Source organism: Sarcophilus harrisii, chromosome 5, assembly GCF_902635505.1.
Source record: "Sarcophilus harrisii chromosome 5, mSarHar1.11, whole genome shotgun sequence".
NCBI lineage: Eukaryota > Metazoa > Chordata > Mammalia > Dasyuromorphia > Dasyuridae > Sarcophilus > Sarcophilus harrisii.
In genome coordinates, this window is record NC_045430.1 from 1,878,828 (window position 1) to 2,153,548 (window position 274,721).

Sequence of the window (274,721 nt, forward strand, 5' to 3'; positions counted from 1 at the left end):
TCTTTCTGAAGTCTCTCCCTTGCTTCACCTGCTTAGCTCTGCCTTATCCCTCCTCTCTGAGGTACTCCCCACCCTCCCACCCCCTCCATGTCCTATACTTACTCTTTTTGCCCTGTAAATGCTTGTTTTAGGAATCTCAGTAGAATATTGGCTCCTTGGGTGTGAAATTTATTTTATCCTTTGCATGAGAATCTTTAGGAGTGATTGATGGGTTGTTTGATTAAAGAACACCCTGAAGATGCCCAGGGTCCTGAAGGATCTGGTAGAGGTGACTACTGAGTCACGGGCTTTGCTTTTAGAGACACCGAGGTGAATGGAAGGACCATATTGGTAGAGATAAAAGGCTCTGATATTCCCCATGAGGATCGAGGAGAATTTTCACCCTGAGGAGGGGAAGAGGAAGGATATATAGATATATAGAGGATAAATATGAATAATTAATAGAGAGAAGGCACTAAAATTAAGAGAGATTGAGAAAGGCTTCTTGTAGAAGATGGGACTTGAAGGAAGCAAGAGAAGCTAGGAGGCAGAGATAAGGAAGTAAATTATGGGGAACACAGAAAATGTCCAGAGCCAAGATATAGTCTCCTTGGTGGAACTGTCCAGAGACCACTATCATTGGGTTGAAGAGTATGTATTTGGGGACTAAGGTGTAAGAAGAATGGAAAAGTAGAAGGGGGGAGATTATGAAGAGCTTTGAATGCTAAAAAAAAAAGATTTTGTATTTGAGTAAAAGTGTTTCTTGACATGGCTCTTCAGAACAGTGAGATGATTCAGACGAGTTCCAACGACCATATGATAAGAGCCATCTATACTCAGAGACAGGGAACTGTAGGAACTAAATGTGGATCACAACATAGTATTTTCACTTTTGTTGTTTGTTTGAATTTTATTTTCTTTTTCATTTTTTTCCTTTTTGATCTGATTTTTCTTGTGTAGCAAGATAATTGTATAAATATGCATGCCTATATTGGATTTACAATTGTATAAATATGTATGCCTATATTGGATTTACATATATTTTTACCATGTTTAATATATTGGATTACTTGCCATCTAGGGAAGGTGATGGGGGAAGAGAGGGAAATTGGAACACAAGGTTTTACAAGGGCCAATGGTGAAAAATTATCCTTAAATATGTTTTGAAAATAAAAATCTTCAATAATGTTTTTTAATGTTCCTTGGAGGGGAAAAAAAGGGTACATGCCCATACATCCACATATATATGTTCATACAATAGTAGTTTTACTGTTTAGTACCCATCGATAGAGAGAAAACAAAATGCCAAAAAGCAACTATGAATTTATTAACATTTTAAATTAAAATTATTTATCCATCACGGCAGCATCTACATACATTAAAAACAGTTGTACCAGTCACCGTCTGAGCCATTGTTTATTCAGTGTATTTTGTTAATTTTGTTCATTACAGCAGGATTTGAACTGGCAATCCATCCTTTTCATCTAGAATGCTTATTATCACTACTTGGAACACTGAACTTTCTTGGAAACTTAGTTTACCTTCTTCAGAGAGCCCATTCTTGTCTCTCCAGCAACTTCAATTTTTATAACAAAAGTTAAAATGTGTGTGTGTATACATAAAATATATATATATATATATATATATATATATATATATATATATATATATATGTTTGTTCTACATAAGTGTGTGTACCTGTTGTCTCCCTTGAATAGAATATAATCTCACCTTTTTCTGCATATCCCCAGCACTTGGTACAGGGTGTGGTCCATGATTGTAGTCATGGCATTTGGAGGATCTCACTATCTATAGTTTATTTGGATTGTCCATTGGATAGCTCCATGATTGTTCATTGTCCTATCAATAATCCAAGATCTTTGGACAAAGATATATATTTTGTCACACTTTCCAAGGAATCTTATTGACTTAGAAGGCAACTTGATGTAAGAGAGTCTTGAAAGTGATGTTTTGTGCTAATAAAGTTTTTTTTTTTAATAGTTATTCAATAGGCAGGGGAGTCATGTATTGTCTACATTCTTACTTCAGCAACAAGTATGAGTCTCTAATTGTAAAGTTGAACTCTGTTGGAGAATGTTATTTGCAAAAAACTGATCACTCCCATATCATATCTTTTTCTTTTTTTTTATTTAATAGCCTTTTATTTACAGGATATATGCATGGGTAACTTTACAGCATTAACAATTGCCAAACCTCTTGTTCCAATTTTTCACCTCTTACCCCCCACCCCCTCCCCTAGATGGCAGGATGACCAGTAGATGTTAAATACATTAAAATATAAATTAGATACACAATAAGTATACCTGACCAAAACGTTATTTTGCTGTAGAAAAAGAATCAGACTCTGAAATATTGTACAATTAGCTTGTGAAGGAAATCAAAAATGCAGGTGTGCATAAATATAGGGATTGGGAATTCAATGTAATGGTTTTTAGTCATCTCCCAGAGTTCTTTCTCTAGGCGTAGCTGGTTCAGTTCATTACTGCTCCATTAGAAATGATTTGGTTGATTTCGTTGCTGAGGATGGCCTGGTCCATCAGAACTGGTCATCATATAGTATTGTTGTTGAAGTATATAATGATCTCCTGGTCCTGCTCATTTCACTCAGCATCTGTTCGTGTAAGTCTCTCCAGGCCTTTCTGAAATCATCCTGTTGGTCATTTCTTACAGAACAGTAATATTCCATGATATTCATATGCCACAATTTATTCAGCCATTCTCCAACTGATGGACATCCACTCAGTTTCCAGTTTCTAGCCACTACAAAAAAGGGCTGCCACAAACATTCGTGCACATACAGGTCCCTTTCTCTTCTTTATAATCTCTTTGGGGTATAATCCCAGTAGTAACACTGCTGGATCAAAGGGTATACACAGTTTGATAACTTTTTGAGCATAGTTCCAAACTACTCTCCAGAATGGTTGGATTCGTTCACAACTCCACCAACAATGCATCAATGTCCCAGTTTTCCCGCATCCCCTCCAACAATCATCATTATTTTTTCCTGTCATCTTAGCCAATCTGACAGGTGTGTAGTGGTATCTTAGAGTTGTCTTAATTTGATTTCTCTGATTAATAATATCATATCTTTTTCAAGAATGACCTCAAGGCATAAATAAATTATTCTAATAAAAATTTTACAGATGGGACTCAGTACACAGGAATGGAAATTTTGATATATAGATCAAAAATTATTATACTCACCATTATTCTTTTTTGGTATAAGGTTAACCTCCAAAGTTTTGCCCCAAGCCTCTGATGTCCTCTCTTTCAGACAATTTAGGAATCAATCCCTCAGTATCCTTCAAATTGCATTACATCTATCTTGGAACTATTCTAAGCACAACAGCACAACTGAGGTCATGGTAGACATCAAATGTGGTGACTTTGCTGTCCTTGATGGTGAAAAGAGAGTTCTCTGAAACATCTTCACAGATTTTTTTCCACGTTTCTCCCCCCTCTAGTTTCAAGCTTCAGTGCCCTCTGGAGGATTCTGCTTAGTTGGATCTTGCTAAACCCTCTTTAAATTTACTTCCTTTGTTTCTTGTGGTGACAGCAAGTGTTTCTGGGCCACAGAGAAATGCATAGGGAGAGTTGAAGTTCGAAGGTGGGTTGAACTTTCTTGGAATGCAAACCCAAGATTGAGGGCTGGCGCTCCATGGGGGAGGGATTGTGTGAGATAGAACAGCATGAGCAGCAAAAGTGTGGAGGTTTTTGGCTTTTGATTCTGGAGAGGAGCAGCTGGTTGTGGTTGCTCTAGCAGCAGCCTGAGAGGCAGACACAAAGATGCACAGATGGGCTGACGGCAAAGGCAGAGGAAAACGGGGTTGAGTCCAGTCTGACTCTTAACAGGGTAGCCAGAACCTCTGTCCACCAGGGACAGATGGGAGAACGGCAACCAGAGTGTGAGATGGCTGATCATTGGTGAACTTTCTCCTAAAAGAAGCTAGACTGGCTGGTACAATGCCTCTTTCTTTTTAAAAGACAAGAGCTCAAATGAGAGATGTTAGTAGCTAGCTTCCATATACAGGATTTAAATAGGTTTTAGGCTTAACTTTGTTCAGTGATCAAACTTTGAATTGGGGGAGCCAACCTGTGATAATATTATAAATAACCTGTATTCTTTTTTTTTAAAGCTCTATTTAAGTCCAGAGAAATGGATCCATGTTAATTTGGGACTTTGCTTTTAGGTTAAAATTGTAAGCTCTAGGTTTTCAATAATCAGACTTGTTGTAAGGTTGGGGGGGGGGGCGGCAAGGGGGAAGAGCAAATTGTCATCTGGGAGGATCCCTTCCTCCTCGTTTCTGATGGGAGGAGGGGAAAATGCTCTTCAAACTGTTTCCTTCCCAACATCAACTGAGTGAAGGAGATACTGCTTTATTTGGTGATACTCATTGCCTTCATAAGATATTCCAAGCAAATTTATATTGAATGGAACTTAATTTTATATCTGATGAAACATCTTTTGAATAAATATGAAAGCCTTCTAACGTTTAACACCTCTTCTCTGAAGTACAGGACAGGGGAGTCATAGGGGTGGGAGTGAATATGATCAAGTAGGTTGTAGTGGGCTGCAGGAATCAAGAGACTATGGCTGAATCTCTGGTTCTGATGCAATTAGTTATGTGACCTTGAAAGAGTTAGTTACTCTTCTGAGCCTGTTAAATGGAGATACTGCCATGTCTAATGGGGCTCAGAAAGAATCCTTATGATTTAAAACAATAAGAATCTTTGGACACTGTCTAGTGTTGTCCCTGCATTTTATACAGGAGGAAACTAAAGCTGAGCAGGCAAAAAAACAAAAAAATTGAAGCGACTTTTATCAAGTCACACTAGGCAAAAAGTAGAAGAGAAAGAAGTAGAACTGGGGATCTTTACTTTCAAATCCCATCCTCCTCCCACTACTTGTTGTCTCTCAACTGAAAAGTGATTGAGAAAGTAGAAAACATAAGCTGTGTTTTTTGTATAATAGTAATAATAATACTAAACATTCAATAGACATTCCCTTCTCTGTGGTGGCAGTGGATTCTGGAGCTTGATTCTGAAGGCTACATGGATATAAAAGACTTAGTCCCTGCCCTGATGGACTTGGTAATCAATACAGAGATACAGATAATAGATACAACAATAATCATAAAGTGTCGTAGCCTAGTCTGAGCACTGGGTCAAGAAGTCCTGAGTTCTGAACCCACCTTTGACATTTACTACTTGTATGACACTAGAAAAGTTCCTTTCCTTTTGTGAGCCTGTTTTCTTATCTGTAAAATCTGGATTTTATAATTCCAGTTTCCTAGAGCTGTCTTGGCACAGGATTTAAATGAGTTAGCTAAACTCAGGCACTGACAGGGTATCAGCCAGAATCATCTTTTCCCCATGGTATGCTTTAGATGCCTCATGGGACAGTGGAGGAGACCCTGGATCCTTGCAAACTCTGTCAGCTAGAAAGTAAATGCCAGCAAGTGTCACCACATTGAAAAAGGCTTGAATACTTCCCTGGCCATAAGAGTCTGTTTTTCATGGGTCAATATAATAAAGTGCCAAGCACTTCATCCAGCACCTGGAGGCTGGATATCCTTTGGCCCTGGCAAGTTTTGGAACAATGCAAAAAACAGAAAATGGCCCTCAGGCCTTCTATAGTGATAGAAGCAGTGTAGTGGAAAGGAAGAAAGGACCAAGGATCATTGGTTTAGACAAAATACAAACTTTAAGTGGGCTATAACTCTATAAGTGGAATCTTCGTGTAATGACCAACAGGTGGACACCCTGTAGGGAGAAGATCTTATTGATCTTGACATTTGTACTTAAAAAAACAGAAGAAAGAAGTTACAATTGATTAGAAGAATGGCTCACAAGTTCTTCTTGGCGAAGCAAAAAAAAAAAGGAGGTGATGGAGGTTTTTTAAATCATTGATCCAAAGCCTCTTGGTTTTGAAAACATCATTTCATTTTCTTTGGTCCTCTTACCTTGCAGTACCCATTCTAAATATTTGCAAAAAGACCACTATGAAAATATCTGCAGTGTGTAATGCAGAGGGCAAAGAGGCAGATACATTCCAGGTAGAACATGATGTGGCCCTCCAAAGTGCACTCCCCCAAGTTTGTCCCTATAGGAATGGGATAATTATGGCCAGTTACTCCAAATGAAATCACTAAATACTTCAAACAAAGATGTGAATAAGGGAAGATAATGAAAAATTGTTGGAAATTGGGAAAAAATGCATCAGGGAAAAGAGTTTAGCGAGTCCAAAGAATTCTTGAATCCAGGGACTCCTGGTTCCTATACATGAGAAATATTTTCTTGGTGCAAAGCATCAGAAGGCACTGACCATGGAAAGCAGAGGAAAATATCATCAAAAAAGAAACTGATTGTATTTGAAGAGGCAGAAAATGACTTGTTCCCACCATGAAGCCATTCCTCAATCAGCTGAGCTCAGTTTCATGAACACCGACTTGTTCAAAGGCCAAACTAGTCAAGCAAAAAGGATTTGCTAGTCAAGCATCTGTTAGAAACTGGGCACTGTGCTTGGTCCTTCGAATACAAAGACAAAAATCAAAGTCTCTGTTTTCAATGAACTTATAGGAAAAAAGGAAAATGATGTAGGATACAATGGAAACAATTGCAGCCTGATCAGCTTTTAGAAATGTTTTTAACAGATATTTTCTGTTTTTCACATCACCACAGTATCCCATATATAGTTCATTCTCTCCTTCCCAGAAATTCATCCTATTATTTTGACCAACTATTAAAAGTTATTGATAATAAAAATGTGATATGGATGAAAGAGTGGATATAGACACCGACTACACAATTTCATGCAAAAATTCAATAGATATGAAACAATTGCCATAATGAGGAGACCAAAAGTGTCTAAAAATATCAGTAAAGTTGCTAAGCAAAAAGTTATAGAGGCCAAGGGCAAGACTAGTTTAGACTAGCAGTGTCAGACTCAAATGGGAATGGAGGCCATTGATCTGTACATTGGGGTCCCTATAGGCTGCATGTTGACTTAGCTTTAAGATGTAACACCTATGTTTTATTGTATTTTTGTTTGGTAAAGTATTCTCCAATTGCATTTTCATCTGGACTGGGCTGTTCTTAGGAGGGTGATGGACTGTCAGCCCCAGTTTGCTTCCATTACATTGAGCTGCCTTGTGTAAATGGACAACATTGCTCTTTCCCTACAGTTTTATCATATCCTTGATTCTCGAAACTTCTGCCTCTTCATATAATTTAATATTATGAAATGCTACAGATTCTGAATTGCTTTTGAAATTCTCTTTACGATTGTCCTTCTTGGAGTTTTTTCCATCTTAAGGCAAAATTGATACCCAGACTGCCCGAGAAAAGAGAGATTGAAGGCCACATTAATGATAGCCAACTGTTTCTCATCTTTGTAGCTAATCTGTCCCAGATTACATTCAGTTTAAGTTTTGACCCCATAGGAGCAATGTGAAGCTGCATTGATTTAAGTCTGATATCAGGAACAACTTCCTAACAGTGAGAGCTGTCCCAAAAAGTAAGGCTTTGGAAGAGAATTAATAGTTTTTAATGGAGAAGTTCTCTATCTCTGGAGGTCTTGTAGGGAGAGGATAGATGAGCACCTGACACAGATGCTATGTAGGGTATTCCTGTTTATATACTGGTTTCTTTTAGGCTCCTTCCAGCCCTGAGAATCAACTGGTCTGTGTGCATTGCCCAGCTCTGGAAGTTTCTAGTGGATGGATGGCCAGTTTTGGAGGATGTGGCAGAAAAGCTTCTTGCCTTGTGTCGGACACGTCCACAGAATTGTTTTTCAACTCTAAGATTTTATGTTCATGCCTATAAATGAAGACCCCTATGCTGCTATGGATATACTTTGCTTCTTTCTAAGGATTCCCACCTCTGTCTTGCACAACCATGCTGATCTGAGAACAATTTACACAATAATAACATTGTAAAAATGGGCGATTATGAAAGACTTAAGAACTCTGATAGATTCAGCGATGACTCCAGAGGACCCATGATGAAATATCCTGTCTACCTCCTTGGAAAAGAGATTGGATTCAAGATGCAGGATGAGACACATTTTTGGATATGTTCAATATGAGGAATTGTTTTGCTTGACTATGTATATCTATTATGAGGATTTTTATTTTCCTTTTTTTTCCTTTTCTAGTTGGGGTTGGGATGGAAGGAAGAAAAAATAAATGCTTGATAAATGAAAAAAATTAAATACAAACTTAAAAAAAATAATCATTCTGGTCTCCTATTGTGCTGACAATATCCACTTGCTACTTAGAACTTGTATAATTACTGAGGAACACAGATGAGCATGGATATTGGTATGAGTTCAATAAACACTTAATTAAAAAGCTGTCTATATATTTTCTAAGAATGTTTTTATTTTATTTTTCTCTGTTACAAAAGTAACATTCTTTTTTAAAAATAATTTTTGAGTTCCAAATTCCCTCTCTCTCTCTTTGAGAAGGCAAACATTTTGATATGGGTTATACATATATTTAGTCAAACAAAACATAGTTTCATTTTAGTTATGTTGTGAAGGAGAACACAAACCACTCCCCACTCCCCTAAATAAAGTTTATAAAAATGTCTGTTTCGATCTGCATTTGGACTCCAATGGTTTTTTCTGGAGGTAGATAGCATTTTTCATCTTGAGTCTTTCAGAATTGTCTTAGATCACTGTATTGCTGAGAAGAGCTAAGTTATTCACAGTAGATTATCATACAATATTGCTGTAATTGTATACAATCTTTTCCTGGTTCTGCTCACTAAGTCTTTATTTGAAGTTTATCCAAGTCTTCCCAAGTTTTTCTGAGGACAACCTGCTCATCATTTTTTATATAGCTCAATAATATTCCATCACAATCATGTACTACAACTTCTTAAGCCATTCTCCAATTGATGGGCATTTCCAGTTTTCATTTTTTTTTTTTTGCCACCACAATATTTTTGGTACAAATAAGTCCTTTCCCCTTCCCTCACTTTTTTATTTATTTAGAATATAGACTTATTAATTGTATTACTGGATCAAAGGGTTTGCACAGTTTTATAATCCTTTGGGGCACAGTTGTACATTGCTCTCCAGAATGGTTGGATCGGGTTCACAACTCCATCAACAATGTATTAATGTTTTCCCATAACCTCTCCAATATTTATCATTTTTTCCTGTCATCTCAGCCAATCTAAAAGGCATGGGGTGGTATCTCAGAGTTGTTATGCTTTGCATTTCTTTATCAATAATGATTTAAAGCATTTTTCATATGATTATAGATAGCTTTGATTTCTTCATCTGGAAATTGCCCTTCATATCTTTTGACTATTAATTGAGGAATGATTCTTATTCTTTCTGTAAATTTTCAACAAAGGGGATTCTTGTTCTGCAGAGGAGAGGTGGTAAAAACAAAGACTTCAACAAGATTATCTATAAAGAGATGCCAATGTGAGGAGAAGCAGACCAAGCATCATTTCTAGGAATCCAGCCTCTGACACAGCCTGGCCGTGTGGCCCTGAGTATGTCCCTGCTCTTGGCCAGTTCTCCAAACTTGAACATTCTGGAGAAGGGGCTGACCTGCACTGAGAGAGGGAGCTCCCTCATCTGGGGTTTGCCCATCCCAGCAAAGTCACAGGTGCAGTCTGTGTCCTAATTCATAAAAACTCTGTGTCCTGATCCAATGTGGCTAGTTTTTTTTTTTTCAATTTAATTTAGAATACATTGGTGAAATATGTTACTCAATCTTTGACAAACCTTTTTAAATCCATGAACGTTTTGAAAGCTAATTGTAAGAAATTTTTTATTCCCTCCTCCCCAATAAAGGCTTTGAACAGCACACTTTTCATCTTTTTATCTTTGTAGGGGAGTGGTCTTCCTATGAGGGAGGCATTTCTAGGGAACTGACCCTTCAGTGGTTTTCTTTGACCTCCTGAAGACAAACTCCTTAGCCTGGAATTTTGGGCTTTATCCCACTTGATAATATCTGGCTGCCCAGGCTCTGGGTGACTTCTGGACTCTAGCCAAAGTCGTCTCTTGTATGTGATCCCAACATGCCCTGTGTTTTTTCTGTCTCTGTGCCATGCTTCCCCTTGTGATCTTCCCCTCACAATCTTCTCATCACCTGTGGAATTCCTGATATCCTTTAATCCCCCACAAAAGCCCTCACCCACCAAGTCTTCTTGGAATTATTCCAAAAATGAATAAAGGAAATGATTTGCTTTGTCTATTAGGTCCCACCCTTCAAGGAAAATCACATTATCACTTCTTCCTGGAAGCCGCCTCTGCTTCTTCCACAACCCCTTGAGAGCTTTCTCTTATCTAGCTTGGAGACTTCTAGCAATTAGTTGGATTAAACCTTAACCTGACCATCTGTGAATTTCTCCCTCCCTCCTTCCTTCCTTCCCTTCCTCCTTCCTACTCTCCCTCTCTCCTTCCCTCCCTATCTCCTTCCCTCTCTTCCCACAAGTGGAACTGGTTTGAATCATCCCAATGCTGGAGAGTCACATCCATCAGAACTGATCGTTATATAGTCTTCTTGTTGCCATGTATGATCTCCTGGTTCTGTTCATTTCACTCAGCATCAGTTCCTGTAAGTCTCTCCAGTCCTCTCTGAAATCATCCTGCTGGTCGTTTCTTATAGAACAATAGTATTCCATAACATTCATATACCATATGAATATCATTCAGCCATTCTCCAATTGATGAGTATCCATTCAGTTTCCAGTTTCTTGCCACTACAAAAATTTTTTACACATGTGGGTCCCTTTCCCTCCTTTAAGATCTCTTTGGGATATAGGCCCAGTAGTAACACTGCTGGATCAAAGGGTATGCACAGTTTGATAACTTTTTAAGCATAATTCCAAAATGCTCTCCAGAATGGTTGGATCCATTCACAGTTCCACCAACAATATATCAGTGTCCTAGTTTTCCCCTATACCCTCCAACATTTGTCATTATCTTTTCCTGTCATCTTAGCTAATCTGACAGGTATGTAGTGATAGCTCAGAGTTGTCTTAATTTTCATTTCTCTTATCAATAGTGATTTGGAGCACCATTTCATGTGGCTACAAATAGTTTCAATTTCTTCACCTGACAATTGTCTGTTCATAACCTTTGATCAATTGGAGAATGGCTTGAAGTATTATAAATTTGAGTCATTTCTCTCTATATTTTAGAAATGAGGTCTTTATCAGATCCTTTGGATGTAAAAATGTCTTCCCAGTTTATTGCTTACTTTCTAATCTTGTCTGCATTAGTTTTGTTTGTACAAAAACTTTTTAACTTAATATTATCAAAATTACCTATTTTGTGATCAATAATAATCTCTAGCTCTTCTTTGGTCACAAATTCCTTTGAGGACCAAGTTTCAAGCCCATTCTTGATGCTTAATTTTAGAGGTGGTATAGCTAAAGTACTCAACTTGGAATGTAGTGTGACCTCTGAGCCTACCCCAATACCAGCTTGTGCCAGAAGCTAATCATTTCCCAGCTCAGTACCTAACATTCACCCAATAAGGAGTCTCTCTCTTCCTGGGTGGGTGGGAGATTCCTAGAAGACAAAAGGGATGGGAAGCTCTTTTAAGCCTTAAAGTATTCTGGAGTCCCTACGATGATTGGTACTGTAGACCTGCATTGATGGATTGATATTTGGGTAAAGAAATTCCATTTGAGTCCAACAAATGACAACTGACATCTATAGAAGAATTAGAAATTAAATTTAGTTCTTTGAATATTTTTCTTCTTCTCTCCCTCCCAAGACAAAAAAAAAAGACTAAGAAATCAGCCCAGCTCAGCAAAGACCATGCCTCCAGCATCCCAGAACATTGGCAAGTTGGCAAGACCCTTCACAGAGAGGGTTCTGAAGAGGTCTCTCTCCCAAGGCCTAGGGAGAAGGGAACTTGCCACTGAAGGCCCAGTGTTCCCCTGAGTCAGCTCTCTGCTCAGTGATGGGGGTACAGAGTAGAATTTTCCAACCTGGTTCAGGTGGCAGGTGCCTCTCTCTGCCTGTTTCGGCTTCTTCTCACATCCTGGTGTCTTCCTTGTGTTTGTGAGAAGAATCAGAAGTACTGTTTTCCAATCTTGACCCGCCACTTCCTTGGCCAAGCCATTGACATTCCCTTTCTCTGCCTCTGTTTCCTTGGCTGTAAAAAAGTCAGTGATTGCTAAGTTTCCTGAATCTGAGGGCCCTTGGGGGGGTGTGATTTGAAAAGCGTCCAAAGTGTGGCTGGCACCAGGTGCTGCCGAAGGTCACCCGTCGGTTCTTGGAAGGCAAGGAGCGGATCGGACGGCTCTCTGGATCTGCTCTCTGCACAGCCCTTGGCCCACCAGGCTTTTCAGAAACCTTGGCTGAGACCTGGGGGGAGGGGGCCGTGGAGCCTCTATATTTTATGTGACTTCTCCCTCTCATGGGCTGCACCAGTGTCTCCCCCCCATTATGTAGTTAGTGTGCCTGGGCCGTGGAGGGGGAGGTTAGTGCCCCATATGCTGCTCCTCTCCGTCTTAGTCTTCCTCTTTAGACTACTCCATACCAGTTTATAAAGAGCACTCGCCAATCTCTGCTAACCGCCCCCTTTGGGGAGGCCTTTTGTGACCTGAGCAGCTGAACTCGCAGACTGTTGTATGGGGGGGCAGTATGCAGGAATTGTGAACCTAGGTTTCATTCCTGAAACCCCCTCCTGCCTCACTCGGCGTCGGGGGCACGGAGACGTGACCCCCGGGGCCCTGCTCTATGGAACCCCAATCCAGGGGAAGAGGGGCCTTTTAGAGAGCTTCCCTCAGAAGCAGCCACGTCTGCTCCCCAAGGGGGCCGAGGCAGTGACTGTCCTGTTCCGCCTTCCAACTATTCACCGTCTTGTACAGAGCCAAGGGCAGGAGGGGAAGGCAGGGGAGAGCAGCCCAAGCCCAGGCAGCGCCTCGGAAAGTCTGAGGATCTCTGCCCGGGAGGGCCCAGTCTACATGTACGAAAATCTCACATTGAATCTTCTCACATGGAAGTGCTGGGGATCGGAGAGGAGAAAGAAAGGAGAGAGAGATGTAGGCAGAGAGGAAGGGGAACAAGGGGGAGAGAGAGACGGGGAGAAAGGGGGTGGGAGGTGGGGGGAGGGGAACCAGGGGAAGGGAGAGAGAAGGGGGGAAGGGAGAAAGAAGGGGAGAAGGATTTCGAGAGAGGGGGAGAGCAGAGACAAAGGTGGAGAAGGCAGAGAAAGTGAGAGTGAAAGAGCCCGGGAGAGAGGGGGAGGGGGCGAGGCAGGCGGACTGGAACCAGAGAGAGGAGGGGAACAGGAGGCCGTCCGCGCCGCCGCCCCCAGCCCCGGTCCTGCGGCCCCCCACCCCCGGGCCCCTGGGCAGATGGGGAGGTTGTTGCGGCGCCGTGGCCCCTCCACTGCTCAGTCCAATTTCGGGGGTCGGGTCGCGGGGGAGGCCCTGCCCGCAGCCCGGAAACCCTTCGCCCTCACGGGGTGTGTGTGTGTGTGTGTGTGTGTGTGTGTGTGTGGTGTGGGGTGTGGGGGGCAGTGAAGATCGGGGTAGGCAGCAGGCCCCGGCCAGCCTCCCCACCCTCTTCCCCGGCACTTTGCAAGTTCCCTGGGCCCAGAGTTTGGGCCGCTCTCCTAGGTTCCTTCTCCTCCCCCTCTCCCTTCTCCCCTCCCCTTCCCTTGTTCTCTCTTCAGCTCACCGCGGAGCCCCCAGTGCGCATGTACCAATGGAGCGGGGAGGGGGCGCGGGGGGCGGAGGATTCTTTCAGTCCCTTTCCCCCCTCCCCCCTCGCTCCTCTCCCCCTCCCCCCTCGCTCTCCCCCCTCCCTCGCCCGCTCCATCCGGGCACTGCCGAATTAGCATTGACGGCCGAGGCACAACTTTTTCTCGAGGCCGAGGGAAATCCAGGCGCGCACTCGGGCACGGAAATATAGTCCCTGCCTCCCTCCCTGCCTGCCAGCCGGCCTGCCGCCCTCCCTGCCTGCCTCGGGCTGGAAGGCGCGCTCCGGGCGGCGGGCGGGGGCTGGGCCGTTGGGGCCCCCCGGGAGGCCGAGTCCTGCGCCCGGGCGCCCACTCCCACTCCCACTCGCACTAACTCGCGCTCTCCCCACTCGCACACTCCCAACTTGCTTTGCAGCTCCCGGAGTTGTTCCTGCCTGCCCTAGTTGTTGCCGCTCTTCGCCCGCTTTTTCTTCTTTTTCTTTCCCAGCAGCTCGGTTGGGGTGGGGGCGGCTATCGCGGTCCCGCTAGGGGGAGAGGGGTCGTTTGGTGGGGGAGGGGGCCGATTCCTCCCCCCCCCCCCCCCCCCTCCAGGCCCCCCCCCCCTTTCCCCTTCCTCCTTCTCTTTACCCGGGAGGACGCGAGGGGATCGCAGTCCCACCTCCGCTCCCCTGTGAGGCCTGGCAACCTCCCTGGGATCGAAGCTCCAACTGGCTGGAAAGTGCCCGACAAGTTACAGGAATGGAGCTCCAGAGCCTCCAGGAGGCGTTAAAAGTGGGGATCCAGGGCCATCAGGTAAGTGGGGGTGGCCTCCGGCTTTGGGAGTTAGCCTCGAGAGAGCGAGACCAAGGGACGTGGAAGAGGGGGGCTGAATGGGGGGGAGGGAGAGACTCCCCACCTGGACTTGTAGCGAGAGAAGGACGCCTCCTCTCCCCGAGAGAAGCGGGGGCCCGGGTTCGGCAAGTATGGAGGGATGTGCTCGGCTCCGGCATTACAAGCTCAGCAGGAAAGAAAACAGCCCCGTAACGTCCCTAACTAGTTCTTCTCTCCCGGCTTTGCTCAGGGCCCCTATCGGCATTGCGATGGGGGGGGGGGGGGGGGGGGGGGGGGGGCGGGGGGGGGGGGCATTGGGGGTTCGCGTGACATTCCCGCTCCGAGCTGCCCCCCGCGGCCCGCCGTCCCCTTTCTCCCCGGCACCATCCTCCCACTTCGCCAAAGTAGTTTTGCAGAATGTTGCCGGGAGTTCTGCTTTGCTCTCGTCGGAATCCGGAGTGGTCTTGCGGCTGGCTGCCGGCGAGTGTGCGTGAGTGTGCACGCGTGAGTGCGAGCCCCGGTGTGTGCGCGAGTGTGAGTGAGAGACCCAGAGACCCAGTGTGCGTGTGTGCGCGTGTGTGTCGGAGAGATTAGGACGAGACTTGAATATTTATGAGCTTTGCTTGAAACTGACTCGCAGTGTTTACTTGGCTCTTTGTTCCTTCCCCCCCACCCCCTTCTTCAGTTCACTCGCACTCTCACACACTCACACACACTCACACGCACAGGCTTCCTCTCGCACTCACCCCTATCTCTGCATTGGGGGGGGCTGTCTTTACAAAGAAAGCGGCCGCTGAACTTGAAGCCCGTCGCGATCCCTCCTTGGGGGTGATTACAAGAAAGCCGGGACCAAACTAGTTGCTCCGATGAGGCTTGGCGAGCCACAGGTAAATGCCAGCCTTGCCCGCTGCCGCCGGGGTTTCTCCCGCTGCCCGGCGCCGAGAGGGAGCAACTTTCGGGGGCCCAGACTGCCCTCTCCCCCTCCCCGAGCCTCCTTGGCTGGGGGGCCGAGAGCCCGCCGCCCTCTTCCCGGGATCAGCCCTTTATTTCTCTCTTTTTCTCGCTCTCTCTGCAGAACGGCGACCTTAAGAAACAGCTCCCCGAGAGGCATTCCCGGCTAGCGGCCCTTAACGAGAAACAAGTAAGGCTGCCTTCCGCCGCTCTCCCGGCCGCCGGGCCCGCGGCCGGGCTTTGGACAATGCGCCTTCTCGGGATCCCAGAGTGGGGGCGGTAGCGAAAATGCGCTTAGGCCGGAATCCCAAAGTTCTGCCCGGAGGCCCCCGGCCCGGGGCCCCGCCGGGGGCCTTTCCCCCCCAGCGGGCCCCCCCCCCCAGGGATTTGAGGGCCGGGCGGGCCGGGCCCCGGAAGGGTTTGGGGGGCCCCAATCCCAAATTTCTGCCAACCCCCCCCAAGCCTGGGGGGTTTTTTCCCCCCCCCCCCCCCCCCCCCCCAAAAGGGGCCCTTCCTTTCCTTTCCCCCCCGGCCCCCCAGGCGGGGTTTCCAAAGGTGGCCCACATGTTTTAGAAACGGGCCCCTTTTGCTTTTGGCCCTCCCTCCCCCCCTCCCCCCCTTTTTCGGAGGGAAAAACCGGGGGCGGAGATGCTGTGGCGAAGGCCGGGTGTAATTTGCCCCAACGATCCCGGAAACTCCCAATTGAACCCTTTTCCCCTTTTCTTTGCCCTCCCCTCCCCTTCCCTTTCCCTTCTCCTCCCCTTCCCCTCCCTCCTCCCCTTTCTTCTTTCAAAAACCGGACCTGGAAAAACCAGGGATCTGCGGATTTTGCTTTCCCCCTGCCCCCTTTTTTCCCAGTCCTGTCCCTCCCCCCCCCCTTTCATTGTCTTTCTTGGGTTTAAAAAGCCCTTTGGCGGGATTTCGGCCCCCTCCCCCTCAATTCCTTCCTTCCTCCCCCCTTTTCTTTTTTCCCCTTCCCCTCTCTTCCTTTTCCCCCCCCTCCCTCCTCTCCCCTTTCTGGATCTCCCCCTTCCTTTCGCGCACCATCCCCTCCCTCCCGCAGATCTTTCCCTGAATCGATCGCCTTTCCTTCGGAATGCTGCAGAGCTCTCGGCCCAAACTTGGAGCCGAGCCTCCGACCCTCCTTTCCCCCGCCCCCACCCTCAGTCGAATTTGTTCGCCAAGTCTCCCACCCCCTGGCTAGGGAAAAGACGGAGACGTCTAGGCTCATTTTTCCTGCTTGGGAGGGTACGGGGAGGTCGTGGCTGAGAAAGCTGCTGCTGTGGGAGCGGGGAGGGGGAGGGAGGGGGGCGCTTCGGGCCCGGGCTGAAGCTGGGGGAGGGGGCACGAGGAGGAAGCCGAGACCTGAATGTTTTATTTAGGAGTCGCAGGGAAAGTTGAAAAGTGACGGGAGGTCGGGGGACAATTATGGCTGGTTTTGTGAGTCTTGCGAGCTAGTCATGGAGGGGGAAGAGGAAGAGGAAGCGAAGGAGATGGAGGAGGAGGGAGAGAGACGGCTTCTGAAAATGAATGAATTGTATTTTGTGTTGTGTACATGCATCTTTCTTTTTTTTGTGAGCTCCCGGCTCTGTTTATTGTGCCCATGTCGGTCAGCGCTCCCCATTTGTAGTGGGAGCTCCCATTTTGTGGCGAAGGGGGGGTTCCTCTCTCCTCTCAACATGGAGAAAAGTCTGCAGAGTTTGGGGGTGGGGGAAGGGCCCATTCATGCCGAACATTACCATTTTGATTGCTTCGATGCCATTTTTGGGAGGGGGAGGGGTTAGAATACCCGACTCAGCCGAGCACAAAGATGCTTAATCACTGGATGGAATCAAATCTGAGACTTTCTCTCCTTTTAAGAAAAGAAAAGAAAAAAACCCCCCAAACCTGACGCGAAGTGATAACTAAGCACCGGGGCCCCCTCCCGCACCCCTCGTAAAACCACAAGTTGATGGCTCCCGGGAGGCGCTTTAAAAAGAGGGGCACCTCCTGCGCTTGAGGCCCCCTTAGCCGCTCCCCCCCCGCCCCGGCTTTAGCGGGGCTTCCTTCCAGGGGGAGAGTTTGAGGGTCTCTTCCGCGGATTGGAGGAGGCCCCGGGCTTCCGATCCATCTCTTTCCCGAGCGTAGCCCCTACTTCAGGGCTGATTCAGTGTGTATGATGGGGGTTGGGAGACGAGCAACTGTCCCTTAGGTGTCGGGGCAGAAAGCCCCGCTAGTCGGAATAAAAACGGTTTCGGGTCCGGGCAGCCTTTTGGAACCAGGCGCCGGCAGCTCCTGTCCCCCCTCCCCCCCTCTCTCTTTAAAGACAAATACTTTAAAAAAGAAACTCCTCCCCATCCCCCCTGTTTTTTCTTCAACTCATCTTTAAGTTAGAGGAAAGCCCCATAACGGAAGATTTGGCCTGGAGGATCGGAACTCAGATGCGCCGCTGCAAATGTTTTCCTCACTTTCCTTTTGTGGCATTTTATATAACAAGGGCTCGTAAAGAAGGGAGAGGAGGGGAGGGGGAGGGGAAAAGAGGAGGGGAACGGGGGGAGGAGGAGGAGGAGGTGGTGTAGCATGCTAATAAACCTGCCTTGGCTCTGTCTGGGAAGCCTGGAGTTGAAATCCATCAGAGGTCACCGACGAAATGAGTTTGGTGGACTTAATGTGAGCCTCGCTAGACCTTTCCTTCGGACAGCTGGCCAATGATTGGCAGGCTTGGAAAGGTGATCAAAGGGACTCTGAGAGACTTCCAGGCCAGACCTAAGGGGTCCTAGAGACTTGTGTCTTAACCAAAGGGGTAAATTAGTCCACTCTGCTCAGGAATACCGAATGCCATGCTCCTCCCCTTCCCCAATCTGGACAGAATGACATCTTGGTAGTGTTGGAAGTTCTGAGGGGACGTTTCACTGATTGGGAATTTTTTTTTTTTTTTTTGCAAATGCTTGTCCCTGTGGAGGGAAAAGGAATAAGCATTTATTATAAAGGCACACTGTATTATTGTGCCGGGAGCTGTCCTAACTGCTTACAAATAATATTTCATTTTATCCTCACAACAACCCTGCAGGATAAGCCCCCATTTTACAACTGAGACAGAGGCCAAATGACTTGCGCAGGATCCTATAACTAGTAAATAACTTCTTTTAAATTTGAACCCTTGTCTTTCTGATTAGAAGCCCAGTGCTCCTTCAACGTTGTCATGTAACTGCATGACTGAAAGGACAATTGACTGTCACTTTTGTTTGGGGGTGATGCCTTTGTGTCCTAGAATGAATTTGCGTATTGGCCATGCCTGGAATAGCAATTTGCAATGAAAATTCAACTTCAATTAAGAGGCACATGTGAGTGATGAAATCGATAACCGAATGAATGGATGAGAACATTATCCATATCCATAGTTAGAAATACAGTCATACATAGTAACTGATGTATTTCAGTGCTCCATTCATCAATTTACCACTGGATTCCTTGAAATGTGCCATTAGCATTAAATCTCCTTCCTCCCAAAGTTGTAATGTAAATATAGTTAACTTGTCTGAATTTTTATTTTATTTTGTTTTTGAAGAATTGACACACTAAAATAGGCAGTAGCTTGTTAAGAAAATACTCTTGCTTAAGGCAATCCAGTGATTCCACTCTTTGCTTCCACCATGATGTGTTAGAGGTAGAGAGTGGAGAATACTGTTCCTTACATGTTTTTCTACTGGGGAGGGAGTGACCTTCAATTTTTCCCTTTACCCTTCTTTAAATTGATACCATCAAGACTTCATGGCAGGTCACTTCAGAGAGAAGGCAGAAGTCCAGGGAGGCTTCTTTCTTATTTGACCCTATTCCAATAGGATAGGATTACCCCCCCCCCTTTTTTTTAAACAAGATAGGATGTTTGAAGACTCTATGACTTAGCTTGGTACCCTGATCCTGGAGATCATTTCACACCTAGAGAGGAAATAGCATGTTTATTGAAATCAACAAACTTTGAATCATTTCTGTGTAAATATTAACCCATCCTATCTGCTGACCTCTTAAAATGTTTTTTCTTATTATTAAAGAAGTTACTTCCAGAATGGACAATGGAACACTCCATACAATTCTAAACTAATTAAATTACCCTTCAGAATTTCCAGGTTTATAGTCAACTCAGAAAAAGCGAACCACAAAAAATGAAAACGGACAAAAATGGTTCCAAATTAATGGCTGCTAATGAGGACCATTGGCTGGTCAGAAGGAGGTTGTAAATGAAGTGGGCCCTTTTGTAGATAGTCTTATTTGCAGCCACAGAGTTCGGATAATCTTCATAAAGGGTGGGAGGGATTACCAGGCAAGTCTTTAGCTCTTGCCAGAAATCACCAAACGTGGGGAAGACCCATTGAATTTTGCCTATGCTAACATCTTCCAAAGGAAGCCTCCATTTATGTGCATGCTTGGGATACTTATACAGCAAGCATGAACTTTTGGAGACCCCTTCTCAAGACTGTTGTCTCCCCATCACAGATTTGTAGCATCTGTGATGCTCTCATTCTTCCGGCCAAGGAAACTGAGGCCGAGAAAGTAAGGTACTAAGCATCAGAGCCAGGCTTCTACCCAAGTCGTGTGGCTCAGTCTATTTCCCATTTTTCCTGTACCACAAGGGAGCCCCCCAGAGCTGCTTCAGAACCTGACCTCAAGATTTGCTTACGTGTGTGGATTCCTCCCTGCAGGAACATCAATGCAGTGCATTGACTTATCTTTTGAAGGAATCAAACATTTCTGAGTACTTATTACATGCTGACTATATAAATACAGAAAGACTATATCTATATCAAACTATATTTGGTAAATACTTTTGAGCATCTATTGTGTGCCGGGCACTGTGCTAAGTACTGGGCAAATGAAGACAGGTAAGAACCTATCCCTGCCATCCCCATCTAACAGGCGAGGCAGCATGCAGACAACTTTCTGGAGTGAGCCATGTATAGGATAAATTGGAGACGCAGTAGAGGGAGGGCACTAGAATTCCAGAGCATCAGGATGGCTTCTTGTGGAAGATGGAATTTTATCTGGGATTTGAAGGAGGTGGAGAGATGAGGAGAGAAAGAAGCCTGTGCATGGCAGGGAAGTGGTCAGCCAGGGAGAAAGCCCTCCTCTTTGAGAGTGGAGTTTCAGCAAGGATGCTTAGTATTTGGAGGGTGTAAGGATATTAGAAAAGTGTGTGTGTCAAGAGGAATGGAAGGCGTAAGAAGACTGGAAAGATGGGGGAGCGGGCTTGACTACAAGGGGTTTGAAGGCAAAGAGGTCTTAGGTTTACTTTCAGAGGTGATCTGGAGTCTCTGCAGTTGACTGAGTAGAGGTAGAGATGACACAGTCTGACCCAAACTTCATCTGAGTGGAGCCTGGATGGGAGTGTGGAGAGACCTGGAGCAATGAGGAGGTGATGGGGGCAGCCCCAGAGCAGTGGCAGTATCAGAACAGACAGCAGGCACACCTGAAACTTTGGAAAAGATTGGATAGGGGGCTGGAAGGAGAGCGGTTAGAGCGAGAGCTGGGTGATGGGGAAGGCATATAGGGCTCTCTTGGCAGTAGTCGGGAGGTTGGGTGCCATGGAGAGAAATCGAATGTTCATAAAAAGTCCAGCTAGCCCAGGGCTGGGCTGCTAGGTGAATGCCCATCTTGCTCGTGCTTGGTCTCAGCCTTGCCGTGAGCCCATTCTCAATACCTGTGTCTGGGTGGTCCTGGCTTGCTTCTACCCAACCCTTGTTGGCTAACATTTCTTAGCTGCTTGACTGGGGGGAGAAGAAGGAGGAAGGCTTCTGTCTCTGGCCATGTGTAATTATTTCCTGCTGCTGTTGCTCCTTAGGCAAGGCTTTGTGGGGATCTGGTGAGAATGCTGCTCTGCACACACTCAGGTGAAGGGCTTTTTCTACCCATCTAACCTGTTTTCTCTACATGGATCTATATCCTTTTTTGGTTTTGTTCTCTTTCCCTTTCTTTTTCTCCCTACCCTTTCCCCTCTTCCTCATTTCTTATTTCCCCCTTTCTTGTCTCCCGTCTCCTTGTTCCCATCCCCTTATTCTGTCTCCTTCCCTGATATGTTTCTCCTCTCCTATTGCTCCAAAGGAAAAATCATAACAGCAAAAGGCCCCAACAATACAAGTCTTTGAGTTTGGATAATAACAACCAAGAGTTTGATGGTACTTTGAAATCTATGAAGCTCTCAGCCAACTCAGAACATCGAGGTGGTAGAGCTCAGTAGAGAGAGTGCCCAGGCCTGGAATTCAAATCCAACCTCCCTGGGCAGGTGGCAGGTCACTGAATCCTATCTGCCTCAGTTCCTTCATCTGAAGAAGAAAATGGCAAAGCACTATCTTTGCCAAGAAAATCTTAAATGAGTCCCAGAGTCAGCCGTGACTCAACAAGAGATGTGCATTTTACAGGTGAGAAGCGGGAAGTTGCCAAAGGTGAAATGAGTTACCTAAGATTAGGAAGGGAATTCCTGACAGGCTGCACTGAGAGTCAGAAAGCCCTGAGTGGCAGAAAGCCCTGAGTGCAAATCCAGCTTCTCCCGGTTATGTGCCTCCTAAACAGCAGCACCTCCCTCCTGGGGCAGCTGTGTTGTTCAGGTGAGATAAAAGCCACATGAAGAGTTTTGCAAACCTTTGTGTGCCAGAGTTAACTGTTTTAACTCTTACCTGAGGCCTTTGGGGAAGGTTGGGGCTGGGGTGGAGTGAGTGTTCAGAGCCCAGTTTGGGATCTGAAATTAAGACGGACCAGGAAAAAGGAAGAACAGAGGAAAGGAGAAGCCAGTTTAGCTAACTGCTTTCAAGGGCAGCCGATAGAGCGAATGGAAGGCCTGCCAAGACTTCCATCCTGGTCCAGCCTCCAGCCTCCTCTTACCATGTAACCTCAGGTCCAGTTCCCCAATAGCTCAAGGCAACTGCCGCTCTAAATTTCAGAGCAGGTCCCATTCTGCTTAGGCAGAGACAGTGTGCTCTTGGACATTCCTTACACCAAGGAAAATAGGTCTGATTTTTAAAAAAGTATCCAGGGGCCTAGGAGAACTGGGCTCAACAAAATGCAAATTTATTTTATTCATGGTGAAGGATCTGGCTGAGCTGTAATCCTTAGTTTCTTGGCTGTCAGGGAGCAGAGCCAGTTCTGGCAGCCCTGGTCTCCTAGAAGCAGTAGTCCTCCTTAGGGCTTCTGCCGTCCTGGCCCCCCAAGACCCTGCTCCCAGAGGCCTGCAGGAGCAGCCTCTGAGGGAGGGGCTCAGGCTTCTCAGGATCTCAGCTGGCTTCCTCCATTCTCTTGGGACACTAACAGCGTCTTTCCTTCAAATTTTTTTCCCATTTCCTTCTTTTTGATTCAGTAACTAATTGTGTAGCAGCAATTTCCAGAGAGTCATGGGAACTTGCTGAAGCAGCTCCTTGCCCACCATCCTTGCCCAACCTTTTGACTGGCAGCTGAAACCTCTCTGGAAAGCTACCGAGACCTCTCTTGGTTTGAAGAGTTAGTGTGTAAGGACTGGGGAGGTTTGAGGAAAGACAGGACCTTGAACAGTGGGTAGGGGAAGCGATGCCTCTCCCAGGGCTTTCAGCTCAAAATCGGACAAAACTTCCTGATAGTCAGAGGAGATGAACTAGTGGGAGCCCTCCCAGAATTTTGAGAGGGGATCCTGCCTGAATTTTTCTGAGGAAGAAACTGAGGCACAAAGAGGAGAAGCAACACTCAGAGAGTGTCCCTCCAACCCCTTCCCTAACTTGGCTCCAGATCAGAGCCTCCCTGCTATGCTTACCTTTGCCTTAGGGCTCTGGCCCCAAGCTGAATGGCCAAGCCTAGGATTGGCTGCTGCTAGGACACTGATACTCGTAGTTCTGGGGATCGTGTGTGTGTGTGTGTGTGTGTGTGTGTGTGTACACACGGCCAAATGCCCACTTTTGTCCCCAAATTGGAATGTTAAGAGCCAGCAGGGACTGAAAAGTCCAACAGAAGCAGACTAATATCCCCAATGTCTTTTATTTTTATTTTTTACTTATATTTATTAGCCCAAAGTAGCTTACCCACTTGGTCAACCCTGGATGGGAAAAAGATTTGTCTTCAGAATTCTGAATACTTGAAGACTGGAGTAGATTCTAGGACTTGATTTAGCTTCTGGCTTGGATTTGGTAGAAATTGGGGAGTACTGCTGGGTTAATTTGCTTGCATTCTGGAGCTAAAAGCAGCTTTGAGTCATCTAGTATAATTTCCTCAGTTCTCAGATGAAGAAACAGAGGCTTAGAGAGACATAGGTCTCTTTTTAAGGCCTGTGTTGAGCTTCTTTGGGGAAACCCTGGTCTCTTAAATGTGTAGGTGAGATTCAATGGTGGTGTCTTCTTTATGGGATGTTCTTATGAGCCTTCTGAGTGTGACACGCAAAATGTTATGGCACAGCCCAGTCCTTGGGTCACAGAATCTCTGGACTCTGTGGGACCTTTGAGGCACTGAATGCACTTTTGCTTGAATAGCTTCTCCTCCACAGTAGAGTAAGGTGTCTCTTGACTAGTGATCATCTCGAGCTTTGCTAGAAAACCTCCAGGGATGGGGAGCTCACTGCCATTAAGGCAATCCATTCCACTTTTAGAGACTTCTAATTATTAATGAGCAGCTAGGGAACTGAGTGATAGTCACCAAGCCTGGAGTCAGAAAACAATCATTTTCCTAAAGTTCCAATGGCCTCTGGTGTATGACCCTGGGCAAATCATGTAACCCTGTTTGCCCCAGTTTCCTCAAGAGTGAGCAAAAGTTTATACAGTATGTCTCTGTTACAACCAGCTTTCCCTTTTATACATTTAAAAAACCCAAATGGAGTCATGAGTAGTTGGATATGATTGAAAATGACTGAACCCCCAAAATATTGTTTTCATATATCAAGTTGAAACCTCCTTTCCTTTGACTTCTACCCATTTGGGGGTAGTTTTGAGGTCATCTAAGGTCAAGCCTAAGCTTTCATGTCTATAATTTCAAATAGTTGCACCAAGTTATCCTGTCCTAAGTCTTCTTCAAGCCAAACATCCTCTGGCCCTTCAAGACATTTTTATTGGATATGATTTTCTATTTTTTTAAACATTGACTATCCCAGTTTGCATTTTAGTAGTGTGCCTAAAATGTGGTGTTTAAAATTGAACACACTCCTCCAAATGTGGTCTGACTAACACAGCAGATAGTGCAACGTTACTGCCTGTGCTATGGACATTGCATATTTCCTACTACCACCTACGTTGGCATTAGATTTTATTTGGCAGCCTCTCTGCACTCTTGAGTCATATTGACTTTATAATCTACTAACCCATCCCTCTTCAGTTTTCTGTATTTTCTTTTTGTAATCGTTAATTTTGGTTGATATCTTTTGTTTTACATTCCCTTTATTTCTGAATCCATCCTTTCCCCTACCCCAACCAAACTTTCCCAGTGACAAACAAAAAAAAGAAGAGGGTATGGGAGCAAGTTAGTCAAAGTAACCAACACAAATTAAGTGTGACAGAATTCCACACCTATAGTCTCACTTCTGTAAAGAAGAGAGGGAGTGCATTGTCTCATCTCTCTTTTAGAGACAAGCTAGTTCTTAATTACAGTGTTCAGTTTCAGATTTTTGTACTTCCCATTGAAATTAGATCATTTATCTTAGTAAATTCTTTTCCTGGATCTGTTTCTTTTACTCTAGATCAATTCATCTAAGCCTTTTCATACTTTATTGTGTTTATCACTTTTCATACTTTTTTGCGTTTGTCACATTCATTCTTTCCAATGGTGCAATAATATTCCATTACATTGCTGTCCCATAGTATTTCTCCATGAATGACCATCAACTTTGTTTCCACTTCTTTGAATATTTTGATATTTATGGAACCTTCCTTTTTATCACTGACCCTCTTGTTATGGGATATCTGCCCAATAGGATATGGACATTTTTGCTCTCCAGAACGATTGGACCAATTCATAATTCCATCTGAAATTCCTTATTATCTTTCTGTATCACTTTGCTCATTTTTGTCATTTAGACAATTTGCCCCAGCCATTTTCCCAAAGGATTGTGAAAACTTATCTTGTGTTTGTTCAGTGCCAAGGAAAATTTCACACATGGCATTGTTTGTATTGATGGTAATAACTGCCACTCACATTTATAGATAACTTTATTTATTCTATAGATATTCTTGGCTCATTTGATTCTCCTAATAATTTTGGCACAAGTGTATGTGGGGAAAACAAGATAGGTTACTTTCCCCATTTTCTTTTTTCCCTTCAATAGTATTTTCTTTTTTCAATTACATGTAAAGATAGTTTTCAATATTCAGTTTTTGTAAAATTTTGAGTTCCAAATTTTTTCTTCCCCCCTCTCCAAGGCAGCAAGCAATATGATACAGTTTATACATTGTCCCCATTTTCCAGAGGAAGAAAATGAGCCTCAGTGAAATGAAGAGATTGTCCACCTAGGAATGAAGGAAATGGAATTTGGCTTTTTTCTTGGTCATCCCCTTTCTCTTTATAGCCTGGAATTTGAATCCCTTTTTGAGGGCTGAGCTCATGATGATGTTCAGAATAGATTAACTTCTGTTCTTTAACTTTCAATTTCATGAAGCTCTTAGAATCCTCATTTATTACTTTAAAAATTGCAGGTTAAGTGAAGCTTTTCTTAGCAGTGAAGAAGATGCAAAATATTCTGACTGGACAATTAGGCAGATTTGAATAGAGGGATAAGAGGGGACAAAGAGAGAGGAAGAAAGAAAGGAAAGAAAGATATATGGAAAAAAGTGAAGAGAAGAGAATGGGGAGAAAGAGGAAGGAGAGGAGCAAAGGAGAAAATTATAGAATAGTGAGGGGAAAAAGAAAGAAGACAGAGAGGAAAAAGAGAGGAGGGAAGAAAGAAGGACTATGGAAGAGGTCTTTTCTCTTTGATGTCATTCAGGCAGAAAGCCAATATGTGCATTTAAATAAACCTGAAAATGTAAGGAACACTGTGTATGCTGGGGGCTGTGATACCTCAGGTGAATGTAAGATGTGGGCTACAAAGTAAAACATTCCCATAATGAGTGATAGCATCTTGTCTCATCACTAAGTGTGATGCAAGTATAGAGCCTCGGAGGAAACTTCTGAGTGAGTCAGGAGGAGGAAAAGAGGGCATTGTGGTAGGATACCTGGCAAGGCAAGAAATGCCTCCTGTTTTCCCATTTCCTTCTCCAGCTCAAAACTGAGGCAAACAGGGTGAAGTAAGTGTCTTGCCCAGGGTTGCGCAGTAAGTGTCTGAGGCTGGATTTGGCTTCAAGAAGATGAGTCTTCCTGATTCCAGCCATGAACTCCCAGGTACCAGCTGTAGCAGGGGAGCCCTCTCTGGTGCTGACAGTGAGAGCTGTCCAGAGGAGCATTAGCTGGTGCAGGACTTAAAGTAGGGGCTGGTGCCCCTTTGGTGCTGACAATGTAGGAGTTTTTGGCCACCTTGAATGTGAAGTAATTGATATTCTGGATTTGAATTGCCCCAAGAGCTTGCTGATGATGGCCCCTTGCCTTTGCATGGGAAGCACCTCTCGCCAGGTGGGAGACCTGACATTTCCTTCTTGTGCCCCAAATGAGCGCGTCATGCGACCTTACCATGGCCCATTGTTGTCCTTGGCCTCTGGATGCTCCTTTGTCAAATGAGAGAGATGGATAACGGCTAGTCCAGATGGTAATCCAAGACCTCTCTGGAGTCCAGGTTTCACCTGCATCCGTGCCCTACTGACTTGTCTCTCTAGGCACTTTCTCTTGGACCTGTGGGATGAAAGCTTCTGGAGGATGGGGCTGCTCTCTCTTTGTCTTGCTTGCTTGTGCCTCACCTGAAGCCTGGCACACAGTAGGTACATCCTCAGTGCCTGGCACATAGTAGGTGCTAAGTGGTTTTTTCTCCATTTACTCAGATGTGCTCCAATTTGAGAGCAGTTATCTTGTGCATTTCAGAGCCAGGTTTGTAAGACCTTTTTATGTGTCATTTCATTTATTCTTCAGAACATAATAGGTTATCCTTGGACAATCTGTTGTTGATGACACTTCAGGCACAGTCTGGTCAAAGACATGGATGTGTGAGATGGTAGATCATGTTTAGGGATAGAGAGCAGGCCAGGTAGATTGGAAGATGGCGGCTTGGAGGAAAGTTGTGGGAAATGAATCTGCAAAGAGATATTGGTACAATGAGATGCACCTTTCAAATGTCAGACCAAAGATGTCAGCATGGAGAAAGATCATAGCACTTAAGAGATTCTTGTTAACCCTGGAGAGATGGATTTCTGTAGAGTTGATGGGGTTGGAACCAAGATTGCAAAGACCTAAAAAGGAGTTGGGAGATAAGGAAATGGAGACAATGGATACAAGTGTAGATTGTTATTTCTGTGAGTTTAGCTGTGAAAGGAAGGAGAGATGTGGGACAGTAACTTGAAGGGAGAGCAGAATCAGGAGGAGAGTTTGTTGTGGGTTTTTAAAAATTGGGGATATTTTTTGGTAGGCAGCAAGGAAGGGGAGAGACACATACACAGAGACAGAAAGACAGACACACAGAGAGAAACAGAAATAGAGACCCAGAGAGACAGGCACAGAAACAGAGAAAGAGACAGACACAGAGATAGATATAAAGACAGAGAGAATATGATTGAAGGGGTAGCTTTGCTCTTGGGTTAGCCCTGAACAGGGCGAGAGCCACATTTTCATTAGAGGCTAGAAGGAAAGAAGTGAGAATGAGAGGGGATGTTAGGGAGTTTTGAAGTATGGGTGGAAGGGAGATTATGAAGAATGTCCTAGAAGAAACGAGAGTAGTGAGAAGCTTGAGGAGAGAAGAGGAAGTCTGCAGCTTTCATCAGGGAAGACTAAAAGTAGCAATGGGCACAGTGTTAATTTTAATTTAGAGAAAGTTTCCCTGCACACTGTTCAGGTGGCATCCAGAGAGCTGGCTCTTGTGACTCTCCAGCAGTGTAGAAGTTGACCTGATGGCAACAGATGGAGGGGCTAAACCAGGGCTATGGTTGGACAAGGATGTATGGTCATAGGTCAAAGGAACAGGAGATTCAGACATAAAGGGCACCATCCATTTGAACTGGTTAACTCTAGAGTTCAGAGGTTGAGGAGAAAACTGGAGCCAGAGCAAGGGTGAAAGATGGGAGGGGCTGGGGAAGCTGAAGGTTCACTGCAGGACCAGAGGGAAGACCAGGATCAGATCAATAATTTCTGAGTTCAGGCTCACAGAGGCTGTACTGATCTGGTTGATGGCAAAATTCTGGTCTGACTGCACCTGAAGGTGGATCCCTGAGTCTGAGGGGTCCCTGAGTCTGAGGGTAGGGATTAGCCTTTGGGAGGCAGTGAGCCAGGGGCTGAGCTTTTAGAGGAAGGAGGGAAAGTGTGATGGAAGATAGAAAGCATCCGACTGCTTTCTTTTCTGTCCTGAAGTAGGGAAGCATGAGCAGAGAAGCCCTCTGCTCAGATGCTCAGCCTGGGAAGAGGAACAGGGGTGCAGCATCTCCAAAAGGAGCCACTTTCAGAAGGTGGGGAGCACTTTGTCAGTTATGGAGCCAAGCCATAGATGATAAACCAAGAGTTATCTAGCTTCCTTCTTCCTCCCTGAAGACAACATTCTTCCTTCTTCCTCCTGCTCAGTGTGGAAGCTCCCCAAGATTGGGTTATGTGACTGTGTGTATGCACAGTAGGCTGGAAGAGCTCGTTTCACTCTCACCCTGAAGGAGAAGCACCTTGTGCAGGTGTCCTCCCCATGGACAGCTGTGGAAAGGGAGACTGTCTCAGGGAAGATTGTTGGTCATTGAGGTTAGTCTTTATCTCATTTAGAAATTGCTGGGGGTGCCACAGTGGACAGAGTGCTGGGTCTGGAATCAAGAAGATGAGTTCAAATCTGCTTCAGACACTTTCTAGCTGTGTGACCCTGGCAAGTCACTTAACCCTGTATGCCCTAGTTTCCTCATCTGTAAAATGGGGATAATGACAACACCCACTTTTTGGAATTGTTGTGAAGATCAAATGAGAAAATATTTTCAAAGCACTCAGTACACTGCTGGGTACACAGTAGGCCCTTAATATGCTTATTCTCTTCCTCCATTCCCTTTCTGCCTTCTCCATACACTCCAAGAGCAAGCTGAACTAATTCTACCTTTGATTCTCCCTCAGTCTTTTCAGGGGATGGCCTGCTTCCATTCTCCTTCAGATTTTTCTTGGATACCATCCTTTTCCCGTGCTTCTCCTTCATCCCCTCCACTCAGTAATGCCAGAGCTGCCGCTACTCATGTCCGCTAGACCCTCTGTGACACTTAGAACAAGGCGTATTTTTAGTTGTTATCCATAATTTGCAGCCATACAACAACACTTGCAGAATTTTCTTTTTGGATTAGACCTGGGATTTTATCAGTAAATGGAATGCCCTCCCTTAATATCCTTTTGGCACCTGTTTCTCAATTCTGGGCCACTGAGAGATTTTTTGGGACCTTCCCAGGGTCACTTAGCTAGTATGTATCATAGATGAGAACTGAATTCAGGTCTTTCCAGCTCCCCATTAACTCCCCCAAGGAGCAGTTTCTCACTAGCAGAATGTGGACATTGAAAGGAGGAGTCTTTGTGGCTTGAAGGTTACTAAAAGAACTTTTCAATGGGAAGTAAGGAAACATTCCCCACCCTCCCCAGCCTACTGTGTGTTCTTTCCCCTGGGGCAAATATGGGAGGACATAGACAAGAAAAGTTCAGGCAGGGAAGGGGTCTTCATTGTTGGAAGAAGTGACGATGGAGGGGATAGTGATGAGGGTCTGGCGATGATGACGGAGGTGGTGGTGGTAGTGAGGGTTTGATGATAATGACGAAGGTGGTGATGAGGGTGAAGGCACCATTATGTCAACATCAAGTGGAGTTCTCAAACACAGTTCCAGCCCAGTAAACGGCCTACGGCCGGCTGGGTGAGGTTACATATACACTGGAGGACTAGGAGTTTTGAAGGTCTGCATCATCTCCTTAAAAGAGACTCCAAGATTCATTAAGGTGGGGTCTGTGTTATATCTAGCTCGCTTCATGCATATTAAATCTTCAGAGAGACAGAAGGATGCAGAGGAGGGGAGGGAAAGAGGAAGGAAGGGAAGAAAGGAAGGAGGGGAAAAAGGAAGGAAGACTGAAATGGATACAAAAACTAAACAGAATAGAATGAATCCCCACAAACCAGGTCTTTCCCCAGGGGGTCCTCGTTTTCCCCGTCATTCTGATGTGTCTGGCCAGGCCTCTCATTTCACCATTGAGCCTACAGAGCCAGAGAGGGAGGGATGCAAAGGCTGCCTTTAGAAATGTGCCAAAAAGACTTGCTTTTTCTTTTCCCCTTGGACAAAGACATGGGTGAGATGAAAGCTTCAGCTTTCTCTTATTGGATTCAGAGCAGAGACGTCAGGGATTGTTCCCTTGGCTGTCCTGTGGGGAGATATCTGAGGCAAGGGCAGCCAATTTCAGGCCTTCCTCCTTTAACTGAAGTCTCTGGCTCATAGGGACCACTGAGAGTATCGGCAGGAGGCTTGGCTGGCCAAATCTGCTCTCTGGTCCCAGCAGTTGCTCCCAGGCTTCCACATGGGAAAGTTGGACCTAGTTTTCCTCCCCACTCTTCCTGGGCTTGTAGCCTGTGCACCTGGGGTCAGCAGAGTCTCCTGGAGAATCCAGGGGTTGGATCTCATTCTATTCAATTCAGCAAATTCACTCTCAAAAGTCACTTCAAACACTTATCCAGGGCCTTCTCCATACAAGAGGCTGTGGGAGATGAACTGAATTAGACTGAGCCACTAGCCTCTCCTTATTTCACCTTGAAAAGACAGTTTCCCTCTTTTTGTCTCTTCTGATTGCCCATAGGCATTTTGTAGTGGAAAAAACATAGAACCCAGATCTACCCCCTTACTAGCTGTACGATCTTGAGTTAATGACTTCTCCCTGAGCCTCAGTTTATTCATTTTTAAGGGGCAAGACTGATATTCTTACCCCTTTAAGTTCCCAGGATTGCTGTGCACAGGAATGCATAGAGGGGGTAGGTAAAGAATCAAGGTAAAATCGCAGGGAGGGGCAGGCAGACACGTGAAGCCAGCCCCCTCCCTGCCACAGGTCTGCTTCAAAGGCAGGACTCAGAACATCCCCCAAGGGGCTGTTTGCTTATTCTGTGAAGGCAGGTGCTCGGCACAGAGCAACACTGCAACACAGGCAACACTGAAGACTAGAGGGACTTGGGAAGTGCTAAACATCTATCTGGTCACTGTCTGAGCCGGCCCTCGGCTGTTTACTGGGCTGGAACTCCGCTTTGAGAACTCCGCTTGATGTTGATGTAATGGTGCCTTCACCTTCACCACCACCTTCGGCATTATCATCAAACCCTCACTACCACCACCCCATCCGTCATCATTCACCCCCTCCGTTGTCATCACCAGACCCTCACCACCTCTTTCAGCTTTATCATCTCTGTCAGTATCATTGCCACCACCACCATCTTCATCATTTATCACCATCACCATCACCACCATCATTATCATCACCATTGCCACATTTTCATCACCATCTTCATCATTGCTATCTTTGTTAACATTACTATCATTTCTCTCATTTGGAATCTATTCCCTTCCTAATTTTTTTCCAAGCTCAGCTCAGGGACAGCCTTTACATGAGGGCTTTTTGACCCCTCCCAAATTATCCTATATTTATGTATATTTTGTATATTTGTATATATACGTGTCTCTCCAGATAGCATGCGTATAAGTTCCCAAGTACCATTGGTCTTTTGGTTTTGGATCATGGATGCATGATGCACTGCCTGTAACACAATTGGTTCTTAATAAATCCTCTTTATTTATTATTAGGATTAATGATTGAATATGGAGACAAATATGAACACATGTTGAGAGGGGATATGTGATTGATAGAGAAGGACCCTGGCTTTGGGATGTGTGTTCATATCTCAGTTCTGCCACTAATTGACTGTATAACTATGTGTAACCTCCCTTTCATCTGATCATAGTTTTCTCATTTGTAAAGTTAAAGAGGCCGTTCAGGTTTAATTTAGTCCAGTAAGTATTCTTTTGTCATGACTGTTGTACAAGTCGCTGTGCTTCATGCTAAGGCAAATGCTAAGGCAGAAGGGAATGAGCCCTAACCCAGATCTTGTGTCAAGACTTTGACTTTCTGTCTGTCTTTCTGTCTCTCTCTATCTGTCTCTCCCCTCTCTCAGTCTCTCTCTGTCTTTCTCTGTGTCTCTGTCTTTCTGTCTCTCTTTCTCTGCCTTACTCTGTGTCTCTCTCTTTCTTCTCCTTCCCTCCCTCTTCCCTCTCCCTCCCCCCTTTCTCTCTATTTCTGTCTCTGTCTCTCTTTCTCTTTGTTTCTCTCTGTGTGTCCTCTCTCTGTCCCTCTCTATTCTCTTTCCCCCTCTCCCTCTCCCTCCCCCTCTCTCTGTAGGTACTTAGGGACTGGTATATTGAGATAAGTAAGTATGGCATGACGCAGAATGTGATGAAGGTAGAGGATGGAGACAGACTCTGTGCTGTGCACAGCATGAAAAAGTGATTTCCTTTATTTGAGTGGCCAGGCCAGGCTTCCTGGAGGACTTGTTCTCTGAACCTTGAGGGAAGGGAAGGCCTGAGAAGGAGGTGGTCTGACTGAGGGCAATGTGAGGTATGGAATCCAATTATCTCAATGAAAAATCAGGGAAGTCAATGAGATATCAGGGAAGAAAAGGCCATGAGCAAGAGTGAGCAGCATGATGGCTCTGGGAATTCATGACTTTAGTTCCTCCCCTGTAGGGATGTGTATTTCTCCCTCCCTGAATTCTGGTTCCCGTGGACCTAGGCTAGATCTCAAAACCTCACCCACTTTCATGGAAAATCATCTTTCAGGCACCTGGGACTTGGGCTAGAGAGATTTGTGCAGAGTGAGGGAGGGAAAACATCAATGAGAGCAGAGGCAGAACACAAGAAAGAATGCTCCTAGGATCTTCTCTTTCCACTGTCATAGCGAATGAGAAAAAGGAATAATTTGTACAGATGCCTGAAAGACCAAGAGGAGATACAAGTGGAGCTGTTAATAACCTGAGGGAGTATGAAGATTACTGTAGGGATGAGAAAATGGAGATTCAAAAGACCTTACAGTGTAGAACATGAAATATCAGAGCTGGGAGGGCCTTGAAAACAGAGAATGTCGGATCTGGGAGGGGCTTAGAAGATAGAATGTGAAGGGGGAGGGACTGCAGAACATAGGAGGAAGAATCTTAGAACTAGGACTTTGGAATGTAATGGTACAGTCCAGAGGGATCTTAGGGGTTAGCTAGTCTACCTCTTCCTCTACCTTCCCCCAGTTTCTTAGACAAGGAAACTGAGACTTAGAGAATTGGCTTACCCTAACATGCCATGGTGAATAAGCAAAGCTGAATTGAACTCAATTTTCCTGACTTCTGGCAAGTAGCAAGTACCATCTGTTTTTGATCCCAGAGAAAAAAGTCCTGATTCAGTATCTCTGGGGTAGGCTTAGAACGAAATCTTTATTATGGATATCATAAAGGAGTGATTATTGCTGAGAACAGGGTCTACTCTCCCAGGAGTTCTGATCAGAATGCCTGTACCATTTTTTGGTCTTACCAGAGTTCTGCCTAGAATGGCGTCTATTATGGTTCTTTTCTGGGGTCTTGCATATTAATGGTGGCAGCACAGGTTAGTCAGGTGAGTTGAGGTTGAAGCCTTGTCCTACTGCCAGCAACTATGTGACTTTGGCCAAATTACTTCCTCCCCGCTGAGTGGGGGAGTGAGGAGGAGGAAGAAACATTTCCCTTGCTTCTAAAATAGGGATGGATTAATGAAGAGAATCATAACTGAGTCTTGTAAAGATTGTTGAGGGAGTTAAGCCATTTTTATACTAATGAAGAGAACTTGGTAGGGGGCCGGAGAGGGTAAGATGTGAGAGCTATCCATGTACCTGAAGGGCTGTGATGTGAAGGAAAGATCAACTTTGCTGTTTGATCCTAAAGGGAAATCCAAGAGCGATTTATGGAAGATGCCACTATGTGGATTTTGGTTCCATAGAAGGAAAAGCTTCCTAATTGTGAGAGATATCCCAAAGGGACAGGGACTGCTTTAGCTTCCCCATCCTTGAGAGTCTTTGAACTGGTTGGACAACCACTTGTGGAGAATGTTGTTGAACGAACTCCTGCTCAGGTAGGCTCACAGGAGTCTGAATTTAGAGCCAGAGGGGACATTAAAGACCATCTAACAACAACCCCCTCATTTTAAAGATGAGGAAACCAAGACTTAGTGGGGTTAATTGGTCCACAGGACATTAGAGGTGGGATTACAGACTTCGAGACACTGGGTCATTTTGGCATCCTAGGAAATGGAATGGATACCTTGTTAATTTCTCTTCCCCTGTTTGAGCTGCTAGAATTCAGGGATAACTGTAGGATATACCTGGTATGGCTGTTGGTCAGGAACACTTTATAACTTAAAAAGGATGTTAAGTTATCTTTATTCTCAGGCTTTCTCTAGGTAAACCCCTCTGAACTGACGTGCTCTTTCTACTTCTCTATCTATTGCATCCTACTAACAGCCAAGCCCAGCTTGAGCTTTCTCTTCCTATCTTTTCAAGAACCTACCTTGAGCAGTCTAGACCATAGCTTCTCATTTTGGTTTCCTCTGTCCTTGACTGCAGTTCTAGCATGGATACTTTGGGGGATGAGTTAGGCCTTCATATATCCTAAGGGATGCACCAAGTCCTTTCAAACCCCTTAGAGATGCCTGAGATTTTTTCAAACCCTTTAGGACCCCATAGGCTCACAAAATCCAAAAAGTATTTCCTGGGAGTCTCCTGCCAGGAAATGGTAATGAGGTTGGAATTCACACTGCAAAAGTTCTATAAGTCTGTTGAGATGGAAATTTCCTGAAACCTATGGTTTGTGGATCTTTAGGAAATTGCCTTCCTCCCTGCACATCAGGATCTCATCTATATCTTAATGTTTTAGAGCATTATTGTGACCCAGGGTCACATGGCTAGGATGTGTCAGAGGTCAGATTTGAACTCAAGTCAGCTCTCTCTCCTCCCATTTCATGTCATCTGTTAGCGAATGTCTCTTGAAGAGACTTTGGCACAGTTTCTGCCTTTGCCTGTCTCTCAGCATTGTTCTCAGACTCTAGTGGTCCTGAAAATGAAGTTTTTGCCAACAGGGAGGAGTCATGCCCCACTGTGGAAATCCAGTGGAAAGGGCTGAACGTGGAGTCAGAAGACTTGGCTTTTGACTCTGTCACTGACTATTTGTGTAGCATTGTATGAGTTGTGGCTCTTCCTTGGGCCTGGATTTTTCTCCTTGTAAAATGAGGCAGTTGAGTCCCTGACATGTGCATTCTGCTTTGGATTTCCTGAGAGCCTCTCATAAGAGGCTAGGCTACTGTGGATGTGGGATAGAGGTCAATGCTGTATATTTCTCTATGATCTGGTCCTGGACCTGGACTCTCTAGCAGCTGGGGAGGGAATGGGCAGGTTTTTATGACAATGAACATGCAAGGATCTTAAGGTGATTTATTGGTCGAGCCCACTCTAGAGAGGAGAGAATTTATATAAAGATTGTAAGGAGCCCTGGCCATGGTCCTGATTCCCCACAGGATGCTCTGGATATTTAAGTCTCTCCAACGCTTACTGTGTGCCAGGCTCTGAGCTGAGAGTACAAACCCAATGAAAGAAACACTCTCTGCTCTTGTGGAGCTGACACATTCATGAGATCTTCCTGATTGTGATTACTCAAGTTTGTTGTCACTGGGCCCTGACAGGAAAGGAGATAAGCCCTTTCTTCTTACTCCTATAAAATATGACTCCTATAAAATATGAGTGGCTCTCTACTGGTGAATGAGTATAATACAACCTCCTAACTTTGGCCTCCCAGGCTCTCCATTTATATATGCATCCCCTGCTCACCTTCATCTACATGCCTTTGCTTATTTCATCCCTTGAGCCTAGAATGGCTTTCTCCATCTCTCATTCTCCCTGGCTCCTTTCTTCCAAGGTCCATCCACTTCAAATATCTCTTGCCTCATGTGGCTTTCTTTGATTTCTTTCACTTTGACCTCCAGGGTGGAAATCTGTGCCTTCTCCTCTAATTCTCATGACATGGTGCCCATATCCCTTTGCTGTTCTCACCCTCCCTTTTCTTGGTTAATCCATATTTGCAAACATGCCTTTCCTTCACTAACTGTATGCTCCTTGAGGGCAGGGCAGCTAATCTGTTAGAATAGAAAGAACACGGCTTTGGAATCTGAAGATCTACTATCAACTGAAGGCTCTGTTGTTCACCCATGTGATCTTTGATATACTGGGTTTTACTTTGCCCATCTGTAAAATGAGTATGAGACTAGATGATTTTTGAGATCCTTTCAGCTGTCAGTCTCTCATCCAAGGCTGAGTTGTGTCATCTCTATTTTTTAATCGCCAATTCCAAGCACAAAGCCCCGCCGCATAGAAGGCACCTGCACGGATTTCTCTGTGAAGTAACTCATTAGCTGCTCCTGAGGCTTAATAAGTGACTGACGACTAGGCTGGGGTCTTGCTCCCTGAGGGATCCAAGTGCCTTTACAAGGGGAAAGCATCCTCTTATTTCACCGAGGTCCCACTGAACAACAGCTGTCATCCCGGACTGCAGGCTGAAGCAATCAGTGCAACTAATTATCACTAATTGTAAGATAGTTTCTGGCTTGCTGCTAATACATTTAGACTTGCTAATCAAATCAAACTCTTCTACCTTGCAATGATGCTTTCAAATAAACATTTCTGCCAGGTGGGGGAAAACACTAGCACTTGCAAGCTTTGTTCCCACTTTGTGTGACTGCTCTCTGGAGAGTTTGTTAGGTCTGCCCTTTATTTCTCAGAGGGGCCAAAGAGGTAGGAAAAATGTTGTGAGCAGTGGTTGGGTGGTAGTGGTCAGAGTAATCCTTTATTTATGGTACTGATATCTCATTTTGGGGTGGGGAGAGAGAGGAGGAGAGGATGAAAGAGAGAGGGGGTGAGAAAGGGGTGTGAGAGAGGAGTGTGAGAGAGAGGAGGGATAGAGGTGAAAGGAAGGGAGAGAGAAAGGAAAGGAGAGAGGAAAGGAGGGGAAATTAAGGAGAGAACAAGGAGGACAAAGAGGAACAGAGAAAGAAGAAATGAAAGAGAAAAAGTCAAAAGGGATAAAAAGAGAAGAGAGAGATATAGAAAAGGGAGCTAAGAAAAAAGACAAAAGTAGAGAATGCAGAAAGAAATAAATCTCAGGTTCCAGACACTAACCTGGCTGTTCCTGGGCAATTGCCACACTTACTTTATTAACCGATACTGAAGAACATCCCTACAATTTTATAAGAAAAGTTAATGACAGATAAGAGGGAACATAAGATGAAGTGGAAGAAGGAACTTAGAGAATCATAAGGAGGCAGATTTTTACTGTGTGTGAGGAAAAGCTTGTTAATGGAGTTATCTAGAGAGGTCTGGACTGCCTCAATAAGAGGGGTCTTCTTCTCATTGAAGAAGTTCACCTGAAAGGTAGATGGGGACTTTTGAAAGAGATGGTAGAGTGGATTTCTAATTCGGTGTATGTAAACTGTGCCTTGGGGCCCTCCAGCATCTTCCCACTTCAGGTCACAGGATTCTGAAATTTTAGAAATGTCATATGCATATAAGCTTGCATGTGTGAATGTTTTACACACACACACACACACACACACACACACATGTGTACACACATAAGTTTCTACCTACTTATCAAAGATGAATAATTCACCAATTCCCTTATTTAAAAATAATATTGGTCAACGGGCATTATTCATGTGCTATCTTATGTATTTTAACCCCTCTGTGGTGAGACTGTGAATTACATATATGTAGAGGAGTGAAAGGGTTCTTCTTTTATTTCTTCCTCTTTTTTTATGAGGTAATCAGGATTAAGTGACCTGCCCAGGATCACATAACTAGTAAGTCTCAAGTATCGGAGGCTGGATTTGAACCCTCCTGACTCCCCAACTGGTCCTCTACCTAGCTGCCCCAAGGCAGTCTTCTTAAAATCAATTCTAAATACTTTCTATCCCATGATGACCTTATTCTAGAAAAAGAAGGTTGCTTTCAGACTTGAGTTTGAACTTGTACTCTGCCTCTGACTTTCTCTGGGACTCAATTTCTCTATCCATAAAAAGACAATTGAAGTAAATGATCTTTAAAGTTCTTTCCCATTATAACTTCTAGGGTTTTTTCTAGGATTGTCATTTGTTTTTCTAGAGTTCTCCTAATTCTGACATTGTGTTCCAAAGTCCCTCCTAGATCTAATATTCCCTGTTCTAGACCTCTGACAGCTCTGATATAGTTCCAAGGTTCATTCAGCTCAGACATTTCCACAGTGGTGCTAAATCCAACCATGTATTTGCAGACAAAACTTTCAGTTGCCCTGGAAGCTTTTTGACAGTATCATGAGTTGGTCTGAGCCTATTGCACTATTACACAATTGTTACTTGAGCAATTTCTCCCAAGCCTAATAAAGAAGAGCTTTGAATGCCACTTGCCAGTAGTTTAAGAGCATGTGGCCAAGGCAATTGACCCAAGTGGCCTGAAGAAGCCTGGATGAGCTACCCTCTGAGGTTCCCTCTAGCTCTAGGGTGCTAGAGGTCTGCCATCCTAATAACCATCTCCTACTTCTAACAAAAGAAAGGAATAGCAGGGTATCAAATAAGGCCATTGATTTTTTAAATAACTTTTTACTGACCGCACATAAGCATGGGTAATTTTTACAACATTATCCCTTGCACTCACTTCTGTTCTGACTTTTCCCTTCCCTCCCTTCACCCCCTCCCCTAGATGACAAGCAGTCTTTTACATGTTCAATGTTATAATATAACCTAGATATAGTATATGTGTGCAGAACCGAACAGTTCTCTTGTTGCACAGGAAGAATTGGATTCAAGGTAAAAATAATCTGAGAAAGAGAACAAAAATGCAAACAGTTCACACTCATTTCCCAGTGTTGCTTCTCTGGGTGTAGCTGATTATGTCCATCATTGGTCAGTTGGAACCGAATTAGATCTTCTCTTTGTCAAAGAAATCCACTTCCATCAGAATACAACCTCATACAGTATTGTTGTTGAAGTGTATAATGATCTCCTGGTTCTGCTCCTTTCATTCAGCATCAGTTCATGTAAGTCTTTTCAAGCCTCTCTGTATTCATCCTGCTGGTCATTTCTTACAGAACAATAATATTCCATAATATTCATATACCACAATTTATCCAACCATTCTCCAATTGATGGGCATCCATTCATTTTCCAGTTTCTAGCCACCACAAAAGGGCTGCCACAAACATTTTAAAGCCATCGATTTTAACTAATTTCAGACTTTGAATGTTTCTAGCAATTATTTATAACAAGGTTTGTGAAGGGCATTTAAAATTAATTGTGATTTTTATCAGGAAATCAATGTCTCTCTCTTCCTGAAAAAGGTAGATCATTAGGCTGGAATGTGTGCACAGGAGTGGCCCAGAGCTTGCTTGTGGGAGGGAGGTGCTTGGGGCATTGGGAGATAGCAGGGGTGGAAGAGGGAAAGGAAGATCCCTAAACTAAGACAAGGAGATCATAGTAGGCAGGATCGCATGGCCAAAGCTTGGAGCCACATTCAAATTGGGCTCCAAATGTGTGCAATGGCAAAAAAAATTGCTTTAGTGTAAAAAGTGGGGAAAATAGTGCAGTTGCCATTGAACTTTTCAAGAGCTAATTAGAACCAATGTTTGCCTGCATCAGCACAGCTCCTTAGGAAATACAGTGATGCTCTTCTTGTCTGGAAGAGGAGCTCACTAAAAGGAGGGTAGGGGCTGAACTCAGACATTTTGTGTGAAGAGGATAGAACCATGAAAAGCTTCAGATCTGGGAGGGACCTTAGATCCTAGAACTTAAAATGGCAAAGATGGGAGGGACCTTAGAGCCTGCAGGGTTGGGATCTTAAGCCCTGGAACCTAAAATGTCAGGGCTGGGAAGAACCTTAGAAGTAAGAGGAAATCATAGAACAGAGAATGTCAGAGCTGAAAGGGACTTAAGAAAGGGTATCTTAGCATTGAGACTTTCAGAGCAGAGAGGAATGTTCGAACCCAAATTGGGAGAATTGGAAGAGTGGGAAAAGAGCATCTAGTCCAAGTCATTTTAAAAATGAGAGAACTGGGGCTCCAGAATAGGAAGTGACATGGCCTGAGGATATATAGGGTGTTAAGGGGGAGCACTAGCATCTCTGAGCACTTTTCAGAGCTGCTCTCCCATTTTAGTGTGCTTGACATTCAATTGTCACTTGTGGCTCCAAGATGCTGTAACATGTGCAGCAACCACACTCTGGTAAACTGTCTTGATAGACCAGTTAAACCGGATGGAGGATAACCAGTGGCCTCAAAGTTGCTACTGAGTTAGGAGAATGTCTATCCCAAGTATGTAAAGACTTTGCTGGCAGAATGGGTGAGTGAGAACAATTTGTTCTAGTGCCCATGAAGATGACTCAAACAGGTGCTATGGGTGCTTAGAAGTTGGTTAGCCACTGAAAATGCCATGGTATCCCGAACCATCACCAATCAACCAGACTTTTGTCTTGCCACTAAACTTTGATGAATCTGGAATAGAGATTGAGGCTGATGACTGTGCAACTCTGCCTCACTTAAATACAATTCAGGCACAAGTCAAGACATCACCCATGATGTCATTGGTCCTCTTCAAAAATGAAGCAAAAACAACCACCAAAAAATATGCCCTGAGTCACACAAGGAATTCATTTCAGCTTGTAGACTGGAACATTGGCCTCCTGGTTTTTAGTCCATTATTTTCCTCTATATTTTGCTTTATTTTGATACATAGCTTTAACTTTGCTTGAAGGCAAACAATTGTTTTTTTCCAATTAATGTTAATGTCATAGTTAACTATAGGGCAGGTCTTAATGTTTTCAAGTAGCCTGGAATTAATAACCAGATGAATTTTAATTGAGCTAAGTGTAAATTCCTGAAATTGGACTTGAATAACCAAAGGTCCAAGGACATATCAGGGAAGCATGACTAGACAGTAGCCCCTGTGAACAATATCTTTAGGTTTTAATAAACTAGAAACTTAATAGGATTCAATAGTGTCATGGCAGCATAAGAAACAGTGAAGCTTAGAAATCTGCAAAGGAAACCATTTTGTGTTTTGAATGATAGTGAAAGTCTTTTCTTCTGGCCTGGTCAGAGCCATCTGGAGCACTGGGGGATTCAGTTCTCGGGGATATGTGCAGGAAAGATATTAGTTATGTTAAATATTTAAGGTATGATCAGGGAAGGCTGACCAGGGGACGCTGGCCAGAAGGGTGAAAGGCCTGGACACTTAACAGTAAGAATCTATGGAGGGAATTAGGAAATATGTAGATTAGAGAAGAGTAGACTGAAAGGCAACATTGTCCCTGTCTTCAAGCATTGGAATGGTTGCCTGTGGAAGAGAGATTGGATTTGTTTTTCTTGACCCCAGAGTGAGTAACTAGGAAGAATGGAGCGGAATTACAGGAAGGCAGATGCTAAATCTGTGTGAAGAAGACATTACTAATTAATGGAGCTGTCCAACAAGGGAAGAAGTGAGTTCCATATCACTTAAGGTCAATAAGCAGGTGCCACTACATCAGCACTTGAATATGGTGTTATAAAAGATTCCTGCTCAGCTCTGAGCTTGACTATCTGATACCTAAAGACTCTTCTGGCTGACATTCTTGGGACTTAGAATTCCAATGGTATAGGCATCAGACAGAGAGGCTCCTTCTCTCATTACTGGCCTTCTAGAAATGAAAAAAATTAATGTGACAACTTGTGGTTTTAAAATAACCCATGTTGACATATCATTTTAAATAATAGTTTTAAATAATGTTTGATGACAACTAATGGTTTTCAGTAAATGTTGGGTTGGAGGGTGAGGAATCTGGAGACTGGGATCAACTTCCAGCTTTGGGGCTGTCCTTGTGATCTTAGAAAAGTCCCTTTCCCTTTCTGGGCCTCAGTTTTTTTCCATGCAAAATGCTAGATTGCACTAAATGTATTCTTTGACTCTCTCCAAGCCACTGCTTCTGGTTTACCTCCATAAAATTCTTTCATTAAAAAAAGCTAAATGTTTGGGAATCCTTGTGGTCTCTACAGGTACCTGTGTATGGGATAACTTCCAAGCAAATAGGGGGAGTGCAGTACTGTTAATTGAAACAAATTGGCTGGCCACTATACAATCATATACATTCTCTGTCTTATTTACTCTAACTGATGTTTATGATTGGGAGATCTCATTTAAATTGCTACCCCAAAACGAATGAAACAATGTCCACTGTTCAGATGAGCATTCTCTCCCCTTCACTTTCTGATTTGTTTTGACATAAATTTTATAGTGTCAGTGTACATCTGGTAAGGGCAAGTTGGGTGAAAACAGAGAGCAGGATGCAAGCAGATGCAGTGAGTTGTACCTTTTCATTGATACAAGAACCTTGGCCAGTGAAACAACAGATTACGTAGGGATCATCTCTAGAAGTGTGCCAAAGGCTTGTGCTTGTACAGAAGGACAGATGCATAATCACAATATTGGTATGCATCTGTTGACACTTCTAGCCTTTATATTATTAGGTCCAATATCCTGTCCATTCATATAACAGATGTGGAACTGAGGCTTAGAGAAAGGATGTGACTTAAGTCATGATATCTGTTTCAGAGCAGAAAGGAGCTTCAGAAGTCATTAAGGCTGACCTTTCATTTCCAGAAAAGGATATTGAGGCCCACTTAGTTTCAATAATTTACTTAAGGTCACATAGTAGTCAAATAGTATAGTTGGGTTTTGAACCTAGGTTCCAACTCCAGCTCTCACTTCCAGTGTATCTACTTGGTCTCAAGGCCACACGGTTAGTGAGTAGCATAGGCAGGCCTTCCAATATCAAGGTCAGTATCTTTCTACTCCTTCCCTTTTCAGAAGGATCACTTTTCCCAAAAGGAAGGGTTGAGCTGTACTCTTTTTCTACTCCCTGGAATACAGAGCTGGAAGGGTCCTTGTAGATGCCCTAATGTTGATGGTCCAGCCTTTTGGAGTGCATAGACTGCTTTTTTAATAGAACAAACTTTCATAGATCACCATAATTTATAGTTGTTTGTTCTCTCAACATCCACCGTGTGAGACAGCCCATGCTGACAAAAGTGGCATTGAATTCCGAAAGTTTTTAAATGAATTTGTATTTTTAAAAAAAGACACCAGTGTCTCTATCCATTGGAAAACTAGTCATGCATCTATGTATGAAAGAATGTATTTGTTCAGAGTGCAGATGGTATGCTTACTTATTTGTTACACAGAGGCACAAAGCATATTTTGCTAGCACTAAAGATCAACATGGAGTGCTTGGGGAACATTTAGATTGGAGGACTCCTTGAATTATTCTGTTGCTCCTCAGGGCTCCTCAGCCCATATGGGTATGGAACCACTGATGCAGGCCAACCCTCTTACTTCACAAATGGGAAAATTGAGGCCTCCAGTGTATTTGGGATATGTTCAAGTTAGAGTGGTTAGCTAGCCACTGTTCCTCTGTTTCTGTGCTAAGCCTTTAGAAGTAGATCTTCTCCATCTGGGCCAAACTCAGGCATCCTCTTCCTTTGAAAGCTCTCTTACCTAATGCCCCAGGAGAAAATGATGTCTGCTGCTTCTTGTTTCTTTGAGCACCTTATGTGAGACTTTTCTTTGTCTCTTTGACATTTTGCCTTGTATTCTGCCTTTCCATGTACATGTTATATCTTCCCAATTAAAGAGAAGTTTTTAGTAGGAAGAGATTGTGGTGTTTTTGATAGCCATACCTTCAGTGTTTAGCAAAGTACACTGCATATGGTGGATGTTTAGGGTTTCTTGAATAAATGAATTAGCCAACTAATCTCTGTACCAACCAGAATATATAATCAGGAATTTAAATAACCCAGGAATAAAATCTTGGTTAGCTGGAAAATATGAACATTGTGGAATGGTTTAAAGACAAGCTTGCCAATCTAACTTTTTCATGCTGATTTGGAGATGCATAGAATGTCAGCATGGGGAGAGACCTTAGAGATCTTCTAGTCATTCTTTTTTATCATAACTGTGGAGGCTGAGGCCTGGAGATTTGAAGTGATTTGCATAATGTCACCTATCAAGTTAATGGTGTAGCCAGAATTAGAACTGAAATCCTTTGAATATTAGCCAGGTTTCTTTCCCTTCACAAAGTGATTCCTGTTAGCATATTGAATCAACTGGTCATATCCACAATAAGGGCACAATGAAATCATTCATTCTTCCCCTGACACTTTCTCTAATACAATTCTAATACAAATATCTCTCCCAGGAATGATGGATGATGCAAGAAGTGAGCTTCTTCATGAGTACATGAATAGGAGAGGGAAGATGCAGATCTTGGGAGCTGAGGAGAGTGGTGGGTTTGAAAAAGCATCAGTGAGTACAGAGATTCCAAATGTGAGGGCAGGGGTTGGGTTTGAAAGATGCTGAGTTGGGAAGTTCATGGTTTAAAATTGCAAGGAATCTTAGTGACTTCTGTCCAGACCTTTTATTTTATAACTTTAGAAACTAAAGCCACTTGCTCACTGCTATCTAGGATCACATAAGGTGGTGAGGAGCAGATATGGTCAAGCTCAAGTTTCCTGACTTCAAATCCAATGGAGTGGGAAATAGGGAACCTAGTTTCTGATCCTGGCTCTTGTATGATGCTGCTGGATGACATTACGTCTGATCACTTTACTTTTCTAGTCCTCAGTTTCTCCATGTGCAAAATAAAAAAACTTGGACAAGCTTCATGAAGGGGAGCTCCAGGGTCTCGTTTGGACTTGGGCTCCAGAGGAACTCTGCCAGAGGAGCAGACATCAAGATGTGTGCGGCCCTGCTTTTTCACCGAGCAGATTCTTGCTGTTTGACCCCGGAATACACTCTCTCCTTTAATAATCCCTCTTTTTCTTAAGACTCAGCTCAAGGACCATCTTCTCCATGAAACCTTTCCTAATCTGACTGCTAGTGCTCCTCCCCCAAATCATCTCATTTTGATGCATATTTTTTTCAGTGTTATGTGTAGATGTGTGGATTAAGATTAAAATTCTTCCCTGATATGATGTAAATTCCCTGAAAGCAGGGGACTTTTAATTTTCATTTTAGCATCTCAGCACCCAGGACAGCACCTGACACACCCCCGTAGGGACTTGATGTAAACTTAGTTGCTTGTTTCATGTTAATACTGCTTTGGCTTCTGTAGAGAGGGGAGAAGGAGCAGCAGTAGCTTCTGCTAACATCAAATCTCTGTCTCCTGGAGTGTCCTGAAACTGATGAATGGTGGTATTTAGTTAACCAATCATATTTATATTCGTGGGATATAATGAGTCACCTTCTATGGACTACTATGTTGTTACTGATTCTCCTACTCCAAGGTGCTCGTGTCCTCCACAAAAGCTGCTTCCATCCCTGGGCACAGAATGAGACCGTTCTGTGGAAAAGTTTGGAAGGAACCAAGATCTAGGCTAAAGCATTCTGGAATCTAAAGCCCTTAGTGGCAAAGAGAAGGAACCAGAGGAGAGGAAGTAGATGAGCCTATAATTACTGGTGACATGAAGCTCAAAACTTTAGGATTTTAGAGCAGGAAGGGACTTAAGGGACCATCTCATTCAGTCCCTCTCATATTATTGAGGAAACTGAGGCCCAGCGAGGGCATATGATTTCCCCTAGAGATAACAGTAAAAGCTTGGATGGAAACCTAGTTCTTCTGGCTGCAAGTCCAGTGCTCTTTCCTTGTTATTGGTCCAGACAAATTCCTAGCACATCCTTAGCAAAATGCTTCTCACCCTCTTCTTAAATATCCCCAAGAACCAGAACCAGAAGCCAACAGTCCCATTACTATAGCAGCTTAAATTCCACAAAATGCTTTCCTCACAAAAGCTTTGTGAGAGAGTGCAAGTTTTACTGTCATATTTCACAGATGATTCAATTGACATTTAGCCAGGTGAAGTGATGGGCACACAGCATACAGCTCACACAGAACACAGTAACAGGGACTTTAAACCCTGTCCTGATTCTGATTTTATGGTCTTTCCTCTGTCCACTGGTGGAAGGTAAACTTTTAAAGGACAGTAACTGTTACTTTTGCCTTTGGATACCCAGTGCCTGGCATAGGGTCTAGAACAATGTAAGTGATGAATAAATGGTTGGTAGTTAGTTAGTTGATTGCCCTGATGCCACTCATTGTGATCTTGTCACAAGTCAGCTCCTAGAACTGGTAGAAATCTCTGTTCTTCCATTTTTAGGACTCTGGATCTGCCACCCACCCTTCCTCAGACACGCTCCAGTTGGAGAATAGCTCCTGTAAAATGAAATGTCCAGAAGAGAACCCCCATCCTTGACAGAAAGATAGTAGTTCCCATTTGCAAAATATTTTGAAGTTTACAAAGTCCTCCTCCCCCCCTCACACCTCCCCACACCAAGGTCCAGTCTATAGGAATTCTGAAATAGGAAAACTTCCCAGTTCTGGGATGTGAAAGTCTCTAGAGAGACAATACAAGTCTTCAATACTGCTCATACAGTGCAATGTGAACAAAAGCAAGTTTCTTAATCCTCAGTTTTCTTGTCTTTAAAATGGGAACAATATCCATAAATATCTCCTTCATGAGGTTGTTGTGTAACTCCAAATGAGTAAACCTTTTGACACATTTGAAACCAGAATAGAAATGTCAGTTGTAATTTATCCCCATATTCCCACTTGTAAGGGTCAGTTGCCTCCTCTGTGAGATGGACCGAAATCTTCTAGCATTGCTTGACTCCCTAGCTATTGTAAGGAGAGAACGTTGCCACTTTTAAGAGTTAGGAGTTATGGAAATGGGAATGGCTGTTGTCATCATCTTTGTTGCAATCTTTATGGGAAATCCTCGTGGTAAAGTCTCAAGTGCTCCCACTTGGTGAATTCTTCCTCTTTTACCTCCTGGTGGCAGTTGGGGACAGTTCCCGGGGCTGCAGAAGCACTTCTGTGGGGGACAGCTCCCGGGCTGCAGAAGCACTTCTGTGGGGGACAGCTCCCGGGCTGCAGAAGCACTTCTGTGGGGGACAGCTCCTGGAGTTGCAGAAGCACTTCTAAAGGAAGACAGGTCCCAGACAGCTCCCAGGGCTGCAGAAACATGGCAACTGACATTTGCCATTTGCCAATGGGACAGATTAGGAAATAGCACTGTTGCTTAGACTAGTGAAGTAATGAACTCTGCTCGGTGTGCCTGCTGCTTCTTTGTGAAGCAAAGCCAATTCTTTTTCCTGTGGCTTTCCAAGTGTTGCTCCCTTGAGAGCTGGGGTTTCTTTTGTTTTGGTAAATTTTTTTATCTTAAAAAGAGAGGGAAAAAATCCATGAAAGCAATGCTCTAGTTGTCATTCAGATTGCCAATGGTGAAGATGTAGGTATCGGGCATTATGGAGGACCATGTATGAGATTGGTCCAAGGAGCATCCAATCACTTCTTAGAATGGATCAGCTGGTTAGAGTATTGGTCATCTCCTGCTTCCAGCGGGTCAACTGCTTAGAGCACTGGCCATCTCCTGCCTCCAAGCCTTTTAAAAAGTAGTTTGGATTCTTTGCTTTGGTTTAGTGTCTTGTAATTGGCACAACCCAGCAGCTAGCTATCTCCAAAGCCTTTAAAGAAATTTTTCATTATTATAACTCTCTCCCTCTGAGATGACTTTTTAAAAATTACCATTTGTCTTAGCCCCAGAAGAATGTAAACTCCTTGAAGGCAGGGGTTGTTGTGTTTGTCTAACTCCGGTGCCTAGTATGATACATGGCACATAATAGGTACTTCAAAGATTCTTATTAAATTGAATCAAATGACCACTATGAGACGAAAATGAATTGGCTTAATTTTCTCTCATTTTTGTCAACAAACATTATTAACCACTTATTAAGCAATCTGCTAAGTGTTGGGGGTATAAAGAAAGGCAAAATCAATTCCGGGCCCCAAATGGGAGAGACATCCTAATGGGGGAAACAACTTGTACATAGTGAGCTACACACAAGACATGCACAGAATAGCTGTAAAGCCATTCAGAGAGAGAGATATTGGAGGTCGGGGAGAGAAGGCTTCTCACACAAGATGGGATTTGAACTGCCTTGAATGCAGACACATTTGGGCATATGTTTTCTCTTGCTTATAAGATCCCCCCCAAAAAAACTTCTTCATTTCTGACTTCCTACTTCTGTTCATCTTCCCACTTCCTCTGATTTGGGACTAAGGACCACCTCTTCCTGCCTTCCATTTTGTCACCCCCCAACAGACACATACTCCATTAATTAATAAATCCTACCCATTATACCTCATTGCTTTTGGCAACCACTTCTACACTCATTGCAAGCACCTTTGGATAGGACCTCATCTCTTCTTGTCTACTGATTAATTTATCTCCCTGCCCCCAGGCCCTCCCTCACCTCCCATTTTATATATCGTGCCAGATTATTAATTCTCCTAATATAGAGCTCCTAGGATTTCTCTTCCCCCCTTAGGGTTCTAACCCTTTAGTAGCATTCTGTTGGCTGCAGAGGAAGTCCAGGCTCAGCCTAGCATTCAAAGTCCTTCCTTGTTTGCTTCCAGCTTACCTGGGGCCTGCATAGTACAGCTGAAAACAATGCAACTATAAACCTTGGGTTTTAGTTTCGTCTGTCTTAATAACTTAATGAGTAATCTTGAGACAATTTTCTAATCTTTATGAATCTCAGTTTTTTACTTTATGAAGTAAGGTTGGATTACCTAAGAGGCTTCTCCTGGTTCTGATAATTTATAAACTCTGATCTGAGCTCAATCTCACACTACATCCTCCCATATGCTTTACATTCCAGCCAAATTGGGCCAAATTTCCTACTGACCATGTTCACCTCTCTGTCCCTTTACTCATCTGTAAGGTGAATGAGTTGGACTCCCAATAATGAGTTGGACTCCCAATTGTCAAAGCCAAGTCAAAGCCTTGGCTTTGGTAGGAAGTAAGTCCCTTCTATGGTAGTCAGAGGCAGTGAATCATAATGGAAGACAATATGGTTTATTGGAAAGCACTCTGGTTTTCTAGAGTAAGAAAACTTGAATTTGAATCTAACTCTTATCCAGTCACGTCCAGCCAGCAGTTATTATGCTATTTGCAGTAGGCAGAGCACTACAGAGAGCAGAGCAGAATTAGGCAATAGAAATCTGAAAAATCAAGCAAAAACCCAATCTTGCCTCAAGGAGCTTATATACTCCTGGGGGATTCTGCATGTCTAAATAAAGGAATATAGGCATGCTGATCCAGTGAGGTTGGGAGGAAGGGAGAGAGCATTAACTACTCCTGTGGGAGAAGGCTTCTGAACCGAGTCCTACAGGAAGCCAAAGATTCTAAGAGGCAGAGGTGAAGAGGCAATACCCTTTAAACACAGGGGACATTTGCAAAGGTTTACAGGTGGGAGATGGAATGTTGCTTTGGAAGAACAACAGATAAGTCAGTTGGGCTTTGATGTGAGATGTATGAAGGGAAGAAGTGGGCAACATGCCTGGAATAGTTGGCAGGGACCAGGCTGTAAGGTCTTGAAATAATAGTTTAGTAGTTTTTCTCATGACAATAGAGACAAGGAATTGACAGTATAATATAGAGAAAAAAGAGAAGGCCCAACACAGAATCTTGAGGGCTATCCACAGATGGTGAGACATGTATGGCGATTCAACAAAAGACTGAAAAAAGCCATCACATAAGGGAGAGCCAAGGACAGATCAGTCCCATGAAGATTGAGGCAGGATAGAGTCTAGAAAGACAGAGTGGTCAGCTGTGCTTAAGGTTTCAGTCATCAAGGAGGAGACTGAGGAAAGCTTCTCAGATCTGACATTGAGGGTTTATTGGTTATCTTGGAAAGAGTGGTTTCTAGTGAATAGTGAAACCAAAGGATAAGGAACTAAGAACAAGGAAAGTAAGTGGAGAAAAGGAAAATATGCAGTTTCTCGAGGAATTTGGCTCTCAGAAGGAGGAAAGGTTTAGGATGATAGTTTAAAGGGATGCTAGAGTCAAGCAAAAATCTTTTAACAACAGGAAAGACTCTGCTATGTATAAGATTTGTGACCCAGAGGGAAAATACTTAACTTTTCTGCGCCTCAGTTTCCTCATCTGTGACATGGGGATTGTTATATCATAGTAACTTTTATATACCTGAGAATTGTTGAAAGGAAAATCCTTTGTACACTTTAAAGTGTTAGAGGCACATGAGGTTTATCTTCCCAATTATAAGCTCCCTGTAGGGCTGTGTCTTAGCTCAATCTGTGACCTTAGCACCTTCCCCCCAATCTAATGCAGGGCACAAGAGAACTTCATGAATGAATATTAAATGGTGACTGACTGAGATGTAAATTGGGGAAAAGTATAGTGGGAAGGACAAATGACTGTTTCAGGTGCTCTCTGTCTCTCTCCTTCCCTTCCTTTTGTCTCTTTGTCTTTGTCTGTCCTCTCTCAGTCTCTCTGTCTGAGGCAGAACTAGCTTTTATAGCCTTAAGCCTCCTCTCTCTGCTTGTTTTCATAAAATGATGAAAATGCACAGTTGGCAAAAGTGCCCCAATCCATAACTCATTATGAATTTATGCAATATAGCAAAGAGAGCTTTTCTTCATCAGCTTTCATAGTTTCATTAACAACATCAAAGCAATTAGATCTAGAACAAACTCACTTGAATCCTATTCCTCCTGCTAGAAGCTGAGGAAACCAAAGAAATTAGAATTTCAAAGGAAAGCTTCCATTCCTTAAGAATATTTTGGGTGGAGAAGAGGCTCTGGTGAGGGGGGGGGGGCTTTAGAACTCTTTGCTGTGTCATCAGCTAGTGAAGCTGGCCCCAAGTGTGCTGACAGTGGTTTGGAAGGAAGGTAGCCAGAGAGAGAAAGGCCTTGGGCCAGATGTCATAGAGGAAGCTATGAACATTTGGGATTTCATAAAGGACCCCAGGAGGCTGCCTCTCCCTCAGGAATCTATTTCCTACACCTCCTCCTGAATATGGAGCAAAGTCGGGGAAACATTTATTGGGGGGAAGGATTGAAAGACAGAGGATATAGTGGACAGAACACTGAGATTGGAAACAGAAGATCTGGCGTGCCCTTTCTCTGCTTCCTCCAGCTGTTTGTGGGACACTGGGTGAGTTCATTGCCCTGTCTAGACAATTTCTTCATATATGAAGAAGATAATAGTTGTAATGCCTTCAGACTTGTGGTATGAGTATATTAGATGCTCATGTAAAAAGCTGTATAAACATAGCATGCCCTAAATTCATGAGATCTTCTCTAGTCATTTTAATGCTGTGTTATCAGTACCATGGCTCTACCACTGGAATGTATGATAAGTATGGGGACAGTGCCAAGCCCTAGGGTCAGGTCTTACTAGGAAGTGACTTGAGATGATTTGATAAAACAAGTAAACTGAAGAGTTGAACGGGGACATTCATCTGTGGGAGTGAGGATGGCACTTGCCTTCCCCTCTGAGATTACCTCCCATTTATTCTGTATGCATCTTGTAGGTAACTAGTTGTTTAAAATGTTCCCCCATTTTAGAGTGGGAGTCCTTTCTTTTCCCCTTCCCCTTCCCTTTTTCTGTATACCTCAGCAATGAACACTTTGTTAAGAACATAGTGTTTAATAAATGGTTGTTGACTGGCAAACTGCTAACGAAGTGATTACGAAAGATGTCTTTTGGCAAAAGGTTTGTATACTTTGGCAGTTGGAAGCAGTGTTATTCTGAGGTGTTCAGCACAATATAGGTACTCCCTTAAGTTCACCACTGTATAGTAGAAGCTGCTGGCCTACACAGGATTGACTGGCAGGCATATCAGCTGATGCTAACACCATTTGGAGAATGCTAGGATCATAGTATCTCCTTCCACTTCATGGACAAACAATTTAACTCAATAAGCATTTATTGTTTCCTTTGTATCTAGACTGATGATAGGTGCTGTGGTAGTTAAAAGAGTAGGGCAAAACTTGACACTGGTTCTGAAAGACAATGCATCCCTTGTGATGGGATAACTCTAGAAGATCCAACTGTCTTTCATTCCTTAAGAGGGAGGTACTCATTTCTACAAGTTGAGATTGGATGGCTACTTAGCAGGGAAGTCTGATGTCCCTTCTAACTCTGGGATTCTGTATCCAAGGACCTAAAATGCAGTGCACAGACTAAATCCTGGAAGAAGTCAGAGCCAGGAGAAAATCACTGGAATGAGAATTGTTGGGAAGATACTCTGGAGGCATCAGGGTGACTTAGGCTGTGCTTTTAGAAATGGTTGGCACTTGGAGAAAAGAACAAGCTGTCCTACAGGGAAATGAACTGTCTCAGAAGATAGTGGCTTTCCCTTTACTGTAGGCCTTCAAGCCAAGGTTGGATGAATACTTGTCAGGGAAGGTGAAAAGAGGATTCCTGGCCAAGGATATTAGATTTGAGAATGGTTCAACACTGAGTTTCTTCAGTTCTGTTGGATTATGGACATAGGGGAAATAGAGGCAAAAGATTAGAGGCATTCAAAGCATGGATGGGTACAGGAGTGTGACCTCACTGAAGTGAAGACTTGGATTAGACATTGGGGATTTTCTTGTGCCACAGATATACCTAAGATAACTACAATTTATGAATACTTTTTACTCACCTACAGATATTGCTGGTTGAAGGGAATACTTAGGCATGGGGTAGAAAGAAAGCTTTCTTGTTAGGGTCATCTTCACTTTTGGATTCTGCTGAAAGACAGGATGTCATAGAAATGGCTAAGTTCGGATTGTTTGGTTTCAAATCACAAATAGTCAAGACTTATTGATTAAATCTGGACTTGGTGGTCTTTGGGTGATCATTTTCCTTCATAGCCAGTTTTGAGACACTTTTACTTCATGTTTCTTTGGCAATTAATAGGAGGACTTGTATTCGTGATGACCAGAAAGTTGAGATTCATGGCCTTTACAGTTTTCATTTAAGAAGGAAAAAAGAATGGAGACATTTTTGACCTACTTAACTCTTCCAGTCATCACCTTGTTATTTGATCAAATAAAATGATGGTGGTGGTGGTGGTGGTAGCAGGGGAAGGAAGAGAAAGAAAGGGAGGAAGAAGAGCATGGGCTCCCACCCCTACCACACACTGCAAAAGCATTACAGAATATGAGTCATAATAGATCTTATTGGCACCTAGTCTACCTCCAAGAACCAAGGATATAGGACTCTATTCATATGAACACACCTTCCATTGTTACTGATCTGACTCCCACTGTGTCTTTCTTAGTCTATAGTTCCATGAAATTCATGAATTGCTGTGATCGAAAGACTTCATTCCTTCCTGGCATCCTCCAGATATGTGCTTCTTTAGAGAAGCACATGTTCCTTCTCTGGACCCATATTGATGACTATAATCACTTAAGTTTGGCACCCTAGTGTCATATAAGAACTTTGTATTTCCCCCAGGACCCAGCCCCTACTATAAGAATGAGCACACAACACACACTTAATATTTGTTGAATTAATGAATGAATATTTATGAATAAAGGATTTGATTCAATCCTATAAGCATTTATTATAGACCAGGCACTAAGCTAAGCCTCTGTATACAGAGACTAAAATGAAATTATCCTCATTTTCAAGGAATTTCCATTCTATTGAAGAAAAGCAACATACTCACAAATGGGTATAAAATTACTTCTAGGAGGAGGGTCTTGGTGTAAGAGTGGGTGAGCGGTCAAGGAACCAGTTGTCCTTGAGGGTTAGTCTGGTGAGATCCAGGACAAGAGAAGAGGAACCCGAAGCAAACAGAGGTTCAGTGAATTTTCCAGGATCACTCAGCTAGTAAGTGTCTAAAACTGGATTTAAAGTCAGGTTCTCCTGACTCCAACCTTAGCAAAACATCCCTTGAGTCACTTAAATGAAGAACAAAGGCCCGTATGTCCTCCTTGCTGTTCAGAAAGGACAACATCCTTATCAAGGGCATCACATAAGAGACTAGGACAAAGGCCAAAGGGCTGCAAGGTTGGGTTTCACTTTAGCTCCAAATTGGTGCCACAAGGGGGGGGAGAGTTCTAAATAGAGATCTTTTCTTCTTAATCTAGAAAAATCTCCCTGGAGCCTGAAGATGTTTGGTTCAGCCTTGGCCGCTTCTCTCATAAGGTGGGACCATGACTTGTTTATCCCGGCTCCTTTCCTAGGAAAAAAAAACCTGCACATAGAAGACAGTCAGCAGATATTTGTGAATTAAGTGGATCTGCTGATATTGCCAAAACTGGATGCAGAAATCTTATGTATGCAAAGAACTGAAACAGTGGCTAAACCAGGAGGAGGCAGGATAGTACAGAAGATATCTCAGGGGACTGGAGACTGGAGACAGATTCTAGCCTCAGTTTGTCCATTATATGTTTATACGTGTGTCTTTGGAGATCATATGATTATAAATTTAAAACTGGACTCGATCTTAAGAGGTCATTTACTCCCATCCTCTCATTTTACAGATTTGGAAACTGATTTTCAGACAAAGTTAGTTGACCCAGGCCACACCATTAGCAGAGATAGATCAAATTCAGATCCTTTAATTCCAAATACAACAAACACTTTTCACTAGCAAGTCATTGTCTTCCTAGAACAAATTTTCTTCCTCTGTTAAATGGGGATAATAATCCCTGTTTTCCTTAAAGGGGCTTGGTTGGAAAGGTCACGTCCTTAAAAAGTGAATGATCTAGTGAGCCCTGGCAGATCTTGAAGCAGGTGGCTGTGAATTGCGGTGGCCAGTCCTTCTGAGAAGCTCTCTGGGTGTCCTTTATTATGCAAATGTACTCTTTGTTTTTAAGAAGTAAGGAATTAGCCCAAACATGTACCACTAATGAATCAGGACCAAGTCCCATTTATACAGAAAGAAAAGACTCTCTCAGATCGCTTCTCTCCTTGGCTTAGGGTCATGCCCTATTTACACATTTTCTTGGCTTTCAGAGCTGTGGGGCATGCTGGAACGTATCAATTAGAATCATGGAAAGTCAAAGCAGGGATGGGCCTTACAACAGGGGATATTACTGCAAGGAGGGCCTTTAGAATTGAGAAGCTAAGAGTTAGAAGGGGATGTCTTCCTTTCTGAACATGTTTTGTTATCTATAAAATAAAGATAAGATTTCATTTTATTCTCTGTGCTCCCAGCACACAGGTAGGGCCAGCAGTGACCTCTTTTTATGCTTCTTTTCCTTCACCTCTGTCAAATATGTACTGATTACCCTAGCTGTTATTCACTGGAAAAAAATTTCCCTCAAATATCCCCAATAATATTCCCCAATAATAACAGCTAAACATTGTATAGCTTCTTAAGATTTGCAAAGTGCTCATTTGAACTTTATGCCAATCTTCTGTTTTCTGTCCTCAGTCAGCACTTCCTTCTTCTGGAGTTGTGTTTTTATCCTATAGAATATGGAATTTAATAACCTGGGCTCCTTTTCTACCTATATCATAGTCTCCTATAGGCCACAATAAGGACAAAAGATGGCTGATCCTTCTTTAACTTCAAGGCTTATATTATCCATTCAAGATAGATAATATACATCAATGACTGCTCTTGAAATCCTTTACACAGATATATATGCTTTGTGTCAGCCTTGTATCCATATTGCACTTTTTTATATCTCTAGATGACCTATAAAAATACTTTCTTCCCCACAATCATGAGATATATAGTCTGGGCATTGAATACTAATCCCATTGCACAGCTGAGAGAACAGACTCATCAAGTTAAGGCATATGTGCCCATATCACCCATCTAGTGTCAAACTCAGGATGGAAACTGTCCTGAATCTAGATTCTCTGACTCCATGATTCCATAGCACTGTCAGCAGAGAATGAATTCTATCATAAAACAGACTAAAATCACTTTGGCCTGCTTTTCCAACATGATGTCCTGCCTGATAGCGCTTGGGTGCTGTCTGAGGTTCTGAACCATCCCAGGAAAGGTAACTGGTTTTTCCTGGATTCCCAGAAAGTAAAACAGACATTACCTTGTTGTAGCTATAGCTAATTCAGTGGCCCAAAGCACAGCCCTTTCAGGAAAGAGCTCAGAAAATTTTAAGCCCTCCTGAGTTTATTGACGGTGGCAACTCTCACTATCTTTGGGTGTAGACGCTATGAAGGAGCAGTCAACAGATCACACTTCTGGAGAATCCCTGACTCCACTCTGTGCCTGTTCTGTGTGTGTCTGTCTGCCCAGGGTCCTACACTCTTAGGTACAGAGAATGAACTTTAAATCTTGGGCTCTGTGAGGTGAGAATCCTTTGAAGTGCTCCACCTTTCTCTTTAGTCTGGGTTAGAGAGAATCTGAAAGTGGCTCCAAATCCCTTTTCTGATGCTAATTCCCTATGAAGCCTCAGGCTAGTCACTCAGCGATCTTACTTTCTCCAGCCATAAAATGAGGAAGTTGAACCAGATGGCCCCTGAGCTCCTTCTAGCTCTAGATCAATAATTCCATGACCCTAGAAATCAATGGCCAGGAATGTGAATAAGCTACATGCCAGTGTCTCCCTAGGCTGAAGCTTGAAGCTTCAGGACTATATGCCAATCAAAGGAACCTTGGAGTAGGGCCAGCCAACATGATCACACTGTTCTCTCTACTCCTGGATATGGAACTGCCATAGTATTAGAGGAAGCCAGTCCCAGCATACATTGCAGTGGTATTAAGTAGAAATATTTAGGAGAAATCAGAGTATGAGAAGGTCACCTTTTCTATATTTTAATGTCAGTTGGTGTTTAAATATGGTTTGCTATATCAAAAGGCCCTGGGTCCTAGGTGACCTTTGGAGCACAAATGTAGGATGCTTCTCCTTGGACCCAGACTCAAATGGGCAAACTTAAAGTAACAGTCACACAAACAACCAGTAGAGAGGAGGATCCCAGTACTGTTAGTAAACCTTGGTTTTGGGGTACTATGAAGTATTCCTCATGAAGAGCCCACTGATACTTCTCAAAGATCACAAAGGAAACCTATATGACATTAGGCAAGTTCCTTATCTTCACTGAGCCTTAGTGCCCCCTCTGCAAAATGAAAGGATTGGATTAGAAGGCCTCTGAGGTCCCCTCTAGTCCTAGATCCAAGATCCTAGCATCCCATGTGACAAACAGCTAATCCGGGCTACCAGGACTAGGTCACATCCACAAGTGATTCATGGGGCTGAGTGATCATTTGAAGAGAGCTAGCTTTGGCTAAAAAAAAATTCAGTTGCTTCTTTCCTTCTCATCCCCTTGGAATCTTCATGTTTTCTCTGTCTTGTGTTTTTTTGACCATGCTCTTTCCACCATGCCTTTGGTGCAGAGGAATGTGGTTTCTCTTGTAATGCCAAAGGTCACTTTTATTTTTTTATTTTTTTATTTTGTGATCATATCATCCTCACAACTTTAAATTTATTTGATGAATTATTGTGAACATATTCATTATAATGAAGTACAGGAGTTAACATTCTTATAGCATTTTACATTTTACAAGATACCTTTTATTTTTATTTTATTTTTTATTTTTATTATTTTTTTAATTAAATAACTTTTTATTGACAGAACCTATGCCAGGGTAATTTTTTACAACATTATCCCTTGCACTCACTTCTGTTCCGATTTTTCCCCTCCCTCCCTTCACCCTCTCCCCAAAGATGGCAAGCAGTCCTATACTTGTTAAATAGATTACAGTAGATCTTGGATACAATATATGTGTGCAGAACCGAACAGTTTTCTTGTTGCTCAGGGAGAATTGGATTTAGAAGGTATAAATAACCTGGGAAGAAGAACAAAAATGCAAGCAGTTTACATTCATTTCCTACTGTTCTTTCTTTGGGTGTAGCTGCTTCTGTCCATCCTTGATCAATTGAAACTAAGTTAGATCTTGTCTTTGTTGAAGAAATCCACTTCCATCAGAATACATCCTCATACAGTATCGCTGTTGAGGTATATAATGATTTCCTGGTTCTGCTCATTTCGCTCAGCATCAGTTCATGTAAGTCTCGCCAATCCTCTCTGTATTTGTCCTGCTGGTCATTTCTTACAGAACAATAATATTCCATAACATTCATATACCACAATTTACTCAACCATTCTCCAATTGATGGGCATCCATTCATTTTCCAGCTTCTGGCCACTACAAACAGGGCTGCCACAAACATTTTGGCACATACAGGTCCCTTTCCCTTTTTTAGTATCTCTTTGGGGTATAAGCCCAGTAGAGACACTGCTGGATTAAAGAGTATGCACAGTTTGATAAATTTGGGGGCATAGTTCCAAATTGCTCTCCAGAATGGCTGGATGTATTCACAATTCCACCAACAATGTATCAGTGTCCCTGTTTTCCCACATCCCCTCCAACATTCTGCATTATCTTTCCCTGTCATTCTGGCCAATCTGACAGGTGTATAGTGGTATCTCAGAGTTGTCTTAATTTGCATTTCTCTGATCAATAGTGATTTGGAACACTCTTTCATATGAGTAGTTATAGTTTTAATTTCATCATCTGAAAATTGTCCTTTCATATCCTTTGACCATTTATCAATTGGAGAATGGCTTGATTTCTTCTAAATTAGAGTCAATTATCTATATATTTTGGAAATGAGTCCTTTATCAGAACCTTTGACTGTAAAAATGTTTTCCCAGTTTATTGTTTCCCTTCTAATTTTGCCTGCATTAGTTTTGTTTGCACAAAAACTTTTCAATTTGATATAATCAAAATTTTCAATTTTGTAGTCAATAGTGATCTCTAGTTCTTTGGTCATAAATTCCTTTCTCTTCCACAGGTCTGAGAGGTAAACTATCCTATGCTCTTCCAATTTATTTATGATCTCCTTCTTTATGCCTAGATCATGAACCCATTTTGACCTTATCTTGGTGTACGGTGTTAAGTGTGGGTCAATGCCTAGTTTCTGCCATACTAATTTCCAATTTTCCCAGCAATTTTTGTCAAATAATGCATTCTTATCCCCAAAACGGGGGTCTTTGGGCTTGTCAAACACTAGATAATTAAGGTTATTGGCTGTTTTGTCCTTTGAACCTAACCTATTCCATTGATCAACTAGTCTATTTCTTAGCCAATACCAGATAGTGTTAGTAACCGCTGCCTTATAATATAATTTTAGATCCGGTACAGCTAGGCCACCAAAGGTCACTTTTAGTGGGGTGACCAGTTCCTCCATTTGTCCTATTTCTTCTCCTCCCCCCCTTTTTTTTTTTTGGAAAGGAATTATCAAATGACCATCCCACATACAAATCATACACATATGCTTATACACAACAGATTAATAGTCCCTCAAACATAATAGCAATAGTTACACAAGTTTAACAATTTCCATTCCAAATCTTAAACACACAGTAATACAGTGAAAATTTTAATAAGTCAACCACATTCCCACTTCCCCCCATCAGTCCAAATTACATCATTAAAAGTGGGCACGGGCGATGGCTGTCATTTGCTTCTTCAAGCTGGACAGGGACGATGCTAGGGATGATGCTCAGTCCGTGAGGGGGATGGGTCTGTAGTGTGGCGAGCTGACAAACAAAGGTTTGATCTGGGTCCCAGAAGCAAGTCAATATATCTGCAATTTGACCAAATCTAGAAATAAAAACAAATCTAACAAAGAAAAGTTAGAACAGTCTGAGATAGAAAGTCCACAAGGACTGCTACAAGATGTGGCTTCTCATTAGTTAAAAACTTAAAAAAAACCCTTAATGTCCAGACACAATTTGCTCAAGTATTTAGGATATAGTGATTACACATAACCAGACTGGAAACAGCAAGGTATGACATAATTGAATTAACAATTTCTTATTGACCATTATAGAAATCAGTTACAGGAGGGAAAAAATGCAGTGCATATTAACTACAAACCCCAGATATTTTACCTCTAGTAACAAATCCTAAACAGATATTTACCATAACCTTATCAGTTTGATGCTTTTAAAATGTCTGGAACAGTTTAGAGGAAGGGGGGAGAATAGAGTTCCATGTGACTACCCTTCCCCCAACTCCACAAGGGTGGGGAGCGAAATCACTCCAGGCTAACTAAATGGCTCCTATAGCTGAAGTGGCAGCAGTGGGGAGGGGGGCGAGTTTAAATCTTTACAAAAGATCCCTACCCCACCCAACATTTAAAGTAGCAGAAATCAGTGGGTGGGTGGGGGAATCCCATAAAACCTACATGTCCAGCAGAGCTGGATTTAAAGCATATAATCCATTTCTATCTCATTTCAAATAATAAAACAATATAGTTTCTTTCTCTCCTTCTGGCTCCATGTGGCCATTATTCCCAATGGACTTCTCCTAAGCCCAGCTTGGCCAGGGATGAAGCTTTCAGAAAAGTCCTTGTTACATACTTTAGGTAAAATTAGAGGCACATGACCTCTTTCAGGCAGGTTAACAGAACTTCTTTAACAAGCTATTGTTCCTTTAAGATTTTATACTTAAGGAAAACCAATTCATTTCCCAAATTTAGAATCATCTTTAAATTCCTAATCAAATGTTTTCACCAGCTGGAGTTCAGTATTGAAATAACCAATTCCTAAATTTGATCATTGTTCTTAAATTTAACAGAGTTCTTAAGTTACCGAAACAAACAAATTACAAACAATTTCACACACACACACACAAAAATCACATAGAACACAGAGCACAACTAGACTGTCTAATAACATACAGGACATACAGAACACTGGTCACACTTAGACTGCACAATTACAACATTCAGTAGGACACTAACATTAAAGCCAAACCAAATGGCGTTTTTAAAACCCCCAGTCTTTGTAGATACCCCCCTGACCATGCAAAAGTCGGAGGGGCCGGCATTACTCTAACTAACACAGGATGACCCAAATAGGGAAACTGAGTCCCATTTTCAAATGTATATACTTCCCACTCGATGGAAGAAGTGGGAGGACCTCTCTTAGAAATGCAAAGGATGGCCTTTGTCTCTGGAAAAGAGTTGGACGGAAAGAGTTTCCTCAAGCAAAGCATCTGCTCCAGGAAAAGAGTTTTGAGGCGGCGGAGTGTCTAGATTGCAGACAAATAAAAACTTAGTTTTCCCAACCTTTGCAGCCTTTTTTTTAGACAGAGCTGCAGCAATTCCTAAAGAATTGTGCCAGAGCTCCCAAGAGCTGCAAACAACAACTGCAGTCTTGATGACTGCAGTGTCCACCACGAGATAAGGAAAGAAAAAATCTTTTACCTTGTCCAAAATTCCATTACACTCCAGTAGCAACCCCCTGCGTCCAGTAGGCCACTCATCAACCAAGCAAATGGCACCCCCAAAAAGGGCACCCCAAGTGACCCCGCGTCCAGTTATTCACTAATCAACCAAACCAACCGGGACCCCAAGAAAAGGGCACCCCAAAAGTCAACCAAACCAAACAAACAAAACCAGATGGTACCCCAAAAGGTACCCAGACAAACTTACTCTCCTGTGGCCAAAATGGGGTTGTCTACCATCAGGCTATTGTGGCTGGAAATTGCTCTCTTTCCCGGAGGCTCTGGAAAGAAATCCAGGAGGGCCGGACCTCTCCAGGCCAAGAGTTCAGATTCGCAGTCACCCCTGGATACTGAACACTGATGAAGTGGTCACAGTCAGCATCCAGCAGTCTAGTAAATAAGTGTGGGCTCACTTAGCAGAAAGAAGACTAAACCTGGACTCCATATACTTGTCATTTCTCTTTCTTGTGCCTCAGTTGTCTTCTCTTAGTGAGATAGTAGATTAAATGATCTCAAAGATCACTTCAATTTCAGAGGGGGTGGTATAGGAAGGTAGAAGGATGGTTGGTTGGGGAATGAGGAGAGACCCAATCTCTGGCCCTTTATGAGTTGTGTGAAACTAGTAAGTTCACTGGACAGCTTGAATTACTTCCATTAAAAATAAATTTTAAGTTTTATTAATATATTTTTGTTTTTCTGTTACAATCAATTCCAGATTACTCCATTCTTGTAACAAAAACCTCAATTCAACTAAATAAAAAATACAGTGACCTTAAGTAAAAGAGCAGCCTCTCAATCTCTCCATTTTAATTTTTAAAAATTCACAGAAATCTATTTTTGTCTGCTTCCCACCCCTCTCCAATAAAAAAAAAAAAAAGAAAAGAAAAACATCCCTTGTAACAAATATGCACAGTCAAGCAAAACATCCCAAAGAGATCAAAGAAATAGGAAAAAGTCCTTTATGTACAAAAATATTTATAATCAGCTCTTTTTGTGGTATTAAAAAAAAAACCTGGGAAGGCATGCCTTTCAATTGAAGAGTAGCTGAATAATTTGTGATGTATAAATGTGATGGAGAACTATTGTGCTGTAAGAAATGAGCAAACAGATGATTTTAAAGAGACATGGAAAGACTTATGAACGTTTGATGCATAGGGAAGCGAGCAGAATCTGGAGAGCAATTTGTAGTAGAACATCAATATTTTTTAAAATAAATAATTCTGAGGACTTTTATGTGGTAGTGAAGAACAAATTGAGCAGAACCAGGAGAACAGTGTATATAATATCAGCACTAAAAGTTTTCTCTACTTAAAAATGGGGATAAATATGCTTGTGCTCCAAACTTAGATAGTTGTTGTTAGGGTCATGTCTGCAAGTTTTCAGTGTTTTCCATTCATGAGTTATTGAGAAGCCCTACAATTGTAAACTGACTTTTTGTGAGGAAACTTCCCTTCTACCCCACTACTGATTTGCTTTAGAGAAGGCAGTGCTAGGACCCAGGGTTCCTGAGACCTGGTCCCTTAGGCACTTCAGGCAACTATGACAAAAGTTTCCTTTTACATGTGTGAATGAGTGTGGAGTTGTCTCATTTTCCCTTTTCTATCCATGTTTCTTAGCAGAGCAGGAAGGGAGGGGGTGGTGGTTATTAAAGGTACATAGGGATGTTGAAGATTTGGAAAGCAGCTGTGATGAATGGGAAGGGAGTTTCTCATGACATCAAACTCTACCGAGTCTTTCTGCAGCTTCTACCTGCTGGGGCTGAGCAGATCCCCTTTAGCCCCTTTTCCATAAATCCATGAGGAGATGTCTTATACACCTCTAGAGTCTTCTCTTCTTCAGGCCGTACAAATCTACATCTTTTGTCTGCTTCTCCTATCTATGGCCTGGATTCTAATCTTCTCCCTAACCTGTCTTCCTCATCTGGACAAATTCTAGTTTGTAAAGGTCCTTCCTAAAACGTGGTCTCCACAACTAGACAAAGTACTTGAGACATGATCTGGTCAAGGCTGAGGACAGAGGAATTTGTCTCCTCTTTTGTTCTGGACAATATTTTCCCCTTAGGGTTTGTATTGTTAAGACCACATTCACCAACTTTTAGGGCTTCCATCTCATACTGCTGACCCATGGAATCTTTTTCTTTCCAAACTGGAGTCTTTGAACCAAAGGTGGGATTTATCACTATTAACTCTCTTTGAGCAGGAATTCTCTCTTTCACAAAAGAGGGAATGGAGACTCATGGGGGTTAGGTGAAGTGCTTCAGTGGATGAGGCCTTGAACCCAGGCCTTCTGACCCTAAGACAGGGATTTGATCTCCTCACCAGGCTCTGCCACAATTCAAAGTGTTTAGTTCCAAAGTGAAAGTCTTTTCTCTAAGATCCCTGTGCCTGCTCCCCCTCCCCACCCCATGTCCCAGCGATAGCTTCTATGTGAGGAGGCGACAAGAGGAGAACTAATGGGCTCCACAGTTTGAGATTCTGTAATACAATTCATAAATGGAGTTTTTGTGGCAGGCCGGCAGACTAGATTTGAGAAGCCGTGGTTCACTTGGAAGGGATGCAGGGAAGGATGTGGGCTGGGGGCTGATAAGGCCCTATCTCATTGCAGCACAAAGGCCTGCTCTGTATTCCGCTGGACTCCCCGCATTGTGTAAATGCTGAGGATTGGTCATTAGACTATGTTAGCTGCTGCTGGGTGGCTTAGTCTTGGAGGTTCTCCTTCTTCCTCTCTCCCTCCCTCTGTCAACCTTGTCTTTTTGGAACCTGGCTGGGCCAGGTGAGCAGGCAGGGCAGGTGTGACCCTGTGCTGTAGGGACACACAGCTGAGATGGGAGAGTCCCTCCCTTCTTTCCTCAAAAGGGCCAGGCCAGGCCTGAGACTCAGGCTGAGGGCATAGCAGCTTGCATCCCTGTGCAGGATAAATTCAGAAATGTAATCTTTGGAGCTGGCAGAGACCATGTGCCCTCATTTTAGAGATGAAGAAGTCAGTGAGCCCCCAGAAGGGAAGTGACTTCGGGGCACCTCAGCAAACATTCATTCAGCAGCTCCTCATGCAGTTTTTAGAGCTTTGGACTTGGAGTCAGGAAGAGATGAGTTCAAGTCTAGCCTCAGACACTTAATGGCTGTGTGACTCTAGACAGATCTCTTACATGTCTGCCTCAGTTTCCTCAGCTCTAAACTGGATTGATAATGGCACCTAATTTACAAGGTTTGGATTTGGACTCAGGTTCTTCCAACTCCAGACCAAGTACTTCATCCACTGAGATCTCCAGAATAAATTGGCTCCTTGGTGAGTCGCCTCTATTGGGCTCCCAACTTTACTCTGCTCCCTGACTTGAAGGCTGAGGAGGATTTGATTTTCTCCTGGTGCAGGAGTGGGGTGTGGGGGGCAGTAGAAGGCAGGGGGGGCAAAGGACAGGATGCCATCGATCAGAAGTTCTTTGTTCAATGTGACAGGATGCAGACTTGTGGGGGCAGTGGGAAGGACTGCTCTCCTAGGGCTTTTCATAGAATCTCAGACTAATAACTAATTAAGACTCATAGCAAGAAGGACCTGATTGAGCCCCAGGATGTTTGAATAAGAGCATGCAATGTTAGAGATGGAAGAGCCCCTTGGTGGCAAAACATTACAGTGGTGCCCATTGCACTCCCCGAATCCATCCTCCTCCTTGAACAGACAGGGAAACAGAGGCAGGAGGCAAAGAGACAGCAGATTAGTGCCCTGACCCCTTTCCTAGGGTTCTTTGCATCCCTCCAGCTGCTGCCTTCAGTGTTTTATTGTCCAAAGTCAGCTGGAAAAAATTGCTGCAAGCAAACTTATACCAAAGGTCTCATCCTGAGAGGTATTTTCCTTTAAAACGTGGCTATTAATCACTGTAACTGAAATTAGCATAATCAGTTACTTAAAATGCTGAGCCTAAGTGGGTCAGAGTATCCCCTCTTCTGCCCCATGGAGTTGGCGTGCTTTGTCTTATCAGTGGAGATTGGATACGCAGAAATATGCTCCCAGCTTCCCTGGGATTGCAATACGTTCTGGCTCAAACTGCGATTAGCAGATTATAAAAGCAGGAAACATGCACTTTGTTGCAGAGAATTCAAGACTTGTAGCCTGGTAGGCTGTGAAGAGAAAGAGCTCTGCCTTATTTGAGGGGAATTCTCATTCACTATTAGAGATCAATGGATCACTTGATTACACTCTAAGGCATTACTTGTACCCGGATCAGTCCAAGATGTATGCTCACTAGTGGCTACCATCACTGTAACCTGACCGAGTCAAGAACAAATCATGCTTCCCTCCTCCTTTCCCTTTCCTTCCAAGAGACAATCAGCAGAGGAGGGTGCTCACCGAGGACTGATTTCCCCATGGCATCAGATCCTAGTGGGGTTTTCTCTGTTTTTAAGCGTATAAAGTCATGGACTCCCCCACAAGCTGGGGTCCAGCAGCTCAGATGTTTAGTTCTAGAAGACACCTGGTGCTGATTCACAGACACAGGATTGTTAGAGCTGAAGGGTCCTTCGTAGAGGGAGAGGCTAACTTCCAGTCCTGAGGAAACTGAGCCCCAGGGTAGGCAAAAGGATTAACAGGTCCTGCATGTAACAAATATTCGAACCTACCAATTGCTAACACTCGGGCAGCAGGCTACCTGATGAGGCACTCTCCGTGCTCACATTTGATCTGATGAGACTCCTTGGTAGATGTAACTAGGAGATCACTTTGTTCAATGAACCTCTCCTCATCAGAATCAGCCAGAAGATAAACAAAGGCAAAGGGTATATTCCCTAAAGAGGGTCACTGCTATCATGGAACATGGTCTGGGAGAATTCAGGTGGAAGAGAGTTTTTCTTTACTGAGGGCCTCCAAATACTTCTCTTTGTGGGTAATTGAATCAAGCCCCAGAATGCTATGGAGCCATCTCACCAGAGGAGATCCAGGATGCCTCAAGGGACTGGCATAACAACCCATACAGGAAAAAAAATGGATGAAGAATGTCTATTGTCTAGACAAGGACAGACGCAGAAGATGAGTGATGTAGTGGTCTCATACTGAAGCGGAAGGAGACGAGAAGGGGAGACTGTATTTGGAACTTCACGGAGTCACAAGCTGCCTCCCGATGACATTTTAATTTTTGGTATATGCATTGTCACGCAAAGCAAATTCCCTCATTGGCCATGTCCAGACATGTGTCTCACTGTTCTCCCTAAGTCCCTTACCTCTCTGTTAGAGTCCCATGGCATGATGGTGGTTGAATTGATTGGGGTTCTTAAGTCTGACGCTAGCTTTTTAATGCCATTATTTTTTCCAAGTTACGTGGCAGCCCATCATGGAGCATCTTGATCTTCAAAGATCCAGTATTTTCCTGGCTAACAGGGCACTGAACCCACATGCAGTTGGTGGGAGACAGCAGCATATTGTCTAAGTTGACTTCCATGCAAAGGGAAGATATCTTGTAGACACTGGATAGGAAAGGGAAACTGGCCACACTGTGTGCTCAGGCTGAACATCAAAGGCAAAAGGGTCTGGAAGAAGTTTCTTTCTGAGCCATTGGAGATGCACAAGAGTGGCCAGAACGTGAAGACGTGGGTGGGATATATCCACATGAATGTGTTTTCAAAGACTTCCCTAATCTTTAAACATTGGTTTGGATGCTCTCAATTCCAGATTCCCTCCTTGAGACCCACCACCTCCTGGGTCCTTTGCCATGCAGAATTCCCTCCCTATGGTGATCTTCAGCTACCTCATTAGCATACAGGAATGACCTGAGATTCTTAGAGTTTGTGCCAGTAGAACCCAATCTCTGGCAGCTCCTGCCCAGGTGGAAGGGCTTAGAGTAAGCCTAATGAGCAGTCAGCACAGGCATCTGGTGAGAGGCTCAAGATGGGAGACTTCCTCAGGCAAGCTCTATTTAACCAAGGTGGGGAGACTCCCAGGAGCTATCCTCTTGTAGTGGGGGGGGGTAACTCTGCATTAAGTCCTCCTCATTGTCCACCTGCAGGGAGAGGGTCCTAATTCTTGACTCTTGCCAGGATAGAGGGGCTGGAGGTTCTTTGTCTCTGTGGCAGTGAGCTACAGTCTCAGCTTTGGCTTGGATCAGAGGAGGAGCTAGTCTTAGCCTTAGCTGAGCACTTGATGGCTTCCAGCAGTGGGAAGTGTCCTTCCCCCTCCCCATGCCCCATCCCAAGGAGATCCACATCTCTGCATTGCTATCCAAGGGGCCAAACACTCATATTTCTGCCATCAAACAATACCGTTGCCAAGGCTAACTCACCACCTACAATGAGTAAATTAAATATTGACTATTTCATTGACTGTTAGATTTAATTTGCAGCAATCACACTGGAGCTGTAATGGGAGCTGGGAATGCCTTACTATTTCATCTGAGCTGTCATCCCCTTAAGTGTTGAATAATGAGGAAAAGATGTACTTGATGGAGGAACGGAGTCCCCTTCGTCACAGTCCTATTCCCAAGAATCAGAAAATGCCAGTGCTGGGGAAGAGCATGGAAATCAGCTGGTTCACACTCCTCCCTTTATGAGGAGGAAGCTGAGGCTGGGGAGGAAATGGCCAAGTCTAGAGCAGGAAGGAGTGTCAGAATCACCCTAAGCCGAGCCCTCCTCTCACCAAGGAGGAAATGGGCTCTGAGAGAGCCAGGAGCCTGCCCATGCTTGTGCATGGGGTGACCAGAACAAAACCCCAAGCTTCTGAGGACAAGATTGAGTAGACTTTCTACTCGCTGATAAGAGCAGCCATTAATGCATCAGCCACAAATGCCCTTTGCAGCCCCTAAATCCCTGTAGGGGCATTCTCTAATGGGGGGCCTCGATCAAATCTCACCAGTCTCTGAAAGGGCGGGCCCCTGGCCCCACCCCAAAGCAGCAGAAGGTCTTCCCCATGGAAACTCTCAGAGCCACTCAGCTCCTTCCATCTGGTTTTCCTGCCTCAGACTTCTCCCCACTGCAGACAGTCATCCTTTCAGCTGTCCCATGGCTCTACCCAAAGCACAGGTCTGACCAGGATATCCCCCCCATTTCATAAACCCCCATGGCTCCCCATCACCCTCTGAGTCAAATGTGGAGCCCCCTTTTGGCCCAGCCCCCTCGCCCATTTCCACCATGCTGCTCCTCGAATAGCACCTTGTATGGCACATAATAGACACTTAGTGAGTGCTTGTTGACTGACTGAATGGTCCTGGCAGCCTTCCCTGAGTAAGAAGCTAGCTGAGTTGCCCTGCTCACTCAGCCTCTGGTTAACACTGATTTCTTGTGTGGGGCATCAGTGGTATTTGTTGATTGATTAAAAAGGCCACATAGTGTGGGCTTGAGAACTATTTGTGGAGGGTCTGTAGGACATGAAAGGGTATCACTGGAGAGTAGAACATAAGGAGCACAGCCATAGAACCAGGAGGGGACCTTGGTGGCCATTCTATAGATGAACAGGTGGAGGCCCAAGGAGATCACTCAAGGTAGTCAGAAGCACAATGTCAGCCCAAGTCTTCAGGCTGAAGAGGCAGGTCTCTTTCCACTACACCCCCGACTCTGGAATGGACTTTGGCCATCTGACATTTTGAATGAGAACTCAACATGGGGGAGACATTGGCCCAAGGGCTCTCAGGGCTTGAGGAGCAGAGCCAGGATCTGATCAGCTTGCTTTAGTGGATGGTTTGATCCAGGACTTTGCATCTCCAGGTTCAGATCTTGGATCCTGACCCTTCCTGGCTGTAGGTTCCTCCTTTCCTCTGGAACGTGGGGTTGACCTTTCTTTCCCCTCCCTTCACACAGAGTCCTATAGAAATGACTCATCGGATTTAACTCCAGTATTTTTAGGAAAGCAATTATTGAGTAACTATTGGGCACCGGCCCTGTTCTGGTTCCTGAGGAGGCATTGGGGTGATTGTGACCACCCCAGGTGGCTAGCTGCCCAAGCAAAATCCTGCTCATGGATAGCTAGGTGGATAGCTAGGGCAGAACCAGCTCTGTCTCCAGGCCTCAGATATTCACCCTGCAGCAGGCTGACCCTTCTCCAGAGAGCCAGGCCTGCATCTTAACGCTCACAGAGAATCGGAGAATCCTAGAATCTGGGTACTCTCACTTTGTGGAGAAGGCTACTGAGGCCTTAGTCACAGTGGAGGGGGTAAGGATGGGATCTAACTGAGGGCTTGTGGACTCCATGTTAAAAATCATATAAGCTGGTCCCAATGATTGACAGCTCCTGGAGGTGAATATCCCTTCAGTGGCTCAGAGGAAGCCCTTCTATCCCTGTGCAACTGACATATCTGTTTGTTGTTGGGCATCTGCCTTGGTTTCTCTGTTTAGCTTTTGGGCTGTTCACCATCCTCACTGGCCCTCAAACAAAAACTTTGAAACACAGACCTTTGTAGCCACCTTCCCTTTTTATAACCAGAGAGATCCCTTAGAAACCTTAAAACTCCATCAAAACATAGACCTGGGGTGGGAGAAGGAGATTGTTTTCCCTTCAGGGAAGGAGCTTTGCCAGCCTTCTCTTTTTCGACTTTGAGTACTGGACTTGACAATGATCCTGTGATTTTAGGCTTCAGAGGAATGACATCATGAGAGAGGAAATCAGTTGTTCCAGGTCGGTCACTCAGCACCTGAGAGTCCTGGGGGTGTGTGGTTAGAACGCTCTCCCTTCCTTCCCCTCCTAAACTGACGCTGGCTAAACACTACCATTGACCATGAAGTAGGCCAGATATGTAGACATATATATGTGTGTGTCTGTGTAATTATATATCTGTTATTTCATTTCTGATTGCCTATATATAGATGATTAAATTTACCAAACAGCTGTCATATACTCGCAGACATTGCAGGGCTACAAAAATAGTTTTTGCTCATCTTCAATCAGTTCAGGGGTTTCAACTTTGGAGCCTGATTACTTAGGAAATCGGTTTTCATAGACATGTACTTTCTAAGTCCTGTGTGGTCAGCTGCTCTGAGTCCTAGAGTCCTGGCTGTGTCCCCTGTGCCTAGGAAATGAGATTGCAGAGGCCCAATTCACCTAACCCACCCAGGCAGCACCTCCTGCTGTTAATTTTCCTTTATCTGCTTTTGAAGGGAAGGTGTAGAAAGATGCTTGGTTTGGGGACCACATGACCTATGTGAGTATCATTTTACCTTTTTATGGAAAAGCTTCTTCTCTGGGGCTCAGAGGCTTCTGAAGTGGTGGGGGGGGGGCAATCTTTGGGAGAGAAAAAAAAAGAAAATCATTTTCAGATTCATTGATCAAACATTGAACATTGATTAAGCACCTACTGTGTACCTCACCTGGACTTGGCACCAGACATATATATATATATATATATATATATATATATATATATATATACTTGTTCAGCTGCTTTAATCATGTCTGAGTCTCTGTGACCGTATTTGGGGTTTTCTGGGCAAAGGCACTGGAGTGGTTGGCCATTTTCTTTTCCAGTTCACTTTACGGATGAGGAAACTGAGGCCGCCAGGATGAAATGAGTTGTGCAGGACCACCTAACTAGTCCATGTCTGAGACTGGAATTGAACCCAGATGAGCCCGACTGACCGACTCCAGGCCTGGGGTTCTGTGCACTATGGCACTCCCCTAGCGGCCTTGTGAAGGTGGTAGATGAAGCCCCGTAATGGCGAGTAGATCGGTGTCTGTAGAAAAGGTTAATGGGTATGGTGGGAAAAGGTAGGAGGGACCAGGCTGAGAACTTGAAGTAGGCTCCTGGCGGGACCAAGGAGTCAGTGGAGTTCATGCGTAGGGGAAGACGGCGCAGTCAGACTTGTGCCTTGGGGCACTTCACAGCCGGCTCTGAGAGACGGAGACTTAGGTGAGAAAACCTGTTAGGAAGCACGGTAGCCCAGGTGAGAGCCGGCTTGACGGAGGTAGCCCTGTGAATGGTGAGAAGGGGACCAGGGGAAAGATGGGGACAAAGATGGCAGCCCTTGCTGGGATGTGTAGAGGACCAGCGAGGGGAAAACCAGACCCGTGTGCAAGGAGACCTCCTGGCACTGGATCTATAGACCTGTGAGTCATTGGTACCGAACCACAGCTGAGCCCACGGTGCTGCTGGGATCCGGTAAAACAGCCTTGAAGAGAGGAGAGCCGGGACAGAGCCCTGGGACACCCCCAGGTTGTGCTGTCCTGTGGGCTGGGGCCTTTGGACAGCTTGGGGATGCAGAAGCCTGGAATGGCCAAGCTTGAGGAGCCGTAGGAAATCCTTTTACTGAAGAGGAAACCGAGCCCCAGAGAGGGAGAAACCTGCCTGAGGTCATGTGACTCCCTCAGTGGGATAAGCCAGAGCTGCATTCGGTGCCCTGACTCTGAAGCCTGGGGCTCTCTGTGTGCCTCAGGGGTCTCCTCTTTCCACTCTCAGAAGCTGAAGGCTTTGTTATCATCCAGCCATGGAATTACATTTACACAAAGCCTTCCCCAAGACCCTGGGTTCTAATCCTGCCTGTGTGAAGGGCACCTTATCTTTGGAGGGGGTTGGACTCAATGACCTCTAGGGTCCCTTCCAGCTCCATGATCTATTAGCCAATGCTGTGCAGTCCCGGAGTTCCCTATCCCGAGGCAGACCATCTCCTCTTGTCACCCTGCATCCCACCCCACCCCTTAAATAGAAGAAAGAATATTTTGAGTGGCCTGGGGTCAGGAAGGCTAGGCTTCGACTCCAGCCTCAGACTCTTGCCAGCTATGTGACCCTGAGCAAGTCACTTCACCTGTTGGCCTCAGTTTGATTCTCTTTAAAATGGTGATAACAGCACCTCCCTCCCTGGGATTGTTGTGAGCATCAAATGAGCTGATAATTGGAAAGTATTTAGCATGGCACACAGTAGTGCTATATAAGTGATATCTGTTATTATTATTGTTTCTTTGTGTTAAATGCTCTGTGAGCTATTGTGTGCCCATTTGTGTTTTTCTCATCAGCCAGATAGCTAACTTTTCTTCTTTGCTAAGATCCCCTTTTCCTGGTAAAAGAAAGGGCAGGAAAGGGGATGATCCCGAGAATCACATTCTCATCAGTTCTCCATAAATCAGGCAGAGATTTGATTCAGGATTGAAGCCGAGTTCATAGAATCATAGTCAGTACCTGACAGAGCTGGAGGGAATTCTTCTCAGCTGGGTGACTCTGGCCAAGTCAGTGCAACTGCAAGAGGCTCAGTTTCCTTATTTGAAAAAGGGGATAATAATACCCAGAGTTTGGAGCAGTTGTGAAGAGTAGGGGAGACACCCTCTGCTTTCCAAACCTTGATGTCTCCAAGAAATGCCAGTTTCTGTCAGTTCTCATGAGGGCGGCCAGGTGGCGCTGCAAGGGATAAAACACTGGCTCTGGAGTCAGGAAAACTCATCTTCTCAAATTTAAATCTGACCTCAGACTTTTCTTAGTTTGTGACTTTAGGAAAGTTAAGTAACTTAACCCTGTTTGCCTCAGTTTCCTCATCTGTAAAATGAGCCGAAGAAAAACATGGCAAACTATCCCAGTATCTTTGTCAGGAAAACCCCAAATGGGGTTACAAAGAATTCGACATGATCGAAATGACTCGACAGCAACAGCATTAAAGATCACATTCTTATTTCATTCTTTTCATCTTTTTGGGTGGGATTCAGATAGAAATGATCCTGGACAAGTCATCTATAATTATTTTACAGTTAAGGTTCTATGGATTCTTGTATTGCACAGATGGATAAAGATCAATTATTCTAATCCACTCATTTCATGAATGGAGAAACTGAGGCACAGAGGGAGGCAGGGATTTGTTCCTGGGACAAAGCTGGGAGGGGAATCCAGGTTGCTAAATGGATGAGGTCTGTAAAGGAACATGGTGCTCACCCAGTCTGAGGCTAGTTTCAGGGAAGTGCCTGCCAGTTCTTGAGGCAGCTTTTGCCCCTGTCTCCTCTGGCAGGGATAATTGTGTTGGCCGCTCTTCCTCATTCTGTTCTCTGTGGCTATCACCAAGGTCAAAGGAATTAAGATTTAACTTGAAAGTTTTTTACTCCATCCTGGAAATCTATAAATTCCTAGTCCTTTCCCTCCTACAGTTGACATTCTAAGCCTTATAGATTAAAAATCTGAGCCCAAGGGGCTATAGGAGAAGGGGAGAGAGAGAAAAGGCTTTGTCCTAGAGCATATGGAGGAGAAAGGAGGAAGATGCTGAGTCAAGAAGGGATGACTTTGGCCTGTTTGTGTGAAGGAGCCTAGATTGTTCCTAAACCTGAACTGTGGGGAAAAGGCTCTTCTCTGGTCACAGGGAGGATTTATTCACTGGGACATTGTATAGGTGGAAGATGAGAGGATGCCAGGTAGAAGGGAGGAGGAGGAAGAAAGTGGGTCAGGGAAAAATACTGAAGGAAGGAAGAAAGGAGGAAGAAAAGGAAGAGAGAGACTGAAGGGAGGAAAGAAAGAAAGAAGGAAAAAAGAAAGAAAAAGAAATTTTTGAAATGAAATTTGGATTCAAGCTCTAGAGCCAGAGACCTGAGTTCTAGTCCCTATGTGATCAAGTGCAAGTTTTTCCTCCCTCATTCCCACCTCTATTTTCTTCTCTGTTAATTTTTTTTAAATGTTTTCTTTATTTTTTTGATTATATATGTACATTAATTTTTAATATATATCTCTTCATGAATTATTTTGGGAGAGAAAATCAGAACAAAAGGGAAAATCATAAAAGAAAAAAAATAGAAGAAAAAGAAAAAAAAAGTGAACATAGGATTCACTTTCCATAGTTCTCTCTCTCTGGCTATCCAAAATTTATTGGGATTGTCTTGGATCACTAAACTACTGAGAAGAACCAAGCCCTTCATAGTTGATCATTGCACAATCTTGCTGTCACTATGTACGTTGTATTTCTGGTTCTATTTGTTTCATTTGGCATCAGTTGATATAAATCTTTCCAGGTCTTTCTAAAATCAATTTGTTTTTCATTTTTATAGAACAATAATATATTCCATTATTTTCATATACCATAACTTATTTAGCCATTTCTCAACTGACAGGCATCCACTAATTTCCTTATTCTTTGCCATCATAAAAAGAACAACTGCAAATATTTTTGCACATGTGGGTCCTTTTCCCTTCTTTATGATTTCCTTGGGATACAGACCCAGTAGTAGCTCTGCTGGATCAAAGTGTAGGTACAGTTTTATAGCCCTTTGGGTATAGTTCCAAATCACTCTCCAGAATGGCTGGATCATTTCATAACTCCACCAACAATGCATTAGTGTCTCAGTTTTCCCCATCCCTTTCAATATTTATCATTATCTTTTCCTGTCAGTTTAGCCAATCTGAAAAGGTGTGAGGTGGTACCTCAGAATTGTTTTAATTTGAAATTCTTTAATCAATAATGATTTAGAGAATTTTTTCATATGACTATAGATGGCTTTAATTTCATCATCTAAAAATTGTCTGTTCATATCTTTTGATTCTTCTTGCTTTAATGAGGAAATTGGATTAGAAGATGTTTGTTGGCTCTTGATATAGAATTCAACAATCCCTATGAACTCAGAAAAGATATTCCTCTACACTGAGCCTAGTTTCTTCATCTGTAAAATGAGGGGAAGGGGCTAAATAGTAGTTAAGGCCCCATCCTAGCTCAGAACTTTCCTGCTATAAACCCCCTTTCCAGCTCTGAGATGCCAAGAACCCAGGGAATTAAGTGGAACTAACTAGTAATAATACAAGTACCAGGGTAGAATGTGTGCTTCAGAATGGAGAGCATTGTACCTGAAGTCAGGAGAATCTAGATTTGAATCTGGACCCTGACCTTACTGGATATGTGGGCTTGAGGAAGTCATTGCTATGGTACCTATGGTTCTATGACTCATATGTAGTATGGCAGTCAAGAACTCATAGGTTCTTTTTTCTAGGAAATTTATTTTTAATATTCATTACTTTATGAATCATATTGGGAGAAGAAAATCAGAACAAAGGAGAAAACCATGGGAGGGATTTTTTAAAAAGCAGAAAAAAAGAAGTAAACATAGCATGTGTTGATTTATATTCAGTCTCCTTAATTTTTTTTTTCTGGATGCAGATGGCATTTTCTGTCCAAAGTCTATTGGGATTGCTTTGGAAACTCACAGGTTCTTGGACTCAGTGTCATGAAGGAGAAGTGAGCTGGGTCCCCTGGTCTCTGACTTGATCTTTCCACACTGGGTCATGATTTGAGAACTAGAAAGGCCTTGGAGGGTGTCCAGTCTCACCCTAACCATCATTTACCACCTACTTCTATGTTCACTTCTGCTGGCCATATTTTCAGATACACACCAAAATAGGCTCAAGAAAGAACAACCCAGGATGGAAAGACTAGGAACCAGATGTTTGTGAGAATGATTGAGCTTGAGACCTTTAGTCTAGAGACAAAAGGTTGTGTTCTTGATGGTATATAAGAAGAGGCAAAGAATCAGTAGTGATGTTAGAAAAAAGGATAGAGGAACACATTTTAACTTGGTGTAACTTGAAAGAACTTGCTTTAAATGCATGTTGTCCCACAAGGGATTGAGTTGACTTGCAAGACAATGAGTTCTTCTGGATCATCTGTCAGAAAACTTATTGAGAACTTTTTTTTTTGCTTAAAAAATGGGCTAGTTGACTTCTGAGGTCCCTTATGAGAAAATGGGAAGGGAGGCCTTTTAGAAATGAAGAATTGAATTTAGAGAAGCTGTGACTCGGCTAAAGCAACACCAGAAGTGTCAAAACTGTGATATTTTTCAGGTTTCCCAAGTTTTTAGTCTAGACTTTTAATTTGTCCTTTGTCCATGGTCACTCCTGGAGTTGCTCAGGACCAGGAGAGACCAGCATTTGAGCCCCATACCCCTGCCTCCTCCTCTAAGCTGTTTTCATTTCTGCCAGCTTTTCTCTAGGGTTGCCAGGGCCTCCCACATTAGAAAAATTAATTTGTTTTGGGCAGGATTGGTTTGCGATCTGGCCACTCACTGATAGAACGTAGTTGAATTTTTATCAGAGAATGCCAGTGGGTCATTGAAAAAGCACATGTTGACCTCAATTAATTGAGCCTTTGTAAAAAAAAAAAAGTGTATGCTTTATTGACTGGTATTAAAAGTAGAGGTATCCAGGAGTTCATTTCCATTAACGCAAACAAATAAAAAGACCCTGGCTCTGATGGACTTGAAGTTCTCTGTGTGTGTGCCTTAATAATGCCTTAGTCAGTTGCTTCCTGTGTAACAGCAATGATGATAACAGAGATGGCTCCCATTTCTGTTGGTGTTTTTCTTCTTTAAAATAAGAGTTTTCTCTGAGAGAAAGCAGGTTTCTCGGAGAAGTTTTCTGGAGGCAGCCTTAGTCTCAGTTGAAATAAATAATTACTCCAAAATCGCAGCCAGCTGGTAAAAGTTCAGATCTTTTATTGTGTCCTTCAATATAGCCCGGTTAGCTCAGGCCTATCTCTCTGCTTGAGATTCCTCAATCTCAAGGTCTCCTCAGATCCCTCTGCTTGGATCCAAGAGATCTTGCAGCTTGGTCCTTGGCGTCTGCCTCTGCTTTCTTCAGCCTCCAGCCAGCACCAAGTTGGAAGATCAATGAACCTCTCTTGTGTCAAAGATAGGGCTTGTGGGCTTCCTCCCAGAGTGCTCCTCTCCGACCCCAGTTAATGTTCTGGAGAGATTCCTCCTAGAGTGCTCCTTTCTGACCCCAGTCAATATTCTGGAGAAATTCTTTCAAGTGGCTCACTGGAGCTGTATTTATGCTACTTCTCCGAGAGTGGAATTGTGGGATATCTCCCAGCATGCTCTCTGACCCTAAGAGCTTCAAGGGAGGTGTGAATTCAGAGATATCTCTTTCTAAATCCTGAAATCTCCCAAACATGTGAACTCCAATGAGTACTTAAATATTTCTTGCTTCTGTGAGCTCTCTAAAGGTGTGAACACAAGCATCGTTTCTATCAGTTGTACTTAGTACCTTGTTTCAAGTTCCGACCCAAAATATCTCCTTCCAAGATCAAATCAATCATATTGAACCATGCCAAATTAGATAATTATTGTGTATTATCAACTCTAATGGCTTAACACTTTGTAAAGATTCCAACACATTTCTATGGCACTTTAAATCTCCCAATCAATCATTCCCAGAAGTCGGTCCCTATTTTCAAGACAAACAAACTGAGGCTCATCAAGGCAAAATGACTAGTTTTGCTCCTAGGCTATAGAGGGAAGTGATGTTTAAAAAATTTTAAAAGCCCATAGGAAATGACCTTTAAGGTGATCCTGTCAATTCCCTTATTTTATACGTGGTGACCAAAGGTGAGGAAAACACTGGTCCCTGTGCAAGATCCCTAAGAGAGAGGGTCAGCATTTATGAGTCTGAAACCTGTGTTCTTGCCTTTCATTTGACCAATCCACAATGATAAGCCCCTTGAAAGGCCTATGAATACACAAGGAGGCAGCTTCATCTCTTGCAGGACTGTCCCAGGATTATTGTCCCACTGTCCCAAGATCAGGTGAGATCAGATGAGATGTTTGTAAAATGCTCAGCACAAGGCTTGGTGCACTGTAAGTGAGTAATTGATGCTTGCCATCCCTCATAACAGGAGCCTGTTCCTCCAATCCCTGTGCTAATAGTCCCTGAAATTCAAGCTAGTCTCCTGTATCGAGAGCCAGATGGGATGCTGGCTATCATCTGGTCTAAGCCCAATCCGACTCTTCTCACGTGGGAGAGGAAACCAAGACTTGGAGAGGTGCCGGTTACTTTCTATGTGTCTTGTCGTCTTTGTCGTTATTTATATGAGCAGTCACTATTGATCGGAGGCGCGCACTTCACCACAGCCAGGGCCCATTACCTTGCAACGTCCCCCTTTCACCTCTCTATCCAATCACTTTATGCTGAAGGCTCTAATTGGCATCATTAGAAATATCGATTCGGTCCTAAATGAAACAAGTTAACTGTAAATGTGCCAATGGGGCAGAATAAGGCAATCGATGCAGTCCGGCTTTGGGTTTGTGCTGGGGGTGGTGGTGATAGGGTTCAGATAGGGCAAGGGATGGACCAGCCAGAAAAAAGCATAGAGCCAGGAGTTCGGCTCCTCCTTGACCACAAGCCTCAATACCCTCACTAAGCTGCTCCTGATTGTCTGCCATATGCAAAGTGAGAGGCAGCAAATGGACCTCAATGGAAGGAAGGCCTGGGTTCTAGTTCTAGAACTAGTCTAGTGCTTCTGACACATGCTGACCCAGTGGCCTTAGGTGAGCCATTTATCCTCTTCTCAAGGCTCCACGCAATTCTCCAAAACCCCTCACTCTCTGGCTGCTGAAACAAACACAAAAATCCTTATTAGAATTTCCCAATGATGAAGTCAGAGATCCAGACCCCAAACAGAGATAAATTGTTTGTGTTAGAAAGACAAAAATAAAACGATCCTTTCTCTTGAAGGTCATAGATCTTGTGACTTAGAGCTTTAAGGAACAGATCTTCCCAAATCAGCCCTGTGCTACCTTTCCAACGTCCCTCTGCCTCATGCACTCTGCAGTTCAGCCACAGAGTCTTTGGCCATTCTTCATATGCAACCGTCCTTCTCCTATCTCTGCACCTTTGGCCTGGCTCTTCCCCATGCTGGGGATACCCCCCTCCCCTTATCACCGCTGCCTCCTAGAATCCCTGGTTTCCTTAAAACTTTGCCCAGGTATCACCTCCTCCTTTGCTGACTTTCCCCACATTTCAGATGTTGCTCAAATAAATCAGATTTTGTCTATTTTTATGTCTACATTAAAGCTTTTATCACTATCTCCATCACTTAGCACATATAGTAGGCTCCTAAATGTTTGTTAATTAATTGGATGGTTTATATAATGTCTTACTAATAATAAACTTTAAGGTTTAGTAAGTGTTTATCTCATTTGATCCTTACAACAATCCTGGGAGATAGGCACTATCATTATCCTCATTTTACAGTCAAGGGAATTAAGTCAGACAAGTTAAATGACTTGCCCAAGGTCATCGGCCATTAAGTCTGAGACTGGATTTGCACTCCAGTCTTCCTCGCTCCAGGTCCAGCGTTACCTACTGGGCCACCCAGGTATCTCATCCTCCCTCATTGTAAGCCCAAAGTCATGTAGCTAGTGAGTAGTCAAACTAGGATCTGAACTGAGGCTCTCAAAGGAACCAGGTCTGGCCCTCTTTCCACTATCCCAGGACTCCCTGTATTCATAACAATCCAGACATTTGAGGACAACTACCATGTCTTATTTGAGTGACAATGTGGAATAAAGGAGGCGATAAATGGAGGCTTGGCTGGCTGGAGGACAGGATGGATGAATAGATAGATGAATAGATAGTTGATTGGATGAATGGATGGATGGATGGATGCATGGATGGGTGAATGAATGAATGAATGAGTGAAAAGTACTTACCAGTGCTCATTATAGGCCAAACACTGGTGAAAAGAAGCCCATCCTAGGAGCCAGAGTCACTTTTCAGTTCTGGCTATTCCCTTAAACAGCAATGTGACCTTGCCCAAGTTAGTGTCATTATCCAAGTTAGTGTCATTGTCCTAGAGCTGGAAGGGACCTCAGAAACCATTTAATCCACCCCCTTCATTTTACACATAAGAAAACTGAGGCCCAGAGAGAGATTAAGTGACTTGTACAAGATTATATAGCCCATATATGACAGCAAGAATTTAAACCTGCATCCAGAGCAAGAGTCAGTCCCTTTTCCCATCAATGTTGAGACAGGGCTGCCGGGTCTCCTCCTGCTGTTGCTGTTCACCCCCACCCTGATATTCTAGGGAGACAGAGGGCCTGGGGTGACCCTCAGAGAAGGGCTGTCAGACTTGTAATCCAGCTCAGAATTGTGCCTTTGGGTTTTTTTGTTGTTGTTTTTGTTGTTTCCTATCTTGATGGCCTCTGCTAGAGGATAAGTGCTCTCTATGCAATGTCACCGAGACCCCGAGACATGAAAATAATTCAATCAAATAAGGTGTGTGTGTGTGTGTGTGTGTGCACACGCATGTGCGCAATATGTGGTAATTTAACCATTAAGAAGCAGGGCATCGTGACCAGAAAGCTTGGAATAGAATTCAAAATGTGTTTTGCTTCATGACTAACTAAAATAGACCAGAGGAATCAAGACACTGCCGCCACTGAATCATGGACTCTCAGGGCTGAAAGAGTCCTTGAAGTCCTCCAGGTAGCCTTCCCTAAAACTTAAGCCCCCATATTTGCTGCCTTCCTCTCAGCCATTTACTTGAACACTTCCCAAACCAGGAGCCTCACTACTTACTGAGTCATTGATTTCCTTTATGCTGAACAGAAATATGCTTTCTGCAACTTGTACCCAATGCTCCAACTTAATCGTGTCCTTCGGGGCTAAACAAGTTTAATACCCCTTCTTCTGGGCCAGCTTTTTTTTTTCACTCCTCAGGGAAGGAGGATCAAATAGGTTCACAGTAGGTCTTGCACCAAACATTTATATTTTTCCCATGTTCCAGGCACTGAGGACACAGACCCTGAGGGAGAAATGTCTATCCTTGGGGAGCTAATATTCTGGCAGAATGTTATAATCCAACATAAACCTCTTCTCCTTCCTGAGATGCTGTTTATTAGCATAGGGATTCTCAGAGAATTTTAGAGCTGAAATGGCCTCCAAGAACATGGAGCCTACCTAAGCTCTCATTTGGCAGCTGAGAACACAACCAGGAAAGCACTGTAGACAATGGCTACCACATGTCAATGGAAACCACAAAGGAGAAACTGAAGCTCTGTGTGATGATCCAGCTCAGTGCTTTGTAGAGGTGAGGGGATATGGGGGCAGAACAGCACATGCACTGTCACACTGAATGTGTGTGTTGACTGGCTGAACTATCTTTTCCATCCCTTTTCTATTTTATTTTCCTTACAAGGGATGAGCTTCCGGGGTAGGGAGAGGGAGTGATCTCTTTGGCAATGAAGGTGATGTAAGAATAAGAGCTCCCCAGAAAATCCTAAAGAAAAGAAACTGAACTTGGATTCCCAGGACTTGGGTTTGCATCTGAATGCTTCCACTTTCTGTTCATGTGGTCCTGGTCTAGTCACTTTCCCTTTGGGGGCTCAGTTTACCCTCGTATAAAATAAAGAGATTGGACTGACTTGTAAAGTCCATCCCCAGGTGCAATCTGTGGTGATTTCACTATCCTCGTGATTCTCATGGAGATCCTACTAGGGAGGGTCATCGCCAGATTGCAGTGATCCCCATCTGGTCTGACTTGGGCAGAGCAGCTAGAGCTCCTCAGCCTCTTCTAATTTCAGAGGGACTTTATTAGGTACACTAATTACTGCTATACTTCCTATGATACTCTGAGGTTAGCTGAGCATAGCCCTCTCAGGAACATTATAAAATGGAGACTTCATTTATTAAGGGACATCTCAGGGAAGGTACTCCCTCTATCACTGCAGACTAACGGCAGCTCTGTAGGAGCCACAAGAAGTCAGAGACTTGGCTAGTCACAGACAGGATGTGTCCAGGTAGGACTTGAACCCATGACTTCTTGGCTCTGAAAAAACTCTCCATTGCACCACACTCCCTCTTCCATGCTGGCAGCTTGCCCTAGCCATGTTGCTATTGTCTTGATTCTGGATCCATCTAGTTCTGGGTCCTCTGGCAATGGTGATATTTCTAGAGAGCTAGAGGGGAGCTCTGATTTAACTGAGGAGGTTGGAACCTACAGAGTAAATGGCTGACTAAAGCTTACATGTGGAAAAAATAATCATAATCATGACACTTGGCATTTTGTGCCTTTAGTGTTTGGCGAGGGTTTTCCATTTATCATTGAATGTGATCGCCACACCAGCCCCGGGAGTGAACTGCTATTCTAATACTGTCTTCAGGGCAGGACACTGAGTTTAGAGGTCACCACGGGACCTGTTTTAGCATCCCATGGCTGGATAGTAAATGGTAAAGCTGGAATTTGAGCCCCTTTCCACTGCCTCATACTGCCTCTGGAATAGCGAGCTCACAGCCCCAACCGGCCAGGCACTGTTTTTAACCACGTGTTGTTCTTACCACAAAAGCGAGTTTTCAGTTCTTTGTGGCTAAATGGGGAGAGGGGGAGGTGAGTGGGCTGAGAAGCAGAAAAGGGAGAGGGGGAATGTGAAGGCCGGGGCAGCCTGCCAGGAGACAGGAGTGGAAATGTTCCCCAGCCACAAGCTCGTGAGCTCGCCTGTTGAGTCGAGGAGGGCTGGGGACAGAATGGGTGGCCTTGGCTCTCATCGCTTTCCAATGCTCCTCAGAAAGAAGTCTTTTAATTAACACATTGATTGCTGCATTCTCCTTTTGTTCTGTAGCTCAGCAACCCACTTCCCCCACCAAAGGCCTTTGGAGCAGTGCCCTTGGTTCCGTTCTTGGCTGTACCTACTGAGAATGGGAGGACCAGGTGCCATCCCAATAAGTCTGCCAGGAGAAAAGGCTCCATCAATCTGCTCTGAGAGTGGAGGAGAAACATCTCAGTGAAGCCCCCCACCAAGATGGAGCTGTTGCTAAATCCAGCCCACAAGGCTTTTCCCCCCTTCTTCCCTGAGTGCATTGAACTGAAAATCTGAAGCTTATTTTCACCACATTCTATGTTTCCAGTAAGAAGTGCTGTTCTTTCTAAAAATACCTCAGGGGAAAGGACAGAATGTTTGGTGTCTGTTCACATTACCCAGGAGCAGGCCAGGCCCATGTGGTGCAAAATCGTGAGGTGTAGGGCAAAGAAGAATGGTTTGTAGTCAGAAGACCTATTTTCCAGGTCCCCCAGCTTTGCTACTTAGTTGGCTAAGAGACCCTATGAAATTGAGACACCCCATTCTCTGGTCCTAACATCCTTGGACTGGCTGACCCCAGGGATCCCTTCTGGCTCTACATCTCTGATCCAGTGATCCTAAGACTCCACATCTTCAAGGACCCTTCACCGGTACAGTAGGGATATCCTTTTCTCTAGTTTGTTATTCTGAAGGCTTCACATGTTGAATAGCTGAGAAATAAGAGTTCAACTTTCTGTAATCCTTACAGGTCAGAAAATATGTGGGAAAGAGACTTGTATGAGGTCCCTAACTATCAAATGTTAAAACTGGGACTGAGGACCTCTAGATTCAAGGCCCCGGTATCGATCCAAGTCTTCTGGACAGCAGTGTTGCCTAGTGGTTAGAGACCCAGCTTTCTTAGAGTCAGCAAGGCTTGAGACCAAGTCCTGGCAGAGTTACTGACCAAGTCACTTCTTGTCTCTGTGCTCTAACCAACTCCTTAAGGTTCAGAGAAGATGGTGACCTGTACAATGAGTTCTCACTGAGGACTTTTCTAGGCAAAAGAAACCACAGCTCTGTCCCCTTTGACTCCATGTCCAGCATTCCTTTCACTATGACAATTAAGACTTTTATTTCAAGAGACCTACAGGCAGGTAACCTGTTGGATTTGGAGTCTGAGTTGACTACTTAGTGAGATTTATTAATTAATTATGAATCATAATGATGACTCACATTTCTGTGGCACTTTTCAGTTAACACAATACTTTCAAAAATCATCTTGTGAAATAAAACACAGCAAAAGCTATTAATCATGGTTGATGGTGTCTTGAGTAGCTAGAAGCTATGGCTCAGAGGGGAAGGCCTCTTGCTTTGAATTCCAAGTCTAAAATTCTTGCCATGTCCACAAGATGCATGTTCCATTTCTGTTTGTCTTTGTGTGTGTGTGTGTGTGTGTGTGTGTGTGTGTGTGTGTGTGTATTGCTTGCCTTTATATTACTGAAGAGAAAGGCCATGCAAATATTTGTCTAGACTGTCATTAGAGAGAAAGCTTGGACCCCCTGGAAATAGTGAGCAAACTGTAAAGCCTTGTGGCTCTCCAAATGATGTCATTGGATCCTCAAAGCAGCTTCATGAAATTGGAAGGACAAGCATTTTTACCCTCATTTTGCAGAGAAGGGAGTAGAGGCTCAGGGAGGGTATATGACTTTCCGTAGGATGTCACATAGAGAGTTGGCAGCGGAGCCAAGACTCTCAGCATGTTGGACTTGCCTCCTGGGACTTTGCTATTATGCCTGATCTCACAGGCTGGCCCTAAATAATGTCACGCTGACCATTTTTGATGAGTACTCTGGTCATTATGCATTCAAATAAAGTCTTCTGGAAGAGCTGGGTCTCACTGTCCATCTTTATGACCTTCCTAGAGCCTTCACTGTCCCTCCTTGTGTCATTTTGCCAGACATTGAATTTGCAAAGAATCACTTAGAGACTTGATAGACCTGGATCATTATCCATGCTGATGCCATTCCTCCTGTACATGTACTATGAACTATATGAAAGGAAGCACTGAAACTTACTCTTTACTATATCCCTCCTGTGTAGTAATTGGTTATTAGGTATCCCAGGAATAAACAGCATACTGGGGATTCTAGCCTAAGAGATACATGTACTTGGAGTTATAGAGAGCTCAGATGCAAAGTTTTATCCAGTAGAACCTTTCTTGGCTGGTCTTTGCCTTTTCAGAAATAAGTGTATGTATATATATATATATATATATATATATATATATATATATATATGGTAATCTGTTGCTGTTGATTTTTTTGTTTAAATAATAATTATTATTATTTTAATTTTCCTCAGTTACATGTGAAAACAACATTTTTGGGTATATGTGTTCATTCATACACACACACACACACACACACACACACACATATATATGTAAATCTGAAAAGGCAAAGACAATTATATATTTGTGTGTGTATGAAAGAAAAAGAAGTTTCTGAAAGTAGTAAGTGTATTTAACAAACTAGAATAATATCCATTTTTGCTATTTCATTCCCTTTCCTACAATGCAAAGATTATAGACATCTCAATGAGTCTCATAAACTTAGAGATTTATTAGATGGGAAACTTCTTGAGGTCAGGGACTGTCTTTGTTTTTATTTTTATTTATATCCTCTCAGAACTTAGCACAGTGCTTGGCACATATCAGGTATTTAATTTGTGTTTATTTGTTAGAGAATGTGAGACCTGGGAGAGACTTGGGAACACATCAAATTCTCATGTCTATGAGAAATTTAAAATATATAAAGTGTTGTTCTCACCACAACTAGTTTATTTAGCTGGTAAAAGAAACTGAGGTTCCTCCAGATTGTGACTTGCCTAAAGTGAAAATATAGATCTTGATGTAAATGGAGACACTATGAGTTGTCACAACTCCAGGGCTGAATACCTTGATCTAAGGGAGCAAACCTATGATGCCTAGGTAACCATGAAAGGAGTCTGCTTACTAGAGGCTTTGCTGAAGTCAGTTGCAGGCAAACTCTCTAGAAACCACAGTGAGAGAACTAGCCGTGGTGCTGAACCCAGAACCAGCATAGTTCTTTCAGATAGGTGGCCTGTTGTGCTGAATCACAGTCTGTGGCTTTATCCCCTTTGCTGGGATTCAGTTGAACCCTGAAAGTACTGATGTCTCAGCAATGAAGCTAAAATGAGCACGACTTTTTGCTATATGAGAAATGCTGACTTTTTTAGTCAACTTTTAGTTAGTTGCAAAGGGCTTTTTGGTTATTTTCTCATTGGAGCTGCATAACTATACTGTGAGGTTGATACTGTAACTATTGTATTAGCATCCCCATTTTACCATTGGGGTGAATGGCTCAGAGACATTAAATGACTTTTTTTTCAATAATACAGCTATTGAGTGATGGAGACAAGACACAAACCAAGGTTTGTCTCTTTTTCAGAGGCTCATAGAATTCGAGGTGGATGGGACCATATTATCTTGTCCAGCCTTCTCATTTGGCAGATTAAAAAACTGAGACTTAGAGAAGTTAAGTAATTTGCTCATGATAACATGGCTAATCTGAAATAGTATTTGAACTCAGGCTTTTGTGAATCCAGGTTTTGGCATTCTATCCATTATGTTAGCTGCCTCTCAGCAGGGCTGAAGTTTACTAATCCCAATGACGGTGCAGACTGGTGCTGGCTGTGGCATTAGCAGAAGATCCTAACCCATTTTGGTTCTTTTTGCTATTCTTCCCATTCTCTCATTTCAGAGTTTTTTTTTCCTGTTCCTGTTCCTGTAGTGTCTGTTGTCTGAATCTATCTTCCATTGTGAGTGACTGATCATTGTCCAGGGATGGTTCACATTTAGTGTATCCTAGATACTACATGACAGAAAATGGAGTTTTTTGTGAACTCTTACTGATCTGTATGTGAATATAAGGCTTACAGGAAATGATCCTTAATCCTGAGCTGAGTCAATACCCAATGGATTCAGATAGGAGTGGGATGAGCTCTCTGCTCAATCTTTTCTTTAGACACCTGCTTGTGTTATGAAAGGCAATCTGACATAGAATAGGATACTGGAGACAGAGTCAGGAAGTCTTGGGTTCATCTCTGACATTTACTTATGACCTTGGACCAAGTCACTTAAATTTGTTACTTCACCTTTCTCATCTGTAAAATGGAGATGATAATACCATTCTCCTAAGTTACTTCTTGTAGAATTCAAATGAAATGATATAGCCAAAGTGTTCTGCAAATGTTAGAACACTAAACAAATGTGATCTATTGTTATTATTTGTGTTGTTACTTGAGATAGCTAAGTAGCTCAATCGATAGAGCATTGAGCTTGGAGTCAGGAAGATGAGTTCAAATCCAGCTCCAGGCACTTCCTAGTTGTGAAATCCCAGGCAAGTCATTTAACCTCTATATATCTTAATATACTGAAGAAAGAAATGGCAAACCACTCCAGTACCTTTGCCAAGAAAAAACCATGGACTGTATCGATATGCAATAATCCTCAATCACAAAAAGTTGGACAGGACTGAACAACAATAACAAATTGTTATGATTACAAGACATCGCATCCAAGGAAAGATTATGGTTGAGATAACTCTTACCCCTTACTTCCTCAGAATTTTTCCATGTTTTTTCTTATTTGCAAATCTTTATTAAAGACCAACTTTCCTTCTCCTTAGTCATACTCAGAGGTGGAAGCTTAGATGGGCCCTATTTCCTCTTTAGTAGGACTTTTAAAATGTAATGTTGCTAGAGGTGCTCAGAGTCTTCTAAAAAGGTTGTCTTTCTCCAAATATAAACATAGAAATGTCTCCTCCAGCTTCTCTTCAGGAATTATTTGTGGTGCCTTAACAGATAAATGTTTTCATTACACTGCATTCCCTCCTGCCGACCCCTCCTGGAGGGACTTTGATCAGCATAATTAATTGTGTGTTTTACAGCTCTTTGAGCTTTCTTGTTGATGACATCCTCATTGAACAAATGTGTGTTGAAGGCTCCTGCTTCCTGTCATTGAATTTTCAAATTCTAATTATGACTAAGAGTTCATGACTCTCTTTTCTGGTGAAGAATTTTCTTTCCCTATATTATTTGCTTCTTTGGGTAAGGTGATGAAACAGGCAAGAGGAGGAAGAGGAGGAAAAGGAGGAGGAGGAGAAAAGGGGCTGAGATGACTCCTTTTTGTAGTGCTCAAGAGTGTTTATCCTCTGTTTCTCCAAAGCCATTTATCCTTCATGAACTGGCACAAGTTTCCTCCAGGGAGCCTTCTCTGACCTGCTCCAGCCAAAATGAGGAGCATAGGAATGGAGCACTTTGCCCAGCAAAGATTTTTCTAGCACAAACTCTCTCCGAAACAGGCCACAGAAGGAAAGGAAAAACATATCATTATCAACAGCAGTGATGGGAAGGGGAGGCACTGGACCTGGACTTTCATTGATATGAGGAATTTGCAAATGAGAAAATTCTCTTCACCAATGCACACTGGCACCTGTTCTGCAACTTGCTATCTTAGGTGCTTAGAGCACAAAGGAATGAAGGGTCACACAACTAGTAAGTGTCTGGGATTACATATGGACTCAGCTGCTCCTCCAAAAGACAGTCCCTGCCCTCAGAACACTTACAATCTAATGGTGGGTCAATTGTTTCTGATCCTGTGAACCATGCTATCTGTGGGGTTTGCTTGGTAAATATACTGGAGTGGCTTGTTATTTCCTTCTCCAGTTAATTAAATCAAACAGGGTTAAGTGACCAGCCCAGGATCATATATCTAGTGAGTGTCTGAGGCTGGCTTTGAACTTGTCTCCAGGCCCAGTGATCTCTCTATTGAGTCACCTAGCTGTCTCCTAGCATATATCATTTGCTAATTAAGTTGAATTGCATGGATTGCAATGTATGGATGTATGTATGGATCTTATTCTCCCTACTAGGATATCTTCAGGGCTGGGCCCATTGATCCCTGCATTTCCCCCAATGATGACCTTATATAAGGGCTTTGCTGAATGAAGAGAGAGTTTTGTAGGTACTGTGCTGAAACTGAGGCGTGTAAGTTTTCTCTCTGCCTCTTCCTAGCCATGTTACCTTAAACAAGGAACAAACCCCTGCACTTCCTGAACTTTGGTTCCCTCAAACATAAAATGGGACTCCTAATACATTTAGCACATGGTGTGAAGGTTTATTTGGAAGATGAAATGAGGTATTAAATATCAAGAGCTTTGCAAACCTCAAAGCAATTATATGTTTATATGCATATATTTTTGTATGTATGATGTGTCTCATCATTGTTAGTTATATCCGTACTGTTGAATATGTATGATATGATGGTCATGTGAAAATATGATAATAAAGTTAACATTGTTGTCATTATATATTATATAATTATAATATGTTTATTATAATATCAATTAAGAATGAATTATATTTACTCAATAATTGGTAATATAAATATTATATTGATGATAATACTAATGATATTTAATAATGATTTCTATTGATACAGCAATACTATGTATATCATTACAATACTAATAATAATATTTCTATTTACTCAATAATTTATGATATAAATATCATTAATTAAAACTAACAAAAATTTACATAGATACAGTAATAATATTTTTCTTGTTATAATATTTATTAATAACAATTTATATTTGATCAAGAATTTATAATATAAATAACATGTTAATGATCATTAATACTAATAATACATCATTATTGTATCATTATATAATTTATATAATTACATCATTATATAATAATTATAAAAAGGGTTTTGTGATGCCTTCCAATCAGGAAGGAAATTTTGCTTTGACAGGGAGTGTATCTGCCTTCAGAATGCCCCACATCAATGGAATAGCAGGTTTGAAGCCCCCCAAGTTATTGTATTAGTTATAATTCCTAACAATGTCATATCAGCATGCAGTCTGCAAAATGTTTTGCTATATTTACTCTATGAATAAATGAATGGGAAAAAAGAGAATTCATTAAGTGATTATTGAACTTGGCTGGAGAGAAGCAACCAGGAGGTCAGCACGGGGCTAGTCACAGAGAACTCTCACAAACTGGAGGCTGTGCAGAACCTTGCATGGGAGGGGCAGCATGATGTGGCAAGAGCCATAGAGCAAATACTACCATGTGCCCTGTGACATAGGCATTTTTATCCCCATTATAAAAATGAAGAAGATAAGACACAAAGGAAAGTGAATGAACTTAAATTTTACATATTCACATAGCATTTTATAATTCACAAACTGGTTTTCCATGAGAATGAATGAATGAACGAATCCTCAGAACAACCCTATAAGGGAGTGAATGGGTATTATCCCATTTTGACAGCTGTGTAAACTGAGGCTTACAACAGTGAAATGGCTTGGCTACCATTCCCCAGTGAGTTGTGAGAGAATTCAAATCAGAACCCAGTCTTCCTAAGCATCTTCCAGGTCCCTTTGCCTTCCATCGGGCTGCAGGTAGGGTTGTATGGCCTCGTCCCATGGCTGGGCTCAGCTGCCTGTCTCCCATGAGCAGGAGTGCACATAACTTCAAATGCACCAGTTATCTGGGATCCCGCCAATGGGAAATTTGTTTCTGAGGTACATCAACTAGCTAACATGACAACCCCCACAAATGTTTATTTCCAGCCAGTGGCTCGGATGCTTCCAAAGGCCCTTAAAGTGCAATTTAAAGAAGGAAGAGAGAAAAGCACCAGCTTGGAGACCTTCAGAGCCACAAATAGAACAACTATATTTTCAGTTGGGGCCATTTGGACAAGGTCCATTTTCCTTTACTTCCAGTTTCTCGTCAGTTCCTTCAGAACAGAAGCATGTGTTCACTTAGTTATTTTTGGATCTGATGCGAGTTGGTGTCTTAGTATTTTTGGGATTCTGAGAGGGAAGGTTGGAGTTTGGAATAAGCTTGTGGTTACTAAAGAAGTGTCACAGTATAAATATGATGCAAATTGAAATCATAGAAAGTCAGAGCTGAGAAGGACCTCAGAATAAGCAATGATTGAGCCGAGAGGGATCTTAGAACAGAAACTGGCAGATGTGAGAGCTCTTAAGACATAGAATGTCAAAGATGGGAGGAGTCTTGGGCTATGATGACTTAACTTCCCCTCCCCCTCATTTTGCTCCTCTGGATAACTGAATTGTTGTTGTATTTATGGAATGAAAACTTCTGTTAAAATCTGAAAATCAAAATTTGCTACCTGTTCATTGTAACCATGGGGAACTGACTTGGGAGTAAAGAATAGAATTTCTAAAATTGATTCTTTGTCTCTGTTTAAAAATTCTACCCCTTATTCCCAAATCAGTTCTAACAGTTGGAAGGAAGAGACTTATTTATAGATAAGCTTAAGGTATATTAAGAACAAAAATGGACATAGTCACAGACTACAGTGATTTCTTTCACATGCTTAACCATTGTAAATCAATAAGGCCAAAAAGAATCTAAAAAGGAGAAGTCTACAAACAACCCAGTCAGCAAATATTTGCCCAAGCTGAGAGAAATGATGACCAAAGACAACCGAGTTTAGGCTTTAAACTCATTTGTACAGTCAAAGGAGAAAGATGATGGAATACAATGAGGAGGAGCATGAAAAAGACTTTCTAAAAAGAATGGGGGGAAATGCAGACCCCAGTAATACTGAGAAATAACAATCAAAAGCACATCAACAGCTACCAACCTACTTTTCCATCTATATAAAATTGTTTCAAGAATCATTCACACTGTATTTATTATTTGTCCATTATAAAAACATATTTGATTCCATAAAGCAAAATGCTTCCTTTGAAGGCTCTCTTTCAACAAGATGTCTCCTATCCATACATAAAACTTATTCCAGAGTCTAAAAAGACATAAATACTGAGACAACCTGTTGGATGATTTTCTGATCATAAACATTTCTCGTGAAAGGAAATAGAGATGACTTTGCCAAACATGTTCATCATTTTCATCCAGAGATCCAACACAGAGTTCAAGTGATATGAAGTCTTCTAGGAATTCCTCATTGCAGATGATATTGTGCTGTTTGTTTTAACTCCCAGAACACTGTAGATCCTCCTAGAAGAGACATATAAGCACTCAAAAGAGTTTGATCTAGCCATCCACCCAGGAAAAATCAAGTGGATAAGGAATGCCTATTGTCTAGATTATGAAATCAGATAATCTCTAGAATTTAGGCACATACACATGCATGCACACATGTAGAATCTGTCTGAGGTAGGTGGCAAAAATGGACAAAGAATTGGGCCTTTTCCAGAGAAGGGACTATAAATTCAACATTGATATAATACCTACTTGTTCTAGATGCTATGTTAAGCAATTTTTACAAATATTATCTCATTTGATCCCTACAACAATGCTGGAATATAAGTACTATTATTTGTCCAATTTTGTGGCTTACACTTAGGAAACTGAAGCAGAGAGTAAGTGTCATGTCCAGATCTAGCCTGAGATACTTACTGTGTGTCCCTAAGCTCAGGACTTGCTGACTTTAAGCCCAGCTTAATACACTGCACTACCAGCTGCCTCTAGAACAGGAAGAAAAGAGAAACAAGGATCATCTTCCATCTTTCCTTTCTCCCCTCTCTCTCTCTTCCTTCTTTCCTTCCTTCCTCTTTCTCTCCCTTCCTTCCTTCCCTCCTATATTCCTCCCTCTCTCCCTCCCTGCCTTCCTTCTTTCCTATTTCCCTCCCTTCTTTCTTTTCTTTCTTCCTTCTGTTTTCCCTCCCTTCCTCTTTCCTCCATCCCTCCCTCATTTCCTTCTTTCCTTCCTTCCTCCCTCTCTCCCTTTCTTACTCTTCCCTCCCTCCTCCTTCCTTCCTCCCTTCCTCCTTCCTCTCTTCCTTCTATCTTTCCCTTCTCCCCCTCCCTTTTCTCCCCCCATCTCTTTTATTAAAGTTTTATGCCAGTTTCATTCTTTTGAAAGCCTCATTGTTTTACTAGACCTATAGAGTAGATAATGGGTCAATGGACCCATATTATCACTGGAAAATCTGAGGTGGTGGTGGAGATCCTTGGCCAGATTCTCTGATAGGCAGGACCCCTCATTGCCTCATATGGGGAGAAAGATGATAAAATCAGACAAAGAAGAGAGGAGTTAAGCACCTAGCCCATTTGAAGTTAGATTTTGTAAATTAGTGTTTTTTTTTTAATCTCAAAGATCTGAGGAGAAAGCAAATTTGTCAGTGAAGTGACTTTACTTGAAATTAGATTTCATGAATTAATGTAATTTTTTGTGTAAAAAATGCCCATGGCAGCATATTCTCTTGCTGAATTTGATGATCATAGAATATTAGATCTGAAAGATAGCTTAGAATAAGGAATGTCACAACTTGGAAGAGGCTGAGAAAAGTGCTTATCTGAGCTTCAGCCCATTACATCCTAGAGCCTCAGTAGCTGTGGATTGTGACACCTGAGGGAATTACTGACACAGTGTTGCTTGTGGACTGGGAATGAAATAAAGTGGAGGCATAGAGGAGAGGTCAGACAAGGCAACAGCCTCTTGGTGGGGAGGTAAGGGAACGCAATTGCTGCTCTGTGGAGAAGTCAGAGAACGGCAACTGCCTCTTAGTGGGAGGTCAGAGAACCCAACTGGGGCTCAGTGGAGAAGTCAGAGAACACCCACTGCCTTTGGTGGAATGAATGGTCAGAGAACGGCAGCTGCCTCTCAGCCTCCTTGTATCTTCATCATCCTCTCAAATGAAGAGATCCATTCTACAGGTCTGAGTTAGATCTCCAGCAGTCACTAGCAAGGGGCTCCCTTACCACAATAGCACTATGTAAATGTTAGCTATTATTTATCTATGGAAAGTACTTAAAATAGTGACAGGCACATATTTGGCAGTATGTAAATACTAGCTTTTGGAATAGAGAGTGTTTCATATGGTTACTGGCACACAGTAGGTGGTATAAAATGCTGGGTATGAGTAGTCATTTCTGGATAATATTTGCAAGAGTAACAGGGACTATATGCTAGCTATTATTATTAATATCTGGAAAGAATTTGTAAAATGAATGGCGTATAGTATGTGGTATGATTGGAAAACTTACTATTAATAAATGTCCATTGAGTCAGACAATTACTGGGACATAGTAGGTGCCATAAATCCCAGTTTTAAGTGCTTTGCACAGTGGCTGGTTCACAGTAGGTGGGATAAATGCTACTATTTTTTATGAATTTCTGTGAATTCCCTTCTATATTGACTGGTATATAGTAGGCACCTTAAATGTCAGCTCTTATTTACCTATGGAATGTGCTTAGAATTGTGACAGGCACATACTTGGCAGTATTAATTAATAGCAATTACTAATAGAGTGTTTCACACAGTGAGTGGCACATAGTAGTTCTAGCAAATGGTAGCTATGAATTTTAAATTGTGTATAATGCTTGCATCAGTGACTGGAATATAATAGGGGTTATAAATGATTACTCTCACTATTGATGTCTAGACAGTTTTTTTTCAGAACGACTGGCACATATTAGGTGTGATCCTTGCAAACTGTCACCTCACTAAATGTACATTGAGGAGAACAATTACTGGCACATAGTAGGTGCCATAAATCCCAGTTATGATCGATATAGGTAAAGTGCTTTGCACAGTTACTAGCTGATAGCAGTTGGTGTAAATGCTAACACCTTCAATAAATTTCCCTAAATCTAATATTATAGTGACTGGTACATAGTAGGTACCATTATGACAGGCACATATTTGACAATGTGTAAATACTAGCAATTATTAATATGGAAAGTGTGGGGAGCATGGCGAGTGGCATATAGTAGATGATATAAAATGGTATCTATGAGTTTTACATTGTGTATAATGCTTGGGACAGTGATTGGAAGAGAATAGGGGCTATAAATGCTAGGTGTTAGTATTAATATTTGGAAAGTTTTTTTTGCAAAATGAATGTCACATTGTAGATGTTAGAAATGCAAAATATTACTAATAATAAATGTACATACAGCAGAACAATTACTGGCACCTAGTAAGTGCCATAAATCCCGGTTATGATCAATAAATGTAAAGTGCTTTGCACAGTGAATGGTTCACAGCAGGTGGTCTAAAGGCTAACATGTTTTATGAATTTCGGTGAATTCCCTTCTACAATAACTGGTACATAGTAGGTACCATAAATGCTAGTTATCATTATTAATAACTATACAACCTTTAGCACAATGGCAGTCACACAGTAGGCAGTATTTAAATGTAAGCCATTATTTAGATATGGAAATTCCTTGGAACAGTGAAAGGCACATATTTGGCAGTCTGTAAATACTAGGTATGATGAATATTGAGAGAGTGTTTCACGTGATGCCTTGCATATAGTAGGTGTTATCGAATTTTAGTTATGATTATTCTTTTCTGTATAATGCTTGGCACCATCACTGTAAATAATTGCTACGAATGCTAGATAATTTTGGGAATACCTGGAATGTTCTTTGCAAAGTGATTGGCACTTAGTAGGTGCTATCAATGTAAACCAATAGTATTGATAAATGTACATTTCCAAGGATAATTGTTAGCACACAGTAGGTGCCATAAATCCCAGTCATGATCAATACATTTCAAGTTTCTCAGTGAATGGCTCACAGCAGGTGGTATCAAGGCAAACTCTTTCTATACTTTTCATCGGAATTCCCTTCCACAATGACCTGCATAGTAGGTACCATAAATGGTCGTTATTATTATTATTATTAATAAATATGGAACCCGTAGTACAATGACTACCACATGGTAGGGAGGATGTAAATGTTAAGCTATTTATCTATGGAAAGTCTTTAGAAGAGCGACAGGCACACATTTGGCAGTATGTAAATACTAGATATTGGAATATATGGATAGTGTTTCACATGGTTACTGGCACATAGGAGGTAGGATAAAGTGCTAGGTATGATTGGTAAGTTCTGTATAATGCATGGAAAGAGTAAGTGGAAAATAAGGGCTAGGTATGTTATGGAGCATACCTGGGTGAGAGGGCAAAGTGAATTCTCCGAGCGCCTCAGCAGCTGTGGATTGTGACACTTGAGGGAGTTGTGGGGCAGTCTTTACTGACTCAGTGTTGCTTGTGGACTGGGAATGAAATAAAGTGGAGGCAGAGAGAAGAGGAGAGAGGTCAGGCAACACAACGGCCTCTTGGTGGAGAAGTCAGAGGGTCCGCAACTGCTGCGCTGTGGAGAAGTCAGAGAACCGCAACTGTTGCCTCTCGGTGGAGAAGTCAGAGGGTCCGCAACTGCCGCGCTGAGGAGAAGTCAGAGAACAGCAACTGCCTCTCGGTGGAATGAATGGTCAGAGAATAGCAACTGCCTCTCAGCCTCCTTGTATCCTCATCATCCTCTCAAATGAAGAGATCCATTCTACAGGTCTGAGTTAGACCTCCAGCAGCCACTAGCAGAGGGCTCCCTTACCACAACAGCACTATGTAAATGTTAGCTATCATTTATCTATGGAAAGTACTTAAAATAGTGACAGGCACATATTTGGCAATATGTAAATACTAGCTATTGGAATAGAGAGTGTTTCATATGGTTACTGGCACACAGTAGGTGGTATAAAATGCTGGGTATGAGAAGTCATTTCTGGATTATACTTGCAAGAGTCAGAGGGACTATATGCTAGCTATTATTATCTGGAAAGAATTTGTAAAATGAATGGCACATAGTATGTGGTATGATTGGAAACCTTACTATTAATAAATGTCCATTGAGTCGGACAATTACTGGGACATAGTAGGTGCCATAAATCCCAGTTATAATGTACAAATGTAAAGTGCTTTGCACAGTGACTGGTTCACAGCAGGTGGCATAAATGCTACTATTTTTTATGAATTTCTGTGAATTCCCTTCTATATTGACTGGTACATAGTAGGCACCTTAAAAGTCAGCTCTTATTTACCTATGGAAAGTTCTGAGAATTGTGACAGGCACATACTTGGCAGTATGTAATTACTTGAGTGGCACATAGTAGTTCTATCAAATGGTAGCTATGAATTTTAAAATGTGTATAATGCTTGGATCAGTGACTGGAATATAATAGGGGTTATTACTACTAATTTATATCTGGAAAGTTTTTTTCAGAACGACTGGCACATATTAGGTGTGATCCTTGCAAACTGTCACATCAATAAAAGTACATTGAGGAGAACAATTACTGGCACATAGTAGGTGCCATATATCCCAGTTATGATAGATATATGTAAAGTGCTTTGCACAGTTACTGGCTGACAGCAGTTGGTGTAAATGCTAACACTTTTTATGAATTTCCCTAACTTGAATATTACAGTGACTGGTACCTAGTAGGTACCCTAAATGCTAGTTATTATTAATCAGTATACAGCCCTTGGTACTGTGACATTCACACAATAGGCAGTATATAAACGTCAGATAATATTTATCTGTAATGTTCTTTGTTTCAGCTTCTTGGGGGTCTTTCAGGCAGCCTTTGTTCAGTTCAGTAATCACCAGAAGAGTAGCCAGGGCTTAAAGTCCAAATTCTTTATGATCTCCTTCCTGGGGCTGGGCAGCTTTCTGGAGAGCCTGTCAGTGTGGCCTTGGTCTTAGTGGAGAAGCTAAGGAGGAGAGCCTGCCAATGAGGTGGTGTGAGATGGGATGGATGAATTTTAAGTCCAAGGACTTGTATTCAAGTCTCCAGTCTTCTGTGCGCTTCTCTTCTGTGGCTAGAACCACAAGACAGGTGTCTCCAAAGTGATCTGGAAACTCCAGACGGGGACACCAAGTGACCTGCAACTCCAAAGAGTGGGGAAGTGTTGGAGATCACGAGGCCATGCAGGCTACCAAGCCACACCAAACAGGACACCAAGGCCCTGGAACCCCAGGGTCTGGCATTTGACCTTGGGCTGTGCCCTATCAAGTACTGTTATCAGTGTTGAACATTGGTAAAGAACATGTTGTGCATTCTTATTATTAGCAAGGTGTTTCAAATAAGTTTGGAGAGCTATAGTTGAGTCCCATCCCAGATAGCTTTAAATGCAATGTAGATGGATTGGCATTTACCCTTGAGGAAGAAGATGAGGATCATCAAAGGTTTGGGGATGTTTTGGAGGGAGGGGGATAGGGAAATGATATATACCTATCAATGCTTGTTAGGGGCTGGAGAACCAGTAGTCTGTGCCTTGGTTGCCAAGATGCCCTCTAAGTGCCTGAGACTCAATTGTGGGGTTCTTCTGCTGGCCTCAGGGTAGTAGTAGGGGTGTAATCACCCCCTGCCTGTGTCTGTGCCAGGTCAAACATGCCCAACACTAAGTATTGAAGCTGAAGGAGCCATATTTTGGAGCTCAGAATAAACCCTGATTCTCTGCATGTCTGCGCTCTGCTGGCTTGGGCTTCCTTTTTGAGGAATCGGTGACAATTCCACGTAGAGTTGATAATCCTCTAAGGACTAATATATCAAGTTGGGTATAAAACTGGGAGACCTGTGACCACCAAAGGTCCCAGGCAGGATTTAATCCAAAGAGAGCTTTCCTATCAATGGAATCTTCAAAGAAGCAAACCTGGCTCTCCCTCCATCCAAGGAGACTAACTACCCACAGAGGAAAACCCAAGTGGATGATCAGTTTTGCATGCTGCCCAGGCAGGGCCAAACCATTGAATGGGTGGTTTTTATGAGACACCCATTAATTATCTTTATGCTGGAGAGTTAAGAGAGTCACTGCAATTGGGATGGTAACTAGGGGCAACCTCAGATTAGACAATGTTTGAGCTTGGAAAGACCTTAGAATAAGAGCTGTCAGAGCTGAGAGGGGCTTAGGACAGAGATGTCAGAGCTGGAAGCGGCCTTAGAAAAGGGGCTGTCAGAGATGAGAGGAACCTTAGAACAGGGTCTATGAGAGCTGGGAAGGGGCTTAGAACAGGGGATGTCAGAACTGGGAGGGACCTAAGGAGAGAAAATGTTAAGAGATGGGAGGGAACTTAGAACAGGGAATGCCAGAGCTGGCAGGGGCTTTAGAACCGGACCATGAGATGCGAGGGGGACTTTAGAGACGTCCTGGTGCTCCATGTAGGCTGCTCTCTCCGCCCAGGACTGCAGAGTGCCAAAGGCAGTAAGCACCTCCTTCCCTCTGTGTGCCAATGGAGGGGATTCGGAGGGACCAGATACCACAGGAGGGATGCTGAAGTGTGCCTGGGGAGCCATGGGGGCTGCAGACGCTGAGGGTGTGCTGTGGCCCAGCCCTGCTGCCTACCCTTCTCGGTCTGGCCCTGGGAGGGTCTCTATGAGCTTGAGGTCCGACACTGGGCAGCTCCCCCACTCTGCACCGACATGCATTTCTTTCCTCCTCTATTCCTCCAGGGCTGAGACTTCTGGCAGCACTAATTGGTTGTCCCTTCCAGTAAGTAGAGCCACACCAAAGGAGAGGGGGCGGTAGGGAGGAAGGGGGTTCCCTCTATCCACAGCCATCCAGACTCGGAGGTGGGCTCTTGGCTTGGGCTGAGCATGCAAGGGTTAATGGGAACATGGAGGCTTCCTCAGATTTAGGGCTAATCTGGACTTTAGGACCTCTGGTGTCAGAGCAGCAGTGTCCATCAAGTGTCCCCCTTCAGTCCATGGAAGCCAGAATATAGGGGTCCGTGACTCGGCCAAGGTCACAAACCAGCAGTAGGCAGCACATCGGACAGAACTGGAACACAAAGCTTTCCTTTGTGTTACACCGGCCTCCCTTCACCGACAGGAGAGTGATAGGGAAGCAGATTAATGGGACTAGACACTGAAGAGATTCATGGATTCATTGTGAGCAGGCAGGAGTCAGCAACCGTAGGGAAGGTCCAGGCTGGATTTAGGATAATAGAGATGGGGGAAAACATTGTTCTCGAGGTTTAATGAAGTAGAAGCACTCAGACATGAGGGTAGGACGGAGGGACAGTGAGCTGCTAATTATCTAGAGCCTTCGGGATTACATTCTTTAGACTCTGTCTTCTCCAGTGAGTAAGAGAATTCCTGTCTCAGCCTGCAGGTCCCCAGTGAGAGGATGTTACCAGCTGGGACTGGTCATTCATTCATTCATTCTTGAAGCATTTATTAAGCTTCTATGTGCTAGGTTCTGAGCAAAGAAACCAGAGCAGTACCCACAGAGTGGCAGAAAGTTGGAAATTGGGGAGCCCTGAACATATATAGTATTCCAGAACTGGAAGAAACTCAGGGAATCAGTCCTTTTTGGAGCATGATTGTGCTGTTCCCCACAGGTGGCCTTCTAGACAACAGCATTATGGGACAGATTTGTCAGGCCAACTTTAATTGAGCTGAATATGGTCTCCCTGAATTTTCTTTGGGAAAAGAAGTTATGATGATAGTGGGAAGTGCAGTCATAGACCAGAGGACCTGTATTCCAATCTTAACTCTGAGACTTAGCACTGAGATGCAGAGTAGCCAAGAGATCATTGCAGAAATCCAGGCAGGCCATGAGTGTGTACATTCAAGGATTTAGTCACACACACACACACACACACACACACACACACACTACATATCCATGATATATATCATCCATATCTATGTATCTATGTATACATATACATATAAGTATATAAGTACTTTGTAAGTTTTAGAGCACTTTAGAATCACTGGCTAATTAGCTATTGCTGGAATTATTGCTATGGGGGATTTTAGTTTCTTTTCTCTCGCTCAGATTTCTGCGCTAATATTCAGACCTTGCTACCTGTTGGACAGTTCCTTCTGCTTATGGTACCAGTCCTTGGGTCAAATCAGCCCTCTCTATCCTAAGTCCCTTCCCTACTTTTCCCATACTGCTTCACTCCAGATTTTGTTTCTGCCAGGGAGATCATTTAAGTTTGCCAAATCTCTTCTATTTTTAAAAAAATTTATTTACTAAAATTTTAATTTATGGAACAAAAGAATTTCCTTAACCCTTTTATTCTAAATAGTCTGCTGTGGTATTGCTTCTTAATGTCCTCCCACCTCCCACCTTAATGTCTCCTGCTTTCCACTCTCACTGCCTCTGTACCCTCCTCATCCTTTCTGGCTCTGCTGTTCTTTTGTGTTCCATGTTTGGCCATTTTAAGTTTTATGCTCTAGATCATAGATTTATAGCTGAAAGAGGTCGCTTAAAAATCATCTAGTTCAACCCCATAAGAATGAGATGCAAAGTTACACCCTTGGAACCATCAGGCAGTACAGGGATGTTATAAAGAGGGAAAGCTGGGCTCTGACCAGGGAAGTGTCATGTAACCTTGTAAATATGGGAACAGACATTCAAAACCAAGTTTTTTTTTTTAATTCCTTTTTTGATAGTCACATCATGTGCTTCTCACATCTCTTCTTTCCTCTACTACCTGAGATAAATTTCTGAATTTCTCAGAAGTTCTAAATGTGTCACCCAGTCTGCAGCAGAACTGTGTACTCTGTGTTATCCTGTGATCCAAAGTGCTCCAGAAAAATCTAAAGATTTCAGCAGGCTAGAAAGCAGAGGGAGTGTCTTTCAGGAATAGCAGATGACCTAGGTGAATGCACAAAAGTGGGAGAGTGAAGGGCAAGACCCAACAGATGAGAGTCTAGGATGTTGAATGTGTGAAGGGGAATGGAAAATCAAGCTGGCTTCCCTGGCTTCCCCAAAGTCAGCTGTTTGTGTAAAACGTTGGCTCCTTTGGAGTCATGAGACTTCAGAGGGATGCCAGTCCCTGCAGTGGTGTGTGTGTGCCAAGTCTCTTCCTCCCCAGTCCACTTTCCTGGCAAAGCCCAAACTGGAATGGAGATGTTGCAGCACAGGTCAGGGCATCCTTCCTTGGCCTTTTAGGGGTACATTACCTCTTCGGCGACATCATATAATCTCCCTGCATGTTTATTAATCAACTTTGCAATGGTGAGGGCAGGGGTTTCTGGTAAGAGGCTTCTCATCAACTTCCAAATCATCACTTGTGTGTTTTCCTGTCTCCTGATTAGAAATGGCTCCCTGGTGAGCATGGAGCACATCAAGAACACTGCCTGTGGAATGGGCTGGGCTTTCTGGACTTCCTGCAGGTTGCCCCAGAGTGGACAATTACCCTGGCATGTTGAGATTGCAGGTGCAGCTTCCTGGTCAAAGCTACAGGTTATTGTCAGCACACCTTGCCTATGTGTCCTGGATGCCATCAAGTTCTACGAACCTTTGCCATGACTAGCAATTTAAGTTAATGACAGATTTTAAAGCACTCACTGTGTGCATGGGCTTCAGCTTACTGGGGAGCCAAATGTGTAATTAGTCCACTGTTCCTGACCATCTCCAATCTATCTCCAGCATGCCTTTTCAGCCTTTTCTCTCTTGCACCTCTGTATCAAACTTTACTCTTTGGTGCTACAGTTTCCAGTCTATAAAATGGGAGGTTCCTGTGGTCCCTGTCTCCTAGGGTTGTTGTGGAGCTCAAAGGAGATTGTGATGTAAGGCACTTTGTAAACTCTACACCAAAATATTTGTTTTTATTATTTCAGGCACATGTGGTCCAGTTGGGAATATGAGTCTTGAAATAATAGTCTACAGAGCTAGTTCTTTAGGGAGCTCTATGGTCACTGCATAAAATTCCAAAAAACTGATTTGGGATTAATAGAAGGAACAACTTAATAACGGTGAGAGTTAACCAACCATTGATTGGGTTGTCTTGTTTTGAGAGTAAGCCCCCCATCCTGGGGAGAGTTGAGGCAGAAGGTGTGCAATGTTTGTCTTAGGTGCCGTGGAGGAAATTTCTGCTTCAGAAAGGTTGTTGGACTAGATATAGTGAAATACTCCTCACCCAAGTTCAGGGATGTATTGTTTATGGGACATGTAGCAACGGGAGTTGATTTTTATAGGACTACCCTGAGTTTGCAAAGGACTCTTTATAGGTCTCTTCTCTGATCTTGCCACCAGACCTGGAAGGTCTGTATCTTTATCTTTTCACAAATGAAGAAATAGGTACCCATAATGAGGAAGGTCACAAGGCAGTGATTAGCAGAGCCTAGCTTCTGGCCTCAGGGTTTTTTATGCAGAACACGCTGTAGATCCAGGCACATTTAACTCTAGTATGGTGCTAAAATCACACCCTAGAAGCAAGGTCCATGGGATTGTCCAGTTTAGACCCATGGGCTATTTCCTGAGCTGCAAACATGTCTCAGTGATGAAGAGCATCCTCATGTGGGAAGATTAGTGAAGCTAGGGAAGAAGACAAAGTAAGCCCAAATCACACAGATTGCAGTATCATCCCCAATTCTCCCCTCTTCTGGTTCAGAATGCTCCACCTCATCATTACCATGGCAATTTGAGCCCTCATCATTCTCCCATCCTGTGGCTGTTGGCTGTTGTCAACATTGAGTACAGACCTGACCAGGCACATTTATGACAATTGCTTCTGATGCTGTTTTTCTGTAAGAAGACTCTACTAGACTCTAGAGTTAAATGTGTGAAAAATGTAGCATAGTTGAGGGTTTTCAAAGGGATGATGAAATATAGGATTTCACTTTCCTTGTGAACTTTAGGTGGCAGTGACCATAAGGGTCCTTAATCTGGTCTTAGTGGAAGGATTCCATGTGTCTCTCAAGCAGAAAGAATCTGACCTGGCCCCAAGAGACCTGAGACTGAGGGCCTGGTTTTACTATTCTGGAGCTATGTCATATGGGCCAAGTCATTTCACTTCTCTAAGTCTATTTCCTTATGTATAGAATGGTGCTGTTACTATGCTCCCCAAGAGGATGTTTGTGATGACAATTAGCTACTTTTATTACATATTGAGGTTTAAGGTTCAAATCTATTCAGGAGATTTTTGGAGAGGCAATGGCGTGGAGCAAAGAGTTCTGGGTCTGGACTTGAATTCTACATCTGACGCTTACTAGTTGTGTTATTGTGAGCAAGTCATAGAAGATCATGAAAATCTAGATCAAAAAGAGACCTCTCTGATGATCAAGGCAAGCTCCCAGCACTTTACAAAGAAGAAAACCGAGACATGGGGAAATGAAGTGACTTGCCCAACGTCCGTCACTCTTATGAAAGGTGCTCACTTTAAGATTGCTCCTCCAATCTGAAGCACCACACCTAGCATGTCGTTAGTCTTCAATGAAGGTTTGTTGGATTGGATGCCATCCATAGAATTTACTTCCCTTCCTCCCTGCTGCTTGGAAAGTACTTGGTAAATCATAAAGCTATTGAGAAACGTCTGCCATTATTGTTAGTAATATTTGTTCCCATCACCAAAAGTATGGCCTCCAGGTGAGAGAAGAATACTGAGATTGGTTAAGATGACAGGAAAATATGATTAGTGTTGGAGATGTGGGAAAATTGGGGCACTAGTGCATTGTTGGAAGGGTTTGCAAGATGATCCAACCATTCTGGGGAGCAATTTGAAATCATGCCCAAAGGGCTGTAAAATTGTACATACCCTTTGATCCAGCAGTCTCACTACTGGGTTCATATCCCAAAGAAATCATGAGAGCAAAGGACCCACAAATGCAAGAATGTTTGTAAAAACCCTTTTTTGTAGAGGCAAGGAATTGGGAATGCTCATTAGTTGGAGAATGCCAAATAGGTTATGGTATATGAATGGAATGGAATATTATTGTTCTATAAGAAATGATGAGCAGGCTGATTTCAGAAAAGTCTGGAGAGACATGACATGATGCTGAGTGAAGTGAGCGGAATCAGGAGAACTTTGTACATAGAAATAAGATATGATGATGAACTATGATGGACTTGACTTTTCTCAACAATGAAGTGATTCAAGGCAATCGCAATAGACTTGAGATGGAAAATATCCTCTGCATCCAAAGAGAGAATTACGAAGACTGAATGTGGATCACAGCATAGTATTTTCACCTTTTTTCATTTGTTTTTCTTTTTAATGGTTTCTTTCCTTTTGATCTGATGGTTTTTGTACAACATGAAAAATATGGAAATATGTTTAAAAGGATTGCACACATCTATATCAGAATCTTGCTGTCTTAGGCAGGGGGAAGGTAAGGGAAGAAGGATGAAGAATTCAGCTCTTTAAGTCTTACAAAAATGAATGTTGAAAACTATCTTTACATGTATATAGAAAAGTAAAATACTATAAAAATTTTAAAAAGAAAGAAAATATCAACTGAGGCACAAAAAACTGTTGCTCTAAGTGGGAAAGGTGCATCCATGTTAATGAAAGCAAGGATCTTTTGAAATATATGTAAACTTGTTACATATTGAAATTTATAGGATATACTTTGAAGGGTCCATGATTTTATTGGTGTCAGCCAGCATGCATTTATTAAACAGTTAAAGTAGCACTTCCTTCCAAGATCACCACTCAACAATCTGCCTCCATCTACTCAATCTGTGTGATTCATGTTCATATTCTGGCATAAATCCTTCATGATGGATCTTCCGATTTGTCTCCCTAAAATTCTTCATATATTCTTTCAACAATACTCTGTACTTTGGCAAAGGTGAGAAATAGGGTATGTTGCTCCCCGCTTTTGTGAGTTGGGCCGGCCCGACCCCTTTTCTGATCCCACATGTTCTGGAGCAAGTCTGGTAAACCATTGAGGTACCTAGTGACATGTTGCGGCCACCCTTTGTATTGCCCTTTTTGCCACTTGCAATTTTTGTTCTTTGTAGATTATGAGGTTCTAAAAGTCCATGATTCTTTATTACTAGTAGTAATAGTAATAATAGATTATAAAGCTCAGTATAAATGTGAGTTATTATTGATTATTTCTTCCTCCCCCCTCCCATATAGGAGAAAATGCCCAAGGCTGTAAGAACCAGCAATTGCTGACTCTGACCCTAGCTTCCTCCCTTCCCCCCACTCTCCTCATCCATCCAGTCTCGCTTTGTCAAGAGAATTCCAGGGGTTTCCAGGCCACCCAAGGTAGCCTGCAAACTAGAGAGAGGTTAAAAGTTATCTTTGACTTTTAAGGTCCCCTTTTGAAAATTATTATTAAAATACTTAGAATTGTAGATGTAGTCATAAGAAACTCATTTATCTTGACAAAAGTGCTACTATAAAGTATCCAGCCCTCATAAAATAACCTTTGCAATGATTGTTTCTGCCGGTATCAATAAATTCTGACAAAGTGAGGAAAGGTCAGACATCGCCAGGAAGCATGTCTTTGCTGCTTGTTAATTAAAGGTTTGTAAGAACGTGGCTAAGCTAGTTTCTTTGGGGGTGGGGGACATGTCTGGGAGAAGTAGGAAAGCTGAAGGGAGGATGTAAAGACAAATGGAACATGGCCCAGATTGAATGTCATTCAGTCCGTTCAGTGAAAATTTACTAAGTACCAACTTAATAAATTAGTACGGGGCCACAAGCTTGGTGCTGTGGACACAAAGACAAACGTCTTTGCCAATGTGTGTGTATATATGTGCACAGATAGGTATAATACATAGCAGGAGAGAGTGCTGACAATTGTCAGGGACCAGAGCCTTCTTTGCACTTTCCATATTTCACCATCTTCTCTCTTACCTGATTGCAAAATCTAAATAAAGCCTTTTTCACTCTTCCTTTCCCCTGGAAAAAATTACTGATTTTTGGAGTCAAAAGACCTAGGTTCAAATTACTATCTGTGTGATAAATCTTTTTAGGTCTCAAGTTTTCTCCTTTGTAAAATATAAGCATTTGGCTAAATAGTCTCTGAAGCCCCTTCCAGCTCTAAATCTATTACTGTGGTCCCCCTGCACCTTCTCTAAGTCTTCTCTAAGATTAAATGGTCCTCCCATACCCTCTCTAAATCTGTTCTTGAGTGAGCCCTGTGTACCTCCTCTAAGTCTGTGACCTGAGTTTAGAGAGACTCTTCAGTCTCTCATTTCCAATTGCTTTTTAGACATCTCAACCTGCATGTTCAGTAGACATCTTACATTTCAAATGAGATAATTATAAAGAGCTTGGCACAGTGCTTGGCACATAATAAGTGCTACATAAAAGTTATTTCCAGTCAGTGAAGTGCTGGCATCCTTGGCAGCTGCTTATAATAAAGACAAAAGAAAGACAAAAACAAAGAACTCATGGAATAAGTGGGAAATCTTCCAAATTTCATATTCCTGGGGGCATCTTGGCCAGTGCTTTAGAAGCGTCCAGCTACCAAAGAAATGGGGAGGAGTCCCTGTGAAACCAATGCCTCCTCCTTCGGTTTAAGAATGGACCCCGATCTTTGAGCAACTTGATTTTAATTAACTAATTAAAACTAACAGACAGATGGTTCTTTTTCAAGTTTAAACAGAAAAAAGTCTGAAAATTATTGAGGCATTAAGTATCTCCACATGCTGAATCTCCCATAAAGAAGGGAGAATGAGAAAGGAGTAAAGCTCAGTTCATTAAGTGCTAGTCTGGTACTAGGTATTGCCTATACAAACGGAAAAAAACCCTCAGGAAGCTTCCACTCTACTAACCCACTGACTGCTTTCCCTTTCATCCAGGCTGTTGCTAAACAAGGACTTTGGCCATAACCTGGTTTTTAGTACTCTGCTATGCTAAGTATATGAATGAATTCTATATCTCTGAGAATGTCTCTGAGGAAAAAAATGTACTCATGATAAGCATTTCATCGACATATCTAAAGCAAGATTCATTCTCTTTCCCCCTAAACCCTCCCTTTATTGATCAGGGTACCTCTGTCCTCAAAAGTCCTCAGCATTGCCACATTGAAATCAACCTGGATTCCTCAGCATCTCTCACCACACCTTTCCCCCTTTCTCCCACAGCCAATTTCTCTTCAATGTCTGTAGACTTTACTTCTGTTCCATCTAATATATCCCCTTATTTTTCTGATATCCAGATGCTGACCCTCTTCACACCATTGTGATAGCTGCTGGGAGAAAGGTGCCTGCCTCTAATCTCTCCTCACTTCAGTCATCCTCCTTCAGCCTTTAAAAATTTCCCTAAAACACACATCTGATTATGTCATCCCCCCTACTCAATAAAATCTATTGGCTCCCTCTCACCGTTAAGGACAAATACTAAATGATCTGTTTGGCCTTAAAAGCCACTCTTAATCTGCCCCCTCTTATTTTTTCAGACTTTTTACACCCAATTCCCCGACTCATACTCTTGAATCCAGGAAATCAACCTCCTAATTTCGAGACACTCCATCTCTCAGCTTTGATCATTCTCCCTGCCCAGAATGCTCCATCCTCGTCTTAACCTACTGGCTTCCCTGGTTTTAAGTCCTAACTAAAATCTCATCTTCCACAGGAAGCCTTCCTCACCCCTCTTAATCCTTCCTTCTGTTAAGTATTTCCTATTTATACTTTAGAGAACTTAATTGTACATATTTTGTTTAGTTGTGTCCCCCACACATGCACACCATTAGCCTATGAGCTCTTTGAAGATAGGGAGTCTCATTCTTTTTTGTATCTCCAGTGCTTAGAACTGGAGTTTGGCACATAGTAAATGCTTAATAAATTATTATTGACTGACTTATAAGTTTATAACATTTTCCCATCATTTTCTTTTTTCATTGAAGTTTTTTTTTAAAACATATGCAAGGATAATTTTTCAACATTTTCCCTTGAAAAATCTTGTGTTCCAAATTCCCTCCCTTCTCCCCAACCCCTCCTCTACATAGCAAGTAATTCAATATATGTTAAACATGGTAAAATATATGTAAATGAATATAGGCATATCTGTTTATACAACTATCTTGCTGCACAAGAAAAATCAGATCAAAAAGGGAAAAAATGAGAAAGAAAATAAAATACAAGCAAACAACAAAAAGAGTGAAAAATGCTGTGTTGTAATCTAGACTCAGTTCCTACAGTCCTCTCTCTCCTATAAAGCTGGCCTTTGTAACTCACTCTCTGGTAATTTTCTAGGGCAAAGTAGCCTTCTCTGGCTACCACATTCAATGTGTGGGATCTTTTCCATTTGAATATAAACCCCTTGAAAGAAGTGTCCAGAGTTTGTGCCTGGAACATGCTAAATGTTTAATTGATGCTTTCTTATTTAATTATTCGTACATCATAAGTAATTATACTCAAGGATTATAAACCAATACATAGGACATATCTGAAAACAAATGTTCCATTCCACAGCTCTTGAGGATCAACTCTGCCAAGGGATGTCTGAGCAGAGCATACTCGAGCCCTTATTAGTTGCCACCAGAGTTCTGGAGAATTAGATTGTTTTCCTTTCCATCATGTTGGATATTGTCCAGGATAAAGGTCTAACACCTTTTTTGATTGTATCCCTAGTGTGAAAAAAAATGTACGTCTACCCCAATATATACATGTCAGCCATTTATAAACTCTATAATGTGTGAATCAACATATATTTATATATATATATATATATATATATATATATATATATAGTAATTGTAAAAATAATGCAAAGTAAGAATTTTAAAATGTGACATGAAATAAGGTTTTATCTGAGAATAAGAAACCACTGAGTGGGAGAGTGATATTTAGGAAATTCACTCTGGCTGCTGATGAGCACAATAGATGGGATAGGGGAGAACAGGGGCAGGGAGATCTTCTAGGAAGCTCTGGGCATAGTCCAGGTGTGAGGTGATGAGATATGAGATTCATCAAGGCAGCTGAGTCAGGGGAAGATATTGTGGAAGTAGAAAAGTCAAGATTTGGTAATGGATTGGATATATTGGGTGAGAGGCAAGTGAGAAACCAAATAGATAATGTCAGGGTAGAGAAGCCAAGTGCCTATTGTATTAGGTCCACTCAACGGACATCAGGAATATCAGAATAGGGGTGAATTTGGGGAAAGGTTTGGGACATTCTGTATTTTATATACTTCTGGGACATTGAGATTTAAGAGAGAAGTTGGGGATGGATATATAGAAGAGGGTGTTATTTACATTAAACTGAGGGGACTGATGTAGTTTCTAAGGGAGAGAGGACAAAATAACCTTGGGGAATGCCCAGAGTTGGGGGATGTGATACCCCTGAGAAACAGGCAAAGGTCAAGAAGGTGTGGAATAGGAATGGGGGAAGTAAGGCAGGAGAGGGCAGTGAACCCAGAAAGGAACCCAGGAGGAGAGGGTGAGCAGTAGTGTCAGATACTATAAAGAGCCAAAAAAGATGAATATTGAGGGGGGATAGACTATTAGACTACATCTAGCAAGTGGATAAAGATGGCAGAGATCAGCAACTGGGGCAACAAGAGTAGTGGCAGCGCTGGCAGCTCAGGCAAGGGGGCAATATCAGCCAAGCAGATGGTTGCTGACTTCAACTGCCTTCAGCAGGAACAGAGGGGCTGGCATCCAAAGCATCTGAGCTAGAAATGGGGTTGAATCAGCACAGCCTAGTGATAGATACACTGAAAGAATGGGACCAGACCCAACCCAGAAGTGCTGTCAAATGGTTAGTGGGAGGAGGGGTTTCTGGTGGAACTGTCAAAGAAGTGCTGCCTTCTTTGGAGGGATCATTAAGACAGTACCCCAGCAGCTTCAAGCAAGGGGAAGGGTGTTGAATGACTTCAGGGAAAACCATAATATTCACCCAATGGGTGAGGGTGAGAAGCCAGCAGCCAAGGACAATGGAGAGGGGTCTTGGGCCAAGGCCAGCTCAGCTGGTATACTGGTCTCCTAAGAATCAAGACCTCTGTCCTGGTTTTCTCCCATGTCTCTTTCATATAACCCTTTATTATTTTTCTTTGTTGCTGCTCTTGTAATATTTTTGTTAAATAAATGGTTTGCTCTTTAAAAAAAAAAAAAAGACCATTAGATTTGTCTACTGAAAGAACATTGATGACTTTGAGGGGAGCAATTTCAGCTGAGTGAAAAGTGAAGAGTGTACAGGACCTTGAGGATCTGGGAGACTGGAAAGATATTGTGTTCCAAAGAAATAAGGATATTCAAAAGAGGTAGGTCTGGGAGAACAGGACAGAATTCCAACCTATCTATACCCGCTCATTCTGCACCATTTATTCTTTCTTGCTGAAATAATAATGGGTATCTATGGGTATCTAATGGGTATCAAATAATGGGTATCTATTTTGGTTTTTGTTCACTATAAAAGTGCTGCCATAGATAGTTTTACATACATGGGACTTTCCTTTGTCTTTTGCCTCTAATATGTATGTTCCTAATACTGATATCTTCGGATCAAAAGGTTTATAATTTGGTGATTTTTAGGAATAATTTCCAATTATTTTAAAGAATGACTGGATCAGTTTGCCAGTTCACAGTTCTACCTAGCAAATCTCAACATTTCCCATTTTTATCATTCATCTTTGTAAATGTGATAGCTGTGAACTGAAACCACAGGATTGAGATTTTATGCCTCATATTTATAATTAGTGATTTAGAATATTCTTCTGTATCATTGTTGGCATTTGCCTCTCTCCTTTTGATACTGTCTGTTCACATCCTTTGACCATTTCTCTATTGAGAAATAGATCTTGTTCCTTTACATTTGTATCAATTTCTTGTATATTTTGTATATCAGATTGTTCTGAGATATATTTGCTGCTAAGATTATTTCCCCACTCCCAACTGTCCCAATGAATGGCTTCTAACACTGTTGAATTTTCATCATGTGTTTCAGTTTTATGTATTTGAAGTGGTCAATTCTATGATTACTAGTGTATTTTAGTTAAGAATTCTCAGCAGGATGATTTCAGAGAGGCCTGGAGAGTCTTATATGAACTGATGCTAAATGAAATAAGCAAAAACAGGCGATCATGGTACACAGCAACAGCAGTATTACACAATGATCAATTCTGTTGGATGTGACTCTTTCCAACAATGAGGTGATTGAGGCCAGTCCCAATGATCTTGTGATGAAAAGAGCCATCTACACAGAGAGAGGAATGTGGAAACTGAGTGTAGATTGCAACATAATATTCTGATTTTTTTGGTTTGTTATGCTTTGTTTTCTTACTCAATTTCTTTTCTTTTTGATCAGATTTTTCTTATGCAGCAAGATAATTGTATAAATATGTTTACATATATTGGATTTAACATATATTTTAACATGTGTAACATTTATTGGATTGCTTGCCATCTAGGGGAGGGGATGAGAGGAAGGAGGGGAAAATTTGGAAGAAAAGGCTCTGCAAGGGTCAGTGTTGAAAAATTATCTGTCCATAAATTTTGAAAATAAAAAGCTTTAATACAATTTTTTAAAAGAAGGAATTCTCTGTTAACCATTATTATATAAGGTACCTAATTCTTTTAATTTTTTTGATGTCATTACTTTTTGCATTTAAATTGTCTATCTACTTGGAGTTTAGTAGGGAGTAAATATAAGATCCTGGTGTGAACCTAATTCCTAATTAGGCTGATTTCCAAATCTTAAGTTTTGTTAAATAAGAACTTTTTATTCCAATAAGTGATTGTCTTTGAATTTTTTATTTTTTCCTTGAAGTTCTATTATTTCTGGGTTTCACTGACCTAATGTATTCCATTTTAACCTATTTCTGGTTTTAATTAAAAATTTTTTTTATTATTTTAGCCATTACTAAAATATTTTTTTCTACTTTATACTAGCTTTTCTTATCTAACAATGCTGGATTGTTGACCTTTTGTTTCTCTAGATTAAACTTATTATTTTGTATAGTTCTACAAAATAACCCCTTGGTAGACTGTTGCGGCACTAAATCTGTGAACTAATTTATTGGGATAGTATCTTTGTCTTTATCATATTTCTTTGGCCTACCCAACCAAAACCAATTTTTTCCAATTATTCAAGTCTTGATTTCTATAAAGAGTGTTTTTAGTTACATTCATATAAATTTTGGATGGCTTCCAAGATTTAAGAAATATATATATTTTTAGCTACTGAGAATGGCATTTACTTTTCTCTTCTTATTGGGTTTTGTTAGTAATCTATAGAGAATCTGATAATTCTGCTATTTTTAAATTTCTATGATGTTTTGTGTTGCTGTTAGTTTTTTAGGATTCTGTAAATAAATATATCTCCTGTAGAGTTTTCCTCCTCTTCACTCATATTTATTTTCTCATTTTTGTCTTACTCCCCTAAAACTAGAATTTGTAGAACAGTAGTAAATTATAATAACATTTGAGATTTTTGCTTTATTCCCAATTTTATTGGAAAGACTTCTAATCCTTCTCAATTACAAATAATGCTAGCTCTTAGATTTAGATAGATACTACTTATTACTTAAAGGTCCATTTTATTTCTGTGCTTTTAGTTCTTTTTACAAAAATGAAGTCTGTACTTTGTCAAAATCTTTTTCTACTTTCATTCTCAAAATTTTGTGATTTTAAAAAATTGCTTACAATTCTTGTAACTTTTCAGAGTAAATCATACCTCCCTGTCCATGCTTTCCATATATGTGTTATCTCCCCTATTTGAATGTAAGCTCCATGAGGACAAAGGTTGGCAAACACTAAATGCCCAATTAACATTTTTTTTATTTCATTTGTTCAGAATATGGTTTATGTTTAATTTCTCTAATGCTGAGCCACCCCTATGTTTCTGATATAAATCCAACTGGGTCATAGTGAATCATCTTTGAAATTACGCTAGATGGCTCCTGAGGTCCTTTCCAAAAGGAAAATTCTGAGAATATTGTTTTCAACTCATTACTAATATTTATTCAACATGTTAAAATCAATATTCATTAATGATATTGGTCTGTACTTTTCTTTTACTATTTTATGTCTTCTTGGTTTAGAGGAATCAGAATCACATTTGTCTTATAGAAATTTGTTACTTATTTTCTATTTCATTGTAGCCATTTATGTGATGTTGAATTTCTCTTTGAATGTTTAATAAAATTCACTTACAAGTCCATTTATACTGGGAAATTCCTCCTTGAGTTCATTTAGATTTTTTTTTCAATTTTTGTATCTGAGACTGTCATTTAAATATTGCTGTCTTATTCTCTTAATCTGGTTATTCTGCATTTTTATAAATATTCATTAGTTTCATTTAAGTTTTTGTTGTCATTGGCAAAGATTAGAGCAAATTAATTCCTAAAAATTTCCTTTATTTTCTCTTCATCTATTATGAATTTTCCTTTTCGTAATTTGGTTTCTTCTTTTTTGCACAACTAAATCAGTTGATATTTTGCTTGCTTAGTATTTTTACAAAATTGGCTGCTCTGTTTTGTTTTGTTTATCAATGTAATGTCTTTTTTGTTTTTGTTTATGTGTTTGGTTTTTAGAAGTTATAGTTTTATGATTATTTAAGGATTTTTAATGTGTTGCTTTTCTAGTGTTTGTTTTTAAGCTACATGCTTAATTTGCTGATGCTTTCTTACTCTCTTTTGTTGATGAAAGTATTTCAAGAAATAAAATTCCCCTTGAGGACTGCTTTGGCAGCATCCCAAAAGTTTTGCTATGCTCTCTCATTGTTATTTATTATTTCCATGATTTGTCCTTTGGCCCACTCATTTTTTAGCATTATTTTATTTAATTTTCATGTTAGTATGAATCCTTTCTTCAAATTCTTCTTGCTGATTATAACCTTATATTGTGAAATCGTATCTTTTCTTTTTTTTGTCCTAACACATACTTGTTCTTGTAAGGATGTATAATGCAAAGCCGAGAATCATGTATAATCCTTTTGATTCTCAGTCAGCAATTTAGTTTTATCATATTCACTTTTTCTAAAATCCCCTCTCTCTGTTTCTGCCACAGGCCTTGGGCACCATTGCAGCAGTGCCCATTAAAGTTCCTCAGGTCAGCTCCTTGCACAGGTTGGTGGGGCAAGGACCAGCAGCGCTACCTCAGGTAAAAGGACAAGACATTCTCTCTCTCTCTCTCTCTCTCTCTCTCTCTCTCTCTCTCTCTCTCTCTCTCTCTCTCTCTCTCTCTCTCTCTCTCTTCCTCTCTCTCTCTCTCTGTGTGTGTCCCTTTTTCCCCCATGGCCATCTTGGTGATGAGACCCCTTCACCCTGTAGCCTCTGGGAGTCTCTCTGTTTCTGCCCAAACTCCTGGGACCAGATCGCCTGTTCCCTGGAGTCATGGGGAATAGATGTTATACCTCAACTTGGCTATATCAAAGGGGATAAGAAAGGAGCTGGACCCTCCATAATGCAGCACATGAGCTGAGAAAGCCCAGCAATGGCTTTGAGGTGGAAGTGTGGCCAGTGGGCAGAGCTTTAGGGTCACCCATCCCAACCCTTTCCTTCTTCAAAGGAGGACACTGAATGTGGAGTGGACCTAGTCACAAAACCTGGATATACCCTGTGGGATCTTCTGTTTTCATTTTGCCAAGCTACCCCTAGACTGGAGGGAAGGAGAGAAAACAGAATAAATGAGTTGTCCCTTTGAAGCTAAAAGGTATCTTCAAGGTGACCTTGGCCACCCCTCTTGCAGAGGGACAAAGAAGGAAGTTGAAATTCAGAGAGGAAAAGCACACTGTCAGAGCTGGATTCAAATCCAGGGCCTCTGATTCCAAATCTAGTACTCTTCATGGTGTCACTATTTAATTTTTTCTAGTTCTATAAAATAATTTTTTGGCAGTTTGGTATGGCACTGATCAAATAGACTAATAGGCAGAATTGTCATTTTTATTATATTAGCTTGGCCTATCCATAAGCAATTGATATTTTTCCAGTTGTTTATATCTGATTTTATTTGTGTGTGGAGTGTTTTGTAATTATGTTCGTATAGTTCTTAGGTTTGTCTTGGCAGGTAGGCCCCAAGTATTTCAATTTTTTTAATGGAACTTCTCTTTTGGTCTCTTGCTGATGGGATTTTTCAGTAATATATAGAAATGCTGATGATTTGTGTGGGTTTATTTTATATCCTGCAACTTTGATAAGGCTGTAAATTGTTTTGAGTACATTTAACTTTTTCCAATACTCAGAACCAGCCTCATCCCACTGCCCCATCCCTTCAGGCATGAGCATCTCCTTTCTTCATCTCTGCCCTGGGGATGGCTTGTGTCCCTGGAAGGGACGTCTAGAGTTCTCATGGCAGAACTCTGTGCCCACAATCTATGTATCTGTTTCTTTGCCCATGATGATTGGTGACTCCAAACACAACTATAGTCTTGAAGGCTATGTGGATGTATTCATATATGTCCTCATGCTCTTATGTGTGTATGGGCTTGTGAGTGTGAGACTGCTGAGGAGCCAGAGGTGGCTCTGGGGAACCGCTGGATTTAGGTCCTAGTTACCTCCCCCATTGACTAGATCCCTACCCTTACTTCTCCCTTGTCCTGGAGAGGAAGCCTACTGTCATGCAAAGAGCTCTGGGTGACACAGTGGGAGAGCTACACTCCAAGGGCTTCCCAGGTCTCTCATTTTGAATACTGTGATTCTAGCTTTACAAGGATTCTATGTGAGCCATGGACAGGTTTTCTTAGCAAGGATATTGGAATGGTTTGCCTTTTCCTTCTGCAGTGTGTTCCCATTTTGCAGGTGAAGAACTGAGGTAAATAGGAGCTAATTGACTTGTCCATAATCACATTGCTAGTAAGTGTCTGAGACTGGAGTCTTCTTAACTCCAGGTTCAGTGCACTATCCATTGCAATCAATACCCAGCTGTCCACTGATGATGATATAGCAGGTTTACAAAGAGTTTTCTCTACAACAACCAGAAGAAGTTAGCAACATAGTGTAAGCTTGATTATCCTGTAGCATGGTGGAGAGAGCCCCCTATCAATGGTAGGGGACCCAAGTTCAAATCCTGGCTAGCTGTGTGACTTGGGGTCAGTTGCTCATCTGGAAAGGGAGGCGATAGACTGACGGAGCCCTGGGATCACTTCCAACTCTCACTTCAAGATCCCAGAATCCTGTGATTGCATTTTAAAAATGGAAAACTCAGTGACTTCCCTGAAGTCACCCAATCAACTCAAACTCAGCCCTATGATTCTGAGTCTTCCTGAATCTGCCTCTCAACTTCATAAGATACAGCAGCCCCATTGGAAAAAGAAGTCCCTATGGGCAACATACTTAGGCTGCAATCAGTCACAAGCATTTAATTAACTGCTGACTGCATGCCAAGCCCTGGGGATACGGAGCCCAAAAAAGCTTCCCTCATCCCTGCCTCAAGGGGCTTATATTCTAATAGCAAGAGGAAAACAAAACGCACACGTAGAAAGACATAGAGTTTACAGAAAAGGACTAAAGATAACATGAAAGGAGGGAGGGAAGAGGCCAGTTTTAAAGCTCAGCCCAGCCCTCCTGGAGAAGAGGGGTATTTAGGTGAGTCCTAAAGGGCATGAATGATTTGGAGAGGTGAGGTAAGGAGGGAGAGAATTCTCAGTAGAGGTATCAAGATGGGTACTCATGTATGAAGAACAGCCAGGAGATAGTGTTGCTGTATTATTGATTTTGTGTGTGTGTGTGTGTGTGGGGGGGGAAATCAAGTGTAAGAAAGTTGGCACAGTAGGAAGGGGCCAAGATGTGAAGGCCTTGAAATGCCAACAACAAGTTTGCCTCTCCTATTAGAATGGGTATAGGGACTGTTTTTCCCCACTTTCCTGTTTTCCTAGCCCTCAAAAACCCCGCTTGATGCCTAAATTCTTGATGCTTATTGGTTAATTAATATTTGATCCTATAGGTAAAAGGGAACACATGTCCCCTCTGTACCAAGGTGGGTAGGTAATTGGGGAGACTGCCTGGAAGAAAGGGACTGAAAAATGGGGAAAGAGAGGTTTCCTGTCAACTGGAGGCCATGAGACATATGTTCACCTGGTCACTTCATACAAACTGGGAAGATTTTCCCAAGAAAAACCTCCAAAAATCATCCCACTCCCTGCTATGGTTCTTGCTGAGTTACAAATGATCACCAAGTCACTTGGTATGCCATGGAATCACCGCTAAATAGAAAAACCAACAAATATTAATTATGAGATTGCTATTCAGTGCAAACAGTAATTAGATCTTGAAACCTCCCTGTCCCCATCAGCCGGCATCCCCAGGAGCCCATTCCCAACAGCCCTGCCAAGCTTAGAATCTTAAAAGCAAAGAATCTCTGCCTCAGACTCATGGCAGCAAAGCCTCTTGGAATCGCATGTGCTCAAAGTCTGCAGCTCATTCAGGCTTAGAATCATCAACTAGCCCCATCATGGCCTTACAAGTAGCCTCTGAGTACCACAAAGTCTTAAAACATAGACTTTTGGTGTCTTAGGGGACCAGGGAATCCTAAAGTAGAGATCCTGCTTCTTAGGCAAGGAACCACAGAGTCCTAAAGAAGCAGAGACTCGTTGTTTTGGGGGACTACAGAATCCTAAAGACTCGGTGTTTTGGGGAACCACAAATTCCTAAAGCAGAGGCTCATTGTCTTGAGGGACCACAAAAGCCTAAAGCAGAGATTCAGTGTCTTGGGGGACCACAAAATCCTAAAGCAGAGCCTTGTTGTCTTGGGGGACCACAGAGTCCTAAAGCAGAGTCTCGGTTTCTCAGAACTATCTTAGGACAACTCTAAAACACAGCCATTGGATTCATGGGAATAGACATCAACTGCAACCTCTCCACACCTTAGGACAGTTTGTGAATTATTGTGGTAGAGAAAAAAGATGTGTGGTTACTGTTCCTCTGTTGGGAGAGTTTCCAGACTGATCCAGGCAGGTCTTTGGGGATCATCACAACGTGTGGGGAAGCCATGACTTGAAGACTTTTACATTGTGAACCACAGAATCATGGAACTAGGAGAGAGATTGTTAAATTCTTTCTGCTGTGTCCCCTGTGCTCAGGAGGGTGCCTGGTGCTTAATAAATGTTGATTGACTGACATAAGTGCTTAATAGAAGCTTGTGAAATGATTGGAACAGACTATCAGAAATGGAAGGAAATTTAAACTATGACATGAAGAGCTGAGCCTTAGAGCTCATTTAAGAGGTGGCATAGTGGATAGAATCTTGAACTAGAATCAAGAGGACCCGAGTTCAAATTCTGTCTCAGAAATTTAGAAGCTGGTTGAGCCTGAGCAACTCGCTCAGCCTCTCTGTGCCCAAGTTTCTCCATCTCATACAGCTCCCAGGTGGATCATGTTTTCAAGGTCTATGGAAATTCCAGCTCTCCTTCATTGTCCCCTAATCCATCCCCCTCATTTTCTAAATGAGGTAACTGAGGTCCTGAGAGGGAGAAGGAACTTTGCCTTAGGTCAGCCCCTCTTAGATTAGTGCCAGAGTCCGGACTTGAATCTGACTCCCTATCTTCTGCCCTGCTCCCTTGAGGAGCAAACTTGGGGATGGAGTGATGGTCAGAAAAGCCTGTGTTCAAATCTGGCCTCAGACTTTTATTAGCCTGAGATCCTGGGCAAGTCATTTACCCTCTGCCTGCCTCAGTTTCCTCAAGTGGGAAATAGGGACAATAATAGCACCCAATAGGCTTGTCGTAAGACTCAAATGAGCTAATATTTGCAAAAAGCAGCTTGCTCAGTGTCTGGCACATCCTAGGCACTTAATAAATGCTTATTCATTTTCCATCTGTTCCAGCCTGCCCCTCTTCTTTGGACAAAGCTTCGGGCTCCAAAGGGGAACCCGCTCCCAGTTCCTAGCCTTGGCCATAAGAGGGCAGGCAGCACTCAACCTTTGGCTGCTTGGTGGTCGCTGTCCGTGGAGATGAGGTCCTGACTCCCCTCCCCAGTTCTTTGTGAGACCACCCTGGGCTTGCCGAGGTCCCCACTGCTCTTAAGACTGGGTACAGAAATATTGCTGATGCTGGAGAGGCTCCCGAAGAGCTTGGCTCGTAGCAGCTCCCAGATAGCGTCCAGCCCAGGCAGAGGATCCAGGAGGCTCCATCCTTATTCTGTTCAGCTGCCCAGTCACTCTGTGCAAAGGGCAAAGGTTTTCCTCCCCTGAGTCCGTTTTCTCCAGGTCAGGACCTACTGTTCTCTGAAATCTCTGCCTCTTTAAGGTTTCCATGGCCCAAGGTCCCTAGGCAGGTCCCTCTCCTTTTCAGGACTCACTTCACAGTCACTAGATGCACCCTCGGCACAGCCTTGCTCCTGATCTTGGGAAAGTCTCTTCCCCTGGTGGTCCTTTCTCGCCTCCTCTGTACAAAGAGGGTATTTGACAAGATGAGTTCTAAAGCTCAGATGAGATCTCATTGGTAAAAAGCAATCAGCCCAGTACCTGGCACTTAGTAGGGGCTGCAGAAACGCTTGTTTCCTCCCTCCGAGGCTCGTGCCTCCAAACTCTGAGCTCTTTTTTTTTGCTCTGTAGAGATTGGCTGCATCTGGGAGTATGACCCTTCCCCAGACCCACCTGTGTCTTTGAGTATGGCCTTGCCCAAACTGTGGGGTCTCCAGCTTTCTTGCTCCCTGTTCCCACCTCCTCCTTCTGGTCAAATGTTCCTTCTCATCCCTAACCTCCATAGCATGTCTTGCATTTTGCGAGTCACTGTTGGTGGCTACTACAACCAAAGTTTTATTATTAATACTATTAAGTCAGATTCATGGAGTGCAAAGCTGTTTCTATATACTGACTCCCCCTGAAGGGGGGTTTACGAAGGTCATTATCACTGTGGGAGACATTGGGCCCAGGGGAGAATGTGAGGGACTGAGGGGCAGGAGTCCTGGGTTCAAATTTGACTTTTGGCATCTGTTAGCTGTGTGGTCAGTCATGTCCCTTGACTTCTGAGATTTCCTAATCTGTTAAAAGGGGGTTGCAGTGATGATGATCCCATCCTCATAGGGCTCAGGTAGGAGCTCAGGTGAGAGCTCGACAAGGGTTGGGGGTAGGAGAAAGTGCTTTGCAAACTTACTGGTTCCGTTGGTCCCGTGGTGGGGGCTTACAAGTGCAGACTGCTCTTTCCCCCAGGTCAGGCCAAAGACCCTGATTCCCGACAGCCTTCCCATCTCCCCGTGCCGAGAGCGCCCCTCCAGGCAGACGCCAGCCTTCCAGAAGGCTTCTGTTGTCAGCATCAAAAACCCCAGCCCGGCCCTCCCCACTGCCAACAACACTGTCAGCCAACCTGTGGTGGAGCCTGGCAGCCTCCCCTCCCCTCTGAGTGGGGCCGGCGTTGCCTACGCCATCATCTCCACGTCCCCCAGCAATGCTGCCTCCCCCATCAAGCCCAGCTCTACCACTGCCACCGCTGCCGCCGTCTCCATGGTCAGCGACAGCATCAAGGTCCAGCCTCTCCTCATCAGTGCCGACAACAAAGTGAGTGAGCCCGGGCCTGGGGGACCCCTGCCCGCCCGCTTGGGGAGCTGCGGGGGGGAGGCTTGGGGGGACCACGGGGGGAGGCTTGGGGGCCATGGGGCCGAAGTGCAGAGGGGTCGGGGTGCCCCGAGTCAGCCCCGAATTGGTAGTACTCAAACCCGAACAAGATCTGCCCCATGGTCTAGAAACAGTCTGCCAGATGAAGGCAGCTGAAGGGACTTTCATACCCCTGGGTGCTGGGTCAGAGGTCAGGGATGGGGCCGATTCAGGAGAGGCCTGTATTCCCTCCGTTGCGGCAGTATAGAGACTCCAAGGCCAGAGCTTGGGGTGAGGGGTCGGCCTTGGGCCAGAGATGGGGAGGGCCAAGGACGGACGTCAGCATGGCGCTCTTGTCTCCCGTCCAGGTCATCATTATTCAGCCTCAAGTTCAGACCCAGCCGGAGAGCAAGACAGAGGCACAAGACCCTCCCCAAGAGTCATCTCAGGAAGCTCAAACCTCTAAAAGGAAAAAGGAAGCAGCTCCTGATGCCCAGGAGAGTCCAGAGGTCAGTGGGGCTCCTGTTTTCTGCCTGGGCTGGGTCGGCAGGGCTCCTCCTCTTTCTCCTCTTGGAAGTAAAATTCTGAGCCCCCAAAGGGGATGAACAGACTCGGGCTAGCGAAGCAACTGAAACTTTTATAGGCCCCTACAGAGGCGGGTGTGAAACCTCCAGAGGAGTTTACACACATACAGAAGGGGAAGGGAGTTTTTGTGCTCCAAGTTAGTCCTTCTCCCTTCAGAGTTCCGCTTGATCCAAGCCTTCCAGGTTACAACCTTCCTCATCTGCCCCCTACATGTTTCTCCTAGACGTATTCCCCCGCCCTGGTCATCCACCCCATGTTCAATGATGACGACTAACCCGTTAATGGTTAATATGAGTGAGGGTCATTAAGCAGGTGCTTGCAGCAAGCTCCTGTTCTGTCATTGACCCCTGCCAGTTTTAGCCTGTTTTAGGCCTGCCCCTCTTATCAGAAGCTTTGTGGTTAGACTGTTCTTTGACTTACAAAGTGATTGGTTGGAGATATCACGACAGGATGTTTTACCCCTTATCCTTCTTTGCATGTTTGTGACTATCAAGATTTCTTAGACAGCCATCCCTCCTGGAGTCACCAGGAAAAGAGAGAGGGGGTGGAAGGCAGACGCTGACAAGTTTAGCTACCCTGTAAGGTCCATCCAACTCATGCAAACTGGCAACCTCAAGCAAATGAGGGAATAATTTTTAGAGCATCCTTGCCTGCTTTCCTGGCCTGGAGGCCTCATGTCACAGAATCTCTGTGACTTGGGGACTGATCCCCAGGGTCCCTGTGTCTCCCAGCTTGTTGCCCCGCAGCCAATCTAGGGATGCCCATGTTGGAATTTAGCTAGACTGCTTTCCTCCTTCAAGATCTTCTAGAGTGGAAAGCCTGCCAGTCAGGATCCAGAACAACCAACTTTGACCTTCCCTGTTCTAAGGCCTCTCCCAGTCCAGTTTTCTCCATTCGAGGGCTCCTCCCAGCTCTAACATCCCCTGTTCTAAGCTCCCTCCCAACTCTGACATCCCCTGTTCTAAACCCTCTCACAGCCCTGACACCCCGTTTCCATCTTGCTCTAATATATCAGTTTTATTATATCAAAACTGATTCTCCTCAATGTCTCCCAGACCTGTTGGTCATCACGGATTGGGCAGATGGGGGTGATGAGGAAGGGGGCACCATGTTATCACTGCCTTTATTGTGATCGAGTCTTGCCTCAGGTCTTTTTTCCCTCCTACAACCTGAACCTGTAGGGAAAGTTCCTGAGCCAATTTCCTTTATTTCTTTAAAGTAAATTCTGGTTGATTATTGTGCATTTATACAATTAGTGTAATTACAGCTAATGACATAATTAGTGTAAATTCATTTAATGACTTAAATAGAACTTGCAATTACAACATGGAATAGCCTTGTAAAAATCCTTATGAAAGTTTATTTTTTTCCTGAGGAAATATGTACTGTTGTATATATATGTGCAAAAAAGAGAGAGAAGCAGAGACATAGAAAGATAGAGACAAGAGGGAGACAGAAAGAGAGAGTGAAGAACAAAGAAAAAGAAACCGAGAGACAGATAGTGGCAGATACAGAGAGGAACAGAGAAATAGGAAGAGGGAGAAGGAGAGGGGGGGAAAGGAAGGGAGGGGAGAGAAGAAAAAGAGTGCAGAGAGGAGAGAAGACGGGAGGAGAGGAGAGGAGAGGATGGAAGACAAGAGAAGATGGAGAGAAGGGAGGGAGAGATTGATTGTAGAAAAGACAAAGTCAGTCACATATACATACAGAGTTTGTAGGACAGACAGAAGACAGAGAGGTGAATTGTGATGGGTTGGCTCTATGGATTTGGGAGCAGTTAATGAAGAAATGAATGGAACAGCCCTCCAAAGGCAAGGCTAGGAATATGGCTCCAGGGTCCTGCAGGGAAATGCTCATTTGGAGAGAGCACGTGCCTTTTAGCAGACCTCTCAAGTTTTTGGTGTTGCTGCTCTTCAAGACATTCCAGAAGCCCCCAAATTTGCTCAGACTGTCCTCCCAATGACCCTGTGAGCCAGTTAGCATGATTATCCTTGTCCTCATTGTGTAGAGAAGATCCTGACATTGCAAGAGGCTGAGTTGTTGTGTAGACTAATACAGCAGATTATCCAGAAGTCCCAGGCTATTCCTGAAGCTGGGCAGGCTGACCACACTGTCTAATACCATGATTATCAGACATTTAAGGTGTTTGCAATGCTCTTCAAGGGGCTTTCCTTTTCTTGGTGTGTCTCCTACTTTATATTTTTTGGGCCTCCCCATTAAAGCCTTCTCCACCCATAGGTTCCTTCCATACAGTCTCCTTCCCACTCTTCTGGTTATTCTGAAATTGTTTCCAATTTCTGTATGATTACAAGACTGTCCCAGTGGGTCTGCCTGCCTCCATTCTCTCCCCATTCCGGTCCTTCTTCCCCTCAGATGCCACAGAGATGTTCCTTAAGGTCACGTCTGACCACATTAGTTCCCTGCTTGGTGGCCCCTGTTGCTGCAGGACAATATAGAAACTGCTCTTTGCCATTTAGGTTCTTTTCTATTCTGTTTTTATTCACATCATATGCTGCACTCTCTCATCCCCCACTGCTTCCTTCCCTCCTGTCACCTGTGGATTCCCAGACTGAATGTACAAGCTGGGGGTTAGTGTCAACTTAAGCAAACAAAAACACCCCCAGCACAGGATTCCATCAAACTGATTCTTCTTTGTGTTTCTTCCCCTCAGAAAATCGCCTTCATGGTAGCTCTAGGCTTGGTCACAGCAGAACACTTGGAAGGTAAGATGTCCAAGGGCTTCTCTTCCTTGTCCTGCCTCAATGGTCCAGGCCATGATGGGAGGAACTACCTCTGTTGGGGCTTGGTAGAACGGACAGACTGAGGCCATCCCACCCCTGATTAAGGACCCAGGAGGAGGATTCTTACTCATTAACTAAACCCTACAGTGCAATGCAGTTTGGGAAACATGAAATGCCTACTTGTGTAGAAATCTCTGCTAGGGAGAAAGAGAAAGCTCAGTGGAGCTCAAACCCTGCTCTCTTGGAGATTTCTTTCTAAGAGGGGCATGAAACCTCAATACAGAAACCTCAAACGTACTCTATTGCATACTCATTGCATGGTGGCAGGCTTTGAAGGGACAAATCAAGCATGGGGAATGGTGTGAGCATAGACATGGAGGCCACAGAGACAGGGAGGGGAGCCATGAAGAGAGAAGAGTGGTCACCCCCCATGGCTCTCCCCACCCCCACTACCCATTGAGGGCATTGACGATGATCTTCAAGGGAGAGGGAAAAGCTGGGGGAGCTAATCAGCATTTAGCTGACATCTTTCTGACTTAATTAGACGATTAAAATGGAAGGGGAATATTTGCCCATCAAGCCAAATGCCCCAGAGAACATGAGATATGTTTAGTCATTCCTAAAGGGCAACTGCCCATGAACTCCACAGCCTCACATGGGCACATACCAAGCACAACATAAGGCATGGGAACATGGCCTCCAGGCCAGGGGAAAGGGCAGTGCTCCTGGGGCAGGCCCCAGATCAAGAGTATAGTGCCATAGTCAAGGGAGAACCCATGCAGGGAAATAGCATAGCTTGAGGAGGTTGAGGAAACACATTTAGGTAAGGATATTGGAGCATCAGGATAGACATGGAAGAAGTGTTAGGGAAGCTCAGTGGAGAGACAGAGGGGTCTTTTTTGTGGGAGTGAACCAAAGATGATTTGGGATGAAATCCTGGAACTTGGGAAATGATTATCTTCATTGATTGGAATAGTGATGGCAGACTTCAATCAGTTGGACATTTGCCAGAGATCTCTCTCTGTCTTATTTCTTTCTTTGCGATGAGCTCCTTTTTCCTCCCCTCTTTCTCTCTGATCCTTTCTCTCCTTCCATCTCTCTTTTCTTCCTTCTCTGTTTCCCTCTCTCTGTCTCTTGTTTATTTCTCAGCTAATACACTCTTTGATTTTGATTTTCCTTAATCCTTAATTCTTCCAAATATGTGGAAGAGCCAGGAAGACTTGTTTCTATGCATCTGATGCTCACCAACAAGAAGGGGTAGTTCAAGTAAAAATGATGTGAATCTTGGAGGAAAGAATAATTTTATTTCCCTCAATTATGTGTAAAACCATTTTTCATATTGTTTTTCTTAATTTTGAGTTTTTAATTTTCTCTCCTTCCCCCATTCCTGAGAGAGTAAGCAAACTGATACAGGTTATATATGTGCTAGCATGTAAAACATATTTCCACATTAGCCTTGAGGTGAAAGAAAACAGAACAAAAATGCCATAAAAATTAAGAAAATGAAAATTTTTGCCTTAATCTTCATTTAGACTCCATCAGTTCTCTCTCTCTGGAGGTGGATAGCTTTTTTCATCATGAATCCTTTGGGGATTATCTTGGATCATTGTATTGCTGAGAATAGCCAAATCATTCATAGTTAATCATTACATAATATTGTTGTTATCCTGAACTATTCACTGTTCACTTGGTTCTGTCACTTCACTTTGGGAACTGAAAATAATTTTAAATGAATGTTAAATTTAAAAAAATTAATTGGGGGGAATGCAGCTAGGCAGCTAAGTGGATAGAGCACCAGTCCTGAAATCAAAAGCCATTAAGTTCAAATCTAGCCTCAGGCACTTAACACTTACTTGTTGTGTGGCCCTGGGCAAGTCACTTAATTCCAATTGCCTCCCTAAAAATGTAATTAGGAAATATTGCATGAAGCAAATAAAAGTATATTTTTAACAAAAATAAACTTTCAAAGACACAAAGGCAAATAATTGTGATGTGTGAATTAAGTTATTTAAATAAAATCTGACGTTGATTAAACTTCAGCTGGGTTCCAAGCAACAGGTCATGTTAGACACTAAAGATACAATGAAGTGTGAATGTCAAAACAACAAGGTTCTTTCCTCAAGGAATTTCTATTCCACTGGGTGGGGGGCGGGGAATAGGGAAGGTAAATGTGTAGCACTTGTACCAATAAGTCAACGTAGGACAAGTTGAGAAGGCAGGGAACACTAGCTTCCTAAAGGTGATGCATGAGCTGAGTTGTGAATTGAACTCAGAATTTTAAGAAATGGGAAAAAGAAAGGTGCCTGTTTCAGACATAGGGATGCCCTGTACACTCACCTCAAGGTGAGATAAGGAGTGTGGAGTTTTGAAGAGTGAAAAGATCAGTGTATCTGGCTCATCAACAGAGTAAAAGGAAGTTAGAGCATGAGTTTGATGGAGGAGAGCTTGAAGAAGAAGGAGCAGTGATGACATCTTCATCAGTTGTCAAGGAGAGTGAAGAAAAAAAACACAGAAATCTCTCCAATCTTTGGGAGGAATGAAGTCAGTTGGATTTCAAGGGAATTAGAAGAAAGTAGGCAGTTTAAAAAGTAGATGAGACCAATGTAGACAACTCTAGGAGGTGAGTGGTCAAAGAAAGGAAGGAAATAAGACTTTGGTTGGAAGAGATGATAGATTACAATTTGGGAAGGGAAAGAAAGAAGAACAAACATTATTAAGCATCTACTACATGACAATGCTTCGCAAATATCTCACACATCTCATTTATGGGCCAATGATCCCAAGACCCTTCGTGGTAGATTCAAGAACTGGAAGGTTGTTCTAGGGAGGCCCTAGATTGACCTTGTTGGAGAGGAAGCTGCAGAGGCTAGTTTTAGCCAACTAGAAAGGAAACACTTCCCACCAACTGGAGGTATGCACAATTAGATCGATGTCTTTGTGATGTAGTATGGGGCTTTTTCAACTAGAGATGGCGTGGCTGACTCAAGAATGCTAGAGAGGTGATTCCCACGCCAAGCAAGAGGCTGGTCTGGCTGCCTTCTGAGGACCCATGCATATACTGAGGCTTTGGTGCCCTCTCCCTATAACCTGGTTGCTTTGAAACCACAGGATGTCCTGGGGAATTCTTACTGGACACTGCTTTGTGCTACCTTGGTTATCTAAGGACTCGAGTCACAAAGGAGGTTATGACTGTGTTAAGTGTGGCTGGGGAGGGCAGTGATGCTTGGGGATGATGCCAGCTTATATCACAGGATGGGAATTGGCTATCTGTGCTCTTCCAGAAATTCAGAGTAAGCGGCAGGAAAGAAAGAGGAGGAGTACAGCGAACCCAGCTTACAGTGGCCTCCTGGAGACCGAGGTGAGTGCCTCTGCATGAAGCTTAGGGAGATGTCCACCAAGGGGACATCTTGCATTTGGGAAGGACTCCAGCAGTGTTCTAGAAATAGCTCAGCCCTGGCAGTCACAAGGCTTGAGTTCAGATATTCTCCCTGTCCCCACATCCCACTATCTCTTCAGTCTGGTAGTGTATAGTACCAAGTATACCCTCATTCTTTGTTCTCCTTACAGCTCCTCATGGTGAAGTCTGATAGTCCAGCTTAGAGATACTAGACAGTGCACTGGAATTGAGTCCCAACTCTGATATCATGAGACCTGTGACCTTGGGCCAGTCATAAAACTGCAATTCCTCAGTTTCTCCATGTGTAACAATAGCGCCTCCCCCTCAGGGCTGCTTTTTGGGCCCAAATGAGATCACAAGAGCCCAGCTCTAGAACTGAGAGGGACTGCAGAGGTTATGGAGTCCCACCCTCTCATTCTACAACAGAAGAAATAGTAACATGATCAAGTTACATGACTTGCCCAAAGTCACACACTACTAAAGGAAGTGCCAGGAGGACTCGGAAGTTTCTTTCCCCCCTACACCAGGCACAGCAAATGCACTGGAAGTGGGAGCCAGTTGACATTAACTCTGGCTGCTGAGTCTTGGGGGGGGGGCTCTGAAAAATGAAAGAGGGACTGGGACTTCTTGAAACCTTCAGAATCTCTGTGGCTTGTCCTCTCATCTCTTGGTTTGCCTAAGCCCTTTGCCAGCCAAGATTTTTCTTGTGTGGAGGTAGGAAGATTATTTCTGGAGAAGGGAAGAAACCCCAATTTAGGAACTGGATACAAATTATGGCAGCTTTCTCCCTGGGTGCATCACAGTGGGTGGGAAGCATTGAGCCAGGTAAAGAATGGGGAGGCAGGGAAGAACTTTGGAGGGTGCAATTCTTGGGGGAATCAAGGGTACTCATGCAGGCCTCATCCTCTGCAGCGGAAACGCCTGGCGTCCAATTGCCTAAACAGCCCTTTGTTCCTGTCAGCAAGAGGTAAGTGCCCTGTTCTCTGGTCCCTTCTGCTTGGAGGGAAGGGCCCTGGTGGGGGCCTGTTCTCTGATTAAAATGGTTCAGCTGACAGCACCATGGTCAGCACTCTAGAACCACTGGCAGCACCATGGTTAGCTCCTCAGGACTCCTGGCAGTACCATGGTCAGCTCCTCAGAACCACTGGCAGCACCATGGTCAGCTCTCCAGAACCACTGGCAGCTCCATGGTCAGCTCCTCAGGACTTTTGGCAACATCATACTGAGTTTGAGGGTTTCTTCTAGTTATACCATTAAGTAGTTCAATGAGGACCAAGAATTCTTGGCAAAAAGGGCCATCAGTGTAGTTCTTTCCAGAAGGGCAGCACCTAATTCAGGCCACCTCTGGCAACAGACTCTGGAATGCCCCCCCTTTTGCTGTGGTGTCCCCATACAATTCTTACTTGGCCCAGGCCCGAAGCAGAGGCACCCCTTTCCCTGCCATCCTCTCCCCATGAAGGCCTTGGCCGACCTCCCATAGAGAGCACAGCCCCACTAACTTCCTCATTCTCCACTAATTGTTCTCTGCCCTTCTTCCATGCATTAGCAAATGAGGAGCCCTGCTGGAAGGTACGTGATACCTGATGTGAATCTGCCTTGTGTGAGTGTGTGTGTGTGTGTGTGTGTATGAGAGTATGTGTGAGAGTGTGGATAAGTGTAAGTGCACGAATGACTATGTATCCATGGGTTCATGCATGTGGGGGGTGAGTGTGAGTGGGTGGGTAAGTGTTAAGTGCATGAGTGACTATGTATTCATGGGTTCATGCATGTGTGTGTGTCTGCACTTTTGGGGCTTGGTCTTTAGAAACTGCTGCTCATCTGGTGGGTGGCAGGGGTCTGTTCAGCATTGATTAATGAAAATGCTCAGGGAATAGGGGAAAGCTGACTGTCCACCCCTAGGAATTGTGTGGTTGGAGTCTGGTGACCCGTTAGAATGGAGGTCCCTTTCATCTCTGGGTTTTCTTGTGACTCTGAGACTCCGATTTTATGTCTGAGTGTTTATATTTCTGGTGAATGAAAGCAGGGAACCCTTCATGGATCATCCTCTGTCCTTTCAAGTCTCTGCGGAATGCCTGTACCCATTTCCCTGCCTCAGTACGTTGGCAGTGATCATGGAAAGACTCTCCTATATTCTGGGGACCTTTCAAAGCCTTGGGCTCTGCACTCCAGACACCAATAGTCAGCTTCAGATTGATGGATGGTTGAAGTCCTGGGGTTGAGAGACCTGATTCCTAGACATGGTCTGCCACCAGCTGGCCATTTGATCTTGGACAAGTCCCTTAGGCTCCCTGAGCCATAACTTCCTCTTCTGTTAAGCAAGGGAAATCCCCTTGATGAACATTTAAGTGCCTGGTCATCAAAGGCCACAAAAGGGTGGTGGCTCCTACTGCTAGGGTGCTTGAAAGCTTCCAAGCCCTCACTTCTCACCAGCCAGGACCTGAAGGGTAAAAGTGCTGGGTTGGGAGTCCAAACTCTGCCACTCCTAAATTGGGGTAAGCTATTCCTTGAAGACCTCAGATGGTCCTTAAATTCCCTTCCACCCCTAGGCTGCCCCTCCAGCCTCACCCCATCTTCCTGTGTCTTTCAGAATGAAATCTCCCATGAGGAGGTGTGTGTGATATGTAAGAGAGGCACCGACCTGCAGCCCTGTGGCACCTGCCCAGGGGCCTACCACCTCAGCTGCCTCGACCCCCCACTCAGAACCACACCCAAGGGCGTCTGGGTGTGTCCCAAGTGCCAAGAGAAGGTAGGGCCAGCCGGGGGCAGGATGTGTACGTGGGGGGAGAAATGGGCCTAGGCAGAATTGGGGGAGCTGAGCCTACACAGGGTTAGGGGAGGTCTTAGGCAGAGTTGGGGGAGCTTGAGGCTGGACAGTTGGGAGGGAGGCAGGGAGGGCCTCTTTTCCCCAATAATTCTGGAAGTTAACACTGGGCCAGAGGTGGACACTCACCATCTGGTGCATGCCCAACAGAGAGGGGTGCTAGGAGCAGGGTTCCTGGCCCAATGGGTCCTGGAAGTTCTGGAGATTCTGGATCCTAGCACTGCCATGGAGAGGGGCAGAGTCGGGAACCCGAGCAGCTTTCCACAGATGGAAACTTAGGCTAGCCTTTCCTGGCTTATTGCAAAGGACTCCCTTCTATACCTTCTGGGCTCCATCCCGACCTTTCCTGGCTTATTGCAAAGGACTCCCTTCTATACCTTCTGGGCTCCATCCCGACCTGCCTACTGGCTATTACTATCCTCTCCTATCTCCAGGACTTTGTCCAGGAACACTCTCCCTCCTTTCTCACTTTCTTCTCTCTTGGCTCAGCCCAGGCCCCACCTCCTGGGGCCTCCCCTTTTGCCTCTGCTTCTCTCTCTGTGAGTCTATCCGACAGTGAGTGCCAGGGCTCGTTTTTGTCTTTGTAACCCTGGCACGGGTGCTGCCTGGCAACCCAGTAGGACTGAATGTTTGTAAAAGCTTGTCAGTGTTGGAGCTGTCCAGCATCAGAATTAGAGTCTTGTCCCTACAGACCAGGGCCTCTACTTCCCTGGGAAACTGGGAGGTGGGCAACCAGGACCCAGCTGAAAGGCCCCTCCCTCCTCTCAGCCCTTTTCTCTGTCCCCCTTTAGTGACTTGTAGAGAAGGGGCAGAGAGATATGCTCAACAGCAGGCCCTACGAGACTTCAGCCCCTGGGGGGCATCTTCCCCCAGGGCCAGAGCCCTTCTTTTGGGGGCTGCCCCAAACTCCTGGGCCAGGGAAGCTGGGCTTGTAACGCTGCCCCACAGGCTGCCCTGCTCAGGCCTCTTTTCCCTGGCTCCCTGGGGACCAGGTCCTCAGTCTGCTCCCTCTCTTCTTTCTTTCAGGTGTTGAACAAAGATGAAAATGTGCCCTGGACAGGAATGCTCGCCATTGTTCACTCCTACGTCACCCATAAAACAGGTAGGGGGCTGGCTGGGTCAGGTAACTGAACCTGGTCAGAAAGAAGAGCAATAATTCCCAGATCCAGGGACTGTCGGGCCCCTGCCTCATGCTTCAGTTCCCCCAGGTGCCCCCAGAGGTCTGAGCCCCTCTCCCAGGGGGTGCAGGCAGGAAGCCAGAAGAGCCTGTTGGTCTGCAACCTCCAGGCCTTACGGGTCCCTGGGGGCCATCAAGCTCTTAAGTGGGGGAAGGAACTTGCTCAAGCTCACAGGGCAGAGCCAAGACCGCCACCTCTGAGTTCAGAGCTCCCTCCCTGCCTGATCCCCATTGGGCAGAGGAGGTTCTAAGGCCCACAGATCTGCCTGTGGGCAGAACTCCCTACCCCTTCTTTTCCTTCCCCTCCTTAGGGTTCAGATACTGCATCATGGGTGGCCCCATATTACAGGGAAGAAGACTGACCCTCAGGAGGCAGCAGGGCTGAGATTCAAATTCAGGGCATCTCTTTGCCTAGCATGGGCCACTGTCTCAGACAGAGGGGCCCAGAATCCAATTGCTCCTGGAGGAAAGGGCCTTGGCAGGCTCTGTAGAAAGCACCATCAGCTACCTCATGTGGCCTGGAGTCAGTGCCCTCCCCGCCCTGCACCCTTCCCCACCCTGCGCCCTCCCCCCCTGCGCCTTCCCCTCCCAGCACCCTTCCTGCCCTGCGCCCTCCCCGCCCTGTGCCCTCCCCACCTTGCACCCTCCCCACCCTGCGCCCTCCCGCCCAGCGCCTTCCCCCCCTGCGCCTTCCCCTCTCAGCACCCTCCCCCTCCCAGCACCCTTCCCGCCCTGTGCCCTCCCCACCCTGTGCCCTCCCCGCCTTGCATTCGCTTTGCTGCTCAAAATGAGGAGCCTCCAAGGTCCATTCCTGATGAGTCAGGGTCTCATCCCATCAGTCACATAAAGAGACCAGAAGGATTAGGAGAGGGGCCAATCCCCTCATTTTACAAGGGAGGAAATTGAGGTTCAGAAAGATGGCAGAATGTGCCTGAAAATGCAAGGCCAAACTTGTGCGCCTTCACCAGCCCTGCTCCTGTTTGGGGCCTCTGGGCTGGGCGCGGGAGCTTGGCCCCTTCCCATGACTTGGGGTGTCTCCTGCCAGGCTGTCCTCCTTCCCGAGCCTGTGCCTGACCCTGGGCTTGGGGCGCCCCTCTTGTCTTCTAGTCAAAGAAGAGGAGAAGAGAAAACTCCTAAAGAGAGGAAGCGAGCTGAAGAGTGAGCACAGACAGCTGGAAGAGAAGGATCGACTCCTGAACACAGCCATGAAGGTGAGTCCTCCGGAAGCTGGGGCATTGTGCCCCAGGGAGGCCGCTGGCAGGCCCAGCTCCTGACCAGCCCAGGCCAGGCCCTTACAGCACAGGGATCCCATCCCTTCCACACTTATCCATTTAGCAAACACGTGACGTCCCTGGGTCCGGTGCTAGGAGAGAGGGAAGGTTTAGCCAGGCCCTGTCCTCAGGGAAGGATTACAATTCCAAAAAGCTGAGGGAGCACCTACTGTGTGCCCAGCACCCAAGTCTGGGCTCATGAACCAGGAACCGCTCCTGAGACCTGAGGCAGAGGGTTGGCTGTAAACCCTGAGGATCCCGGAACAGCGCTGCTGCTGCTTCTGGGAGCTTCTTTTCCTTGGTTGAGCCCCATCCCCCCTCCTGTGCCTGGGCAAGTGCTGGGCTTTCCATCTGGTCCATGTCTAACCTGTCTGGAAGTAGTCTCCTCGTCCTGGCAGCCCCTCATCTCTCCCCTGACTTGGAAGTGTGGCTCACCCAAGCTGCCTCTGCCCGCGGCAAACGTTTTAATAGCTCCTGTCCCTAGTGCTCCTTGAAGTTCACAGAAGGCTTTCCCTAACTGACGCCTGGGGATGGGGCGTTGGCAAATTATTCTGTTCTACTGATGAGGAAATCGAGGCACAAGCTGGTTAACTGACTTGCACAGACCATGAAGAAGCAGCAGAGCAAGACCCCGAGCCTAGATCCCCCTCCTTCCCTCCCTCAACCCTTTCCAGAGTGTTTGTGCATGGGCGGGGGTGGCTCTGCCCGTGCCCAGACCACCATTATCGTCAGGGTCTCCTTGCCTTCAGCCAAGGGAGAGCTCCGAGGCCCGTCCCGCCGGGCCCAGCCCGAGGGGCAGAAGGGTGCCGAGTGGGGCCACATCTTCAGCCTCTCTCTGCTCCCTTTGGACAGAAATGCCTGGAGCTCAAGACCAGCTTGCTGGCCCAGCGCAAGGGGGCCCAGTCGTCCCTGGAGCGGCTCCGGGCCCTGCTGCGGCTGATCCGGAACGAGCACATGCTTCAGGTCACCATGACCACCACCACCGCCTCTGCCTCCTCGCTGCTGGCTGTGCCTTGGATCAAGCCGGCCGCCACCTCTGCCACTATGGCCATGCACACAGCCCTCCAGCAGGCCCAGGGGAACAACTGAGGCCCGGCGAGGAGTGGACCCCACGGGGTGAGGGGCGCCCACACAATGACACCCACCTGTCCCAGGTCCCCCTCCTAAGGGGCCAGCTCCTCGGTGGGCCTCTGGTCACTTGGGGCTAGTTGCTTCTGTCCATTGGCCAATATGTCATGATGAATCTTAGATGAAGAAAGGGAAGGTAGAGAGAAAGGAGGGGAGATGGGGAAGAGGGGCAAGAGAGAAAGGGGAGGGAACTAGGAGAGGAGAGGAAACGGAGTAAAAGCAGGAGGGAGGAAGGGAAGGAAGGTGACACAAGGAAAGAAAAGGAGAGAAGGGCCGGCTGATCCTCGGTTGTGGCACTTGGCCGGAGGGGAGAATTTCAAGTACCAGACTTAGTTGATGATCATTAGCAGGATTAGGGGTAGGTTTTAGAGCCCTTTGGGGGAAGGGAAGGCCCATGGACAGTGAGTTGTGCCCTCGACTGAGGCGGCAGCGTCAGGGTGGGAGGGTGTTGGAGTCGGGATGAAGGCCGGTAGTGATTGGACTCTAGCGGAGCTTCCCACTCCTTGCGCAGGCACCCAGAACCCTCCATCAGAAGTCTCCTCCCAGAGAACCGGCATCTACACGGAAGGCAACCCAAAAGCCGGCCACACGCCCACTTAGCTTTTCTAGTGGAATACTGAGACCTCTCTGTGAGTACTTTGTGAAGTGTTGAACAAGCTGTGACTGTCAACCCTTCGTTTTTCAGGTCCCTTTGACTTCTTTTGCTATTGATGTATTTTTCTCCTGGCATTTGGGGGCGTGGTGGAACGTAGACCGGACCTTGGAGCTTTTCGGCAGGATCTGGGGCTTTCAGTCATTTGACTTTGGGGTTGGAGCCTTAGGGGGTTTTTTGGTTGTTGTTTTTCCTTTGAAAGAGCCAATAAATATTCCATTTTTTTCCGTTTCTTGCCAGTATGGACACTATGCCAAAAATACTTTTACATTTTTGTACTGTGTTTTTATTGCAAAGATATTTAATGTGAAGGAAAAAAAAATCGCTGCTCTTTCCCTGCAGGGCCACAGCCGCTCATGGCCCAGAACAAAGGTTGACCTGCCTCTGGGAGAGAGAGGCAGTCCCATTAGAGAGATCCAGAGACTCTTTCTAAGGGGGGTGGGTGGGGCGCAGCAGGGAGGAAGAGGAAGAGGGGCTACTGGCTTGATATTTCAAGGATCTGTAGCAGCCCCGAGCCCTTTGGCCAATAAATGTTGTAGTGACAAGAGCTTACATGAGAAAACTCTAAAGCTCCGGATGTTCCACAAACAAGTATTCCTGAGAGTCCCAGGATCAGCACCGGGGCCAGTGCTCACCAGCTCTCACCTGGCTGTTGCCAATTCTTGTCAGGGCCACCTGCTCAGATGCCCAAGTGGTCTCTGGACGGGTGGCGGGACGAGGGGACGCTGCCTCCGGAGACTCCACGGTGCCGTATCCCATGAGCCACGCCTCCGGCCAGGGGCTTGGTCTCGGCGCATGGGCCCTGCAACCATTTTCACCATTCCGGGAGAAACTGTGCAGAACGTATGATACAGATCTATTTTAATACACTTAACACTGGGTTGAACAAGATTTTTATATTCTTTTATTGACAAAGTGGATTAAAGAAACGCCATTGTTATTGTTGGTGATTGTACGCCAATATTTATATGCATCACAAGGGGGCTTGCAGTAGGACCTTTGGTTCAGATTTCATGGTCTTTTCTTTCGTCTCGGGTGGATCCGGTGGGAACATTAGCAGGCAGGATACAGGCAGCAGCCAGCCCCTGTGCTGCATCCTGGGACTGGCCGTTTGTAGGCTTTGGTTTCCATGTTCATTTTTCTGCTTTGGTTCGATTTTGCAAAAGGGGACTGTCCTGTGGATAGTGCGCATAGAAGGAAAAAAGTGTTTGTCTTAAATATGCTTCTGTAGTTTTAATTCTTTATGATGCATTAAACTCGATTGACGATTTCAGAGGCTCCTGATGGTTTCTGGCTTTCCCAGCCTTGGCGTCGTGGAGGAAGGCAGGGTGGAGGGAGAGGAGCAAAGAGAGAAAGCGGGAATGAGAAATAGAGCTGAACTAGGGAGCCAGGCCCATCTCTGGCTGTGGGAGGCAGGACCACTGAGCTGAGGCACAACACGGCAGCGGATGTTCCCGGTGGCACTAAAGGCTCAAGCTTCTCTTATTAGAAGCTGCCTGCAGCCACGAGCTAAAAACGGGGAGAGCCTGGCTCCCAAGCTGCTCTATTCATGAGACGGACGGGTGGGGCACAAAAAAGCCAGATACACGGTTTTAGTGGCAGAGCCGAGGATCCTGGGAGGTTCTCCTTGGGTGTCCCTGGGAGCCCGGGATGCCCGATTGGGCCGGAAAGCTGCCTGAGATGCAAGATCCCAAAGAGCCTGGCCAACTGTGATCCATTGCCAAGGAGGTGATTGCTACCTTCTTGACACTGCCCGATTCTTCCTCTCTTCCCCTCAGAAATGGAGGCAATCTCATTCTGTCCATCCCTTCTCTGATCAGACGCCCCTCCAGCCTCCACTGAGGAAGAGCCCAGGAAGGCCCCCTGTGCCCCAAGAGCAAATAATCCCAACAGCTGACATCCAGATCCCACGTTAAGCACCTGACACTCATGATGTTCCTTGTCCTCACATCCTGGGAGGGGGGTGCAACGACTGGCCCATGTTTACAGCTGAGAACTAAAGCAGAAAGAGCTTGCCTAGGAAGTATCTCAGGTTTGGTGTCAGGCCCTGCCCCCTCTCCACTGGGCCACCTAGCCACCCCATGATGGAAGGCTTCTACCTTAGGTTTCTTAAAACTAATAATGGCTTTTTATCTTTTCAAAATACATGCAAAGATAACTTGCAACACTCACCTTTGTAAAACTTTGTGTTCCGAATTTTCCCTCCCTTCCCCCTCCCCCCATGCCAAGTAATCCAGTAGATGTCAAACATATGCAATTCTCCTATACATATTTCCACAATTATTGTGCTGAACAAGAAAAATCAGATCAAGAAGGAGAAAAAATGAGAAAAAAAAACCCCAAGTCAGCAAACAACGTTGTCTGGGCTCTGGCCTCCAGCAGAGCTGCCACGCTGCCATCTTCAGCCCACTTCATGACTGCGACTCCTGCTACTCTGGGATAATTCTGTGAGGTGCACAGCTGGCCACCCGAGGGCAGACTCAGCCCACTGGGCTTCCTGGGCACCACGTGTTGGAAGGACTCATGATCCTCAAGTATCTGGCTTGAGAAGGAGACTAGAATTCCCTTAGTCCCTCTGGGTCTCCATTTCTGAATGCAGAGGAGGCTGGAGGGTCTCAGGCTCTGACTCTACTAAGCACTCTTTCAGGACCCTGAGCAGTCAGTTTTGCACTCCAAGGCAGCCCCTGACATGCTGGGGGAGTTCTGTCCCAGGTCCCCACTTGGGAAAAGCTCTTCCTGTATGGTCTCCACCATCTCCCCTGATTTGTTACAGGTGGGACCTCTCTGGACCCCAGTTTCTTCATCTGTAAGATGAGGGGGCTGGCCAGACTCTATCTTCTTGTTGCCAATTCCAATGGCCTTTTCTGCAGATTCATTCTCCATGGCCTCTCTGGACCCTTGGACATTGTAGGTCACTCTCTCCTCCCCCGGTTTTCCTGGCATTGCTCCTTCTGGCTCTTCTCCCTGTCCGAATGCTTCTCCTCCATCTTCCTTGCTGGACATTCCTCCAGATCATGTCTTCTAACTGTGGGTGTCCCAGAGGACTCTGTTCAGGGTCCTCATCTCTCCTTGGTGATCTCTCCAGCTCCAATCAGACTCAATTATCGATCGTCCTTTGATGATGATCCTCAAATCTGCGATTCCGCCCCGATGTCTCTCCTCACCTCCAGTGTCACATCTCCAACTGTCTACTGGGCATGTGTCAAACCAGATGTCCCATAAATATTTTAAACTCGCCTCGTCCAACCAATTCATGATTCTTTCAGTCCCTGCCCTCATCCTACCACCTTCCCAGTTCCCAGCCTCCTGGCTCCCAGCTCGTCTCTCCCTTCACATCCAATCAGCTTCTGAGTTCCGAGCCTCCTCCCTTCATGACATCTCCGCAATGTCCCCTCCTCGTCTCTGACACTGCCAGCCTTGGGGAAAACTCCCGTCACTTCGTGCCCTGACCATTACAGACTGTTTCCTGCTGCTGGATCTCAACAGTCATCAAATTGATATACCCAAAGCAGAGTCCACCAGTTAGCATTCATTAAGCATTTACCATGTGCCAGACACTGTGCTAAAGGTTAGAGACATAAAGAAAGGCAAAAACCCAACAGTCCCTGCTCCCCAGGGAGCTCACAGTCTACTTGGGGAGGAAACGTGCAATACAAACAAGATACATGCAGGATAAACTAGTGATGGTCTCAAGGGCAAGACACTGAGCTTGAGAGGACTGGGGAAGACTTCTTGAAAAAGTGGGACACTAGCTGGGTGGGAAGGAATCCAGGGGATCCAGGAGGCGGCCATGAGGAGGGAGGAGGTTCCAGGTTGGAGGGTGGCCCGTGAGGCAGCTCATCCGCCATATCCAAGTCCCAACGCTCCACTTCCCTCTCAGTAGATTCAGGGCTGCCCTATCCCCTCCAGGATCACTCAGAAATTCTGTTTGGCTTTTAAAGCCCCACCTCACCTGGCCCCTGGCAACACAGTAGGGAAGACTCTCTGAGCAGGAACTCAGAGGGAGGGCTCAAGGAGGAGAAGTTCTAGGGAGCTCAAAGGTGGGGATCAAAGAGGAGCGAGATGGACTATCTGGTAGGGCAGGTCCCAGGTATAAAGGATACTAGTGAATTCTTTAAAAGGTGGTTTAAAGTTACCCAGGGCCTGGGGAACAGACAATGGAGATTGACAGAGAGCTCTTTCCTCACCATCACTATACAAAGAGGATCATCTGGGAATTGACTTTATCTGATAATGGCTGCTTGGGCTTCTTCCTGACTGGAAGAGAGGCAGTCCACATCACACTGAGCTGGCTGTGGTGGCTGTTCCATGGACCTGGTAGGTAAAACTTCTGGGATATTTCCCCCTTAAACTAGGTGGGGAAGTAGTTAGGCACATGCCGACAGACCACTGGGGTGTGGTGCATTCGGACTGAGTTTGGCAAGGTCTTGGCCAAGGCTACAGAGCAAGCACGGCTGGGACTGCAGCGGGCAGCCTGCTCTTGCCGTGGATGCTGGGGGGAATGTGTTCCATGAAAGGTCCCCGATGACGAATCTCCCTAATTCATGATGGGGGTCTTGGAGCAGGTATCTCTATCCACTGCGCCATCTAGCTGCCCCAGAGTCTGACTTTCTTTAGATACACACAGTCCAAACTCCGGGCCAGTGACCTCACCTTCACAGTAATTCCAATTTCAAGCTCCCTTCCTGCCTTCAAAGCCATCTCCTGTGTATATGCCGCCGATCCGATCTGCTGACGTGATTTCTGAACGGCCCTTCATTATTTCAAGCTGAAATGTGCTTTGCATCCCTGCGTGTGTGGCCACGGGCACGTGTGGGCCTTGCCAGGGGTTTATCTCCCCAGTCACTTTCTTTTTGCCATGGAAATGATCCAAAAATTGTTCTTTGAGAAGAGGGAAGAGTTCACGGGGGCACCCGGCACAAACGCTGGCATTCTGCGGTTATTGTTTGTGAGGAGAGATGGTGATCAAAGGAACAGTAGGGGACATCTCAGGGACACCTCTCCGAGTCGGCAAATTTAAAACATATATTTTCCCCGCACCCGCATTTCCCCACAGCCCCTCCTGCATAATTCATGAGCTGTGCCTGAATGTCATTGTTCATTCTGGCATTCGTAGCTCCCCGCTCTTTGGAGAGCCACAGTGTTCATTGTCCCCCCCATCTCCTCCTCCTTGAGGCTGAACCCTGAAACAGTCCCACTATTGTTCTGAGCTGCTGGAGAGCAAGATGCCTCCTGTCAGGGAAGAAAGCTGCAGGTTCCTAAACTAACAAAGAGTGTTTGCAGGGGACCGTGAAGCCTTCCCTTTGTTTCCAGGAGCATCAGCTGGCTCGGGTATTCAGAGACTGGCCAGTCCTGGAGACCAGAACTCCTTCCTTGGGGCCCCTGGATGGCCCTCAGGACGCTAGGAAGAAGCACAGGGTTTGGAAGCGAGAGTACGTCACCAGTTCCTGGCTCTGCTGCTTAGCTGTGGGAACATCGGCAAGTCCCTCTGGGCCTTCATGTGCTTCCTTATGAGCGATGGGGGCATGCTACCGCAGAGCCCATGGGCAGGGCTGTTCAGGGACTACCTTCAGTTTTTAATGGACTCAGAATCAAAGAACTGGGGGCTTAGAAGGACATTGGGCATCATCTGACATGCTAGGAAGATGCTGGGGAAGACAGACATTGAGAGGGCTTGTGACTTCGTTCCACTCTGAGAATCACACACACACACACACACACACACCCAACCAGAAGGCCCCCATCAGCAAAGCAGGTCCCTACATTCAGGCAGAGGGCCAGAAGGAAGCCTCCCAGAATGATCCAAGATGTCCTAGAGCCACATGTCGTCTTTGGGTATCTCTATATCCAGAATGGAAAGTTCCCCAAGGGTGAGTAAAAGCCCATAGCAAGAACCTTGGAAGTGACCAGGAGTGATGGTAGCAGACCAGGACGTGAGTCCCCAGAGCTCTCTTCTGAAACACCATTGAGGGCCCCGAAGAGCCAATGTTTCAGAACTCAGAGATTCAGGGGGTGGAGATCTTAAACCTAAAAACCACGGCTCCTCTTGGGAAGCAGAGGCCAGACAAGCAACTGAGGTGACTCCAAACAGGACTGACTTCTACACCCCAAAGCACAGCATGGGCAGGGTCTGGCCCAATTCAAGAGCTGTGGGACCAGAGAGAAGCAAGCACGAGATGTTGAACTCTATGAAGAATTCTAATGGATTCAGGTCCCCAAAATCCAGTTTGAAGGGTAAGAGTGACCCCAGAACTACATGAAGAGACTCGAAGAAAATGATCCATCTCCCTCAACCATGTGACTCCCTTGAAGGACCAGAGCAAGAGGCCAAAAACTAAATTAAAAACTCAACTGACTTAAAAGAAAAAGTAGCAAAATTTTATCTAAGCAACAGATTCCCCCAAAACTTGAGTGCATCAAAGAAAAACCAGACTTCACGAGATAGGAGGAAATTAAATCAAAAGATTGGGAGAAAAGGAAAAATATAAGGTACCTATTTTCAAAAAAAACTTCATCTAGAAGAGAGGTAAAGGAAGGATCATTTACATCATTAGACCCCAATCCAACATGGCTGTGTTTAAATCAAGGGCCCATTTAAGGAAGAGTTGCTCATGTCTTTCTCTCTGACTGGGGCTAATGGCCTATAAGCATATGGCCCCACTTTTGCACCTCCTTCCCTCTGTGTCTCTCTCCCTCTCCCCCCTCCCTCACCCTCTGTGTCTGTCTGTGTCTGCCTGTCTCTGTCTCTTTGTCTCTGGGTCTGTCTGTCTCTCTCATGTGTTCTTTCCTGCTTTTTGCTGGAGACTACCTGGGGTTACAATCCTGTGAGCTTCCAAAGTTCAGGAGAGTGAGCCACCAGAAGTTCTGGAGCTGCAATCCATGCCAGGATTTGCTAGAAACCAGGCAGTGGCAGTGAGGAGCCAAGTCCCAAGTCACAGCCTCTGAGTAGAGGAGATTCCCGACTCCCCCATTCATCAGTCAGCCACGCTTGGAAGTGAACTGGGAAGGCAAACGCTATGACAAGAGTGCGGCCGAGTCTGAAGGCCCTTTCCCAGGACTGAAGCCACAAAACAGTCACAGAATTCCCTGAAAACCATGACTTAAAATCAGCTCCCCAAAACCAAACACGAGATTGCAAGAAAGCATTGCTTATTATTTCCTGGGAAATGGTCTTAGTGACTTTTTCTGGGTTTCTGGGGTTGGGATGATGGGTGGCAACTGAAAAATTCCACTCCCAGCCCCGTGCCTCCTATGTCTCCCTCTCCCTGACTGGCCATCTCTTCTCTTCGGTGGTCAGGTTTTTGGGTAGCATCATTTGGGGCGCAGCTGGAGCTCCTTTGCCTCTCCCTTTTAAGGTTTTTCATGGGTGTGGAATTATCACTCAATGTTTATTAAGAGCTTGCTCTGTACATCAAGATGATCTTGTCACTAGACCCAGAGGGCTCTGGAGGGGAAAGTGAGGCACAGCCCTTCCTCACTTAAATCCATTTCTCATGGCATCCCCTCCCTGATGCCTTGGTTCTCTCTGAGAAGGAAAGACATCCAAGTACCTACTAAGTGCCAGGAACTGTGTTAAGTTCTGAAGATACACAAAGAGTCACAAGGCAGTTCTTGCCTTCGAAGAGTTTGCGATCGAATCGGGGAGACAAGTAAACAATATTTACAAATATGGACAAACTGTGCTGGAATCGTCTTATTTGAATTTCCTTTCCTTTAAACTTGAAGGATCTTTTCTTGCTGCTTACAGAACTTGCTGATCACTAGAAAAGTTTAATTTAAACACATCATGTCTTGGGAGTTTGAAGCATCTTTTCCCCCAGAAGCAATCTATGAATTCTTTCAACCAATGCTTTGTTTTCTGTATTGAGACAGAATTTCTGGGAAGTTTTCTTAGATTTCCTGAGTTAGGATGCTCAGGATTTTTATTTCCCATTCTTCTGGGAGACGTGATCCCTAAGCTGTCCCAGTATATCCTGTTATCGAGGTCAAGGGTTCTACGCTACAGAGAGCAGATTTCTTGGAATTGGCCCCTTCTGCTTCCTTTCTTTTCTTACCTGCACCTGTTTTTCAAATTTGTTCATCTTTTCTTATTGGAACTCTCCATTGTGGATTCACTTTTCCCCTTATTTGCTCATTGAATTTTAGTCTTTCATTAAGAGCTCTATGACATGGATTCATAACATCTTCATTGATGGGTTTCACTTCTCATTTGAATTTCGGGGCACATTTTCACTTTCCTTTGGGCTTTTTTGAGCTCTCCATTAAGAGACTATACTTTACTAGTTATTGGCTCAGTTTCTTGTTCTTATAAGATTTGTTAAGAATTTCAAAATGTCTAAATGTCTCTGAGGTTTAATCTTTATTCTTTTATTGTTGACTTTTGGGCTACGTTTTTCCCCCAAGTTTTAAATTTTATTTTAAACTTAAATACAAAATAAGAAACAAAACATTGCCATGTTTATAGCAGAATCTAAAAGAGGATTCAAAACAATAAATTTCCATTTCAAGAAAACCTATATAATAAGTATTACACATTGTTTTGAAAGCTGATCAGCTTTATTTGCATCCTTGTAGGATGCATCCTTGTAGGATGCATCCTTGTAGGTTTTCTTTTGTTCTCTGCTGTGCACTTTGGACTTTATTTTCCACCTCATCATCCCTCCCCGCCCAAGAAGGCTACAATTAAGTGCATGTGTGTATATAGAGGTATAGATAGAAACATACACATATATACATATTTATGTAACCGTACTATACTTATTTCTACTTTTTGTCTATTTCTCTGAAGGGGGATAACATCTTCTTTCATAGGCCCAAGTTTTTCCATGTTTTCCTAAATCAACCAGCTCATCATTTCCTACAACACAGCAATATTCCAACACAATCACATTCTATCTGAGATTGTCTCTGGAAGCTTCTCCTCTAGCTTTCTGCATTCCTGCTACATAAGCTTTATTTATACAAGAAAATTTTAATTTAAAATAATTAAGAATGTCCATTTACACTTCAACAATAATCTCATAATATAGTTCAAGATCAAAAACTACAAATCTGCTTCCTTTACCATTTACCGCCCCCCTACATACATACTGGTTTCTTTGAAGTCCTTGACCTTTTGTTCTTCCAAATGAACTTCATTATTTTTTTCTAACTCAGATAATTTTTTAATAATTTAATTCAGATGGCATTATATGAATAGATTAGTTACACAGTTAGGTAAATTACTCTCTCTCTCTCTTTTTAAATCATATTACCTACCCATGAAAAAGAAACATTACTTCAATTATTTCGATTTTTTATTTGTATAAAAAGTATTTTATATTTCTGTTTGTACATTTCCTGTGTCTGTTTTGGCAGGTATACCCTCAAGTATTTTATATTGTTTAGTTATTTTAAATAGTCTAAAACAATATTGAATAATAGGGCTTTTACATATAGTGTAGTTTCCCTAATTTTTCCTCTTTTGATTAAATCTATTTTCATTTTAAATGTGTCTGAGATATACTATTTTTTAAAAATGATTTTTACCATTTTTCTTCTTTTTTACAAATTTGAGTTCTAAATTCTCTCCCTCCCAACTTCACTTCCCCCATCCTTTGAAAAGGCAAGCAATATATCAATTATATGTGTGAAGTCATACAAAACATAACCTTTCAATTAGCCTTTTCTGGAGAGGGTGGGAAGGGCAGGCAGGAAAAACAAAGTAAAAAAAAAAAATCTGCTCCAATCTGCATTCAGAGCTCATCAGTTCCCTCTCTGGGGGCAGATAGCATTTTTCATCATGGCGTCTTTGGAACTATCTTGGATTATTGTATTGGTGAGCAGAGCCAAATCATTCACAGTTGATCACCATATACTATTGCTATTACTGTGTACAATGATCTGATTCTGATCTCTTTATTTTGCATCAGTTCACATGAGTCTTCCCAGGTTTTTCTGAAATCACCCTACTTGTCATTTCTTGTACCATCACAATTATATACTACAATTTATTTGAAAGTTCTTCAGTTGATGGGCATCCTGTTTCTAATTTTCTGTCACCACAAAAAGAGCTGCTATCAATATCTTTGTAACCTGTAGTTCCTTTTCTTTGAACTCTTTGAGCTCTGGGATTCAAAGCTAGCTGTGCTATTGCCGAGTCAAAGGGGATTATGGTGGGTTTTTAGCTTAATTTTCTTCCTCTTGAAACTTTTGCTACCACCTTCATGTCTTTGCAATAGCAAGCTCTTATGTCTGGAACATTCTCTTTTCTAACCTCTCAATCAGAATTGTCAAAATGACTTGGGTGATAACAGGGAAAAATAGAACACTGTATTGGAGTCAGAAAAACCAGGTGGGAATCCCACTTCAGCACTTATTAGGTGGGCAAATCACTAAACTTCTCTAAAACTCAGCCTGTAAAATGGGATTAATAATACTCCTGATAGCAAGATTGTGTGAGGATCAATCACCAATTAATAAAAAATTATTAAGTACCTACTGTGTGCCAGGCACTGTAGAAAGAAAATAAGGCATATAATATTGTTCAAAGTGTTGCTTAAAAGTCACTTATTAGTGTTATTATTGTCCCTCAGCAAAGAATAGAGCATATATAACCCCAGAGGTTTAGAGCCAGATGATATCTTTGTGATCATCTGGTCCAAACATCTCATTGTACAGAAGGGAAGGGACTTGTCCAAGGTCACCCATCCAGTCAATTAGTGGCAAAGTCAGGACTTGAAGCCAGACCTCCTGACCCCTACACCCAAGTTCATTCTATGATACTCTGCTGTGTCTCAGGGAAATAACAATGACCCAAGTCTAAAGTAAGTGTTAGAGTCATGACATCTGTTCTGTTGCTTGGTCTCCACAATTGCCCGATGGGTTGAGAAGATGGAAAAGATGGGCCTTCCTGATCCCATTTTGAAGAGGAGAAAGCTGAGGGTCAGGTCAGTGAAAGTCAACTGCCCGGGGACAAAGTCTAGTAGGTCTTATAATCTGTCTTTCCATATCTATCCTTCACTGAAGTCACTGGACAAGCTTATGAGACTTTTCTCGAGATTAAAAGTGAAAACTCACCAGGGGAACAAATGCTAAATAAGACATTTAATACCTTTGGTGGCTGCTTTTTTCCAAATGGACAGAAAGCTGACATAATTCATATAGTTCACTTAAGGGAGAAATGAGCACAGGAACAAATCTAAGGGATGGAAATGTGTCCTTCAAATATCTATTTTCAAATATGGCTGGTCTTAAGGTGGGAGTGGGGTATGAAAAGGGAGAGGACCAGAACTTTGCATAGGATAATCAAGAAGGCTCAGATGGTGTTTCACTTGAGAGAATACAATACTCCATAGATGCATGTAACGTCGGAGCTGGAAGGAATGTTAGAACATAGAATGCTACAACATACAATGTTAAAACTGAGTGGGACCCTAGAACACGGAATGTCAGAGCTGGGCGGAACATCAGAAGAGAAAAGCCGGGACCTAGGACATAGAACATCAGAGATGTGAAGGGCCTTTAAATATAGACCATAATAATGGAGCTAGAAGGGAGTTTAGAGACCATTGAGTCCATGTGTCTCCTCAAATAGTCGAGGTCCCACAAGGCACCACTCGAGAGCTGAAGATGTTCTCATAGAAATCAATCATCAGTTCTGTGAACAGGTTAAGAGGCACCAGGGCGTCGAGGGATGAGGCTCCTTTGGATGGCCAGATTAAGTTCAGACCAAAGACACAAGCCAGGTTGGAGCCCGTCATTTTATTAAAGATGCTCTCCCGGGATACCTAGGAAAGAGCACAAATGAGAACATAACATGGCACCCCAAAGATTGAGGCTTCTTTCACCCATGAAAACCCCCTCTCCCAAACTCTATTCAAAACCCACTTCTGCTGAGAAGCCCCCCAGTCCTGAGCTGGCTCTTCACTCTTCAAGTAGTCATTAACATTCAACATGTTTGTTTCAGTCTGTCGTCCCTCACCCTACCTTTAGACCATAAGCTCCCTGCAGACAGGCCCAGATTGGACTGAGGCTTTACATATCAGACTTCTTATTCCAAGGGTCCCCCGAGTCCCTACTTGGGACTGAGACAGTTGGGAAAACACTGGTGAAGTTCAAGCCCCCAGGCAGCAGTGCTGAAAAGAGAGCCTTGGCAAAAGGAAAGAGGAAGAAGAGAGGAAAGGAAAAGGAGGAGAACACTTCACTCTGTGAAGGACAGAGAGACAGCAACAGAAGAGAGATAGAAAAATGCCTTGCACATAATAGGTGAAACAGTGGTTCAACTGTGGAAGAGACCTAAGAGACAGACAGACAGAAGGAAGGGCAGAAAATGATGGGGAAGAAAGAAGTAGATGAGGAATGAAAAAGCAAAAGAGAGAGGAAATGGAGGAGGGGATAAAGGGTTCAGAGAACAGAGGAAGGGAGGATGAGAGAGGGCTAGGGGAGGCAGGGAAAAACCTCAGCTTTCCTTCCTGGGAGAAGTTTCTGCCAAGTTCCTATAAGGGGTGGGTGAGGCAGTGATAGAGAATCATTTAGAAGTAGTCTCTGTCTCTCTGCATCTCTCTCCCCTCTCTCTCCTCCTCCCTCCTTTTCTCCCCATATTGTCTCTGCTCCACATCAAATGCTACAGAAGAATGTTCCCAGAACACCTCAGCTTTGCCCCTCTGGTCTTTGCCCCAGCCAGGAATACCCACTTCCCTCTACTCACCACATGCAGGAAGCCCATGAGGTATTTGAGAACGGCATAATTGTGCTCTGGAAGGTCTCTGACAATCTCTTTGCAGCGGGTCACCCGCAGGCTGCTCTCTACATCTGGAGGGCCAAGAGGGCCAGGAAGTCAGTCAATGAGTATTAAGTATTAGGTGGGCCAGGCAGCCATGAAGCCTGGTCAGTTGATGTCACAAGTAGCAGGACTCAAAGCCTATGTTCAACCACTGCCTACATGGGTGCCCACAACATTCTACAGCCTCTCCAGGGCATTAACTCCATTCAAGTTCTCTGGTTCTTACAATAGTCCTTGGAAGTGGCTCAAGAGAAGATCCCCCCACAATGTTAAAAGGAAGCCCAATAATTGGCAAAAGCAGAATCTAAGTCGGTCAGCTAAGGTACCTTTGGGGAAGGATGGATGATGGGCTATGAACACACTTCTAGAAAATATTTTGACAGAAACACAGCATAGACCAGTATCTCACACTACATACCAAGACAAGGTTGAAATGGGTACATGATTTAGAAATACTATAAGCAAATTAGGAAAGCAAGGGATAGCTTAACCTGTCAGAGTTTTAGAGAAGGGAAGAATTTGTGACCAAAGAAGAAATAGAGTATATTATAAAGTACAAAATGGATCATTATGATTATGTTAAATTTAAAAGATTTTGCAAAAATAAAACCAATGCATCCAAAATTAAAAGGGAAGCAGAAAGCTGGGAAATAATGTTTTATAGTCAATATGTTTGACAAAGGCTTCACTTCTAAGATACATGGAGAACTAATATATATATATATATATATATGTATATACACACATTATATATACACATTATATATAATATATATTATAGATAATATATATGGATACAAGTCATTCTTCAATTATAAATGGCCAGAGGACCTGAACAATTTCAAATGAACAGATGAAGAAATTAGTCGTATGAAAAAAATGCTCTAAATCACTATTAATTAAAGAAATGCAAATTAAAACAACTCTGAGGTACCACTACACACCTCTAGATTAGCTAAGATGACAGGAAAAGATAATGATAAATGCTGGAGGGGATATGAGAAAACTAATACATTGTTGGTAGAGTTGTGAACTGATACAACCATTCTGAAGAGTAATATGGAACTATGCCCAAAGAGCTATTAAAATGTGCAGACCTTTTGATCCAGCAGTGCCATTACTGGGTCTGTATCCTGAAGATATCATAAAAGAGGGGAAAGGAACCACATGTGCAAAAATGTTTGTAGCAGCACTTTTTGTGGTGACAAATAATTGGAAAATGAATGGAAGCCCATCAGTTGGGGGATGACTGAATAAGTTTTGGTATATGAATGTAATGGAATATTATTGTTCTATAAGAAATGATGAACAGGCTGATTTCAGAAAAACCTGAACTGATGCTGAGTGAAGGGAGCAGAACCAGGAGAACACTGTACACAGTAACAGAAAAATTATGTGATCAATTATGATAAACGTAGTGCTTCTCAGCAATATAGTGATTCAAGACAATTCCAACAAATTTTGGCTGGAAAATGCCATCCACATTAAGAGAGAGAAGTATGGAAATTGAATGTGGATTGATAAGTACTATGTTCACTTTTTTTTTTTTTTTGCTTTTGCTTTTTTTCTTATGATTTTTCCCTTTTGATTTTTTCTTTCACGTGGAAATGTTTAAACGAATATATATGTACAACCTATATCAGATTGCTTGCTAGTGTGGAGAAGGGGAAGAAAAAAACTGGAACTCAAAATCTTACAAAAATCAAAGTTTGAAAACCATCTTTACATGTAATTGGAAAAATAATATATGATTAAGAAATAATTTAAAAAGAAAAAAGAAAATGCTCCTAAACTCACCAGATACCGAGTTGTGGAGGGGGGTATTATCTCCAGCTCTTTGATAATCTTAGACCTGTCTTAGTTTGCTGGCTCTAAAATCTCTGCTTGATCTCATCTTTTCTCCTGCTCTTTGAATCTCATTGCTGTGGGGGGACCTTGCAGAAGGCCCCCTTGGAGTCAAAAATAGGCTAGGAAAGGTCCTGAGATCCTCCATCCCCCAAACTGCACCCCCCCCCAGCTTTGTATCTGCCTTACTCCTGAGGGCAACAACTGGCTCCCTTTGCTGTTGGGTTCCCCAAAACCCAACAAAGGGCAAGGAAAGAGGAAAGAGGGATATTTAGCTTGAAAGAGACAAACTTGGAAAGGAGGATGACATAAGTTAACTAACTGAAGGCAACAGCTGCAGGGAGGAGTCCCAAAGAGCCCACAGTTTGATCCCTGACATGGACCTGGAGTCCCCGGATCTGAAGCTTGGGCAGGTGTGGAGCAGGGGTCAATCAACCCAGCCCATGAAGGCTTGACACTCATCTAGGGCTGCCCCCAGGTAGTACTCACTGATGATTCCCAGGATCTGTTCATAGGCTTCGAAGGTCAGCAGCGGCTGGGGCAGCTCTCGAAGGAATGTCTTCAGGATGATGGCTGGGACATGGATATCATTGTAATCATCAAAATTCACCGGTTTTCCTACAGGACAAAAGAAGCCAAAATCCCCTTGAGGTGGCTCCTCCCAATATAGCCATCATCCCTCCAAACAGGGTTGTTTGACAAGTAACATCAAGAACCCTCAGTCAATCTTCCCCTAATGGGGGACCTTGACTAAGCCCTTTGGCTGGCCCCCAGCCAAAAGGAGACAACACTGTCCATCTTGGTCTAGTGCCACAATCTCACTCTTAACTTCTCTGTCTTTCCTCTCCAACTGCATCTCAAGAAGGAGCCAGCTCAATCCCACATCATGCTCAGCTTCTGGAGCCCTAACCCCTTGTCCTCTCACCTTCCTTCTGTCTTATCCCCTCAAGTTATTATCACACATACTTCTTTTTTTTTTGCCAAATGTCAAAGAAACTTTGTATTCACTGCCTCCTCTTCTTCTCTCCTTATCTATCTTCAGCTTTCTGCAGTCTGGCTGACACCATCATCACCTAAGGAAGCCTTCTTCCAAGTTAGCACAATCTCATAATTACAAAATATGATGGGTTTTTCCCCTTGATCCTCCTCATCCTCCTGGACCTGCCTTCTGTAAGTGGGACCGAGAACCACCTCTCTTTCAAAATACTCTCTGCCCTGGATTTTCATTAATGTCTTTCTCTTGAATCTCTTTCTTCCTGACCACTTCTCACTAGGCAGACATGGTGATGGGTTGGCCACTTTTAGTAAGGAGACTCATCACCTCATGGAGCACTTCCTATCCTTTTGTAGCTCAGAGGGGTTGGAGCCCAAATTTGTCTCCATGTCACTTCCCCCAGATGGGTTCTAACCTCTGGGACTAAGCACAGATCTAGTCTCTCTTTCACTTAAAATCCCTCTGAGAACTTGAGATGTCTTCTCCCAGCCAGGTTAACCAGGCCCCCTGCTCCTGCCACCACAGGTCCCAGAGCTTGGGATTGTGTCTGCTGGGGAAGATGGAGGACAGATACTCACCTTGGTTGTATAGTCTCTGGATCTCTTTGATAGTCTGAACATTGGCTGATCGACGGAAAAGGCCCTCGGAGCGGAGGCCTGGGGGGAGAAGACTACTGGAGTGAAGGGAATGGTCACACCTTCTTGCCCCACAACCCTGCTGGTGGTTGGCTAAGAAGGATGCTGAGGTTCAGAAGGGATTCTGGAGCAGTTGCTTTATTCTCAAGACTGTGACTAGCATAAGGATGAAGCAGGACCCAGCAGGATCAAGAAAGGGACCTACCCCAACAGGAGGCTAGCAGTGACAAGGTTACCCCCAATGGACTCCGAAGGGCTGCTAAGTATTAGCAGTGCTCAGCATGATTAGTCATTATTATGGACCAATAACCATAACCTAACCATCCTCTGGGGATGCTGAGGCAGGATACCCTGAGAGTCAAGGGACTATGACACCTTTCTCAGCCAGAATGTCACAAAGTCACAAAAAGGGTGAGCTTTTGTGGAGGGTCGTCCTCCTACCAGGATAGACCCTGCTCCTGTAGATCTTGCATAAACCCCCCGGGTGACCCACCCAATTCTCTGGAGGCCTCTCTCAGTCCATGGTCCCAGTGTAGTGGAGAGGGAGCCAGTCAAATAATAATAATAATAAACAGTAAACATTTTAAAGCTGGCAAAGCAATTTACAAATATCACCTATTTTACTCTTTATAACAACCATGGGAGGTAAATGCTGCCATTATTATCTCCATTTTACAGATGAGGGAACTGAAGCAGACAGAGATGAAATGACCCCTTGAGGTAGCTGATAAGAGTCTGAGGCTGTATTTGAATTCAGATCTTCCTGATCCAAGGCCCAGGGCTCTATCCATTGTGCTCCCCAGCTCTCTGAGGAAGACACAGATGCAAATCTATTCTCTCCTGGGCTGGCTGTGTGACCCTGGGCAGACCCCATCGGTACCCTCAAGGACTCTAGCAGCAGAGCAGGGGCGTGACCTGTGAGGGTAGAAGGGGTTTCCTTACTGTACAGAGGGAATTCTAGGGGAGTTCCATCACTCTGGGCAGGCCCATTCAGGGTGCTGAGCAGTGGACCACCCCAGTGCCACAAACATCTCTGAAGAGGGCTTCTCATAGCCTTCCAGGCACAGTGGGAGTAGCTCTGGATGGAGGGGCAAAGCCCAACCCTCTGTGACCTGGGGCCAGCCATACCCCTTCTTTCTCCAGGGTTTCTCAGACTGAGCTGTCTTCCCTGCCGGCCATCCCTCTGCCAGAATCTAGGAGGATAATCCCCTGTGGGGCCACAGCTGATCGACCTCTCTACAGCCCTGTGCTGATGCAGGTACCACCACACCAACCGCTCCACTGTCAGCACCTTTCTCCCTCTCTGTGCACAAAATGAGTTTAACTGTTTAATTGTGGAAGTTAATGGCACAAGGGGCCAGCAAGCCATTTCCAAGGGAAGAAGGGGTCCTCCGGCAGAGACCAGGGGCTAAGAACTGGCCATCCAGGGACAAAAACTCCTGCCACATAGAAGAGGTTCAACATATGTGGCATTTGGAAATCCCTGAGGTCAATAGATCCTAATGTCCATCTGCCCTATGGTCCAGAAGTGAGCACGATTAGTCATTGTTATGGAGTAATAACCACAACCTAATTTTCCTCTGGGGATCCTGAGACCTTAGGGGACCCTAAGAATCAAGGGGACCATGATGCCTTCCTCAGCCAGAATGTCACAAGTCACATAGCAAGTTAGTGGTTCCCTCCAGTGCTCTCCCAAAGCTGGAAGGGCCCCTATCGCCATTGACCCAGACCTTTAGGCAAGAGTTTATTGGAAGAGGGCCCCCTAAATCTCCTTGGGATGGGAGAATTGATCATCTGGGATGAGCCCAAAGCTTTGGGTTCAGTGAGGCTAGGAAAGAATAGGAAAGTCTGGGAGAATGAGAGGAGGCAGGCAAATGCCTAAGGGGGGCTGCTTAATGAGAGATGCCTTTCCTGCTCTGGATCCTGGCAAACCCCAGAGATCATCCTATGTCAGGGGTGATCTGCTCAGAGATTTCTTCAAATCCCTATCTGCAAGGGAAGGGGATGAGGATCACTGTCCAGCTTTCCTCCTGCCACAAGCCGATTCTCCATGTGCTGAAATTTCATCTAGTTCTGTCATCCCCTGTACTAAGCTCTCTCCCAGCTCTGACACCTCCAGGTCAGAGGCACTGACCAGGCCCTTCTCGGACCCTTCTCGGCTCTGACATTCTCTATACTATATTCTAAAGTCCTTCCAGCTCTTTCATTGCTGACCTGCTAGAGCCCAAAATGAAAACGTCTCAGCACTTGTGACCTTTTTCACAACCACATCAAGTGTTTCTGGCACCGAGTCACGCATCAGGATGCAATATATAGTTATGGCTACCAGACGTTATGTGCCAGTCACTCTAATGTGTCTCCTTTGGGGACAATCTAGTCTCTGTGTGGGGACCTGACCGACACAGCTGTGCAGGAGGGCAGGGGCATCCTTTCCAAGAGGCAGTAGTTTCTGGCAGAAGACCCAGGACCCAAGCTCTACTTGAACTTGCCTGATGGGCACTTTCAGAGACTTCCCAAGACCACAAAGCCTGGAGCTGACAAAGTCTGAATTTTAATTTATGGAAGAGAAGAAAAAAGCTTGGACCTGGATCCAGACACAGTGACTGGGTGACTTTGGGGAAACCACTCCCCTTGTGCCTTCAGCTGCCTCCTCTGTAAACAATCCTCCGGATTGGATGGTCTCCAAGGTCCCTTTCGGCTTTAAGTCTATGGTCCTCCAAACCTTCCGTGAGCCTCAGTTTCCTTCTTTGTAGAACTCCCCCACATATCCCTCGGGGTTACTGCTAAGTCTGGAGGCTTTGGGGAGTAGCCACAAATGTTCCATCTCTTTTTCCTGCCATGACCACACTGGGATTCTGGTTCCTCAGTTCCTTTGGAGGCTCGCTGCATTGCCCCAACACTCACCTTTGTCTTTCAGGTAGGTCACAGTCTCCTTCATGACTGGTGGGATGAGCTCACCTTTATTTTTGTCTCTGATGCTGGAAAGGAAAGGAAAAAGGTCAGTTTTTAGGCAGAACTCGGGAAATGAAACAGAAAGAGGTACATCCCTGCCCACCCATCCCTAGACCCTCAAAAGAAATGCATGACAGAGGGAAGAGTCTACAGATGTGAACTGCACCACGGCGTGAGAATGATGCAGTGGATTGGGAGACAGGAAGACAGACCTTCCTGACCGGTATACATTTATGAGACCTGTCATGGTGTGGTGGATTGGGAGACAGGAAGACGGAGGCAAGAGTCACATCCTGACCACTGTGTGCCATGTTCCTCTGGACAAGTTACCCACACTCAGCTAATGGCCACAATCCTAACTTCCCCAATCCGGTCTGAACGTACTAAACCTTTGCAGATTTTCAGGGATTCAGAGGCACCTGTTACTCTCATTAGAACCATCTCCAACAATAACCCCCAAAGGCACAGAACAGGCAGTGCTGAATCCAACATCAAGGACCAAAGATCAAAAGCTCTGAGTTCTAGTCTCAACCTAACACTAACTGGCTACACAACCTCAAACAAACCACTGGACGCTCCATTTTTTCCCTCTATAAGATGCCTGCTCAATCTCCCTTCCAGTGACTTTATGAACATTGAAACCCATGATGAAGATGAAGACTAGGAAGGTGCTATACACGTGGGAAAGGATTAGTGCATTTATCATTATGAGTCTGATGACTCCCTTGTCAATTTTAAAAAGGACTCAGAAGGTTTTCTTCAGCCAAGTAAAGATCAGATGGATTAAGGAGACAATGACTCAATGGGAAGCCCACAGGGCTCTCAGGCTGTGACTCTTGGCTGTGGCATTTCAAATGGAACATGTGTGTTGGGAGGGGATCAACTCATTCTTCCAGATGCATGGGGTTCAACTCAAATAGAATTGGGGGCCCCTGAATCAAAACAAAGGATCTCAGTGGCTACATTTGAAATAATCTTATTGACGTTTTATTCCCCTTTTTTGTTAAATATTCCCCAATTACATCTGTATCTGGTTTGAGCCCCACTCAGGAGTGCTGGGGGGCTGCAAGCGACATGTTTAACACTCTGAGCTGGATGGATGCTCCAAGAAGGCGGAGACCACACATTCAACACAGCATATGCTCCCAAGGATCCGGCCATGGTAGGAATAATAATTCCTAATAACAATAATAATAACAATAGCAATCAGGTATAGAACATTTGAAGATGTGCAAAATGCTTTATGGATAATGACTCATTTGGTCCTTATGGTAACCTTAGGAGGTAACTGAGTCACAGCTCCTTTAAGTAACTTACCCAGGATGACATAGTGAGGTCACATTTGAACTTGTCTTCCTGACCCTAGGCCCAGTACTCTGTACACTATGATACTCCCTAGCTGCCCAGAAACAACAGGAACAATCTGTTAAAATCTTACCCTAAGCAGCCAGAGGAGGCCAGGTTAGTTTTCTTAAAAGGTAACGAGCACCAGCTCTGGAGTCAGGGAGACCTGAGTTCAAATTCAGCCTTTGACACTTGATGCTTATCAGCCAGCCGTACACGGTCTTGGTCAAGTCACTTAACCCCAAATGCTTTACAAAAGAAAAAGATAATAAAATTGTCCTCAAGGCATAAGTGGCCCAGGGATAATGACTGTCTAGGCTCGCGCAGTCAGGAGCTCCTTCCTCCCTCAGAGTTCTGACTTGAACACCAACAGCCAGATGGAGGCGGGCAGGCAGTTCCCAGATGAGCCAAAGCAGCATCTGCTGAAAACCCTAAGTCCATCCGATGTCTGGTGACCACAGAATGGTAACCGCACGAGCCTTGCATTTTGCTCCACTTCTGAGCCAGAACCGTGTTAGAAGCCCCACCTGGCCCCAGCTAGACCCAACAAACAGTCCCTTGCAATTCAGCTCCAGGCCCAGATGGTCCCCGGATGGTCAGAAGAAAGCCTGGAAGCCTCTTGGCTCGGAGTTTAGGGCTCCTGCCAGTGCTGTGCTGCCTCCCAAGGGGAAGAGAGATGGGGGCCACAGGGAAAGGGGCCCGTCTGACCGATTCAGGCCTCCTAGGAGGCAGGGTCAAACAGAAAGCTGCCACCTGTAGGCAAACGAGACAAATCGGCTCATTGCGTTTGCTGCCCCTCACCCGGCCAGTCCTGCTGTGGCTGCTGGGGAGGCCAGCAGCTATGAGGAAAACAAAGGAGAACATGCTTGGAAGACCAGTTCGGATGCCAGGATCCAGAGCTTATGAGCCCCTCTCCAATGCCGTCCAAACTTCTCAGCCCCAGAAAGGGGCCATGGCTGCATAGGAGCCAGAGCCAGAGCTTCCCCCAGAAAGAGCCTCGATTTAGATACATTGTAGCCTGCCCCATCCATGTGCCATAATCCAGTTTAAATCTCATAACATTGTAATTGCAAATCAGAACTCCCATCCAGAACAGGGACAGAAAGTATCGAAAGGCCCGCCTTTATTTCCGAGGGAAGCTCTGAGTTTTCTCTTTCACTGGTGGCCATCTGCCTGCTCTCTTTCCACTCTTTGGATCAGTTTTCAGGAACGGCGTTGGCTAAAACAAGACTCCAGCAATTGACAGGGCTGTCTGGATAAGGAGCTGGGTCCAATTCCCTGCTTGGTCTCTTCATGCCATGGACAGGTCACTTAACACCCCCTGGGCACCAGCATGGCTCACCTGACTGGGGAGGGGGCTCCCTGTAGTTCTGGGTGTGTGAACCCTGGATTTCCACCATGTTCACGACATGAAATGTAATTACAGATATGTAATATCTACTCAAAGCTGTCCAGCTTGGTCACCTTCCAGCTCCGGGGACTTGCTGGAGCTTGGGCTGCTGTTGGCCTGGAAGGTCTGTGCAATCTGGAGTAGCCTCCAAGCCTTAAAGGAAGCACTGAAAGAGAACAGTGGAAGCAGCATGGAAAGGAGTGGTAGGAAAGGCTGAACATGGAGTTCGAACCCAGCTCTGCCTCTCACTGGCCCTGTGCCCTTTCTGGCCCTCAGTTTCCTCAGGGATACAACAAGAAGGTTAGCCTAGATTCCAGCCCCAAACCTGCTCCTCATTGTTCCAATCTCCCCTCATCCATGAAGCTTTCCTGACCCTCTGGCTAATACTAAGAGTCCCCCTCTGACCTTACACTGCCCTTTGTTTCCTCTCTGTGTTCACTGGGAAACTCAGCACTTATTAAGCACTTACTGCATTCCAGCCATTGTGGTTATTGTTTTGTCTTCTCATTAGCATATGAGCTCCAGAAGGAGAGGATGGTCACATCTGGTTCAAACTCTGTCTCCCCTCACTCTCCAACCCTGCCTCTGCACACAGTCAGCACTTAATCAGTAAGTGTTTTCTTCCTGATTTTGTCACACTGCACCCTCAGAGTTCTGTACCCAGATTTACAGGAGATTTCAGTATTTCATCGATTTCATCTATGATTTAAAATTAACTAGCAGCAATTATAAGGCCACTGATTCTCCTAATTATTGTTTCCCTTCCATCTCTTCAACTGCTAACACAACTAGTAACAGAGTGTCATCTTCCATTAGCACCACTGAGGGGATGGCAATTATTGCTCACTCCTCATGCCTGAGGTTTGGGAAGGGGGAAATAAATGGCATGTGGGAAGACCATTAATTAATCCTCTCCTCTGGTATGATAAGATCAGGATGCCCCCAGGTCTTCTAACCAGAAGATGGAGTTGCGAGACAAGCAGAGTTTTATCTCAGACTTGAGGCCATTTGTAACTCTTCAGCTGCAATGACTACCTCATAATGAGTTCCTTAAATAGGAAATGACCGGGAGTTCTGCTGCCTTACCCTAAATGGCCTTCATGGCTCCTGCTGCACCTCTGTCTGAAGACACACTTCATGCTGGTAGCCTTAGGCACAGCAGCTACTATTCCAGGTAACAGGACTAATTGGAAGGGGATTGCTCCCATTTTACAGATGAGGAAAAAGGAGGCTCAGGAGCTAAGCTGTCACAGTAGTTTCCATCCAGTTTTCTATTTATTTCTGTCCCTTAAATCTCAGTTGCTTTGATCTCAGAGGTAGGGAGAGTCATCTAGTTCAAATCCAGCCCATGTTGCAATTTCTTTCCCCAACATTTAAGACAAATGGCCACCCAGCCTCCATTTAAATCACAGAACAGAATAAATCACAGAGATTTATTCAGAAACCAATTATTTCATTTTACAGATGTGGAAACTAGGCACAGAATAGGCAAGGACATAAAGAGATAAACTTATTTGTCTGATGTTATGAAGCAGTAAGGAATAGAGCTGGGATTTCATATTTGGACCAGTTTCTTTGATCCTAAATTCACCAGTACTATATTACAAGCTTCTTAATCACAGGTTTGATTTTACACACACACACACACACACACACACTTATCGATTACTATTATATATTCATATTTTATATATATATATATATATATATATATATATATATATACACATATATAATCAGCAAGTATTACATTGCTATTATAGACATACCTATGGAAATTAAATCTCTTCTCCCAGGACTCTATATACTGTATATGTGTCATGTCACTTTAAGAGACAATAGAATTTTGAACCATATCAATTTAACTACCTCTCCTGGGGATTCAGTGGGGAGTGTTTGAACTTTTACTCTGAAGAACTTGTGAGGAGACAGATTTTTAATTGTTACCTATAAAGAGGTTGAGTTTAGCTGTTACCTGAAAAGAACTCAAGATAACGTCCTTTTGAAGAGTTAAATTTGTGCTAGACAAGATAGAGAGAAAGAACTTATTTCCTGAAAGGATTGAGTTTAGCCTTTATATTGCAAATAAATAAGAATATCCTTAAAAGAATATGACTGCCACCCTCACAGCTGAATGGTGATGCAGTGTTTCCGAATAAAGGAGAAATCAGATTCTGGATCTACTCTCTCTCATAGCTACCACATAAAAAAATTGTGTTATTTACATTTTAAATTAATTGTATTGATGGTGATTTTGATATCTTTAAGCCTAGGAGATGGAGATTTTGATATATAGAGAGGGTACCTACTCTTTATTTTTTTAAGAAAAGAGGTTTTTTCAGTTTATTAAATGAAAAATAACATGGGTTGGGGGCTCAGAGCCAATTGTTTAATACTAGCCATACTGCAAACTTAGTAGTTAATAAGAAAATATTCAAATATATCCCTCGCTTATGAGAATTAACGTGGCAACAATTTAATAACAGCAAAAGGTTTATTATCCCAAGTCGGCCACTTGTGAGGATAGTCAATATATAAAATTCCTATTACAATAATAATGATAGAAACTCATATTTATGGAATATCCTATACTTTACAGAAGGATTTTTCCAATCCAACCCTGTGAAGTAATGAGTGCAAAGGTTGGGATCTCCATTTCACAGATAAAGAAATTGAGGCACACAGATAAGCAGGGACATATGCACAAGGTCACATAGTTAGTGTTAGAGCAAGGATATGATTCCAAATCCAACATCTCCCTGCATGTAAACTCTGCCTGGGACTGTCTTCCTTTTTCCACTTATATGAGCTGTCAGCAGACAACCTAAGATTCATGGATCAGCCCCACGCCTATCCCATTAGCAGTATGGCTCTTTCTGTTGAGCAGTGACTTCATGACATCCAGTATTTTCTAGGATGTGGCACCAGACCTCCAACTCTGAAACAATGTCTGTTGTTCCCTCAATGGTTTGAAGGAGTGTGTGATCTGCCTCATGCACAGCAGGGCTGAAAGGTCCAGGTGAGTGGCCCAAGGCCAGGACTCTGAGCCATTGAAGCTCTGAGACACCTATTATAACTGAGCATCATGAGTTCTCTGTCTCACAATCTACTTCCACTTCTGGAGAGAGGTCATTAGAGGCATTTGCACATGGAGCAAATGGGGATTCAGTGTTCTTAGCTTTCTTTCAATATATTTTTTTTTACTATGGAGGCATGCTGAGGCTCACCTTAGGGAGGGGTTTTGACTCTGGGCTCTTCATATTTAATATTTTTATTTTAAAAGAGATTATACCTTTTTCTCCCAAAAGGGGAATCTGGAACACCAGTACTTTTAATACTTGCTGATTTTGAAAGGCTGCAATTTGTCTCTTAACCCCTTCAGAAAAAGGAATTGAAAAATCTCTAAACCCACTCCTAAAGGATAAAAAACAACAATAATCCAGGACCAGATAGATTTATAAGCAAAATATATCAAACCTTTAAAGAACAATCAATCCTAATACTACACAAATTGAAAAAAGGGAAAAGGAAGGATCTCAAAGATTATATGCCTACACTATATATATTCCATTGCATCTAGGGTCATCTCCAGTCATCCTTAACTATATATGGCCACTAGATCCAGATAACTCCAGAGGGGAAATGAAACAGGTGACCTTGCAGGGCCCTCTCTTACTTAAATTTAATTAACTTGCATAGTACAGCATCACCTCCATGATTTTAGGGTTCTCTTCTAGAGCAAAGGACAAATCACAACGGACAAATCACAACATTATTATATGCCAAGACCAAAAAATTTATAGCAGGAATGCAGGGCTGCTTCAGTATTATGAAAACTATTAACAGAACTGATCATGTTAATAATAAAAGCATCAAAAGTCATATATCATAGCAACAGATAACAGGAAAAGTTTTTGACAAATTTTAACCTCCATTACTTTTTAAAAATCCCCCAACACAACGAAACATTAGAAAGGATAGGAATAAAAATGAACTTTTCCTTAAGATAATAAGTATTATCTATCTAAAATTAGGAACCAACATTATCTGTAATTTAGATGAACTAGAGGTCTTTCCAGTAAGATCAGGAATAAAATAAAGGTGCCCATTATCACCATTACCATTCAATATGGTTCCAGCAAGAAGACAAGAAAAAAATGTGCAGGAATAAGGAGTAGGCTATGAGGAAACATCATTTTTGGAGATGATATGATGTTTTAGCTAGAGAACCTTAAAGAATAAGCTAAAAAAAACTAAGAGGGCAATCAACAACTTCAGCAAAATTATGGAAAAAAAACAACAAACTATAATACAAATTCAGTACAAAATACTTTCTTTGGAATTGATAGTCCTTTATAACCCATCTCCTTCCCATCTTTCAGTCTTCTCCCACCCTACTCCCCACCTTGTGACTCCAACCTCCAACAAAATTCTATCTTTGGCCATTCCCCATGCCTGAAATGCTCTTCTTCTTCATCTTACCTCCCCGAGTCCCTGATGTCCTTTAAGACCCAACTAAAATCCACTCTTTACAAGAAGCCTTTTCCAACCACCTTAATTCTAGAGCCATTCCTCTGTTTATCTTCTATAACTTGTTTATAGAAAATTGTTTGCATGTTGTCTTTCCCTTCAGAATGCGAACTCTTTTTTGCCTTTCTTCATATCTCCAGCTCTTAACACTATTCCTGACACATAGAAGGTGCTTTGGTTATTGACTAATGGGCTGGAAGTTCTCAAAGGCCAGACAATATGAACTGGATTCAGCAGGCAATATGGAGCAATTGAAGGTATTTGAGTGGAACAACGTTACCAGGACTCTGCCTAATAAAAATTGACCTTACACAAATTGACAGAGAATGAGGGACAGAGACTCTAAATCCCATCCATCCCTGACTAGGATGATGTTGATGATGGAGAAGAATGAGACCCCTCGGGACAATAAAAATGCATGCTGGAAACTGGAAATGACCGAGTTTGGGTTCCAGAAGAGAGGGAAGAAAGAAGCTTGTTCCCCCAACAGCCAAGGTGGGTGTGCAGCCAGACTCTCTTCCTTTTTATCAGGAGGTTACACCCTCTGGGGAGGAGAGCACAGTGAAAAAAGCAGGGGTTTTCCAAAGCCATCCCAATAGACTTTGGACAGAAAATGCCATCTGCATCCAGAAAAAAGAATTAAGGAGACTGAATACTCTATTCACTTCTTTTCTCTGTTTTTTTTTTTTTTTTTTTTAATCTCTCCCATGGTTTTTCCCTTTTGCTCTGATTGATCTCCCAATGTGATTCATAAAACAATGTGTATTTAAATTTTTTTTTAAATGTACTAGGGAAAAAAAGAAAGGCATCTTGAGCACCAGGGATGGGGTGTCCCCTACTTCCCTGAGCACTCTGGGGCACACTGGGATAGCCCTCCTGATCAGGAAGGCATCCTTTCAGTCCTACGTGCTTTCCAATATGCTACCCTTATCCATGTAAGCACAGGCACTTGCATGCACAAACAGCACACCCAATACCACTGATTTTGATTATCCAACTAAATAACATTTATTAAGCTCCTACCATGTGCTAGCAGCCTTGTGTCCAGTAGATTATACTATTCTTCCAACATTTATGAAGCATCTACTGTGAGCAGAGCTCTGTGCTGAGAGGCTTAAAAGAGGTCTGTTTCTGCCAAGTCACTCCCTGGCTAGAGAGTGGGATTATCAGCAGATTCATTTTGTAAGGAAGGATACTGAGACCCACTGAGGCAGTGGCACTGGCCAAAGTTAATTACAGGATTTTGAGCTTGGAGGGGCCTTCATGTGAGCCAATTCCTTCATTTTACAAGAGAGGGAACTAAGCTTTGCTCACAGAATGGTAGCTTGGGCTGACAGCAGGAATCGGAACTCCTGCCCTCAGGGAGCTTCTGGTCTAATAAAGAAAGAAGGTGGCAGGCATGCAGGAAGCTGAATGATCTGGTGATAGAAAGAGGCCCATCCTCAGGAGAAGGAAATCAGGGAAGACTTCCTGGAAAGGCCCATTCCTGATGACCTCCGATACGCAGACATTCAGAAATTTAAGAAAAACAAGAGAAACGAGCAACTCTTTGGCTTACTATTTCAGGCTGACACCAAACTGTTGGGTGGGCAGCGGAGGGCGAGGGGGAGGCGTCTTCACTGAGGGCGGCGGGCGGCCTAGCCTCATGTTCTGCAGCTTTTCGTCGTGTCTGGGGATAGAACAAAGATCCTGTCATCAATAGCACCCACAGAGACCCCAGAACTCCCCCCTCCATCCGAAGTGTCAGAAGTTCCCAGAGCTCCCCCAAGCTCTGAAGTCAAGACTCACAGAACAGGAGGGAGTGATGGATGCCAAGAGCTGGATGCCAAGAGCTGGACGTGCCATCTCCCATCTCCAGGCTTGGAATGCCCTCTCCCTCCCCCCAGAAAAGGCCTCCCAGAACCCTTAGCTTCCTTCAAGGCACCTCCCACAAGAGCTTTCCCTGATTCCCTGAGTTGTTAAAGCTCCTCAAAGATCTTTATCATTGTCATCAATGTCCCCACCATCACCATGACCACCATCATCACCATCAACACTACTAACATCAATGTCCCCATCAGCATTATCATCAATGTTCCTATCATCACCACCACCATCATCATCAACGTTCCACCATCACAATCACAACCATCATCGTCAGTGTCCCCCTCATGATCACCATCATTATCAATGTCCCCATCATCATTTCTCCAACTCACCGAATAACCTCTGGAGGAATCGTTAGTTGGTCATACTTGAGATGCTGCCTTAGCTCACTTAAGTAGTTGCAATATGTCACCTTTTTTCCAAACTTGTGGCTATAAAAAGGAAAGGATCAGGGTTAAGAAGAGGTATCTGTGGTGGGGTGAGGATGACTGAGGGAGGCCAGGTCAGCTCAAGTCCTGCCAAAATCAGGAAAAAAACCACTATCACTATCATCATCCCATTTTATAGAGGAAGAAACTGAGGTTTGCAGAGGGGAATGGACTTGTCTAAATTCACACAGCTGAGATTTCCTAGCTCTCTGGGGCCATTGTGGTTACTGAGTCACAGAAAGGGCACCAACGTGGGCAGAGGCAGGAAGGGCTGCCTTCCCATAGTCAAACTCCCTGACAACTTCATGTCAAAATCAAATCAACAAACTCTTTGAAAATCACTTCACACCTGAGAGGAGGCCACTTGGGAGTCAGGAGCATTGTAGGAAGCCAGAGTAAGACCAGGGTGATGAAGGACTGATACTTGACACCCTCAGAGCAGATGGCTCACTTCAGCGAGGGCTGACTGCACCTGTATCCTGTTAGAAACCAGTCTATCAACTAGCATTTATTAAGCACTAACTACATACCAGGCACCATGTACTAAGGACACAAAGAAAGGTAAAATTGCCCTCAAAAAAGTCACAATCAAAGGGGAAGACCATGTAGAAACAGGTACAATTTCCACAGAGATGGGAGAGGATTTGAAAGAAGGAAAGTACTAGCATCTGGGAGAGACTATGAAGGAAGAGGAAGACTTTCACCCTCCCCTTAAGGAGTCCACATTCTGGCAGTCAGCCCCATCAAGGACAAAATAGGCAGCCTTCAGCAAAGGACCACCTTTGTGCCTCAGTTTTCTCCTCTGGAAGATGGGGGTGAAAATACTTGCATTAAGAACTGGAGACTGAGCTGGGTGGAGCTGAGAATCTCCCTTTAACCTCTCTGCTGAGGGACAGGTGCGAAGTTCTACCCTGGAATAACTGGCGGCCCCATGTGGAGGTGGAGTTGTCGGCTAACAAGGCGGGGAAGCCAGGATGATCTGGAGGCTACCGACCCAGGAAGCAGGTGAATAATGTCTCCTCAAGAGGAATGTGTCAGGTCAGAAGATGGACCTTACAACAGAGAAGAGAAAACGGACTGAACAAGCCAAGTCAGGAAGGATTTCCCAGGAGAAGCCAGGACAAGCGACTCACGCCTGATAGCAGGCTGGAGATCAAGATCTCTCCTGTCCGCCGCCCTCTCCCATATACACGGAAAACCAAAAGCGTCCTGCTGCCCCTTCGGGAAACACTACAACTTTCCAGCTCTCTCGGGGATTGCAGGGATAAATTTACTCCCGGATGACTTTGAGCAAGGTGAACCTCAGGGGATGACAGACAGCTGGCCACTTTGGTCTCTGCAGGCCTGGGTCTGTGACCTACCTTGGGCCTCAGTTTCCCCCTCTAGCTGGCCTTTGGTCTAGCTCTTGGACTCTCACACCAGATGTGAACCAGAGGAGGCAACTGGTGGCACGCAAACTCCCAAAGGATAGAGACTGTTTTCTCCTTGCACACAGCAAAAGGTTAATAAATGCTTGGTGAAGAGAGCGAACTTTTCTTCCCTTCCATGCCCATGCCCATCCATTAACTAGCTTTCAGCAGGAGCAGCCAACTGGTGGGTGCTGCCTCCCTCTAGTGGAGGAAATGGAGTCCAGTGTCTCAGCTGTGACCGGAGCCCTTTGCAGGAAGCACTGGGGAGGGGCCCTTTGCAGGGCTTTCCATTCCAGTCCCCCCAAACAGCACCGTGGGGAGATGACCCCACCAACCGGGGAGCCCACGTGCAGGGCTGGAGGGGCCCTCAGGTCACCGAGGAGAGGGGCAACGACTTGGAGCAGGGCCCTCTGAACCCAGAAGTTCTTCCTGCCTCACAGATCTGAGCTCAGACCCTCGGAGACCCTTTGCCAGACCTGATCTAGAGTCTCTGCTCTGGCTTCCAGCCAAAGTCGGGTCGCTCCTCACCTCCCCATAGTCCCTTTCACTTTGGGAGCCTCACTTTTTTTTTTTTTTTTTTGCCATTTTCTCTCCTGGCTTGGGGGGGGGGGGGGTGGGGAAGGAAAGAGACCAGCCCCTCCTCCATCGTACAGCCCTTTGTCAATGAGTTTTCCTTCAAGGAGCTACCCGAGGAGAGGCAAAATGCAGAGCTACAAACGATAGAAGAGAGGAAGCGGAAAGGACCAGGGAGAGCACTGCGGGACACATGCCTCTTCAACTATCAATCCCCTGAACTTGAGTGATTTCCTACCCATTGACAAGACAGGTACATTCATGGCTCCGATACCAAACCGGGCCCCATATTGTTCTTAGTGACACGCTGCCCCCTCCCCACCCACCTGTACCAGCCCCTCCTCTTCTGAAAATCACACCTCCTTCAGCAACCTTTGCCTTAACTTTTAAATATTCTCAAGTCATTCCATGTGTCGGTAGCAGAACAATTAGGATCCTGGGATCGAGAGCTCGCCAGGCCTGTTTCTATAATGTGTGACTGTGAGTGCGAGGGAGACAGAGACAGAGACAAAGAGAGACAGAGAGACAGAGACAGAAAGAGAGAGACAGAGAGAGAGAGAGAGAGACAGACAGAGAGAGAGAGAGAGAGGGAGAGACTCTCCTTGATAACATCTCCTTGAGAGTCGGCATTATTTCCTTTTTTTCCCCATCACTTTATCCCTGGTGTGTGGCATATATCTGAAACCCAAGAGATGCTTAATAAGTGCTTATTGAAGCATGAATGATAGATTACAGAAAGAGTGAAGAAGCACAACATATTAAGAAGATGGAGTCCAGAGACTGAAAGGGGAAAGGCCAATGGGAACCCCAAAAGGGAAAGGGACTTGCTCAGCATCATCAAGTAAAGAATAGGAATAGTCAGCACTTGAACTTAGGTCTCCTGGATTTTAACCCAAGGGTGTTTTCTTTAGGTGGCGGCTTCCCCCAGCTGCAGAGTCTAAAAATCAGAATAAACCAAATTAAGCAGAAAGTAGCTCTCCCTTGTGATTCATGTGCAGCTGCCTCCAGCCCTGGCCACTATGGAGCAAGGCCGGACTTATCCGGCAAAGGTGGACAGTAATGTCCAATCACTCTGCTACAAGCCTGGTGCCATTAGGTTGTGTTGGGGGTCCCATTGGGGGCAGGACAAATGCGAGGATATGAGATACAAGGATACAAGGGAGGCTTTGGGGAGACTTTTTCTTGGGGCAACAGCATTGCTTGGGTCTCAACAGAAACAGCCCAACCAGCAGCCCCAGGGATAGAGACACACCTAATAAGGGGCTTGAAAATGCCCCACAGGATCTTGATGAAGTTGGTAGGATGCACAACATAAAGGGCTTTCAAGTTCTTCTTGTACCTGTTGGAGGAAGCACAAAGGGACGTGAGTACTCCAATGGGGGCTCTTCTATGAAAGCACCTACAGGAAAAGGAAAGAGTCTGTCCCAGGCCATCGCAAGGGCCCATAAGGGCAAGTCCAGACTCCTGGCTCTGGACTCCTGGTGCAACAAGGCTACGGCTGGTGAGTCACCGCCCTGCCCGCCCACATGGTAGGCAGCATAAAAAGAACCCTGGACACCCCCACGTCATCCTGTGGCTCTGGACAAGATTCTTCAGTTAAGAGTAACCCCCCCCCCCCGCAAGTTGGATCTGCCACAGTACCCTCCCCTGGCCAAGACTGGCCCCCATGCGTACTTCCGGCCAAATTCTTTGTAGGCGCTTTGGAGCCAGCTGAAAGACGGCTTGTTGCGGCTCGTCAGCCCATAGTGGAAGTAGACGATGGTGTAGTCGTTCTCGACATACTGGTCAAGGGTGTACTTCAGGTATCTGGCCAGGGGACGAGGAGAGACTGTATGGCGGAATCAGCTCACCATGTTCCCCCCCTACACACCCCAACTGCAAAGATGTCCCTCCCACAGGCGTCCAAAAGCTATCAGAAAACTCAGCAGGGGAGGATCTTGTAGGAGACAACTCAGTTCCACTTAGGACCCAAAAAGCAGTTGGAGGGGAAGCCCGGATGGGCAGGAGAGATCCAAGGGCACCGAGCAGAGATCGAAATGCATAGGAGAGTGCTGGCTGCTACGGCTCCCTTGGCTGCAAGACCCATGAAGGCAAAGCTAGCGGCTTGTGGGAGACTTATTTCTACCAGGTTCCAGCACAGATCTTGGTATCCAGCAGGCACTTCATAAATGCTCGCTAAATCCTGTGTTACTCAGCAATGGGAGGATCTAGGATAGTGACCTCTCTCAAAGAAGGCAGGAGACACAAGAGAAGCAGGGCGGGCAGATTTACCCCAGAAGGCGGCTGTGGTTGAGCTCATGAGAGGGGGGCATTCGGCAGCAGCTGAAGGTGATGACTCGTCTTCCTGAGTTATCATCCCCTGCAGAGCCAAAAGATCTGTGGGTCAGAGTGGCGCTGGGAAGCCTGAGCGGCGCTGGGAAGCCTGAGCTTGTCCCTGAGGGAGCCTCCTTACCCTGCTCACCGGGGCACCAGGGAGGATCTCAGGGACACGGCTTCTGGCTTGTGCACACCCCAGACCAGGGCAGGGGATCCAAGTGGGGATGTGACCTGGGTGACACTGGCAAAGCTGGCCCCTCTCGGGCCTTGGTCTCCAACTCTGCTAAGCCTGCTCTTTCAGGACTGGGTAGGTATCTGTCCTCTCCTTCCAGCCCCAAGGCCCGGGCACTGAGGAGAGGAAGAGGAGCACACAACTACGGAAGCTCAGTTTCTTTATCTGAAATGGGGGGACAATGAGAGCTGCCCTAATTATCCTGGACATGGGATGCAAGATAAACGACATTAGAATCCAAGTGCTTTAGCAACAGGACAGAGAGACCTTGGCACGAGGGCTTCCAAGGCGAGCACCAAAATGTCAAGGATGAGAACTTAACCAGTGCCAGCCACTGGCCCGGGCTCTGGAAGGGAAGCACAGAGGATGAAGCTCTGTGTTCTCAGAAAGGGAACAAGTGACTGGGGAGACAGCAGGGGCTTTACAGGGAGCTATGAACATACACATACGTGTGGGGGTATATGTAGAAACACATCCATGTGTATGCACAGGCATCTAAAGACATGAAGGCAGAGAATAAAACCTTATTCAAGTGCGTTTGAAGGAAGAAAAAGAGGGAAGAAAGAAGGAAGAAAGGGAAGGAAGGAGAAAGGAGGGAGGGAGGGAGGAAGAAGAGAAAGAAAAGAAGAGGAGGAAGAAGAACAAGAGGAACAAGAAGAGAGGCAAGGCAGGAACAGAGCTGGCTGGCTCTGAGATCCTCCCAGCCTGCCTTATCTGGCCTTGGAGATTTCCCATGGGGCCCCAAGCTCCCACTTGGTGACCCTGCCCGACACTGAAGGTGGGGACTCTGTTGCACCCCAGGGCTCTGCCTAGAAAGAAGAACACGCTGCTTGTGGACTGGCCAAACTCCTGCTTCTCTACAGTGGCGAGAGTCCAGCTTTTCTCTGATTTAATGATTCTGGGAGGCCCCTCCAGCCCACCTACCATCAGTGGGCTCCGAAGACGGCACTGGCCGTCCCTCGGTGCCCCAGGGCAGCACGTTGCCCAACTTCCCAGTGATGGGCTCTGGGTAGCACTGAAGCCGAGGCCGAGGAGGACACCTCTCCTGGACAGCATCTCACCTCAACCCAGAAAATGCAGTTTGGGATAAAGGGGCATCCTGGAGCCGCTCCCCTGTACCCCAGCAGTCACCATCCATCCCCATCCCCCGGGTCAATGATGATGGAGGTGTCCCTTGTGCACGGCAACCGGCACTGGCACCAAAAGGTGGCTGGAGCAGATTCAGCCCTCTCACATTTCATCTGAGACCTGGGGGAGCCAGGCTGGGCAGGACCTGAGCGAGCAGCCACAGCAGGTGAGGAGGCTGGGGAGGGGAGCAGAGGGGGAATACAACCGGGTGCTCAGTGGGCCAGAGAAGTGGGATAGGGTCTTGCCCCGATGTGCCCTCTGGAGGCAGCAGGCCCTGAAGAACACTTGGGGTCCAGGGCAGCTAGTTAGGAGACTCTCCACTGCACTGAGTCTCAGCCACAGTTTCTTCCTCTGGGTGATGGGTCTGACTCACACTCAGTACTGTTGTTAAAGGACCACAGGAGGGAATTTTTAAACACCCAGAATTGGTGGGGCTGGGGGAGGGTGGACTGGGTAAGGTTTGGGGGGAGCTGATGGGGCTGGATAAATTGCCTTTTTCTCCTCTACTTCAGATGGTCAGGGGCTGGAGAGGGTGCATTTGCAGAGGAATAGGATATATAAAAGAAGAGACAAAGCAGTGGGGACCCTGGCTCCCCATGGAAGTTGGGGGGCCCTCAATCCCCACGGGATCATGTAACTGTCAGGGTGGGCCTTCCCTTCTTCTAGGACCCGGATGGAGAACTCTTCTTCCTGCCAGACTTATAATGACTGTCTGGACTCCCGACCCAATTCATTTCCCAGCCATTCCCTCAGTGGAGAGAGGAGGGGAGGGAGGCTCTTAAGGTAGGTCTTGGGTACCATGAGGTCCCTCCCTCAGAAACTTCCCGACATGACAGAGCCAGCCAAGATCCACCAAGCCCCTGGGGTCTAGAGGTAAACATTCAGGGAAGGGGATTTTAGTATGAGGCTGCTTCTGGCCTCTGCACCTGGGGAGCTCTTCTCATGGAAACTCCCTCCCCAGGGACCCACCAGCCCCTGCTGAAATTTGCCTAGGGTTCTGAGGTCCTCCTGGGGTCAGGGCACCAGCCCCCCAGCCTCACTGCAACCCCACATACCTGCTAACTGGAGGATCCCATGCCGGGCCACATCATAGTAGGGATGGTCCCTGCCCAGGGCAGAGTCTTCACAGGCTGGGGGAGGCAAAAGCGACATCCTTGGTGCTCCTAAAACGGAGGCTTCCTCGTCTTTCCGTAATTCTGCAGCAAGAAATAAGCCTTGAAGGGTGGCAAGCTTCTGGAAGCAGAGGTCCTGGCAAAAAGGACCATAAGCTCCACCATCCACACTCATAGACAGGAGGCAGAGACCCCATTCCAGATCTCAGGACTACTGCAGGATGGCTCCTACTCTGGAGACCTAGGGAAGGGAGGCACTGAGATAATCCCCATCCTGGGCATCTCTCCAGGGTCCCCTGCACATGGATGCTTGCAGAGCATTCTGCACCATGGCCTCTTAAGGGGTCCTGCCAGAGAAGGGGTTGAACCTCGGTCCTCAGGTTCCAAATTCAAGCTCTTTCCACTGTCTCTTTCTTGGGGCCCACCTGAAGAAGGATGGGTAAGTCAGGTAACAGGGAAGGCTAATCCAGCATGCATATTGTGATGCAACATGAAAACAAAAAAGCAACCGAAAAACTCTCTGGTTGGCCCGTCCCGACCACGTGTCCCTTTCCCAGATGAAACAAGTGGGGTTTTCAGGCTCTGCCAGTCGTGGGAAGCCACTGATGTGTGTCTAAGAGGCTTTTGCCCATCCCTATGTCTGTGTCCAGGGGCAGGAGCATCCATGACTAGAGAAGAGCTCCCTGGCCGGGAAACTCCCTGAGGCCCAAGGGCTGCATTTTATCCAGACTGCATGTCTCTCAGTAATCAGGGCTCAGCCAGGAACACAGCATACAGCGGGTGCCTCCTAAATGCTGGCTTAATTTGCTGAGTTCCATTGAATAGGCTCCTTCTGCAATCTCATGGGAGGATGAAGACCTGGGTTTGAGTTTCTGCTCTGAGCTAGACCTTCCCTTCTCTGACTCTCAGTTTCCCTTATCTCTAAAATGGGCAGAGAAGTCAAAGCTATCCCCTGGGAAAGAATGAGAGCTCCTTCCTATAAGTCATCCCATGGTTCCCATGAGGCACTCGGGGGATAGGAAACAGCAGAATGATACAGGCTCTGGTGCTTATACCTGTCTGGGACGGTGGCCCTAGAACCTTCCAGGACACTGAGTGAAATAGAATCAGGGGCATTTACCAATCTCTGCTAATGCTTCCAAGTCAGTCCCCGACATGTTTTCAGCAGGAACCAATCCAACTTGGAGGCTGGAAGTGGAGTACAGGGGTCCTTCCTGGTCATCTGATCGCCTCTCATCGGGCAGCTCTAGAAAGGATGCACATGGCCGATGAGGATCTAACAAAACCGTGGGATCCCGGCTCTAGAGCTAGAAGGAAGGCTCCTGGAGGTGGGGGGGGGTCCCCTTAGTGCAATCCCCTCCTTTTACAGGGGAGGACCCTGAGACCAGAAGTAACTTGCTGGAAGTCCCAGCTCTAATTCACATCCACTGACTTCATCAAATTTCAATGTCCTCAGAACTTTGGCTGAAACTCTTAAAAGCTGAATATGGCATCAAAGTGCTCTCAACAGAAGCCTGATTAACACCTCCCGGGCTGGGATTGCTGCTGGACTTCCTTATCCAGCTGAAATGGGTTCTGCCACCCAATTAGAATTGTTAGACCACCTGAAAGACATGACCAATTAAAAAAGAACCTCGATAGAGTTAGAGAATTTTAAAAAGAAAACAGCTGGGATCTTTTAGAATCGGAGGACAGAGCAGAACAAGAAATGATTCCCTTGGGGAACCAGTCTAGCACCTGTCATTCTGCAGGCCTGAGAAGCTCAGGATGCCCAAGGCTGGGACCACTTAGCTTTTGAAAGTACACTTGCATGTACAGAAGAGAATAGTGGGAAGACTGGGAGGGAACACAGACCAAGTGACAAGGCCATTATATCACCTACTTAAAAGGAAGAAAATAGTCACAGTTTCACCTACAATTCAAATCCCCTTTTCTGCTTTGTTTTGTATGTTGAAGTCTCATTACATATAAGTCCAGAATTTTAAAAGTAAAAACAATTTTTCAAAAGATCCATTTCTAACTATTTGATCCAATTGGATCAAAAGATCCAAATTCCAGTATTTATTCTTGCCCCCATTCTAGCCTCTCCATTGTCCTAACAATTTGAACACCACTACCCATACCCAACACACTTCTCGATCTTAACTTAACCTTAACCTTAACCAAAAATAACCTAGGGCTTATTTTTGTGCGATCACTGTCTGGACTGTCAGTGCGCTCAATTCTATGATCAGGGTGAGCGTCAAACTCAAAATATGCCCTAATTGGAGCCTTCCGAGCAATTGCTTGGTTCATTATGGATCAATTTCTAGATTCTCTCTTCCCTCCTCAGTGAGCACTAAAACATGCATGATGGTGATGGGAGGAACAGGTGGGGAACAAGAGCGGATAGGACCCTTCCCATTTTTATTCAGTAATCGGGGTTAAAAGTGAGATGCTCCTACTTACTGAAAGATAGTAAAGACAGAAGGAGAGAAGGGATTCAGTGGGACTTTGTAAACGTTAAAGCTGTATAAAAATGCTTATTACAATGATGATGATGATGACTGTTGCCCGCGGGCCAGGACTGGCAGCCGGGACTCCCGATTTCCTGGGCCTGGGGTGCTTTTAGCCCAATTTATCCAAAGTTCATTACTTCTTGATCTAATATTTTTCGAAAGAGCCTAGAATCCAGTGTCAATGGGATCCCACTTATGTTGGATACATTTCATTCTTGGCTTCCTCTGCCAGGCTGACATGGGGGGGTGGGGTGGGAGGGGTGGAGGTACCCCAGGAATCTCGGCCACACAAGCTCAGAGCAAGGCTGAGAGGGTGCTGGACTAAAGCCCAACAGAGCAACAATCTTTTAAAAGCCGGAGGTGGGGGGAGCCATTTTACCATCCAAACGGTTAAGACACTCCCTCCCCTGGCCCAAGTGCCTTATTCTAGCATCTGTGGGTGGAGATTGCTAGGAATTCAGGAAGCCTGGGGCCCCAGAGCCACCTGCTCCTTGTGTCACTAGCCAGGGGCCAAAAGTCAGTGAGCCTTCACCGAACCTCCATTTCCCGATCTGTGGAGGGGGCCTCCTAAAACCCGAAGGGCTAAATTATAGGCTCCGAGGAGATCCTGAAGGGGGACTGCTCTTATTAGGCACCACCGGGGAGCCCGGCCCTCTGCAGGGCGCAAAGACGCAGGGACAAAAACGAAACTATGTCAGACTTGGGAAAGCTCTCGGCTGAGTGAGGCTGTTCCTCTCTCCTAGTCTCGGTTTTCCCCCTCTGTGAAATGAATGGGACCATGTCTGCCGGCCCGGCAGCTCTCTCCAGTCTCCTCGGACTCCCAGCCTCCCCAGGCTTTGGAAAATGAGGTCGCGGTCCCTTGCAGCTCGGTCTTGGAGTCCAGGAACCCTGGAGGAGACCGGGAACGGGCCGGGGTCTCCCGTGGGAGGAGGGGAAGGGAAGAATAGCGGCGGGGACTAATGACCCAGCCAGGTGACCACAGAAGAACGGCCCCTCCCTCTCGGGAATAACCTTCCAGCCCTTGCACCCGCTTCTGCTGAAGCAACAAGTGCTCCTGAGCCCACGTCCTCCTTTCCCTAGCCCGGCCCGGCCCGGCCCGGCCCAGCTGGCTCACCTGGTCCTCCAGAGGGTGGCCCCTGGCCAGCCCCGCGAGTCCCAGAGACCTGACCTGAGGAGTGCGGCGAGTCCGGGAGAACGTGCGGGCTCGCCTACCTGGCGGCGCAGGTGAGCGACGCCCCTCCCCCTCCTTCCCTAAAGCCTCGGGGCGCGAGTTGGTCAGCGGATGGGGGAGGAGCGGAGCCCGGAATCCATTTCCTAGGCCGGGAGTGGGGGCGGGGTTGGAGATTGGAAGGAACTGGGGAAGGACAAGAGTGAAATTTTGAGGGGACGGCAGAGGAGGGGAGATGGAGCTACAGAAGGAGGGGCTGGATCCGGAGCGATGGCAAGAGGGGAGGGGAGGGAGAGAAGGGCTGGAGCAGGAGGGGAGGGAGAGGAGGGGTCTGGAAGAAGACAAAGGAAATTTTTAAAAAGCAGGGAATGCGTGGGGAAAGGGCCATCGAGAGACCCGGGACATGAGTGGGACCTCCCAGGACGGGGATTTCTTTTGAAGGACTCCCCTTTGTGTCTCTCTTCCCACCCCCACCTCCGGGGGCTCCTCACCTGCTCCTGCGGCCCCAGTGGGGTGAGTGGGGACGGGACTGGAGGAGGATGGGATGGAGGAGGTGACTCCGGGGCCGGGCCGCGTGCACATTCCTGTATTCGGCGATAAGGCCGAGCCTAGCTGGCTCAACTCCCCCCCCTCCCCTCTTCCCCAATCTCAGGTTTCCTCCTCGCCCTCCCCTTGCTCCCCACCCCCACCCCTGCCTGGCCCAGTAGCACTGCTCCCAGATTGCCCTGGCTCATCTCCTTGACCCGATTTCCTTAACCTTGGAGAGCCCCAACTGGGACCACTCCCCTAAGGGAGGGGAGGGAGACCAGACAGAAGGACGAGGGCAGGAGAAACTTCAGTCAGAGATGCCCAGAAACTGAATGTTGGGAAGGACTCAGAAACCATTGAACTGTCCCCACTCCTAGAACCCCCACCTCCCACCCAGACCAGCCAAGCCACTTCTTCCTGAAGCCTGAGTAAAGGAAGTTCTGTGCTGCCCTCCATCCTTCTCGGAGTATAAGGCTCCTTAAGCTTAAGTCAGCAAGTCCAACAGCCTCAGTTTACAAAAAATGGCATTTGGACTCCGGTCTCGGCGGGCTGCCCACCATTGTCACTGTCTGCCATGGCTGTGGAGCTTTTCCTTGCGTGTCTCTGAAGTCAAGATCCCTGTAAACTACCTCCCCTGTATTCCTTGGTGTGTTTTGGGGGGAGTCTATAGAATAGGACTAATTCCCCATTCCCTAGACCCCTTCCACATTTTTTAGATGAGAGAAAGGAGGCTGAAAAAAAGGGAAGGGACTTACCCAGGGTCAGAGTGACAAAGCACGTGATCAGCAGAGCCCTCAGGAATAAAGCTTCGGAACATACTCCCCATCTCTGTACTGAAAGGGCAATCAATATAAGTAGCCTAGGTGGGTGTTAGGAAGCCTACCTTTGAGTTCCAACCCCGCTGCTGGGGAAAAACATTTATTAATCACCCAGTGTGTACATGACCCTAGGCTAGTCCCTAGGATTAAAAGACCAAAAAAGGAAAACATTGAAGAACCAAAAAAGGGATATGTAGAGACTGCCCTCAAGGGATCAACACAAGCCCTCACCTTTCCCCCAGCCTTAGCCCAGGGCATGGAGGGAGGCTGGGAGGAAGATCAAGTCAGTTTACATTCATGCCTTCTCTGAGAATGGCTGGTGGGCATCCTTCTGCCAAGGCTTTTCTTTCAGGAAGCTGCTGGACTTCTGGCCACACTGGTTTCTTTCTCTCTCCTGAATTTATCCATGTTCAACGTATATTAAAGTGATCGATATTTTTGCTTTTCTTCCCATTAGGGGCTGTGTGCTCCAAGAAGATGCTTCTGACCGAATGTTTCCTTTTGTGACTGCCAGCTCAGTGCTCTATTCTGCCCGTAGTAGTCGCCGCATGGATGTTTGAAAGTGGTCAAATGTCGGGAAGGTCTTCTGGGCTTTTGAAGGTTAACCCAGAAGATCATGAGACACTCTGGCCCCTTCAAAATGGACATCTTTCCAGGGACCAATCATCCAGGTCTCCAGAGGGGGAAAAATATTCTGGCCACAAGGCGTGAAATTAAGAGATGCAAAGGATGGAGGGAAGATCCCACCGTAGGCTCTCTCATCCACCCTACCCCCACTCCTGTTCACTGAAGAAATCATGGATCCTAGGAATATGACAACAAAGTTTAAAGAAATGAGAACCCCTGGGAATAAGAGGTTGCTCCCTTCTTCCCCAAGTTGCCTCACACAATCCTCAACCTAGTGAGTGGGAGGGGGAGCTTCTAGTCTTCAGGGGCAACTTTTTACCCATTATCCCCTGAGAGCCATTCCTTAGGAAGGACCAAGGCAAGCCCCCTAACCAGCGTTTTCTGATGGCCAGTCCAGAAGCCTGATGTGCCAGCCGGTCCTCCACAAAGCCCCCACCCCTTTACCCAAGCTTCAGGAGCTGGGGGGAACCCACTCTATCATCTTAGAGTTAAGGAAATTGAGACTCCAAGAGATGAAATAACTGGGTCAAGGGGATGCTGTGAACCTTAGAGATGGGATGAGAGCCCAGGGCCCTTCTGGGAACACCTGCCAGGGTTTGCATCAAAGCAGCCCCTGTTCACCGAGGGCCCTGGGCTGCATGATGGCATTCCATGCTTTCGGGGCCCTTCCAACTTGGAACGTAATCGCTTCAATCAGGTTTGACCTTTTCCATGTTCTGCAAACGTCATTTTATCCATGTAAAAATCAACCCCCCTTGAAAGGGGAACAATTTGTTCATTTTCTTTTCTAAAACTCCCTTTGGTTACAGGTTCTGGAACAACAGAGCTAGGATAAGACTAAGTGGGGAGATAATCAGGTAATAAGGACATCCTGGGGTTGCCTTCCCCCCACCCCCATTCTCCATAATAGGCCTCTAGAGCTGCCTCCGGGCCAGTGCCAGCCCATTCAACTACCCCAATCTTGAAGCTGTTCCCAGGAGCTGGAGCACTAAGGTGGAATCATCCCAAAGGAAAAGATCGGGATCCTGTCCTATCATTGCCAATTCACCAAGATGCATCCTAGAGCCCGTGGGATGGAAGGGAAGGGGGCTTGCCTCTTTGCCCCTTCTGGGGGGCTCCCCTTTCCCTTCTCACCTGCCCTCATCCACGGTGAGTAATCGTGCTAGCTGGGAGAAGTCTGCATTTCCGCAACCGCAGAAAAAAGGAAGGGGGACAGGCAGAACGCAAGATTCGGGCTTTCTTCCTTTATGTGATTTGCATCTGCCAGAGTGTGGGAGGGGAGGCCCAGAACTACAGACTGCTGGGCAAAAAGAAGGAGGAGGGCGAGCCAGAGAGGCACAGGCCGGGAACGAGAGGGAGTCGGGGTCTTGTCCCCATTTTACAGCGGACTTTCAAATACCAGCTGGTCTTCTTTAGCTCTGGGTAGCCTTGGGCACCTCTGGAAAATGAGGGAGACCACTGGGCCTCTGCCACTGACCGCTGCATGGGGTCAAGTTTTCTGGGGTTCCTGTTTCAGTCAGGGGCCTTCTTAGGTCAGGTGACTCCTCCTCCTCTATCTTCCTCTTCCTCCTGATGCTTCATGAACAGATAAAAAGTCCTGCCAGGGATCTCACCTCAATAAGACAAGCATTTATTAAGTGCCTACTGTGGCCCAGAAACTTAAGCATTTGGGGACACAGAAAGTTAAAACAAAAAACCCCCAAAGAAAACCCTCAAGAGGATTCACTCTAAGGAGTGGGGGGCAGGGAAGAAAAGACCACTCACAGTGTGCAAACAAGATGTTATTTGGCATTTTCAGCCATGACTGTGACCCCCTTTGGGGTTTGTTTGGCAGAGATGCCTAAGAGGTTTGCCATTTCACCGATGGGGAAACTGAGGCAACAGGGTGACATGACTAGCCCATTTTCACCTAGCTAGGGAGACTCAGGTTGGATTTGAATGGAAGAAGTTTCTTCCTGCCTCTAAGCCCGGTGCTCTATCTGCTGCCCCAGGACCAAGATAAATTTAGTGTTGTCTTAGGGGGAAGACCAGGGCTGTCAGTGAGGAAAACCTCCCTCCTGGGGGTAGAGTCTGAGGGGGGCAGCAGAAAGGGATTGCAGGGGGCTTGGAGGAGATTGGGTAGTAGACTGGAAAGGACTAGGGAGCCAGGGAAGCTCACTGAATTGGGGGGTGGGGGTGGCCTGTGGCCAGCCTGGATGATCCATTTGACCGTTAAGTGGAGGGTGGATTGGAGTGGGAAAGAGACACCTGAGGCAGGCAGACAGACGCCCCTCCCAACGGCAGATTGTGGCAGATGATAAAGGCCTAATGAGACAGAAGAGTCAAGAGAGGAAGATCTTGATGACAGATAAGAAGAAGGGGAAGAAGAAGAGAAGAGTAAGGGGGGGAAAAGAAGAGAAAGAAGAGGAAGAGGAAAGGGGGGAAGGGGAGGAAAAAGGGAAAGAAAGGGGGGAAGAAGAAGGAGAAGGAAGAGGAAGATGAGAGGGAAGATGAAGGAGAGGAAGGCAAGGAGGAAGAGGAAGATGAGGGAGGTGGAGAAAGATGAGAGGGAGGGGAGGAAGAGAAAGGGGAGGGAGGAGGAAAGGAAAGAAGAGGAAGAAGGGGAAGAAGAGGAGAGGGAGGAGGAGGAGAGAAAGAAAGGAAAATGGGAAGAGGAAAAAACAAGAATGGAAGGCTGGAATGAAAAAAGAGGAAGAGAGAAAGGAATGAGGGAAGGAAGAAGAACGAAAGAAGGGAGGGAAGGAGGAAAAAAGAAAGATGGACAAGAGGAAGGAAAAAGAAAAAAGCATAGATGAATTAGGGAGCAAGGAAGAAAAGGAAAGAAGAAAGAAAGAATCAATGAAGGAGAGTGAGGGGAAAAAAGAGAAAGAAAAAAGAAGGGACAGACAAGAGAGGATGGAGGGAAGGAGAGAGAGAGAGCCATGGCTGAGGGCCAAATCACAGGTAAGAAGCTGTCTGGGGGGCTAAGGGAAGCCAGTCAGAATGAAGATCCTGGACCACAAATCACAGAACCAGCTGGGTCACCAGCTGCTTTGGGCTCCTGCAGGGTCTGCCCCTGGTGAGTCGCAAAGCTTCCAGGGAAACAAACTGAGGAAACTTGAGTGCCTTATCATCTCTGTGCCACAGACTGGTCATGTTTTACGGAGGGGAATGGATGGTAGGGAATAAGCATTTATTAAGTGCCTACTGTCTGCCTCCCTGCTCAGAGAGGGCTCCTAAGGTCCCTCCTTAGCTTGGTCTTCACCCCAATCCAAAGTTTCCTTGCCCTTAGGGATTTAATAAATGCACAGTAAATGCAAATAGCCAACTGATAAATGGGTCTGAAGGATAAGGTCAGTTTGAAATCCTGCTCCTAGAATTTCTCAGGACTATTATCACCAAAATAAAACACACACACACACACACACACACCCCATAACAAGCTTCCTGGATTTGGGACAGCTCTGGATGGATCAGACACTTCCAACACCCACAGCAGGCATTTGAATAATAATGAATTAACATGTTCATCTTAGTTGAGAGTTGCTATAGAAATGACTGCAATTATTATAGTCAATGTGTGACTGTTTCAATGTGCTTGTGACAGACTTAATTTCTTATAATTATCCAATAGCACTTGTGTATGTGAGTGTGTAAGTGTGCTTTTTGTGAGACACAAGTTCTAGGCTCACCAACCAACAGCACTTACTAGCCATGGAAACACCCAGCCCCGCGTCATTTAGCAGTTCTTGCTCTTTGGTTTCCTCCTACACAAAATCGGGATAATAATTAAAATTACTTCTCAAAACTGTTGCCATTTTATCTCACTTTTTGTTCTCAGCCACTCCAGGGTGATTGGTTATTGTCACCAGCAGTTAGGGAGGGAGAGCCCTCCATGAAAAGTGGTTAGAGTGTCCAGAAAAACATTGAAGATATGATAGCATTTGTCTAAGTCTAGATCAACATGCTTTATCCAGAGAAGTTCAGGAACAAGTTGGTAGAATCAGAAAATCAGAGAATGAGAGGGACTATCTGTTGCCAATCCCATCAGATCAGGTGTCCTTCCTCAGACCCCCTCAGGGAGCTACAACTGCTGCTTGGAGAGTTTGCTGGAGGAGGAGGAAGAGCTCCCAGTTCTGCCTATCTGTGCTTATCTGGACATAGCCTCTCATCCCCCGAAGCTAGCTCCCCTCATCCCAGCAGCCTCCACAAACACAATCCCAGACCTTCAGGTGCTTGAAAAACTAAAGGCTTCCAGGTTAACATCAGAGTCAATCACCATTTCTTACCCACATCTAAGAACCAATTTCTGAGAATCCCACACTTAGGGGCAGAAGGGCCCTGCCATTTTCCCAACCTCATGGGCACTGACAATCCAAGCTTTTGCTGTGGACTCGGAACTTGCCCACCTTCCTCTGATTTCTCTCCTCCATCCTCCCCATCGGAAATCCTCCTAACAGTGATGCTTGTTTCCTGTTTTGTGATCTCTGCTGTTGGTTGGAGGGGTATCGGGGAGGCTCTGGGTCTGGGTTCGAGTTCTGGCCCTGCTCCTTACTCTTCATAGCGTGATGAATTTGGAGGCCAAGAATGGGGGTTGGGGTGTTCTTCTGTTTACTCCCCATGTGACCGTAGACAAATCCCTTGTACTCATTCATAAAATGGAGGGTTGGACAGCATTTTCACTCTTTTGTTGTTGGCTTGCATTTTGTTTTCTTTCTCATTTTCCCCTCTTTTTGATCTGATTTTTCTTGTGCAACCTAGGATTTGTGGAAATATATATAGAACTGCACATGCTTAACATATATTGGATGAGTTGCCATCTAGAGTGGGGGGAAGGGAGGGAGGAAATTTGGAACACGAGATTTTGCAAGGGTGAATGTTGAAGATTATCCATGTATATGATTTTGAAAATAAAAATCTTTAATAAAAAAATGGAGGGTTGCACACTGACCTCTGGGGTCCCCTTAAGCTCCATGCTTCTGGTACCCTTGATCTAACTAAGGCTTATTCATAGAGTCCAGATGCCCCTTTCTGCCAACGTCTTCCTACCTCTTTTTGTTTCCCAAAACCCTGACAGTTGTAGTGATGGACTACAAAAGCATTTCCTCACCCTCTGGGGATGGTGGTTCTTATTTCACAGATGAGGAAACTGAGGCACAGCTGGTGTCTGTATTTTGTAGAAAAAGTTCTTCATCCAAGCTCCACAATCTGCTCCCTCAGTGTAGGTCCCAAGGGTCCCTCACAAGCTTGCATAACAACTATCTGGAAAATGATCAACAATCAATGAGGAGTCACTGGGGGTGGGGGAAGAAATGCCCCCCCACCTCCAGATCAAAACACCTGAAGTTCTACAGTTGTAGGGTGACCCTGGACAAGTTTCCCCTCCTCAGGGGAAGTCTGGGGGGAGTCTTTTTCCTCATTTATGAAAGGAAAAGGTTCCATTTTAGTTGTATTTGGAAAGAACTTGAGAGTTTAGTCCAAGCCACTCATTGTATAAAAAGGGAAACTGAGGCCCAGAGAGGGACACATGGAGCAGGAGGAAGAGCCAGGGGCTCAGGCACACCCTTTCCCCAAGAAGTTTACAACTTCCAAAGTCCCCTCCCTCCCCCAGATCTCAGTCACAGTTCAAGATGCCTTCTCACAACCAGGGCCGGATACTCAAACATTTATATTTCACCCACTTTTTCTGCAGCCAGGAAAAAGGGGGGCACACCGCCAGCTAAGGAGACATCTGATTGCCCCGTGAGAAGCAAGAGGTGCCTTGTTCCCTGCCAAAAGCTGAAGAAGGGCAGAAAAGGAAGTGTGTTTGTCACCAGTGTCCACCCCTCTCTACCAGGATTTGTCTTCCCCAGCTACCCACAACAACTTAATATCATGTGGTTTAGAGTTGGCTAGGAAGCCATTTGGGGTGAGCCCCTCATTTTGGTGGCAAGGAGCCTGAATCCCCAGGAAGGGAAATGTTGAAGTCAAGGTCACTAGTCTTCTGACTCCAAATCCATTTTCCCTCCACAATGCCATGCTATTCATTCATTCTTCAGCATTTGTTATGCATCTACTGTGTACATGAGGGGATTCAAGGGAAGGCGATTGGAGGTGCTGACCCTCAGATTGCTTCTTGCTTGAGGATGATATGAATCTTCAGAAGACCTAGGGCTGCTCAAAAGAAACTGGACTAACGATCCACATGGGGAAGCTAAATGGATGATAATGTCCATTGCCCAGGTGATGCCATACAGCTGACTGACTGGCCCGGCAATTAAACATAATGGTGGCTCAGCAGGCAAACAGATGAGCCAAGTCTGGGATTGAAGGGAGTGAGCTGGATCCCATTTGGGAAATGAACTGTTTTTTCAAGGATCATTCAGAAATTCTCCTTTATGATACTTATATTCTTTTAGTGATGTGGAAAGGCCGTGCCCTTTAGAACATCAAATATCAGTGGAGAAGCCCACGGCGAACACCAGGAAAAAACAAGTCCCCAGGCAGTGCATGAGAAGGGCTGAGAATACATCGTTAGTGAGGAATGAGCCCAGAACTAGATGAGCTAGTTGTTCAACAAGCGTGAGGAGCCACAGATGGGCTACCTGAGCATCTCCATGCCTGGGGAAGGCCTCCAGAGTGTTGGGTTTATGAGGAAGCAGGGACAAGGACTGCTCAAAATGAGAAGGTAGGGATCTACACCTCGGCAGAGAGTGATCTCACCCTCCACCGGGTGTCAGGGCTTCCCACCTCCTGAAATTAACACCTAAGTTCGATCACAGCCTGGGAAGACTCCCCCCGCCCAAAAAAAAAAAAAAAAAAAAAAGTTTTGCTCTCTTTGGATGCCTACAGATCTAGTATTCAGAGAAGATGCTTCATTGAACTCGTGTGGGCAAATCCTTCCCTTCCTCCAAGACGCAGTTCCAGTTGATGAATCAGCCCACAAGTAAGTACGTATTAAGCCTGTACTGTGTGACTTGCACTGCTTTCTCAAGTTTTCCAGCTAACAAGGCCATTTTTTCCAGGGCCTTTGATCTCTTTTAAGGACTGCTCATTTCCTGATGTGTACCACTCATTTCTGGGTACATCTCCCACATTCATCACATGGGACGTTTGCCACTTCTGGCTCCCTCCAATGCGTTGCCCAGAGGAGGCAGTTAATGTTGGTAAAAGGAACTGCAGAAAATGGAATCCACAGGCAGGATTTTAACACACACACATACACACACAATCATTTTATATTTATGGATTTTAATTTAAGTATCCAAGACTGTGGGATTTGGACCAATGAGGGGAAAATTGGGAACCACAGCCCAAGAGTGCAGAAGGCAGGCGGGAAGGCAAGGCTCTGGTTCCCAGCCTCCTCATTTTGGAAACTACCTTAGTCCTGGATAGGGATGGGAGAGGGGCAGGGAAACTCCTTCTGTGCCTAAACCCATGCGCTGTTTGCAGCCAGACCCAGGCCTGCTCAATAAATGAGGCTACTCTGGGGACGTTTCTTCCTCTTTGCCATTTTGTGCCTAGGGAGCCTGGGAAGAGGCAGCCTGAGCTGGGGAGAGGAGAAGGGGAGACCCGCTCCAGAGTAGCACCTTTCTTTAGCCGTTTCCAGTCACAGATTCAGCAACAGAGACCGTTCTTGGTCGGAGCCATCACTGCTGGGGGTGGAGTGGGGGGTCCAGGCTGCCAGCATCACGGTCAGGTTATGGATAGGATCAGGAGGAGACAGCAGCCCCGACTCATGGAGGGCACTTGTTTGGTGGGGATTGAGGGGTGGGGAAGCTTGAATGTTACTGTCCCTGGTGAGACTGGTGATACCCATGGAGCTTTGGGGCACTTTTAGAGGAGTGACCTTGACCAAAAGGGTTTGGCTGCCCTGTTGAGAGGCTTCCCTCTCAACTTTCCCTGGAAGTCTCTCCTGGAATGCCGACCCTGAAAGGGGACTGAGGGAGGTGTGTGTGTGTTTGGGTGACCCACGTATGCTGGTCAGCCTCGGGATATTCCTATTGCCTGGGAGGATCTGGGTGAGCCTGGACTGAGAACAAGGCTGCTCACCGACCCAGTGCCCAGTGGTTGAGCCTCAAGAAACTCAATCCTAGTGTCCTTCTGGTGGAAAACCCCTTTGTGTTTCCTCGACAGCTTATTACTTGTCTACAGCTCTGTTATATTCCTTTGCAGAAAGTGAGCTCCATCGAGACAAGAACTGCTGGATTATTCATCTGTATCTCTAATGCCTCGCCCAGTGCCAGGCTCAGGGAAAACACTTGGTGACCAGTTGATAAAGAATGAAAAAAAAAAAAAAAAAAAAAAAAAGGCTCCCGAGGTTGAAGAGTCCCAGGGAGAAATGGGAAGGAGCGCTGAGATCAATCCTCTGGGGAAGCCCCTCCCCTGGAGAAGCCCTGTCCAGGTGGCAAAAAACCTGATGGGAGGGGATTGATAAAACCAGGGAGTGAAAAAATACATCCAATGTCTTGTATCCTCTCATATTCTCATTCTCTTTCTCTCATTCATTCTCTCTCTTACACACACACACACACACACACACACACACACACACACAGTGCATTAGAGTTCCAAAGTGCCTAGGCACATATTATTATTTCCTGGGATCCTCAGGTCGGCCCCGGAGGTCAGCAGGGCAGGATTTCCCCCCCTATTTAGCAGGAGGCCGAGGCTCACGGAGGAAGGGCGTTCTGCCCGGGCCTTCCTCCCCGCGCAGGCTGCCCTCCGCGTCCCGGCCGCCTGTGACACACGTTCTGCCCAAGCCCCTAGCCGGGCTGTCCTCCCGCTGGGAGGCGTCACACAACGCTCTGTCTGCCCCCGTCCATGTCGTAGCCCGCGGCCTTCGAGCGTCCTCGGTCAAAGTTTATGAAGATCCCTTCCGAGTCGGAATCCATGGATTCCAGGATCTGGTCTACGAGGTTCTCGGGGCTGGAGGACGGGGCCGAGCCTCCGGCCCGGGCCAGGCGGAAGGGCGGGCTGGGCTCAAGGTGCTGCCGGCACGGGCCCCCGGGGCGGGTCTGGGCCCCGGAGCGCTCGGCCTCGGCCGCCAGGGACGAGCCCTGGGAGCCGAGGTCAAGGGCGGCGCCGAGGGCCGCGAAGTCCTGCGCCTCGGGGCACGACGTCATCTCGGAGACGGAGTGTCTGCGGACGCCGGCGCCGCCGGCCGCCAGCCCCTCGGCCTCGTACTCGGCCACCGGCGTGAGCAGCGGCGTGTTGTAGCTCTTGGAGCGGACCACCGGGTTCTTGGCCAGGGTGTCGCCTGCCTTGGGGCGCCGGGAAAAGCGCTTTTCTGGGGGAGACAGATCAGAGGCCCGTGAGGCCGGCGGGGCCAGGGCATCGGCTCGGAGACCCCGGGAGGCCAGAGGCCAAAGATGGGCTCCAGCGCGCCTCGGAGTCTCATCTGTCTCCCTGTCTCTTCCACTCTTCCCGCCCCCCCCCCCCACCACCACCACGTGTCTCTGTCTCTCCCTCTCTGCCTCCTTTTCTCTCCTTCCTTTCATCTTTCTCCTTCCCTCTCTCTCCTTTCCTCCTTCCATTTTTCTCTCCATGCCTCCCTTCCTCTCTTCCTCTGTCTCCCTCTTCCCCCCTCTGTCTCTGTCTCTCCCTCTCCCCTCATCTGTCTCAAAGTCTGCCTGACATTTTCTTTTTCTGTCTCCCCCTCCTGTCTCTCTCCGTCTCTCCCTCTCTCCTTCCTTGCATTTCTCTCTCCACAACTTCTCTTTCTTTCCATTTGTCCCTCCCTGCCTCCCTTCCTTTTTCTCCCTCTCTTCCCCTCTGTCTCTCCCCCATCTCTGCCTCACTGTCTTTCTCTCTCTCCCTCCCTCCCCTTTTTCTCCCTCTCTTCTCCTCTCTCTCCATTTCTTCCTCCCTGCCTCCCTTCCTTTTTCTCCCTCTCTTCCCCTCTGTCTCTCCCCCATCTCTGTCTCACTGTCTTTCTCTCCCTCCCTCCCTCCATTTTTTCCCTCTCTTGTCTCCTCTCTCCATTTCTTCCTCCCCCTCCCTTCCTTTTCTCCTCTCTTCCCCTGTTCTCCCCATCCTCACTGTCTTTCTCTGTCTCTATCTCTCTCTGCCTCCCTCCTTCCCTTTTTTCTCCCTCTCTTGTCTCCTCTCTCTCCATTTCTTCCTCCCTGCCTCCCTTCCTTTTTCTCCCTCTCTTCCCCTCTGTCTCTCCCATTCTGCTCCTGTCTTTCTCTCTCTCCCTCCTCCCTCCATTTTTCTCCCTCTCTTGTCTCCTCTCTCTCCATTTCTTCCTCCCTGCCTCCCTTCCTTTTTCTCCCTCTCTTCCCCTCTGTCTCTCCCCCATCTCTGTCTCACTGTCTTTCTCTCTCTCCCTCCCTCCCTCCATTTTTTCCCTCTCTTGTCTCCTCTCTCTCCATTTCTTCCTCCCTGCCTCCCTTCCTTTTTCTCCCTCTCTTCCCCTGTCTCTACCCCCATCCCTCACTGTCTTTCTCTGTCTCTATCTCTCTCTGCCTCCCTCCTTCCCTTTTTTCTCCCTCTCTTGTCTCCTCTCTCTCCATTTCTTCCTCCCTGCCTCCCTTCCTCTCCCTCCCAAAAGCAACCACTGAGGCCCGGGCTTCAAGCTGAATCTGCACCTCCCTGTCTGTGGAGTTCAGAGGGCCCAATTGCCACTTACCCAAGATGCAGGAGGAGTGTGTGAAGGGTCCGTCATTGGAATAGAGGCCATAGGTACCCAGGTAAGGGGAGACCACCTTCTGGATCAGAGCCTCGAGCTTCAAATAGTCTTCTGTGATGCCTTTGGATTCATGGACACCCTGAGAAGGCAGAGGGAAGTTTGTTGAGCAGGGGGCCCATGGTGGAGAGAGTGAGGAGCCAGCAGTGTGGCAGTCTGGCTTAAGGGACAGGCCACACTGGGAAGAATCCCATTTCAACATGCCCTCTGTCTAAGACCCTGTGGGCTCCCACCTTCCCAAGCCCAGATTGTTGAAAGCTGAAGGATGCTGCATGTGCAGCCATCACCCCCAGGCTCCCTGTCCTCCAAGCTTGAGGCTGGCAGAGCTGCACACGCGGTTGATGCATCCCCCTCTTTGCCTGTCAAGCTCTTTTTTCTTCACTGGCTCCCAGCCTGGAACAGGTTCTATAATGATTCCCCTGCCCCACTGCACCAGCACCGTGCTCACCCCCACACTCAGAGCCCCTGCTTTCCTGCCCAAGGAATGGGCAGGGTAAATGGAGGCCAAGGTCCTAGTCTGGCCAGGGTGCCAGTCTATTTAATGGGCCACAAGAAGCAGAGGCTGTTCTACAAGCCACGTTTAGGGGAGCAGAGCATCCCAGTCACGTGCCCTTTGCTGGTCCCTAAGGTGCTGTTTGTAGTGGAACAAGAAGGGCACACAACCCTACACCATGAGCTCCTTGGTAGGGAGCATGTGGTGGCAAGTGGAGTCAAAGAGCACTGCTTAAGCACCCACTGTGACAGGCTCTTTAATAAGGTCTGGAGATATTTGCAAAGAAAGACAAGACAGTCTTATGGGCAAGATAAGCAAACAAGTGTATAAACAAGTTGTGGACAGGGTGAGCCCCCAAATTAAGGTCTAGCAGCCCCCCAGACCAGTTGGCTTGGGAGTTCCCTGAAGGGATGATGAGGGAACTTCTACCTGGGCTGGGAAGGGGCTGTGCCAGGGAAGCCCATATCCCACCAATGGACTCTGGCTGGCACCTCAGGGATATGTGCCCACTCGCCTCCCTGCCCCCTGGTACCCAAGGATGGCAGCACATTCCAAATGCCTTTTGCACCTTACAAAGCACTTTGCTCCTCCCATCCCCGAGAGGGAGGGGAGTGTGTCAGTGTGACCATCCCCGCTCTGTCAGCACCACCGCCCCCAACCGACAAATGAGGAAACTGAGGCTGAAGAGCACAGATTCTTCCAAGGTCACACTGAGTGACGACTTAGACCCAAGTCCTGACTCTGCATCCAAGACCTATCAGGGCAGGGCAGGGGGTGAGTTCCCTTTCACTAGAAGTAAGCGAGCAGGACCCAGATCACATGTCAGGGACATAGGAGGGGGGATTCCTGCCTGGGCTGGGTGGGCATCAGAGCCTGTGCTCAGTGAGCACCAAGTGGCAACTTGGCCACCAGAGCCACGTTATATTCACCCCTTTGGGCTTTTCCATGGGATCACAGAACCGAGATTTGGAAGGAGCAGCTGTCAGCCCTCCAGAGGAAGCCCCCAGGTGGCCATCCTGCCTCTGCCCACAGACCTGTGGGTGGGGCCCGGGAGCCCACAGCCCAGAATGAGCCTCCTTGGAGGCCTTTCCATTGTTTCTTCTGCTCCTGAGGCCAAGAATGAGACTGAGTGGGGCCTCCCCAGTCCGGCCACCCTCACTGGGGTGACACTGTGATCAGGACGCAGCCGAGCTGGGATTCCCCGGGGGCCTCTCCCACTGGCATAGCCAAGCCCGGTGCCATCCCCAGATCCGGCAGCAAGTGGGTAATGGGTTTATATTTGTACTTTAGAGCCAGTGGCGGGGATCCCCCACCCAACTCCCCTGGGTGCATGGCTCCCTTGGGACTCAGAGAAAAGTCGAGGGCACTCGGACTCCCTGATGGGCACCTCCTGCTCGCCTCTCACCCCCATTTGTCCATCAGTCCTCGGACGGACCTGGCAAGGCACCTGTGAGACTGTTGTGCAGGGGAAGGGCCCAGCCCCTGGGAGAGGGTCTGGCCTGAAGCATGGGTGACAGCAGCATCGGGGCCACGTGCGGCAGTCGCCACTGCAGCCCCCGGAGCCACCCCCCGGGATGCACTGACCTGGAGGACCAGCAGCATTTGGACAATGGAGGGGGGGATCCTGGCACGAGATCTTGAGAGGGCATCTTCCAGCTTAATGTTGAGCGTGATAATGTTCCGAAAGTGCAGGAGGGCCAGCTGACGGACGGAGGGCTCCTTACCCTGCAGACAAGAGGGCTGGAGTTAGGGGAGGGGCCGCAGCTCCCCCTCCCCCGAGGATCTCACAGAACCTGCTCCAAGGTTAAATCGACTTCCCCCAGTCAGTGCACACCAGAGGCCCGAGCCCGTGCCTGGACCAGAGGCAGGGGACTGCCCGACTAGTGCACCGTGGCTGCTCCACTGTCCACAGCACTTGTTCCCTTAGAGCATCCCAGGAAAGGGACGGTGCGAGAATCTCATCCCTCTTTCCTAGTTGGGAAAGGGGTTCAAAAAGGCACACAGCGAGCTAGACCCAAGTGGCCCATCTCCAAGTCACTGCATTGAAATTATTCACCTGAACAGGGTAGAAAATGGCTTGGAGTGTGGGCAAGACATCCCCGAAAAAGAAATCCCAGGTTTCGGCCAAAGAATCTAGAAGCTTCTGTCCTAGAAGAAGAGAAAACCAGTTACTGCCCGGAGGATTTCCCTTGGCATTCTAGAGGGAAAAGCAGCAAGCCCCTGAGAAGCCATGGAGGGGGCCGGCGAGTCCCTCCAAGCTGGTTTTCCCCCCTCGACGCTGTACATGGATGGGACGTGCCAATCTCCATTCCCTCGCCATCCTGGGCTCTCTGGGATTAAAGGGCCCCCGCATCGGAGCCAGTGCTCTCTTGGCACCCAACTTAATACACTGTAAGTGCATAATGCATGTTTCCTTTCTCTCCCTGGGAGGATGGAGGGGTGCGCTGATAAATCTAACTACTCATGGGATACCTTTTGAGGGTTATTCTGCTCAGTTTGTGGAAGGCTGTTCTGGGCCCCCTTGTCCCAGCCACCGACTCTCTTGCAAAACAGCCTTTGCTTCTCTTTAATATACACATATCCACAAAGGCACTGTCTCTTTTCCAGAAGGGAAGTGAGCTCTTTGGGGGCGGGACTGTCCCTGTCTCTGGCTCTCTAGTGGCTGGCGTACTTCAGGGGCTTACTACATGACTAAGAATAATAAGGCGGAGAGCTGGCACCTAGGGCCCTGAGGTTCGCTCCCAAAGCCCTTCCTCTGTGCTCTCATCATCTCGCTGGGGATCTCCAGGCCCCCGACTCCTCCATCTGTGCCCAGGCCCTGTGGGCACAGGGTGGCCATGGACATCCCTTCCTCAGCCCTACTTCTGAAGGACTGGCTGTAAATCCTTCCTTGTGAGCCCGCCTCTGCTCTGATCGTGCCCTGCCAGGTCTCACCAGCTGAAGGAGGCTGGTGCTGGGACCATGGGCCACAGGAGGTGGGTCCTTTAACCAGGTCTGCTTAGGGTTCGAGTTGGCTCCAAGAGCACAAGTCACATCTCTCCCTCTGTCCTTGGGGACCCCCAGTAGCATTTCCTCCAGAAGGCTCTGGCCCATAGGATCCAAGCTAGAAGGAACTTTTGGCTCAATCCTTTGACAGGGGAACAGGAGGCCCACAGGAGACTATAATCAGTTGACCCAGGATATGAACTTGTATCCCCGACTTAGGGATGTTCCCTAACTTGGATCTTCCTGAACATATTCTTGGCCCTTCCCCAGGTTCAGGACTAAGTGCCAAGGGGAGAGGTCCCCAAGGAGAGGGCAGCTATGGAGGGGCGGCCGAGCAGGGGCCCGAGAGGTCAGGGCCACGGGGGTGGAGGGAATCCACCCACACCCAACTCGGTGCCATGGACACCAATGAAAGCCGCCCAGTGCTGTCTGACTGAGCATCCCAGGAGGCAGCTTGGCTGCAGCAAGATGGGAGAGAAACTGGGTCATATCTGGGGGGAACACACAGAGTTTGTGCCAGGCAGCAGCACAGGTGGCGGCGGCAGACATGGCTGAGGCAGCAGGGATGGCAGAGATAGCAGGGGTGGCAAGGATGGCAGAGACAGCAGGGGTGGCAGAGGCGGAAAAGATGGCAGCGGCAGCAAGGATGGCAGAGACAGAAAGGATGGCAGAGGCAGCAGTGACAGCTTCACCACCTCCAGACTTATGACCCCATTCACCAGGCTTCCTGTCCTTCAGTCTCTGGTAGGAATGACCCTCTCCAGTTCCAGAAGCAGGTCCCTGTGATCATCCTAGCTGAGACTGTGGCCATAAGCAGTCAGGGCCCAAATGTCAAGGGGAAAGAAATGGAGACATCAGTCCCTCTGTCTCTCCCATGGGCAGACCCTGCAGGTCTGCTCCCTGCAAGAGCTTCTGAAATAGCTCCAGACTTGTAATGACAAGGTGTTTCTGTACTTCCTAGTAGTCTCCACACACCCTCTAAATGCCAGTGCTGTGGGACAATGCCCTAGCCACACCACCTTAGTTAGATCCCAAGTTGTCGGTGGCTCAAGCATATAATCGCCACCCATTTTACAGACGTGGCTCTCTGAGGCCTAGAGAGACAGGTCACATGGAGGATCTTTTCCTCCATGGATTCCTCCAGGATCTTTTCAGAGGACAAGATGGCCCTTTATGGGCCCATCTTCACCTGATCAGCACACTACAGGGACAGTCTGAACTGGGCCCTGCGGGGCATCTCAGGAACAAACACACTCATCGCCATCGAGGCGCTGAAGAAAAGCCCCCCTGGCAGGTGGACAACAAATGCAGACCATGGCTCTGGTCTTTGACCCCACAGGGGACAAGCTTGACACCAGCCCTTTGGTGCTGGAGCCTCTGGGGTAAGATGGCAGCTGGGGGGCTGCTGCCCCTTACTCAGGGTCATAGCCAGGACTTCCGGAAGAAGGGAGGGCAAAGTGTAGGAAAGATAGCAATGAGGGAACCCATGAGGTTAGAAGTTTGGGGGTGACCGGGGCAGGGGGAAGAGCTTGGCTTCCATTTTCGGAAGAGCATCCCCTGGCAGGGGGGTATTAGCCTGGGGTCCCAGCTCATCTTAGGACTGAGGTGGGGGCCGATGCAGCGGGGAAGAGCTGCTTCTCTGGAGGCGCATTTCCCCATACGGACACCTCTAAGCCAGATGGCCATTGGTCAGGGGATCAGATGGAAGCCCAGGGCCTTCCTGCAGTGGCAGGCTCACAAACGAGAGCCAGAAGCCCCCTGGCTTCTGGGTGGGAGTGGAGTCTCTCCTCTGAGAGAGGGGAAACCCCCTGATGGGGCCAGAGGCCCTGACTCAGCTTTCTCTACTGGCCCAAGGCCTGGGAGTTTCCTCCCAAGGGGTGGGAAGAAAGGAAGCTCAGGCCTTTCCGGAGGAGGACCCGGGGCCCCAGGTCAGGACCCTGGTCCAAAACAGAGCCACAGTTTTCATAGGCCAGAAACGGGAAGGAGAGCAGAGGCCCATCCCCAGAACCCTGGGGCCTGGGGTCCTCCATGAAGGCCCTGCCTTTACTTCCTGTTCCCTCCTACTCACGACTCTGCAGACCCTGCTTTGGGTGACTGCAAGCACAGTGCCTCCTTCCTTAACTGTCAGTGAGGGGGCACCTGGGGAAAAGCGCCAGACCGAGGACTCGTGCAAAGGCGTGGAGGTGGGAGATGGCCGAGGGCTAAGGGAAAAGGTTCTCCTGACTCGGACCCAAAAGGGAGCAGAGTGAAGTGAGCCTGGACAATGGGGTGAGCGTGAAGCTGGAGCCAGGACTCCCGTCTAGTCCAGTCTCTCCAATCTCCGGGAGGGAGGGACGGCCAGAAGGCCTGAGAATTCCCTGTGAGCCCGTTTCCTCATCTGGCACTTATAAAGCCCTCTGGCGTTTGCAAAGAATTTCCCAGACACCTCATTTTGCATTCGCCACTGCTCTGGGAAGGAGTTACTATTTTTATCCCATTTACAGGTGAAGAAATTGAAGCAGAGGACAGGTAAATGACTTGCTCAAGGCCGCATGGCCAGTGAGTATCTGAGGCAGGATTTGAATTCAGATCTTCCTGACTTCAGAGCCAACACTCTATGGACCGAGCCTCCCAGCTGCTCCATCTGTAACATGGGGAGATGAAGAGGCTCAGGTACCAGTTCTGTGCTCTCTGTATCATGTAATTAATATAATAGGATAGGATAGAATGTAGTGTAATATATAATATGCTCTGAAGTAATACTGACATAATACAATGTAATGTGATATAATGTAATACAGTGTGATATAAGTATAATGCATGATGTGCTAATATATAATATAATAGGATAGGGTAGAATATAATATAATGTAATATAGAACACAATATGATGTAATATGTGACATAATACAATGTAATATGATATAATGTAATACAGTGTGATATCGTATAATGCATGATGTGCTAATATCATTGATAGAATAGGATACAATGTAGTACAACAATATAGAATTATATAGTGATATAATACATAATATAATGCAATATATGATATAATAGGATAGAATGTAACATAATACAAAATGATGTAATATGTGATATACAAGGTAGAGATAAAATGATACATTGTAAGATATGTGCTATAATGTGTATGAATTTAATAATCTAGAATGTAATATATAATATGCTACATTGTAAATTGTAATACCCGAGATTATATGTGTTGTAATATAGTACATAATGTGCTAATATAATCGATATAATAGGATCGGTTAAGCTAGAATGTAACATAATATAACACAATGCAATGGAATGTAATATAATATATAACATATGAAATGTGCTAATATAACATTACCCATGCACCTGTATCATCAGTATCTTGTGTAAAATGTCACCATTTCTGCCTGTCCCTGCTCCGAGTGAAGTGCCTACAGTTCCCCAGTTAGATAAATGAAGCACTGTTGCCATTCTGGGAAGCACTGTAATATCTAAGATGGGCAAGCATTGGCCCCTCATCCTTCCGTTGGCACAGCCATCACTGTTGCCCTTTCCCGTTGGTTGTCCCTTTGGACACTAAATCTTGTCCCACTGGTAAATCCACTCCCAGAATTCCTGCCCCTATCTCAGAAATCCTATGAGCCCAATGGAGGGGTTTCAAAGCCCAGTGTCCTGAGCACAGCGCTTGACCTGGATTTGGGAGAACTGGATTCAAATCCTGGCTGGTGGCTTTTAGCTGTGGGCTCTTGGCCAAGGCCTTTTCATTCCAGAGGCCTTTATTCTCCAAGGGAGACCTAAGCCCCTTTTAGCTTTGCATCTATAATCCTATGGAGTTATGCTCTTGAGAGAGACTCAGTGCTACTTGTCTTTGCTGCCTTTACCTCCAATGGGAACATAAGGTTGTGTCCTCATGGGAAGGGGTGCTGGGCTGAATTTTGGCCTTCTGGGAGGTCTTCCAAAGTTGATCCCCATCCTGGCACCTAGACCCTTCCCTGACCCATGCCCTGGTCCTCAAACAAAGGGAAGTTCTTGGATCCGACACATTCTGTTTGGTGCCTGGGAATAAGCAACTGTACACAGGGGCAAGGCAGGGATTATACAAGATCTCTTGAGTCACCCAAAAACACTCTGCTCTAGAATCATGGATGGGGGGTGGGCAGCTAGGTGGTGCAGTAGATAGAGCACTACCCCTGAAGTCAGGAGGACCCAAGTTCAAATCTGGCCTCAGACATTTAACACTTCCTGGTTGTGTGATCCTCGGCAAGTCACTTAACCCCAATTGCTTCAGCAAAAAAAAAAAAAAAAAAAAAAAAAAAAGAATCATGGGGCACTGGACTAAGCTCTTAGCATGATACCCCTGCTCTCAATGTGGTCACAATCAGCGTTCTCAGGGAGATGACATGCCCAGACATAAAGAAGGGGTAATGTCTGAAGGGAAGCCCTAACAGCTGCAGGGACCAGGAAAGCTCTCCTGCAGATGTGGAATTAAGCCTTGAAGAAGCTGGGAGAGTGGGGAGACAGAGGCAAGGAGGGGCACTGCCGGGGGGAGGGGGGGGGGGCAGAGCGGGGAAGGAAGACACAGGCAGGGAAAACGCCCCACAGTGGGGAGATGGAGGGTCATCATGTTGGAGGCCAATGGTGCAGGATCAAAGGATGAGGTCCCACAAGTAGGAGACACTCAATGGACATCGGCCAATTGAATTAAAATGGTCAAGTCAGGGCTCCAGCCCTCAGGGCTGCCTGCTCGGGCTTACCTTCATAGAAACGAATCTTGTCCCTCAGGATCACCATGCCTTTGGTTAGCAGCTGGTTCTGAAAGCAGAACCCCCAAAGATGTCAGTGTTTCCCAGAAGCCCACAGGATCAGGAGTAGAGCTGAGAAGATGGGATGTCACAGTGCAAAGGAGCCTCAGACATCCCAAGCTCCCTGGTTTGGTCCCCAACCTTGGTCCCCATCCCCTTGGCTTTCAACACATTTTCACGCCCTCAGTCAACAGGGAAGGAAAGAAATTCTAGCATTTATAAGCAAGTGCAGGTAAAAACTAAAATACAGATTCATTTCTAAAGGATGGCAGATTATAGAGTAGAAATGTCTTTCCCTCTTACTGCTCCTCTCATGCTTATACCCCCAACTCACTGAAAGCGATTTAGATAAATTCTCTCAGTGGAGGTCAGAGACTGGTACTTGAGCTTCTTTCCATCCCCTCCTCAAGCTGTCCCACCCCCTCTTCAGAAGCTCAGCTGTGGCCCCTTTATCACTAATCAAGGAAGAAACCACACTTCGGAATTCTGACCCATTCTGCCAAAAGAAAGTCCCTTCACTTGGAAGTTCTGGCAGCATTGAATGGCACTCCCAAATGTGTGCTTAATTTGGGCTTGGTTGGGCCCAAAGAACGGAGGAAGAAGTGTGAGGTAGCACACGCTTATGAATATGGCACAGGACCATTCATTGGAGCCCCATTCCGGTTATAATGAGTTACTGGGGTGAGAGAATAGGCTCATTGGAGCCCATTTGGGTCACCAAAGGGCATAGCCAAACCAACCCTTGCCTGGGCAAAGCTGCTGCCGAGGATGTCTGCCTCAGCCTGGGGTTAGGGGTGGACAAGATGGGGCTGATTCTTGAAGGGCGAAGAACCCACAGAAAATTAGGGCCATAAGCATGCTTAAAACAGGGGATGTCAGAGCTGGGAGAGAGCTTAGAACAGGGGATGTCAGAGCTGGGAGAGACCTTAGAACAGGGGATGTCAGAGCTGGGGGGAGCTTAGAACAGGGGATGTCAGAGCTGGGGGGAGCTTAGAACAGGGATGACAGAACTGGGAGGAGCCTCATTTTATAAGACAGAGAATATATCTAAAAGCCAGCCATAAGCCTAAATCCAGCTCTAACCCAGGACATTGAGACTATAATGATCAGGATTCAAACCCAGGAACTGCCACAGTGCCTACAGCATTGAACCTGGAGTCAAAAAGCTCACAGTTCACATTCTATTTCAGACACTTCCTAATCTTGTGACTCCTGGCAAATCACTTCAACTCTGACTGCCTCAGTTTCTTCATCTGTAAAATGAGGGTGAAAACAGAGCCGCTTCCCCTCCCCCGGCCCTGAGTTATTGGGAGGAGCCAACATGGAGCTGTCTGTAAAGCCCCCTGGCCCCAGGCAGACGCTACATCATTACTGTATCAAACTGTTCTTCCTGGTTCTATCACCATTGCCCTCCGCCCAGTCCCACCCTCGGGAGGGGCACGGGGTGAGCACACTCACCTGGAGATATTCCGTGAAGAAAGAGCCCAGCTCAGTTTTCAGCAGCTGCCTGTGCTCAGAAGACAAAGGGATGCAGACATGAGAACAGTGACCCGCTTTGTGGGTCCTTAGATGGAGAGCAGGGGCTCCTCAGGCCCAAGCCCTCAGGGGAGCCTCTGCTCTTCCAGCCAATGAAATTGCCTGCTAATCATTCTCTATACAGACAGCTTCCCTCTCTCTCCCCCCTGGCCCTGGAGAGTCTCTAGCTCCCTAGTGCCATCCTCAAGCCCTCTCCCGATCCTCCTTCCCCTGCAGCACATTCCTGACTGAGGTCTCAGTCCTGATCCTAGACAACTTTGCACGTGCTTCCTTCCAAACTCAGCTTGGGGTTTTCTCTGCCTAGGAAGGATGGCCCGGAGGGCAGGGCTCTCATCTCTCACCCCTGACTTTCGGGGTCCTTCATAGAAGTTTATTGAATCAGTTTACAACAGAAACCCAGAAGCTCAGAAAGTCCAGTGACTTGTGGGGGGATGCACAGCTCTTCCTCGGCAGGGCCAGGATTTGAACCCTGGTCCTTATATACTTCTCCACCTCCCCAAGCCCCAGTCAGTGATTTGACGAAGCCATTTTCTCGATTTTTCTAGCTATTACCACTTTGAATTCCCCAAGAAGCCCTGGGAGCTGGGTCCTGCCATCGGCACTTTGTGGATCACCTCATAAAAGGCACAGGGATTTGAGTTGGGGACTTACTGGCTTCTTCCGGGTGAGCGGTGTTCTTACCGACTACCCCTCCTCCCCCAGCTGCATCCTCAGGACGAATGCACTATTTGTGGTTGGGTCCATGGGAGGATAGACTGAGGATACACATCCTTGAGAAATTAAGAGTCCTGCTGGAACACTCAGGGCCAGCACCGGGCTCACAAGGCTCGGCCCATCTGCAGACACCCTCAGAGACCATTTATGGAAACAAGTATCCCTTTCTAAGTGCTCTCTTCAGAATAATGAGCATGCACCCGGCCTTTACTGTCACAAAGGGACTCACACCCACTTTGTTATTCCGTTCTAGGGACTTGCCCTTTTTAGAGATGAGGAAACTGAGGCTGAATCATTCAAGTGGCTCCCTATGGTCACACAGCTAGTAACTACAGAGGAGTGGAATGCAAATCCAGCTCTCCGTTCCCCCAATTTCTTCATTTTTATGGCTTTCTCCTATTTTAAAGTTGCCTTGTTTCCTCATACTTCTGTCCCATTTCTCCACGAACAAGGCATCCTTTCCAACAGAAAATAAAAAAGAAAGGGAAGGGGAGGAGTTCAGGAAAGTTGTGCACTCCTTATCTACAGGTCCCCACCTCAGTAAGGAAGTCAAGGAGATGCCTTCTCATCTTTCTTCTCTCAGGCACAAGGTTCAGCGTAGATTGTTTTCTCATTGCTCTCCAAGTCATTGTGCCTTGTTGTTCTCTTGATTGTGCTCACTTTACTTCCGTTCATAGAAGTCTTCCCATGCTTCTTTGCATCCTGCACATTTATCCTTTCTTAAGCACACTAAGACCTCCAATGCATCCACGCACCCTGATTTCTTAAGCTGTTCTTGGGGTGATGAAAACTAGGTCTGCTTCCTGCAAATCCTTTGTGCAAATCATTTTCCAGGCCAGTTGTACTCTGACCTCTGTGAGCTGCTTGTAACACAAAGAGACTTCACAGGCAATTTGGTGCGGGGGGAGACGAGCACAGGATTTGGATTCAGGAGACTGAAGTTGCCTCTGCTACTCAGAATTCCCATGATCCACAGTAAAGTCCCTTCCTCCTCAGGCTCTGTTTCCTCAGGCATTGGACTATATGTTCATTGGAGTTCTGACATTCTCTTTTATCTTGTACTATAGCTACACCTCTGCCATTCCCTGCTCTAAGGTCCCTGCCAGCCCCTGTTCCATCACATCTGCCATCCCACACATTCTCTATTTCCAAGAGTCTTATCCATTCCTTAAGCCTCACTTTAGGAGGCTGTTAGAACACAAAGATCACGTCCTCCCTTGTTCTTTCCCCTTTCCTGCCTCAGAAGCATCAGATATTCACAATAAGTTTAATTAATTACTAACATAACATGTAGCCCTCAGAAAGGAAACAGACCATGAAATTTCTGTGATCCCAGAATTCTCCTTTGCCATTAAACCATCCAGTGGAAAAGACTCGGATCCAAAGCACCATCACGGAGTAAAAACGGTACAGAAGTGAGTGCAGAGTCTGGAGTCTGGGCCCAGTTCCTTCTTTCTGGGACTCTGCCTCCTTTGTACAACAAGGCCCCTGCGTGAGTTTAATTGACTCAGGGGTGCCCATCACCTCCTTTCCTCTCTGACCAGCTGTCCATTTGGCTGCCCCCCAATCATCCTCAACCTTGCTCAATTCAACCTCTCCCTAGCTCCTTCACTGTCAGAGGCCAGTGTCTTCTCTATCCTCCCAATAAACCTCACAAGATCATCCATCATCCCATAGCAACCCTGCCCTTGGCAGTCCAGCTCCTCCAAAACTCTATTTGTGGCCCCCACATCTTCCTTCCTCAATCCCTTCTGAACCCTCCGTGCTCTGGCTTCCAAGCACCTGGACCTGCCTGTTCCAAAGTCACCAGAGATCTCTTAATTACCAACTCTCTCAGCCTTTTCCAACCCTCATGCTTCTTGATGAGGCAACAGCTTTCGATGCTCTCTTAGACGACTCCAGGGACCCTCCTCCCAGCTGGGGCATCACTCAGGGCTTTTAGGACACAGCCTAGAGGTGAATCCAGGTTTCTCTGGATGGGGATGAATTCTCCAATGGGGGAAACATGTCCTTGGGCTCCTGCCTTGCTTGTTGGAGATTCAGATAAAGGTCCAACATCATGGATGCTCAGGGTCCATTTCTGGAGCTTGTGACACTTTCCACACATAAAGAGACTCAATGGGCTGGTGCCGAGTTTGACGGGAGTTGTGACTGCAACGTATCGTCCGAGGTCTGTCCACTGGTCAGGGACGGTCTCCTTTAGGGCCCGACCTTTGGGGCAGCTCGCTTCAGGCATTTCAGTTGTGTCCGGCTCTTTGTGGGTCCAAGCGGGGTTTTCTTGGCTAAACTACTGGAGTGGTTGGCCACTGCCTTCTGTAGCTTATTTTACAGAGGAGAAAACTGAGGCAGGCAAGGTGAAGGGCTGGGAGGGGCCTTAGAATAGGAAATGTCAGGGCTAAATGGGGTCTTCCAACAGGAAAAGTCAGGGCTGAGAGGGGTCTTAGAACAAGGGATGGCAGAACTGGGAGGGGGCTTAGAATAAGGGATGGCAGAGCTGGGTGGGCCAGATGGGAGAAGTGCATTCTCCCCGGGTTACTGAGAGACATCAGTAGCAGAGCTGGGGCCGGTCTTTGCCCTTCTGTCCCTTCTGTCCTCCCCTCACCTGGCTGTGTAACATCACAAAGCTCCCACCGGTCACTAATGGGGCACTCTTGTCCCCCGGCAGAATCGTCATCTTTTCTTCAAAGGTGGGGGGAGGAAACTAGCAACTATGTCAGGGGGAACCCAGTTCAGCCAAACCTCCTGGCCTGACTGGGTCTCAGGGCCCCTCCCAAGGGACGCCCCCTGTGGTGTCCAGGGCCCTGAGAAAGAGCCTCAGGGATTCTCTTCCAGAGGGCCATTTAACGGGTTCCCAGGCCCGGTCTCTGAGGCGCACAGGGACGTCTGGCCATCCCTGGCCAAGGCCAGAGCTTCTCTCCCTGATGGTCAAGATTGCCAGCCTCTGCTCGGGCCACTTCATCCTGGCCATTGAGCCCAGCCCCTGGTGTGATTCTGCCTAAGGAAGCCCCTGCAGGAAGGACCTGAGGTCGGCTGCTGTTCCTGGCCTTCCATTTATCGAATGTCAAAGAGTCCAGAACCTTGGAATCCCACAATTCCAGTGCCTCGGACCCGTCCTGGCTAAAGCTGCACACGTGGCCTCCAGGAACGGAGATCTCAGGAACAGAGTCTGCCTGGCATCAGGGCTATCGCTCCTGTGGTCCAAGCTGCCTCCCCTTTCAGGGATCCCCTGAATTAAATCACCCAGAACACCTCTTCCATGCAGCAGGAGCTCAGATGCCCCCTCCTCTAGGCAGACCTCCCAGTGTGGGGCTGTGCTGCCCACGGGCTAGGTGACCTCCCATGAGTCGGGTAATCCCTCGGACCTCAGGTTCCTTAGATGGAAGATTAGTGCCACTGACTTGGCAGAGTCGTGTTGCTCTGTCCCTGCCCCAAAGACGGGGGTTCTCGCGGACTGGGTCCAGGCTGGCACTGGCCAGAAGGAGACGGCCAGCAGGCTGTGGCGGGGCTTGGCCAGAGCCACTTGGGAAGTCAGAGAGGGGCCCAGGGGTAGGCAGGAGTGGGGGCTCCCTGAGGGCAGGGCAGAGGTTCCCGTTTCTGCCTTTCTATCTCCATTTCTTAGCCCTGGGCCAGGCAGAGAAAGTGCTTCATGGACATTGTTGATTGATTATTGCCCGAAACCCAGGCTTAATGAGCCCCCAAGGGCACTGACCTGACTGAGGCTCCCGGCCCCAGCCCTGGGCTGGGAGTCGTAGCTGGCCATCGGGGTAGTTGGGGAACTGTCTCTGGGAGCAGTGGCCGAAGATCGGGGCGGACCAGGTGCCTCAAGAGCCAGGGAGAGCCCAGAGGCCCTGGGGGTGTCCAGCCCGGGCTGGCCAGAGAAGCGCATCCCCTCCCCGGCTTCTCCTTTTTCCGGATCCCCCCCTGGGGGGGAGCTTTCCCAGCTCTGAGCACCGGATGTCCCGGCCACCCAGCGCTGCTTTGCTCCGGAAGGTCACTCACCTGACTCCTTCGTTCAGGTGGAACAGCTGGTGCTCCGGAAGGCCCTTCTTCTGGAACACAGCAATCACTCCATTGTGGATGCTGGGGAGGAAAGAGGGGCCACTTAGAGGCGGGGGTCCTGCTGGGGGCGGCGGCCACTCTGGGCCCCAGTATCCTCCTCAGCAGGCAGTAGGGGAGGCTACAGACCTTTCCCAGCCCACCAAGGAGAGGAACAAAGAACGGGAGGGGAGGGAGGTTTCCCGCTGGCTGGGTCCTGGCTCCCTGTGACCTTTGGCTACTGCCAACACCTGGGGCGTCCTTTAAGCCTGGGGACACTCGAGGGGTCTCTGTGGGCTGCTGAGCTGGGGAGGCTTGCCCTCCTCCCCTCCCCCTCCTGGGACGCTCTGGGGGGCTGTCCCCATATCCTAGCTCGGGAACTTTGTCGAGGGTCTGTATATCTCCTCCCGCTGGGATGCGAGCCCCTCTGGGGAAGGAATTATTCCTTTTTACCCAGGCACACAGTAGGCACTTAAGAGAAGGAGCCGCTGGCCAGAAGCCAGGGGCTGAGCCCCAGGGAAGCCTCCGACCTCTGTGGGTGTACTACAGACAAGTGGGTCGGGGAGCCCTGACTGCTCAGCCCGGAGAAGGGAAGGCCGGGGCTATCGGGGAAAAGAGGGGTTCAACCTGCTCCCCCTGACCTGAGGCAGCTCCAGAGCAATCGGTGACCGCCAGCTTCCGCCCGCCCAGCCACCCCCACCCCCAAACCCTAGGGCAGGATCTCACCCTCCCCCCTCACATGAACCTTTCACTTGCCCAGTGAGTCAGAGGCCAGTCCCTCCGTGCCCTGGGGCCATCCTGGCTGATGTGATCAGGTGTGTGTCTTGGGGGGGAGAACTTGGACAGGAAAAACCTGAGGGACAGGTCGATGGCCCGGGCCAGGGGGAGGGGCTTCCCCAGTCCCGAGGTCGGAAGTGCGGCTCCACCCTTTAGAGCCCCATCTCTAGCGGGGCTCACGGCGTGGAGGCCTCTGGGCTGCTGCTAAGATGCGCCCTAGAAGGGGAAGGGGGACCTGCTTTCAGTAACAGATACCGGAGGGGGCACCTGAGAGCAGCCGCCACCTGGCTGCCTGTTCTCCACTGGGCCACCAGGAGTAACCCTTTCTCCCCCTAACTCTGGGACTGCGGTGGCTCGGGGCAGGGCACTAGAGACAGAGATGTCAGGCTGGAATGGAGGGAAGACCCAAGCATTGGCAAATCTGAGCTGGACAGGGCCCCCGGGACCAGCTTCATGGGCTAGAGAAGGCAACAACGGTCCCAGAGAAATGTCCACAGGGATAATCCCCATAACCTCAACCACCCAGGCCGGCCTCCTCAGTCTCCAGCCTCACAAGCCTCCCTGCTTGGCCCAGCGCTTACAATCCCTTTTTCCCAGAATCCCCCTCCCACCCTGCCCAAGAGCTAACAGTGTGGGCACGGACCTCCCCCTTCCTCCTTTCATTCCAAGCTCTAAGCTTTGAAAGCCTTCCCACTCAGAAAAGAAGGGGGAAGGGCATAAACATTTAGGAAGGACCTACTATGTGCCAGGTATTGTGTTAAGTGCTTGGCAATCTTAGTGGTCGGTACAGTTATTGAGGAAGCCAAGGCAGAGGGTGAAACAGCGTCCAGGACGGGCTGAGATTAAATTTAAACTTGAAGCTTGTGGACTCCAGGCCCTGGCGCTGACCACTGCACCACAGCTGCCCTTCTGACCCCTCCTCTAAGCTCCCTCCCAGATACGCTCTGATATTCTGACCCAATTCCCTGCCAGGTGCCAATGGCTGCTCCTTCGAGCCTCCCAGACGACCCTCTCCAGAAGACCCCGGAGAGCCCAGCCCCAGCTCCTTCTAGGACAGCCCAGCTAAAGAAGCCCGCAGAGTCAGCCTTGGGAATCATCAGAGAGAAAGGCGAGGGCCAAATGGAGGCAGGAAGCCTCCCACATGACCCTCTCCAAAAGGTCAGGGAGAGCCCGGGCCAGCTCCTTCTAGAGCAGCCCAGCTAGGAAGCCAGGAGAGTCAGTCAGCCTTGGGAGTCATTGGAGAAAGGCAAAGATAAGGTGGAGGCAGGGAGCCTCCTGGGGTCCCTTGGCCCTAGAAGCCAAGATAAGGGTCGTCCTCGGCTTTGCCCAAGGGCAGAAGGAACCAGTCCAGAGTCAGCATTTACGTGATGAAACCAGCAGCCTCCCTCAGACAGTTTATACTACCTTTGATCACACAAAGAATGGGCCTGGGAAAGGGGATTAGCTTTATCTGCTCAGTCCCAGGAAGGCAGATTTAGGAGGCCCTTGGAGGAAAGCTTTTATTTCTGAATAACCAAAACAATATTCACTCCCCACCCAGCTGGCCCAGGTCTGGCTCTTGTCGGCCTTTCCAGACTTATTCTGGACCTTCCCTTGCCGCTTTCTCTGAAGGCTGAGGCCACCTCACCCTCTGAGACTCTGTCCAGCTCCCCCAGGGCAGGGCCCGAGCAGGCTCTTAGTAAATGCGTGTTTGCCGAAAGGAGACACTGGGAAAGCCGCTCAGGACAGTAAAGTCCCAGACGCAAGGATCTGGCGTTCTCCTTTCCCGACTCCCAGGGTTGGGGGGCAAGGAGGGAACCTCGTGGTTCTGGACAACAGGGATCTCCCAGCCTCTGCTGGAGCGGGGAATGGGCTCCCCTTTCCAGGCCTCAAGCTATAGAGGCAGGGCTTGGACAAGGGAAGGGTCCGGGTTTCAGGGGCCTCTCTAGTCCCGGGGAGTCCCGCTTCTATCAGAATTTGGTGACTGCTGTCACTGTCTCCCCAGAGCAGCTCCGTGCCAACCCGCTCCCCTCCAGGGGCCGAGACCTGCCGGGTCAATCCTCAGACAGGTCACCCTCGCACCCCACCCCAAGCCTAGGGTCGCTCAGGGTGGGGCCTGCTTGCACAAGGTGGGGAAGGAGACACAAATCTGAGATAATCGGAGTCCGGGTTACCGGGACCTTGGAGGCTGCGGATTTGGATTTCTCCTCCACTCCCAGAAAACACCGGAGGGCCCCACCCCAAAAGGTCAGGGGTGGGAATGAGGAACTCGAAGCAGGAGGCTGGGCTGGACGGAGGGGAACAGGTGGGAGCACTGCCCCACCCCCCACACCCTGCTAGTGCTTCTCTAGCTGCCTCAGGGCTGGAAACTTAATGGAGGCAGCACATGCCAGCAGCTGGCCTTGGAATCTGGCAAATCTCACCTCCTCTGTGACTGTTTATCTCTCTGAGCCTCAATTTTCACACCTGGAAAATGGGGGTATTAATACCTGTAGCCTTGAAAGCACTTTAGCAGTTTTAAAAATGTTTGCTTATTTATTATTTTAAAAGCAGTTAAGAAACAAAATGACTGTGCTCCCCGGGGAAGGAGCCGAGTCAGGAGGACCAGGAAAGGCCCAGAGGCAGGACCGTTTCCTCCACTTTCTACAAGGGGTCTCCCCATGACTTCAGTCCACTGGGGATAAACTCTAGGTTTCCAGAAAAGTAAAAACCCAGAGACCCCATCCCCATCCCCGCTTCGCAAGCCTGCTCATGGGGATTGGTGGAAGTAAGAGATTAAACTAGGGTCACTATAACCTGCTCTAACTCTTCCCCAGGCACACTGCCCCGGGCAATGTGGGTCCGGCTTCAGGACCCTGGACAAGGAGTGTCTCCTAATTGGCTCGGTTTCTCTGGAGGTAAAATGGACCCTATCAGCCTGTCTCCTCCACCCTCTGGGCAGTATGAAGCCGATAGGCTCTCAGTGGAACAACACTGTAGGGGAGAGCCTGGCCTGACCCCCTGTGACTGGCCCAGTCCTGATCCGGAGGGGACAGCGCGGCCCGAGTTTGTGCGGCAGGTCACCGGCTGCCACAGCTGTTCAGGAACAGCTGCTGGCGCACAGGACTCGGGGCCTGAGGAGACTCCCTGCATGGTCTTAGGGGAATCCTAAGCCTGGGCCTCAATATCCCCTTCCATAAAGTGCAGAGGATGGGGATCCGGCTTTATAATCTTGTCACTTCACTTCTCTAAGACTCAGTTTCCTCCTCAGGGAGAAGAGGGATATAATATGCATTTTTAAGTACCTACTCAGGGCCAGGAACTAAGTGAGATTAGGCTGTCTGGCCTCTGCTTTCCTCCAGCTTTCACTTTAGGTTGACGAGAGAAAGGGGAATTCTGGGTCGCTGGGATCATTTTCTCTCAGGTGGGACCCTCTGAATGGCTGCCGCTGGCTGGGAGCGGGGCAGGGTTCTGGCCCCTCACCCTGCCTGCCGAAAGCCCTGGACCCCTCCCTTCTCCTCCGCCTCCCACAGGAGCCGGCCCTAGAGCCATGTCTGCGGCTGCAAAGAGGAATGAATGGCCCCTTTCATTCCACCTGGAGGAGTGATGGAGGCAGATCCCAGGGCACCCCGTGGCCGTGCAGCTCCGGGGACAGAGGGAAAACGCCAGCTCAGCAGTGGGACTGAAAGCCTTTCGCCATCTGGCTGATTCCACCCTGCGCCCGCGAACGCCCCGGGTTCCAGGCCGAGTCACGGGAGGGTGTTTGCCACACAAGGTCCCGGCAATGACATCTCCTCACCTTGGGCTTCCCTCAAACACCGCTCGAGAATCCCCTCCCCCAGGAAGCCTCTGCCCCGGGCCCCATAGGTCCAGGCTCTCCCAGCCCCGAGCTGCTCCCTGCCTATTGTGAATCTGGCCATCTGTGCACAGAACTTTCCTCCCACCAGTATAATAACCCCCGAAGAAAAGGCCTTCTTGTGTCCTTGTTCTAGCCCATAAAGCATAGGAGCTGCTCCACAGAGCCCTGTCCAGTTGAATGGAAACCGATTCAGCCTTTATTCAAACACATCTGCCCTTTAAGAGCCTCAGTTTCCCCCTCTGTGAAGTGGGGATGCTGATCCCTGAACCACATGCTTCCCAGGGCTAGTCAGAGGAAAGAACCACAGAGAAGGCGTTTTTAGGCCACCTTCACTCTCCCTCTCCTTTGTAACAAAGGATGAAAAAGAGAAGAGGGAAGTTCTCTCCGTGTCCCATAAGGACCCGGGTCTGGCCCACACCTGAGCAGCCAGGATCTCAAACCCAGCGCTCATCCCTTGCTCAGCCGACTTCAGCCTGGATGAAACGTGAGTGCCAAGGGGGAGGGGCAGGGAGGTGTGCTTCTTGCCCATTAATGCAGGGAGGGTGTGGGCAGAGAAACTGAGATAAAGGGCACCGTGGGTATGTAGCCAAAACCAGCCCCGACGTTTTTTTTTACCCAAGGCCGCTTATGGAAGGAGGAGGGCGGAGTGTTTGCTCCCAAGAAGGTTTCGGAAGCAGGAAGGAGCTCGGTTAGAGATCCCCGCTCCGTCCATCCATCCATTCTCCATCTGGCCATCTGGCCACCCCCCCCTTCAACTCCTGCTTAAGGAGCGCGCTCATGTCTGAGGCGGCCATCCCGACCCCGACGCCCGAGAGGCAAAGCACTGTGGGGCAGCAGCAAAGCCGGGACCCAGGATGCCGCGCTCCGGGCCAGCGCACGGCGCCAGCTCCGAGTGTTAGGATGTGAGCCCGGACACGATCCCGGGCCGCGCCGAGGCCGTTTCTTCTCCGTAAAACACACTCGGAGGTCCCGGCTCTGATCCCCGGCCCCAGAGCAAGCTCCCGGGCCGGCAGAGCCGCAGCAGCAGCCCCCCGCGGCCGGGCCGGGCCCCGGGGTGGCGGACAAGCCCTTACCTGTTCCAGGTGGCGTTGGAGCAGGCCTGGCGCTGCTGGGCTCCTCGCTCATCCAAGGCTGCCTGCTCTCTCTTGCCCAGATCACTGAGGCTGGGTGAACTCATGAACTTCAACCTGCGGAGAGTCCTCATGGTCAGCCCTGTGGGGGTGGGTGGGGAGGGTCTCCACCCCCACGGGCCGCGACGGCTGCCGAGCGAGCGCCGCTTCGGCGGCTCCGGCTCCGCGAGGAAGCCGCAGACGGAGAGGCAGAGACCGGGGGAGACCCGAGAGAGGACAAAGGGAGAGGCCGAGCGAGGGAGCGCTCCGCCCGGCCTCCGCGGAGACTGCAGCCTCTGCCCGCGGGCAGAAAGCAAACTTTGAAGCGGCCCCGCGCGCACGTCACAGGCGGAGGTTAATCATTTCTTTTGCGCGCGCGCGCACACACACTCACTCTCTCACACACACAGGAATGATAGTGTGGCCTTCCTTCTGGCCCCCGAGGCAGAGGCCCAGCGGGGGCCGGGCGGGGCCGGGCGGGGCAGGGCGGGCTGGGGCGGGGCTGCCCGAGGACCTAGCTCGCTGGGAGCCCCGCGTTCCGGGTCCGTCCCCCACCCCCCAGCATTTCAGGCAGCTCCACCCCTGCTCCCCCTCCCTGCCTGCAGCTGTCACCCCGAGGCTCCTCCCTCCAGCCTCGCCAGCTGTGGCCGCACCCGGAAACCGGCAGCCCCTTAGCACACTTGGGCACTGGAGAGTGAACCCAGACCCGCACCTCCCCCCTCCCCCGCTCGCGAACGCACTTGCGTCGGCACATGGAGAGAGAGTGCGCTCCGGGACGCGCCCGGCGGCACGTAAGGGGCCCCCACGGTCCCGACAGAGCGCATTCGGAGGCAAACGCAGAGAAGGACCCTACGCCAGGCACACACAGTCCTCACACACACACATCCCAGACGCACCTCCCCCCACACAACACACACATAACCCAGGCACACACGCGGCCGGGGACACCACCAACTTGGACCCCCAACCCTGGCCGCACTCGGTCCAGGAGTCCCAAAGCTGTGTGTGCACAAACTGCCCAGAGCAACACGCCTCTGGGGGCCCAGCTGTTAGACCAGGGCTTCTGACCTGGGGCTGAGGTCTTCAAGGCCTCGGGCAGAGACAAGGCAAGCCCATCAGTCGCCAGCCTCGGCACTTGGGGCCGAGCCATTTGGTCCCTCCCTCGGACCGGCAGTGGGATGGCCAGGACTAGCCCTAGCTCAGCCTCCTGCTCCCACCCCATGGAGATGCCCCTGGCCCTGGGCCACAGAAAGAAGGGAAGGACGCGGGATTTTCTGTCCTGGGAATTCCTTATTCCAAAAGGCACAGCTCCAACACTGAACCGCCCTTCCCCCCACGCTCCAAGGGCCCAGGGGACATTCAGAAGTGACCCGGAGGCAGCCAGGCTTTCCCTGATCTCCCACAGGGAGCCCACGGCCCTCCGTGCCCCAGCCAGGGTGCCCAGAAATCAGTGTGGGCAGAGTGCAGAGCTTTGCAGTACAGCTTCTCAGGAAACAGAACTTAAAGCACACTCAGGGATCCTGAGCCCAGCCCTCTACTACAGAAAGGGGACAGGATTGGACGATCATCCCAGTGAGATTTAACCCAGACTCCATATGCAGGGAGCCTGAGGCTGTCTGGGCCCACGCCCATGGGTGGGGGCGACAATGAGGAGGACGCCCCAGGCCAGGGAGCCTGAGAGCTTAGGCTGAGTCCCGGGCCATGGGGAAGTTAGGGGAGGACCCCAGAGGAAAAGCCAGGTGGCTGGCCATCCGGGGCAAGGCACCCTGAGCTCCCGACCCCCAGCCTCAGGCCATCCCCACCCTGCCGACCTTACTGAGCTGCCCACCTCTTGGAAGCTGCAGCCCCCTTCCCCACAGCTGCCATGCTGGCCCCAAGTCAGGCCCCAAGTCCCGAAGGCAGCTCCGGCTTCATTATTAAAGGAGGCTTTTCAGAGCTTTGGCCCAGGTTCTGCTCCAGGCTCACCTGCTCTCCCAGGCTGCCCCGGGGCTCGAGCCCAAGACGCTGTTCATGGTTTGATTCAGCTCATAGGCCTCTTAGGTTCAGGGAACAGCCAGGGATTGATCAGGTGCCCGGAGACGGGCCTTGGCCGGGAGCTGGTCACATGCCCCCCTTCATCCGGAGTCAGCAGTGATCACTGGGGAAGAAAGTCGTTTCCCCGGGCCCTTGCCAGGTCCCGGCTCAGCTGGACAGAGCGGGGGAGGGCCGAAATCAGGAAATGAGGCTGGACTTGTAAGCTCCAGGCAGGCGGAGGGCAAGTCCAGCTTCCCAGCCCATTTAGTGGACAAAGGTCAGCTGACTGGAGCTCAGGGCCCAGAGGCCAAATCCCAGCTCTGACCATCACGCACCGGGCCACCCTTCTGGAGGCCTCAGTGCCCGCCTCCTGCAATACCCAGGAGCGCCAGCTTCCCCACCACAGGGCCCAACCAGGGGGTCTCACATCCCAACCAGGGGAGCAATGGCCACCAGCCCCTTCTCACTACTGGCTGCGTGGTCGTGGGCATGGACTCGGCCTGCCCGTTTCTGAAGGTCCACAAAGCTAAAACAGCTGAGCAGAAACCAGATCTGTGGGGAGGTCAGACTCCAATCGGGTCAGGTGAAATCCAAAGGAGCTTAGAGCATGGATTGTCAGGGTGGGAGAGGTTTTAGAACGGGGGAAAACAAAGCTAGGAGGGGGCTTAGAACAGGGAAGGCCAGGGCTGGAGGAGGGCTTGTTATTTATCTGATTATCAGTGGCACAGGACTAGAACACCACATGCCTTGTCCCTCAGCCCTGTTCTCTTGTCACTGTGCCCCAGCCCAACTAGAGCCTCCTGAAGCTGCCTGGACCACCCTCCCTTCTAGTGCCAGGGCGAGGCTGCCCAGTTCCTGGACATTCACAGCCCTTGGCATGAGGGCTCAGTGCTCTTTCAGCAGCCTTAGAATAGAGAAGATGCAGGAGTTCCCAGGCCCCCCCCCAAACTCGGGCCCCAGAGATCCTGGTCCCATGCCACCCCCTGTTCCTGGCTCCAAGTAGTTAGAAGGCCTCTGGTCAACACACAGGGCAAAACTTACTACCTTCACCTGGCAGCTAAGGAGTCTGGGGCTCAAACCAACCCCATCCTGGCTTTGGGTTCTGGCTGTCCCTTCTCCCTCCGTCTATGGGACCTCCAACCAGCTGGTTTGGGGCATCGGAGACCTGGGCGTTATCTCTGACCCTCACTCCTTCACCCGGGCAGGCAGAACATCAGTGGGTCCTGTTACCTCTTCAGGCCAGTTCCATCTCAGCATCCTTCACTTCCCCCTCGCCTCGCGGCGCGGCTCAGGTGAGGGAGGCTCTTGCTCAGCTCCAAGGACTTCCATCTGCATTGGAAGGATGGCGCCTTCAAGCCTGGTTCTCTCTTCACTGTTTGGATCTTTGGCCTGCGTGCCCTGGCTGCCCTATGCCCCTGGGGTCTGTCTGCCCAACAGCCGACCCTTTGGATGCCCTGTAGGCAGCTCCGCAGCCTGCTGAGAGCTCCCCTTTGGGAACTTTTTCTGCTCTGGCCGAGGGAACCAGAGACCTTTCAGGGAGGAAGAGGCCCGTGGAGTGACCGCGTTTCCCCCTCTCTGACTCCGTCCCTGTCTCCTCACTAAGACATCGGGGCAGGGGAGAAAGAATCAGGACCGGAACCAGAGCGGAGCTCCAAATCCCACTCTAGAGCAGGTTTGACCTAGGACAAATCCCTTCCTTTTCCTCATCACAGCTCCATTGTCTGCAAAACATGGGGCAGGGTGGGATTGGATGACCTTGGTGGTCCCTTTTGTGCCTATGGACCGGGAACCGAGAGACCTTGGTGCAAAAATCCTGACTGTCCCTGCTTGGGCAACTTTGGGCAAGCCCCATCCCTGAAGAGATGCTGATGGAGGCCAGGCCAAGGGTGGTCCCGGGGTCCCCTGCCTTGTTTAGGGAGCAGCACCCCGGCCACAGGTCAGTCATCAGCAGTGTTGTCATTAGGAATGTTTCCAGCACTTTTCTCACAGGATCTCGTCGGGGAGGTAGGGAGATCGAGGCTCATTATCTCAGGCTGGGGGTCCCTGCTTCTCTCCATTAGGTGCAGGGAAGCACAGACTGGCTGAGAACCTCCAGGGTAGGACTAATCTGGCCAGTCAGTACACTCCCTGTCCCTACCTGCAATCTGTCCTCCAACCAGACTGACTTCTTAGTTCCAGCTCCCAGTCTTTGTATTGGCCAGCCTTCATGTCTGGGCTGCACGGCCCTCCCCACGTCCACACCAGCTGCCTAGAATCCAAGCCCTCTTTTCTTTCAAGACTTCTGATCTCCCTCCCCCTTCTCTCCCCCTCCCAAACTCTTGGGCATTCACACTTTGCATATATTTGTATAAATGTATTTCTTCTCCCGCTTTTAGCACTGGATGGATGGAGTGATAGATGGACAGATAGAAAAATAGAAAGATGAATGGATGGGTGAACTGACAGAAGGATGGATGGAAAAATGGAAAGATGAATGAATGGATGAATGAATAAATGGATGGCTAGATGGGTGGACTGACAGGTGGATGGACAGACGGAAAGATGGATAGAAGGATGGATGGACAGATGGACAGATAATAAATGGATGGATACATGGACAGATGGAAAGACAAATGAATGGATGGACAGATGGAAAGATGAATAAATGGATGATGGATAAATGGTCGGATGGATGGAAAAATGGACAGATGGACAGATGAATGTATGTATGGAGGATGAATGGATGGAAAGATGAATAGAGGGATTCCTGAATGGATGGACCTCCAAGGAATGGACAGACAGATGGATGGGTGGGTGGGCATGCGAGTGGGTGGGAAAGATGACCTTCAAGGTCTTTTCTACACTTAAGGATTCTATCTCTCTATGAGTCAGAGATTCCCTAAGGGATTAATATTCTATTAGTTTGAGTCTAAGGTTCTGTGAGTATAAGACTCAAACGTTTTCTGAGCCAGAGACAGTAATGATTTTGATATTCTATGAACGTGAGACTGAAAAGTAGTAAAATTCTAAGACTCGAATCCTCCATGCATCAAGATTCTGAGATTTTGTATAAGACAAAGAGTCGGGGGAGCTGAGATTCTCTGAGCCGATGATTCAATGACTGTTTGGAGGGAGGGAAAAATAGTTCTCCAAAGACCTTCACTAAGAACGTTGATTCTGCCAGACTCAGACTCAGTTCATGTGTCTCCATTGAAACCAGCTGTGATCCTGGTTTCCTACGAGAGCCTGCCTGCTTCAGGGGGATAAAGGCTGTCACTTTGAGTCACTTGATGAGTTCAGGTTCTGAAGAACTGGAGGGTGTGTGTGTGTGTGTAACCTTCAATTCAGCTCATCTCAAAGGCAGATGACAAAAAAAGTCGGGGGAAAAAAGGTGTTAAAATGCAGTGGGATTTCAGAGTGAGCAGCAGTGAGCTGTGCTTGGCCGATCGCAGGCAGCTGCTCCCCATCTGTGGTTTATAGACATTTGCAATCTGCCCTCTAGAACGCCCCATGCCTATTCATCTTGCTCCCCGGGGGCTTCCCCACTCCAGGGAAGAAGAGTTCACCACAAAGCATGATGTCTGTGTTCTCTGGCTGGGGATTTAAGGAGGTGACTTAGACCAGCTTTGCTGTCTCTTATCAGCCCAATTTGTTACCCTCCGGGTCCCTTTGAAGTGACAAAGATAGGAGATCAGGCAGAGGCTTAAAGCTAACCTAACATACAGATGAAGTGGCCTGGGAGGGCGATAGGCAGAAAGACGGACGGGGTGGGGGAGAGAAGGCGCAAACTCTCCTGGATTCGGAGAGTGGGTGAGAAAGCCTTGGCTCACACCCACGCCGTCCCGTCTCAGATTTCGTCCAAGGTTCGGGTAGAGAGTAGCCTTGGAGAATGTGACCTTCTGGGTTTATAGAAGAGGAACCCAGGGCACAAAGGGCTCCTAAGGCAGGAACATCCTCGTCTGTAACGGGTCCTGCTTCGTACCGAGAAACTTAAATAAGACCAGGGAGGTGGCCAATTTTTGTGGGGATGGTGATGACGGTAATGGTAGTCATGGTGGTGGTGGTGGTGGATGGTGTGATGATGACGATGATGGGGGGATGGGATGATGATGGAGTGAGGGGTGACAATAGTAACAATAACTCACACCAAAGCATTTCCCAGTACTTCCTTCTCCTCTCTAAATCCCTCTTTCCCAGGCTCACCTTCTCTGTAAAATGGGGCCATTAAATGCTCTTCTCTTTCAGGTCCCTCTCAGTGCTGACATTTGGTCCAAGGCCCCGAAGAGCCTCCATGCGCTAAGTCCTAAGGTGTCTCCTCACCTCCCCCCAAACCTGACATTCCCTGTTCTCAGATCTCCCCCAGAGCGGACAGTCTGTGTTCCCATTTAAGACGGCAAAGCCCCACAATGCGACTGCTTATTTTCCTCCCTCCTCGTGTCATTAGAATCTTCAAGGAAAGCTGTTCTTGCCCTGGGACATCTCTGTGTATTTAATTTACAGATCAAGCAGTTCTTCCCAGAGGATCTACACACCAGAGACCATGTGCACACGTGTGCGCGCAAACACACACACACACACTCACACACACTCACTTACACATACTCAAACACTCACACACACACACACTTACACATTCTCACACAAACACACTCACAAACACACACACACTCACTCACACATATACTCACACACACAGACACACACACACACTCACTCACACTCACACACGTCTCTTTTTCGGGTATAGGACCACTATGGTGGTCAGTTAGGTTCAGAGCAAGGGGCAAAGGGGTGTCCGATGCTGCCGGGGATGGCCAGCTCTAGGCGTGTGCAGCCAAGCTGACCAGTGAGCCCGAGGGAGCTTCTTAGAGATTACTTCCTTTGTGGGTCACCAGCTGCTCTCAGGATCCCTCAGTGTTCTGAAAGGAACTTCTCCTCTAATCGGGCCCCCAGGACCCCTTCTGGGACCCTCCCACCCCTCCTGATAACGTCTTCATCTTCCCTGTGACCAGAGCTCGGCATCATTTCTGGCCCCTCCCTCTCCCTCATCCCCCGCACCCAATCAGCTGCCCAATCCTATCCCCATCACATGGGATGCAACTTAAAGTCTGGGAGCGTTCAGTTGGGCTTCTGTGCAGGGCTCACCTACAATGGAGGAAGGGAGAGACTGAGGCTACCTGCAGTCGGGTCCTTTAATTTTAGGTCTAGCGGCCCCCTCCCCATTCCCCTCCCCCACATGATCATGCTATGCAGACCCTTTTGCCCCGACACTTAACCATTTCCTAACTCCTGTTCTGGTCGCTTTCTTGACCATCTGTCCTTGACTCCGGACTATTTTCTCGAGATACGCCACTCTCTCAGAGACCTTCCGTAGCTCCCTATTGCTCAGAGCCCAAAACAGATATCTCGCACGGGCAGACGCCTCCTCCTCTATTGAGCTCCAGCCCCACCCCTATCTTTCTAGCCTTTCCCCCAGCTCCAGGCCCTGCGGGACTTGCTGCCCCTCCCGCGTTAGCCTGGAGAAATCAGTAAGAGATACCCCGTCAGCTGTGAGTAAGTGAAAGCTTCCACCCCCCCCCCGCTTTCCCTGGAGCCCCTCCCGACGCAGGACGCATCGCGGCCCCTCGGGGATTGGTTGCAGGCGGCAAACCTCACGTCCACGACGCCCGGGGGCCACGGAGGAAGGGCTAACACCCGGGCGGCCCCGGGGCAGAGAGGCTGCGAAGGAGGAAAGCCGAGACAGGGAGCGCTTCCAAGAGATCAGCCGAAGCTCCTCGGCGAGGCTGCCCACCCAGCTCCCCGTCAGTTACCGAGCCCCACCGGGGTTTCCTCAACCATAAAGTGAGATCTAGCTTTGATTTTCTCCTATCTTCCAGTCACAGAACCTCCTGTGTAGGTAAGCTTCAGTCTCCTCATCTGTAAAATGGGTAACTAAGCATATCATGTCTGATGTCACAGGTTGTGGTAAACAAAGGGAGACTAGAGTACCCAAACTCTGGATCCTAGAAGGAGCTCCCGTGGGAAGCAGGCGGCCAACCTGGGGCTAGAGCCCTGCCCACCGGGCTGCCAGTCCTCGCTCTCATGCCGGGCCCTGTCCCGACCCAGGGTCCCAGCACATCCTCTGTGAGAGCCACCTGAGGGGCAGGGGAGCCCAAGGGCCGCTGGACTTACCTGCTCAGAGGCTGGAGGAGGCTGGCGGAATCTTGGGCAAGGGGAGCCTGAGAGGGTTCAACCACACTTACTGAGGCTCACGTTGGCCCTGCAGGGGAAGGAAAGGTCAGGCCTTAGAGGCAAGAAACACAAAGAGGCCCTTTTGAGCAAAGTGCATTTTCCTGATGCAGCCCAGAATTGTGAGGAGAAAAGTTCTCTTCCCCTCCCCTGTGTAACCTTTTCCTGTAACAAAAGGAAGAGGGAGGGAGGGAGGAAGGGAAGGAAGAAGGGAAACAGGAAGGCAAGGAAGGATGCAGGAGGGAGAAGAAGGTAAAACATCCCATCCCATGATTCAGTCTGCCCCCCTGTTTGCTGTGAGACTGCTCTGGGCCCCTCACTGCTTGGGGCCTGCAAGGTCTCAGCCATACACTGAAAGCCTGTGAGGCTGTAGCCCCAGGAGGCCGGGAAGGTGCCAGGGAAAGGACACATCCTGGCCCTGGCTCTGGCCCCATTATGGGCCTGCCCGTTTCTTGGGGCCCAGCCTCCTCACAGCAGCGGACATTGCAGAGGTCCCTGGATCTGGCTCCTTTTTCTCACATTTCTCCATCTTCAGACACCATTTCTTCATAAGACTCATGCAGTCCCACCTGGCTCACGCGCCGCTGGCTGGCGAATTAAGATTGGGCCGGAGTGGCCGGGGCAGCAGCTGAGCAGTCCTCTGTTACTCTTTCTTTCCCACGCTCCCAGCCTGTGGCAAGAGGGCAATGGGGGAGTCTGGGGAGCCCAGGAAGATACAGGGACTTGGGAGAAGTGAGCCCCAGCCTCCAGGCAGAGTAGGGCAGAGTGGGAAGTTCTGTATGAGTGTGTTTTGGGGAGCTGCCTCCTGGCCCTAGGACGGGAATCTTGAAGCCTAAGCCGGGGCACTGGGCACCCACAGAAGGTGGTACTAGACAGGCCGTCCTCTGGGAGACAGAGGGACACCTCTGACAGTCGTTCCCCATGTTCTCCCTGGGGGGAGGGGGATGGTGAGCAAAGGAGGGGAAGGGGAATATCTTCCATGGAGGCCCAACCTCCTGAAATGGAGGCAAGTGGGACACCTTTTATATCCTGAGGAGGTTCATAGAACCATCGATTTGAACCAGAAAGGGGCTTCAGAAGCCAACGAGTGCAAGTGAGCAGGAGCTTTAGACAGGGAGGGTCAAAGCTAGGAGGGGCCTGAGAACAGGGGATGGCAGGGCTGGGACATGGCAGAGCTGGGCCACAGAACACGGAATGTCAGAGCAGAAAGAAGCCTTGGGACACATGCCGTGGAACATCATTCCCAGGTGAAACCTAAATTCCCTCTCATCCAAACACTATTTTAGAGCTGGAATTTGTCCAAGGTCCCAGGGAAAGCAGGTGCTTTGGTCAGTTGAGTGACTATGGTTATTTGATTCTGATGGACACAATGCCCCTCTCCCCATCCTGCAACTTCCTCCCAAAGTGACATCCTTAGGGCACCTGCCTTCCCCCTGAGGCCATGCCCAGGAGAGCAAGCGGCTTCCCTAAATACAGGTTACTCTAGGGATCTTCCCCTTGGCAAATACACAGCAACCAATTCCTCAGCCTCCGAGTCCCGTTTTCATTGTGAAATGAGCTTACCAGAGTGGGTCCCCCCACCTCAGAGGGCTGACGTGAGGTCAGCGCTGGGCAGGCCACAATGTGAGCCAATGGCTGGGGAACTCAGCTGGCACCGATTGGAGTGGCAAGAAAAGTGAACTCATTTGGGCTGGGAGTGAGTCAGTCAGTCCTTCCATGTCCCACAGGCCTTTGGATGCAGTTGTTACTTAATTCATGCTTACCAAATTGCAGTGACTGTCTCTGAAATGACACATGAGCCAGAACCTACAAGCTAGGGGATCTCTTTGGAAAAGGGCTTTTGAAGACAGGTCCTGAGTGACACAAGACCCTAAAGCTCAGGCAAGTTTCCTCTCCTCCCTTGACTTCCTCCAGAATTGAGACCTGTCAGTGCTTGGCCTGCATCCTTTCCATATTCCAGAGGGACACTTCTAGCCCCTCAAGAGGAACAGTGTCAGGCCCCCTCATGACAGAAGTCTGAAAGCCTTCCCTAGCCCTGGCCCACTGACTGTTCTACATCTCCCCCTCAGGCTCATGGCCTCGATGCATTTTCCAACCAACCCCAAGTCCTAATCAAAAGCCAGCCTGGTAGGATTTGAACCCAAAGGCTCAGTCTCAGACTCTCACCCCCTGCCTCCCCTTCCCTCTAGTGTTGTCCCAGCCTTGTGGCTAAGTAGATTTACTAGAAGGACTGAGAGGTAACAAAAGCAAGTATGATGACTTTTCCTGGATGGGCCACATGCCTCAGTCTGGTCCTACCGCCTCCTCCCCTAGCTCTGGTCTTCCTCTCTTTTAGTCCTAGTGGGGTTCACAAGGAGAAGCATATGAGCATGGATAAAAGTGTCCTCCTTCCTCTCCGTGGCTACTTCTACCACATCGTTAAGGTCTAAAAGAGTTTGTTGTCAGCTGGTGAACTGTGTGGGTTTCCTGTATATGTCAGAAAATCATTTCCTAATCCTCCCACTACCAAGAACATAGGGTGCTAAGTGAAGGGCCTCTCAGCCCTGAAAAAAGGGTTGCTTGAATAGGGTAGACATTTGGATCCCCCCATACTCAAACTTTGGATCCACCTGAAAGCATCTAGCTTCTCCATAATCCAACACTCCTCATTCAGTGAAACTGTTCTCTCCAGTGTTACCAATTATCCCTTCATTGTCAAATCTAGTGACCTTTTTTCAACCCACATCTCTATGCAGATATGAGACCCAGATCTTTACATCTAGCTGTAGGGTCTCTCAAGTTCCAGGTTTGTATCATCAATTGCCTCTTAGACATTTTCATCTGGATTTCCTTAGGCATCTCAAACTCAACACATCCAAAACAGAACTTATCATCTTCCCTGCATAAATTCTCCTCTCTAATTATTGTAAAGAGCATCACCATCCTCCCAGTCCCTCAGGATTTCTCCTTAGGAATCATTCTGAATGCTTATTATCTCATTTCCCCTCACATCCAAGCTGTATCTAAGGCCTATCAACTTCATCCCTGCAATATCTCTTGTCGGATTTCACCTCTGCAGCGTTTTCTCTTTGATTTCATCTCTGTACCACCTCTTGTTGTCTCATGTAGATTTCACCTCTGCAGCATCTCTTGTTGATTTCACCTCTGCAACATCTCTTGTTGATTTCACCTCTGCAACATCTCTTGTTGGATTTCACCTCTGCAGCATCTCTTGTTGATTTCACCTCTGCAGCATCTCTTGTTGATTTCAACTCTGCAGCATCTCTTGTCGATTTCACCTCTGCAGCTTTTTCTCTTCGATTTCATCTCTGTACCACCTCTTGTCATCTCATGTAGATTTCACCTCTGCAGCATCTCTTGTCAATTTCTCTTCTGCAATTTCTCCTTAGTTTCATCTCTGCAACATCTCTTGTTAATTTCACCTCTGCAGCTTTTTCTCTTCTATTTCATCTCGGTAACATTTTTTGTCAATTTCATTCCTGCAATATCTTTTGTCAGTTTCATCCCCTGCAACTTCACCTCTTCCATATCTCTTGTTGATTCCACCTCTGCAACATCTTTTATCAGATTTTGCCTCTCAACAGCTCTCCAATATTTCCCCTTTTCTCCTGTCCCATCTCTAGAGCAGACCCTTAGCACGTCACATCTGAACTATTGCAAAAACTTGCTTGGAGGTGAAGGGGTCTGCCTATCTCAAGTCTCCCCAACTCTGGGCCGTCTTCCTTTCACCCTTCTAAATCACACGTTTGACCACGTTACCCCATACTTTAGTGGTTCCCTAAGCCTTTGGAGTCAAGTGCAAAATCCTCTGTTTGGCATTCAAAGCCTTTCATAACCTGCCCCCCTCCAATATCCTGATAATTGCTCCCTCCAGATACTCTATGATCTGGTCACATCATCCCTCCATCCCTCATTGCTATGCTTCTACATTGACTGTCCCTCATATTGAGAACATTATGTCCTTTCACCTCTACTCCTTGGTTTACCTGGATTTCTACAGGACTCAGTTTCAACCCATTTTAAGAGGCTTTTTCGGGCTCCCTTTACCCCCAAGGAAAGGACCTCCCCTTTTAAATTCAGTAGATTCCAACTACTCTGTCCATAGCTATTTATACAGAATTGTTTCCATGTGGTCTCTCCCACTACCATGTGGGCTCTTTGAGGGCAGGGACTGATTTCTGCTTTTCTTTGTATACTCAGAGTTTAGCACAGTGTCTGATATATAGTCATCAAGTCAAAAACATTTACTGAGTGCCTACTGTATTCTAGGCATTGAGTCAAGAGTTAGCACAAGAGAGGAGAAAACATGTAAACAAGCTATTTGTAGCTATCTAATGATATATGTACATATACTTGTCATTAACCAGGAGGTCATTAGAACATAAGAAAGAGCTTTCTAGGCATGGGGGATGGCCAGATAAAATGCCCAGAGCTGAGCAATGGAGGCAGGAGTCAGTGGTTTGAAGAGTAGGTGAGGAGTAGGGAGTGAGGGGAGGAATAATATAAGATAGCCTAGGTGTCTAAATGATTGCTGACCTGGCCCGGGTTTCCTTTCTGCTGCTTTAGTTGTTTTGGGCCAATCCCTTTACCTCTCTTGGACTGTTATAGGAAATGAGGAGGTTGATCTAGATATAGCATCAGCCCTGAATTGGGGCTTCAAAGGCCCTTTCCAGCTCTAAATCTGAGAATCTCCTTGACCAATAGGAAGCTAGATCATGGAAATTTGGTCCCCAATCCCTGCCTTTGGAAAAAGGTAGGGCTGCTGAAGGGGCCAGATCCTCTGACACAGACTATGCGATTCTGGCCCCGTGCCATCGGAAAAATGAGAGGGTGGAGCTTGGACCCTTTCCACTCTGGCATCTTGTGCTCTATCAGCCTGCAAAGCCAGCCGCAAACAGGAAAGAATTAGACTTTCTGACCACACACGAGAGGCGGCCCCATATTGGGGAAGCGGTGGACCCCTGGGCCCCAGCATGTGGGATGGGGGAGGGGCTTCCACCCCATCACATCTGCTGATACCCTTCCCCTGACTCTATTCCCTCTCCCAAGGAACTGAACCTCATTAGCATTTCTCTTTATCTGCTAAGGCTTGAACCTCAGACCATCCCAGCAAACAGCCTTCTAATGGGTTGCTATCAGAAAGCGGTTCCAGCAGCCTGGTGAAGGGGGAATACCTTGTGCTACCCTGGCCTGCTGTGGACTCCTCACTTCCCCAGCTAGCAAGGGCAGCTAAGGGCCGGGCTACAGGAGGGAACCCTAGAGGAACAAGCCCTGGACAGTAAGCGTCAGTCTCAAAAGCAGAGTTTTCTACCACAGATTTGCTCAGTAGTCAAGTAACTCCGTCCCTTTAGGTTGGTTTCATTCTCAGTAGAAGGAGGGGAGGAGATAAAGGGAGTTGGAAGAGCTCAAAGGCTCCTCTTAGAGCTGACATTCCCAGTTCTAAGGCCCCTCCCAACTCTTGACACTCCAAGTTCTGAGGTCTTCCCAGTGATGCATTTCATGTTTTATGCTCTTTGTTTTATAGATTCAGTTTTTTGCTCTGAACTTAATGAGTTCCCCCGAAGGGAAAATATTTCCATATACAACCCAGAACAGGAAATGGGTTATATGTGAAACTGTGAATCTCTACTATGTACAGTTTGCTTTTTAAAACATAGAGATATTTGCATTATTCCTTCAATCACATCTTGCTTTTCTGTTTCCTTCTATATATTTCAGTGAGCCTCTTTTCCTTTTTTTTTTTTTTTTGCTCCCCCATCCCCAGGGACATAAGAACCAGAGGCTTCCTCACCATTTCAAGGCAGTTTCCCCACTGGCCACGTCCAAAATTGGGGGTTTCACACTCTTCCCTGAACATTCTTCCCTCTCTGGAGCTCAGTAGTTCTTCCTCCTCCATCCCCTGGGATTGCAGGCCCAGTTCTGCTCTCCGTTCATCCGCATCTTCCTAGGTTTCTTAGACTCTACCTCTCAGGATCTTAAGCACTTTGTATCATCCCAAACAGAGGCTTCAGCCTCTTCAGCCAGCCCCTAACTGATGGACACCTCTGCCATTTTCAATTCTTTGCCACCACAAAAAGAGCCACTATGTAAGTTCTTGTACAAACCAAACATGGCCTCAAATACTCAATGGGACGCTGGGCAAGAAACTTGTCTTTGCCTCAGTTTCCCCAATTGTAAATGAGACAGATAACAAGATCTCCCTTCCTCTTGGTATTGTAAAGGTTCAATGAGATATCTCATTATTATCAATATTATCAATGAGATATAAGCATAAAGTGCTTAGTATTGTGCCTGGCACACAGTAGGTACTTTATAAAATGGGTAAATAGAGAATGCTTCCCTTCCTTCTTGAACACATGGGTCCTTTCCTCCCCTCTCACTGCCCCTTCCACTTTGCTCTCTTTAGGCTGCAGACTCTACCCAGCTTCTATTCTGAGTCTCTTCCAGCCAGAAATCCATCACTACCAAGAGTGCATTAGGAAAACAGTCTTCTTGCTGTTGTGATGGCATTACCCTGACATTCCAGAAGCCCTTTTCGTGACTTTGGGCACTCAAATAGCCGAGGAAACATTAGTCAGCCCTCGTGGGAACCTGGCATCAATCTGCCCATTTCAGAGGTGAGTAAACTGTTGACTCAGAAGCCAAAGGATAGAGATGAGTCTCCGGAGTGACTCAGCTGAACTCCAAGAATGCTCATTGACCTTCTCCCATTCCAAGGCCTGCAGCTGAAGGAAGCAGCCTGGAGAACAAGGTAAGGAAATACTCCTTCCCCCACCCAGACCAGCAGGGCCTCGGCTCGGCTCCCAGCCAAGCTTCTGATCAATCTTTCATCAGGAGCTTCTCCACAGAGTCCAGCAGCAGCCTCTCCTGCTGGTTAAGCCATCCCAAACTCTCTGCAGGAAGGATGGGGGGGGGGGGTTACTGAAGGAGCCTCTCTCAGAGACATCCTGGCAAAGATGCTAGGCCGGGCCAAGAATCAGAGAGCCCAGCCAGAGAAGGGAAGGGTGATGGCCAGGAGCGAGAAGTACTCCTATTTCCCTAGGAGAGCTCCTGAGGTCAGTGTCAAAAGTAGGATTAGCTCCATTTTACAGATGAGGAAACTGAGGGCCATCCAAGGGCACAAACAGAATGGGATGTGTTTTCTAAGGCTAAATTCCTTGCTCTTTTCACTACTGCCTCTTAAGCCCTTCGGTGTATGATTATTGAATTCTCATTGGGATCAACTGTAGAAATAAATGAACAGGGAAGGTCAGAGCTGAGAGGGATCTGAGAACAGGGGATGTCAGAGGTTTAAGGAGCTTAGAACTGGGGAGATGTCTGAGCTAGAGGGGCCCTAGAATAGGGAATGTCACAGCTGCAGGGCTTTAGAGGCAAGATAGGAGAATCTCTTCAAGGTGAGAATACTTTCTTTACCATCCCTTAAAGATGTGCCCATCCAGACTCTGCTTGAAGAATTCTAATGACAGAGAGCTCACTAACTTACATGGCAGACAGAGCATTTCTTCATGATTCCCATACGCACGCAGGGTTCGATTACAGTTATCATAACCAAGAGATTTGCATATGATTCCACAACCATTTCTTAACTGCCAGGTTTGCGCTGCTACCATTCCCTTACATCATCTCCCTGCATGTTCTCAGGAGTGTGGGAGGTCAGAGTTGTTGGCCCCAGTTCCACAGGGGATCCAAGGTTAGAAGTGGTTCTCAGACTATCCACAACTATATGGAAATTTGTGCCAGATCACAAACAAGGAGAAAAATAAAAACCGAACCGGTCCTGAGGCTTCGAGGGGCTCCCAAAAGGCGACGGGACTAGCCAGACTCTGGAAAGAGAAGCTACGTGGCTGATGACACTTGGAAAGCAATCCAACCACCGAGGAAAGAAATGGGGAGAATTTTTCTAAGGCAGTGACTCGAATGGCCAGCCCCTCTGAGCTCGAGGTCCAGAGGGGTCAGAGACCAAGCAGGTCAAGGAAGCTTCCCACAACAGCCAGCCCTGACTTACGGCAGCATCTTTGGGGAGCCAAAGACTAGCGATAGTTGCCCAGTACAAGGAATGACTGATGAGAGCTGGAATGGAAGGAAATGACCCTGGGCTGTGAGGAAGGAGCATGATGAGTACAGAGAAGCCAAAGGAGTCTTAGGAAAATTGATGGAGGGTGAGGTTAGCAGAGCCCAGAAAATGACCACCATCATGCACACACAATGCTCCAACTGACCAGTAAGGAGCCACCCCTTTCTTTCTTCCAGAGGTGGGGGACTATGGGTTGAAATGCTACATGCATAGCCAGACTTGATTCAGCTTTTGGTTAGTTTTGCTGAGCTGCTTTTGTGGTGTAGCTTAATTTCTTTTCTTTTCTTCCTTGCTTCCTTCCTTCTTTCCTTCTTCCTTCCATTCCTTCCTCCCTCTTCCCCTATCTCCCTTTCTTCCTTCCCCCTCCTTTTCTCCTTTCCCCCTCCTTTCTTTTCTTCTTCCTTCCTTCCTTCCTTCCTTCCTTCCTTCCTTCCTTCCTTCCTTCCTTCCTTCCTTCCTTCCTCCCTCCCTCCCTTCCCTCTTTTCTTCTTTCCTTCTTCCCTTCTTCTCTCCCTTCCTTCCTCCCTTGCTACTTCCCTTTCTTCCTTCTTTCTTCCCTACCTCCCTTTTTTGCTCCCATCCTCTCTTCCTCCGTTCTTTCCTCCTTCCCTTCCTCACTTTCTCCCTTTTCTCCTTTCCTCTTCCTTTTCTCTCTTCCTCCCTCTCTTCTTTCTTTCTGCCCACCTCTGAGAGGGCTTCTCCAGGTGCTGTACAGGAAACCTTGCTCCTTCCCACTTTGGTGCCCTTGGGCTGCAATCATCTTCCTCCTCCACCTTTGCTTGCCACTTTGAAAGGCCCCTGCCCTTCCTTTCTCCTCCCTTGAATCAGCATCGACCACCCCAGCAGACCCCCACCCCACCCCGGGGGCTTTTCTCCTGAGCTGTCCAAAAAATCGTGAATCCTAGTGTATGTCGTCCCTGTTCTGGGCAGTCGCTCCCTTTGGGCACTGACCAAGGCACAAGAAGACACAGAACAGGCCAGGCTGGATATACCCACACCACAGACTGCTAGTCAGCATGGGCAGGAGACACAGGGGGCAAAGGAGCAGAGGGTTGGCTCACCGAGGGCTGGGAAGGGCTCCCTCCGTCCTCCCTCTCCCCACCCAAGCAGCCCTGACAAGAGTTTGCCCTAAACAGTCTCTGGGGGTTCCCTCTCCCCTGGGACCCCCCTCTCACTGCTAGAAGCCCCCTCCACACACATCGACTTCCACATTGGGGGCATCTCATCATTTTAAACAAATTTGAAAGTGGGGCTTCTCCCCACAGAGTCCAAGGACCAGGGAGGAAAGGACAGGAGGGATTAACATTTTGGGTTTTCAGTTCTATCATCTTGGAAATTCACGTGGAGATAAATCTTGAGAATGGAGGGCCCAGAGGTGGAGGGGGGGGGGCAGGACAGTCAGCTGAGTGAGCTCCCCCAGATACAGAAGCTCCCTTCTCTGCTAGGGCTTGCCCAGCCTCTTGGAGAAGTTCCTCTGTCAGGGGACAGGGGGCTGGGGGGGAGGGAATGAATCATCTTGAACATGTCCTCCAGTGCTCACCACTCTACTATCCAATCGTGCCAGGCAGTGAGCTGGGCTTGGGGGACCAGAGCCTGACACACGTGGACCCCGGGAGCTTACAACCGATGAGCAGATGCCTTGGCCAACGAGCATTTATTAGGCACCTACTCTTTGCCAGACTCTGGACTTAGAAAGACAACAACAACCACAAAAACTCCCCTCAAGAGTGCTCAAGGGCTCCCTTTGGAAGGTCCCCCACCACCGCATCATCCTGTCCCCCAGGGAAAGCCGTCTCTCGCCTCAAGGGCCAGCTTGGGGCCCCTTCCCTGACGCCTTTTCCGCCCCACCCCCAGCTACCAGAGGGAGATCTTTCCCGCCCAAGTCTGCTCCGGAGGCATTCTTGGGCTAGAGAACGGTCTCGTTCTGCCTCATTGACCCATTTGTCCTTCCCCCTCAGCCTGCGCCCCCCCACCCAGTGCGCTCCGAGTTTGGATTTCACTTTCAGCGGTGGGGGGGGGGGGGGTGACCCAGAGCTGGTCAATAATTGGCTGCAGACCATTAGCTCCAAGTGTTCCCTCAAGGGACGTTTCCCCTCAAATGCAGGAAGGTCTGGGGGCCTTCACTGAACTCCCTCGTGCTTCTGGCACTATCCCAGGCGGGATTCAGAAACCCGTGGCATCCAGCGAGAAGCCGGGTTGCCGCTGGCTCCCAGACACCTTCCGTCGGTGGGGACTGAGACAGGGCAGGGCTGGAGCGCGGAGGCGTCTGGGGCGGTGGGCAGCCGGCGAGCTCTGGGAGGCAGCGAGGGCCGCGGGAAGGTCTCCGAGTCACGGGTAATGTGAGCGAGAAGGGCTCCGCTCCAGCCCGTCAGACCCGCAGCAAGAATCTGTCACGGAGGGCTCCGAACTGCCCTGCTTTGGGGCTCCCTCAGTCCTGCCCAGGCGCCGTCAGGAGCGCTTCTCTCCAGTTTCACAGATGGGGAAAAGTGAGGGCAGAAAAAGTGACTGGGAGGAAGCTCCCTATGGAGAGGCTCCCGGCCCAATCCACATCTCCCCTCGTTCCCCAAGGATGTCAGGGGGCTGGGGGGAAGGGGGAGGAGCCGGGTCCACGGCGCCGAGTCCCACGTTTTCCGGAGGGCGCCCGCACAGGCAGAGACTTTCCCAGAGGGGACAGCCTGTAACTGGCCCTGGGTCCCGCCCGGTCCCTCCAGTTTAGAGCTCTTCCCGCACACCTCTACCCATGAGGGATTCCCCACAGATCCCGCCCACACCCGCAGCGGTGAGAGGCACACAGGCGGCGCACAATAAAAGCTCACTATTGAAGGGAAGAAGAAAGGCTGCTCCAAGACACAGACTTCATGTTGGCCTTGCTAAGACTGGCCTCTGGTTCCCAGCTCTGCTCCCCGCCGGCCCCTTTCAGCCTTTAACAATAGCAGGACTCCGGACGGAGAACGGCACCTCCGGGGGCGGGGAATGTGAATCCGGGCAAAATCACGGGTCCGAAGGGAGGGGGGATGCGGGAGAGAGGAAGAGGAGGGCCCCGCAGGCCCAAGAGCACTTGTATCCCTCACCCTGCAGCAAGCACACAGAGGCAGACTGTGAGGGCGCGCACACACACACACAAGCTACACACACACACAAGCTACACACACACAGCCACACAAGCTACACACACAGCCACACAAGCTACACACACAGCCACACACTACACACACACAGCCACACAGCTACACACACACAGCCACACACGCTACACACACGCAGCCACACAAGCTACACACACACAGCCACACAAGCTACACACACACACACAGAGCCACACACACTACACACACACACCACACATGCCACAACCTTCACCACAACCACACCGCTACACACACACACACAAGCCACATCAACCAGCCCACACACACACACACCCACACTACCAGCACACACTACACACACACACCACCACACACACACACACCCCCACGGCCACACCTTTACACACACACCCACAACTCACACACGCCACTACACACACAGAGCCACACAAGCTACACACATGCAGCCACATAAGCTACACACACACACCACACACCACACACACACCACACCACACACACACACACAAGCCACACACACACTTACACACACACGCAGCACTACACACGCTAACACACACGCAGCCACACAAGCTACACACACACACACAACAAGCACACACACAAGCCACACAACCACACACGACCTACAATCCCACACTACATACATAGCCACAAGTCCACACAAGCATACAACTACATACAGACCACACAAAGCTACACACACAACAGCACACAATGCTACAACACACACATCATGACCACACACTACACACACAGCCACACACGCTACACACACACAGCCACACAAGCTACACACACACAGCCATACAAGCTACACAGACAGCCATACAAGTTACACACACACAGAGCCACAAAAGCTACACACACAGAGCCATACAAGCTACACACACACAGCCATACAAGTTACATACACACAAAGCCACAAAAGCTACATACACAGAGAGCCATGCAAACTGCACACACAGAGACCATACAAGCTACACACACAGCCATATAAACTACACACACAGCCATACAAGCTACACACACACAGCCATACAAGTTACACACACACAGAGCCACAAAAGCTCCACACACAGAACCATACAAATTACATACACACAGAGCCATACAAGTTGCACACAGAGCCATACAAGCTACACACAGATCCACAAAAGCTACATACACAGAGAGCCATGCAAACTGCACACACACAGACCATACAAGCTACACACACAGCCATACAAACTACACACACAGCCATACAAGCTGCACACACAGCCCATACAAAGCTCACACAACACACGGAGCCAACAGAGGTTCACCTGGGACACAGAAGAGTCCACCAATGAAGCTGAGCATTCACTCCAGAGCCCAACCATGCAAGATTGTACACAAGGCACTAGTCTACACTACACTAGCTCTCCATAGCAAAGGTTACACACACTAGGAAGACCAAGCAAAGCACAACGACAGAGCTATACCCGGAACAGAGCCATCAATGCTGACAAGCATACAGACAGCACACACAACCATGCAAGCTACACACACACACACACACACAGAATGTGATTCAGCAACACAGGCGACAAACAGTGCCTGTGGAAGATCAGAACCCAGCTATCCTGCAGAGATATGTCTCCCCAGAGTCTCCTCTCTTCCCACGCACCCTGAGGCTTTGACCTCTCTTGGCCCCTCGATCCTCAGATGCCATCTGAGACCCTTGGCTACTGTCCTGCCTGCCCCCTACTCTTTCTCTTGCTGGCTTTCAGACTGGGGGCACCCAGGGTCAAACGAGCAGAGAGACACCAAGATGTGGGCTGAGAGTGTGGGGCCAGCATGGAGACACACAATGCTAAAAGCTCACACTTCTCCTCCAGTCGGGAGACGAGACTGGGGATTCGTGCTGGGCCTGGGACCTGAAAAGGTGGGGCACTGGCGAAGGGGAATGGGGAAGGGCGAGCTTCCTTCCTGCCCCCACCGGGAGGGAGATGTGGGGTATCCGTCAGGTAGTCTCCTCTCCTGCTGTGAGCTCTCAGGAAGCAAGGGGATTACTCAGGCTGGGAGAGACAAAGGCAAAAACACAGCAAAGGGCAGATTCAGAGATTCCCAGGGAGACAGAGACTCATCCATGCTATGGATCAAGAGATTCATAGACAGACAGTCTCTCTCTCTCTGTCTCCATCTCTGTCTCTGTCTCTCTCTCTCACACACACACACAGACACACACACAGAGTAATGGGTAGATTCAGCAGAGACACAGGGACAGACAAACAGTGTGCTGTGGGCAGATCGAGAGATCACACGTATACATACAGCAACACACACTCACATTCACAGACACACAGTCTTTCTCTCTTTCACACACACACACACACACACACACACACACACACACACACAGCTAAGAGCAGAGAAGAAAAAAGGGACAAGATGAGAGACCGAGGCTGCGAGCCAGAAACAGAGACAGACTTGGGGAGCCGGAGCTGGGGAGGGGGGGCGAGGGGAAGGAGAAACCGGCGGAGTGAGAGGAAAGGCGCGGAGCCGAGCCAATGTGAGACCCCCCCACCCAGAAGCCGGCAGCCGCAGACCCGGCGGCCGCCCCGAGAACGGCCATCGCAGCTGGCCCCAGAGCACAGAGGGCAGCGGGCAGCCGAGGGGGCCCTCCTCGGACCCCGCAGTCCGATCCCCCCTCTCCCTGGATCCCCTCTCTCCCAGCCTCTTACCTATGTCCTTCTGTCTTCGTAGCCCAGGCGGCAGGGGAGCCGGAGGCTGGGGGAGGAGGTGGGGTGTGGGGGGGGAACAGCAGCAGCAGCAGCACAACCTCAGCAGCAACGACGGGGGCAGGGCAAACGCAAGGAGGGAGGCCCAGCGGGGCGGGGCCAGGGCGGGGCCCTACTTTCAGAACCCGCCCCTGAACCTCCCGGTGGGACCCAGGCCGCCGCAGCCCCCCGCCCTCCATCCATAAAACATACTCGCGCTCACGCGTGCACATACACACACACACACACACACACACACACACACACACACAGTCGATCTACAGAATCATCGAGACAGACATAAAGAGACACAATTTGGGTCCAAATCCAGCTGGATTCAGCATTGGATAGAATCCCTGTGTAACGTGGGCCTCGGTTTCCCTCTCTGGAAAGTGGGGCTTTGCCCTGGCTACCTACCCTCTAAGGGCCCTTCCAGCTGTGGCTCTAAGATCCCAGAATACATGGGTGCCAGGAAAGCTGCTCTCCCTCTTGGGGGAGGGTTGTCTTCCCCTTAAAATGGAAGGGAAACGAGACAAGAGCCTGCAACATGGGAAGCCTGGACAAACGTTTTATTGATGCACTTCATTAAATTCATTCGCAAACATATTTTTCCATACTCTAATTTTTTTTTTCACATATAAAAAACATTTTAAACATTTGTATTTTAAATCCGGAGTTCTAAATTCTCTCCCACCCTCCCTCTCCTCCCCACTTCTCAAGAAGGCAATTCGATTTAGATGATACGTGTGCAGTCATGCAAAACATATTTCCATATTAGTCATGCTGAAAGAAAACACAGACCCAAAATAAAAATATAAGAAAAATAAAGGAAGGAAAAGTCTGCTTTGATTGGCATTCAGAGTTCATCAGTTTTTTCTCTGGAGGCAGATAGCATTTTTCATCATGAACCCTGTGGGATTGTCTTGGATCATTGTATTTCAGAGAAGAGCTAAGTCATTCAGAATCGATCATCCTGTAATATTGCTGTGACTGTGTACAAGGACTAAGGAAGGAATAGACTGTAGAAGGGAGAGGTGAGGGATCACAAAGGTTTCCTGAAGGAGGCCACATTTAGACTGAACCTTGAGAAATGAGTCGAATTTCTTTCTTTCTTTCTTTCTTTTTTTTTTTTTTTTAAGGAACTTTAAGTTTATTTATTTTTTAATACACATTGCTTTAAGAATCATGTTGAGGGAGAAAAATCAGAGCAAAAGGGAAAAAGCATGGGAGAGATTAAAAAAAAAAAAACAAAAAAAAAGAAGTGAATATAGCATGTGTTGATTTACATACAGTCTCCTTAGTTTTCTCCCTGGATGCAGATGACATTTTCTGTCCAAAGTCTATTGGGATCACTTTGGATCACTGAACCACTGAGAAGAGCCAGGCTTTTTATAGCTGATCATCTCATATCCTTGCTGTTATTGGGTACAATGTATTCCAGGTTCTGCTCGTTTCACTCAGCATTGGTTCATGTAAATCTTTCCAAGCCTTTTTTAAATCAGCCTGTTTATCAAATTTTTTTTTTTATAGAACAATAATATTCCATTATCTTCAACCAAAACTTGTTCAGCTACTCCCCAATTGATGGACATCTACGATGAGTAGAATTTCAATATATTAACATGGATGGTAGGCATTCCAGATGTAGACAATGGGCAAAAGCACATTGAAAAATTTATGATTCATAAATCAATGTGTATTGAAAATAAATAATATATTTTTTATAAGAAAGATTTTACGGGATCATGGGAGAGAAGTCCACAAAGCTCACTTGGATGTCAAGTTATGGAGGATGTTGAATGCTCATTTGAAGAGAATGAATTTTATTCAGTAAAAATGTCAACATATTTTTCTATGATCATGGTTTACAAAGTAGTTTCCTTATAGCCATCAGTGTATGAAACTGACTTCCAGCTAAGGCTTCCTCTCTCTCTCTTGCTTCAAGCCCTATACCTATTTTCTTGCTCCACAGGCAGTGAGTGAGTGAGTGCCTTTGGGGGTAGCCAGATTGTGACTAGGTCACAGTTGGACATTGCTTGGGAAGATGGCTTGGGCAACCTGGCAATCAGCAGAGATGCTCTTGTGGGGTGCAAGAACAAGCCACTTAAGGGGGTGAGGAAGAACCTGCTGGGGCTGGAATCACTTGTCGCATTCCTAGCCATGTTCCCAAAACAATTCTCCCTGATCTGCTACCTTGATTAGTCCTATTTCTGCCCAGGTGACTGTTTTGTTATTAGGAAAAACAAACTTGTCATTGACCAAGGACTTCATCTGAGCCAGGTCTTGCCTCTTAGAAGGGAAGATCAAGGTCAGGCTTAAAATACACACCCTGCTGGGGGCCCTGGTCTGAAGGCTCCTAAGGACATTGTTCATCTTTCTAGGGGGAGATTTTGGATGACAGTGAAGAGGGAGCATTTCTAACAGAAAATTCACTATGGCCACGATACTCCCCTATCTGAGAATCATCTGTGGCTTCCAGTTGGCTGAAGACTGAAGGATAAAGTACTGGATGGCAGCTGAGGCTTTTCAGAACCTAACACTGATTTTGAGGCCAATCTCATGCTCTTCTCCTCCCAGCCTGCATTTCAGTCAAATTTCCCAGCCCATGCTTCCTCTCTGTGTGCCTTCTTTATATTGTTTCTTTTTTTAGTTATTATTAAAGCTTTTTCTTTTCTTTTTTTTATTATAACCTTTTTATTTACAGTATATATGCATGGGTAATTTTTTACAACGTTATCCCTTGCACTCACTTTTGTTCCGACTTTTCCCTTCCCTCCCTCTATCCCCTCCCTTAGATGGCAGGCAGTCTTATACATGTTAAATGTTATAACATCCTTGATACAATATATGTGTGCAGAACCGTACAGTTCTTTTGTTGCACAAGAATTGGATTCAGAAGTTAAAAATAACCTGGGGAGAAAAAAAAAATGTAAACAGTTCACACTAATTTCCCTGTGTTCCTTCTCTGGGTGTAGCTGATTCTGTCCATCAATGATCAGTTGGAACTGAATTAGATCTTCTGTTTGTTGAAGATATCCACTTCCATCAGAATATATCCTCATACAGTATTGTTGCTGAAGTGTATAATGATTTCCTGGTTCTGCTCATTTCACTCAGTATCAGTTCATGTAAGTCTCTCTAGGCCTTTCTGAAATCATCCTGCTGGTCATTTCTTACAGAACAATAATATTCTATAACATTCATATACCATAATTTACCCAAGCATTCTCCAAAGGATGGGCATCCCTTCATTTTCCAGTTTCTAGCCACTACAAACAGGGCTGCCACAAACATTTTGGCACATTTGGGTCCCTTTCCCTTCTTTAGTATTTATTTGGGATATAAGCCAAGTAGTAGCACTGCTGGATCAAAGGGTATGCACAGTTTGATAACTTTTTGGGCATAATTCCAGATTGTTCTCCAGAATGGTTGGCTTCATTTGCAACTCCACCAGCAATTCATCAGTGCCCCAGTTTTCCCGCATCCCCTCCAACATTCATCATTATTTTTTTCCTGTCATCTTAGCTAATCTGACAGGTGGGTAGTGGTATTTCAGAGTTGTCTTAATTTGCATTTCTCTGATCAATAGTGATTTGGAACACTTTCATATGAGTGGAAATATTTTCAATTTCATCATCTGAAAATTGTCTGTTCATATCCTTGGACCATTTATCAATTGGAGAATGGCTTGATTTCTTATAAATTAGAATCAATTCTCTACATATTTTGGAAATTAGACCTTTATCAGAACCTTTAACTGTGAAGATGTTTTCCCAGTTTGTTACTTCCCTTCTAATCTTGTTTGCATCAGTTTTGTTTGTACAAAGACTTTTTAATTTGATATAATCAAAATTTTCTATTTTGTGATCAATGATGATCTCTAGTTCTTCTTTGGTCACAAATTCCTTCCTCTTCCACAAGTCTGAAGGTAAACTATCCTATGTTCCTCTAATTTATTTATAATCTCATTCTTTATGCCTAAATCATGGACCCATTTTGATCTTATCTTGGTATACTGTGTTAAGTGTGGGTCCATTCCTAATTTCTGCCATAATAATTTCCAGTTTTCCCAGCAGTTTTTGTCAAATGATGAATTCTTATACCAAAAGTTGGGATCTTTGAGTTTGTCAAACACTAGATTGCTATCGTTATTGACTATTTTGTCCTGTGAATCTAACCTATTCCACTGATCAACTAATCTATTTCTTAAGCAATACCAAATGGTTTTGGTGACCACTGCTTTATAATATAGTTTTAGATCAGGTACAGCTAGGCCACCTTCATTTGATTTTTTTTTTCATTAATTCCCTTGAAATTCTCGACCTTTTGTTCTTCCAGATGAATTTTGTTGTTATTTTTTCTAGGACATTAAAATAGTTTCTTGGGAGTCTGATTGGTATAGCACTAAATAAATAGATCAGTTTAGGGAGTCTTGTCATCTTTATTATATTCGCTCAGCCTATCCAAGAGCACTTACCATTTTTCCAATTGGTTAGATCTGACTTTATTTGTGTGGAAAGTGTTTTATAGTTTTGCTCATATAGTTCCTGACTTTCCCTTGGCAAATAGATTCCCAAATATTTTATACTAGTGGCAGTTGCTTTAAATGGAATTTCTCTTTGTATCTCTAACTGTTGGATTTTGACTTATGTGAGTTTATTTGGTATCCTGCAACTTTGCTAAAGATGTGAATTATTTCTAATAGCTTTTTAGTAGAATCTCTAGGGTTCTCTAAGTATACCATCATATCATCTGCAAAGAGTGATAATTTGGTTTCCTCATTACCTACTCTAATTCCTTTAATCTTTCTCAACTCTTATCACCGAGGCTAGCATTTCTAATACAATATTGAATAATAATGGTGATAGTAGGCAACCTTGTTTTACTCCTGATCTTACTGGGAAAGGTTCCAGTTTATCCCCATTACATATGATGCTTACTGACGGTTTTAAATATACGCTCCTGACTATTTTAAGGAAAAGTCCATTTATTCCTATCCTCTCAAGTGTTTTTATTAGGAATGGATGTTGGATTTTATCAAATGCTTTTGCTGCATCTATTGAGATGATGATATGGTTTTTGTTAGTTTGGTTATTGATATAATCAATCATGCTATTACTTTTCCTAATATTGAACCAGCCCTGCCTTCTTGGTATAAAATCTACTTGGTCATAGTGTATTATCCTGGGGATGATTTTCTGTAATCTTTTATTTTAAGATTTTAGCATCAATGTTCATTAGGGAGATAGGTCTATAATTTTCTTTCTCGGTTTTCAACTTACCTGGTTTAGGTATCAGTACCATGATTGTGTCATAAAAGGAATTTGGTAGGACTCCTTCAATCCCTATGCTTTTCAAATAGTTTATATAACATTGGAGGTAATTGTTCTTTAAATGTTTGGTAGAATTCACATGTAAACACCAAATAAATAGATTAGTTTAGGCAGTATTGTCATCTTTATTATATTCGCTCGGCCTATCCAAGAGCACTTAATATTTTTCCAATTATTTAAATCTTACTTTATTTGTGTGGAAAATGTTTTGTAATTTTGCTCATATAATTTCTGACTTTCCTTTGGTAGATAGATTCCCAAATATTTTATGCTATCGACAGTTATTTTGAATGGAATTTCTCTTTGTACCTCTTGCTGTTGGATTTTGTTGGTGATGTATAAAAATGCTGAGGATTTATATGGATTTATTTTGTATCCTGCAACTTTGCTAAAGTTGTGAATTGTTTCTAATAGCTTTTTAGTAGAATCTCTGGGGTTCTCTAAGTGTACCATCATATCATCTGCAAAGAGTGATAATTTGGTTTCCTCATTACCTACTCTAATTCCTTTAATCTCTTTCTCAACTCTTATTGCCGAGGCTAGTGTTTCTAATACAATATTGAATAATAATGGTGATAGTGGTCAACCTTGCTTTACTCCTGATCTTATTGGGAAAGGTTCCAGTTTATCCCCATTACATATGATGCTTATTGACGGTTTTAAATATATGCTCCTCATTATTTTAAGGAAAAGTCCATTTATTCCTATGCTCTCATGTGTTTTTATTAGGAATGGATGTTGGATTTTATCAAATACTTTTTCTGCATCTATTGAGATGATGATATGGTTTTTGTTAATTTGGTTATTGATATACCCAATTATGCTAATAGTGTTCCTAACATTGAACCAGCCCTGCATTCCTGGTATAAATCCTACTTGGCAATATTTATGGTAATGTTTTATTTAAGATTTTAGCATCAATATTCATTATGGAGATTGGTCTATAATTTTCTTTTTCTGTTTTCAACCTACCTGGTTTAGGTATCAGTACCATGTCTGTGTCATAAAAGGAATTTGGTAGGAATCCTTCAATTCCTATTTTTCAGCTAGTTTATATAGCATTGGAGGCAATTGTTCTTTAAATGTTTGGTAGAATTCACATGTAAATCCATCTGGTCCTGGGGATTTTTTCTTAGGGAGTTGATTAATAGCTTGTTCTATTTCTTTTTTCTAAAATGAGACTTTTAAATCAATTTACTTCTTCCTCTGTTAATCTGGGCAAGCTGTATTTTTGAAGGTATTCTTCCGTTTCATTTAAGTTATTGAATTTATTGGGAAAAAGCTGGGCAAAGTAACTCCTAATTATTGCTCTAATTTCCTCTTCATTAGTGCTGAGTTCTCCCTTTTCATTTTTAAGATTAACAATTTGATTTTCCGCTTTCCTTTTTTTAAATCAGATTTACTAAGGGTTTATCTATTTTGTTGGTTTTTTCATAGAACCAACTCTTAGTTCTATCAATTAATTCAATAGTTTTTTTTTTTTTTACTTTCAATTTTATTAATCTCTCCTTTTATTTTTAGAATTTCAAGTTTAGTGTTTGACTGGGGTGTTTTAATTTGTTCCTTTTCTAGCATTTTTAGTTGCAGGCCCAGTTCATTGACCTAAATTAGCTTTTTATTTTCAAAACATATGCATGATAATTTGTAAACATTGGTCCTTGCATTAGCCTTGTGTTCCAAATTTTTCCTCCTTCCCCGCACCCCCTCCCCTAGATGGCAAGCAATCCAATATATGTTACACATCACCCTGTTTCCAAAGCCTAAGAGGACTGCATTCTCCCCTGCCCTGAATCCCTCCTCTTCCCACCAATCTCTGTCAGTTGGAGTTCCTATTTTCCTTCAAGCCCAGTCGTTAAGATACCAAACCTTCCCTGGCTCTTTGCTGGGAAAGGGTTCTGCTGGAATAGACACCGGAGACATCTAGTTCCAACCTGTAGCTGAACAAGCATCCCGATAGGTGAACATTCAAGGGAAGTGAGCTCACCACTTCCCAAGATGACTCTTTTGTCTTTGGGGAAACTCTCCTACCTAACAAATTTTCCTCACTTTTGAAGAATGTCAGGAGTCTGGGATCATTGGAAGGGCCTGCCAGAATGCCACATATTACTTTGAAACAGCTCACCTACTACTTCTTCCAGGAAGTCTCCCTAGATTGTTCCACCCCACCAGCATCTCCCCCTCTGCCACAATCTACTATGGTGCCCACATCCTAATCGATACAGCCTGGCACTTACATAGAATGCTGGGTATCCTCAATTAACTACAAGTGAGCATATGGGTGACCATGGTTCTGTTCTGCGGGAACAGGATTATACATCGATGTCTTTCATGTCCTTTGTAGTTCGAAGTGAAATACTTACTGTTCTTCACACACAGAGTTCTCCATCTTTGGCCTCCATGCCTTTGCCCAAGGTATTCCCCCATGCTTGGAATGCCCTCCTCCCTCACAACTGCTTCCATTCAAAGCCCAGGTCTTGCAGCACCTTTTGAAGGAAGCCTGTCTTTCTGTCCTTAAGTTCCCTTTGCTTTGTATTTATTGAGAGTAACACCTTTAGTTTCCCCACAGAGACTGTAAGACTCTTGAGATCAGAAACTATTGCTTTTGGCTGTCTCGCTAGCACCTGACCTGGCATACAGTAGGTGCTTAATAAATACTATTTGATCGACTGACCGAGCTTTGGGTTCATGTATTCCATCTTTTTACAGATATGAAAGTTTAGAAACAGATGGAGAGAGGGAGAGAGAGACAGAAAAAGAGAGACAAAGAGATATAGAAAAAGAGAGAGAGGGAGAAAGAGACCCAGAGAAACAGAGAGATAAGAGGAGAGGGAAGGAGGGAAGACGAGAAACAGAAAGAGAGAGAGACAGAGACAAAAACAGATACAGAGAGACAGAGAGATCTACCCTCATTTTTATCCAATTTTAAAAGCTTCTGTAGCTCCCCCTTCTCCATTTGGCCTTTCAAGCCTCTCCCATCCGGGCTTGGTCGAAGCTTTCCAGACTGAGTCAGCAGCCTCAGGGTCTGTACACTTTGGGCAAACTGGCGCACTCACTGTCACCATATACAACAATGACTCCATCTCCGGCCAGTGAGGGTTCTGCTCTTAGAGACAGTTCCAGCTGCTTACTCTTCCCATCATTCATATTTTTTAATAATTAGAAAATGCTTCAGAGAAGGATGAAGCAGACACAGGGTTTGGTGACATCCGGCTGACTTCCTGCCAGGTTCTGGATGCCCATTCTCTAGAAGGCAAAGGCTCAGCAGGGAAGTGAGTTGCCCATGGTCACATGACCAAATCAAACATCTCCCAGGGCCAAGAATGTGCGGTGAGCTTGGGGGAGGGGATGAGTGACTGCCCAGTGATGCCCCCGGGAATCTGCCTCTCAGTCCATCTTTACAATGCTGAACAGACTCCTTGACTGACAGGCAGTTCCAATGAGTGTGGGCTCCCACAGAACAGCTGAGAAGTTCCAGACCTTCTCAGCCAAGCAAGGGCATGGGAAATCAGCCCATCGGGCCAGGGGAGGAATCTGTCCTGGGGCTGCCTGGCTTGTCAGTTCCCTGCAAAGAACAAAACCTGGACCAGAGGGTCCAGAACTAGGGAAGCGATGGTTCCCTGACCCAGACCCCACCCAGAGCCAGGGCAGAGCATGGGAATATCTTTAAAATCTTATGCCAGAGGTGAGGAGCACACTGATGACCTGGAGGATGATCAGACTAGGGGGAGGCCCTTGCAGGAGTCGAAGAGAAACTTGGGAGCTGTCCCAGGTCCTTGACCTTGTTCTTCTCAGCCCCAGACAAGAAGCGAGAGGGGAGAAGCTGCTGAGCCCTAGACTTAGATTTCATCATCTTTCCCCCTCCCAGCCTCGCTGGCCTCCTCTAAGTCCCAACTGAAAGACCATCTTCTCAAGGAAGCCTTCCGGATCCCTCCTCACAGCTCAGTGCTCTCCTCTGGACCATCTCCAGCCAGGCTTATCCTTAGGCTGTTTGCCTCTGTCTCTCCTGTGAGATCTGCTCTCACCCACCCACATTTTCTACCACTCTGGATGCTGTTCTCTTTCCTATGCTTGTCCTGAGGGGGATGCTCCCAGTTCATTAGCATAGGGGCCGTGAACTAAGTTGATGAAAGAGGACAAATTTCTTTCCCTGCTTTCCATCTTTTTTATTCCAGCTGTAAGAAATGAGTCTGGTGTGGCTCTATTCAAGAGCAAGGTGATTCAGGCCAGTTAACAATGGTCTTGTGATGGAGAGCGCCATCTGCACCCCTAGAGAGGACTGTGGGAAATGAGTATGGATCACAACATAGCGTCCTCACTCTTTTTGTTGTTGGCTTGCTTTTTTATTCTTTCTCATTCTCCCCTTTTTGATCTGATTTTTCTTGTGCAGGATGATCAATGTGGAAATATGTATAGAAAAAAAATTGCACAAGTCTAACACATAAACACATATTGGATTACTTTCGTTTTAAGGAAGGAGTGTAGGAAGAGAGGGAGAAAAAAATTGGAACAAGGTCTTGCAACAAAGGTGAATGATGAAAACTATGCATGTATTTTAAAAAATAAAAAGCTAAAAAAAGAAAAGAAATGGGTCTGGGGTATCTGTTTTGTGTTGTTCATCCTCCCTGAGTTTAGGTGAGTCTCCTATGCCAACCATGACAACCTTGGAGTCAGGATTATGGCCAGCCCCAACAAGCCGAATGGTTACTTGGTTTAGACCTCATAGACCTGCTCCAGAAAAAGACCCCTGAGCCCCCTCCCCTATGAGGGAAGGGGTCCAGAGAGAAGCTTCCCTTGGTGGAGGACTCAGAACTTTGTAGGGAACTCTGTCTTCCATCAGTAGCTCTGCTTGGTTTGGGCTCCTCACAGGTATCATATCCTCCTAACTCCACAGTGGCTGCTCCCTTTTCAGTTCCCTGTTTTGTATTGTTTTGCCTCATTAGATTTAAAGTCCTTGAGGAAGGCTCTGTCTTTTCCTTATTTTTATCCCCAAAACTTAACACAGTGCCTATAAAATTTTGTCCAGGAGTTATTAGGGAAGCTGACCATACAGGAAAAAGTACTTCATGGAGTCTCGGACTAGGCGTCAAACAGCGTGGGTTCCAGGGGCTGGCTCTAGCTCTTGTTAGATGGGCAAGTCCTCTCCTCTCCCCCTGCCATCCCACAGGTTGGAATTTCTACTCTGAGAATGGGGGCATATGCCAAGAGAAGGCAGTGTGTGTGTGTGCATGTAATGACTGTAATGTAAAAACAAAAGATTTCAGTAAATTGTGTTTTATAATAATAGAAAAAATGTAAGGGCAGCTCGGTGGTGCAGTGGACAGAGCACCAGCCCTGAAGTCAGGAGGACCTGAGTTCAAATTTGACCTCAGATACTTTACACTTCCCAGCTGAGTGACCCTGGGCAAGTCTCTTAACTCCAGTTGCCTCAGCAAAAAAGAGAGAGAGAGAGAGAGAGAGAGAGAGAGAGAGAGAGAGAGAGAGAGAAAGAGAGAGAAAAGAAAAGAAAAAAATGTGGGGTAGTGTCTGACGTGCCTTCTGGCCCAGTTGTTTCCCTGGTTTCCCCAACTATGTGTAAATCTACTTCTGTTTAGTGCTGAGGTGGGTTTGCCCAGATGCCCTGACTGTGGTTGCCCAGATGAGCCTGGACTCTTTACTGGGGAGAGGAACAAGGTACTATCCTCTGCGCTGGCATGAAGCCAGATAGGAAGGGACAGACTGGCCTCTGTAGGAGACGCTCAACAGAGACAGGGAAGGTGAAAGGTGTAGATGAGCATCATCACCCCCCATGTCCCCAGAAGTGCAGCCACTGACCCAGAGTACTGGGGGTCCGGGCCTGCCTTTGGTCCAGGGATTCTCTGCCTCTGTCTCCCTGTCTGTGTCTCTGTTTCTCCCTCGATGTGTCTGTCCTGATTTGAGCTGAGATCTTATCTTGCTTTGAGCTGGAGAACTCATTTCTCCTTGTGCATTATTCTCCAGTATATTCTGATTTAGAGAACTCCCATCTGTTTCCTGTAATAAATGGGTTTACTATTTATGATTTGGGGTTTGTTTGCTTTTTTCAATGTGGCTGGCATTTGGTGGGAAGGAACTCAGCTAAGAGAGTAAATGTAGAGCTGTCACCTCCCTGTGGAATGACTGGAGAAGCAGCTTTCCTTTGTACTTGTAGACCAGACAAATACTTGAAGTGAGGTGGAAAAAATGGAATTCTAGGCTGGGACTCCCCTTAGGGATTAGAGAAAAGCTCTCCCAGCTTTTCTGGTGCTCCTGGGGCCTGCCCAGCTGCCCTCCTGCCCTGTTCCCAGTTCCAGAGGCTTTCCATGTTTTCCCTCACTCCTCACGCCCTATCCCAAGCCCTCTTTCATTCATGCGAGTGAACTGTCCACAGCAGGTGACACCCGGGTCACCAGCCACCCATAGGCCCTTCCTATCCCTGGTCCCAGGCATTGGCCCTGAGTTCTTGGTGGGTGTGCCTTGGTAAGCCATCAGCGGCTCCCCCTGAGGGAATGTGTTTGTCGCTGGTTCCTCATCACCGGCTCCCTGACGTCATGGGATCGCAGCTGGAAGGAGTTGGGAAACTCCTACCCTGCCTCTCTTCTGTTTCCCAAAGTCCTGTCATAAAGGAAACCTCTAGCCCAGGAGGGGAAAGACTCAGACCATGGTTTTGTTCCTACTAACTGGAGTGGGCTCACTCCAGCTGGGATTTGAACTCAGATCCCTAAACCCACCCCTTTCCCAGCCTTCCATGCCATCTCTGGTCATAAACAGGTTTGGGGACAGATGGGCACCCCTGGCTCAGGCTTACTCACTCAGGGACTCCATCCACTTTGCAGATAAAATAAAACCCTGTACATTTGGTCTTTCCCTCAGCTGTTCCCGGCCCCCTCCCCTGCTCACCCCCCTCACTGGAGGTCTTCAAGCAGAATTGACACATCTCTTTGTCAAAGAAGCTGTCCCAGTGGGCACTGGCCCAGATGGCAGTGCCCATGCTTCTAGTTCAGAGGCTTTGGGATTCAGCATTGGGACACTCTGGCCAGACCAACCCCCCTTTGGCAACATATCATGGAGGGACAGAGGGTTTGGAAGACTCCGAAAAGCTCAGTGCTTCAGGGTGCTCCGGATGCTTCCTGCTTGGTGTCCACCCAGAAAGGGGGTCAAGAGCTCGCGTGGCCAGGGGTGTGCCGGGTCCAGCTTGGGCTGGCTTTGGGGAGCAGGAGCTCATGGGGCCCCCCTGGCCGGACCCAGCCAGGGCCGGCTCTGGGGAACACATTGTTAATTGCTCAGTGGGAGCTTTTGTGTCTTGGAAATCAGCAAAGCCTAAAAGCAGGACCCAATCTATTGTTTGGATAATTGTCTAGACTTGTGAAGGTGAAGGAGAAAACGTTCTCATTAAGTTTATGGAAGTGAAAGGGAGACGGAGCCTATATTTGTGTTTTCCCCAAGAGTTGATTGTTAAACATTTACTAGCATCCCCCCAGGATGGGGTCCTTCAGGGCATCTCTGTTAAGGTCAGTCAGTTCTGCAAACGTGGGTCTGGCTCCGGCCCCAGGCTGGGTACCCCCAAACCCAGCAGCGGTCTGGACCCTGCTGCCCAGCCCAGGGCCTGAGCTGGCTTTCTGACAGATGAGGGAGCCCCCAAGGACAGAGACACTGAGCATCCCGAGCTCCACAGGGGGGAGGGGGATGCGGGACGGGGGGATGGGCAGGGCCAGCCTCATCTGCCACCCATCCGTGTTCTGACAGGTCTCGTCTGGCTTAACGCGAGGTGAGAACTCGGCGCACCAGGGCTGCCAATCTGCGTCAGGGTCCCTGCTGGCTGCCCAACTGCCGGGGCAGCTGGCCCCAAGGGTGCCCGTGGAGAAGCGTCTGCTTTGAGTTACCGTGCCAGGAATGGTGCCCGCCCTTGGGTGGCAGATTGCCATGGCTGCACCGTCCCCCGCACACTCCCAGATCCAGCCTGGCCTCTGAGGATGAGCCCTCCCCCAGGGGCACGGAGCAGCAGATGAGGCTCCGCTGCCAGGGTCTTTCTGGGGCTGGCGGAGTCAGACGGGGGAGGGAGGGAGGACCCCACGACCCACCTCAGCCTGTTTCCTTCTCTGTAATGTGAGGGGAGCCTTCCCACCTGCCCTCCCCGGAGCTGTGGCTTTTCTGGGGCAGCCCCCGGCCCTGCTTCCAAGGGGAGCAGGCAACAGGACTGGCACCCGGGAGGACCAGGCAGTTCATTTTGGGGAGCAGAGTCACAGGGGTGGCCTTGGACACAAGGCTAATGGATATAAGTCGTGGACTCATGGATCAGGAGCTGGGGGAGTGGGGGCAGTGCACAGTTGGTCTGGGTCTAGCCCCTCCTCTTACAGAGCACCTCAGTCTACCTCTGGTGCATTCTAGTGAATTGGGCAAGATGTTCTCTGCCTTGGGAGTTCAGCCATAGCCCACTGGCCCCCTGGGGAGGAGACAGAGCCAGACCATCAGTGACCCCCTAGACACTGGCTGCAGCTGTCCTGCAACATATGAGGGGTGGGGGCTATAAGGGCCTCTTTGAAAGGGCTGAGGGATTGTGGGCCGGTCCGCCATCTCCTCCCATTTTAATGGGGCTCATCCTCTGTGGTCTCAGCTGGTATCCTCAGAGAGGGTTGAGTTCCACACCCAGTTTCTGATGATAAAATAACGGCACAAAACCATTTTCCCCTCTAGCCTGGCCTCTGATACTCACCGAAGCCCATAGGGCCAGGCCCAGCCAGCCTTCTCTGGGGACAGCAGCTTGGCTGAGCCTCCCGAGGTTGTGAGAGGCCACCGCCAGCTTGCCGGGCCCCTGAGTGGTCTCTCCCAGCCCCTGCCCCATCCACGCAGGGGCCGGGCCTGGCTCATCCCACCCAACGTGGTCTTTCCCTCTCTTCTCCACTCACAGAGTCACCGCAGCAAAGCAATCTCTCAGCATCCAGAATCTTATTGTTCTAAACTCCAAATGAGCACAACAGACGCAAGCATTCTGCCTATCTTTGCTCAGTTCTCTCCCTCTCCCTGTGTGTCTCTCTCTGTGTCTGTGTGTTTTATGTGTCTTTCCCTCTCCCACCTATTTCCTGGACACTGTAGCCCATCATTGTGATTCCCTGGCTCTCAGTAAGAACCAAAGTTTCCCAGCCTCGGAGGCCTACAGGGCTACAAAGCTTTGCCTTGGGAAGGAGCCCATGGGGCAGGGGGAGCTCCCTCCCAATCCCGTTTACAGGAAATTTCCTTTCCACAAAACCCCCCTGAGAAAAGACGGCCGAGTGGTCCCCACGTTCGCGGCCTGGCTCCAGCCCGCTTTTTCCCACTTCCTCATTCACCCCTTCCTCTGGTCAAGTCAGGACCCCTCCCCTGAGTCTTGCTCCTTTCAGCTGGCTCACGCAGGACTCGCCTTCTCACTGCCACCTTCCTGAGTCCTGCCCTGGCCCCTCCTGGAAGCCTCCTGATTGTTCCAGCCCAAAGCGCTCTAGCCATTGTCCAGATCCCAAGGCTACGGCTTTCTGACCTTTGCCAGAGTCTGGGGCTTCTGAAGGGAAGGGGAGCAAGCCGGCCGGCTCAGCCAGCCTGGCTCCTTGGCACCGCCTCCCTCCCATTCACAAAGGGAAGGGCAAGTGCCAGGCTGGAAAGGCTCCGGGGGCTCTCCTTCACCAGGTGTGCCCACCTTTCCTCAGTCAGAAAGTAGGAAAGTAGCGGCAAGCAGGGGAGCTGGGCAGATATAAAAATTGGGAGGAAGTTAACACCAAACGACAGATCTGGGAAGATTTATTTGTATCCTAAGGTCTTTTAGATGAAGGGCCCCCTTGTTCCTGGGGTTCCTGTGACTGTGCAGGGGCCCAGCAGAGGAAAGGGGGGTAAATACTGGGCCGCCCACAGAGCCGAGTCCAGCCCATCCAGTTCTCACAGGCAGCCAGTCTGTGGCCCAGTGAAGAGCTCACTGTCCTGCCCTCACAGAGGGGCTTCTGTCCCTCGGGTCCCCCTTTCCAAGCCTGGGTGCATGGGAACTTTCCTCCCACCTCGACTTTTGCCCACCAGGTGTGGTCCTACAGACACTGATGTCCGCCATCTCAGACTTTCCTCTGGGCTCCCAGAATCCTCCCCAGTTCCTGTCTCCATCAGTGTCTCTACTGGTGACTCTGAGTTGAGGACCTGTCCGCCTTCCCTTTCCGAAAGAGATTTTCCCCAGAAGTTCCCTTTTTTGACTTGGAAACAAGACAGCGAGCAACCTTTGCCCACTCTGGGGCAGGTCTTTCTGGGGTTCGCTTCTGATGAACTCTGGGGTCTGAGCAAGAAGGGAGAGCGCCCAGGAAGTGAGGGGGGCCCAGAGTCACCCACCAGGACCCAGCAACTTCAGCTAGAGACTATTGGAAAGACGGGCACTACATTTACAGGCCCCCCAAACTCTCCCTGGGCCCACAAGCAGCAGCTCTGCTCTCCTACTGTGATGCCAGAGCCCCTCCCCAGGACCCAGAAGTCTCCACCCTGCTCTGGGACCCTCCCCGGGCCCCAAGAGGCTCCTTATCCTGGAATATCTCTGCAGCCTTGGGACCCCCGCCCTGCCCCTCTGCTTTAGGGGGGCCGTGACTCCCCCACCTCATTTTTCACCTGACCTGCTTCTCTATCCTGTGCCTAAAGAGTCAGCATTCTTCCCAGCCTCCCCCTACCTTCTTGCCCTGCTTCCAGCTTCCATTTGTGGGTTGAACCCCCTTCTCTGATTGGAAGCCTTCCAATACGGGCAGGACTCGTTTTGGCATCTGTAGGGGTGCCTGGTCTAAACAGTAGGTGCCTAATAAACACCTCTTCGATATCGGCAGTAACTCCGGCAACATCTTTCAGGCAGCGAGGGAGAGGGCACAGGAGTGGGGCAGGGGTAGCGTGCCGGTGGGCCCGGAGTCAGGAAATGAGTTCTAAGGTGGCTTCAGACACCTCCTGGCTGGGTGACCCCGGGCAAGATGCTAACCCTTAAACAAAGGGAACGAGAAAGTGGCAAGACCCCAAATGGGGCAGAGAAAGTCAGGCTCGGGCGAGAATGACCAAACAAAAGGGGGAGGGCTCCAGGCCTGCCCCAGACACAGTCCCCTACCTGTGCAATCCACATGGAGTTTTTTGGTGCCTCGGTTTTCTCAGCTATAAAATGGGGATAATATAATTCCCATGGCTCCTGTTGCTGCCCCCTTGATAGCAATGAAAATCGTAGGACCCGAGGCCTCGCCTGAGCGAGGTATTTTTACTGACAAGCTTTGGCAAAGCTCAGAGGATGACGGTGTCCCAGACGAGGGGACCCCTCGTCCGTCCCCATCATTTTGGAGCCGAGGTCATTGTCAGATATGCTGGGTGAGCGCATTCGCTCCCTGCTGAGCTGGGGCCTCGGAGTAACTCCTTAGGGTCTCCACGCTCCCCAGAGGGCTGGCTCTGTCTCAGGTAGAAGGGGCGGGCCGCCTTTCCCCTAGATCCAAGTCCTTTGAAGCCCAGTGATTGCTGCCTGCATCCCTGCGAGGCTCCTGGGACTCTGGCTGCCAGGTTGCTCCCCGGGACAGCCATGCACAGATCTCTCCCTCTGCTCTCCTAGGCAAGCAGGGGAGCGAGCTGAAGCTCAGAGAGTCTGGGCCCAGGCTGTCCCATTGTCAGAGTCCGAGGCTGCCCACACAGGGCACAAAGAAAAAGAGACTGCGCTCTCCAGACTGTGAGGATCTCTCTGGCTTCCTAAGGCTGATCTCGGTGCCAGGGTGACCTTCCCTCTGCTTCTTCCGGTAAAATAAAAGCATCTGGCTGGGTGGTCTCTGAGGTCCCTCCTCACTCTGTATCTGAGTGCCAGCCGTGCGGAGGCTCGGGAGGACGGAGCTGCTGGAGAGGCCCCTCGGAAGCTTGGACCCAGAGCTCCAGCTCGCCTGCTCACTTTCCACTGCCCTCCATTGTTTTGGGGTCCCCAAACCTTCTCAGGGCTCTAGGAGATGGTCTGGACCGTTGCTCGCATCCTCAACTTCGAGCTTCCCATGGACAAGCAGTTTTTTGAAAAAGGAATTACTAAGAAGCGGTAGCTAAAAAGTCCCTCCAAAAAAGGGGCTTTCTCTCACAAATCCGTGCAGCATCTCCAAGAAGAGGGGGCTGCGCTGTAGGGGGTGAGGGGTGTACTTCAAGCACTGAGCACTTTAGAGATGTGTGAATGTCTCCTATGGGCCCAGGAACTGGGCCTGGGAGTGATTCACGGGACGTCCTTCCCCAGGGCAGGTTGGTGTTTTCTCTGCAATCTGTCATCTTTGAGAGTTGGCTAGAGTCTTGAAGGGTCCCACAGCCAGACCTGAGACGCGGGGCTTTCTGGTGCTGAGGCCGCTCTCCGCCCCCTGTCCCTCAGCTATCTGGGTGTACGTTTCATGGGCATCAGTTGGCTTCCCTGGCAAAGGGGGCCGCTCAGTGGCAGGTCACTGAGGAGGCGACACACTGGAGGAGATGGGGGAGATGATGGAGAGGCTGCTCCATTGAGAACCCAAGAGCTCTCATGTGCCAGGCCCAGTCCGGGGCGCCAGAAGCACGGATACAGGATGGGGCTCTCCCAGGTGATGAGCCTCTGCAGATGCCCCATCCAGCACAGGTCAGCTCCCCCCTGGCTCTCCAGAGCCCTCAGTCAGTCTGGGGGAAGGACGCCTACCTGTGAACTTGCACGGCTTCACCCAGTCCGGGGGTGACCCCTGGGACTCTTAAATGCCAGCTTCTTCACCTTTTGCACGAGCTGTTCCCATAGGCACCATGTACCACACGGGACTTTTGAGTGGCAAATGTTTAGTGGAGCTCAGTAGGCCAGTGGGGATGGGGGCCACTTGGGTTCTCTCTGGCCCTGGCCATCATTGGCCCGGAGAATCCCCGCACATTCTCTTCTGGCATCACAGAGGCCCAGGCCTGTGATTGGTCGGAGGAGTGAACATTAGGAATTCTTCCGGGCTTTCAGTGCAAGCTGTGGGATGGCGGGGACTGGTATGCTGTGGCAGCTAGTGCTGCTGTTCCTTTGGGGGACTGTGGGGGCTAATGCTGACACATCCTGCTCGTAAGTGAAGGAGACACAGGGGAGGAGGGCCTGGGGGGCCTAGGCCTGTTAGGGAGAACCGGGTGGCCCCCTCCTCCTCCTGTTTCTCCCAGGGATCCTGTTGGGAGCTGGGGACAGCCAGCCTGTCTCCCAGAGGAGGGAGGGGGCCCATGGAGTCTCGCCCAAGGTCTGGGACCCATCTTTTTCCAGTACCTCATGACTTCTTCTCCCACCAGGGGTCTCTGTGGACAGAGGCCATTGCTCACCCAAATTGGCCATCGGGTCGTTGGGGGCATAAATGCGCGCCCAGGAGCATGGCCCTGGATAGTCAGTGTGCAGATCGTATATTGGAATGGCAGGTACAGGAACCACATCTGTGGGGGCTCCCTCATAGCTCCGACCTGGGTTCTCACTGCTGCCCACTGCTTCGGTAAAAATGAAAGGTGAGTGAGCTGGGGCCAGGTGCTGGCGAGAGGGGCTTCCCCCTCCAGGGGTGCTCCCTTTTTCTCTGCCCGCCTCTGGAGGAGCCCTATCTGTGCACACACTGGATGAGGGGTCCTGATGTATCTCCCCTCTCTCTTTCCCTTTCCTCCTCCATTTTTCGCCTCTGTGTGTCTGTGACTCTCTCTGGTAGTCCTGTCCAGGACACTCAGTAAGGGGGTCACAGTTTCTGTTCTAGTCTCTTTCTTTTCCTCTTCCTCCCTCTCTCTTTTCTTCCTCTTCCTCCTTGTTCTCTCTCTCTCTCTCTCTCTCTCTCTCTCTCCCCCCATCTCCTCTCTCCTTCCCTCCCTCTTCCTTCCTCCTTCCTTTCTCTCCCTCACTCCTCCCTCTTTTCCTTTCCTCCCTTTCCTATCCTTGCCTTCCTTCCTAACTTCCCTTCTGTTTCCCTCCCTCTCTCTTTCCCTTCCCCTCTTCCCCCCACCCTTTTCCCTCTCTCTCCTCCCGCCCCCCTTGCCTGAGATATCTCGGGGTAATCGGTGGTTCTTTTCCCAGTGACCTTAACAAGTGGCGACTTGTGACTGGTGCGTGGGAGATTCAGCATGGATGGAATTATGGCCCTGTCGACCCCAAAGTGCAGGAGCGAAAGCCCATCAAGATTATACCACATGAAAATTACAATAGAAATTTTCAGGAAAATGACATTGCACTAGTCCAGCTGGAAAGTCCGATCCGGTGTGGGGATGTGATCCGTATCGCCTGTCTGCCTCGACCTGGCGAGGGCCCAACCAAGTCGGAGGAGAAGTGTGCCATCGCTGGCTGGGGCTACACGATAGAAGGCGGTAAGCCTACGATAGGACGTTGGCAAACCCGAGGGGGACTTCAGGGGCATGAGGCAGTCACAAGAAGGCTATGGTAACGCGGGGGACCCCTGGGATCACTGAGGGTCATAGGGACTGCAGGAGACTCCACACCTATGAGTACTGGCCCTTTGGGTCCGGGCTGGCTTCTTTGGCAGACTTTGTAGACCCCGAGGTCCCCCACTGCTTTTATTTACCTGCCAACACCCAACACTTTTATAAGACGGAGCCATCTTTCTGAGAAACCATCATCCTCAAATACTTCTTTTGGAAAACGCATGGACATGTTTTTCCTCTTCAAAGCCCTTACTCCTAATTCAGGCATGGACAACAGACCCCATTGCTATAGCCAGAAGGCCCTAATGCTTGAGGAAACCAGGGCAGAATGTGCATGTGGCTGTTTTCCTCCAGAAGGGAGAAGATTTTGGGTGTTCCTTATCAGTTCCCCCCCCACTTCCTCTCCTATCCCTTGCTATTCAGTTGGTTCCAGAGCTCCTAGCCTCAGAAAACGCATTGGCATTCCAGAAACCTGTCCTAGAGTCCCAGCCTTGCCTCTGCCTTCCAGGGCAGCCTCGGAAGTCAGGATTCCCACATCTGCTTGAGTTCCCAGTGTGGGGCATCTGCACATCCCAAATCAGGGCTAGCTCTTCCACTGGAGACTGCCTCTGATATGGACAGGATTCCATTCCCAGGGTCAGTCAGATTAGAACTCATCTAATGGAACTTGGCATAGGATTTTCTCTCTCCAACTTGTCCAGAAGAATATCTCATGAAATCTCCTAATGTACCCATTTTGTATTCGTGTCAACAAAGGAATCATAGCTAATTTGTCATGACATTTTAAAAATAATATTTTCTTTTTCCAATAACATGTAAAAAGAATGTTTAATATTCAAATTTTTTTTGAATTCCAAATTCTACCCCTCATTTCCTTGTGATCCTCCTTCCTGAGATAGTAAGCAATCTGGTATGGATTATATATGTAAATACAATTTACAGGCAATCTTGTAAAAACATTTCTATATTATTTTTTGTGCAAGATAAGAAGGAAGGAAGGAAGGAAGGAAGGAAGGAAGGAAGGAAGGAAGGAAGGAGAAAAGGAAAAGGAAAGGAAAAAAGGAAAGAAAAAAAAAAAGAAAGGAAGACATAGTATGCTTCAGCCTAGATTCAGGCAACATCAATTCTTTCCCTGGAGGTGGAGAACATTTTTCATCATGAGTTCTTTGGAGTTGTCTTGGCTCATCACTGTATTGCTGAGAATCGTTTAAGTCATTCAAAGTTGATCATCATATAATGTTGCTGTTACTGTATACAATGTATTCCTGGTTCCGCTCATTTTACTCTGTATCAGTTGGTGGAATTCTTTCCAGGTTTTTCAAAAATCATTGGTCATGATTTATACTCAGTGAAAGCATGCTGGCCCTCAATGATTGCTGCTTTTCTTTCTGAAGCCTAATAAACCAATGCCTTACTGACATGTTGAAGACTTCTGTAAGACCGCAATGCCCAGCCTGCTGCTCTGCACCCAGCAACAATGCTTGTCTCATGTGCACCTCCTCTTTTCATGTCTTAGGGGGCTAAGAATGATCTGTGCAAACACTTGTGAGGAGGAGAAAAGCTTTTGCAGATGATTTTGTGTAGCAATCAACATGTTGATAGCAACCGCAAGATATAAAGACAAAAGATGGCGCAAGCCCCTTGTGGATTAATGCACAATCAGGCAGGTGGGATAGAATGCCATGCCCCTCAGAATGTTAAAACAAGAAAGGATTTACTCTGTGGTTTTTGGTTTTTTAATCACAGAGATAGATTTCAGTCAATGGGACACTGAAGGTCACCATCAAAGGAGGCTTTACAGAGCGTCTGATCACATAGGGCATTTGCCGGTGTCACTGATGATGTTCTGGATGGACCCTAAGTAGAAGAGAATTTCTTTGGTTGTGGCAGTTCTCCAAACGCTGCTCTTTTGAGAGAATGGTGTTAGTGACCAGTAACATTACGCAGTCTTCGGAATGAAATCTGGTGATGCTGTTTTGGGATCATTTTTCAGTCATGTCGGATTCCTCACAAGCCCATTTGGGATTTTCTTGGCAAAAATACTGGAGTGGTTTACCATTTCACATGGAATGAAATCTAGTCATTTAAAAGGAAGTAGCCTAATTTTCTAGTAGGAAACACAAAGTGGATGATAAATTCATGACACTCAGTTTACACTATTCAGGCAGATGGATAATCCAACCAAACAATTCATCGTTAGATATATATGTCAGGGCCATACGGAAGTAAGCCCAAAATTCAAAAGGAGTTGATTCCTCTCTATCAGGTATAAGAGATTTTGTGGCACTTTTCAATAATGCCGCTCCTCTCACAATCACAAAAAATACTTTCCTAAGCCCCTTATGCCCGACATACTCTATTTTGTGGAGGGAAAGTGGAGCTCCACAGTCTCAAAAGAAGCTAAATGCCAAGCAGCAGCACGGATGTCTTGCTGCAAATCCACCTCACCATGTTCATGTGAGTAGTGGAAAGAACAGAATATCTGTTTGGGGTGGGGGCATGGGCTGGCCACGGAGTGAGCTCAGAGAACAGTCAGCCATCCAAGAGGTACCAACACAACACAAGAAGCCAAGGAGATCCCAGGCAGCGTGGCAGGATGGTCTCCAGCATCTCCCTCCAGACTCCTGATGGCCAAACTAAGAACTTCACACAGTGAGAGGCTCTTGAGTTGTGGCTGAGCCAGGATCTCCCAACCATAGTCTTCCCCTCCACTGAAAAGACTTAAGGCCTCAGGATCTGTTCCTCAAAAGCTGGCCAATGTTGACAGGAATGACACGGACAAGCCTCTTTTCATTAGTGTCCTCCCTTCCTCAGATGCCTTAATCTTGGTGGAAGGTGGATGGGGAAGTGAACATCAGGCCAAATGGGCAAGTCTGACAAACTTAGAAATGCGAGCTGTTGGCAAAGGCTTCAGCCCCCATTCTTCGATGGCTTGGAGAGAAAAGCTAAGTCATTCTTAATTAACAGCTCTGGGAAGATGGCTCGCTTACATTTTCAATAGACTCTAAAGAAAGCCATTCATTGGTTTCCCAAGTATGGTTTCCAAACTTGATGGCGTCCTAGGAAGAAGTATTTGAGAATGATAGTACACTGTCTACAGTTGTCTAGTGGGATGCAAACTTCCTGTTTAAAAATAAGTGGTTACAGGAGTCAGAAAATAGATCCATGGATATCAAGACTCTTGCTATTTTTTAAAATTAACTTTTCTTTTTTAATCAGCAAAGATAAAAACATATGTCCCCCACAACCTATCTCAAACATGCATGCTCACATAAATCAAATTTCCATATTGGCTGTGGCCAAAATAAAATAAAGGTGGCCTTCCTTAGTACATTTTATGATTATTTTCTTGTGATCATGACTGATGATTTTTGCTGATTAGGGTTCTCAAGTCTTTGCGAGTTGTTCATCTTTCCAATACCATTATTATCATATAGTTTATTCTTCTGGCTCTGGTCACTTCACTCCTTCCTATCAGTTCATACACATCTTCCTAGGCTTTTCTTAAAAGCATCCCCTTCATCATTTCTTACAATACCTTAGCATTGCATTACAATCATAGATCCCTTGTTCAGTCAGTCCCTAGTTGATAGACACATTTCCCCTCAGTTTCTAATTCTTTGCCCTCAGCAAAAAGAGACAGGAAATTTTTGTACTTCTTTGTTTTGCTGAAGACTAAATCATCCTTTAATCCTGCCTTCCTCCATTCTTCATTCTTACCTTTTCATCCTATTTCCATGTTGAGTGAAATGTATTTCTGTTTCTTGTGTGTGTGTGTATATGTGTGTTCTTTCCTCACTTGCCTAGTTTAGATAACAATGAAGTTCAATTGTCACTCCCCCCATGCCGTACTCCTCCTCATTAGGATAGATTTTAACTTGCTCCCCCTGATTATATAAGATAATTTCCTCTAACCTTCTTTTCCTTGGCTCCACCCCCACCCCATGTTTTGAGCTTCCTCTTTCCTTCTTCTCTTAAGGTCATAAAAGCAAAATGGAATCACTCCCTAACCTTCTGTCCAATTAGCCTTCCGCTATGACCCATGATAATCACAGGCTCTGGAGGAGATACAAGCATCAATTCCCTATATAGAGTGTAAATAATGGGGCAGCTAGTTGGTACAGTGGTTAGAGTATCAGCCCTGAAGACAGGAGGACCTCAGTTCAAATGTGACCTCAGATACTTAACCTTCCTGGCTGTGTGACCCTGGGCAAGTCACTTAATCCCAATTGTCTCAGCAAAATAAAACAAAACAACAAAAAAAGTACAAATAGCATTTCATTGTTTAACCTCTTCTGATTGTTCCTGTTTCCCTTTCCATCTTTCTCCTCACTCCTGTGTTTGCACTTCAAAGTTTCTATACAGCTCTGGTCTTTGTATCAAGAATACTTAGAAATTCTATTTCATTAAAGATCCATCTCCTCCCCTCCCCCATAGGATTATATTCCATTTTCCTAGGTAAGTACTCTTGACCAGAAGCCCATATCCTTTGCCTTCCAGAATATAATATTCCAAGCTCTCTGTTTCTTTATAGTGGTGACTACTAAATTGTGTGCTCCTGACTATGGCTCCTTGGTACTTGAACTCTTTCTGGCTACCTGCAGTAATTTTTTTTTTTTTTTTTTGGCCTGGAGGGTCTGGCTTTGGACTGTGATGTTCCTGGGATTATTTTCATTTTGGGATTTCTTTCAGGTGACTAATGGATTTTTTTCTAGTTTACTTTGTCCTTTGATTCTAAGAGATCTGAGCAATTCTTGAAATCATGTATCTATATTCTCTTTTTTAATTTCTTTGCTAATTCTTAAATCCATAACTCTCATTTCCTTTCCAATTTTTCTTTTTTGTGTTCTCATTTCATTTATAAAAATATTGTTTAAAATTTGTTTTAATTTCATCTCTTCTAGGAATTCTATTGAATTTATACCCAAACACCGTGTTTTCTGAGATTTTGCTTCAAGTCATTTTTTCCTGGGTTTGTGTTTTGAGTGTCCCTGGCACTACAATAGTTTTTATGATGAGATTTTTTTTTTTTTTTTTGCTTGCTAATTCTTCCAGTCTACTTCCTAGCTTTGGATTTTGTTGGGACCGGTCTCTGTACAATTTTGGATGGAATGTCTGTGTTGAATTGCTTTTATTTTCTTGGGTGTCCTTGGAGTTCCTATCTTGATATATATATAGAGTATTATATTATTTCAGAATCTTAGGGCAGCCTGCAAAGTTTTTACCGTTCCCAAGGCTGTCTGATTCTGGACAAAGTCTCATCACTGCCTCTCTGACCTGAGCTCTGCAAATCTGGGTTTGGGTTTGAGCAACACCCCTGTGAATATGCCCTGTTTGGAGTTTCAGCTGTTCCCAGCCAGCTGGGAGTATCACCTGGGGTGTAGCTCCCCTCCTGAGTCGACCCTTGATCAATGTCCTGCATTGGGCCGGCATCTGTTCTTGTATCTTCTCAATTTAGGAGAAGTCCTCTTGCTCTGGTCTACTGCCTCCCCCTGGGATGGAGAATGCCACATGGAGGGCTTCTGGCCACACCGTGTTCTCAGTGACTTTGGACTAGAAACTTTCTCTCTTTCCCCATGCAAATCTAGGCTAGAAGAATTGACTGATTGGATTTCTGGATTGCTATTTGGCTAATGGATTTTCCAGATCTCTTTGAAAGTTTCTTCTTACTGCTGCTCTGTAGAAGCTCAAGCTCCCCTTCCACAGCTTTGGTAGAGTGAAAAAATACAAAACACAATGCAAACAACACTTTTGTGTCTTCCCAGCCTTCTTGAGATGCACGGGATCTTAAGTCCCATGCTTTGGGGCAGACGCCCCCACTAGAGACCCCTCAGTGACCCTCAAGCTGGTTGATCCTACTAAGATGGTTTTCAGGGTGCAGCGAATGGGCCTGTTTCTTGAAGTTGGGGTGTGCGGGGTGTCCAGGAGGTTTGCCAAACCCCTTTCACAACCCCTCATCTCCCTTTGCTGTACATCTGTCGCCCACCTCTCCAGGAAATAACTCCCCCAAGCTAACTGCCCAACGTGCAGAGAGCCTCCCTCGAGACTTACCCGACTTCTTGTGCTTTTCCAGGGAGACTGTATGTGGTCATGCTCAGGGGAGATGTAAAGTAGGAAAACCTTAAGGCTGTTCAAAGAACTGCCTGATCTCTCAAATGCAGCCTAGTTCCTCCTCCTGCTCCCCCTCTGCGACCCTCAGCTGTGCACAGCACAACGCCCCCTGCCTCACAGCCGCAGGGGGCCTCCCTCTCCCCTCGTCATGGATCCTGAGTCGCGTCTCTCACACAAAGGTGACACAAACCATGGGTGAGCAAGTACACATTTGCCCCTTTGAAGGAACCTTGTATGATTTTTCATACTGGGAAGCCTTCCATGGGGCATCTTTCACTGGCAAAGGAAATGTGTTCGTGGAGCCCACAAAGGGCCCAGTGGGATCCTCTCCCCCGGAGACTGCTTCAGTCCTGCCTGTGCCGCTGTGTCTCCCTTGTGGGAATGGCGCTTGGGGCTCACGCTCTGCCCTCCGCTCCCCGGGAGAGTCTGGTGTACGTCCCAGTTTGGGCTCAGCAAACCTTCAGGGAGGGGTCTCCCCCTTGTACCTTGCGTATCTCCAGGCTCTCCCTGCATGCGGTGACACTGCCCCCAGCTTCCCCCTCAGGCTCCTGACATAGATAGGCCTTGGGGCACTGGTCTGAGGGGAGCTTTTGGGACCCAGGGGGCCCAGCCCACGCCCTCTGCTCTCAGCCCTGAGGAGGGCTGGTGGCCTAGTGGGGCTGGTGGAATATACCCGGATGGCAGCAGCTGAGCTGGGGCTGAGATGGACTGGCAGGCAGCTGGCTGAAGGTGGGCCTCTGGCTTTGACAGGCTCCCCATCACGGATCCTGCAGGAAGCCTTGGTTAGCATGCTGGATATTAGGATCTGCAATGGAAGCCGCTGGTACTACGGGTACATTCACCGATACAATCTTTGTGCTGGCTACCAAGAGGGGAAGATCGACACTTGCCAGGTAAGCTGGCTTTTGGGGGCTCCCCTCGGGGTCTCGTGCCCGGGACCCCTCTCCGTCCATCCCACCCCTCCCTAAAGCAGAGGGACATCCTTGGTTGCGGCCTCACCCCTAGGCCAGGGGAGCTCTGCCAGGACCTTCCCCCTGTTCCACGTTCCCAGGCCAGCCCCTGCTGATGGAGTGTCCTTGTGTCTAGGGGGACAGTGGGGGGCCGCTCATGTGCAAAGACAAAGACAGCGGCATCTACGTGGTGGTAGGCATCACGAGCTGGGGGACAGGCTGCGCCCGGGCCTTTCGGCCAGGCATCTACACGTCCACCTGGCACTTTCTGGACTGGATCGCTTCCAAGATCGGGCCCGGCTCGGTCATCTCCGACCTACCTCCTCCGACCACGACCCCGCCCACCACCACCACGACCATCCCCCCTCCCGTTTCCACTACTGTGGTAACTCATCGGCCCTGGAACTGGTTCCCCACTAGCAGACCCTGGGAACACAAGCCCTGGTCCTACTTCTTTTTCAAGAAGACCACCACCCGAGGCTGGGCCACCCATTACAAGCCCTGGAAGGGGAGCTCCTCCGACAGTTGGTCTCCGAGCTTCCAGCCCTTAGCAGGCCCCCCGCCTACTCGCCCATCCATATACACAGCTCTCCGGCCCTGGATCTCCAATCCGGTGATGGTCAAGTCCCAAGTTGTGGGCCCTGGTCAGCCCGTCTCTCTCTCCTTCCCCAAGCGCTTGAAGTTGCTCATGGAATCCATGAAGAGCAGCAGATCCACATAATGCTCTGTCTGGAGAGACTCTCCATGCACAGGCCTAGTGTCCGGCTGCATCCTGGGCCCTCTGCCCTCCACCCCCCGGGGATCAGGTCAATAAAGTTGTATATGAAGCTGGGCCTGCCTGTTAGCTCTTGCTGCATCCTTCACGGCCTTGGCGGGGACTGCTGGGAGGGGCTCAGGGACCGAGGTGGGGCCGGTGGAAATCACCCTGACATACACGGCTGTAGGAAGACTGCCTCTCATAAGTTCCCCCCAAATCCTCCTCTGCAAGATTCTTGGACAACCTTAGGGCTGGATGGGGCAGGGGGGCAGGGCCGCCTTTCAGTCCGGTGTCTCCAGCTTCCCGGGATGACCCCGCTCCTACCACTCCCTAATGCCTCCCAGGATCTGCAGGGATGGCGCATCCTCAGGAGGAGGCCCTCACGGGCAGCTGGGCTGGCCCTCAGATGGGGCTCCACTGGCCAGGAAGCCTGGTCCCGTCCACTGCTGATGGCTCCGCCCCTCCCCCTCAGCCAGTCCCTTGCCAGCCTTTCATCTGTTTCCCGTAACTGAGCCTCCAGTCTCCCCTCCCAGCTGGAGGCCACACATGTGGCGTCTGCACTCCCTGCCATGCACTGTGCTCACGGTGTCACCTGAGGGGCTTGCGTCAAGCTGCAGACTCCATCTTTGGGGAAACTTGAACCCAAGCCGCTAGAGCATGAAGATAGCCCAGAAAATTCCTGAGAAACCTCCAGAGAAGTGGGGAGCCAGAGGAAGGCCCATGACCGCCTGGAGTGAGGCTGCCGGGTTATATGTGCCCATGGGAACCCAGAGAGACTGGGGGGGTGGGCAGAGCCCCAGTGCCCCAACTGCGGCCCCCACAGAGCTCAGTCTGGGGATGTGGTCTGCACCCCTCGGCCGCTTTGTCTTGCAACATCCGCCAAGGGCCCCCTCAGACACAAAGCCGAGGGCTGCCTCGCTTCCCCAGTACGCACTCTTGCTGTGCTGCGGCGGCGGCTTTCAGTGGCCTCGGTGGCATTTTGGCAGGTCTTTGTTGCCTGGCGCAGACAGTGCCTGGAGGCCGGTCTTGATCCAGGAGTGCCCTGCCCCGAGCTGGCTCTGTGGCTGCTCTATCGATGCGGAGGAGGGGCACGGGGAAGGCCGGTTCTAGGGCTGCCCCCTTCAATGATCCTGGCCCTGACACCTGGGAATTTTCCCTCACGCCTGCCATCCCAGAGCCCTCACTCTCCGCTATACTTCTACCCTCCCTTTGGGGAGCAGGACCTTCTCGTCCCCTTCCAGCTGCAATCCCTGCTTCCTTTTACCATCGACCTCCTCCTTGGACACTTCTCTGGCCCGCGTGCCAGCTTCCAACCCCCACATCCCAACGAGCGAAAGGAACAGCCGGGGATGCCCAGTCTGGAAGCTGGCACACTTAAGTGGCTACTGTGTGCTGGGCGCTGCCCAATGGGGCAGACGATAAGCAAACCAGAGCGCACAAAGCGAGCCGTTGCCAACACCCCTCACCGGCCGTCTCAGAAGCTCCTTGAGGGGCACCCTGGTGCAGCCATGGGCCAGCAACAGCTTTCTGCCACTTTCTCCCCGCCCGTGGCCATCACTGCTTCCTGAGCCACTGCAGGACCAAATGGGCGCTTCAAGCCCCATCCCTCCTCGGCTTTCCTCACTTCCTGCCCTTCCGAGTGCTTCCTGCACCCAGATCTTGGCCAGCTCCCAGGGCCTGGAGGCAGCTTCGTGACCTACCCCTGAGCCAGTGACAGGTACTGCCAGCCCTTCGGGGGCTTCAGCATCGGGACCGTGCGACCCCATTTGGGGTTTCCTTGGCAAAGACCCGGGGATGGCCTGCCACTTCCTGCTTCGGCTTAAGAGGAAAGGTTAAGGGACTTGTCCAGAGTGCTAGAGCCTGAGGCCACTTTGCAGTTCTTCCTGACCCCACTGCTGCCTTACAAAGGACCGTGTCCTGGAGAGACCAGAAGCCCCTGGGGGCAGGAGCACTTTGAATGGCGGTGTCACCACAGTGCTTGGCACAGGACCTCTCCTGCTCTCTGCTCTCTGACCCCAACTGCTAGCCCAGCTGGCTGCGGGCTGCTGGCCACCTGGGCACCCCCGAGCATGGGGACTGGGGAGGGAAGGGGTGGCAGACCCGTGCTCGGGCTCTTCCCAAGAAAGCCCAGCTGGGGTCACGGTAAGATGCGGCTGAGCTCTGCCCGGCCATAACGGTGGCTCCCGTGGACTGAGAGGCCGGGCCTCTGGCAGGAGTGTGCGCTCTGGGGGAGACTGGTGGGGAAGCAGGAGCTGACCCGAGAGTCACAAGGAAAAAGGCCCCAGGTCAATGTTGACAAAAAATATTTATTTTTTCTGTTCCTCAGGTGGATGCGTACATCACCTCATTGCCCTCACTGCCCCTGCTCCAAATGGGGGGGAATGGTCGACCGGGGCTCGGCCCAACCCTGCCCCGGTCTGGGATGGCTGCCCTCTTGGTCGCCGCTCTGTCTCTGGGATGGCTCCGGGGCTGCATCCCTTCCAGCTTGGGGTCTCGGGCCTCCTGCCGCACCGCGGAGCCGGGGGAAGCTGGGAGGGGGCAGCAGGAGCTGGCGGGGGGGGGGCGGGGCTCGGGCCACTTGGGACAAGGTGACTTGGGGTGCTGGGGTGGTGAGGAGAGGGGAGGACAGAGGGGGACTCAGGGGGATGGAAGGTTCAGAGAGGCTTCGCTGGGTTCCGAGTCCGACAGGGACCCCGCCTTCTTCTCCAGCTCAAAGTTCTGCCAGAAAAGCGGTAGGTGAGAGCGGCCGCCTCTGCCAGGTCCCAAGTCAGAGGGCGCAGCGGAGGAAGGGCCCCGCCCCGCCCTCCCCGCTCCCCACCACCCACCTCGAGTTCTTGTAAGATCTCGTCCATGAAGTCTTGGGAATTCTGTTTGTAAGAAACCGCCAAACGGATAGTGTCATTGAAGACCTGGGGGGAAGAGAAGGCGGGTCCTGGAGGGCAGGGGCAGGGCTCCCCGACACCCCTTGCCCCCGCCCGGGCCGGGCTCGCCCCTCCCCAGCCCAACCCATTACCTTCACCACGTTGGTGCCGTTGGCGGCTGAGACAAAGTACAGAGGCAGTGAAAACTTCCTGGCAAAGTTGAAGCTTTTCTGGGTTACCTTGGTGTCGGCTGCAGAGGGGGAGAGGGTCAAGGCAAGTAGTGGAAGAAGGGGGTGCAAGCCCAACCTCCCCCCAGCCTCCCCTCCCTCCACGAGACCCTCCCCATCAATCATTGGCCACCCACACAAGAGATCTGGCGGAACTCTAAACTCAGAACAGTTGCTCAGGTTCTTGTAGGTGACTTTTCTCTGCACGTCAAACACCTGGGAAGACAAGAAGGCGGGGCTCTCCACCAGGCCCGCCCCCAGCCCGGACCCCTCCAGACCCACACCTTCAGGTCATTAAGGGAAGCCAGGGCTGCCCTGGTGCTCCCTAGCCCAGGAGCTCTCTGTTTCTGGGAGCAAGCCCCGGAACTCTGGGGAAAGCACCGTCCCCATTCCGGCTCTGCAGGGGGCAGGAAGCCCACAATCCAGCAGCAGTCTCCATAACTCCAGCCCCCCACTCCCAGGGCAGAAGGGAGCTGGAGCGCAAGGCGGACCCCAGGAACGACTAAGAGCCCTACTCCCCGGCTCCCCCCTGAACAAGGGAGCTCCCAAAGGCCCCCAGGGTTTCCTCCCTCCCGCCCAGGCTCGTTCTGGAGGACAAAGTGGCCGGTTCTTCCCGGAACCCCTCTCCCCCTAGGGCACTCTGCTGGGTGCTTCCACCGCTCACGGTGAGTGTGGCCCGGCAGGGCCCGCCCGGCCCCGGGCATCCGTCACCCGGCCCGACATCCTCTGTCACCTCAGCACCCTTTCCGCCGGATGACCACCCAGAACAGTGCCGGGGATCGGAGCCAGACCCGAAGGGATGGGGCGTGCCTCACCTGGGAAGGGCCGGGCCAGAGGGAGCCGGCCCGGGGGCTTGGGACCCAGGCAGGAGAGCTCCTGCCAGAGCTGGCCCTGAGGGGCCTTTCCTGAGCCCCGGTAACTACCTTGCCCGCGGAAGAAACTCTGTGAAGGGTCTTGGGACGGCACCAGGTGGGCCCGGGCCACATTTTAGAAACCAGGAAAGGCCCGCCTCTTTCTCCCAGGAAACCGCCTCCTTAGGGGAGTCAGGGAGGGGTCCCTGACCCAGATCCTGATTTTCCATGAGCCCCTCCTGGAGCCACCCCCAGGGTCCCGGTCTAGCCAGCAGGCTGTGGGATACTTGGGACACCCCTCCGGTGGGCTCCGAGAGAAGGGGGCCCAAAGCTGTGGTGGGCCGCCTTTTCAGACTAAGAATGGCTTTCCTGCCCTTGGTAAAGGCCCCACACCAAATGGAGGCGTTGCAAAGGAGCCAAGGTATGAAATCAGGAGGTGACTTTTTCCCATCCAAGACCAGACGGCTCCCTAAAAGCCAGCCAGGAGCAGTGGGGAGACAGCCTCGCCCTTTGCCTCATCCCCAAAGGACCAAACTGGAAAGGGGACAGAGCCAAAAGGCTTCAGGGCAAGTGAAGCCTTGGGTCCAGGCCCCGCCTCCCATCAGCCCCCATCTAACCCCTGGGGAAGCTCCGAGCCAGCACCTTCCCGGAAGGATCCAGCCCCTGGTAAGGCTCTCCCAACTGGGGACGAAGGTCCCAGCCAGAGCAAAGGGGCACGAGGTGAGAAGGGAGGCAGTCCCTGAGCAGGGAGGCTGGGCCCAGCGCCCCCGTCAGCACATAGGCAGATGCAGCCGGAGACCCTGACCCCTGCCCTCAGGGTACTTGTAGGGCCCCAGCAGGCCTCCCTCCCGTGGCTGCAGCTCTCATCCCTCGCTGCCCCAAACTCCTCAAGCTCGGAGGCCAAGGTGTGGGTGCCAGTGACTGCTGAAGGATTCTGGGATGGGAAGGGCAACTCCATCCTTGGTCCATGTGCCGGGGCTGAGACCCAGATGCGTCTGGAGGGATGTGGGACCCTGGGGGAAGCCGGGGTCCTGGAGGGGCTCCCTCCCTCATCTATGGTCCTGCCAGGGCCCAGGAGGCCCTGCCTTGGTCACCTACCATGATGCAGGCGTGGGCCTTGTGGTAGTAGGAGGCGTGCATGCTCTGGAACCGCTCCTGCCCCGCCGTGTCCCAGAAATCTGCGACAAGAACACGGACCTCAGGCTGCGGCCCCGCGGGAACCAGGCCTTGTGACCCAAGGGAGCAGGAGCCTCTGGGAGCCAGGGCACAAGTGCAAAGGGCGGAGGGGTGGGAGCACGTGCTGTGCACTCTTTCCTTTCACGCCTCCTTCACCTCAGCGTCAGCTCGGCCTGACTCCTCCCGCCCCCCCCACTCACCCCAACAGGCTGGAAGGGGGGTGCATAGAGGGGCTGCAGGATGCAGGTTAAGGCTCTGAGGGCCAGGCTGGGGGAGGCTAGGAGGCGGCCCAGGAGGCCGAGGACAGAAAAGCCCCACCCATACTCCCTGGGGCAGGGCTCCAGAGCCAGGCCCAGGCTGGGGAGTGGCCCCAGGCCCCCCCTCCCTCCCAAGGGCTGTCCACTCACCCCAAGGGATAGTTTTACCTCCAAAGTTTTTGTTTTAGAAAATCAGGGCTAAGGTAAACTCTGGGGCCCTGCACCCCCTTAAAACAATCCCTAACAGGCGGCGGGCCAGGGGCAAACCAAAACAACCGCTGGAAAACACTAAAGGCTCCCACCTGGGAGACAAGGACTGAACCGGGAAACTGGTAAGGGTCCCCTGGGCGACAAACCAAACGGTGGAAGAAAAGGGAGGGAACAAGAAACAGAAAGAAACAAACAGAAAACAACCCTAAACACCAAAGGAAAACTAAACCCTTTCCCCAACGGAGGAAACAAGGGAACAAGGCAAGGGCTCCCTCTCAAAACTCCCAAACTCCCTACTAGGGGGGCCAAAGGAAGGGCCTTCCCAACCCTCAGAAAACCCTCCAAACCCCCCCAACCAAACCCAAACCTTTTCAAGGAAGGACTATTCTTTCTGCCCCCAATCACTTAAGAGGAAAACAAGGGCTCTTAGAAAGAATACAATCCTCCATGAAATCTCTCCATGAGCCTCAAACACAAAAGGGTGGTCAGTCACCCCCTCCCCAACCCAACACCTCCCAACCCTCCGCTGGGGCCCCGCGGCCTCAGTTTCCCCCTCTGTCACTCCTCCCTGAACTCCCCGCCTCCCTGGGGGACGCACGCGCGCCCATGGAGGGCCCCCCCGGAGAGGCTCAAGCTGCGGCCGCCGCGGGCCTCAGTCCCTCCACCTCCCCCCCCCCTTTCCCCGGCAGCGGCCGCCGCGGGCCTCAGTCCCCCCCCCCCCGGCAGCGGCCGCGGGCCCGGTCCCTTCCCCCCATTTAGGGTTAAGCCTCCTCGGGATCGCAGGGAGGCCCCGCGCCACGACAGCCGCGGGAGCTCAGGCCCCTCCCCGCCCCGGCCCCCGGCCCTCCAGGCCCCCCCCGCCCGGCCTGGGGGCCCTCCAGGCCAGCGTTCAAACCCCCCCCCAGGCCCGGCAGGGCTCCCACCCCCCGCACTTGGACTTGCCCACGGCGCTGTCCCCAAGGCAGATGATCTTGACGTTCTCGGCCGCGTCGTACTTTTCCTGGTCGAACTCCGGCTCCGCGCCTGCCCCGACCCCGGCCCCGGCGCCGACCCCAGGCCCATTTCCCCGGCCCCCGCCCCCCGGCCAGGCTCCCGGCCTCGGGCCCGGCTCCGCCCCCCGCTGCTACAACCGCAGGGGCTGCCGCGCCGGCCTCCAGATGGACAGCAGGGAGGCCCCCGGGGCTGCCTTCGGCGCCGCCTGAAGGACCTCGCTGCAAGCGCGCGCGCGCAAATCCCCGCGCCGAGCGCGGGAGGCAGAGGGCCGCGCTGAGGGGCGAGGAGGACAGACACCGGCCGCGGGGGGGCGCGCGGGGACCCGGGAGCACGCAGAGCTGCGCGAGGGCGGGGCATCGGTAGAACCACGAGGGACGTGCAGGGCCTCGGGAGCGCGCACGCGAGCACGTCAGGGCACGCGGGCCGCTCACGAGCACGCCGGGGAAGGTCCCGGCGAACTTTACTCTGAGTGGGGAAGCGGGGCGCGGGCGCTGGTCAGCCCGGCTCCTGCCCGGAAGATGGCGGCGCTGGGGCGCGGGGGCGCCCGCCTGCTGCAGCTCACGCTGGCTCTGATCAAGCCGGACGCCGTGGCCCATCCCCTGATCCTGGAGGTGCCCGGGCCGGGCAGGGAGAGAGGAGGGAGAGGGTGGGGAGGGCCGGCCGGCGGCAGCGGAGCCTTGAAGGCCGCCCAAGGAGGCGCGCGCTGAAGGCCTCGGAGCGAGAGCGCCGTGACCTGGCTGGGTCAGGGATGCCCCGGAGCCTGTGCCTGTGGGGGAGGGGACCCTTCCCCAGTAATAGAGCAGGACCTTCGGTTTGCGGAGGCTCGGGCTCTGACAGGGAAACTGAGGCAGAGAGCGAGCCCGAGGCTCGGACCCTCCCGGGGCAGAGGCCGCCGTAGGGCGGAGGGGTTCATGCTGGGCGCCCCCTGCAGGCCGAAGCCCCGGGGCCAGCGTCCGCTGCTCCTGGACCCGCTGCTCCTGGACCCGGTCAGCGCCGAGCTCCCCGGGGGCCCTGGCTCCTCCCAGGAGGCTCCGGGGAGGGGTTCCCCCGACCGGCCTTTCAGCCCCCCGGGTTCTTTCCAGGCCATTCACGAGCAGATCCTGAGCAGCCAGCTCCTCATCGTGCGGGTGCGCGACCTGGCCTGGAGGCGGGAGCAGTGCCAGAGGTTTTACCAGGAGCACGCAGGTGGGCGGGGCCGGGAGTGGGCGGGGCCGGGAGTGGGCGGGGCCGGCCCGGGCCGGGTGCCAGCTCTGTCCGTCTGTCTCCCACAGGGCGCTTTTTCTACCAGCGGCTGGTGGAGTTCATGGCCAGGTAGCCCCGCTTCCCCTGGGGAGGGGGGGTGGGGGGGAGCTCCCGGGTCACCCCCTTTTCTCGCCCCCAGTGGCCCCATGCGGGCCTACATCCTGGCGCACGAGGACGCCGTCCAGCTCTGGAGGACCCTGATGGGACCGACCAAGGTGTTCCGGGCCCGCTACGTGGCCCCGGACTCCATCCGCGGGCGCTTCGGCCTCACCGACACGCGCAACACCACGCACGGCTCAGGTGGGCGCGGGGGCGGGGCCGGGGTGGGGGCGGGGCCTTCCCGGGAGCACTGACCCCCCTCTCCCCCCAGACTCGGCGGCCTCCGCCCGCAGGGAGATCGCCGCCTTCTTCCCCGACTTCGACGAGCGCCGCTGGTACCAGGAGGAGGAGCCCGGCCTGCGCTGCGGCCCCGTGTACTATGACCCCGAGGGAGGCGTTCACTGCCCCCGGCCCGCGGCCCCCGCCAGCGACCTGGCCTGAGACTCCCGGGAACGGGCCCGGGGCCCTGCCTCACAGGCGTGTGGGGAGGCTTCGGTGAGAAGCAGCCCCGGGCAGCGGGAACCTCCGCCCTGGCTCTGACTCCGCGCCCCTCCTCTCCCTCCTCCTGCAGACCGGCCGCGAGCTCCGGGGCAGTGGCGCCTCCGATCCCAGCCTCCCCTTCCCCGTCCTCTCCGCGCGGGCTTTGGCCAGAAAGTCCTTCTCGGGCCCTGCCCTCGCCCGGGGCCCTGCCCTCGCCCGGGGCCCTGCCCTCGCCCGGGGCCCTGCCCTCGCCCGGGGCCCTGCCCTCGCCCGGGGCAGCATTTAGAGCGCCTGCCTCCCCCCATTGGCCGCCCAGACTGCCTGGAAGGCGCCGCCCTCCCACAGCCCGGCTGCCTTTGGTCCCTCAGGCTCATCCTGTCTTTCCTAACGCGGGCCCCTTCCTGCAGCTCAGAGCCTGGGAAACCCCTGAGCCTCCTCAGGTCACTTCTCCGGCGGCGGCGTGGGAAATGGGTGTCTCAGGTCCGGCTAGATCTGGCCTTGGGATTCCCACTCTGGACGTGGTCAGGTAGACCCGAGTGCAAATCCTGCTTCGGATGCGCTAGCTGTGGAGACCACCTCCGTATCCTTGCATGGGAAGCCTTCTCTGAGGCCTCTCGAGAACTTGGGTGAGATTCTGCAGCGTCCCCTGCAAAAGCGCTGATCCGACACAGTGCCTTCTGGGAGTCGTGCTGGCCCTCGGGGTCCCCCACAACGATATTGGCTCCCTGTCATCGGCAGATAGAGGTTTCTTTGACATTGAGTCCTGGCCCGTCCCTGTTCCTTGTACTTTTCTCATCAAGCGTCACTTCGTCCTTCCTGGCCATTTTCTTTCTCTCCCCCATTAATTGTGGGGATCCCCGGTGTCTGAGCCTTCTCTCCCCCCCTCCTTCCCCCAGAAGAGCTTTTTGCTGAGCTCCCCCACAGGATGCTGCACTCCACAGGTGCCTGTCTGTTCTTCCATCTTGTACAGATGATTGGTCAGCTCTTGATTTCTGCCTTAGCTGCCCCCTCGTTTGGGGTCGCCTCTCCTTGTTGCCAGCTACCTCTGCCTCTCAGCTGCACCTCCACGGAGGACTTGGGACTGGGAGCCAGGCTATCACCCCAGTGCCGCCCGCCTTTTCTCCCCAAAACCAATTTGATCGTGTGTGCCCTTGGTTGGGTTCTCCTGTCACACTCATCCCTGAGGGACAAAGTTTCCCCCAGGAAGCTGGGCGTTGTGTAGACTCAGTCTGCCAAAAATTCACGTTCCAACATCAGTCTTCACACAACAGTCCTGGCTGAAACCTTGCTTGTGCCTCTTAGCTGCTAGCGGGTCTCCGCCTTCAGTTTTCTTACCTGTAAACTGGCCTTCCAGGTGTGGCCTGGAGCTTAGTACAAAGTGCTTTGTGAACCTCCTGGGGTCAGGGAAGCGGGGCACTTGGCCTTCAGACATCCCCCAGAAGAAGCAACGTAGCCACTCCCTGAGAACTGGACATTGTTTATGTGGTTTAAGCCTGTTCTTCCATTTCCCCAATAAATACATGGTCGAGGGATTTGAACAGGCAGTATTCAGTTAAAGAAATCAAAGCTATCTATAGGCATATGGAAAAGTGCTTGAAATTACTTTTGATGAGAGAAATGCAAATTTAAAACAACTCTGAGATACCCCCTGGTACCTCTCAGAATAACCAACACAATAAAAAAGGATTGTGATAAATGTTGAAGAGGATGTGGGAAAATGGGGACTAATACATTGGTGGTAGAGTTGTGAACTGATGGAGCCATTCTGGAGTACAGTTTGGAACTATGTCCAGAAGACGACCAAACTACCTTTTAACTCAGCAATACCACTGCCAGGTCTGTAATTCAAAGAAATCATAAAAAGGGGGAAAGGACTTATTTGTGCAAGCAAGTGGTAGCAAAATGCTGGAAACTGAGAGGGTGTCTGTCAGTTAGAAATGGCTGAATAACTTGTATATGAATGTAACGGAGTACAATTGTGCTGTAAGAAATTAGGAGCAGGCAAATTGCTGAAGAAGCTGGAAAGTTGGGTACAAATTGATGGAAAGTGAAATGAGCAGAACTAGGAAAGCAGTGTATACACTACCAGCGACATGGTGTGATACATCTGTTATGAATGACTCGGATTTTCTCAGCAACACAATGGCCCAAGACGAGTACAAAGCACTCCTGAAGGAAAATGTTATTCATATCCAGAGATGATAGATGAGATCTGAGTGCAGATTGAAGCATATTTTTTCATTTTATTAATGTTTTTTTTCCCCTTCTGATTTGTTTATTTCACAACTGATTAATATAGAAATGCCTTGCATGATAGCACATGTATAAACTAGATCAAACTGTCTGTTTGAAGAGGGGAGAAAAAGGAAGGAGAAAACTTTGAAATTCACAAATTGTAAAAATGAATGCTAAGGAAATTTCCTGTATCTAGGGGAAAAAATAAAATACTATTTTATGTATATTTTGAAATTGTTTTCTCTTGGTGTTGGGGCCTAGCAGTTAGATAGTAGTGAACCTGATTTGGGGGGGGGGGGGCAGACAGGGAATGATTCAGATAGGTCTGGCCAATCCTGCCGACCAAGGAAAACAGCCTCTGTATTCCTGGCTGCCATCTCTGTTGTCCCTTCCTTGGTCCCCTGGAGGAGGACTGCATGAGCCCAGGTGGAACAGCACTGGAAGTTTCTAGTTCTGGGGAGTAGGTGCAAGAACAAGGAATAGGCTTTTTTGGGTGTCCATTAAGCTCTGGTACGCTAGCCCACGGGATGTTCTAGAAGTCCATGTACTCAAAAACAGCTCTCAGTCCCTGAGGAGGATTGCATGACATTTCTGCATCACTTGTTAAGGGGGATTTGTTATCCTGCTGAACAGTCAAGGACTCAGACACCAAAGTCTGGAAGCTTTAGTGAGGATGCTGAGAGATGATGGGAAGCAGAGAGGGATTTCCTGTGTTGAGACAGAATGGGAATTGGGGAAATTTTCAAGACAATCTGACATGAAGTTTCTTAAAGCATAAATATTGAGTCCTGAATGTCATTTAAAAGAACAAAATGCAGAAGCACTCACTATGCATTTAGGAAATACCTACCTACTGTATTACTGGACAAGGGGCCAAGGGCTGGAGATACAAAGGATAAGCTATAAAGACAGCTCGATATCAGAGGGAAGGCATTGAGATTAAGGATGAGAAAGTCTTTCAGAGGGGAGCAAAGGCAGGAGGAACAATTAGAGAATGTCCAGAGCTGGAAGGGACACTCTCGTTTGGGAACGCCTAGGTGGGGAAGAGTCCATGATGGGTGGAGGGAGGACATTACACGAAGATTGAGAGGGGGCAGGTTATGGAGGGTGGGTGCCAAGCAGAGCATTTTGTACTAGACAGGGTGATAAGGAGCCACTGGGGTTCACTGAGTAGTCAGGTGATGTGGTCAGATTGGCATTTTGGGAAAGTTACATATGGGATGAATCATCAATCTGACACTTCAGATGTGGAGAAAATGTGGAGGCTTTATCAAAGATTTTCCAGATTGTATGTACAGGCAGCATGCAAGATACAGCCAAATCGCCTCCATTTTTATGCCTTTTCTTAAACTGCTCTGGCTTCTTTTTACCTAAATTGTTCCCTACTGACATAATTAATGTTAATATTGGCCCTTTTCTTATCCGGGAGATGCTCTGTTTTTGCGAATCTCCAGAGGTTTTCTATACAAACAATCCTGCAGTTTCCCCACCATCCTGTTGCCTCCGTTTTCTGTTTTGCAGCCCTCAGGTAGCACAATTTCCCTTATAGATATACTCAAAAATGCTCCCTCAGAGTCAGCAGCATGGCCAATGACACCTTCAGCTCTGAAGCTAGAATGCCATTGTACAAAAATGGCAGTCCTGCTGGCCTCTGCTCAGGTCTGGGTCCATTTAGGGGCACTGCCATCCCCGGGAAGAACATGAATAAGCTGGGGATAAACTCAGGCAACGCCCTCCTTTATGGGGAGAAGTGGTAAGGGGAGGGCTAGAGGCTGGACTCTTCTCCCCATGTTGGGGAGGAGAGAAGAGAAAGAAAGGGAGAGAGAATGAGAGGAGACAGAGAAAAGGGGGCAAATGAGAAAGAAGAGAAGAAAGAAACAATGAGAGGAGAAAGAATTAGAGGAGACCAAGAGAAAAGGGGAACAAATGAGAAAGAAGAAAAAAGAAACAATGAGGTGAAAGTGAGAGAATGAGAAAGAGAAAGGAATGAAATGAGAAAGAAGAGGAGAGGTAGAGGAAAAGGAAAAAAGGGAGAGAGAAAGAGGAAGAAAGGGAGAGGTAAGAATTGAGAGAAAAGATGGCCCAGTTAATAGACTTTATTTGAAAACATTGTCACTGGTCCTCTTCTAAAATGAAGGATGCACAACGATTTGTGAGGGGTAGTAGCTGCCCCATTGGTAACTGAAAAAGCCAGATCCAGCTGGATAATGCTACTATTTCCTCCTCTTCCTCTCCTTCCTCCTCCTTGTCTTTGTCCTCTTCCTGTTCTTTGTCCACATGAATAAGTTCACCTACCTTGGCAATATACTTTAAAAAAAATTTTTTTATTATACTTTTTATTTACAAGATATATGCATGGGTAATTTTTCAGCATTTTTCAGTCTACCAGCGCCATACCAGGAAACTGAATTGCTTCCATTTGAATTGTCTTAGGAAGACTCTGTGTCTTAGGAAGACACAAGCTCTAAAGATCTTCCCCTCGCTGATGGATTCTTATGTGAAGGCAAACGAAGATGTCTTTTCCCTCAATTCTTACTTTAATCACTGAATGGATGTTGCCAGAGACAATCTGAGACCTCGCTAAGGAAAAGGCCAAAGTGGCCCGCCAGATCTGGACCACCACACTTGTTCTGACCTGTTTCTTGTGTCACTGGAGTGATTCTGGAGGAGAGAGGGAGACTGGTGACTTTGCACAGCTCTGCTTCACTTAAACCCAATTCCCTTACAAGCAAATGCCATTTATCCTCTTTGAGGAGGAAGGAATAACAACAACAACAACATCAATAGCAGCAACACTTTATGATTACACTCTAAACTTTCTGTGGCTTCAATGGAGGTGCAGCAATGTCCCCTTTTATAGCAACAATCACCTTAAATTACTATGTAAATGCTAGCTGCTTATGGTCGTCATCATTTCTTTTTTTAAATTTTTTTTTCATCATTTATTTCTTTACCTGTTTCTCCATTTGTTAAATTATTTTACAGCAGGTTGAGCAGGAGGGCCATCCACTGACTGGGCCCTATAACCACAAGGGTCATGGATCTGAGGAGTAGATAGAAGTCCCCTCTGGCTGATAAAGGGAAGGAGAATTCTGCCAGGATTCTGGAAAATGAGACTTCCCCAAATCTTACCTAGGCTTCCCCCAAAGAAGCAAGAGCCCCAGTGAGATGTGTCATGTGCCCGTGCACATGACACAGCAGGACTCCGGTACTCGGACATAGCCGCTGAGCAGCACAAAGGGGCTGATGGCTGGAAAGCAGAGCATCAAGACAGTGGATACATAATGAAGCCAAAGATCAGGCTTCTTCAAATAACGCTTCCCTAGTTCAAGGCAGCTATTGATAAAATAAAAAGAAAGAAAGCTGCTCATCAGCAGCAGGATGGATATGGAGGCCCTGATCTCTGGGGAGGCTCTGGGAGGGAGGCTGATTCTGTGCAGGTACTGGACTTGCCGGGAGTGTTTCCTCAGGAGAATCACCATGTAGCCACTTGTCCACACCATCAGTCCCACCAAGACTGCATCTCGAAGATAAGTGACGATGACGTAATCTGCCAAAGAAGGTTCCCAGGAGCAGTAGAAGAACTCAACAGCCTCCGTCTGATTGGGAGGGCCTGCCCTCAGGCCCATCACATGGATGGGCACATCGATGTCTACAAAGAGGCTGCCGAGCCAGCAGAGTAGACAGGAGGGGAGCACGTGTGTTGGGGCTCCTGTTTTGATCCTGGCAGCCAGGGAGCCGCTAGGACTGATGATGCTAGCCTGGAAGCAACTTAACAGGCAAGTGGTGCAGATGGAAAGATCCCGGCTGACACATTGAAGATACAGGACCGTTTTACACCCCAAGTCATTCAGGAAGTATTTCGTCCTCAGCACTGCAATACTCATAGGGATGCTTCTGGACAAAAGCAACGTGGTGTTTGCCAAAGTCAGCTGAATGATAATGAGGTTAACGGACCTCCACCGACGGCCTGTGAGATAAGGAAAGCTACACAGACACAGGAGAACGGAGCTCCCCAGGACCCCAAATGCTGTCGGCAAAAGGAAGATGGTCCCCAGAAGCAGGAGGCGAGGAATCATTCTCTTTGTTCCTTAGGGAGGAGAATTAAAGCCAGAGTCAGCAGGACCTGTGCATATCACGGAGGACAGAAGAAAACAAGAACCTTTAACACTCAAACTGAGTGGAAACCAGACAGAAGTAATGATTATTCACCCTCTGTGCACTCAACTAGCCAGTCTGAGGGGAATTTAAAGATGTGGCTCCAAAGGGGAAAGCACAGCAGTAACAGCAATTCTGGTGTGAGGAATGGGCAAGTTTGCTCCTTGGTATTTCAAGTGAAGGTTGAGGATCATTTGAGGATCAAGAAGCTGGACAAATAGTGATGCAAAATTGTGTAACTTTAGCATATACACCAGAAGGGCAAGGATTTGTCCGTTTTTATATCCTCCAATATTTAGTACATGTCTGTGCAACAATGAGTATTTAATTTATTAAATTTATGAAAAGTTTATTCAAAGTAAGCATGTCCAACACACTCATATACACGTGCACATATATCGGTCATTACTCATTTCCCATCCTTACCACCCCGTACCCCTGCAAAATCCCATGGAGACTGAAATGAGCAAAGAGATTGATTTATCCCAGAACAATATCATAAAGACAAAGAGCCATAGGAGTTCCAATCAACGCTATGATTCCAATGCAATGATCAACCCTACATCCAGACAAACTTGCCATTCCCCTCCAGATAGAGAAGCAATGTCCCCAAAGTGTATGTTGACAACTACTTTGTTGGACAGGGTCAGGGCAGGGATTTGTTTTGTTCAATTATACATATTTTGTTTCTCATTTTCTCATTATGATTGAGGGGAAGTGGAGAGAAATGTGAAAGGTAGAAAAGGTCAATTTTCATTGGCTGAAAAAAATTTAATTGAAGAAAATCTAATGGAGACACTCTCCTTTCCCATTCTGCCTTCCCAATCAATTCCAATCAAGAACTGTCCTTGAAAGCCCTTGCTCCTCTGAGAGATGGAAAGGGCAAACCATGACCTTACCCCTCCTAGGCTTGACTCAGTGCCTTTCCTGAACGCAGGCCCTGACACATTTCTCTTAAAACTGCTTCCTTCAACCTAAGTTTCTTAAGTGGTCCAGGCACAGGCGGCAGCCTCTGTGGACCTTCAGTAATAGATGGGGCTTGGCAGTAGGTTCTGTGAAACATTCCCTTTGCCCTCCTGTGATTAAGAATGAGATGTTCCCACCTGTGCACTCCCATAAATTCACAAGAGAAGGAATATAGAGATGCGGCAGGTGAGCTGGCATTTTTATAGGAAAACTTATGGGGTTTGGTTAGGAGAGAGGAGAAGAGGGGAACTGAGGCAAAGAGTGAGTAACAGTTAATGCACTTACCCCAAATACCTCTGCGTTCTCTTGCTTCTCATACCCCACTGCTGGATCTCAGAAGCCTTGTGCCTTCGTAGTGTCATCTTCAGGAAGACAAAGATTTGCTTCAGTTGGATTACAGAACCTGCTCCTGAGGAAATAAGATGTCTAAAGCTTTCTTTCCTTTGGCAATGAATGGCGATGGAGGCTAGGCCTGGGATTTCAGTGATGGAGGGGACTGCCAGAAGAAAAAGAACTCTACCAATGCAAACTGGCAGCTTCTCTACAACTTGCAATATGAGAGTTGCTTAAAGCACAGAGATGTCTGTATGAGATAGAGGCAGCATGTCCTCCAAGCCAGGCCTTCCTATCCCAAGACTACTCCTGAAACAAAGCCATCCATACTGGCTCTTGGGGGTAGGGAAAGAGGAAAAAGCCCGTGTGTGTGTGTGTGAGAGAGAGAGAGAGAGACAGAGACAGAGACAGAGACACAGAAAGAGAGAGAGACTAAGACAGAGATTGAGAGAGAGACTAAGACAGAGAGACAGAGAGAGAGACTGAAAGATAGAGACTGAAAGACAGAGAGAGAGACTGAGAGAGACAAAGAGACAGAAAGGGAGAGACACACAGAGAGAAAGAGAGACACAATAGAGAGAGAGAACAGAGACACAGAGAGAGACAGACAGAACAGAGAGATAGAGACAGAAACAGACAGAGACAGAGAAAGGAAGAGACACAGAGAGAGACAGAGAGAGAAAGAGATAGACAGAACAGAGACACAGAGACAGAGACACAGAGACAGAAAAACAAACACTGATGGGGGGAGAAAAAGACAGGTGGAGAAAGACAGAAAAACAGATAGACAAAGAAAGAGACAGAGACAGAGACAAAGATGGAAAGAGAAACCGAGACCCACAGAGAGACAAAGAGATGCACAGAGAAAGAGAGAGACAGAAAGAAAAGAAATGTTTCTAGTCAGAGAGAGACAGAAAAGTGAAAAGGGGGAAAGAGATGGCACTGGGGAGAAAGATAAAAAGAAACAGAGCGAGATTGTATACATATTCTTGTTAGCTCTATAACATGAATTCTCTAATTGCCATTTAGATCCCCATTTACCTCCAAAGGATCCCAGTCCATTCCTGATAAGTGCTTATTGAAGGATACTGCAGAGTTCTAGTGGAGGAATCAGAGTCATATCTCTGAAGAAAGCTCTGGTTTTCAGGCCATCAAGACTAGCCCCCTCATTTCTACTTGTGAGAAAAATAAAGGAGAGACTCATGAAGTGGCTTGCCCAGAGTGAAACAGCTGGTAAGTATCTAAGGCAGGATTCAAAGTCAGAGAGTGTTGAATCCAAGCCCAGTGCTCTATCCACTACACCACACTGCCTTAATGAGGACCATTCTCCCATTGGAAGTTTCTTCAGACAGGAACCCAACCCAGCTCCCACATTCCATTGGAAAGCAGAGAAGAAGTGACATTTGACAGAGTCTAGAGGGGCTGGAGCAGCTGGTCATCCCCCAGTCTGAGACAAAGGGCATCTTTCTCTCTTTAACGAGAAGGGGCTATCAAATTGATATCATTAATTACAATATGAAGTGCCCTTCAGTGTCAGGGCCCTGGATTAAGTAGCCACTGACTTGAATTCCTGAGTTCCTGATCCCAGGGACTCGTGGGCAGAAGTAACCAAGCTTTCTAGGTTCCCATTACAAGGGGAAGGACTAGAACCTGAGATTAGGACCCGGTGTCACAAGCTCTCCCTGCACAGAAATATGCTTAGCTCAGATGGAGCAAGGTCGGACACATACAAAGTGCCCACTGAATGAGCAGTATTATGGTAGACGTCCCTAGGACACACATCTGGATAAGACTTGCCTTGTGGTACTTACAGAATAGTCGGGTGATAAGACTGATGTCTTATAGCCAAGGGGTTAGGGAGGCAGGAAGACCCAGGAAGAGCCTCTTCTTACAACATAACTGGGGAGCTGCTTGACATTTCAGGGCCCCCAGGCCTCTCTAGAAGTCCCCCACTCTGGCAGAGTTCTTTTTTTTCCCCCAGAGGTATCAATTTGTATTCTTTTTTAAAATGTTAAATATATGTTAAAATATATGTTAAACCCAATATATGTAAACATATTTGTATAATCATTTTATTGCACAAGAAATATCGGATCAAAAAGGAAAGAAAATGAGTAAGAAAACAAACTGCAAATGAACAACAACAAAAAGAGTGAGAATGCTGTTGTGATCCACACTCCATTCCCACAGTCCTCTCTCTGGGTGTAGATAGCTGGGTAGAGAGAGCTCCTGACCAGTGGGTCACTATATCAGAGAAACTGCAGGTCTGCTCTCCATTCATTCTTCCCCGAAGGCAGCACCTGAGGTCACAAG

At 47.1% G+C, this 274,721-nt stretch overlaps 7 protein-coding genes and 1 pseudogene across 15 annotated transcripts; 4 read left to right on the plus strand and 4 right to left on the minus strand.

The window, feature by feature from the left end:
- The first annotated feature begins 14,274 nt into the window (after positions 1-14,274).
- On the plus strand, positions 14,275-135,870 carry PHF21B (PHD finger protein 21B). 4 transcript variants are annotated; one of them, XM_031940953.1, is made up of 14 exons: positions 14,275-14,477; positions 15,571-15,636; positions 114,373-114,465; positions 120,451-120,795; positions 121,200-121,340; positions 124,085-124,136; positions 127,436-127,512; positions 128,464-128,518; positions 129,098-129,120; positions 130,139-130,297; positions 131,399-131,474; positions 132,657-132,760; positions 133,673-133,936; positions 134,460-135,870. In XM_031940953.1, exons 1-13 carry the CDS (start codon positions 14,424-14,426, stop codon positions 133,907-133,909), a joined length of 1,482 nt encoding a protein of 493 aa, XP_031796813.1. In that variant the 5' UTR covers positions 14,275-14,423; the 3' UTR covers positions 133,910-133,936; positions 134,460-135,870. The 4 variants fall into 4 exon arrangements, with proteins under 4 accessions (XP_031796813.1, XP_003770830.1, XP_031796815.1 ...); XM_003770782.3 differs by having other exon boundaries at positions 134,634-135,870; XM_031940954.1 differs by lacking the exon at positions 14,275-14,477 and adding an exon at positions 14,808-15,382.
- Positions 109,128-110,451, plus strand: LOC100922227 (annotated as a pseudogene).
- Positions 135,871-146,167: 10,297 nt separating the features above from the next.
- ARHGAP8 (Rho GTPase activating protein 8) lies at positions 146,168-173,794 on the minus strand. The gene is made up of 13 exons (XM_031940834.1): positions 173,730-173,794; positions 171,238-171,363; positions 170,061-170,201; positions 167,601-167,688; positions 167,004-167,135; positions 166,582-166,668; positions 163,252-163,350; positions 162,612-162,722; positions 153,742-153,815; positions 150,781-150,858; positions 149,698-149,826; positions 147,289-147,392; positions 146,168-146,368 (listed from the first exon to the last, which is right to left on the minus strand). The coding sequence occupies exons 2-13, from the start codon at positions 171,272-171,274 to the stop codon at positions 146,168-146,170; spliced, it is 1,281 nt and encodes a 426-aa protein (XP_031796694.1). The 5' UTR covers positions 171,275-171,363; positions 173,730-173,794.
- Positions 173,795-182,945: 9,151 nt separating this feature from the next.
- On the minus strand, positions 182,946-228,841 carry PRR5 (proline rich 5). Of its 3 annotated transcripts, XM_031940836.1 has the most exons (10): positions 228,764-228,841; positions 214,815-214,902; positions 206,616-206,729; positions 200,913-200,993; positions 196,122-196,170; positions 194,616-194,673; positions 188,954-189,045; positions 188,482-188,622; positions 186,348-186,486; positions 182,946-185,003 (listed from the first exon to the last, which is right to left on the minus strand). In XM_031940836.1, exons 3-10 carry the CDS (start codon positions 206,717-206,719, stop codon positions 184,510-184,512), a joined length of 1,158 nt encoding a protein of 385 aa, XP_031796696.1. In that variant the 5' UTR covers positions 206,720-206,729; positions 214,815-214,902; positions 228,764-228,841; the 3' UTR covers positions 182,946-184,509. The 3 variants fall into 3 exon arrangements, with proteins under 3 accessions (XP_031796696.1, XP_031796697.1, XP_031796695.1); XM_031940837.1 differs by lacking the exon at positions 214,815-214,902; XM_031940835.1 differs by lacking the exons at positions 214,815-214,902; positions 228,764-228,841 and adding an exon at positions 208,617-210,961.
- An 18,197-nt stretch (positions 228,842-247,038) lies between these two features.
- LOC100916052 (acrosin-like) lies at positions 247,039-256,424 on the plus strand. Its single transcript, XM_003772586.4, has 5 exons — positions 247,039-247,168; positions 247,384-247,590; positions 248,141-248,427; positions 255,364-255,506; positions 255,700-256,424. The coding sequence occupies exons 1-5, from the start codon at positions 247,086-247,088 to the stop codon at positions 256,282-256,284; spliced, it is 1,305 nt and encodes a 434-aa protein (XP_003772634.1). The 5' UTR covers positions 247,039-247,085; the 3' UTR covers positions 256,285-256,424.
- A 2,182-nt stretch (positions 256,425-258,606) lies between these two features.
- LOC100915796 (rab-like protein 2A) lies at positions 258,607-263,252 on the minus strand. The gene is made up of 8 exons (XM_031938576.1): positions 263,193-263,252; positions 262,835-263,025; positions 262,341-262,368; positions 261,358-261,573; positions 259,579-259,624; positions 259,334-259,503; positions 259,146-259,229; positions 258,607-259,038 (listed from the first exon to the last, which is right to left on the minus strand). Exons 1-8 carry the CDS (start codon positions 263,250-263,252, stop codon positions 258,958-258,960), a joined length of 876 nt encoding a protein of 291 aa, XP_031794436.1. The 3' UTR covers positions 258,607-258,957.
- On the plus strand, positions 263,213-267,022 carry LOC105750810 (nucleoside diphosphate kinase 6). 4 transcript variants are annotated; one of them, XR_004229477.1, is made up of 5 exons: positions 263,213-263,506; positions 263,827-264,080; positions 264,277-264,437; positions 264,508-264,731; positions 265,124-267,022. XR_004229477.1 is itself a non-coding variant. In XM_031938075.1 (5 exons), the coding sequence occupies exons 1-5, from the start codon at positions 263,414-263,416 to the stop codon at positions 264,675-264,677; spliced, it is 567 nt and encodes a 188-aa protein (XP_031793935.1). In that variant the 5' UTR covers positions 263,220-263,413; the 3' UTR covers positions 264,678-267,022. The 4 variants fall into 4 exon arrangements, 3 of the variants coding, with proteins under 3 accessions (XP_031793932.1, XP_031793935.1, XP_031793934.1); XM_031938075.1 differs by adding an exon at positions 264,167-264,206 and having other exon boundaries at positions 263,220-263,506; positions 263,978-264,080; positions 264,508-267,022; XM_031938072.1 differs by having other exon boundaries at positions 264,508-267,022.
- A 3,102-nt stretch (positions 267,023-270,124) lies between these two features.
- LOC100915533 (vomeronasal type-1 receptor 4-like) lies at positions 270,125-271,030 on the minus strand. The gene has a single exon (XM_003772584.1). It carries the CDS (start codon positions 271,028-271,030, stop codon positions 270,125-270,127), a length of 906 nt encoding a protein of 301 aa, XP_003772632.1.
- Positions 271,031-274,721: the final 3,691 nt, after the last annotated feature.

Bases quoted from the DNA above. Each gene is read 5' to 3' on its own strand.
- PRR5 (XM_031940835.1), bottom strand. From the start codon at position 208,663: ATGAACAGCGTCTTGGGCTCGAGCCCCGGGGCAGCCTGGGAGAGCAG. The intron at 200,994-206,615 runs GTAAGGGCTTGT...TTTCCTCCCCAG, and splicing joins TCCAACGCCACCTGGAACAG to CATCCACAATGGAGTGATTG. The intron at 188,623-188,953 runs GTGAATAATTTC...TCTTGTCTGCAG, and splicing joins CCATTTTCTACCCTGTTCAG to GGTAAGGAGCCCTCCGTCCG.
- LOC105750810 (XM_031938072.1), top strand. From the start codon at position 263,414: ATGGCGGCGCTGGGGCGCGGGGGCGCCCGCCTGCTGCAGCTCACGCTG. The intron at 264,081-264,276 runs GTGGGCGGGGCC...TCTCGCCCCCAG, and splicing joins GTTTTACCAGGAGCACGCAG to TGGCCCCATGCGGGCCTACA. The intron at 264,438-264,507 runs GTGGGCGCGGGG...CTCTCCCCCCAG, and splicing joins CAACACCACGCACGGCTCAG to ACTCGGCGGCCTCCGCCCGC.
- ARHGAP8 (XM_031940834.1), bottom strand. From the start codon at position 171,274: ATGTCGGGGACTGACTTGGAAGCATTAGCAGAGATTG. The intron at 170,202-171,237 runs GTAAATGCCCCT...TTCTTGCTGCAG, and splicing joins GGAAGCATTAGCAGAGATTG to AATTACGGAAAGACGAGGAA. The intron at 162,723-163,251 runs GTGAGTTGGAGA...TTCTATCCCCAG, and splicing joins ATTCCTCCAGAGGTTATTCG to ACACGACGAAAAGCTGCAGA.
- PHF21B (XM_031940953.1), top strand. From the start codon at position 14,424: ATGGAGCTCCAGAGCCTCCAGGAGGCGTTAAAAGTGGGGATCCAGGGC. The intron at 15,637-114,372 runs GTAAGGCTGCCT...TTTCTGCCACAG, and splicing joins CGGCCCTTAACGAGAAACAA to GCCTTGGGCACCATTGCAGC. The intron at 129,121-130,138 runs GTACGTGATACC...TGTGTCTTTCAG, and splicing joins ATGAGGAGCCCTGCTGGAAG to AATGAAATCTCCCATGAGGA.
- LOC100915533 (XM_003772584.1), bottom strand. From the start codon at position 271,030: ATGATTCCTCGCCTCCTGCTTCTGGGGACCATCTTCCTTTTGCCGACA.
- LOC100915796 (XM_031938576.1), bottom strand. From the start codon at position 263,252: ATGCCCCGCCCTCGCGCAGCTCTGCGTGCTCCCGGGTCCCCGCGCGCC. The intron at 263,026-263,192 runs GTGTCTGTCCTC...CTGCGGTTGTAG, and splicing joins CGCGCGCCCCCCCGCGGCCG to CAGCGGGGGGCGGAGCCGGG. The intron at 259,039-259,145 runs GTGGGTGGTGGG...CTTTTCTGGCAG, and splicing joins AGATCTTACAAGAACTCGAG to AACTTTGAGCTGGAGAAGAA.
- LOC100916052 (XM_003772586.4), top strand. From the start codon at position 247,086: ATGGCGGGGACTGGTATGCTGTGGCAGCTAGTGCTGCTGTTCCTTTGG. The intron at 247,169-247,383 runs GTAAGTGAAGGA...TTCTCCCACCAG, and splicing joins AATGCTGACACATCCTGCTC to GGGTCTCTGTGGACAGAGGC. The intron at 248,428-255,363 runs GTAAGCCTACGA...TGGCTTTGACAG, and splicing joins GGGCTACACGATAGAAGGCG to GCTCCCCATCACGGATCCTG.